Source organism: Schistocerca gregaria, chromosome 7 (genome assembly GCF_023897955.1).
Source record: "Schistocerca gregaria isolate iqSchGreg1 chromosome 7, iqSchGreg1.2, whole genome shotgun sequence".
Classification (NCBI taxonomy): Eukaryota; Metazoa; Arthropoda; class Insecta; order Orthoptera; family Acrididae; genus Schistocerca; species Schistocerca gregaria.
This window is the reverse complement of record NC_064926.1, coordinates 107,214,899-107,503,256: the sequence shown is the minus strand read 5'-3', so window position 1 is coordinate 107,503,256 and position 288,358 is coordinate 107,214,899. Positions and strand designations below refer to the sequence as shown.

General features: G+C 42.6%; 1 protein-coding gene across 1 annotated transcript; it reads left to right on the top strand.

The window, feature by feature from the left end:
- The first annotated feature begins 69,705 nt into the window (after positions 1-69,705).
- On the top strand, positions 69,706-250,310 carry LOC126281510 (myrosinase 1-like). Its single transcript, XM_049980533.1, has 14 exons — positions 69,706-69,931; positions 82,532-82,734; positions 123,702-123,835; positions 135,591-135,725; positions 138,936-139,058; positions 151,691-151,871; positions 164,830-164,924; positions 183,650-183,797; positions 199,685-199,836; positions 210,876-211,013; positions 212,995-213,101; positions 214,052-214,203; positions 244,020-244,151; positions 249,997-250,310. The coding sequence occupies exons 2-14, from the start codon at positions 82,533-82,535 to the stop codon at positions 250,044-250,046; spliced, it is 1,749 nt and encodes a 582-aa protein (XP_049836490.1). The 5' UTR covers positions 69,706-69,931; position 82,532; the 3' UTR covers positions 250,047-250,310.
- Positions 250,311-288,358: the final 38,048 nt, after the last annotated feature.

Here is a 288,358-nt window from a genome sequence, read left to right as displayed (position 1 = left end):
ATGTTTGCGCTTTCCCCATGTTTGCGCTTTCCCCATGTTTGCGCTTTCCCCATGTTTGCGCTTTCCCCATGTTTGCGCTTTCCCCATGTTTGCGCTTTCCCCATGTTTGCGCTTTCCCCATGTTTGCGCTTTCCCCATGTTTGCGCCTTCCCCATGTTTGCGCTTTCCCCATGTTTGCGCTTTCCGCATGTTTGAGCTTTCCGCATGTTTGTGCTTTCCGCATGTTTGCGCTTTCCCCATGTTTGCGCTTTCCCCATGTTTGCGCTTTCCCCATGTTTGCGCTTTCCCCACGTTTGCACTTTCCCCACGTTTGCGCTTTCCCCACGTTTGCGCTTTCCCCACGTTTGCGCTTTCCCCACGTTTGCGCTTTCCCCACGTTTGCGCTTTCCCCACGTTTGCGCTTTCCCCACGTTTGCGCTTTCCCCACGTTTGCGCTTTCCCCACGTTTGCGCTTTCCCCACGTTTGCGCTTTCCCCATGTTTGCGCTTTCCCCATGTTTGCGCTTTCACCATGTTTGCGCTTTCACCATGTTTGCGCTTTCACCATGTTTGCGCTTTCACCATGTTTGCGCTTTCACCATGTTTGCGCTTTCACCATGTATGCGCTTTCACCATGTTTGCGCTTTCACCATGTTTGCGCTTTCACCATGTTTGCGCTTTCACCATGTTTGCGCTTTCACCATGTTTGCGCTTTCACCATGTTTGCGCTTTCACCATGTTTGCGCTTTCACCATGTTTGCGCTTTGCCCATGTTTGCACTTTACCCATATCTGCGTTTCTCCCATATTCACGTTTTTTAAATTAATCTATAACCCATCCTTCCACAAGAGTTGTACAAAAGTTCTTTCTTCACATATTTGCATTTTTCCCATATTTGCGTTTTTCCCATATTTGCGTTTTTCCCATATTTGCGTTTTTCCCATATTTGCGTTTTTCCCATATTTGCGTTTTTCCCATATTTGCGTTTTTCCCATATTTGCGTTTTTCCCATATTTACGTTTTTCCCATATTTTCGTTTTTCCCATATTTGCGTTTTTCCCATATTTGCGTTTTTCCCATATTTGCGTTTTTCCCATATTTGCGTTTTCCCCATATTTGCGTTTTCCCCATATTTGCGTTTTCCCCATATTTGCGTTTTCCCCATATTTGCGTTTTTCCCATATTTGCGTTTTTCCCATATTTGCGTTTTTCCCATATTTGCGCTTTCCCCATATTTGCGCTTTCCCCATGTTTGCGCTTTCCCCATGTTTGCGCTTTCCCCATGTTTGCGCTTTCCCCATGTTTGCGCTTTCCCCATGTTTGCGCTTTCCCCATGTCTGCGCTTTCCCCATGTTTGCGCTTTCCCCATGTTTGCGCTTTCCCCATGTTTGCGCTTTCCCCATGTTTGCGCTTTCCCCATGTTTGTGCTTTCCCCATGTTTGCGCTTTCCCCATGTTTGCGCTTTCCCCATGTTTGCGCTTTCCCCATGTTTGCGCTTTCCCCATGTTTGCGCTTTCCCCATGTTTGCGCTTTCCCCATGTTTGCGCTTTCCCCATGTTTGCGCTTTCCCCATGTTTGCGCTTTCCCCATGTTTGCGCTTTCCCCATGTTTGAGCTTTCCCCATGTTTGAGCTTTCCCCATGTTTGAGCTTTCCCCATGTTTGCGCTTTCCCCATGTTTGCGCTTTCCCCATGTTTGCGCTTTCCCCATGTTTGCGCTTTCCCCATGTTTGCGCTTTCCCCATGTTTGCGCTTTCCCCATGTTTGCGCTTTCCCCATGTTTGCGCTTTCCCCATGTTTGCGCTTTCCCCATGTTTGCGCTTTCACCATGTTTGCGCTTTCACCATGTTTGCGCTTTCACCATGTTTGCGCTTTCACCATGTTTGCGCTTTCACCATGTTTGCGCTTTCACCATGTTTGCGCTTTCACCATGTTTGCGCTTTCACCATGTTTGCGCTTTCACCATGTTTGCGCTTTCACCATGTTTGCGCTTTCACCATGTTTGCGCTTTCACCATGTTTGCGCTTTCACCATGTTTGCGCTTTCACCATGTTTGCGCTTTCACCATGTTTGCGCTTTCACCATGTTTGCGCTTTCACCATGTTTGCGCTTTCACCATGTTTGCGCTTTCACCATGTTTGCGCTTTCACCATGTTTGCGCTTTCACCATGTTTGCGCTTTCACCATGTTTGCGCTTTCACCATGTTTGCGCTTTCACCATGTTTGCGCTTTCACCATGTTTGCGCTTTCACCATGTTTGCGCTTTGCCCATGTTTGCACTTTACCCATATCTGCGTTTCTCCCATATTCACGTTTTTTAAATTAATCTTAAACCCATCCTTCCACAAGAGTTGTACAAAAGTTCTTTCTTCACATATTTGCGTTTTTCCCATATTTGCGTTTTTCCCATGTTTGCGCTTTCCCCATGTTTGCGCTTTCCCCATGTTTGCGCTTTCCCCATGTTTGCGCTTTCCCCATGTTTGCGCTTTCCCCATGTTTGCGCTTTCCCCATGTTTGCGCTTTCCCCATGTTTGCGCTTTCCCCATGTTTGCGCTTTCCCCATGTTTGCGCTTTCCCCATGTTTGCGCTTTCCCCATGTTTGCGCTTTCCCCATGTTTGCGCTTTCCCCATGTTTGCGCTTTCCCCACGTTTGCGCTTTCCCCACGTTTGCGCTTTCCCCACGTTTGCGCTTTCCCCACGTTTGCGCTTTCCCCACGTTTGCGCTTTCCCCACGTTTGCGCTTTCCCCACGTTTGCGCTTTCCCCACGTTTGCGCTTTCCCCATGTTTGCGCTTTCCCCATGTTTGCGCTTTCCCCATGTTTGCGCTTTCCCCATGTTTGCTTTAATAGTCGAGTGCTATTAAGTGTTCCATAGATCTCGTTTTTGTTTTGAATACAGTCAGAGAGAGTCCCTTTAGTCAGCCATAGTGCCAGTAGTGTCAGTGTCGCCCTAACCGCCGTCTGCTTCACGTCTGCTGTGCAGCGAGCTACCTTAATTTAAGTATTATCTGTATTTTTCTTACTTGTCACTTCTTCTTCTGCGTGTTTTTGCTTTTAGGAAGCTTTAATAGTAGAGTGCTATTAAGTGTTCCATAGATCTGGTGTTTGTTTTGAATACAGTCAGAGAGAGTCGCTTTAGTCAGCCATAGTGCCAGTAGTGTCAGTGTCGCCCTAACCGCCGTCTGCTTCACGTCTGCTGTGCAGCGAGCTACCTTAATTTAAGTATTATCTGTATTTTTCTTACTTGTCACTTCTTCTTCTGCGTGTTTTTGCTTTTAGGAAGCTTTAATAGTAGAGTGCTATTAAGTGTTCCATAGATCTCGTGTGTGTTTCGAATACAGTCAGAGAGTCCCTTTAGTCAGCCATAGTGCTCGTAGTGCTAGTGTTTGTTTTCAATACCGTCCAGAGACAGGTAGTGCTATTTTCCTTGTTTCTACAAGAAGTGGTTAGCAATCACAGTTTAGTCAATAATAAACCGCCTTTAGTGAATTAGCAGTCTAGTTAAAAGCTGATTAACACTCTATAGTAAATTGATTTCTTAGGATGGCTAGGATGTGTGGCTGCTGTGTACGGACGCAGGAGGAGCTGGCCACTCTTCGCGAACAGCTGAGCGTGTTGATGGCCGCGGTCAGCCGTCTTCAGGCTGCTGCCTCGGAGTGTAGCGGCAGTGGGGAGTCTGGTGCGTCGCATGGTGCACCCCAGGTGTTAGATGCTTCACCCACTGTCCCTGCTGTCGAGACATCTTCGCGGGTACCGGGCGCGGTTGGGCCACCCTCTCCCCAAGGGGAATGGCGGGTTCAGCGGCGTTCGCGGCGCACGAGGCGGAGGGTCAATGTGGAGGCTGGCCGTGTGGCATCGCCCGCTCTGCCTGTGAGTGGACATGTGGCTGCTCCTTCAGCAAGGTCCGAGCAGGCACACGGGGGGAGGGGTTTATTAGTTATTGGGAGCTCCAACGTTAGGCGGGTGATGGAGCCCCTTAGGGAAATAGCGGAAAGGTCGGGGAAGAAGGCCAGTGTTCACTCTGTCTGCTTGCCGGGGGGTCTCATCCGAGATGTGGAGGAGGCCCTACCGGCGGCGATAGAGAGCACTGGGTGCACCCGACTGCAAATTGTTGCTCATGTCGGCACCAATGACTCTTGCCGTCTGGGTTCAGAGGTCATCCTCAGTTCGTACAGGCGGTTGGCGGAGTTGGTGAAGGTGGAAAGCCTCGCTCGCGGGGTGGAATCAGAGCTAACTATTTGTAGTATCGTTCCGAGAACCGATCGCGGTCCTCTGGTTTGGAGCCGAGTGGAAGGCTTAAACCAGAGGCTCAGACGATTCTGCGGAGAGCTGGGGTGCAAATTTCTCGACCTCCGCTATCGGGTGGAGAAATGTAGGGTCCCCCTGAATAGGTCAGGCGTGCACTACACGCCGGAAGCGGCTACGAGGGTAGCGGAGTACGTGTGGAGTGCACATGGGGTTTTTTTAGGTTAGAGAATTCCCTCCCTAGGCCCGACAAGACGCCTCCTGAGACGCGGCAAGGCAGGAGTAGGCAAAATGCAACAAGGAATAACAATATTAATGTGCTAATAGTAAACTGCAGAAGCGTCTATAGAAAGGTCCCAGAACTGCTCTCATTAATAAACGGTCACAACGCCCATATAGTACTAGGAACAGAAAGTTGGCTGAAACCAGACGTAAACAGTAATGAAATCCTAAACTCTGATTGGAATGTATACCGCAGAGATAGGCTGGACAGTGAAGGGGGAGGCGTGTCTATAGCGATAAGAAGTGCAATAGTATCGAAGGAAATTGACGGAGATTCGAATTGTGAAATGATTTGGGTGAAGGTCACGGTTAAAGCAGGCTCAGACATGGTAATTGGATGTCTCTATAGGCCCCCGGGCTCAGCAGCTGTTGTGGCTCAGCACCTGAAGAATAATTTGGAAAATATTTCGAGTAGATTTCCCCACCATGTTATAGTTCTGGGTGGAGATTTTAATTTGCCGGATATAGATTGGGAGACTCAAACGTTCATAACGGGTGGCAGGGACAAAGAATCCAGTGAAATATTTTTAAGTGCTTTATCTGAAAACTACCTTGAGCAGTTAAACAGAAAACCGACTCGTGGCGATAATATATTAGACCTTCTGGTGACAAACAGACCCGAACTATTTGAATCAGTTAATGCAGAACAGGGAATCAGCGATCATAAAGCGGTTACTACGTCGATGATTTCAGCCGTAAATAGAAATATTAAAAAAAGGTAGGAAGATTTTTCTGTTTAGCAAAAGTGACAAAAAGCAGATTACAGAGTACCTGACGGCTCAACACAAAAGTTTTGTCTCTAGTGCAGATAGTGTTGAGGATCAGTGGACAAAGTTCAAAACCATGGTACAATATGCGTTAGATGAGTATGTGCCAAGCAAGATCGTAAGAGATGGAAAAGAGCCACCGTGGTACAACAACCGAGTTAGAAAACTGCTGCGGAAGCAAAGGGAACTTCACAGCAAACATAAACATAGCCAAAGCCTTGCAGACAAACAAAAATTACGCGAAGCGAAATGTAGTGTGAGGAGGGCTATGCGAGAGGCTTTCAATGAATTCGAAAGTAACGTTCTATGTACTGACTTGGCAGAAAATCCTAAGAAATTTTGGTCCTATGTCAAAGCGGTAGGTGGATCAAAACAAAATGTCCAGACACTCTGTGACCAAAATGGTACTGAAACAGAGGATGACAGACTAAAGGCCGAATTACTAAATGTCTTCTTCCAAAGCTGTTTCACAGAGGAAGACTGCACTGTGCTTCCTTCTCTAGATTGTCGCACAGTTGACAAAATGGTAGATATCGAAGTAGACGACAGAGGGATAGAGAAACAATTAAAATCGCTCAAAAGAGGAAGGGCCGCTGGTCCTGATGGGATACCAGTTCGATTTTACACAGAGTACGCGAAGGAACCTGCCCCCCTTCTTGCAGCGGTGTACCGTAGGTCTCTAGAAGAGCGAAGCGTTCCAAAGGATTGGAAGGGGGCACAGGTCATCCCCGTTCTCAAGAAGGGACGTCGAACAGATGTGCAGAACTATAGACCTATATCTCTAACGTCGATCAGTTGTAGAATTTTGGAACACGTATTATGTTCGAGTATAATGTCTTTTCTGGAGACTAGAAATCTACTCTGTAGGAATCAGCATGGGTTTCGAAAAAGACGATCGTGTGAAACCCAGCTCGCGCTATTCGTCCACGAGACTCAGAGGGCCTTAGACACGGGTTCACAGGTAGATGCCGTGTTTCTTGACTTCCGCAAGGTGTTTGACACAGTTCCCCATAGTCGTTTAATGAACAAAGTAAGAGCATACGGACTATCGGATCAATTGTGTGATTGGATTGAGGAGTTCCTAGATAACAGAACGCAGCACGTCATTCTCAATGGAGAGAAGTCTTCCGAAGTAAGAGTGATTTCAGGTGTGCCGCAGGGGAGTGTCATAGGACCGTTGCTATTCACAATATACATAAATGACCTGGTGGATGACATCGGAAGTTCACTGAGGCTTTTTGCAGATGATGCTGTGGTGTATCGAGAGGTTGCAACAATGAAAAATTGTACTGAAATGCAGGAGGATCTGCAGCGAATTGACGCATGGTGCACGGAATGGCAATTGAATCTCAATGTAGCGAAGTGTAATGTGATGCGAATACATAGAAAGATAGGTCCCTTATCATTTAGCTACAAAATAGCAGGTCAGCAACTGGAAGCAGTTAATTCCATAAATTATCTGGGAGTACGCATTAGGAGTGATTTAAAATGGAATGATCATATAAAGTTGATCGTCGGTAAAGCAGATGCCAGACTGAGATTCATTGGAAGAATCCTAAGGAAATGCAATCCGACAACAAAGGAAGTAGGTTACAGTACGCTTGTTCGCCCAATGCTTGAATACTGCTCAGCAGTGTGGGATCCGCACCAGGTAGGGTTGATAGAAGAGATAGAGAAGATCCAACGGAGAGCAGCGCGCTTCGTTACAGGATCATTTAGTAATTGCCAAAGCGTTACGGAGATGATAGATAAACTCCAGTGGAAGACTCTGCAGGAGAGACGCTCAGTAGCTCGGTACGGGCTTTTGTTGAAGTTTCGAGAACATACCTTCACCGAAGAGTCAAGCAGTATATTGCTCCCTCCTACGTATATCTCGCGAAGAGACCATGAGGATAAAATCAGAGAGATTAGAGCCCACACAGAAGCATACCGACAATCCTTCTTTCCACGTACAATACGAGACTGGAATAGAAGGGAGAACCGATAGAGGTACTCAGGGTACCCTCCGCCACACACCGTCAGGTGGCTTGCGGAGTACGGATGTAGATGTAGATGTAGATGTAGATGTAGATGTTTGCGCTTTCCCCATGTTTGCGCTTTCCCCATGTTTGCGCTTTCCCCATGTTTGCGCTTTCCCCATGTTTGCGCTTTCCCCATGTTTGCGCTTTCCCCATGTTTGCGCTTTCCCCATGTTTGCGCTTTCCCCATGTTTGCGCTTTCCCCATGTTTGCGCTTTCCCCATGTTTGCGCTTTCCCCATGTTTGCGCTTTCCCCATGTTTGCGCTTTCCCCATGTTTGCGCTTTCCCCATGTTTGCGCTTTCCCCATGTTTGCGCTTTCCCCATGTTTGCGCTTTCCCCATGTTTGCGCTTTCCCCATGTTTGCGCTTTCCCCATGTTTGCGCTTTCCCCATGTTTGCGCTTTCCCCATGTTTGCGCTTTCCCCATGTTTGCGCTTTCCCCATGTTTGCGCTTTCCCCATGTTTGCGCTTTCCCCATGTTTGCGCTTTCCCCATGTTTGCGCTTTCGCCATGTTTGTGCTTTGCCCATGTTTGCGCTTTGCCCATGTTTGCACTTTACCCATATCTGCGTTTTTCCCATATTCACGTTTTTTAAATTAATCTTAAACCCATCCTTCCACAAGAGTTGTACAAAAGTTCCTTCTTCACATATTTGCATTTTTCCCATATTTGCGTTTTTCCCATATTTGCGTTTTTCCCATATTTGCGTTTTTCCCATATTTGCGTTTTTCCCATATTTGCGTTTTTCCTATATTTGCGTTTTTCCCATATTTGCGTTTTTCCCATATTTGCGTTTTTCCCATATTTGCGTTTTTACCATAGTTGCGTTTTTCCCATATTTGCGTTTTTCCCATATTTGCGTTTTTCCCATATTTGCGTTTTTCCCATATTTGCGTTTTTCCCATATTTGCGTTTTTCCCATATTTGCGTTTTTCCCATATTTGCGTTTTCCCCATATTTGCGTTTTTCCCATATTTGCGTTTTTCCCATATTTGCGTTTTTCCCATATTTGCGTTTTTCCCATATTTGCGTTTTTCCCATATTTGCGTTTTTCCCATATTTGCGTTTTTCCCATATTTGCGTTTTTCCCATATTTGCGTTTTTCCCATATTTGCGTTTTTCCCATTTTTGCGTTTTTCCCATATTTGCGTTTTTCCCATTTTTGCGTTTTTCCCATTTTTGCGTTTTTCCCATTTTTGCGTTTTTCCCATATTTGCGTTTTCCCCTTCCCCACATTTGCGCTTTCCCCACATTTGGGCTTTCCCCACATTTGCGCTTTCCCCACATTTGCGCTTTCCCCACATTTGCGCTTTCCCCACATTTGCGCTTTCCCCACATTTGCGCTTTCCCCACATTTGTGCTTTCCCCACATTTGTACTTTCCCCACATTTGCGCTTTCCGCACTTTTGTGCTTTCCCCACTTTTGTGCTTTCCCCACATTTGAGCTTTCCCCACATTTGAGCTTTCCCCACATTTGAGCTTTCCCCACATTTGAGCTTTCCCCACATTTGAGCTTTCCCCACATTTGAGCTTTCCCCACATTTGAGCTTTCCCCACATTTGAGCTTTCCCCACATTTGAGCTTTCCCCACATTTGAGCTTTCCCCACATTTGAGCTTTCCCCACATTTGAGCTTTCCCCACATTTGAGCTTTCCCCACATTTGAGCTTTCCCCACATTTGAGCTTTCCCCACATTTGAGCTTTCCCCACATTTGAGCTTTCCCCACATTTGAGCTTTCCCCACATTTGAGCTTTCCCCACATTTGAGCTTTCCCCACATTTGAGCTTTCCCCACATTTGAGCTTTCCCCACATTTGAGCTTTTCCCACATTTGAGCTTTTCCCACATTTGAGCTTTCCCCACATTTGAGCTTTCCCCACATTTGAGCTTTCCCCACATTTGAGCTTTCCCCACATTTAAGCTTTCCCAAAATTTCCGCTTTCCCCATATTTGCGTTTTCCCCATGTTTGCGCTTTGCCCATGTTTGCACTTTACCCATATCTGCGTTTTTCCCATATTCACGTTTTTTAAATTAATCTTAAACCCATCCTTCCACAAGAGTTGTACAAAAGTTCCTTCTTCACATATTTGCATTTTTCCCATATTTGAGTTTTTCCCATATTTGCGTTTTTCCCATATTTGCGTTTTTCCCATATTTGCGTTTTTCCCATATTTGCGTTTTTCCCATATTTGCGTTATTCCCATATTTGCGTTTTTCCCATATTTGCGTTTTTCCCATATTTGCGTTTTTCCCATATTTGCGTTTTTCCCATATTTGCGTTTTTCCCATTTTTGCGTTTTTCCCATATTTGCGTTTTTCCCATTTTTGCGTTTTTCCCATTTTTGCGTTTTTCCCATTTTTGCGTTTTTCCCATATTTGCGTTTTCCCCTTCCCCACATTTGCGCTTTCCCCACATTTGCACTTTCCCCACATTTGCGCTTTCCCCACATTTGCGCTTTCCCCACATTTGCGCTTTCCCCACATTTGCGCTTTCCCCACATTTGCGCTTTCCCCACATTTGCGCTTTCCCCACATTTGTGCTTTCCCCACATTTGTACTTTCCCCACATTTGCGCTTTCCGCACTTTTGTGCTTTCCCCACTTTTGTGCTTTCCCCACATTTGAGCTTTCCCCACATTTGAGCTTTCCCCACATTTGAGCTTTCCCCACATTTGAGCTTTCCCCACATTTGAGCTTTCCCCACATTTGAGCTTTCCCCACATTTGAGCTTTCCCCACATTTGAGCTTTCCCCACATTTGAGCTTTCCCCACATTTGAGCTTTCCCCACATTTGAGCTTTCCTCACATTTGAGCTTTCCCCACATTTGAGCTTTCCCCACATTTGAGCTTTCCCCACATTTGAGCTTTCCCCACATTTGAGCTTTCCCCACATTTGAGCTTTCCCCACATTTGAGCTTTCCCCACATTTGAGCTTTCCCCACATTTGAGCTTTCCCCACATTTGAGCTTTCCCCACATTTGAGCTTTCCCCACATTTGAGCTTTCCCCACATTTGAGCTTTCCCCACATTTGAGCTTTCCCCACATTTGAGCTTTCCCCACATTTGAGCTTTCCCCACATTTAAGCTTTCCCAAAATTTCCTCTTCCCCATATTTGCGCTTTCCCCATATTTGCACTTTCCCCATATTTGCGCTTTCCCCATATATGCGCTTTCCCCATATTTGCGCTTTCCCCATGTTTGCGCTTCCCCCATGTTTGCGCTTCCCCCATGTTTGCGCTTCCCCCATGTTTGCGCTTCCCCCATGTTTGCGCTTCCCCCATGTTTGCGCTTCCCCCATGTTTGCGCTTCCCCCATGTTTGCGCTTCCCCCATGTTTGCGCTTCCCCCATGTTTGCGCTTCCCCCATGTTTGCGCTTTCCCCATGTTTGCGCTTTCCCCATGTTTGCGCTTTCCCCATGTTTGCGCTTTCCCCATGTTTGCGCTTTCCCCATGTTTGCGCTTTCCCCATGTTTGCGCTTTCCCCATGTTTGCGCTTTCCCCATGTTTGCGCTTTCCCCATGTTTGCGCTTTCCCCATGTTTGCGCTTTCCCCATGTTTGCGCTTTCCCCATGTTTGCGCTTTCCCCATGTTTGCGCTTTCCCCATGTTTGCGCTTTCCCCATGTTTGCGCTTTGCCCATGTTTGCGCTTTGCCCATGTTTGCGCTTTGCCCATGTTTGCGCTTTGCCCATGTTTGCGCTTTGCCCATGTTTGTGCTTTCCCCATATCTGCGAATTGCCATATTCACGTTTTTTAAATTAATCTTAAACCCATCCTTCCACAAGAGTTGTACAAAAGTGCCTTTTTCCCATATTTTCGTTTATCCCATATTTGCGTTTATCCCATATTTGCGTTTTTCCCATATTCGCGTTTTTTTACGTTCTTCTTAAACCATTCCTCCTACAAAAATTGTATAAAACTTCCTTTCTACCATATTTACGATTTTCCCATATTTGCGTTTTTCCCATATTTGCGTTTTTCCCATATTTGCGTTTTTCCCATATTTGCGTTTTTCCCATATTTGTGTTTTTCCCTTATTTGCGTATTTCCCATATTTTCGTTTTTCCCATATTTCCGTTTTTCCCATATTTCCGTTTTTCCCATATTTCCGTTTTTCCCATATTTGCGTTTTTCCCATATTTGCGTTTTTCCCATATTTGCGTTTTTCCCATATTTGCGTTTTTCCCATATTTGCGTTTTTCCCATATTTGCGTTTTTCCCATATATTGCGTTTTTCCCATATATTGCGTTTTTCCCATATATTGCGTTTTCCCCATATATTGCGGTTTTCCCATATATTGCGGTTTTCCCATATATTGCGTTTTTCCCATATATTGCGTGCTTCCCATATATTGCGTTTTTCCCATATATTGCTTTTTCCCCATGTATTGCGTTTTCCCCATATTTGCGTTTCTCCCATATTTGCGTTTCTCCCATATTTGCGTTTTCCCCATATTTGCGTTTTCCCCAAAATAGCGTTTTCCCCATATTTGCGTTTTCCCCATATTTGTGTTTCTCCCATATTTGCGTTTTCCCCATATTTGCGTTTTTCCCATATTTGCGTTTGTCCCATATTTGTGTATTTCCCATATTTGAGTATTTCCCATATTTGCGTATTTCCCATATTTGCGTATTTCCCATATTTGCGTATTTCCCATATTTGCGTATTTCCCATATTTGCGTTTTTCCCATATTTGCGTTTTTCCCATATTTGCGTTTTTCCCATAATTGCGTTTTTCCCATAATTGCGTTTTTCCCATAATTGCGTTTTTCCCATATATGGCGTTTTTCCCATACATGGCGTTTTTCTCATATATATCGTTTTTCCCATATATGGCGTTTTTCCCATATATGGCGTTTTTCCCATATATTGCGTTTTTCCCATATATTGCGTTTTCCCCATATATTGCGTTTTCCCCATATACTGCGTTTTCCCCATATACTGCGTTTTCCCCATATACTGCGTTTTCCCCATATACTGCGTTTTCCCCATATACTGCGTTTTCCCCATATACTGCGTTTTCCCCATATACTGCGTTTTCCCCATATACTGCGTTTTCCCCATATACTGCGTTTTCCCCATATACTGCGTTTTCCCCATATATTGCGTTTTCCCCATATATTGCGTTTTCCCCATATATTGCGTTTTCCCCATATTTGCGTTTTTCCCCTATTTGCGTTTTTCCCATATTTGCGTTTTTCCCATATTTGCGTTTTTCCCATATTTACGTTTTCCCCATATTTGCGTTTTCCCCATATTTGCGTTTTCCCCATATTTGCGTTTTCCCCATATTTGCGTTTTCCCCATATTTGCATTTTTCCCATATTTGCGTATTTCCCATATTTGCGTATTTCCCATATTTGCGTTTTTCCCATATTTGCGTTTTTCCCATGTTTGCGCTTTGCCCATGTTTGCGCTTTGCCCATGTTTGCGCTTTGCCCATGTTTGCGCTTTGCCCATGTTTGCGCTTTGCCCAAGTTTGCGCTTTGCCCAAGTTTGCGCTTTGCCCAAGTTTGCGCTTTGCCCAAGTTTGCGCTTTGCCCAAGTTTGCGCTTTCCCCATATCTGAGTTTTTCCCATATTCACGTTTTTTAAATTAATCTTAAACCCATCCTTCCACAAGAGTTGTACAAAAGTTCCTTTTTCACATATTTGCGTTTTTCCCATATTTGCGTTTTTCCATATTTGCGTTTTTTTCATATTTGCGTTTTTCCCATATTTGCGTTTTTCCCATATTTGCGTTTTTCCCATATTTGCGCCATCCCCATATTTGCGCTTTCCCCATCTTTGCGCTTTCCCCATATTTGCGTTTTTCCCATATTCACGTTTTTAAAAATTAATCTTAAACCCATGCTTCCACAAGAATTGTACAAAATTTCTTTATCACATATTTGCGATTTTCCGATATGTGGTATTTCCCCTTATTTACTACTCTCCCATCTTTGCGTATTTACCATATTTGCGTTTTTACCATATTTGCGTTTTTACCATATTTGCGTTTTTACCATATTTGCGTTTTTACCATATTTGCGTTTTTCCCATATTTGCTTTTTTCCCGTATTTGGGTTTTCCCATATTTGCTTTTTCCCATATTTGCGTTTTTCCCATATTCGCGTTTTTCCCATATTCGCATTTTTCCCATATTCGCGTTTTTCCCATATTCGCGTTTTTCCCATATTCGCGTTTTTCCCACATTTGCGTTTTTCCCACATTTGCGTTTTTCCCACATTTGCGTTTTTCCCACATTTGCGTTTTTCCCACATTTGCGTTTTTCCCACATTTGCGTTTTTCCCACATTTGCGTTTTTCCCACATTTGCGTTTTCCCCATATTTGCGTTTTCCCCATATTTGCGTTTTCCCCATATTTGCGTTTTCCCCATATTTGTGTTTCTCCCATATTTGCGTTTTCCCCATATTTGCGTTTTTCCCATATTTGCGTTTTTTTCATATTTGCGTTTTTCCCATATTTGCGTTTTTCCCATATTTGCGTTTTTCCCATATTTGCGTTTTCCCCATATTTGCGTTTTCCCCATATTTGCGTTTTCCCCATATTTGTGTTTCTCCCATATTTGCGTTTTCCCCATATTTGCGTTTTTCCCATATTTGCGTTTTTACCATATTTCTGTATTTCCCATATTTGTGTATTTCCCATATTTGCGTATTTCCCATATTTGCGTATTTCCCATATTTGCGTATTTCCCATATTTGCGTTTTTCCCATATTTGCGTTTTTCCCATATTTGCGTTTTTCCCATATTTGCGTTTTTCCCATAATTGCGTTTTTCCCATAATTGCGTTTTTCCCATAATTGCGTTTTTCCCATATATGGCGTTTTTCTCATATATATCGTTTTTCCCATATATGGCGTTTTTCCCATATATGGCGTTTTTCCCATATATGGCGTTTTTCCCATATATTGCGTTTTTCCCATATATTGCGTTTTCCCCATATATTGCGTTTTCCCCATATACTGCGTTTTCCCCATATACTGCGTTTTCCCCATATACTGCGTTTTCCCCATATACTGCGTTTTCCCCATATACTGCGTTTTCCCCATATACTGCGTTTTCCCCATATATTGCGTTTTCCCCATATATTGCGTTTTCCCCATATATTGCGTTTTCCCCATATATTGCGTTTTCCCCATATATTGCGTTTTCCCCATATATTGCGTTTTCCCCATATATTGCGTTTTCCCCATATTTGCGTTTTTCCCATATTTGCGTTTTCCCCATATTTGCGTTTTCCCCATATTTGCGTTTTCCCCATATTTGCGTTTTCCCCATATTTGCGTTTTCCCCATATTTGCGTTTTCCCCATATTTGCGTTTTCCTCATATTTGCGTTTTTCCCATATTTGCGTATTTCCCATATTTGCGTATTTCCCATATTTGCGTATTTCCCATATTTGCGTTTTTCCCATGTTTGCGCTTTGCCCATGTTTGCGCTTTGCCCATGTTTGCGCTTTGCCCATGTTTGCACTTTGCCCATGTTTGCGCTTTGCCCAAGTTTGCGCTTTGCCCAAGTTTGCGCTTTGCCCAAGTTTGCGCTTTGCCCAAGTTTGCGCTTTCCCCATATCTGAGTTTTTCCCATATTCACGTTTTTTAAATTAATCTTAAACCCATCCTTCCACAAGAGTTGTACAAAAGTTCCTTTTTCACATATTTGCGTTTTTCCCATATTTGCGTTTTTCCATATTTGCGTTTTTTTCATATTTGCGTTTTTCCCATATTTGCGTTTTTCCCATATTTGCGTTTTTCCCATATTTGCGCCATCCCCATATTTGCGCTTTCCCCATCTTTGCCCTTTCCCCATATTTGCGTTTTTCCCATATTCACGTTTTTTAAAATTAATCTTAAACCCATGCTTCCACAAGAATTGTTCAAAATTTCTTTATCACATATTTGCGATTTTCCGATATGTGGTATTTCCCCTTATTTACTACTCTCCCATCTTTGCGTATTTACCATATTTGCGTTTTTACCATATTTGCGTTTTTACCATATTTGCGTTTTTACCATATTTGCGTTTTTACCATATTTGCGTTTTTCCCATATTTGCTTTTTTCCCGTATTTGGGTTTTCCCGTATTTGCTTTTTCCCATATTTGCGTTTTTCCCATATTCGCGTTTTTCCCATATTCGCGTTTTTCCCATATTCGCGTTTTTCCCATATTCGCGTTTTTCCCACATTTGCGTTTTTCCCACATTTGCGTTTTTCCCACATTTGCGTTTTTCCCACATTTGCGTTTTTCCCACATTTGCGTTTTTCCCACATTTGCGTTTTTCCCACATTTGCGTTTTTCCCACATTTGCGTTTTTCCCACATTTGCGTTTTTCCCACATTTGCGTTTTTCCCACATTTGCGTTTTTCCCACATTTGCGTTTTCCCCTCATTTGCGTTTTCCCCTCATTTGCGTTTTCCCCACATTTGCGTTTTCCCCACATTTGCGTTTTCCCCACATTTGCGTTTTCCCCATATTTGCGTTTTCCCCACATTTGCGTTTTTCCCACATTTGCGTTTTCCCCATATTTGCGCTTTCCCCATATTTGCGCTTTCCCCCTATTTGCGCTTTCCCCCTATTTGGGCTTTCCTCCTATTTGCGCTTTCCCCCTATTTGCGCTTTCCCCCTATTGGCGCTTTCGCCCTATTGGCACTTTCCCCCTGTTTGCGCTTTCCCCCTGTTTGCGCTTTCCCCCTGTTTGCGCTTTCCCCCTGTTTGCGCTTTCCCCCTGTTTGCGCTTTCCCCCTGTTTGCGCTTTCCCCCTGTTTGCGCTTTCCCCCTGTTTGCGCTTTCCCCCTGTTTGCGCTTTCCCCCTGTTTGCGCTTTCCCCCTGTTTGCGCTTTCCCCCTGTTTGCGCTTTCCCCCTGTTTGCGCTTTCCCCCTGTTTGCGCTTTCCCCCTGTTTGCGCTTTCCCCCTGTTTGCGCTTTCCCCATGTTTGCGCTTTCCCCATGTTTGCGCTTTCCCCATGTTTGCGCTTTCCCCATGTTTGCGCTTTCCCCATGTTTGCGCTTTCCCCATGTTTGCGCTTTCCCCATGTTTGCGCTTTCCCCATGTTTGCGCTTTCCCCATGTTTGCGCTTTCCCCATGTTTGCGCTTTCCCCATGTTTGCGCTTTCCCCATGTTTGCGCTTTCCCCATGTTTGCGCTTTCCCCATGTTTGCGCTTTCCCCATGTTTGCGCTTTCCCCATGTTTGCGCTTTGCCCATGTTTGCGCTTTGCCCATGTTTGCGCTTTGCCCATGTTTGCGCTTTGCCCATGTTTGCGCTTTGCCCATGTTTGCGCTTTGCCCATGTTTGCGCTTTGCCCATGTTTGCGCTTTGCCCATGTTTGCGCTTTGCCCATGTTTGCGCTTTGCCCATGTTTGCGCTTCGCCCATGTTTGCGCTTTGCCCATGTTTGCGCTTTGCCCATGTTTGCGCTTTGCCCATGTTTGCTCTTTGCCCATGTTTGTGCTTTGCCCATGTTTGCGCTTTGCCCATGTTTGCGCTTTGTTCATGTTTGCGCTTTGCCCATGTTTGCGCTTTGCCCATGTTTGCGCTTTGCCCATGTTTGCGCTTTGCCCACGTTTGCGCTTTGCCCATGTTTGCGCTTTCCCCATATCTGCGTTTTTGCCATATTCACGTTTTTTAAATAAATCTTAAACCCATCCTTCCACAAGAGTTGTACAAAAGTACCTTTTTCCCATATTTGCGTTTTTCCCATATTTGCGTTTTCCCCATATTTGCGTTTTTCCCATATTTGCGTTTTTCCCATATCTGCGTTTTTCCCATATCTGCGTTTTTCCCATATCTGCGTTTTTCCCATATTTCCGTTTTTCCCATATTTCCGTTTTTCCCATATTTCCGTTTTTCCTATATTTGCGATTTCCCTTATTTCCTTTTTTGCCCTTATTTGCATTTTCCCTTTTTTGCGTTTTTCCCATTTTTGCGTTTTTCCCATTTTTGCGTTTTTCCCATTTTTGCGTTTTTCCCATTTTTGCGTTTTTCCCATTTTTGCGTTTTTCCCATTTTTGCGTTTTTCCCATTTTTGCGTTTTTCGCATATTTGCGTTTTTCCCATATTTGCGTTTTTCTCATATTTGCATTTTTCCCATATTTGCGTTTTTCCCCTATTTGCGTTTTTCCCATATTTGCGTTTTTCCCATATTTGCGTTTTTCCCATATTTGCGTTTTTCCCATATTTGCGTTTTTCCCATATTTGCGTTTTTCCCATATTTGCGTTTTTCCCATAATTGCGTTTTTCCCATAATTGCGTTTTTCCCATATTTGCGTTTTTCCCATATTTACTTTTTTCCCATATTTGCGTTTTTCCCATATTTGCGTTTTTCCCATATTTGCGTTTTTCCCATATTTGCGTTTTTCCCATATTTGCGTTTTTCCCATATTTGCGTTTTTCCCATATTTGCGTTTTCCCATATTTGCGTTTTCCCGTATTTGCGTTTTTCCTGTTTTCTTCCCATGTTTGCGTTTTTCCCATATTTGCGGTTTTCCTATATTTGCGTTTTTCTCCTAATTGCCTTTTTTTCATATTTGCGTTTTTCCCATATTTGCGTTTTTCCCACGTTTGCGTTTTCCTATATTTGCGTTTTACTGCGTTCTTCCCATGTTTGCGGTCTTCCCATGTTTGCGTTCTTCACATGTTTGCGTTCTTCCCATGTTTGCGTTCTTCCCATGTTTACGTTCTTCCCATGTTTGCGTTCTTCCAATGTTTGCGTTTTTCCCATATTTGCGTTTTTCCCATATTTGCGTTTTTCAGTATTTGTGTGTTTCCCATATTTGCGATTGTCCCTTAATTGCGATTGTCCCTTATTGCGATTGTCCCTTATTTGCGTTTTTTAAAATTTACCATTCTCCCATATTTGATTTTTTCCCATATGTGCGTTTTTCCCATATGTGCGTTTTTCCCATATGTGCGTTTTTCCCATATGTGCGTTTTTCCCATATGTGCGTTTTTCCCATATGTGCGTTTTTCCCATATTTGCGTTTTTCCCACAGCCATCCTGCCAGGTGGCTCTTGCCGTGGCTGGGTGGCGCCTGTGGTGAGGGCCCTTGGTCGGAGTAGATGGCATCAGTGCGGATGACCCGCAATGAAGCGTGGTACATCGTCTCTTGTTGGTGGCCAGGCGCCAGCAGTCTCTAAGCGTTCTCGGGCTCAGTTTAATGCTCAGAAGTACGATCCGAAAACGTTCCCCTCCCTGGCCACACTGTGGGAGGAACGTAAGTCTGAGGATGGCAGTAGCAGTTATTCGTCTCGCTTCTTAGTTTGTACGAGGGTTGATGGGGAGTCTTTTCTTTCCACAAAGCCTCAGCTCTTCGTCGAGCATTTAGAGGACAAGTTTTGGGAGGTGGAGGGCTTGTCAAAAATGCGCTCTGGGTCAGTCCTGATACAAACGGCATCCTCTGCCCAGTCACGACGGTTGCTCGCTTGTGACAAGTTGGGGGATGTTGCCGTTACGATCACACCCCATAAGAGTTTAAATATGGTCCAGGGAGTTATTTACCATAGGGATCTTCTTTTGCAGTCTGATAAAGAGCTGCACGACTGTAAGGTGTCAGGCAAGTCCAACACCTTACATGAAAACCCTGACATGATAAGCAAATCCAGTAGTATGTCACATAGCTCCGAAAAAATTAACCAAAGTAATACGAGTAACGAGTGAGCAAATGGAATACCACAGACTAACACAAGAATGCCTAAATGCATGTCGTACCTTCCCACCGTGAGGCAGACGCAGTTCCGAGGGGAGAAACGAGGATAGAAGCCGAGAGCAGAACCGTGTTAAGCTAGGAAAGAGAGGGGCTGGGCACCCACGCTGCGAGCCTACCTGTACAACTATACAACCCGCACGTTTTAGCGTCAGGCTTTTTCGCGTCTCAGGTATGTAAGGACAACCCCCAGCCCATGTTAAAAGCTAGAGCCCTGCAGAAAAGCAGTATAGATCTTACGATAACACAAAAAGGGCCACTACCACCCGCAAGTTTTAGCGTGAGACTTTTTCGCGTGTCTGTTACATTATGATCACTCCCCAGCCCATGTTAAAAGATAGAGCCCTCCAGAAGAGCAGTATAAATCTCACGATAACGCTAAAAGGACCACGCTAGCTGCAGGTTTTAGCGTGAGACTTTTTAGCGTCTCTGTTACGTTGCAAACTTTAAAAACATTGCCCCACCACGAAACGTATAACGTTTCCCATTGGATAGACAGAATTTTTGTAGGCGGAGCGTAAGGTTAACATTGAGACCCTGATTGGTCAGATGAAAACACAGCCAGATAGCTTTTTTAAACTAACTTCGGTAAATTGTAGTAAGGAGAAGGAGAGTTGGTTCCGAGACGGAGAGCTGGACGGCTGGTGCGCCGGCCGCTGTCGCCCTGACGCTGCTTAGACACCGACAAGGTAATGAACGCACGCGATGCCGCATTTTTGAGCGCATAAGGCTTCACTCAGAACTGCAGAAGTCTCATCTGTTACACCCCTTTTCTTTGCGTAATACTAGTGTCGATCGTTAATTAAAACTCAGGGTGTTCACATTTGCCACTTGAAGAACAGATCTGAAACGCGATGATTTTTCTTTTCTTTAGTTATTGAGAAGCCACATCAGCCACTGTAATTTACGACAAGTTAAATAAGTAATTAAAGATAATTGAGGGTCACTGTAGACCATTTTGATAGTTTTATCTTTTGTGAAACTTAATTTAAACCTAGATTATAGATGTGATATGGCACAGGTCATCCTTCGATCGATTGTAGAACTTAGAAACCCATTTAGGGAATATTCGTTCACATTTTTGTTGAACGCTGTTGGTTTTTACCATCCTGTATTAAAACATTTCCTTTTATCAATAGTGCAATATATAAACGATGTTTTGTGATTAGAATAAATTTCCAATGGTAAACTTAACTGCTTTTTCGACGTTATTTTACCAGCTAACTAAAAATAGGAAAGCCTTGAACCCTTTCCACTATATTTAGTTAGAATTAAGATTCTTTTACAGGGAGTGCAGTGGAGCTGACGCTGAGATCATTTAGTATTTGGTTATATCATCGCTAGTCTCACTGAACTCTTCTGAATTCTACATGTCATGTGTGGTCTGGCGTCTCCTTATCAGCAACAGGTCCCAGGTTCAAACTAGTTCCCTAAAAAACACGCTCAGAGCGTCGTTGCGCGAAAGTGGTTGGGAGACACGATATAGTACAATCAGACACCACCATGAATGTTTAGACGCCAATTTAGAGCGCCGAGGTGTACATTTCGTCCGGCGCGTTCATCGGGGTCCGAAGGAAAATCAGATTGCTACTGGTGCCTTCATCTTGGCCTTCGAAGGGGATACATTACCGGAAAAAGTCGAGGTGATGGTCTACCGATGTGACGTTAAGCCCTATAACCCTCCCCCGATGTGGTGCTTTAAGTGCTGGAAGTTCTGCCATATGTCTTCTCGCTGCAATTCCAGCCTCATATGTCGAAATTGCGGACGCCCATCACATCCCAATACTCTATGTGCCCCGCCTCCCATCTGTGTCGACTGCGGGGAGGACCATTACCCTTGCTCGCCAGACTGCCGAATTTTCCAGAAAGAGCGTAAAATCATGGAATACAAGACCCTGGACCGACTAACCTATACTGAGGCCAAGAGGAAATACGACTGACTCCATCCTATGAGAATGGCATCTTACTACGCTGCTGCTACAACACCTGTGCTAGCCCCGTCTGTTTCTCCAATTGTGGCTGGATCGACGAGTAGTAAAACTCCTCCTGCCCCCTCGCCAGTGAGGGGCTCTACCCACCGGGTTGCTCCTGCACCACCTACCTCATGAGCAACACCATCCCACCCATTCGGGACGTCCGTCCCCACTTCTAAGCCGGAGAAGAGTCCAACTTCTTCGGTGTGACCCAAGGAACGGCGTGAGAAACCCAAGAAGAGCTTTCAGCCCAAGGAACTCGCGGTGGCAGCCATCCCACCGCAACCTTCCAGCTCTGCGTCTGAGGATGCGGTGGAGATTCTGGCGTCCGCTGAGGACCTCCATCTCGCCGGTCCATCAGACGCCATGGAAAGCACTACCACAGGTGCTAAATCGGAGGCAGCAGGTGACCCAGCGGCGTGATCTCCCTTCCCAGTCCCGTCAAGCCTCTCTCAGCCATGGACAACAACATCCTCCAGTGGAACTGCAGCGGTTTCTTCCACCATCTAGCTGAGCTCCGCCAACTTATCAGCCTTCACCCTTTCCTCTGCATTGCTCTGCAGGAAACTTGGTTTCCGGCAATGCGAACCCCCGTCCTCCGTGGCTATCGGGGTTATTATAAGAACCGGGCAGCTTATGAAAGGGTGTCTGGTGGCGTCTGCATCTATGTCCTGAACTCTCTTCACAGCGAGTCTGTACCTCTCCACACACCTTTAGAGGCTGTCGCTGTTCGGGTGTGGACGCCACAGGCTGTTACCGTCTGCAGTCTTTACGTTCCACCGGATGGTGATGTCGCGCAGCATGTCCTGGCTGCTCTGATAGCTCAATTGCCTCCACCTTTCCTGTTACTGGGCGACTTTAATGCCCATAACCATCTGTGGGGTGGGTCAGTGGCAACAGGTCGAGGCGCCATCGTTGAGCATTTATTGGCGCAGCTCGATCTCTCGATCTTAAATGATGGTACCTTCACACACTTCAGTGTGGCGCATGGCACATACTCCGCCATTGACCTTTCCATCTGTAGCCCTAGCGTCTTACCGTCTGTCCAATGGAGAGTGCATGACGACCTGTGTGGTAGTGACCACTTTCCGATCTTTCTGTCACTGCAACAGCGTCAGTCTTCTGGGCGCCCTAGCAGATGGGCTATGAATCAGGCTGACTGGGACTTGTTCTCCTCCACTGCCGCTATTGAGCCTCTCTCTAACGATGCCATTGATGCAGTGGTTCAATCGGTCACCACCGGCATCGTTACTGCCGCCGAATCTGTCATTCCCAGTTCTTCTGGGTCCCTTCGGCGGCGGACTATGCCTTGGTGGTCGCCTGAGATCACTGAAGCGATTAAAGCTCGCCGGCGGGCGCTCCAGCGTCACAAGCGACATCCCTCAATCGACCACCTTATCGCCTTCAAACGGCTGCGTGCGCGAGCCCGCTACATTATCCGCCAACGCAAGCAGGAGTGCTGGGAGCGGTATGTGTCCACCATTGGCCTCCATGTCACTCCATCGCAGGTCTAGGCCAAGATTCGCCGCCTCTATGGCTATCGGACCCTTGTTAGTGTCCCTGCGCTCTCACTGAATGGAGCAGTTTGTACTGACTCCGACGTCATTGCAAACCGCTTGGCAGAGCACTTTGCTATGAATTCCGCTTCTGCCAACTACCCCTTGGGCTTCCGCTCCATTAAGGAGCGGATAGAACGTCGGAGTCTTTCTTTTCGCACTCACCATCCTGAATTGCACAATGTTCCATTCAGTGAGTGGGAATTTCGAAGTGCCCTCGCCGCTTGTCCTGATACCGCTCCTGGGCCAGATAGCATCCACTCTCAGATGCTGAAACACCTTTCAGTGGACTGCCAGCGACGCCTCATCGATCTTTACAACCGCATTTGGGTCGAGGGTGAATTTCCGTCGCAATGGCGGGAAAGTCTTGTTGTCCCCATTCTGAAACCAGGGAAAAACCCTTTGGAGGTGGACAGCTACCGTCCCATTAGCCTCACCAACGATCTTTGCAAGTTGCTTGAACGGATGGTGAGCCGGCGCTTGAATTGGGTTTTGGAGTCTCAAGGCCTTCTGGCTCCATCTCAGGGTGGGTTCCGTAAAGGCCGCTCCGCCGCCGACAATCTGGTGAGCCTGGAGTCGGCCATCTGTACTGCCTTTGCCCGCCGTCAGCATCTGGTTGCTGTCTTTTTCGACATGCGGAAAGCGTATGATACGACATGGCGTCATCACATCCTTTCTACGCTTCATGGATGGGGTCTTCGGGGCCCTCTGCCGATCTATATCCGCAATTTTCTGTCGTATCGTACCTTTCCACGTGCACGTCGCGACCTCATATAGTTCCTCCCAAGTCCAGGAGAACGGTGTGCCACAGGGTTCTGTTCTAAGTGTCTGTCTGTTTTTAATAGCCATTAACGGGCTCGCTGCGGCCGTCGGAAATTCTGTCTCCGCTTCCCTGTATGCTGACGACTTCTGCCTTTACTACAGCTCTATTGGCATTGCAGCTGCTGAACGTCAGCTACAGGGCGCAATCCGCAAGGCGCAGTCTTGGGCTGTAGCGCATGGTTTTCAGTTTTCCGCAACCAAGACCTGCGTTATGCATTTCTGCCGGCGACGCACTGTTCACCCGGAGCCGCGGCTTTATCTTGACGGCGAGCTTCTGAAAGTGGTGGAGTCACATAGGTTTTTGGGGATGGTTTTTGATGCCCGGTTGACTTGGCTGCCTCATATTCGGCAGCTTAAACAGGCGTGTTGGCGGCATCTAAATGCTATGCGATGCCTGAGCCACACCAGGTGGGGCGCCGACCGATCTACTCTCCTACGGCTTTACCAGGCGTTAATCCAGTCCCGTCTGGACTACGGGAGTCTGACTTATGGCTCAGCATCCCCATCTGAGTTGTGGGTGCTGGACCCAATCCTCCAGAGCGGGATACGCCTTGCCACTGGTGCCTTCCGAACCAGCCCTGTGGACAGCATACTTGTGGAGGAAGGTGTCCCTCCACTGCGGTTACGACGCCAACAATTAGTGGCTGCTTACGCTGCCCACGTTTTTAGCTTGCCTGGGCATCCAAATTATCATGTCCTCTTCCCGCAGTCAGTCGTTCATCTGCCAGAACGTCGGCCCCGATTGGGTTGTCCGATCGCCGTACGTGTCAAACAGCTTCTTTCCTGGCTTGGGTGTTTCCCTCTTCCACCTCCTTTCCGGGCCGCTCTGCGTACACCCTCGTGGTGTGTGCCTCCCCCTTGCCTTCGGCTCGACTTGGCACATGGCCTGAAGGACTCAGTCCCTCTGGAGGCCTTCCGACGCCGCTTTTATTCCATCCTGGCCACGTATCAGGGCTCAGGCGTTGTCTACACCGACGGTTCGATGGTTGCTGGTCTAGTCGGTTATGCACTAACTCTAGGGGACCATTCTGAACAACGTTCGTTGCCGGCTGGCTGCAGTGTTTACACTGCTGAGCTGGTCGCCATCTTTCGTGCCTTAGAGTATATCCGCTCCTGCTTAGGTGAGTCCTTCGTTATCTGTAGCGATTTCCTGAGCGGTTTACGAGCTCTCGACCAGTGTTTCCCTCGTTCTCGTCTGGTGATGGCTATCCAGGAGTCCCTGCATACTCTCGCCCGTAGCGGCAGGTCTGTGGTCTTTGTTTGGACCCCAGGCCATGTTGATATACCCGGCAATGAAACTGTTGACCGCCTGGCGAAAGAGGCCACCAGTGCGCCATCTCTGGAGATTGGCCTCCTGGCTGCTGATTTGCGGGCAGTCTTACGCCGCAAAGTTCTCTCGTTTTGGGATGCTGAATGGTGCGGTCTGACCACCCCTAACAAACTCCGTGCCGTCAAGGACACGACGACTGTGTGGCGGTCATCCATGCGAGCCAACCGCAGGGACTCAGTCGTCCTTTGTCGGCTCCGCATTGGCCACACCAGACTCACGCACAGTTATTTACTGTGTCGTGAGGATCCCCCTCTTTGTCGTTGTGGGGCGTCCTTGACGGTGGTCCATATTCTGTCGGAGTGCGCCCTTTTAACCGTGCTCAGGCAGACTTTTGCAATGCCTGACACGCTCTCTGCTCTTTTATCAGATGACTCTGTCATGGTGGACTTGGTTTTGTGTTTTATTCGGGCAGGGGTTTTTTATCCTTTAATCTGAGTTTTTTGGTGTTGATTCTGGCTTTTAGCCTGTGATTTTAAACTGAGTTTTTTAAAGTGTTCTTGTGGTTGGCCTTTTCTCTTTTTTTCTACGGTCGGCCAACCACCGTCACACTGTGTGTTTTAATTTGTTTTGTCTGGTCTCTGTCAGAGTATTTCATGTCCTGTTTCGTCTGCTGTCTTTCCTGTTGTTCGTTTTTTATTCACTTTGGGTGGTTTTAGTTTTTATGGAACAAGGGACCGATGACCATAGTAGTCTGGTCCCTTTAATCCCACAAACCAACCAACCAACTCCCATATTTGCGTTTACCCCATGTTTGTGTTTACCCTATATTAGCGTTTTTCCCTCTTTTGCTTTTTTTACATATTTGTGTTTTTCCCTCATTTCCTTTTTTCTCATATTTGCCTTTTTCCCATATTTGCGTTTAGTTCAAAATTTGCGTTTAGTCTCACATTTGCGTTTACCCCATATTTGCATTTTTCCCTCATTTGCTTTTTTCCCTCATTTGCTTTTTTCCCTCATTTGCTTTTTTCCCTCATTTGCTTTTTTCCCTCATTTGCTTTTTTCCCTCATTTGCTTTTTTCCCTCATTTGCATTTTTCCCACATTTGCTTTTTTCCCACATTTGCTTTTTTCCCACATTTGCTTTTTTCCCACATTTGCTTTTTTCCCACATTTGCTTTTTTCACATATTTGCTTTTTTCCCATGTTTCCGTTTTTCCCATATTTCCGTTTTTCCCATATTTGCGTTTTTCCCATGTTTGCGTTTTTCCCATGTTTCCGTTTTTCCCATGTTTCCGTTTTTCCCATATTTGCGTTTTTCCCATATTTGCGTTTTTCCCATATTTGCGTTTTTCCCATATTTGCGTTTTTCCCATATTTGCATTTTCCCCATATTTGCATTTTCCCCGTATTTGCGTTTTTCCCGTATTTGCGTTTTTCCCGTATTTGCGTTTTTCCCGTATTTGCGTTTTCCCCGTATTTGCGTTTTCCCCGTATTTGCGTTTTCCCCGTATTTGCGTTTTCCCCGTATTTGCGTTTTCCCCGTGTTTGCGTTTTCCCCGTGTTTGCGTTTTCCCCGTGTTTGCGTTTTCCCCGTGTTTGCGTTTTCCCCGTGTTTGCGTTTTCCCCGTGTTTGCGTTTTCCCCGTATTTGCGTTTTCCCCGTATTTGCGTTTTCCCCGTATTTGCGTTTTCCCCGTATTTGCGTTTTCCCCGTATTTGCGTTTTCCCCGTATTTGCGTTTTCCCCGTATTTGCGTTTTCCCCGTATTTGCGTTTTCCCCGTATTTGCGTTTTCCCCGTATTTGCGTTTTCCCCGTATTTGCGTTTTCCCCATATTTGCGTTTTTCCCATATTTATGTATTTCCCATATTTTCGTTTCTCCCATATTTGCGTTTCAGACATATTTGTGTTATTCCCACATATGCGTTTTTTTCATATTTGATTTTCTCCAATATTTGCGTTTTTCCCATATTTGCGTTTTTCCCATATTTGCGTTTTTCCCATATTTGCGTTTTTCCCATTTTTGCGTTTTTCCCATTTTTGCGTTTTTCCCATTTTTGCGTTTTTCCCATATTTGCATTTTTCCCCTATTTGCGTTTTTCGAGTATTGCCGGTTTACTCATATTGCCGTTTTTCCCATATTGCCGTTTTTTCCATATTGCCCCTTTCCCCTTATTTGCGTTTACTCCCATATTTGTGTTTACCCCACATTTGCGTTTACCCCATTTGCTTTTTTCGATATTTGCGTTTTTCCCATATTTGCGTTTTTCCCATAATTGCATTTTTCCCTTATTTGCTTTTTTCCCATATCTCTGTTTTTCCCATATTTCTGTTTTTCCCATATTTCTGTTTTTCCCATATATGCGTTTCTCCAGTATTTGCGTTTTCGCCATATTTGCGTTCTTTCCCATATTTGCGTTTTTCGAATATTTGCGTTTTTCGCAGATTTGCGTTTTTCGCATGTTTGCGTTTTTCACATGTTTGCGTTTTTCACATGTTTGCGTTTTTCCCATATTTGTGTTTTTCCCATATTTGTGTTTTTCCCATATTTGCGTTTTTCCCATATTTGCGTTTTTCCCATATTTGCGTTTTTCCCATATTTGCGTTTTTCCCATATTTGCGTTTTTCCCATATTTGCGTTTTTCCCATATTTGCGTTTTTCCCATATTTGCGTTTTACCCATATTTGCGTTTCACCCATATTGGCGTTTTACCCATATTGGCGTTTTACCCATATTGGCGTTTTACCCATATTTGCGTTTTTCCCATATTTGCATTTTCCCCATATTTGCATTTTCCCCATATTTGCATTTTCCCTATATTTGCATTTTCCCCATATTTGCATTTTCCCCATATTTGCATTTTCCCCGTATTTGCATTTTCCCCGTATTTGCATTTTCCCCGTATTTGCATTTTCCCCGTATTTGCATTTTCCCCGTATTTGCGTTTTCCCCGTATTTGCGTTTTCCCCGTATTTGCGTTTTCCCCGTATTTGCGTTTTCCCCGTATTTGCGTTTTCCCCGTATTTGCGTTTTCCCCGTATTTGCGTTTTCCCCGTATTTGCGTTTTCCCCGTATTTGCGTTTTCCCCGTATTTGCGTTTTCCCCGTATTTGCGTTTTCCCCGTATTTGCGTTTTCCCCGTATTTGCGTTTTCCCCGTGTTTGCGTTTTCCCCGTGTTTGCGTTTTTCCCGTGTTTGTGTTTTTCCCGTGTTTGCGTTTTTCCCATATTTGCGTTTTTCCCATATTTGCGTTTTTCCCATATTTGCGTTTTTCCCATATTTGCGATTTTCCCATATTTGTGTTTTTCCCATATTTGCGTTTTTCCCATATTTGCGTTTTTCCCATATTTGCGTTTTTCCCATATTTGCGTTTTTCCCATATTTGCGTTTTTCCCATATTTGCGTTTTTCCCATATTTGCGTTTTTCCCATATTTGCGTTTTTCCCATATTTGCGTTTTTCCCATATTTGCGTTTTTCCCATATTTGCGTTTTTCCCATATTTGCGTTTTTCCCATATTTGCGTTTTTCCCATATTTGCGTTTTTCCCATATTTGCGTTTTTCCCATATTTGCGTTTTACCCATATTTGCGTTTTTCCCATATTTGCGTTTTTCCCATATTTGCGTTTTTCCCATATTTGCGTTTTACCCATATTGGCGTTTTACCCATATTTGCGTTTTTCCCATATTTGCATTTTCCCCATATTTGCATCTTCCACATATTTGCGCTTACCCCATAATCCCGTTTACCCCATAATCCCGTTTACCCCATAATCCCGTTTACCCCATAATCCCGTTTACCCCATAATCCCGTTTACCCCATAATCCCGTTTACCCCATAATCCCGTTTACCCCATAATCCCGTTTACCCCATAATTGCGTTTACCCCATAATTGCGTTTACCCCATAATTGCGTTTACCCCATAATTGCGTTTACCCCATAATTGCGTTTACCCCATAATTGCGTTTACCCCATATTTGCGTTTACCCCATATTTGCGTTTACCCCATATTTGCGTTTTCCCCATATTTTCGTTTCTCCCATATTTGCGTTTCTCCCATATTTGCGTTTTTCCCCTATTTGTGTTTTTCCCCTATTTGTGTTTTTCCCCTATTTGTGTTTTTCCCATATTTGTGTTTTTCCCATACTTTTTTCCCCTATTTGTGTTTTTCCCCTATTTGTGTTTTCCCCTAATATATTGAACAATATTATTCAAATTCTCACTAGACTGCTCAGTAATGTCGCACAATATTATTGTGGTTCGGAAGTTTGGACGATAAAGACGCTGCTGTCGCAATGATTACTTTCTTTTTTCACAAGCAGAATAAAAGGTGGATGAAAAATTTGTTCAGGGAACATCAAGGATCACTCACGGAAACTGAATGGAAAAATGGCATCATAAGTTTTTAAGCGTTATACTACCAATGTCTGATACATTATTGAAACTTCTCCACATACGTAGTCACTCCGTCACTCCATGGAATCTGTAGTATGGAGATTTTATTCATTACAAAATTGTCACAGACTTGTCGAATTGGTGGTCTCGTGATTCTGCTAAACCTCTTGTGAAGACAAGACACTATGGGGCTGATCGCAGTGAAACAATACAGGGTGACACAAAGTCGCAGTGCACGCTGTTATGCCATAAATACTGCAGGAATGGGGAAACCTGAACATTCCAACAGGATATGGATGAGTAGGTCTGTCTTTTACGGTGTGTACAGAACGTCGGCGTCATCTAGAAATCGGCCACCTGGAATCTAAGTCAAATTTTTAAATGGAAGGGGGGTTGTGTGATATGTCAAATAACGTCAGCATTTTTTGACAATTTCATTCTTGTAAAGAAATTCTGTAGCAGTTATGATTCAAAGTTACAACGATTATTGTTGTTGCAGGTAACTGAAGATTGCTTTGACCATGGAGGAGAGAACTGGTGTCGTTTTGATGTTTAGAGAACGGAGTCTCCGTGTCATAGCGGCCGATTTTAACAACCGGCACCCAGAAAGACCACCAGTTTCACACAACACGGCCCGGAGCTTAATTTACAAACTAAAAGAAATTAGGACTGTGTCTGACAAGGCACGGAGTGGGCGTCCAATTTGGTTGTACTGGCGAGACAAGCTCAACAATGGTTTTGGCATTCTTCGTGAAGAACCCACACCGCAGCACACGACATTTGTCATCAGAACGTGGGCTCAGTCAGTCATCGATCGTAAGAATTATACAGGCTTACCAATGGCGTCCATTCGAGGTTCAGCTACTCCAGCACCTAGCAGAAGATGACCCAGACAGACGCATTCAGTTTTGCACGTGGGCCCTAGAGCAAGCTCAACAGACTCCCTCGTTCGCACAAGTTATCTTGTTCAGTGATGAGGCAAACTTTTTTGTCAATGGCGAAGTCAATCGTCACAGCTACAGTTACTGGAATGAACAGCGTTCACACTGGATGTAACTTTCCAAGGCAGTTGGTGACGTTATGGTGTGATGTAGAATATGGGGTACCTGTGTTATTGGACCCTTTCTCAGAATGTTAATGCTCAACTCTACCGGAAAATGCTGCAAGAAACGGTGTTTCCCTTATTTCTGAATGAAAATAGCAGCTTTCCCTCTTACTTTCAACAGAATGGGTCTTCGCCACACTACGGAGCAGTTGTTCGTCAGTGGTTAGACGGTTATTTCCTGGTCACTGGATTGGCCGAGGTTGTTCTGTGGAATGGCCACCCAGATCACGCTATTTGACGTTTGTCCGTGTGTTCAATGAAAGCAACTTGTAAATTCAGCAAAATAAGAAACAGATATCATCTCAGTCAACGCACTGAAGAAGTGTGTGCCAGCATAGCTACGGAAATCCTTCTGCGAGTGCATGACGATTGGATTCAGCGCCTTCAAATGTGTGTTGACCGAGAGGGACACCGTTTTGACCACATGAAACGACTGCCCTTTATGGAGAACAGTGCAGCCTGTAATTGGAACCAAAGTGTCTTGTAACTTTTGAACCATAACTGCTACTTCGAATCTGTTTACAGTGAAACTTCCCCTTTGTATGCAAAGAATGACTGTGCTTGTAAACTTCTACGTTATTTGATGCTAAAACAGCTGAGTAAAAGGGAACTTACTTAGACAGTTTTCTCTTTACTTATTCTGTTCATGTCTAAACTGACACACAATATTTTAGCGCAACCCAATCTGACTTTTAATAATCCCTACAACAGAATGCCCCTGACTAACAATAACTCATACCCTTCGTGAATCACTTACCTTCCAAAAATCTTCGTTACTCGAACTACTGCAATACAGGGAGCACCAATACTGCCAGCTAAATGAAAGATTCTAACTACTGAAGGCATATAGTTAGCAAATGAAAGATTTTGATAGTGAACATACAACGTATTTACCTTAATAATGTTCAAAAGTCAAAAGATAAATGTATATGTTCGTGACATCCAGTTTGCCATATTTCCTTTTTCTGACAGACACATGTCCAGATCGATCATATTAACATCTCAAACCTATCTCCTCACATCCATCACTGCTGGCGGCATTTGTCGCCAGCATCAGTTGTTCTCAACGTATCGTTAGGTAGTGTGTGTCAAAAGAGTGTAGTGAAATGGAAGAACGAAGCATTTCTACTGGAGCTCCACCAGAAGTAGAGAGGTGTGAAGAGAAATTGAAGTTCGAATTCACTAACGCCACTAGATACATCGGAAGATTGGTTCAGGAATCGAACCTTCTTACAAATATCCTCAGAGCACGATTTCCTCTTATTCCTTTGCAATTGTAGATGAGATATTCAGTGTAGTACAAGATCTATTGGCCGAAAGACGAATCATCATTGTGAATGATGAAACACACGATCTGCCAGAATATGAGGCGGAAGGTTTTGGCTTCGTGTGGTTATTTTTTTTTTCTCCGCACAAATCGGAAAATATAAAATAATTTACTCTGCAGGGGACGGAAGCAGAGGGAGACGACGTCTTCGTCGCCGAGGAATTCGCACCGAAACCAGCGGATTATGTGGCTTTATCGCACTGAGATGGACCAGTCGTCCTTACAGCACCGAATCCAAAATGGAACTTCAAGAGTGTGCAGTCGTAGAGTATGTCTCGTTTGAAACACGCGGAAATTTCTCTTTGTGGAAGACGATGTTACACGAGCGGGAATCTGCCTGGATAAGCAGAAAACTATAGGACGTGAGACATACGAACGATCGAAATAAAAGTGCAGAGAGCTAAACTGAAACCCTACCGCCAGCGTGGAAGACAAGAACCTTAGCTGATGCGCTACTCTCAGTTGGTGGAAAGTGTGTCTACCGTTGTCGTATGGAGATAACATTCCTGACTGATAGCTAGTATGAAGTTTGTTTGTCTTTCCGAGGAAGACTGGTTTAAACCCGTCGAAACCATGGTAAAGGTTACCTGAAGGCAACCACTGATTTCAGCTGGTTGGCTGTCTATTATACCTGCTGTTCTGTGACAGTTGCTATTGTCAAGCCTTCTTTAAAATATACGCATGAAACTTTAATACCGACTTTCTCGGAAATTATCTGCCTCGCATCCCATGAAAAGCCGCTAGCCAAATATTCAGGACTGGTTCCTCTACAACTTACTGAAGTTTTATCAAAATCAATGATAACATGTCTAATGGTGCCCTTGTGTATTTAAAAGTGATATTGTCCATAATATATGAATATACACTGAATATCAACCGATGGGGGCGGTGCAGTGTAAGGCACTGAAAACGAATTCGCGAGATGGCATCAGAGTCTCCATCCGTGCATAAACTACTAAAGGCGAATGTATCGACGACTTCTTCGAAAGTGTACACCATATTTCGTTGCCTATTCTTCGCGTATTCGAGCTAGTAGCTAGTATTCAGTGTCATCGCCCACATGAGGTTAAATATTAATCTTGCTTCCTTCCTTCCTTCCATTTCAATGTGGATAGAGAGCTCGTTACCCGCAGCGCTACACGTGAACAGTTACGTCTGCGCTCGCCTTGACACACATCACCACCTGAAACGTTCTCGGCCGGTTGGTCGACATTCTCTTCACCAGAGCCGCTAAATTGCAATTACTCCAGGGATAACAGGAAGAAACAACGTCGTACCTCTATTCACGTTGTACAGCGTTTGTGCTTCGAAGTGTGCATAATGATATTTGTTCATTAATTTCTCTCGAGTGATTTTCTATTCAACAATGAAAAACAAGGAACTGTTCTACTGGTTTATTGGATCTAGCCAGAAAACATACAACATAATTACAATCAAAACAATACATAGATAATTTCAGTCTGGTGCAATAAGCTTTACCAGTTTTCTACAGACAAATGTTACATAATAGCACAAAATTTAAATGCTGTGCGACCTATATTTAGCCGTCTCACAGGCTCCATGTCAAGCTGCTGTCAGTTAATTTAGGGAGCCTGCAGTTGGACGCCTCTCGTAGATGACTAGACGATCCGTGGCTGCTCTTCTCCGCTTTGGCCCAGTGTCGAGGAAATCCGCACTTCTTCAGGTTGGTCTTACGCCTGCCGTTTGCAGTTCTTAGCCTGCAGATCTTAGCCTACTGAGTGCTTTCCATGTCAGCCAGCTTCCTTCATGAACAGAAGGTAAGTCCTCACGTGGTTCCACCCATTCTGTGACACTGCGGTCTCTGTCAGGCTAGGAATTTAGTCTGAATGCTGAAGATTGTCCAGTGACGGGTGACAAGGGCAACAAGATCTTGTATTTCGGAGGATACGACAAACAGGTTCTAGAGGAAGGGCTGCGGTAAACTATTGAATATCATTTGTTACCGGACATTCTTTAAAAAAATTTACTACCCACAAGAATACAAGGCTCAGCCTAAGAAAACTACATTAAAAATTAAACTTCTGCTTTTGTCCTTAAGAAAAAGCATTAAAATGAAATACCAGAAGCGAAACAATATAGATATTCTTTGAACTTTCTTTTTTACCAAAAATTACAATTAATCGGAGCATTAAATATTAATAATTTACATGGAAAGTCATGCCGAGGCTTGACATAACTGAAAATCACAGTAAGAAATAGAGCAAAAAAAATTGTTCAAATGGCTCTGAGCACTATGGGACTCAACTGCTGTGGTCATCAGTCCCCTAGAACTTAGAACTACTTAAACCTAACTAACCTAAGGACGTCACAAACATCCATGCCCGAGGCAGGATTCGAACCTGGGACCGTAGCGGTCGCGCGATTCCGGACTGAGCGCTTAGAACCGCTAGACCACCGCGGCCGGCAAGAAATAGAGCAGTCCCGTGTCATGTTCAGGGCACAAAAAACCGAGAGAGGGTAGGTACTTCACTACAACATATACAACAAAGCTCTCTTAACCAGTGAACAGGTTAAATAAAACCAAAGCCTTTGCCTGGGTTCTAAAAGAAATACAGTGACTAATGTTGTGTTAAGATTAAAGCGCCACAGAATGTAACCTCGCCTCGTGATGCTAGATAAACTTAACAGGTTCGAGCGAGGTACACGCTTAAAGCCGGAATCACTATAGGCCACGGATCAAGTTACTGCTATGCTAAATGTGGAACCAATACCACCACTATCTTATAAATGCAGAAGCAGCCTTCAAACTAACATCCACAAACCAAGATACACCAGTGGCCTATCATTAGCTTAATGATCAAATCAGTGGTTCTTTAAAATTTCAGTTGTCCTCGTGGAATTGTTTCTAGCACAGTTCACCTGTAATTTAACAGAGGCAAGCATAATTTAAGCATCACATAAAAATTTATAAGGAATTCCACTCATTTTTCCTTGAAGGTTGTCTTGATGTCTAAGGGAAAAGGAAAAACATACTGGCCGCAAGAAACAAGTTAGTGTCACTAAATAAAACAGGTCTCAGATCTCTTTTCTAAAGGGCAGCATAGTCACAAGATGTGTCTTAGAATTAGGCACAGGCGTCTAGGATTTAAAATTACATCATCGAAACGACAGTCTGCACTTTACCAAACCAAAAATTTTAATAACATTTATTCTAAACATAAGCCAGTTTCACATCACCCCCGCTCCCCCCCCCCCCCCCCTCAACTGAAAAACCAAGTGGAAGACCAGTGCCAAGCTGCTTCAAACACAGCTAACAGGTTGGCACAGGAGACAAGTAGCTGGAGAACATATAAAGGATGCTCACCATAAACATAAGAACGCAACCGTGCTCTCTCCTCGACTAAGAACCCAAAGAAGGCGTTGACTCGGTACCCGGCAAAAATGCTGTGGTGAAGGCGTCGTGGTTGACTACTGCAGAAGAGAACATGACCGATGGGCTCTGCCGAATCGCGCCAGTTTCTCGGGCAGGAACTCGGATACTGCGCGAACAGGCAGTGCCAAGGCAGGACTAGGCTGGTCCAGGTTGTAAATCGACAGCCACTCCTGCCTGCACGGAGAACACCGACCGCCAACGCTCACACCACGAAAGCGGTGCGCCGGCAATACTGACCAATTGCTCTACAGCAGTGGCCGTCAAAGCTTTTTGCTCAAGAGCCAGTATTAACAATGAGGGACGACACCTCTGCCCGCATATTTACCAATCTTATTATTAAATGGTAAAATATACAAATTGTTATGTTGCAAGTGTCTAGTAGACTAGTCGTTGTAAGGGCGAGATAAGTTGGCCGCTGGCCCCCATGTAGTGATCGTCAAAAATCGGTACCATTCAGAACACTTGGTGTCAGCTGTTGTCTATTTCAGATTGTTGCACCCTCAGTGATCCCAGAGTCGTACCACAGCTCTGCCTAAATAAGTCTCGTGTTGTCTGTGTGAGCTGATGGTTAATTGGTTAATAAAAGAAATTGAACTTACATTTCAAAGCATGATTCAATATGAGACACTATGACATATGATTTGAATGTCAGTTTTGCTCTACACATAGCACTGTGTTATAAGATCTGTAATGTAATTTTCCTTGCTGCAAGTAAATACCACATTTGAAGATGGCCGTCTCTGTAACGCGCAATCATAAATCCATGTTACTTCCGTCTCAAAATTCGTACCGTAGCAGCTGATCGCTACGAGAGCTCGCACACGTGAGTCATCGCTACTGGAAGACAAAACAATTAACGTTTCCCGCTACAATACTCCAGTGGCCCCGCTACTTGACGCCTATACCCCTGAAGTAGGCGGCCAACTTTACTTAGCTCATGGACGAATTCATCAACATCGATTAAAATTAATCACATCTTTAAATCTTAACTCGCTGCGTAAGTATTTTTTTTGTTACTAAACAGGAAATCTAAGGCTGTTAGCGTTAGCTGACGTTTTGGATTCGGCTTTTTGTTGTCAGATGCGAACTATTATAAAACACGGCTGAGAATCGCGGGCCACACGAATACTTAATTCAAGCCGCATCCGGCCCGAGGGCTGCAGTTTGATGACCACTGCTCTACAGGAAGCTCCACCGCTTCTCGCACAACCCACTTCCTCTCTCCCACCAGAGATGAAACGGAAGACCCTCTAACCGGCAAAACGGTGCTCAACTCGTCGGCTGCGAGGCATCGAACTCATCGCACTGCTCAAGAGGTTTTTCTAATACGGAGAAAACTTCGTTTTGATTTTAGTGGGGCAGCTGCAGGTGAGTACCTATACAGAGAATGTGTCTCTAGACTGATTGCTTCACTTCCTTCTAGTCGCACGATAGAGTCAGGCGGATGTCCAAGAAGGAATACCTGCTACCCAGAAGACCTTTAGGAATGGAGGCTGCCTCTGATAATTCTTCTTTTTTTTTTGTCATCAGTCTACTGACTGGTTTGATGCGGCCTGTCATGAATTCCTTTCCTGTGCTAACCTCTTCATCTCAGAGTAGCACTTGCAACCTACACACTCAATTATTTGCTTGACATATTCCAATCTCTGTCTTCCTCTACAGTTTTTGCCCTCTACAGCTCCCTCTAGTACCATGGAAGTTATTCCCTCATGTCTTAGCAGGTGTCCTATCATCCTGTCCCTCCTCCTTATCAGTGTTTTCCACATATTCCTTTCCTCTCCGATTCTGCGTAGAACCTCCTCATTCCTTACCTTATCAGTCCACCTAATTTTCAACATTAGTCTATAGCACCACATCTCAAATGCTTCGATTCTCTTCTGTTCCGGTTTTCCTACAGTCCATGTTTCACTACCATACAATGCTGTACTCCAGACGTACATCCTCAGAAATTTCTTCCTCAAATTAAGGCCGGTATTTGATATTAGTAGACTTCTCTTGGCCAGAAATGCCTTTTTTGCCATAGCGAGTCTGCTTTTGATGTCCTCCTTGCTCCGTCCGTCATTGGTTATTTTACTGCCTAGGTAGCAGAATTCCTTAACTTCATTGACTTCGTGACCATAAATCCTGATGTTAAGTTTCTCGCTGTTCTCATTTCTACTACTTCTCATTACCTTCGTCTTTCTCCGATTTACTCTCAAACCATACTGTCTACTCATTAGACTGTTCATTCCGTTCAGCAAATCATTTAATTCTTCTTCACTTTCACTCAGGATAGCAATGTCATCAGCGAATCGTATCATTGATATCCTTTCATCTTGTATTTTAATTCCACTCCTGAACCTTACTTTTATTTCCATCAATGCTTCCTCGATGTACAGATTGAAGAATAGCGGCGAAAGGCTACAGCCTTGTCTAACACCCTTCTTAATACGAGCACTTGGTTCTTGATCATCCACTCTTATTATTCCCTCTTGGTTGTTGTACATATTGTATATGACCCGTCTCTCCCTATAGCTTACCCCTACTTTTTTCAGTATCTCGAACAGCTTGCACCATTTTATATTGTCGAACGCTTTTTCCAGGTCGACAAATCCTATGAACGTGTCTTGATTTTTCTTTAGCCTTACTTCCATTAACGTCAGAATTGCCTCTCTCGTGCCTTTACTTTTCCTAAAGCCAAACTCATCGTCACCTAGCGCATTCTCAATTTTCTTTTCCATTCTTCTGTATATTATTCTTGTAAGCAGCTTCGATGCATGAGCTGTTAAGCTGATTGTGCTATAATTCTCGCACTTGTCAGCTCTTGCCGTCTTTGGAATTGTGTGGATGATGCTTTTCCGAAAGTCTCAATCTGTCTGGGATGAATTGAGCTGTACCAGACCGGAGAGCCAAATTCTGCTGCAGAGTAACGGAGGTCTTACGTCTGATGTGCTCAGAAAACGAGGCCGTATTCCCCAAATTGTGCCGGTTAGTTTCCGGAGGATGTTATTTATTGCTGATACCTTTCTTTCGGCGTTTAGGCCGTGTGTTCAGTAAGTTGGCACATGATAAAGGGTGACTCATTAATATTTGGTTATAGCGCTGTGTTCTAACTGCGTGTCTTCCTAGGTCATCTGCAACTCTCTTCTTGCTTGCCTGTTCCTTTAGGTGAAAGGAGCATACTTATGTTTTTGATATACTAGGTTTTTACTGATTGTCTTGGTAGTAATTACCGAAGTCTCTTATAGATTGAGACAAATTCATTTCAACATCTTCCGAAGTTTGTTTCTTGTGCTGTTATTTCACGGCCCTCTGCATAGATAAAACTTTTTGTTCCATTCGGGCAGGATTAGTCATTGGTGTAGACGGGGAGGGAGCTACAACACCTCATTGCGGAAGGCCGCCCTACTGGTTCTTCCATCTACATCTCTGATCTTGGAATTCAAGAAAAAATCTTAGGTTCTTTAGTAGGTTTCTTAATATCTGCGTCAGTTTACACATCTTTGTTATTTCATAGAGCTTCTGTAGCAATAGGCGGTGGTTAACTGTGTCATATGCTGTCGTCACCGGCCGGAGTGGCCGTGCGGTTCTAGGCGCTACAGTCTGGAACCGAGCGACCGCTACGGTCGCAGGTTCGAATCCTGCCTCGGGCATGGATGTGTGTGACGTCCTTATGTTAGTAAGGGTTAATTAGTTCTAAGTTCTAGGCGACTGATGATCTAAGAAGTTAAGTTGCATAGTGCTCAGAGCCATTCGAACCATTTCTGTCGTCAGTTCGAGGAAAACTGCAACCGTGATTTTAGGGTTTTCAAAACCATCTTCAGTAAACTGCATAAGGCGTAATACTTGGGAGGTGTAGCTTTCTCTTGGTAGGAAACCTACCTGTTCCGGTATTAGTACATGTTCCATTACGAGGTGCATTCAAGTTCTAAGGCCTCCAATTTGTTTTCTCCGGACTGGAAAGAGATAGAAACATGCGCATTGTTTTAAAATGAGGGCGCGTTCATTGTCAATACGTCCCAGAGATGGCAGCACCGTACGGCAGATGGAATTTTACCGCCAGCGGCGAGAATGAGAACTGTTTTAAATACTTAAAATGGCGACGTATTCCTTACTTGAACAGCGTGCAATCATTCGTTTTTTGAATTTGCATGGTGTGAAACCAATTGAAATTCATCGACAGTTGAAGGAGACATGTGGTGATGGAGTTATGGATGCGTCGAAAGTGCGTTCGTGGGTGCGACAGTTTAATGAAGGCAGAACATCGTGTGACAACAAACCGAAAGAACCTCGGGCTCGCACAAGCCGGTCTGACGATATGATCGAGAAAGTGGAGAGAATTGTTTTGGGGGATCGCCGAATGACTGTTGAACAGATCGCCCCCAGAGTTGGCACTTCTGTGGGTTCTGTACACACAATCCGTCATCCAGGTGGGTGCCACGAATGCTGACGGACGACCACATGGCTGCCCGTGTGGCATGTTGCCAAGCAATGTTGACGCGCAACGACAGCACGAATGGGACTTTCTTTTCGTCGGTTGTGACAATGGATGAGACGTGGATGCCATTTTTCAATCCAGAAACAAAGAGCCAGTCAGCTCAATGGAAGCACACAGATTCACCGCTAGCAAAAATTTTCGGGTAACAGCCAGTGCTGAAAAGATTATGGTGTCCATGTTCTGGGACAGGAAGGGCGTAATCCTTACCCATTGCGTTCCAAAGGGCACTATGGTACCAGGTGCATCCTACGAAAATGTTTTGAAGAACAAATTCCTTCCTGCTCTGCAACAAAATCGTCCGGGAAGGGCTGCGCGTGCGCTGTTTCACCAAGACAACGCACCCGCACATCGAGCTAACGTTACGCAACAGTTTCTTCGTGATAACAACGTTGAAGTGATTCCTCATGCTCCCTACTCACCTGACCTGGCTCCTAGTGACTTTTGGCATTTTCCAACAATGAAAGACACTCTCCGTGGTCGCACATTCACCAGCCGTGCCTCTATTGCCTGAGCGATTTTCCAGTGGTCAAAACAGACTCCTACAGAAGCCTTCGCCGCTGCCATGGAATCATGGCGTTAGCGTTGTGAAAAATGTGTACGTCTGCAGGGCGATTACGTCGAGAAGTAACGCCAGTTTCATCGATTTCGACTGAGTAGTTAATTAGAAAAAAAATTGGAGGCTTTAGAACTTGAATGCACCTCGTATTTTGCACCGTTTTATTAGTTTGTGCCGTCTGTCTAATAATATTCGCTAGAGAACGTTGTATAGATGACATGCCAAACAGATTGGTCTGTAGCTCTTCATACCATTCGCACAATAACTAGCTCTACCTCTAGTTCTCGGCCTAAGAGTGCTGGCCTACAGAAAAAGACTGTTGTCCCTATGCAGGTAAACATCAAAATAAACTTCGCAGCGTCTGAAATTAGAATAAATTAAAAGTAGCATCAAATCATACACTGAGAGCTGAACATTGTGTTATTAATTCATTCTGTCATTCACCATGTTCCATACATCTCATCAAGACGGGCAACTGTCAGGGGATGTGGAACAAACCTAGGCATACTTTAATACAAGGCAAACACATCGTAGTGATCTAGTCTTTATTCTGTATTGGCAACAAACCATCGCTGTACTTCTTAATGCCACTCATCTAAATGTAATCGAGTTGGTAAGAAAACTGATTCTTTGAAAAAAGTTCTCGTTTATCTCCTTGTTATCTTCTGTTACTATCTTAGTATTTACTTATTTACAATTGCAGTTTTCAAAGTAAACGCTTTATACATCTATAAACACTGACAAGGGGAACACGCCATATTTCGCTCTCTGATATAGTCGAAAACTGTGAGGATGATAGAAGGCTTCGGTATCAACACGAAATAGCTTCCGAGAAAATGATGGTCGACGTTTCGACGCGACTTCCAATGGTTACTAGAGTGGCGTAAAACAGTAGGTGCAGTGGCTGAAATCACCGTTTCGAAGTTTTGCGCCCCGTGCTCAAAATGCAGACTTACGTTTTTTTATATTGTTGTCGCATAAGTAGGTCACATTAATATTTTTTATGATATCGCAAAATACAGTGGAATTAATGGAAAAAGAATTAAGATGTCAAATCTTATGAAAATTAGATTTTACCATAGCATTTAACACCTTATAGAAAACAGCTGCCAACAGTTTTCGTTTGTATCCAAAAAGTTAGTGACAAATTTGGTTCTCGAGTCCATCAGAGGTAAACCAATTAACGGAACGACATCAGAATTTCCACGCAACAACCACAAAATCTGGAAAGCTCACAGAAGAAACAAGAGGAAAAATGCTCTTTACTATCTGTAAACATCTGAGTTGGAGTTTTTAAGACAGTATTTACAAGTCTGAAGAACAGACACCTTGTTACCTTGTTAGCACGTGTGGTGTGGTTTTCCTTTTTTTTTTTGCATTAGAAATCTGCAACCATATAGAACTTGTAGTACGAAAGTTATTTGCTTCGAAATTTTACGACTGTGAACGATATTTTTGCGCCTAGCGTTAATTAATTTTATGGAGAAGATGTGTGTGTATGTGTGTGTGTGTGTGTGTGTGTGTGTGTAACATGTTTCAGTTAATTTTTCTGGTTTTCCTATTAGCTTCGCGGTGAAAAACTGCAATAGTTAACTTACACTGTCACTGTTTACAAACTACGAAACCAAACTGGCGACAGTTAGACGGTTGAATGTTTTCTGGGCGGGAATTTGGAATCTTTGTGAGGTGTACCAGCCTATGATTGTGAGCGTGCGCGCGCGCAAGCTTGTGTAAGTAGGTGGATTTTTTATTTATCTATTTACCTATGTGTGTGTGTGTGTGTGTGTGTGTGTGTGTGTGTGTGTGTGTGTGTGTGTGTGTGTGTGTGCCCGCGCGCCTTTATGGTTGGTATTCTGTGAGAGTTGTTTGTGCGCAGAGAACAGAGTCTGTTGCAAAAAGTTGTTTATTCATTTATGATTTGTTTTCCTTCGATTATGGCTTTATGTATTTGGTAGTATTTTCGAATCAGTAGTTTTTTTGTGGAGGGAGGGGCGTTGCTGCACTTGAGAATTTTCAGTTCGGTGTTGACGTCTGTTAGGCTATGTTTCTTGTCTGGAAGATGTTCAGCAAGTGTAGAACGTCAACTGTTATTTTTAACGCTCTTCTGTGTTATGTGTATCTAGTATTAAAATTTCCCCTTGTATGTTCAATATTTTTTTTAACTCCTAGCATGTCAACTGGTAAATACCAGATGTCTTGTGTTTATACCGGTTGTACTTTGTTTACTCAGTATTGAGTTATCTGTTCTGTAGACTACTTTTAGTACTTGTTTTTTGAGTATGTTGCCTATCTTAAGGGTTGCTTTGTTATTGTAAGCTTGTTGTAGTTGCCGTTTCTTGTTCAGGTGTGCTTGGGTGTGTGATCTATGTGTTTATGTTCTGTGTGTTTACATTGTATGTGCTTACGTTTTTTGTGCCTGTGTTTGCATGTTGGTGATGCTTCTAAAGGCACATTCGTACTCGCAGTTATATACATACCATCGTACAGATATGTTTGTAAATAGGAGTTGAACTGTCGTAGACTCTTTGTACAGCACCAGATCTGTGTAGAAATCCTGTTATGAAATACTTACTTCGTGGTATTTCTTCAACCGCAATGGTTAGGATATTTATCTGCGTATTATTATCAGTGTCAACAATACTCCGTTGATGGTAAATGATTTTGTAAAGGTAGATTCTTGTAGAATACTGATAAAATTTTCTGGCGATAACCTTTCAACAGCTGCTCAGTTTCTCTCATGTAATACATTGCCTATAGAGAACGTAATTTAAAGTCTAACAAACATTAGTTATAGTTCAAGCAATTAATAAACATTGTTGCATTGGCATTTTCCGCGAGCTTGGCAAGGCCTTCGAATAATGTAGATTACAACATCTCTGTTGTTCCAAGGCAGCGTAAGTACAATCAATAACAATTTTGACGTACATGCATAGGTAAGTTTCATTTTTTGTAGTCTAAGTCATAAGGAAACTTCAAATATATTGCTATCGTAATGTAGGAGAAAATGCACGGTCCATTACAAAGATCCAAAAGAAGCGTACTTCGTTATGCCACAGCAATCAAAGTGGACAGACAGGATCTTACCACGCTGGGTGATACCTGCTGTGTTAAGCTAGAACGACGAATCCGTTATGTTCGCTCTTTTGGCGCTGCGCTGTTTGCCGTCAGATTGTTGAACCAGCATGGATGAGATACGTAGATCCAGTAGCTGCCCAAATAAACTTTCCTATGAGCGGTCACCATCACTTTGTCATTATTTACGTATCTTCACGCACAACAACCTGATTGATAACACTACCGTTGCTTATTTATGTAGTCAGTTTAACACAAAAACCAAAATGCAAGAACAAAAATGGTAAGAGATATGATGAGAAGAATTCTTTCAAAAGCAGGTAGCCACTTAGGAGTTTTAATGTAAATTTCGATCTAAAAGCTGCGTTGAACAATACAAAAAGTCTTTGCGGCTAGTCGAGAAAAATGGCAGTTTATAATTTGGCCATGTAACGTTACTTGTGAAATGATTTGCAACCAGCAAAAGAGAACGAATGGTAATCGCCGCATGTGGAGGATGACGTCAGATTAGAAGCTACAGGCTTTTCCAAAGTGCGTATGTGGTGCTACGTAGATTCTCGGATTTCGTATTTTAGGCTTAGGTGTTTATTAAACCTGGTGCAGTGTCGTCTTTTGCAGAACAATAAGAAGAAAAACTGTTCAGAGGAATTGCACGGAGGGTGGCAGACCAGGTAAAAAAATCTTCTTAATCAAATCTGCCGCCTAATTCCTTCACCAACAGACGTGCAATGTTGGCACAGAGATCACATATATAAGCTCAGGTGCTTCACTAATTTTCTTCGTATCTGATATATGTAAGATATCCACCGCCGATCGTCTCCTACTCAAATAATCTCGAACAGCTTTCCGTAGATGCAACGGATCTTACTAAACTCGAAATCTCCGTCAGCGGTTCGCGAATTAAAAAAATATTCAAACACAAACTGCCAAATACAGTGCCGTGTTCAGAGAAAAAAGTCCCAAATTAAAGTTCGATACTGCTGTTTATTATACATTTGACTATAATAACTAGATGTATGAGGTCACGGACATAGTAAAACATCCTAAACTTTTGTGGGTAGACAAAAATGAGAGTTACGTTTACAATTATTTTTCAATCTTTTTTCATAAATTGTGTGGATATCGCTGGAGGTTCTAGGAGTAACAACGGCCTTGGGCGCGCAACATCAGTGGCCAGATACACGCGGCCCTGCTCACTCCGGTGAAACGGCACGTGTTGTCCGCGATAGGCAGCGACATGGAACACAAAAACTACACCCGCTCCTGTTGTAACATATACAAAAACAAATCCAACAACAAACACAATGTATCTACCACACACGTCTTCGAACAATCTATTAAACAAAAAATGAACCGTATATTCAGTCGCTTACAATAAGCTGGACTCCGTAAAACTTCGGAGACTTCATCTCCCACCCACGAGGAAAAGAGCTAATAGCTGTCATATCCAGTCCATACGAGGAGGGAGAGTACGGATTTAGTCAGTTAATTTAACATAAAATCCCAGACTCAGGCAGGATGGGAAAGTGCGTGTTCAACGATTGCAATTACAGGCTGATTGTGTGCATACTAAGTGAGTTGAAAAACTTAATATGTAGATTTACTCCACTAAATCACTTTTGTTCGACAGTCTAGATCAATCGATATGCTAAGAAAGTATAGGAACATAGAATGATAATGTCTGAATAAATCTGTGTTATTAAAAAAATCTCACTATGCCACGGGTTCTTCAAAGAAAAGGAAAACCGTTTGGTGAATTTGGCTTCGCGGGCAGACTGCCGCAAAAGCTCACGTTTTTTTATGGTGCTTTCGAGTTAGTGCCACAATAGAATAGCCAGCCTAGAAGCTTGGAACACACCACACCGCCACCCCTGCCTAAAGAAGTAATGGGGAGTCAGTGCTATCTACTATGTAACTTTGGCCGTGTGTACTACGCTTTAGAGGAGAGATCTCTCCACCTAGGTGACAAAACTAGCTGAGACACGCTCTCCATCACTCTTTGAAACCGTCCTCACACGGGACTAGTTCTCTCATGTCGAAAGACACTAGACGTGGTGTCCATTGTGGTAACTGTACGCTCCCAAACGACCAGCTACGTCACACGGTAGGTAACGCATTTGCGACGGCAGCGCTTTCCATCGGCATTCGCAGCTGCATCTAGAGCGTAAATCACACAGTTTCTTCGCGAAAATGGACATGCATAAAATGGTGTATTAACTCTGTTAGCTATTGTCGAAGGAATGCGGAGAAAATCGAGAGGGAGGTTTTAGACTCATCGATTGCTTGAACAGCTGTAGAACAACAGAATACTGTACAATGTATATATATATATATATATATATATATATATATATATATATATATATATATATATATATATATATATATATATTCCTGAAAATTGAAATAAGAACACCGTGAATTCATTGTCCCAGGAAGGGGAAACTTTATTGACGCATTCATGGGGTCAGATATATCACATGATCACACTGACAGAACCACAGGCACATAGACACAGGCAACAGAGCATGCACAATCCCGGCACTACTACAGTGTATATCCACCTTTCGCATCAATGCAGGCTGCTATTCTCCCACGGAGACGACCGTAGAGATGCTGGATGTAGTCCTGTGGAACGGCTTGCCATGCCATTTCCACCTGGCGCCTCAGTTGGACCAGCGTTCGTGCTGGACGTGCAGACCGCATGAGACGACGCTTCATCCAGTCCCAAACATGCTCAATGGGGGACAGATCCGGAGATCTTGCTGGCCAGGGTAGTTGACTTACACCTTCTAGAGCACATTGGGTGGCACGGGATACATGCGGACGTGCATTGTCCTGTTGGAACAGCAAGTTCCCTTGCCGGTCTAGGAATGGTAGAACGATGGGTTCGATGACGGTTTGGATGTACCGTGCACTATTCAGTGTCCCCTCGACGATCACCAGAGGTGTACGGCCAGTGTAGGAGATCGCTCCCCACACCATGATGCTTGGTGTTGGCCCTGTGTGCCTCGGTCGTATGCAGTCCTGATTGTGGCGCTCACCTGCACGGCGCCAAATACGCATACGACCATCATTGGCACCAAGGCAGAAGCGACTCTCATCGCTGAAGACGACACGTCTCCATTCGTCCCTCCATTAACGCCTGTCGCGACACCACTGGAGACGGGCTGCACGATGTTGGGGCGTGAGCGGAAGACGGCCTAACGGTGTGCGGGACCGTAGCCCAGCTTCATGGAGACGGTTGCGAATGGTCCTCGCCTATACCCCAGGAGCAACAGTGTCCCTAATTTGCTGGGAAGTGGCGGTGCGGTCCCCTACGGCACTGCGTAGGATCCTACGGTCTTGGCGTGCATCTGTGCGTCGCTGCGGTCCGGTCCCAGGTCGACGGGCACGTGCACCTTCCGCCGACCACTGGCGACAACATCGATGTACTGTGGAGACCTCACGCCCCACGTGTTGAGCATTTCGCCGGTACGTCCACCCGGCCTCCCGCATGCCCACTATACGCCCTCGCTCAAAGTTCCTGGTGTGTCCGCTGTGCCGTGCGTGTGATCATTGCTTGTACAGCCCTCTCGCAGTGTCCGGAGCAAGTATGGTGGGTCTGACACACCGGTGTCAATGTGTTCTTTTTTCCATTTCCAGGAGTGTATATACGTCGAATGGCCACCCAACGTGCTCCAGAAGGTGTAAGTCAACTACCCTGGCCAGCAAGATCTCCGGATCTGTCCCCCATTGAGCATGTTTGGGACTGGATGAAGCGTCGTCTCACGCGGTCTGCACGTCCAGCACGAACGCTGGTCCAACTGAGGCGCCAGGTGGAAATGGCATGGCAAGCCGTTCCACAGGACTACATTCAGCATCTCTACGATCGTCTCCATGGGAGAATAGCAGCCTGCATTGCTGCGAAAGGTGGATATACACTGTACTAGTGCCGACATTGTGCATGCTCTGTTGCCTGTGTCTATGTGCCTGTGGTTCTGTCAGTGTGATCATGTGATGTATCTGACCCCAGGAATGTGTCAATAAAGTTTCCCCTTCCTGGGACAATGAATTCACGGTGTTCTTATTTCAATTTCCAGGAGTGTATATATAAAGTATAACGTCTTATATCAGTTTGCATATGCGCAATATCCATCACCCTCAAGCAACGTACTTCGTCACACAGGTTTCAAGATCGGGATTTCTTTCGTAATTTCATTTGAATGAAAGAGGAGATTTTTTCGAACCTGGTGATCGTCGCTGAAAAAGATATTTATCGGCAAGATACAAACATGAGGCAGTCCACAAAAACAAGAGATAAGTATACATATTAAACAAAGTTTTTCAAAATAGCAAAAACTTCCAACTTATAACTTGTACTTACTATCTGACATAGACTGGGGAAACGTTCCAGTTGTTGGCCTATTCAACAACTTATGTGTCGTCGTCGACACTGTACTTATACCAGGAGAAACAAGAAGAGGATGTTGTTTGGTTCCGGCCGGAGTGGCCGTGCGGTTCTAAGAGCTACAGTCTGGAACCGAGCGACCGCTACGGTCGCAGGTTCGAATCCTGCCTCGGGCATGGATGTGTGTGATGTCCTTAGGTTAGTTAGGTTTAATTAGTTCTAAGTTCTAGGCGACTGATGACCATAGATGTTAAGTCCCATTGTGCTCAGAGCCATTTGAATCATTTTTTTGTTGTTGTTTGGTGGCCGGTATGCTATTTCTACAACACAAACTACACACGTGTATTAACAGGATTCTGTATCCATAAGAACAAGAAGCTACTTCGACATAAACGTTTTCTGGGTATAATACTGCGTCATAATGTATAAAACTAATGCTGCTGGTGAAGGCCTCTACAACCATGGCCGAAACGTTGGTTTTTCGGTAGTAGCAGTAGTTTTATGCAGTATGAGGCGGTACCATACCCAGAACACGTTTATGTCGACTGACTCTGGCCGCGGAAGCATATGCAATTATAAAAGAAGTTACATACCTTTAAGTAAGTTGTTGTGGTACAAGCTCTTCCGCTATAGTCCACGTTATCCTCGCTGCTGGTGGAGTACGAATCACCCTATAAACACTGTGAGCTGATCGCGACTGCGACTGACTCTGTCTGGGCCGTCCGGTTCGCGGCGGAGATGTAAATATTAGCTGTTGAGCATTGGTGATGCTTTTCTTGCGAGTCTCTTTGGCGTCTCTCTCCTCAGCCGGCCGGAATGGCCGAGTGGTTCTAGGCGCTTTAGTCTGGAACCGCGCGACCGCTACAGTCGCAGGTTCGAATCCGGCCTCAGACATGGATGTGTGTGATGGCATTAGGTTAGTAAGGTTTGAGTAATTCTAAGTTCTAGGCGACTGATGACCTCAGATGTTAAGTCCCATAGTGCTCAGAGCCAGTTCATCTCTCTCCTCATACGCCCGCTTGATTCAGCGCCTGAATCGATCATCTTGCAACATCTTTGCCGAGCGGTGTGCTGGCGACAGCTTACGCCAGCAGAACAACTGCAGCAAATTCATTATTTGTAACAAACAACAATGACTATGGTGGATAATACTTCTGTTAAGTTAATAAAGAAGATCCAGAATCTTTTAGAAAACAAAAGATAAAAAAGCTGTTAGCTTTTTATTTGCAGCTCATAACACTTCCAATTACGCCATAGCTGCTACCTGTCGCCTGCCTTTCCAGGTATGGTATAAGCTGCGCAATGGCTGTATCTACAAATGTCATCATTTTATATCGAACTGTGACAAACTGTAGCAAAATGACACACTTTTTATAGATCGTCTCATAGCATGGAACAGTATACTTTCACACCACATTAGTTATAATACTTAAAGCATTAATATGGGAGGCTGTAAATTACTGATATGTACAGGGTTATTACAAATGATTGAAGCTATTTCACAGCTCTACAATAACTTTATTATTTGAGATATTTTCAAAATGCTTTGCACACACATACAAAAACTCAAAAATTTTTTTAGGCATTCACAAATGTTCGATATGTGTCCCTTTAGTGATTCGGCGGACATCAAGCCGATAATCAAGTTCCTCCCACACTCGACGCAGCATGTCACCATCAATGAGTTCGAAAGCATCGTTAATGCGAGGTCGCAGTTCTGGCACGTTTCTTGGCAGAGGAGGTTTAGACACTGAATCTTTCACATAACCCCACAGAAAGAAATCGCACGGGGTTAAGTCGGGAGAGCGTGGAGGCCATGACATGAATTGCTGGTCATGATCTCCACCACGATCGATCCATCGGTTTTCCAATCTCCTGTTTAAGAAATGCCGAACATCATGATGGAAGTGCGGTGGAGCACCATCCTGTTGAAAGATGAAGTCGGCGCTGTCGGTCTCCAGTTGTGGCATGAGCCAATTTTCCAGCATGTCCAGATACACATTGTCCTGTAACGTTTTTTTTCGCAGAAGAAAAAGGGGCCGTAAACTTTAAACAGTGAGATTGCACAAAACACGTTAACTTTTTGGTGAATTGCGAATTTGCTGCACGAATGCGTGAGGATTCTCTACGGCCCAGATTCGTACATTGTGTCTGTTCACTTCACCATTAAGAAAAAATGTTGCTTCATCACTGAAAACAAGTTTCACACTGAACGCATCCTCTTCCATGAGCTGTTGCAACCGCGCCGAAAATTCAAAGCGTTTGACTTTGTCATCGGGTGTCAGGGCTTGTAACAATTGTAAACGGTAAGGCTTCTGCTTTAGCCTTTTCCATACGATTTTCCAAGCCGTCGGCTGTGGTACGTTTGCTCCCTGCTTGCTTTATTCGTCGACTTCCGCGGGCTACGCGTGAAACTTGCCCGCACGCGTTCAACCGTTTCTTCGCTCACTGCAGGCCGGCCCGTTGATTTCCCCTTACAGAGGCATCCAGAAGCTTTAAACTGCGCATACCATCGCCGAATGGAGTTAGCAGTTGGTGGATCTTTGTTGAACTTCGTCCTGAAGTGTCGTTGCACTGTTATGACGGACTGATGTGAGTGCATTTCAAGCACGACATACGCTTTCTCTGCTCCTGTCGCCATTTTGTCTCACTGCGCTCTTGAGCGCTCTGGCTTCAGAAACCTGAAGTGCGGCTACAGCCGAAAAAAGCTTTACCGTTTTTCTACCTATCTGTAGTGTGTCGTGACCATATGTCAATGAATGGAGCTACAGTGAATTAATGCAATCGCTTTAATCATTTGTAACAGCCCTTTAGTTTACTGTTATTTTATTTGAAATGCAGCAAGCTTTTTGTATGTCAGTTACATAAAAAATTGAGAATACATCTGTATGAATATGTTATTGATATTACAAACAACGGTACTGGCAGTAGGTTGCCCTGTATAATGTGCTCGTCTCTCTTCATTAATTCGGTGATGGTTTTTAGTGGCTAACGAATATTTCATGGGCAAGTTCAATGTTGGTTCAAATGGCTCTGAGCACTATGGGACTTAACTTCTGAGGTCATCAGTCCCCTAGAACGTAGAACTACGTAAACCTAACCAACCTAACGACATTACACACATCCATGTCCAAGGCAGGATTCGAACCTGCGACCATAGGGGTCGCGCGGTTCCAGCTGTAGAGCCTAGACCCGCTCGGCCACTCCGGCCGGCGGCAAGTTCAAATGTGCAGCACACTGGTCTTGAGACAGAGCAACAGGAAACGCCTCAGGCAAGGAAGTCGGTGACGAGCGAATAGGATTGTGGCCTGAGCGGCGTAAGACTCTCGGAAGTGGTGTCGACTCGGTGCCAGCAGGAGGCAGCAGGCAGCGTCCTTCCGTACGACGGCTTACGGCTGAGGTCCTGCCAGAGGGCAGTCTGGTGCCATGTGCAGGACTCGTGGGCGCCTTCCACGTTTTCTGACTTCCTTTGAACAAAATCATCTGCCACTTGTAGAAAGCGAGATGCACTTGAAACAAACTCTAGCTCCGTAGCAGTCCTCTCTGAATTTCTCGAACCCAGCTGTGAGACCACGGACATGGCGGAAGAATGGGCGGTAGGTATAAAGATGTGTAATTTCAGATTGCAGTGCTGAAATGAATGCTATTGGTAGCGTAGGATAGTTTCACGTTGTCACTGGAGTTTGTAAAAGACGCTCCATTTTTGGCGAGATTTTGCGTTGGAGGGAGTCCTCGTGAGTGGATAGCAGTAGCTCGTAATTTTAGGTTCGGTGACTGGCACTTTCTGGTGGCATGGAGCAAGTGAGCGCTGCGAGGGATGCAGATCGGGGTAGGATGCGAGAGCATCTGCATCGAGTTCGGGTTAGGACGCCGTGGTCTTCTGATCGACTGGAGCAGCGATGCGGTAGAGGCTACTACACCTCGCAGTTCTGCAAAGGCGCTGATGACTCCACCTTCGTGAAGAGGCCAGGATATCCACGGCGTAGAGCTCGGTGCAGCACAGTAATATTTATGGTGAGCATAAGTAGCAGCATCGGCAGAGTGATTTCACGCTTGTGGAATCCAGGACGATCGCCTGTCTCATCTCCTTTCGCACTGTTAATGAATGTGTGGAGAAATGGTTCAAATGGTTCTGAGCGCTATGGGACTTAACTTCTGAGGTCATCAGTCCCCTAGAACTTATATCTACTTAAACCTAACAAATCTAAGTACATCACACACGTCCATGCCCGAGGCAGGATTCGAACTGCGACCGTAGCGGTCGCGCGGTTCCAGACTGTAGCGCCTAAAACCGGCGAATGTGTGGACATCTGGGCTTTAGTCACTAACTTGTAGTCATTATTCTTATCGATAATTACAGGATTAAATTGTTTTTAGTTATTTTTGAACTTTGGCAGAAAGTAAATTCTGAAGAGGATAAGAAATAATTTATCTGATAGGGGACAGACACTTTCAAAAATGGTTCAAATGGCTCTGAGCACTATGGGACTCAACATCTTAGGTCATAAGTTCCCTAGAACTTAGAACCACTTAAACCTAACTAACCTAAGAACATCACACACACTCATGCCCGACGCAGGATTCGAACCTGCGACCGTAGCAGCCCCGCGGTTCCGGACTGCAGCGCCAGAACCGCACGGCCAGCGCGACCGGCCGGACAGACACTGTTTACCATCTAATATGCAAATTTGCATCGAGAAAACTCTTACAAGTTTTTGATTATTCATTTCATACGATCATCCCGTAAATGTGTTTGTTTATAAATGTGAGCATTGAATCTAATCATTGCTCCTGCTTCTGCTTTAAGTTGTAGCCTTTTAATCAGACAGCAATAAGTTCAAAATCATAACCAACCTACTGCTCCAGTCAGATAGCATTAGTCAAAGAGAAATTTTGTGCAAATTCCCGAAATTAAGAGCTATGTCTAGGGCCATAATTTTCACATTATCCATTTAAAATAGCGCAAAAAAATTTAGAGGTTATTTCTTAAAGAGGTAGCTTGCCCACAATTAGGCATAGAGGGTCAAGGGAAATTCTACACCATGGAGTTTTGCATATTAATATTATAACAAATCGCACCCAAAAAGGCCGCATATTCAGGAGATTCTGAAATTTCAGATTCTTTAAAATAGCTTATATTCATATCACATATTCTATAACAAAAACACGCATCTATTATAAAGTTAAACTAAATACAATATGGCGCTTCCTAAGTAATGTTCGTGACTTAAAAACTATGTCGCTCCTCAATGGCGATGTTACTTTCCAAGAGGCAAAGATATGCATGACAGATTCTTCATTTCTCGCTTCGCAGTTGTCGAATGCCATTCTGTGATGTCCCCAGGTCCTCCTCCACGTGCGTTTTGGCGTCTCTTGAGAGGACGGCTCTCGCCTCGTCCGCTTTTTGTTGACCACTCGTGAAGGACAGCGCAGCACTCTGCCGCCATCTTAGCTTACAGCATCCTCTGACGTACACCACCTTGCAGTCAGATGCGCAGAGTTTAATCGCTGTAGCAATTCCTTCCCGTCGCAAGAAGATGCACTGCGCTAAAGTCCGCGCAGGATACAGTGGCCGATGGCAGTGACCAGTTTTCGTCCAAAACGCTGGGCTAGTTCATTCGTTTCTTCAGAAGGGGAGATCGACACTATCTGCTACCTTTCGACTGGCTGGCGTTGACAGAAATGAGGCGCACGCCCTGTAAGCTTTCTCAAACGATTTTACAGAAACTATTCACAAAAAACATCTTTTTTCCTTTACTTGTAGCATTATTTGTCAGGTTCATTATACTGTGCCGCCTTCATTTAGTTGATGTTCATGGTTAATGTTGTATTTAATTCGAAAAGTTTGAAATGAAAAACAGAGGTCGCCATGATTTTGTGTTTGGTGCATATTACATAATATGTTGGTCCATATGAAATTTAGCTAACGCACTGAATTTTTCTTTAGACTTGAGTGGAGGTCTCTATCTCTCACCAATCTCGAAAAGATTGATATGTCGTAGCACATTCATTTCCAATCGCGCCCCGCCAGTGATAAAGCCAGAGTGAAATATCCACAACATTACCCATATTTCATAAACGGTTTGAGATATCTAAATGAGATTTGGCAAATCATATCATGCAAAAAAGACAGTATTTTTCCATAAAGTTATTATGGAAAACTTCACTTTCTACTATGATATTCCACTAATTCAGTTTTATCGATGAAACAATGTAATTCTCAAGGGCCGTCGATAGTTGGTGAAATGAGAAATGATATGGGTTTTGGAATAGCATTACACATTTACTTTTTAGTGAGGATGTGTTTTTTCATAAGATACCCACCTTACTTTTCCTTAGTTTCTCAAGTAATAAATGTAGTAAACCACTGTATCAGATTTCCCTCGCAACTGTGTCTGCAAAATGTGTTAGTGAGGTGAGACTGTGTAAACTGTGGTTCAAATGGCTCTGAGCACTATGCGACTTAACTTCTGAGCTCATCAGTCGCCTAGAACTTAGAACTAATTAAACCTAATTAACCTAAGGGCAGCACACACATCTATTCCCGAGGGCAGTATTCGAACCTGCGACCGTAGCGGTCGCGCGGTTCCAGACTGTAGCGCCTAGAACCGCATGGTCACTCCGGCCGGCTGTGTAAACTATCCTGTGTTTTGGCAGAAGAAGCAAATTTTAACATGGTAAGAAGAGGAATGTGTAGCCTTTAATCAAAATTCGCCACTTTTGACACTTCCCTGAAAGTTACAAATTGTTAACAAGCCAGACGAAAATAAATCGCTATATTTTCGGTGGAATTCTTTTTAGATACTAACCAAAGCAGAGGAGACAGATCTTTTTGAATGGTCACCATGCAAGAATGGATGTGTGGTCACCATGCTAGTGTGTGTGTGGAGGGGCCCCACCTAATATCTACAAAAAATGTGAGTGTACGTTTCAGTTTAGGACGCCACTTCCCCTCCTGCGCTCAGCATTTCCCCTACATTGCCTGCCCACAGCCCCCACCACTACTGCTTGCCCACACATACCTTGCTGTCTCTGCACCTACTGGCCTCAGTACTCTGTGTGGAGAGTAGCAGGGGTGAAGTTACATGCCTACACTCTCTGCCATGAGCCTATTACTAACAATACCCTGAGACATTTCTGTCAAGCTTACTGCACACACCGCCTGTAAGGTGTCAGGCAAATCCAACACCTTCCATGAAAACCCTGACATGATAAGCAAATCCAGTAGTGTGTCACATAGCTCCGAATAAATCGTGACATTAAATTAACCAAAGTAATACGAGTAACGAGTGAGCAAATGGAATACCACAGACTAACACAAGAATGCCTAAATGCATGTCATACCTTCCCACCGTGAGACAGACGCAGTTCCGAGGGGAGAAACGTGAACAGAAGCCGAGAGCAGAACTGTGTTAAGCTAGAAGGCAATACGATAAGGGACGGACTGGACACCCACGTCGCCAGCTAACCACTAGGACAACCCCAGCTGCAAGTTTTAGTGTGCGACTTTTTCGCATATCTGTTATGTCAAGGACCACCCCCCAGCCCATGTTAAAAGCTAGAGCCCTCCAGAAGAACAGTACAGATCTTACAATAACACAAAAAGGGCCATACCACCCGCAAGTTTTTGCGTGAGACTTTTTTGTGTCTCTGTTAGGACCACCCCCCAGCCCATGTTAAAAAATAGAGTCCTCCAGAAAAACAGTATAGATCTTACGATATCACTAAAGGACCACAACAGCTGCAAGTTTTACCGTGAGACTTTTTCGCGTCTCTGTTACGTTTCAAACTTTAAAAACATTGCCCCACCACGAAAAGTGTAACGGTGAGGTGAGAGGAGCTGTGCTGGCCGCCTCCCCCTGACGAACACCGACAAGGTAATGAACGCACGCGATGCCGCATTTTTGAGCGTATAAGGCTTCACTCAGAACTGCAGAAGTCTTATCTGTTACATCCCCTTTTTACGTAATACTAGTGTAAATCGTCAATTAAAGCTCATGGTGTTCACATTTGCCACTTGAAGTAAAAATCTGAAACGCGATGATTTTTCTGTATATAGTTATTGAGAAGTCACATCAGCCACTGTAATTTACGACAAGTTAGATAAGTAATTAAAGATAATTGAGGGACACTGTAGGCCATTTTCATAGTTTTCTCTTTTGTGAAACTTAATTTAAACCTACATTATAGATGTGATATGGCATAGGTCATCCTTCGATCCATTGTAGAACTTGGAAACCCATTCAGGGAATATTCGTTCACATTTTTGTTGAACACAGTTGGTTTTTACCATCCTGTATTAAAACATTTCCTTTTATCAATAGTGCAATTTATAAACAATTTTTTGTGAGTAGAATAAAATTTTCAATGGTGGTTTAAATTTGGCCATTTTTCTATAAGTGAATGGTGGGTGAATACTGGCCCAATAGTCAATTGGTGTGTGTGGCCAGAGATTGTATGACAAGACATTCATACCATTTTCTGTGCAGATGAGCGTATTGTGGACATTCAAATTTTAATTAACTTGTGTATTACCTGCTTGTGGCGACGTAGTGGCCTGAAGCATGTTGTGCACTGACCAAGGGACCAAACAGAGCAGACTGTGCTGTTACATAAACGAGCCTGCTGCTGTTTGTTGGACAGGAAAAAAGACATTTTGTTTCACCAACCTGTTATTTTCTGATCAAATTACACTATGTGATCCGGGCAACTGGCTGAAAATGACTTACAAGTTTGTGGCGCCATCCATCGGTAATGCTGGAATTCAGTACGTTGTTGGCCTACCCTTAGCCTTGACGACAGCTTCCACTCTCGCAGCACAGGTTCAATCAGGTGCTGGAAGGTTTCTTGGGGAATTGCAGCGCATTCTTCACGGAGAGCTGCACCGAGATGCGGTATCGATGTTGGTCGGTGAGGTCTAGCACGAAGTCGGCGTTCCAAAACATCCCAAAAGTGTTTTATAGGGTTCAGGTCAGGACCGTGTGCAGGCCAGTCCATTACAGGCATGTTATTAAGCTTCCTCGAAGATTTTAAACTGTGTGCCCGACTGAGACCGGAACTCCGGACCGTTGCCTTTCGCGGGCAATTGCTCTACCATCTGAGTTACCGAAGCACGACTCACGCCCGGTACTCACAGCCTTACTTCTGCCAGTATCTCGTCTCCTACCTTCCAAACTTTACAGAAGTTCTCCTGTGAACCATGCAGAATTAGCACTCCTGAAAGAAAGGATATTGCGGAGACATGGCTTAGCCACAGCCTGGGGGATGTTTCCAGAATGAGATTTTCACTGTGCAGTGGAGTGTGCGCTGATATTTTCGTGTAACCACTGAGCCACAGGCCGTGCATTACGAACAGGTGCTCGATCGTGTTGAAAGATGCAGTCGCCATCCCCGAACTGCTCTTCCACAGTGGGAAGCAAGAAGGTGTTTAAAAAATCAATGTACTCATGTGCTCTGATACTGCCTGCGAGAGTGGATGTTGTCATCAACGCTAAGAGTGGGCAAACACATATTGAATTCCAGCATTCCCGATGGAGAGCGCCGCGAACTTGTAACTCATTTTCAGCCAGGTGCCTGGATACTTTTGATCCCATAGTGTACATAGACAAACGTCCTTGTTGGTGCTTCATATTTGATGTTTGTTCTGTGTGCCGGTGATTTTTAGAATTTTTCTGGCAGATGGCAGAGCCGTAGTACAGCGACAAAATGGTGGCTACATACGACTCACGTTATTAGCAGCGTGCTTTTATTGAATTCTTGTGTTCAGGAAAAGAAACCGTGGTGTACATCCATAAACGTTTGTGTGCAGTATATGGTGATGCTGCAGTCGATAGAATACAGTTGGGCGATGGGTAAAGAAAGTTATAGCCACAGGAAATGCAGAAGCAGTAATCCATGATCAGCCACGCTCGGGACGTCCTGTAGCAGCCATTGTTATACAGTCCAGACTTCCTTTCTCTTTAGGCTGCGGGGAACACACTTTCAAGATGATAAGATTGTCAGGCATGCAGTGTAAACATGGCCAAGCCTACAGGCCACAGCTTTTGCCAGCAGCGAATACATGCTCTTCCACAAAGTTGGCGTATGGCGATAGAACGTGCTGAAGACTACGTAGAAAAATAGGACATGGTTAAGACATGTTAAAGTATATTGCCACCAAATTGTGACTCTTGACAATAAATTTGTTCTGAGAAGTGCCACGAGGGCATAGAAGAAGGGGAGATTAGATTTCGACGCCCCTTCGACGACGGGGTCGTTAGGGACGAACTGAAGCTCAGATTGGGGAGGGTTGGGGAAAGAAATGGACCGTTTTCTATTAAAGGGACTATCTCAATGTTTACAATGATCGGCTTAACGAAACTACCAAGAATCTAAACGTGGATGGCCGACGGGGATTTGAATCCCGGTGTTTCCGAATGTGTGCCTGGAGTCGTAAGTGCCGTGCCATATGACTCTACCTTTTCATTGCCGATGAGCATTGGGGAGTATTGTACTTTGCTCGTGTCGAAAGGAGTTGTCTGCCCTAAATAGATGCTTACCTGATCTAGAACATGAATTGTTATTTTCGTCTGTTTGTATCTTTTTTTTATGACTGTATATCACGCTTTTTTGTGTCATTGTTAACTAAGGTGATTAGGAAATCTATGTTATGGAACGCACTGCTGCCTGTAAGCCGAACACGTGTTAGAGTTTTAACAAGTGTGTGTGTGTGTGTGTGTGTGTGTGTGTGTGTGTGTGTTGTTTGTTGTTGTGATATGTTGTCTTCTTTCGATAAACAGCAGCGCTCCCATTGCATACCTAAATAAGAGCACAAGGCCGGAATACTGAAAATGATATACGTGATCTAGATTCGGTGAAAAAACAAAAATATTTATGAAACTGACGCTTTTTTGAGAGAGCTCTGTTTGTTTCTGCTGCTTCAAATTTTTACCTGCGTTGAGACAAAGCGCAAAAACTTGTAAGAACGCTCACCTTCACAGGTGTGCACATTAGGCGGAGGTAATTTATGCGGAGATAATGGCAAACCAGCTTTCGGTGGCCAGGGACAAGGGTACGACCTCACACATTCCAGCTGTCGAACTGCACTCGCCTTGTTCAGCTGTTTTACATGTACACCAACCCCGGAAGCTAGCGTACTGGAACGTAAATCTGTTTCTTGCGCGAATATATCTCGTCTTTCGATTTATACCCAACATCGTGAACAGAGGTAGAGCGACTCTGGTTAGCAGAAGAAATTAATATCGTTAGAATTTGGGCGGCTGTGCTTTTGGGTTTTTGTTTTTTGTGGTCCTCTGTCTTCTGACTGCTTTGATGCTGGCCTCTTCGATTTCCTGTCTAGTGACAACTTCTTTGCTTGCACCCGACTTCCTCAGTTATTGTTGCATACATTTCCTTACAGATTTTACACTCTACAACTCCCTCTATAGCCATGTAACTTATTCCCAAATGTTTTAACAAATGGACAGCCACTCTGTCTGTTCTCGATGCCAGTGTTTTCCCAATGATCCTTCGTGCGGAGAGCCACTTCATTCCTTTTCTTTTGAGGGCACCTAATTTTTAACATCCTTCTGTAGCACCACATCTCAAATGCTTCGAGTCTCTTCTCCAACAGTCCACGATTCATTTCCATACACATTTCCACATTTTCAGAAATTTCGTTCTACAGTTCCTTATTATAAAACTGTGAACCACGTTCAGGGTAAGATCACAAAATTCTGCTCAGTGTGTCGTGGAGAGACGGAATGTGCCACTGATGATGATCTGTTCGTCGGATCGAGATACAAACTCGACTCTTTGTTTGCAGTGATTAGGTTTCATCATTTTAATTGTCTCCCATCGTCATGATCAGCACGAACACTACGGAGCGTTGGGGCTCACAACAGCTTTGTACACCAAACACACTCTGAAACACTTTGCATACTTAGTATGCTCATACTTCACACGAACAGTGAATACGTTCCCAGTTTACGCTGCTGGGCCGGCGCCTTTCGTACCTCCCAAACAGCGATGCTCAAAAAATGGCTCTGAGCACTATGGGACTCAACTTCTGTGGTTATTAGCCCCCTAGAACTTAGAACTACTTAAACCTAACTAACCTAAGGACATCACACACATCCACGCCCGAGGCAGGATTTGAACCTGCGACCGTAGCAGTCGCACGGTTCTGGACTGCGCGCCTAGAACCGCGAGACCACCGCTGCCGTCAACAGCGATGCGATAAGATGTTACTTTTATAGTATACAAAACAGAACATGTTAGTAAACTCTGTCATTTAAGCACTATAATTTTAAAAAATGAACTGTTACAGCGAAACATGTTACTTTACTAAAATAACTTAATACAGAAAGGAAGAAAAATGTTGTCAAGTCGATCACACTGACCGTGCAAGAATGTGGCTTTAAAACGTTAACGTGGTTGCGAGTAGAGGAGAATCACTTACAAGTGGCGTACGTGTGGCAGTCAATAAAATTACTGCACAATAGCTCATGAAAAAAAATGAAGAAGATTTAAAAGGGGCGGAGAAAAAATAGGACTTGTGCCTACTGTTCAGAAGAAGAACACTAAAGTGATTAGCGATATACGCTGATGAGGCAAACGTTATGGCCACTCTCCTCAACGAGAGTAAATGCCACTTGATGTAGCCGTGGACGAAGACGAATGGAAATCTTTCTAGCGATGACACAGACCGCAATGAACCGTGGTTTTATCTTCAAAGAATATTCTTAAGAATTTATTTTATTTACTAGCGATTCATCAAGAACATTAACACATTTAATCACACTATGTAAGCGTGCAAGTAGTTGCCTGAGAGCAACTGATGAAATCATAATCACATTCCTTTTAACAAATAGGAATTTTATTCACATTAATAGTGCCTAAAAGCCTTTTTTTTTAAAGAAACAGATTTAAAATTATAATCAGAAAGCACCCTCTAAATATTAAGTTATAATTTATTCAGAGGCAGAAAGAAACAAGTTTTGACTGTATGAGTTATTGGGCAGAGAACATTGCCGCTCCCTTTTGACACGGCCGTAGTTACGACCGCACACAATAGCCTCTGAAAGACTACACTGGTGCAAATCTGCAACCCACCAGATTACTTTAAACTAAAAGTTTTAACAGTTTACACAAGCACACCAACTATGCAGCCCCCATAGGAGGGATGGACATGGTACAAAACATTAACAATTAAAATATTGACTTTAGCACCGAAGGTGCAACCTGATTTTAACTTCTAAGAAAAGTCTTATGATGAAAGGATGGCAACTTTATATGCTAAAATGATCATTTAAATAAAAGCCTGTAAAATCCTATCTTATATAAAATTCGACAAGGTTGGCCAAACAAGTTAAGATGCTCTACAATACACAGATACCGCCTCTCAAGATAATAGGCAAGATCAAAACATGTTTCAGGTTTAATCCGCTACACCCCAAGCAATAAATTCGTTAACACACCAAATCCGACAAACATGACAGAGGCAGCTCCATACGACAGACAGACACTAACTGCCTATCAAATGCGTACTAGAGACAGACGAGCAAGCTGGTGACGAGAGACTGACCAAGAAAACAAGTAGAATTTAACAAGAGGAAATGAAACAACATATCACCAATCACTTAACTTCTAATAAACTGCGATTCCTCGAGAAGACCTGGCGCAGCACCCCCAAAAACGAACTCCCGAACCGTCCGCTGCCAGCCGCTTCAATGGACGCAGGAAGGCGCGCCGATCTCCCGTCTCACGGCGTCGCAGCTCGCCCCGGCCAGACCGATGTCGTGGGTTGACTCCCGCTGCTCTCTTGTCGACCCCTCGCTATACGCCGCGGCTCACTGGACTCCCGCGGCGACCTCACATGCGCCGACGCTCAAGACGGACAAGTCATCTTGTGTCTGAGTGCGCGACCGACCAACCGATCGATCTAACCGCCAATGACCATTGCAAACTCCAGCAGTCTGGCGGTCTAACGCGCAGACTCAGATGCAGTAACTAAGTCCCTACCGGGCGACCACTCGCTCTTACTGGGAGAGTGGAAAGACTCTCATTTTGCCGGCTTTAAAGGTTCTACATCGACATCCTACATCCATACTCCGCAAGCCACCTGGCGGTGTGTGGCGGAGGGTATTTTGAGTACCTCTATCGGTTCTCCCTTCGATTCCAGTCTTGTATTGTCTGTGGAAAGAACGATTGTCGGTATGCCTCTGTGTGGGCTCTAATCTCTCTGATTTTATCCTCATGGTCTCTTCGCGATATATACGTAGGAGGGAGCAATATACTTCCCGACCCCTTGGTGAAGGTATGTTCTCGAAACTTCAAGAAAAGCCCGTACCAAGCTACTGAGCGTCTCTCTTGCAGAGTCTTCCACTGGAGTTTATATATCATCTCCGTAACGCTTTCACTATTACTAAATGATCATGTAACGAAGCGTGCTGCTCTCCGTTGGATCTTCTCTATCTCTTCTATCAAACCTATCTAGTATGGATCCCACACCGGTGAGCAGTACTCAAGCAGTGGGAGAACATGTGGGGCTTCGAAGCAAACAACCCCTTCGTTTCGCGTGTTGAGCCAACGACATCGCCATTTACGATTGCTGTGGAAAGTGGACCTCGGAACACTGGGAACGCGTTTCTTGGTCGGATGAAGCAGGTTTGTTGTTACACGAGGTCGATGGTAGTGCCTCGAAACGGCGTCATTCGGGCGAGCGGATGCTCAAAACACGATTCACGCCATGGACGGTTCAAATGGTCCAAAAAGGTTCAAATGGCTCTGAGTACTATGGGACTTAACATCTGAGGTCATCAGTCCCCTAGAACTAAGAACTACTTAAACCTAACTAACCTAAGGACATCACACACATCCATGCCCGAGGCAGGATTCGAACCTGCGACCGTAGCAATCGCGCGGTTCCGGACTGAAGCGCCTAGAACCGCTCGGCCACGGCGGCCGGCGTACCATGGACGGTGACGTGGGGGCAACATTGAGCTTTGGGGAACACCACCTGAACCTGTAGCAGTAGTCGGAGGCACCATGACATTTGGGGACTTCTTTATTTCTGACTATCTTCATCCCATCTCGCTTGATGTCTTCCCTGAGGAGGAAGGCAACTCGAAGTAGGATAACTGTCCATCTCACAAGGTCAGAATCGTGCTATAGTGTCTTGAACAGCACAGTAGTGAATTCACGTTGACATCTTAGACACGAAATTCAGCTGACATTAACCCAATGGATACATCTCTCTGGCACCAGCTCTTCACCCACAAAGAACCGAACCGTAATTCTGCGGGAAATGCGTGACCCGTACGCTTTCACATACCTGGAGAAACCTACAAAGAAACTGTCGAACTTATACCACGAGAATCGCTTATGTATTGCATTTCAAAGACTAACCAATACGTTAGTAAGCAGGTGGTCATTATGTTTCGACTGAAAAAACAGTTGAGTGACAAACGCAACTGGAGGACACAGATGTAAATAGGACATGCTAGAGGCAACAAAAAGTCGTAATTTATATTTCACTCTTTGCAGTAATACTGTGGTATTAGAATAACTTCTTAGTCTTTCGTATGCAAATAAGTTATATAAGAAAGGAGACACATTCTTTTTTGATTCTCCTGAGAAGTGTGAGATTTGGCATCCTTCAGCTTTGCAACGTTTGCCATTTCCGTTCTTCGTTCCATTTACTTTACGCGGCCCGGTTTTCTTCACTACGCAGAAGGCAGCTCTTTCTCTGACTGGCCACAGAATCAAATTCTGGAGGAATAAAAACTGAGAGAAAAGTGAGGAGGGAAATAAGCTTAATGCTTGTCGTCCCCTTCGATAACGACAACGTTGGGAACGGAACGCAGGCTGGTGTGCGCTATGCATGGCGAAACAAACAGGAATTATCAAAAATGGTTCAAATGACTCTGAGCGCTATGGGACTTAACTTCTGAGGTCATCAGTCCCCTAGAAGTTAGAACTACTTAAACCTAACTAACCCAAGGACATCACACACAGCCATGCCCGAGGCAGGATTCGAACCTTCGAGCGTAGCGGTCGCGCGATTCCAGACTGCAGCGCCTAGAACCGCTCGGCCACCCCGGCCGGCCCAGGAATTATCCTTTTCAAGGTAAATGCTTTCGGAATTCACCTTGATCGCCTTGGAAGCTGAGAGTATCACGATGCTACTTTCACTACATCAGTAATGTCGACCGTCTCTGACACTGAAACGAAGGAGGATTGTTTACCGTAGTCCTTCCGCATCCGAGAACTGCCGCTCAACCACCGTGTCACGTCGATCGACTGGGTAAAAAATAGAACAGATACTTCCACTAGTGAGACTGTTTTCGGAGTCTCCCTAACTACATTTTCTGATATCTTACCTACTGGTGCCAAATGTTTTCATCAACAAAACTGTCGATTCCAGCCCCTTTCAGTATCCAAACAAGACTTTTTGTGACTTTATTGGAGAGATAGACTAAGGTGAATGCAGAAAGCAGGCTCAAATGGAGTGATTTAGTTAGTTTGTTAAAGAATTCAATGTTCCAAGGTCATTTAACGATTATTTTATCTAAATAATGTGGAGTGAGTCAATTTACAGGATTTGTACGCGCGTTCACATTACTGGACACATTATTTTTCCAGTCCTTCTCACGGAACGGCACTTGAATACAAGTTTCTTCTTTCTGTTTCTTTTTTTTCCAGATCACCAATTTTTGAATGTAGAATAGAATGAGTTGTCCAGGATAAATGATGTTAGGTTAGATTTAAAATTTGTATTGCTTCCTGTCAGGCTTTTACCTTATTGGGAAAATGGTGACAAATTTTTTTTTCTGCATACTAAACTCCTTTCTGTGCAACTTACATCTTTGATAATGGGATATAAAGGTCATTTTCTCCCACAAGTTCTATCCCATTTACTGGCTCCTACTCATGTGCTAGAACAATTGTTGGCATCACTATTTGTTGTTCAGAATTGAATATTGCATGTTTTTTCAAAATTTAAGTAAAGTTCGCTTTTTTGTGAACCATTTAACAGTTCTTTGGAAAACATCGTTTACAGTCTTCTGTTGGTTTCTCTTTAATGTATTGTATGCAAAAATACCGATTCCGTTTCTTGAATGTTAAGTGGAAGATGATTTACATACATAACGAATAGGAGTGGAACGAAAGCTGAAACCTGTAGGACTCCATTTGTGATATCACCCCAGGCACTAAAATTTTCTACCTTCCCAATACTGTTCCAATTATTCAGCAAAATGTTTCGCACTGTGTTTGTTAACTATGATTCAAACGAACTGTGTGTAAAGCCTTCAGTGACATATAACTCGAGATTTTCTAAGAGTGACTTAGGAAGATTATAAAAAAAACCATTTGGTGCATTTTTATTTTTTAAGGCTTTTATTGTTTGATGAGTGAAAGTACAAATAGCATTTTCAGTCGAGCAACCATTCTGGAACTCAAATTGTGATATACCAAGGAAATTGTTTCTATCTAAGTGTGAGACTGCTCTGGAATATTTTCTCGAATATTTTGGAAAAGGATGGCAGTAAGAATACCGAACAATAACTATTTCAGTCTGTCTTGTGACCATCCTTATGAAAAGCTTTACAAGTGACCTTTTTAAGCTGTCTGGAAAAATACACTGTGCCAATTACGTATACCGCTCAGGACACTATTTATGTAGCTGGAAAAACGTTTCAAAATTCTGTTTGAAATTCCATCAACACCATATGAGCTTTTATTTATCATAATTTTTATAATTATATTAATATCAGTGAAGGATGATGGTGCTACTTCCAGTTGCTTACAGTTTTGTCGAATGCCATTTTTAATACATTGTGTTGCTCCTTCATCTAAACCACATTCCTATTTTAACGGTTACATCAGCTTTTGAATTATCAGCCAGAATACTGTCATTTAGTGTAATGCTTACGGCATCATGTACACTGACAGGCGGTCCTGTTTCCTGTTTGACAGCAACCTATGTAGTTTTTATCTTATTATTAGCATTATTAGTTTTTGTCAGAATGTAGAAATTTCTTGATGTTTTAATGATTTTCCTTAAAGTATTACAATATTTTTGGTAGTATGCAGGTAATGTTAGATCTTGACTTATTCTGGTCTTTATAAAGAAATTCCGTCTTCCTGTGTAAGTAGGCTGATAAGGTTTTCTTATTGGTAACGCCACGTAGCGCTCTGTATGAAAATCACTGGCTGTGCTGTGTGCAGTCTGTGGCTGGTTTGCATTGTTGTTGGCTATTGTAGTGTTGGGCAGCTGGATGTTAACAGCGCGTAGCGTTGCGCAGTATGAGGTGAGCCGCCAGCAGTGGTGGATGTGGGGAGAGAGATGGCGGAGTTTTGAAATTTGTAAGACTGGATGTCATGAAGTGCTATATACATTATGACTTTTGAACACTATTGGGGTAAATACATTGTTTGTTCTCTGTCAAAATCTTTCATTTACTAACTATGCCTATCAGTAGTTAGTGCCTTCAGTAGTTTGAATCTTTTATTTAGCTGGCAGTAGTGGCGCTCGCTGTATTGCAGTAGTTCGAGTAATGAAGATTTTTAGTGAGGTAAGTGATTTGTGAAAGATATAGGTTAATGTTAGTCAGGGCCATTCTTTTGTAGGGATTTTTGAAAGTCAGATTGCGTTGCGCAGAAAATATTGTGTCAGTTTAAGCACAGTCATGCATAATTTTTCAAAGGGGACGTTTCATATCTGTTACGGGAGATTTTAATTCCCCTAGTTATTCGCGACTCATTTGTTTTTTCGTCTATTTTAATGAATCTTCTGAACAACTTTTTAGAAAAGTAACTTCCGAATATTGACACAAATTGACTGTGAATAAATTTAATTTGCCATTAACATCTCTTTCTATATATACCTCAATCCATATGACATCTTTTGACTTACTCTTAAAACGTCGACTCATGTTCGCATTAGGCTGCAGTAGTTACGCAGAAATGAAGAGCTCACTCATGATAGAGTGGCGTCGAGAGGTTCATTGGACTAGTCTTCTAACTGAAGACCACAACAACAACGGGCTTGTCGTCGGGGAGGTGTGACATTCTAGTCTTTGTACCTTGATACTACTTGTGATTCCCGACAGTGTCCGTTTTTGCAACAACGCCATCATGTCTTGGTTTTTTCCACTTTTCGAAAGCGATGATATGGAAGCAAAATCGTTGTGGCAGGGCTTGTCGAGGACCTTCCACGTGCTACGTTAGGTGGATTTAGGTTTTAAAGTTACATGTAAGTTCACTTATACGAATACAAGTATTGGTCACTGCGTAGCATGTACTTATCATCCGTAAGGACCTGCTACACAAAATGTAAAAGTTGTGGTTACATATCTTTCACAATTTATCACACGTGGTATTTTAAACGAACAACTCACCTTACGTCAGAAGAAACCAGTAAACCCTACTTCCCCAGATTCTTCAAAGAATCGATCCCAGTGTTTACATAATATTACCTGAACTGCACGTCCTACAGCGTTATAATTTGCAGACATATTCAATGCTACGTGTGGCTGTATGTGTACAGAATTTGTTGCGAATACAGTTAACAGTAAAGAAGTCATAAATTAAAATGTGATGTCTGATGTGAAGTTTTACTGCATGAACAGCGAAAATGTACTAATCAACAACTGTTTTCCTTTCTTTATTTTGTGGGGAGTCCAAAAGAGTACGAGTTTCAAAAAGGTTGGAAATTATGAGCTGCGGTTTTTTTTTTTTTTTTTTTTTTTTTTTTTTTTTTTTTTTTTTTTTTTTTTTTTTTGGTAGTAGGTATGCGCTCTCATTCTGAAATACTGGACGAATATTATCGGGCTAGTTTGCACTCCATCAGTTACATTATTGCAAGCCAAACATGTTTCGGCACCACTGTGCCATCATCAGTGGGTTTTCGTTTTTATTTATTGTGCACTGTGAACATATTTGTTAAATGATTATAAAATTATGTGCATTTTTGGTTCACACAACAGATCGTTTCTTTTGGTAAATACCTTTACATTTGGTGTGCATGAATTTTCTGTATCACTTTTGCGTTAATTACTACAGTAGCTTGTCATCTGCAACCAAACGATGTTGATGAAAAACCCATTTTAACATCGGTATCTGTCCCGAAGCAAATACCGTCCGCACTGGCGGAATGTTACGTGGTACCACGTACTTACTTTGTGACTATTACAGCGCCATATATCGCAATGCGAAAAAAGTGGTCCAACTAACACATTCATATTTCTTTACGTACTACACGGATGTGTAATAACAATGGGGGTTCCTATTCTAAAAAAAGAAAAAACGCAGTTGATATCCGTTTGACCTATGGCAGCGCCATCTAGCGGGCCAACCATAGCGCCATCTGGTTTCCCCCTTCAAGCAAGACAAGTTTCGTTTTTTCGTATGACGCTTGTTACGTGAGATATTTGGCCCGGTCACGATCAATGGACCACCCTGCACATAGTGTGGGTAGTCTATATTGCCAGGCGTGGTCTACTTCGCGGATTAGGTACGGCCACGCAAAAAACCTCAGGTCGCAGTTTGTGACGTGTTTTGCGGCAAGACTGTTCGCCAGAGAAAAAAACAACCAACACACCGACGTGTGGACATTTTAAGGTACCACATATAAAATTATATGCACTTATACCCGTTACACATTGTATATACACGGTGAACATTAATAAAACCGACAAACTGCAGGGACAGATTTATGAATGTAAATGGAAAGAGAGAGGTCCTATGAACATGTGTGCGCTAGTGAATCGTTGTCACAGAAGTTGACGCTGACGAATGACAGTTCTTCTGACCATGTGCCACATGTTCCTTGTGTGTTGCACGTGGTGTGATTGACACAGCGTACTGTAAGCAGCACGATGGTCCGGTATTCACGTCGGGAACGTTTGAATACGCAGATGGTAGCGGTCGAGAGACAGCATGCTTAAACTATTTAGCTAAAACAAGTAGCCACACAGCAAGTCCTTTTTTGGGCGTTTGTGTGATCACGGGTCCTTTCGGACAGAGGAACGTGCAAGGTGGCGGCGGACTGTGTGTACACCAGATTTGGAGGACCGAGTTCTGCAGGATATTGAGATGAACCCAGGCAAGTGACCTGCCAATACGATGTAAGCCTCCTGCATGACAACCGCTGTTACACGTGTCACCAGCAACGAGTACAGGGATTATCAGCAAGCCGGCCGCGGTGGCCGTGCGGTTCTAGGCGCTGCAGCCCGGAACCGCGGGACTGCTACGGTCCCTGGTTCGAATCCTGCCTAGGGCATGGATGTTTGTGATGTCCTTAGGTTAGTTAGGTTTAAGTAGTTCTAAGTTCTAGGGGACGGATGACCTAAGATGTTAAGTCCCACAGTGCTCAGAGCCATTTGGACCATTTTTTTTAATTATCAGCAGCGGTCAGAGAAACTTTCATTCATCAGGCCCTTCATCTACTGTGGCAAAGATGCATTTTAGGTCACCTTTTCTCCTCCCTATGGTTTGTTGGTTTTATTATCATTCACCCTGTACAGTACCCTACTTATATTAAGAATTTGAAACAACTTTGTGCCCAAAAGAAAAATAAAAGAATGTGTCAGGCAAATGTTGTTTAGCTACCAGGGGTCGTTAACGAACATGATTGTCTTTTTCGTAAGTGTTCGTTACGAAGATATGAATAGCTTTGCATCTTTTTTAAATAGCAAAATGTATTTTTTATTCGGTAATGTAGTTCCTATTCTCAATACTGGGCCGGAAAAGTATCTCAAAACAGAGTTTCTCTCTCTCATATTCGCAGTGGAGGTACACGATATAACATAACTCTTTGACTTGCTGATATAGAAGAGTTAAAGTTTTTAATAACGTTATGTTTACGTGGATGACACACTGTGATACGTTTTTGAAGAGATCTTGAGGAGAGATAATGTGTTACCGAATGAAAAATAGGAGTGCTCTTTTTTTTAAAAAAAGGCTTACTGCTCTTCCTGACTTCGTAAAGAAAAAAGAAACAAAGAAGGCAGTCATGTTGGTTGGTGTGCTGCTGATAGAAAAACATTTGTTCGATACAATTTATTTTCTTATGGATAAAAAATTATTGGGGGTGATTAATATAAATGGGGCCTCTAGAGCTAAGCACTCAGTAATGGTTTAGAAAGTTGAAACTAGTAAGTTGTGGAAAGGCAAATGATAAGTAAAAGCAGCCAAAATGAAAAATGCTATATTCATTTAATGAGTCTGTGGCCGTGGCGTCCATTACGAAGAAGAAATAATTACGTCCCCGCCAATGACGATACAGCTGACATGCCCTCCATGTTATGTCTCGCAGGCATCGATGATATCTTCACGCCGGCTTTCCGCAACCTGGGAGGGGCGTGACGGCTGGCGGACACGTCCGACTGTTACGTAAAGGCGAGGCACGTTCTGCGAGCACCCCGGTACGTAACAGGTGCCGGTTTGCGGCTCTCTCGCCTTGCAGCGCGACCGCCGCGGTCGAAGCAATCAGGCGCTGTCTGCACAGCGCGACGGGCCGCTCAGCTCCAGAGGCTACACCACACCACAGCACACCACACCGCACCTACCGGCGGGTCTGCAGCGCTCCTGTAACGACACGCATATTATTTCACTACGCATAAGGTACGTCATTAACAACAGAGCTTTGTGGAGTCAGTGGCTTAGCGAATAATTGGCTCGTATTGTGATATAAGAAAGTGCTAAGCAATTCCAACACAAAACGCCTGGGAAAATTCACTTACGGAATTGCACATGGTTACATATTAGGTCCATTACTGCTTTCTTCACCATTGTTAGGGTGTTGTCGCTCTTCATCAAGGAAGTGTTCCAATTGTGTAGTAGGTGAGTTTTCCTATTTGGGCACCAAAATAACTGATGACGGCAAAAGTAGAGAGGATATAAAATGTTTACTGGCCATAACAGAGAAAGAGTTTCTGAAGAAATGAAATTTGTTGACATCAAGTATAGATTAAAGTGTCAGGAAGTCTTTTCTGAAAGTATTTCTATGGAGTGTAACCATGTACACAAGTGAAACATGAACGGTAAACAGTTTAGACAAGGGGAGAGAGAATCTTTTGAAATGTGGTGCTACAGAAGTATGCTGAAGATTAGATGGGCAGATCACATACATAATGAAGAAGTAATGAATAGTGTTGGACAGCAAAAAAATTTGTGGCACAATCTGACTAGAAAAGGGACCGGGTGATAGGACATACTATGAGACATTATTATTTACTACTGGAGGGAAGTGTGAGAGTGTGTGTGTGTGTGGGGGGGGGGGGGGGGTGTAAAAGTCGTAGAGCTTAACCAAGAAATTTATACAGTAAGCAGATTGAAAAGGCTGTAGGTTGCAGATAGAGTAGGTTAGAGAGTTGCATCAAACCAATCTTCGGAGCGAGAGCCACAACAACAACAAGAAAAACAACATCGGTTGTTAATAAAGCGCTACAGTAAAACTTATCGAGTAGTAACAGAACACATACGTTTGAGAACTTATTTTTACTATTTCAGCACAGTTCACCAATGTTTATGTCACTGTTTACAGGGATCGCAAATAAAATACAAACTATATACTGATCTACACATGAAACTTGTGCTCAGTCTACACACTTGGTACACAGAAGCCATCCTTCTTCAAATCACTCCAAACACATAACGCACTCTTCAGTCTCTTCTGTTGATCAATTATTTCCTGTAAATCCTGATTTTTCCCGCCGCTTTTTAATTGGCTTTCCTGGCCAACCCCGGTGCGTTTACTTTATTTTGGATCATCCGACTTAAGTTCAGCATTCTTTTAATCCCCTTCAGATCTTATTTTTTTCTACATTTCATCTCTTGGGTGGCGATCTATTTCTCGTCTATCTGTTGTTCAGGTGCCGCCCTCGAGGTAACATTTTCCGCCTTCTTTTTTCTCATTTTCCACCATATCAGACAAATTTAAAAACAGAAATTACTTCTGGCAGACACTGAAAGACCGTCAGCTGGCCGGTACTGCCACCGAACGTGCAAAAGGATCTAGTCATATTGAACGTTCTTTTCAGGAAATGTCACTAAACGTTTGTTAGGTGTCATTCCTTACAAACATAGATAACCGAACTGTAGCAACGAAATTAACACTTTTTTTTTTGGTCATAAGTCTACTGACTGGTTTGATGCGGCCCGCCACGAATTCCTTTCCTGTGCTAAGCTCTTCATCTCAGAGTAGCACTTGCAACCTACGTCCTCAATTATTTGCTTGACATATTCCAATCTCTGTCTTCCTCTACAGTTTTTGCCCTCTACAACTCCCTCCAGTACCATGGAAGTCATTCCCTCATGTCTTAGCAGATGTGCTATCATCCTGTCCCTTCTCCTTATCAGTCTTTTCCACATATTCCTTTCCTCTCCGATTCTGCGTAGAACCTCCTCATTCCTTACCTTATCAGTCCACCTAATTTTCAACATTCGTCTATAGCACCACATCTCAAATGCTTCGATTCTCTTCTGTTCCAGTTTTCCCACAGTCCATGTTTCACTACCATACAATGCTGTACTCCAGACGTACATCCTCAGAAATTTCTTCCTCAAATTAAGGCCGGTATTTGATATTAGTAGACTTCTCTTGACCAGAAATGCCTTTTTTGCCATAGCAAGTCTGCTTTCGATGTCTTCCTTACTCCGTCCGTCATTGGTTATTTTACTGCCTAGGTAGCAGAATTCCTTAACTTCATTGACTTCGTGACCATCAATCGTGTTGTTAATTTTCTCGTTGTTCTCATTTCTACTGCTTCTCATTACCTTCGTCTTTCTCCGATTTACTCTCAAACCATACTGTGTACTCATTAGACTGTTCAGTGCGTTCAGCAGATCATTTAATTCTTTTTCACTTAGGAGAGCATTGTCATCAGCGAATCGTATCATTGATATCCTTTCACCTGTATTTTAATTCCACTCCTGAACCTTTCTTTTATTTCCATCATTGCTTCCTCGATGTTCAGATTGAAGAGTAGGGGTGAAAGGCTACAGCCTTGTCTTACACACTTCTTAATACGAGCACTTCGTTCTTGATCGTCCATTCTTATTATTCCCTCTTGGTTGTTGTACCTATTGTATATGACCCGTCTCTCCCTATAGCTTACCCCTACTTTTTTCAGTATTTCGAACAGTTTGCACCATTTTATATTGTCGAACGCTTTTTCCAGGTCGACAAATCCTATGAACGTGTCTTGATTTTTCTTTAGCCTTGCTTCCATTATTAGCCGTAACGTCAGAATTGCATCTCTCGTGCCTTTACTTTTCCTAAAGCCAAACTGATAGTCACCTAGCGCATTCTCTATTTTCTTTTCCATTCTTCTGTATATTGTTCTTGTAAGCAGCTTCGATGCATGAGCTGTTAAGCTGATTGTGCGATAATTCTCGCACTTGTCAGCTCTTGCCGTCTTCGGAATTGTGTGGATGATGCTTTTCCGAAAGTCAGATGGTATGTCGCCAGACTCATATATTCTACACACCAACGTGACTAGTCGTTTTGTTGCCACTTCCCCTAATGATTTTAGAAATTCGGATGGAATGTTATCTATCCCTTCTGCCTTATTTGACCGTAAGTCCTCCAAAGCTCTTTTAAATTCCGATTCTAATACTGGATCCCCAATCTCTTCTAAATCGACTCCTGTTTCTTCTTCTATCACATCAGACAAATCTTCACCTTCATAGAGGCTTTCAATGTATTCTTTCCACCTATCTGCTCTCTCCTCTGCATTTAACAGTGGAATTCCCGTTGCACTCTTAATGTTACCACCGTTGCTTTTAATGTCACCAAAGGTTGTTTTTGACTTTCCTGTATGCTGAGTTTGTCCTTCCGACAATCATATCTTTTTCGATGTCTTCACATTTTTCCTGCAGCCATTTCGTCTTAGCTTCCCTGCACTTCCTATTTATTTCATTCCTCAGCGACTTGTATTTCTGTATTCCTGATTTTCCCGGAACATGTTTGTACTTCCTCCTTTCATCAATCAACTGAAGTGTTTCTTCTGTTACCCATGGTTTCTTCGCAGCTACTTTCTTTGTACCTATGTTTTCCTTTCCAACTTCTGTGATGGCCCTTTTTAGAGATGTCCATTCCTCTTCAACTGTTCTGCCTACTGCGCTATTCCTTATTGCTGTATCTATAGCGTTAGAGAACTTCAAACGTATCTCGTCATTCTTTAGAACTTCCGTATCCAACTTCTTTGCGTATTGATTCTTCCTGACTAATGTCTTGAACTTCAGCCTACTCTTCATCACTACTATATTGTGATCTGAGTCTATATCTGCTCCTGGGTACGCCTTACAATCCAATATCTGATTTCGGAATCTCTGTCTGACCACGATGTAATCTAATTGAAAACTTCCCGTATCTCCCGGCCTTTTCCAAGTATACCTCCTCCTCTTGTGATTCTTGAACAGGGTATTCGCTATTACTAGCTGAAACTTGTTACAGAACTCAATTAGTCTTTCTCCTCTTTCATTCCTTGTTCCAAGCCCATATTCTCCTGTAACCTTTTCTTCTACCCCTTCCCCTACAACTGCATTCCAGTCGCCCATGACTATTAGATTTTCGTCCCCCTTTACATACTGCATTACCCTTTCAATAATCTCATACACTTTCTCTATCTGTTCATCTTCAGCTTGCGACGTTGGCATGTATACCTGAACTATCGTTGTCTGTGTTGGTCTGCTGTCGATTCTGATTAGAACAACCCGGTCACTGAACTGTTCACAGTAACAGACCCTCTGCCCTACCTTCCTATTCATAACGAATCCTACACCTGTTATACCATTTTCTGCTGCTGTTGATATTACCCGATACTCATTTGACCAGAAATCCTTGTCTTCCTTCCACCTCACTTCACTGACCCCTACTATATCTAGATTGAGTCTTTGCATGTCTCTTTTCAGATTTTGTAGTTTCCCTACCACGTTCAGGCTTCTGACATTCGACGCCCCGACTCGTAGAACGTTATTCTTTCGTTGATTATTCAATCTTTTTCTTATGGTAACCTCCCCCTTGGCAGTCCCCTCCCGGAGATCCGAATGGGGGACTATTCCGGAGTCTTTTGCCAATGGAGAGATCATCATGACACTTCTTCAACTACAGGCCACATATCCTGTGGATACACTTTACGTGTCTTTAATGCAGTGGTTTCCATTGCCTTCTGCATCCTCATGTCGTTGATCATTGCTGATTCTTCCGCCTTTAGGGGCAATTTCCCACCCCTAGGAAACCTCTATCCGATCCTCCGCCCTCTCTGACAAGGCCGTTGGCAGAATGAGGCTGACTTCTTATGCCGGAAGTCTTCGGCCGAAAATGCTGATAATTTATCAAAATTTAGGCAGTGGCGGGGATCGAACCCGGGACCGAAGACGTTTTGGTTCTGAATCAAAGACGCTACCCCTAGACCACGGGTACAGACAAAACTAACCACAGAAATGCTTGCCACAGGCCCAAAAATATCTTCCTGCACTAACAGCTACAGCAGTACCCTCAAGCACTCAGAACAGACAAAGCACTGAAGAGAGGAGGAAGATCTCCGTCTCCAGCACACATGGATGCGCAAGCTTGATTCTGCGTGCTGTACCCTTCTGCACATTCGGAGGCGGAAAGGAAAATTACAGTGGTGGCAGATACTGTACGCTGGCCGGTGCTGTACAGCTCTACCCTGTAACTCACTGTGATCTACGTAATTCGCTCTATAGCCCTCAAATAATGCGAGTATCATCCAGACAGCGGTGAAAAATCACGAGGAACTGTGAAGTATAACTGCGAATGTAACACAATACATATTTGGTATACGTAGAGCAGTAACATTTGGGTTCTTTTGAATTTCGCCTTTTGAAAAACACAATGCATCTCCTTTTTTTTAAATTCTTTATCCAAACATACTGATACATCTACGTCTGATTTTTACCTGAGGCATCTATGTCTGATTTTCAGTGGACATCGTATTATTTGTGAAACTACATTAATTCTATAGACGGATTTGTGCAGGCTAAGTTGTTTTTATGCCTTCGATACAGCATCGATCGATAGGTATGGCTAAATACGTTTTCCGAAAGCTTGTTTCTATGTATAACGACGTGTGATACCAGGTGAGAGTGACGTGAAAATTGTTTGAAAAACTGTGTACTACACAGTTTACAAGCAACAGAGGAAACACACGAAAGATTTGTAATACGTCGAAAAAAATGTCCTACTGTGTCAAGCTATTAAAAAGCCATAAAAGGAAGCCAACTTGCATGAATCCAACTTCAAAATTAAAGCAATTTCAGAAATAAAACAGTACTCACAGAAGATGGGGCAAAGTTGCCCAAAAACTTTGGGTAAATATGAGAAAAAAGAAAAAAAATACATTGTTTTGTAGCATGTGAATTAAAAAAAATCCCTCATTCGCTTTGTAAACACAAAAAACGTTAGAAATAGTTTCCAATACCTGCAAGATGTTGAAATAGGAATCAATTGAAGATAACGAAGAACGTACTGAAACACATACAGTCGAAAATAATAAAATATTGAATTAATAGACAAATTGTTACCCATGTGTGTATATAATGTTCAAACAGTTAGTCTTTCTTTGTAGATGCCACAACTGTTATAGCAGTAGAGTGTATGGTAACAACTGTTTTCGGAAGAATTATTAGTGAATGGTTTTTCTGTAAATGCTCTACGTAAACTTATAGCACATTTGTTACTGCACATCAATAGGCATGACGTAAATTACAGCTGTAGCAAATTGACAAGAGTTGGTAAGGAGGGCAGTATCTTCTGAACGTTTAAGTGAACATATACAAAACGGGAACAGACCCGTTATGGCGCTTGTTAAACAATTCAATTAAATTGCTACTTACTGTCACTGTAAATCTCGAACATGTTATGCCCCGTTTCCATTTGCTAATGGCTTATGGAATTACAAATCGTTGAAACAACTCTTTTCTCCAGTGTACTAAAGCTTGCTCTACGAATAATATTCCGTTCTGATCTAAGTCATCTTGGATATGATTCTTCAGATAGGCATTTTAATTACAGCTGTATAACACATTTTCTCATGTAATTTTTGAAAATTAAACATAGCATAAAAAATTAATACTGTTTGTCATTGTGACGCTGGATGAAGAGAATGAAGCGGTTCTAGGCGCTACAGTCTGGAACCGTGCGACCGCTACGGTCGCAGGTTCGAATCTTGCTTCAGGCATGGATGTGTGTGATGTCACTAAGAGGTTTAAGTAGTTTTTAGTTCTAGGGGACTGATGATCTCAGAAGTTAAGTCCCATAGTGCTCAGATCCATTTGAACCATTTTGAAAAGAACGAAGATCACTGGTATTTTTTAAAGTTGTCTTTTGTAATGAAAGACACTGTTTGTGTGGCGTGCTTTCTGAATTTCCAAAAAAGATTATAATCTTAGTGCCATATTACGCTAACAAGTGTCTGGTATATGTTTTTGTAGAAAACTGAAACCTCAACTAGGAGTTGTGTACAGCCAGTTACCAAAAATGTGCCACAATATCATTGTTAACCCCAATGTGAGAGTATAAACTCGCGAAATGCGTCCTAGGAGTGACTGACGCAGATGATTGTTTATTTGAATTTTTATTAGGTTTGAAATTAATACTTTAGCGAGAAATAAAACAAACTTTGCTACTGGATCGTTGCACTGTTAATAGGACGAAATTGGCAAAATTCACGTTGTTGGGGGCGCTGACGCCGCCTTGAAACCCAGACAGAACAATACTTGTCTGCATACCTCAGGGTCAGTAACTGCCTTGTATCGAAGAAAGGCCAAACGCAGCTGGCGGGCCTCGTACCCCTTTGATTCACACACATGAAAAAAAATAGACGTTTGCGTCATCCCGGATTTGATTAGAGATTAGATTAGATAAATACTTGTTCCATAGATCATGAATACGACACTTGGTAATGATAAGGAAAGTATCAGGTTAATAAAAGATGTCTGTACAAGATATTACATTACACAAAATATTGCATGACAGTAATGTTTAAGTTTTTTCCCATTAATTTATATCTAAAAATTCAGCCAATGAGTAGAAGGAATTGTCATCTAGAAACTCTTTTAATTTATTTTTAAATGTTAGTTGGATATCTGTCAGATTTTTGATGCTGTTTGGTAGGTGACCAAAGACTTTTGTGGCAGAATAATTTACCCCTTTCTGTGCCAAAGTCAGATTTAACCCTGCATAGTGAAGATCATCCTTTCTCCTGGTGTTATAGCTATGCACACTGCTATTAATTTTGAACTGGGTTGGATTATTAATAACAAATTTCATGAGTGAATATATATACTATGAGGTTACTGTGAGGATCCCTAGATCCTTAAATAGATGTCTGCAGGATGACTGTGGGTGGGCTCCAGCAATTATTCCGATTACACGTTTTTGAGCAATGAATACTTTTCTACTCGACGTTGAATTACCTCAGAATATGATGCCATACGAAAGCAGTGAATGAAAGTAGACATTTTACTGAGATTCTAATCACCAAACTTTGCAATAACCCTAATAGCATTCGTAGCTGACCTCGACGTTTCAGCAGACCATCAATGTGTTGCTTCCAGTTCAACCTATCATCAATGGACACACTTAAAAGTTTTGAAAATTCTACCATAGCTACAGACTTCTGTTCAAAGTCTATATTTATGACTGGAGTTGTGCCATTTACTGTATGGAACTGTATATACTGTGTTTTATCAAAATTTAAAGAGAGTCCGTTTGCTGAGAACCACTTAATAATTTTGTGAAAAACGTCATTTACAATTACATCACTTAGTCCTTGGTTTTTGTATGTTATTGCTATACTTGTATCGTCAGCAAAAAGAACCAACTTTGCATCTTCATCAATGTGAAATGGTAAGTCATTAATGTATATCAAGAACAGTAAAGGACCTAAGACCGAACCCTGTGGGACCCCGTACGTGATAGCCCACCCCCCACCCCCCCCCCACCCCCAGTTTGAGGAATCAGCTGTTGTTTTAACATTACATGAACCACTTTTTTCAACTTTCTGCATCCTTCCACTTAAGTATGAATTAAACAATTTGTGCACTGCCTCCACTCAAACCATAATGGTTTAGCTTATCTAAAAGAATTCCATGAGGTACACAATCAAAGGCCTTTGAGAGATCACAAAAAATACCAATGGGTGATGTCCTGTTATTCAGAGCATTTAATATTTGATCAGTGAAAGCGTATATAGCATTTGCTGTTGAAAAGCATTTCTGAAAACCAAACTGACATTTTGTTAGTACTTTATTTTTACAAATATGGGAGGCAACTCTTGAATACATCACTTTCTCAAAAACTTTTGATAGAGCTGTCAGAAGAGGGATTGGGCGGTAGTTGTTGACATCCGACGTATCCCCCTTTTTATGCAATGGTTTTACATTTGCATATTTCAGTCTATCGGGGAAAACACCCTGCTCCAAAGAGCTATTACATACATGGCTGAGAATCCTACTTATCTGTGGTGAACAAGCTTTAAGTACCTTGCTGGAAATGCCATCAATTCCGTAAGAGCTTTTACTTTGCAGTGAGTTTATTATTTTACTGATTTCAGAGAGAGAGGTTGGTGGAATTACAGTGGTTTCAAACTGCACAGGTATGGCCTCTTCTATTAGTAGCCTTGCCTCTTCTAGTTAAGATCTAGATCTTATTTTCTCCACAACATTTAAAAATTGATTATTGAAAATATTTTCAATTTCCGATTGTTTGTTAGTACACTCGTCATTCAGTTTTATGGCACTAAAGTCTTCCTGTGCTCTTGGTTGCCCTGTTTCCCTTTCAATAACATTCCAAATTGCTTTAATTTTATTGTCGGAGTTACTGATCTCAGACATGATACACGTGCTTCTGGACTTTTTAATAACTTTTCTTAGTATTGCAAATTAGTTTTTATAATATTCATATTTCGGGGTCAGTACTCCCTCTTGCTGTTAGATACAGTTCTCTTTTACGGTTGCAAGATATTCTTATTCTTTTAGTTAGCCAAGGTATTTTATATGTTTTCTTGGAATTATGTTTAACTATTTTCTTGGGAAAACAATTTTCAAATAACCTTAAAAATGTATCGTGAAATAAGTTCCCAGAAATTCTGAAGGCAGACGTTGACTATTGATATTGTATCACAGACACGGTCCCTTTGACTGTTCAGAGATGTCACTAAACCCGCCCAAAGGTATAAAGAACTATGAATGAGCAGCGCCTGTTAGACGGAGGCGGTTCGACAGCCGATCAGTTCCAGTCATTCCACCGAGAAGGAGGTACACGGCTCGTGTTGTCTGTAGTTCAACCAGGCCTGGACGGTCAATACAGTGGTTCTATCGCGTCCGCATTGTTACTTTGTGCCAGGAAAGGTTCTCAACAAGGGAAATGTGCAAGGGTCTCGGAGTGAACCAAAGCGATGTTGTTCGGATATGGAAGGGGTACAGAGAGACACGAACTGTCGATGACATGCGTCGCTCATACCACCCAAGGGCTACTACTGCAGTGGATGACCGCTACCTACGGATTATGGCTCGGAGGAACCCTGACAGCAACGCGACCATGTTGAGTAATGCTTTTCGTGCAGCCACAGGACATCGTGTTGCGATTCAAACTGTGCGCAATAGGCTGCATGATGCGCAACTTCACGCCCGGCGTCCATGCCGAGGTCCGCCTTTGCAACCACGACACCGTGCAGCACGGTACAGATGGGCCCAACAACATACCGAATGGACCGCTCACGATTTACATTACGTTCTCTTCACCGATGAGTGTCGTATATGCCTCAGTATATTTATCCCTTAATTAAGTTTGTTGTAAATAATACATCTCTTTTTCCAACTAACTGCTTAGTACACAGTATCAATACTAGGAATAAGAACAATATATATAAATATTTAAAATCACTTACTCTTGCCCAGAAAGGAGTCCAGTATTCAGCAATGCAAATTTTCAATAAGTTACCAGCAACCATTAAGAGTTTAGTTTCAGAAAAAGACTCAATTAAACATAATTTTTAAAAAAATGTAGTGGCCAACTCCTTCTATTCCATCCATGAGTTTCTCAACAAGTGCAGTAGACAATTTTAATGAAACTTTATTATACTTTAATTTTTGACAATACTTGGTTATAACAGCCAAGCAACTACCTACTGTGTGAACGATGGATGTATGGAAAGCAGATGTAAGTCCTGAGTTTGTAAATAGTGGAGTTTAATTTTAAATCTTGTACATAATCTGACTGTTCTTAACTGAGGATCACTGAAATGAATAATTTACTTAAATTTTTGATAATACTTGGTTGTAATAGACAAGAAACTAGCAATTGTCTGACTGATAGATTTAATGAAAGCAGATGTAAGTATTTAAGCTGTAAATATTAGAAGTTTAAATTTAATTAATGTACATAATTTTACTGTTTATTGACTGAGGATCATTAAAATTAATAAAACTCGTTTTTTTCTAATTACATTTTTGTAATGTGTTTATCTGACATGTTCACACTGCCTCGGGCATGGATGTGTGTGATGTCCTTAGGTTAGTTAGATTTAATTAGTTATAAGTTCTAGGGGACTGACGACCTCAGAAGTTAAGTCGCCTAGTGCTCAGAGCCATTTATCTGACATGTTCCACACCCAGGAGGATTCCCTCTTTTATGGGTATATGGAATGAATAATTAATCTAATCTAATTGTCAACCAGACAGTCGCTGGAGACGTGTTTGGAGGCAACCCAGTCAGACTGAACGCCTTAGATACACTGTCCAGCAAGTGCAGGTAGGTGGACGGTCCCTCCTCTTTTGGGTTGGTATTATGTGATGCCGCTGGTGGTCATGGAAGGCGCCGTAATGGCTGTATGATAAGTGCAACCATCCTCCGACCAATAGTGCAGCCATATCGGCAGCTTATTGGCGAGGCATTCGTCTACATGGAACACAATTCGCGCCTCCATCGTGCACACCTTGTGAATGACTTCCTTCGGGATAACGACATCGCTTGACCAGAGTGGTCAGCATATTCTCTGGACATGAAACCTATCGAACATGCCTAAGACAGATTGAAAATGTTGTGTACATAGTTCCGCGTAGTCAGTGCGTACACAAGTTTCCCATTAGAGCGAGCCCCACTAAGTATGACAGTGCAGGCGCAGCGTTCGTCCGTCTGCGCACTACGAGATGGGGCTGCCTTAGAGACGGACCAAATTCTGCTTCCGCCGATCCACGTATTAATATGTAACGCAGCCAATGAGATTGCTGCTAACGTAGAAACTTTTGTCCTCGCGGATCACACTCGCGCAGTGATACCTGAACTTGCGAGGCATTATAATGAGTCTACAGACCTCCAATTAGTCAGTCCTTATTTGGCTGCACCATTCTGTAACAGTCTGCATTAGTCTGTAAGAGTCTGCATTTGTCTGTACCAGTATATAGTCACCTTTCAGTCTGCACCTGATAAGATTACCATATTCCTGCACATAGCCATAAATGTATAGACACTTTGTCAAGTATCAGAGATATGTGAGAATAAGAGTAACGTACCAAGACCAAAGGAACTTCAGATTGACAATTGTAAATAGCATCCAGAATCAAGTTAAGTAAGGTTTATGATTGTTATTATTTTAATAAATGTGCGTGAAAATTAATCAAGTTCTGTTTAAAGTTGGTCACTGTCAATCTGATACTCTAAGCGTGCCAGTGGCATTTCTGTCCTAACGGCAAAGGATAAACGCGCCACGATAAGACCAAGAGACATATTGCTGACACTCACCTGCTTCGTTAGAGCGACAAGTCAAATAATCTGATGGTGTGTGTACCGAAGGTCTTACAGTACGCACACCACAGAAAAGGTCTGTGACCCACCAACCACTCTGAGGGATCTAATGGCCGTTGAGGAGTGGGACAATCTGGACCAACAGTGCCTTGATGAACTTGTAAGTAGAATGCCACGACGAATAAAGACACGCATCAGTGCAAGAGGACGTGCTACTGGGTATTAGATGTAGCGCTCTGTACACATATCTGGACAACCACCTGTGAAGGTCGCGCTGTATGGTGGTACGACATGCAATGTGTGGTTTTCATGAGCAATGAAAATGTCGGAAATGATGTTTATGTTGATCTCTGTTCCAATTGTGTGTACAGGTTCCGGAACTCTCGGGACCGAGGTGATGCAGAACTTTTTTTTAAGTGTGTGTAACAGTGGCGGCGGCCTGCCGACAGGATGGAGGGCGGAGGGCAGTGGCTGCGGCGGCTCGCTGCTGCCGTGCTGGTGGCGGCGCTGCTGCAGCGCGGCGCGGCCGCCTTGAGCGCCTCCAGGGCCGGCCAGCCGCGGTCGCAGGCGAGGCTCTACCAGTTCCCCGAGGGCTTCCTCTTCGGCGCCGGAACCTCCGCCGTCCAGGTCGAGGGCGCCTGGAACGCCGACGGTGAGTCGGTTGCGGCCGCGCGCGCTCGCAATTCCACTCACTCACCTGCTGCGCGTGTTCGGCAAGCGTGCGACAGCTTGCACTACCTCATACGAAAGCAAGGAGAGCTTCACTGCAAGTTTAAACGCAGCCAAAACCTCTCAGACAAACATAAGCTAAACCGTGTCAAAGTTAGCGAAAGGAGGGCTATGCGTGAAGTATTCAGTGAATTCGAAAGTAAAATTCTATGTACCGACTTGACAGAAAATCCTAGGAAGTTCTGGTCTTACGTTAAGTGGCTCGAAACAGCATATCCAGACACTCGGGGTAATGATAGCATTGAAACAGAGGATGACACGCGTAAATCTGAAATACTAAACACCTTTTTCCAAAGCTGTTTCACAGAGGCAGACCGGACTGCAGTTCCCTCTCTAAATCCTCGCACAAACGGAAAAATGGCTGACATCGAAATAAGTGTCCAAGGAATGGAAAAGCAACTGGAAACACTCAAAAGAGGAAAGTCCATTGCACCTGACGGGATACCAATTCGATTCTACACAGAGTACGCGAAAGAACTTGCCCCCCTTCTAACAGCCGTGTACCGCAAGTCTCTAGAGGAACGGAAATGATTGGAAAAGAGCACAGGTAGTCCCAGTCTTCAAGAAGGGTCGTCGAGCAGATGCCCAAAACTATAGACCTATATCTGACGTCGATCTGTTGTAGAATTTTAGAACATATTTTTTGCTCGCGTATCATGTCGTTTCTGGATACCCAGAATCTACTCTGTAGGAATCAACATGGATTCCGGAAACAGCGATCGTCTGAGACCAAACTCGCTTTATTTGTTCATGAGACCGAGAAAATACTAGATACAGGCTCCCAGGTAGAGCCACAATGAGGTTGCAAATCAGGTTTGCTTTAAACACACACTGTAACGGTCCTAAATGTTAGTTACACACTCACACACTCACTGGTCATACCGGACTCGAGAGTCCATTACCGGAGCAACGTATTTTCGCCATCTGTCCCTGTCTTGGGCTATTTCCTTCCATTCACCTTCAATACCTATGCTCTTCAAATAAGCCTTCATATTGACCTCCCATCTACGCCTGGGTCTCCTCACAGGACGTTTTCCCTCTAAGTGCCCTACCAGTACTCTGCACGCTGTCCTGCCCTCATCCATTCGAGCTACGTGACCCGCCAATCGCAGCCTACGTGATTTAATAATACTGATTATGTCAGGGCTTGAATAAAGTTCGTAAACCTCTTCGTTATGCAGTTTTCGCCACTCTCCGCTAATATCATCCCTTTTTGCTCCGAAAATTTTCCTCAAAATTTTGTTTTCAAATAATCGAAACGGCTTTTCATTTTGCACAGTGAAAGACCAAGTCTCACACCCATAATAGTTTTGTATATTCTAATCTTTAAATTCCTAGACAATATCCGTGATGAAAGTAATCTATTCAGTGAGAAGTATCACGCATTGCCCGCCCGTAATCTCTTCTTCAGTTCGGATTCAACTTCATTTCTCGAACTGATGTCCACGCCTAGATACTTAAATGTGTTCACTTTTTCAAACTTCATGTCTCCAACTGTTAACATTTCCTGATCTACTGCTGTTGACATTCTGGTAGTAACCAGGTATTTAGTTATGTCTTCACTTATCCTTAGACCTACATCTTCATTAGCCTTGATTAACGCATTCGCATTTGCTGTTACAGATTCTTTCCTGTCGCTAATGGTGTTTAGATCATCTGCATACCCTAATATCTTAATATCACCATTTAACTCTACACCCTCTGAATTATCTGCTGCCATTCGAACAATATATTCTAGGACAAACTAAAAAGTAGCGGAGACAGGGCATCTCCCTGCTTAAGTCCGTTCTTTATTACAAATTCTTCTGACTCCAATTTCCCAACGCGTACTCTACCTTTAGTGTTTTTCAAACTCGCTTCTTTAAGTCTAACATACTTCTCTGCTATTACAAGTTCCAAAAGAATTCTGTACAATTTTGATTGCGATACTGAATCATATGCTTTTGTAAAATCTATGAAAAGGTTTTGAACTGATTTATTGTATTCCCATTTCTTTTCCAAAATTTGACTCAGGGTGAACATTTGGTCCATAGTTGGTCTGTTTTTCCGAAAGCCAGCTTGGTAATCCCCACAATTTCATCTGCATATGGTGTAAGCCTGCTTTGCAGAATATTCGAGAAAATTTTGGAACATACTGGTAATAGCGATATCCCTCTATAATTACTACAATCCAGTTTGTCACCCTTAAAAATTTGTATCAGAATCGACTACTGCCACTCTTCAGGTATCGTCTCTGAGTTCCATACTTTAGTTATCACTTTGTGAACTACTTCCACCAATTTCTGTCCCCCATTTTTAACTAATTCTGCAGTTATGCAATCTGATCCTGCTGCTTTATGGTTTTTCAATTTGTTGATTGCATCTCTCACTTCCTTTAACGTTGGCTCAGGTATCTGAAGTTCTGCTGTATGTATTTCGTACGCCTGCTTATATCCTGCTTCCTGGTGTACATTTAATAGATGCTCAAAATACGCCCTCCATTTACTTAATACGGGGGTCTGTCAGTATTTCCCCGGCTTCCCCTAGAAGTGCATTTGTCCTAGCCTGGAACCGCTTCCTATACCCATTTATGTCTATGTAAAGTTCCCTAATGTCTTTTTGTTTTACTGTTTGTTCCCATTTTTTTTAATTTGACTGTTCAAATAAACCCTCTTCTTTGCCTGTAGCCTACGACCAACTTCTCTTCTCATGTTCAAGAACTCCTCTCGTTTTCTGTCTCCCATTCTATCCCAATCTAATCGCGCTTTTCATCTTCCTCTACAAATTTCGTACATTCCTCATCAAACCACGGTTTCCTCCTGTTCTTCTTAATTGTACCTATTGTGACCTTCGCTGCCTCTTTGACATTATTCCTCACAGTGATCCACTGTGTATTTACATCCTCGTCTTGATCTTCCTGTGTCCTGAGAGCACAAACCTATTTGAAATTTCTATCATGTACCTTCTTCTAAAGTTTTCATCATTTAGCTTGTCAGCGTCGAACCTAACACGTTCTGCATTGTGACACCTTGATGTTGCTGTAGGTAGGCAACTTTGGCAACTCCAAGAAAATTATCAGAATCGGGGTCTATACTAGCGAGCCATCTCCGATCTACAAGAACATGATCAATTTTTTTTTCGGGTGTGTCCATTCGGAGAGATCCAAGTAGCTTTATGAATGTCCTTCCTTTTTAAATAAGTGCTCTCAACAGTCATGTCTTTTGAAACAGCAACATTAACCACCCTTGTGCCATTATTATTCGAAATGTTATGCAAACTTTCTTTCCCAGTTGTAGGCCGGAATGCTTCCTCCTTCCCTATCTTTGCATTAAAATCACTTATGATTAATTTTGTATCGTCCGAGGAGAGCTCATCCCACAGCTGATCCAGTTCTTGACTAAAGCCGTCTTTAACAACCTCTTCAGTGTCCTCAGTTGGTGAGTTTACATTAATTACTACTAGTCCTTTCCACGTGCCGGAGAGCACTATAAGTGATAGTTAGTCACTAATGAACCTTATGCCTCTGATTGCGTGAAGCACTTTTCTCTGTACTGCGAAACCTGTTCCGAAACTGTGAGCTTCCGCACATCCATAGAAAAATGTATAGTTAACCCTCTTTATGCTACCCTCCCCCTGCCACCGAGTGTCTTGAATAGCTGTATTGTCTACATCGTATCTATCTAATTCGTCTAATAACGTCTGGAACGTTCCTGGCCTGTTCAAACTTTTAACGTTCCATGTCCCCAACCTGAAAGTTTCTTTCGGCCTGTATCTCTTCGAAGTAGGTTCCTCCGGAGATCCGGGGAACCTAGTTTACCTCCGGAATATCGCTCATGTTAGTTACCTTCAAGATTTGACGTGGTGAGTTGACGTTAGTCAAGATGTCCTTCGAGGCAAGAAAGACACAATTATCGACACCTCACTGATTTTGATCAAGATCGGGAGAGCTACGAGAAGATGGATTTTCCTTCTGTGATGCTGTAGAGAGAATTGACAGTAATGTCGCCGCCAGCCGGCCGAAGTGGCCGAGCGGTTCTAGGCGCTACAGTCTGGAACCGCGCAACCGCTACGGTCGCAGGTTCGAATCCTGTTTCGTACATGGATGTGTGTGATGTCCTTAGGTTAGTTAGGTTTAAGTAGTTTTCAGTTCTAGGGGACTGATGACCACAGCCGTTAAGTCCCATAGTGCTCAGAGCCATTTAAACAAATTGTCGCCGCTGTACACGATTGCTGGCAGCGGTGGAAACGACAATGTACGGTCGCAAGAAGACCGGGGTCCGGGCAGACAGATTTGACTACCGGGAGGGAAAACAATCTTGTTCGACGTATTACTCTGACGCATTGTACAGCATCTGCAACAGAAATACGAGCAGCTTTAGGCGCCTCAGTCACACCTCGAAATGTTAGAAATCGTTACTTTAAGGTCAGCTCCGAGCCAGACGCCTTGTAGCGTGCACTGCATCTGCCCCACACCACCGTCGTTTCCGACTACATTGGTGTCATGCGAGAGCTCAATGGAGAGCAGGCTGGAGGTCTTTTGTACTCTCTGATGAAAGGTAGTTCTGCCTCGGTACCAGTGATGGCCGTGTGCTGCTTAGAAGGAGGACAGTTGAGGATCTGCAACCAACCTGTCTGCGTGCTACGCACATTGGACGGACACCTGCAGTATGGTCTGGGGTGCAATTTCGTATGACAGTGGGAGCACTCTAGTGTGTCTCCCATTCACTGTCACTGCAAATTTGTATGTCAGTCTAGTGATTCCTCCTGTTGTGCTGCCATTGATGAACAGTATTCTGGGGAGGGGGAGTATTTTCCGACAAGATATTGCTCGCCCAGATACCACTGTTGTAGCCCAACATGGTCTACAGAGTGTCGACATGTTGCTTTGGCCCTCTCGATCTTTCCGTCAGTGTGTGTTCTCAAAAGCCGCGTATAAAAACTGGAGTTTTTCGGGGCACATACCTCGGGTCGTCATCGTGATAGAAAGGTTGAACTAAGTGTTTTGGATAACCCTTGGGCTACGTTCCATTTCTAAACCCAACAGAATGACCATCTTACTGTAACTATCCTGCACTACAGTGTCAAAGTTTCAATATTACACACTTCTCCCTGCTCAGGCAAATGAAAAAAATCGCTTCGTTCTTTTTGCGTAATATATGATCAATGCGGCGCCTTAAGGGGCTTATGCAGGCACCATGGGCGGTTCCTGAGAAAATGCGAAAAAAGTGGTTTTCCGGTACCAAAATCGAGCCGCAGATTCGAAGACGGCTATGCAAGTAATTGACTGAAATTTTTATCACATATTCCAAAGATCCCTAGGTCAAATAATCTTGAAAATTTTGTTCATAAATTTGTCCATTCCCGAAATTCAGATGTTCAAAGTTATCCCACCTGCATACGTAAAATAGGCACGTAAACGTATTTAATAAAGCGAAGTAGCACGGAGAAATATGCTTCAAAGAGTCCACGTTATCATCAGAAGGGTTGTGAAAACGGAATGTTGTTGTAGTGAAGCACACGCAAAGTTTCTGTACACGTAGAATCCGGTGTCAGGTGTAAAATTAGTTTTGCTTTATTTCAGTTTCACGTAAGTAAAGTACCAAAATTTTAATGACCCATAAAGCTTTTCACATATGAATGACATATCCTTCTGTAGCAGGGAATGAAGGGAATCAGTGGACAAATGCTCCTATCGCAGCTACTATTAAAAAAAGACTGAGTCAAAATTGAGGTACCAGCGGCCGCATTTTACCTTAGCATCGTTAAAAATTTTCCCATAATTTTGGCATATGAACGTATTTGAGCTTTTTTATACTGAGAAAGAAGGATATAAAGGCGTCTGGAAAAAAGATGGAAAAGTTACACTACTGGCAATTAAAATTGCTACACACGAAGATGACGTGCTACAGACGCGAAATTTAACCGACAGGAAGAAGATGCTGTGATATGCAAATAATTAGCTTTTCAGAGCATTCGCACAAGGTTGGCGCCGGTGGCGACACCTACAACGTGCTGACATGCGGAAAGTTTCCAACCGATTTCTCATACACAAACAGCAGTTGACCGGCGTTGCCTGGTGAAACGATGTTGTGATGCCTCGTGTAAGGAGGAGAAATGCGTACCATCACGTTTCCGACTTTGATAAAGGTAGGATTGTAGCATATCGCAATTGCGGTTTATCGTATCGCGACGTTTCTGCTCGCGTTGGTCGAGATCCAATGACTGTTAGCAGAATATGGAATCGGTGGGTTCAGGAGGGTAACACGGAACGCCGTGTTGGATCCCAACGGCCTCGTATCGCTACCAGTCGAGATGACAGGCACCTTATCCGCATGGCTGCCAGTCTCGATCCCTGAGTCAACAACAGATGGGGACGCTTGCAGACAACAACCACCTGCACGAACAGTTCGACGACATTTGCAGCAGCATGGACTATCATCTCGGAGACCATGGCTGAGGTTACCCTTGACGCTGCATCACAGACAGGAGCGCATGAGATGGTGTACTCAACGAGGAACCTGGATGCACGAATGGCAAAACATCATTTTTCAGATGAATCCAGGTTCTGTTTACAGCATCATGATGGTCGCATCCGTGTTTGGCGACATCGCGGTGAACGGACATTGGAAGCGTGTATTCGTCATCGTCATTCTGGCGTATAACGCGGCATGATGATATGGGATGCCATTGGTTACACGTCTCGGTCACCTCTTGTTCGCATTGACGGCAGTTTGAATAGTGGACCTTACACTTCAGATGTGTTACGACCCATGGCTCTACCCTTCATTCGATCCCTGCGAAACCCTACATTTCAGCAGGATAATGAACGACCACATGTTGCAGGTCCTGTACTGGCCTTTCTGGATATAGAAAATGTTCTACTGGTGCCATGGCCAGCACATTCTCCAGATCTCTCGCCAAATGAAAACGTCTGGTCAATGGTGGGCGAGCAACTGGCTCGTCACAATACGCCAGTAACTACTCTTGAGGATCTGTGGTACCGTGTTGAAGCTGCATGGGCAGCTGTACCTGTACGCGCCATCCAAGCTCTGTTTGACTCAATGCACAGGCGTATCAAGGCCGTTATTACGGTCAGAGATGGTTGTTCTGGGTCCTATTTCTCAGGATGTATGCACCAAAATTGAGTGAAAATGTAATCACATGTCAGTTCTCGTATAATACATTTGTTCAATGAATACTCGTTTATCATCTGCATTTCTTCTTGGTGTAGCAATTTTAATGGCCAGTAGTGTATAAACACTGAAAGATACTACACAGTGGTTGTGGTATAGAAAGAGCGAAGGAGACAATGAGGGAAAGACAGGGACACAGTGGCTGCGAAACGTAACTGACTGCGACGCAAGAGTGCTAGATAAAGAGTGAAGGAGATAGTACCAGTGGGAGAGGAATAAAGAAAAGGAGAAAGTGGACGTGAGTGAGAGCCCATGGTAAAGAGGGACTGAGTCCTCCGCCAACGACAACAAGGAAGAGAGAGACAGTGACAGTGTGAAGAGACAAAAACACTGGGAATGAACGAATGAGATAGGAGCAGTAAGAGGCAGACAGTGACAGTGAAGGCAGACAGTAGTGGTAGACTGTCAATGGCGTGGATGAATGAGTGAGTGAGAGTGGACGAGTGGGAGTGGATTGGCAAGTGGGAGCGGATTAGAGCGATGTGCCAGTGGGTGTGAGCAAATTACACTTAGGGGGGTTCATGGGAGTGAGAGATAAGTGGCATTTGAAAAAGAGTGCGAATATGTTTGCATGCCAACATTTTTGGGAAATTTTCTAAAGGTGCTGCGCAAGGTAGAATGAGGCAGTTAGCAGCCAATTATCCAGTTATTGTTTTAAAACAATACCATATTAGCCTTTTTTGTGCACCGATAGGAGCTTTTCATCGCTGGCGTTTAATTTACACTGTCCGCGCAAAAAGTTTTGAGATTAATTTAATTCTTGGTGTATAAGCGATATCAGCACAGTGACTAGAAGGGCAGGTTGAACTAACAACTGTGAATAACAGGTCGCATTCTACCAGTCAGGTGTGAGCAGGCAGTATTAAGTAATGGTTGTGCGACTGTAGTGTGTTAGAGATCTAAATGAAGCATCGAACTACATATCTGTAATATGCGACAATCGGATTTTTTAATATATTTTTAATATTTATTGTTCAGACCAGGGACAGAGGTAGACCAATGTGTTATTGACTTTCTCTTGAATAAATCATCCAGTTTCCGTGAATTTTTCTTATTCTCTTGCTCGCTACACGTAAACTATAGAAAAATGAGCTGGGTCTTTTTTTAGGAAATTGAATTTCGTTAAATTTTGTACTGAGTATGTTCTCGTAGAGGGCCACAGTTTCCGAGTTATTCAATAAAAGCGTACAAAAGCGTTCTTCAAACGTACCTCCCCCCTCCCCCTCCCACCACGCTCCATTCAACCCTACCAGACAGGATTTCTAGTACGTTGTTCATGGCACTCCATTCTATCACTGTACAAAAATTTCAGTGTGCGTTAACTATTTCCGATATTCGACTTTTTTGGGTTTTCGTTGATCGGGTGTAGTCGGCTACTTCTTTAAGGGTTATATGTACCGAAACCTTGGTCATGAATTTTAATAAATTTTTATGCTGCAACTGTTTTTGGCTGTCATCCTTTATCGTGAAGAATTTCAACAGTTGCTGTTGCAGCCATGTTTAAAATCTTGTTATAGAGGGTAATGAGCGAAAAAGAACTTCCAAGGATGCTACGCTGAAACTAATTACATTGACAATTAGATCCAAACGTAACCCTTACAAACACAGTACTTTCGAAGTCAGAAGGCATCATGATTATTCCAATGTAACTGTTTGTTTGTTGCTGTTAAAATTCAGAAAAGTGTTAATGAAATTTACACAAACGTCTATTTTACAAGTTCTCAATTAAGCCGGTGGCGTAATAAGGCCAGGGTAAATGAAGACCAAAAACGGCCGAATGTAGGAAATAATTCATGCAGTCGCAAATGGTTGTACTGGTAGGAGGAAGTGCTGCGAACAACATACTAGACAACATACTGGAAAATCGGATCGGTGGGAGCTGAATATGAGAATGGGACAGCAACGTTAAAGGGTCATTTTTTAGAACACCGTAGTTGTCTCCCATTGCGATGCAGAACTTTTAAATTTGCATCACTCTCTCTGCAATTGTGGAAAAGCGTGGCGTCATTCGAAGTCACCCTTGGGTTTGGCGACGCTTAAAACGGCACACGAGGAAGAAAGGGCAGAGCGCAGAAGTTCAGTGATGTATAGCGTTGGTTAACGTCACATTGGCACCAAATTTCACGAAACCTGTCCAGCGCCACCGTGATCGATTTACACTATGGAAAGGCTGTCACAACCCTCCCCCGCCATCCCGCAATCCCAAAGCTCAGTCCTCCTATTAATGCCTTTGCAATGTGGGTTAGAATAGCGACGACAAGAGTTGGAAGCAAGTTGTTATCTCACACATCGTCTCTCAAATCGACACGAAATGTCTTCAGGAGGCGGGTTAAAGAGCTTCACTGAAACTGCGTATATTCTTTGATGTGCGTTCACAAACATTTCGCGGTGAAAAACGACACTCTGCACGGTGGTGTGCGAGAGAACGACGTTTCTGACAACGTTCGACACTGCTGACACGCTCCACATGATTCAAGCCTTTTTAGGGTTATTTCGGGGGAGCAATGTGATCCGAAGCGTCAAAATGCGACTTTTTCGGCCCTCCTGTGTTGTGATCACAGGGGGTTACCACGCTGATACACAAGTCAAGGAAACATAACAGAGTAGTTTTAAGACCCCTTGGGTCAGCTACACATTCGGCGTCACAGGCGCATCTTTCTTTGACAGTTTAAAAATGTTTCTGTACAGAGACAGCCAGTCCACTCATTCCTGCGTGCTGACGTGACATTCATCCCTTTCGACGCGCTTCAGATTTCGTACGCAGCCAGCAGGAGCTAGGTCAGCGACGCAGCTGCACTCAGGAATGTCACGTCAGCACCTAGGAATCAATGACTAACTGTCTTTGTGCAAGGACATTTTCAAGGTCCGAACAACGGTGCGCCGGTGACCCTGAGGGCGTTACCGAACTCGGGGCGGGCTTTGGGGAGATGGTATTACAGCTAACGTTTTCTGTTTCATTCGTGTGTGTATCAACGTCGTAATCCCCTGTGATCAAGTCACATAAGGGCACGAAACAGTAGCGCTGAAAAAGAAATTGCACACTATGTTGCTTCAGATTACTTTCAGATTTCATCGAATGGTTTTCATCGGTCCCCAATGGTTGCATTCTGTTTCTTCTTCTTTCATGGCTCTACAGCTCATGATGAACCTTCGCCTCTTCTACAATTTCCTTCCATCTCTCTCGGTCCTTTGCCAATACTATCCAGTTTCTACAGCCTAAGATCTTCGATTACACCATCTTCTCATCTGGGTCTTGGTCGACCACGTCCTCTCTGCCCTCCTGGCTTTCCTTTCAATATTCTTTTTGGTACTTCTGTATGATTCATTCTGATGGGTTGGTCTTTGTATATGGTATACAACTCATGATTGTATCTCCCCCTCCATCTCCCTCTTTCGCAGATTGGGCCGATAATTCGTCTGAGTACCTTTCTTTCAAATGCATCCAGTGTTTCAATATCTTTAGCTGTTAATGTCCAGGCTTCAGAGGCATATATAAGCACTGGTCGTATAAGTATACATAGTTAATTTCGTGGTACTTGTCAGGAGCCTTGAGGATAGAAGTCTTGTTAGGGCAAAATAGGCTCTGTTGGCCAGTATTAATCTCTGCTTAATTTCAAAGGAGGTATCATTTTGATGTGTAAATGTCGAGCCCAGATACTTGAAATGTTCAACTCTCTCAAATGTATAATTGCCAATTGTTATTACATTTGGCATATTTTCTCTATGTGCTTTTCCAGCTGCCATATATTTTGTTTATTAATAATTCACCCCATATTCCTACTGGCCTGTTCAAGAGCTGTAAATGTCTCTTCCAGTGCTTTTTGGGTTCTTGCTATTATATGTATGTCATCTGCGTAGGCCAGTATCTGCACCGATTTATAGAAGATCGTTCCTCTGTTCAGCTGTATACCAGAGCAAAATCTGTGGTCACGCCACACTCCGAATGAGTCAGATCACTTCGACGCCGTTGTGACCTCCATCATAGAGGCGACAAGAGATGGAGCGAGGTGTGGGTAAATAGGGGGAGGGCGGAGTGACGACCTTAACGACGAGTGACTTGGTGGCCCTGGACAGAATTTTGGTGAACTTTGGTGCAAATTTCATGAAACTGCATTTTTAATGCTGCATTTGGACAATTAGGGGGCGCCATCTGATGAATGTCGTGCGCGCCCTAGTGCTGGTACTCAGTCCACTTAGCCGGTATGCACGGCTCCACTGTGCAGCAAAATGTGACAGCGCACAGCGCCGTTCAGGTAGCGGACACTGCTGCCCATGCAGCATCATGTGGGGGTGGGGCTGGGGGAAACCTTTCCACTTCCTTGTGTAAGATGGAGCTGTATTTACTGAAATTGTACTACATGAAATTTCAAATGAAATATAAAAGTTCTGTTCTTGAGAAGAGAATAAAAAGAGGGAAGATTAGTGCTGGAGGCAGCTGACACTTCACGAGCGCCGCTCTCAGAACTGACCGCGAAATGCATCCTCAAGCCCGACGTTCCTGCCCACAGTTACTTTATCAAACGAAATAATTCACGTCTCGGATATCACGAGTCCGTTCATCTCTCGCATAACTGTTAATTTTTTATGTTGTTGTTCTTGTTGCGGTCTTCAGTCCTGTGACTGGTTTGATGCAGCTCTCCATGCTACTGTATCCTGTGCAAGCTGCTTCACCTGCCAGTACCTACTGCAACCTACATCCTTCTGAATCTGCTTAGTGTATTCATCACTTGGTCTCTCTACGATTTTTACCCACCACGCTGCCCTCCAATACTAAATTTGTGATCCCTTGATGGCTCAGAACATGTCCTACCAACCGATCCGATCAAGTTGTGCCACAAGCTCCTCTTCTCCCCAATTCTGTTCAGTACTTCATGATTAGTTATGTGATCTACCCATCTAATCTTCAGCATTCTTCTGTAGCACCACATTTCGAAAGCTTCTATTCTCTTCTTGTCCAAACTATTTATCGTCCATGTTTCACTTCCATACATGGCTACACTCCATACAAATACTTTCAGAAACGACTTCCTGACACTTAAATCTATACTCGATGTTAACAAATTTTTCTTCTTCAGAAACGCTTTCCTTGCCATTGCCAGTCTACATTTTATATCCTCTCTACTTCGACCATCATCAGTTGTTTTTCTCCCCAAATAGCAAAACTCCTTTACTACTTTAAGTGTCTCATTTCCTAATCGAATTCCCTCACCATCACCCGACTTAATATGACAACATTCCATTATCCTCGTTTTGCTTTTCTTGATGTTCATCTTATACCCTCCCTTCAAGACACTATCCATTCCGTTCAACTGCTATTCCAAGTCCTTTGCTGTCTCTGACAGAATTACGATGTCATCGGCGAACCCCATGTTTTTATTTCTTCTCCATGGATTTTAATTCATACTCCAAATTTTTCTTTTGTTTCCTTTACTGCTTGCTCAGTATACAGATTGAATAACATCGGGGGCAGGGTACAACCCTGTCTCACTCCCTTCCCAACCACTGCTTCGCTTTCATGCCCTTCTACTCTTTTAACTGCCATCTGGTTTATGTACAAATTGTAAATAGCCTTTCGCTCCCTGTATTTTACCCGTGCCACCTTCAGAATTTGAAAGAGAGTATTCCAATCAACATTGTCAAAAGCTTTCTCTAAGTCAACAAATGCTAGAAACGTAGGTTTGCCTTTTCTTAATCTTTCTTCTAAGATATGTCGTAGGGTCAGTATTACCTCACGTGTTCCAACATTTCTACGGAATCCAAACTGATCTTCCCCGAGGTCGGCTTCTACCAGTTTTTCCATTCGTCTGTAAAGAATTCGCTTTAGTATTTTGCAGCTGTGACTTATTAAACTAATAGTTAGGTAATTTTCACATCTGTCAACACCTGCTTTCTTTGGGATTGGAATTACCGTATTCTTCCTGAAGTCTGTTGGTATTTTGCCTATCTCATACATCTTGCTCACCAGATGGTAGTGTTTTGTCAGATCTGGCTCTCCCAAGGCTGTCAGTATTTCTAGTGCAATGTTGTCTGCTCCGGGGGCCTTGTTTCGATTCAGGTCTTTCAGTGCTCTGTCAAACTCTTCACGCAGTATTATATCTCCCATTTTATCTTGATCTACATCCTCTTCCATTTCCATAGTATTGTCCTCAAGCACATCGCCCTTGTATAGACCCTCTGTATACTCCTTCCACCTTTCTGCTTTCCCTTCTTTGCTTAGAACTGGGTTTCCATCAAAACCCTTGATATTCATGCAAGTGGTTCTCCTTTCTCCAAAGGTATCTTTAATTTTCCTGTAGGCAGTATCTATCTTACCCCTAGTGAGATAAGCCTCTATATTCTTACATTTGTCCTCTAGCCATACCTGCTTAGCCAATTTGCACTTCCTATCGATATCATTTCTGAGACGTTTGTATTCCTTTTTGCCTGCTTCATTTACTGTATTTTTATATTTTTCCTTTCATCAATTAAATTCAATATTTCTTCTGTTACCCAAGGATTTCTACTAGCCCTCGTCATTTTACCTATTTGATCCTCTGCTGCCTTCACTATTTCACCCCTCAAAGCTACCAAATCTCCTTCTACTGTATTTCTTTCCCTCATTCCTGTCAATTGTTCCCTTAAGCTCTTCCTGAAGCTCTGTACAACCTCTGTTTCTTTCAGTTTTCCAGGTTCCATCTTCTTGAATTCCCAGATTTTTGCAGTTTCTTCAGTTTTAATCTTCAGTTCATAACCAACAGATTGTGATCAGAGTCCACATCTGCACCTAGAAATGTCTTACAATGTAAAACCTGGTTCCTAAATCTCTGTCTTACCATTATGTAATCTATCTGATACCTTCTATTAGCTCCAGGGTTCTTCCATGTATACAACCTTCTTTCATGATTCTTGAACCAAATGTTAGCTATGATTAAGTTATGCTCTATGCAAAATTCTACCAGGCGGCTTCCTGTTTCATTTCTTAGCCACAATCCACATTCACCTGCTATTTCTCTTCCTTTTCCTACTGTTGAATTCCAGTCACCCATGATTATTAAATTTTCGTCTCCCTCCACTACCTGAATAATTTCTTTTATCATCATACATTTCATCAATTTCTTCGTCATCTACAGAGCTAGTTGGCATATACACTTGTACTACTGTAGTAGGCGTGGACTTCGTGTCTATCTTGGCCACAATAATGCGTTCACTATGCTGTTTGTAGTAGCTTACCCGTACTCCTATTTTTTTATTCATTATTAAACCTACTCCTGCATTACCTCTATTTGATTTTGTATTTATAACCCTGTATGCACCTGACCAAAAGTCTTGTTCCTCCTGTCACTGAACTTCACTAATTCCCACTATATCTAACTTTAACCTATAAATTTCCCTGCCAGATTAAGGGATCTGACATTCCACTCTCCGATCCGTAGAACGCCAGTTTTCTTTCTCCTGACAATGACATCCTCCTGAGTATTCCCCGCCCGGAGATCCGAATGGGGGACTAGTTTTACCTCCGGAATATTTTATCCAAGAGGACGCCATTTAATCATACAGTAAAGCTGCTTGCCCTCGGGAAAAATTACGGCTGTAGTTTCCCCTTGCTTTCAGCCGTTCTTAGTACCAGAACAGCAAGGCCATTTTGGTTAGTGTTACAAGGCCAGATCAGTCAATCATCCAGACTGTGCCCCTGCAACTACTGAAAAAGGCTGCTGCCCCTCTTCAGGAACCACACGTTTGTCTGGCCTCTCCCTCCGTTGTGGTTGCACCTACAGTACTGCTATCGTTGAGGCACGCAAGCCTCTCCACCACTGGTAAGGTGGTGGTGGTGGTTAGTGTTTAAAATCCCATAGACAACGAGGTCATTAGAGACGGAGCGCAAGCTGGAGTTAGGGAAGGATTGGGAAGGAAATCGGCCCGTGCCCTTTCAAAGGAACCATCCCGGCATTTTCCTGAAACGATTTAGGGAATCACGGAAAACCTAAATCAGGAAGGCCGGAGACGGGATTGAACCGTCGTGCTAACCACTGCGCCACCTCGCTCGGTCCAACGGCAAGGTCCAAGGTTCAGGGGGGGGGGGGGGGGAGGAACTTGGCATTTCTACAGTCCTGTAAACTTATTTGTCTATAGTTGTGGCTGTAATTGTTCATTCATACATTTTTCTCTTCCGTCTTGTGTCTTGCCTAAGACTGGTTAGTTCAGTACTCCAGGGTGCTTTTGTTCTCGGTCTATTTTATATTCGTGGTGTAGCAATGTTTTATGCATTCTGTAATATTTCATTTATTTTGTGAGTCCTACAACCAATACAATAGTTCATATTGTAAGACATTCTGAATTTGTTCCAATCTGCTTAACTGATAGTGAGTCTAGTGTCTGTACAATGAAATGTAACATAGACATGTATGTCGGTAATAATAATATTATAGTCACTAGTCGTGGCTGATGATATAGCCTACCACGTGATGTTTGTATTTCTACTTTCGGCACTGCCTAAACGAATGTCTGTGTTGGTCATCCAACTTGCGTGTCCCATATTAGTTGGTCTTCCAGGTTTCATACGAACAGATTATTCTCTTGACATACTTCACTAACAGCTTGTCTTCGGTCTTCGGTTCTACCTGCATCCCAGAGTATTGAACTGGCATTATTGTCCGCAGACATCAATAACTTTGTACCTCTGCAAGATATGCCACATTTACGTCCATATCCGTGTAAGGATCTGTTGTGTTTAAATAGTGGGAGGCTAGGTATGCTATCGTCCAGGTTTGTCTGTCATTGCTTGTCTCAACGTTACTGAATTATTACTGTGATGTTCAGTTGTCTTGTTCAGTTGTCTGATGTTACTATTAAGTACAACGATTGCCGCTATGACTATACGATCTCCAGTTATCATCGTGGCATGGCAGGGAGTGCAGTTAATTGTCCATTTCTGACGTAAGGGTCTTGTAGACATAGAATGTCTTGCATATATTCTTCTATGAGGCAGGGTAATTCCGCGTGCAATAAAGTACAGGGTGTTTCAAATAGGACTTTATAATTTTGAAAATTCATATAAATTAATTCATTGTAGCTACAGAGGTGATTGTAGTGTCAATTTGTAGGGAAATACATCAAGTTGTGTCTCGCACAGTTTCGTAGTGGCGAAACGCACCGTAAGGAGCGTTAACGGCAGTTGCGTTAAAGGTGGCTGCCTTCACTGGACCCGAGCGTGCTAGCTGTGTGTTTTGGTTTGAAGAATCGGAGTCGGCGACTGCAGTTCAGAGCAATTTCCGTACCAGGTACGCTAAAGTTTCTCCTAGTAGTCCTACAATTTATGAATGGCATAAATTTTTTCTAGAAACAGGGTGCTCAGTAACACATGGAAAATCGTCAGATGGTCCAAGCACATCTGACGATGTCGTTGAGCGAGTGAGACGACGTTTTGTCAACAGCCCTGAAAATCGACCCGGCATGCATCTCGCGAACTGCAAGTCTCACATACGTCTGTTTGGCGTGTGTTCAGAAACCGTTTGCGTTTCAAACCGTATCGATTGATGATCGTACAAGCAATAAAAGACACTGATAAAATTACTGGCAAGAACTTATGTGCGGATTTGTTAAATCGATTACGTGAGGATGGACATTTCTTGGACAAAATCATCTTTTTAAACGAGTCGAATTTTCACTTAAGTCACGGGTTAACACACAGAACTGTAGGATTTGGGTTACTGAAAATCCACATTAAACATTGTAACATGTTCGTGATAGCCCTAAACTGAACGTTTTCTGTGCATTGAGCAAGAACAAAGTGCACGGCCCCTTTTTCCCGTGAGAGAATCATCAATGGGATAGTGTACCTGGATATGTTACAACAATTCTTGATACCACAGATCGATGAGGCTGACCAAGAACGAAATGTTCACTTCATGTAAGATGGTGTACCACCCCACTACCTGGCTGATATCCAAGATTCGCTCAGCGACCGCTTTCCAGGTCAATGGATTAGCCGTGATGCACTTGCACGCCCCCCACGTTCCCCAGATCTGACGTCACTTGAATTTTTTTATGGGGTTCATCAAGGATATCGTGTTTGTACTTCCTGTGCCGGTTTCTCTACCTGAACTTAGAGCAAGAATTTATGCCGACACTGGGCAAGTTACACCTGCAATGCTACAGCGAATTTAGGAAGAAATTGACTTCCGATGGGATGCGTGCAGCATAACCAACGGAAACCACATGAAACATCTTTAGTTTCCGGTAAAAAGAATTGATGTGTTTCCCTACAAAAGAGTATTAAAAACAGCTCTATATCTTCTTTCAATAAATTTATATGAATGTTTTAAGTTGTAAAGTCCTTTTAGGGAACACCCTGTATTCCTCACCGTATTTAGCTGTAATAACCTCAGGGCAGTTTCGTGTAGACAAATCATTTGGCACCTGTTTGTTTCGGGGCAAAGATCACTCTACCGTGGGCTTCCACCATATCTCTGTAAAGTTTCTCCGTATATATACTCTCATGCTCATAAATTAAGGATAATTGCACAATGTCCTGCCACACAACGTGGCACTACACAAAACTGGCGCTAACACCATTGGCACATAGGCAACACACACGACTCAGATCTGTAAATCCACGGTATTGGTGATAAGTTGAGAAAACCGTCCCGAAACACATGTGCTACGAAACGCCACTGTTTCCTGCGCATGTACCCCGACGTCAAAATGGGATACGATCACCAAATACACGTACACAGGCCGCACAACGGGATGGCATACTCTGGATCAGGTGGTCGAGCAGCTGCTGGGGTATAGCCTCCCATTCTTGCACCAGTGCCTGTCGGAGCTCTCGAAGTGTCGTAGGGGTTTGAAGACGTGCAGCGATACGTCGGCCGAGAGCTTCCCAGATGTGCTCGATGGGATTTAGGTCTGGAGAACAGGCAGGCCGCTCCATTCGCCTGATATCTTCTGTTTCAAGGTACTCCTCCACGACGACAGCTCGGTGGGTCCGTGCATTTTATCATCCATCAGGAGGAAGGTGGGACCCACAGCACCCCTGAGACGGCGGACATACTGGTGCAAAATGATGTCCCGATACATCTGACCTGTTACAGTTCTTCTGTCAAAGACATGCATGGGTGTACGTGCACCAATCATAATCCCACCCCACACCATCGAACCACGACCTCCATACAACTCCATTTCAAAGACATTTAGGGCTTGGTATCTGGTTCCTGGTTCACCCCGGTTGAAAACCTGGCGAGAATCACTGTTCAGACCATACCCGGACTCCTCCCTGGGAACACTGTTCCAATCACCAAGTACTGTGTTTTTGACACCAGGAGTGTGACCAGGCATCAGTGGAATGCACCTTGCAGGTCTCCGGGCGTAGAAACCAGTTCTGTTCAGTCGTCTGGAGACAACTGTTCCAGTGATTGCGGTAAGTTCCCGAGCAAGGGTACCTGCAGTACTCTGTGGCCATATGCGGGCACTGATGGTGAGATATCGGTATTCTTGTGGTGTTGTACACTGTGGACGTCCCGTACTGTAGCGCCTGGACACGTTTGCTGGAATTGTTGCCATACTCTTGAGATCACACTTTGTGGCACACGGAGGGCCCGTGCTACGACCTGCTGTGTTTGACCTCCCTCTAGTCGCTCTAGTATTCTACCACTCATAACGTCATCAATATGTGTTCTTTGAGCCATTTTCAACACACAGTCACCATTAGCACGTCTGTAAACGTCTGCACACTTACTCGTTGCTCAGTACTCTGACATGCACCAACACACCTCTGCGTATGTGCGCCACCGTGTGACGACTGCAGGTCAAATGCACCTCATGGTCATTCGCCGAGGCGATTTAAACCCGCAAACCACCCACCAGAGCGTTGTTTCACCACGTATCAGCATTATCCTTAATTTATGAGCAAGAGTGTAGTTCGTCCGATCTGCGGTTACAAAACTGATGAAGTAGGTCGCTGAGTTCACGTGAGTACGTTGGCATGTTCTCTGTACGCATTATCATTTGATCTGTCTGCTCTGTCGTTGGGAAGTGGACTGCACGTCACTTTGGGTGGAACTCATAGATCAAAAAACTCTGCGCAGTATGAAGTATGTCTACTTAATCAATTTGAGATTATTTCCCAGAGCTCCAAATTCCATTTGAAACTCCACACCTTTTGATGGTTCTTTTGAAGTGTGCCTGTTTATATCATTGTGGCATAAATGTAGCGTCTTTTAGGTACCATCAGAGTGTTTTTTTTAGAATTGTGTCGTTTGTCACTACAGAACTCTACTAGCTTGTTAGAGTCTATGAAAATTACTTTGTTTGTCCTAGTTACTTGATTATATGTGTCAAATGCTTGTTTGTCATTTTCTTCATTGTCACTTTCTTTTCGCTTGGGTGTCGCATGTATTAATCGTCTTGTAGTTTCAACGTATCTGAGTTTGATTTTTCCACTATGGGTTACATGACTTTTGGAACCGTCCAAATATAAAGGTGACTGGTTTTATATAAATTTGGCACCTGCTAGTATAGTACGTGTTCTGATTTCTGACTGTATTGGTAGTTTGGAGCTTTTATTGAGCGTTACGATCTGTTAGTAGTGTTTCAATGCTTTGCGACGTGTTGGCGAGGTTAAAGTTGCCACGAGAATCTCTCCATGCCTCGTGGTTATTCTCATATCATACCTGTTGTTACTCTAGTTCCTCTATTCTGAGAAAAGTATATTCTGTAATTTGGTCCACTGATCTTCTTTTAAACTGACGTGCTACCCCTAGTTCAATCAACCCCTAAACACGTATCTTAAATTCAGGGAATAATGTAGGTAGAGAGGAGAAACCTGACAAAAATGCCTGAAATGACTTGGCGTTTTGTTGAAACTAAAAGTATTGCAAAAACCGGCAAGATGATGGCGCTGAACACCACACGTCAGTCATACCGCACGAGAATCGTGTGCAAAATGAGCTGTATTGAGAGAGGGAGTCTGATGCCCTAGCGGTCGCGGCGTGTTGAGTTTAGCAGAAACGGCACTGTCGGTGAAGTTTTCCTATCAGAATGGGGACTCAGCTACTGCAGCTTTACGATCCTATTGCCATAAGAAGAGTTTTCGAACGGGTAAAGGTCCTGCGAGAAATATCGCTGTGAAGAAAATTATCACTCAGTTCGAAGCCATGTGTTGTTTAGACGATCGGCGCCGTAATGAATGGCCAGACACAACTGCTGCTCAGACACAGTCAGGATGAAGAGAAGCCTTTAGCTGGTTCACCTCAACATGGTGAAGTTCGGGCTCGCGAAGTCGCAAGTCGCACCGGCATTCCACGCACTACTATTTGAAGAGCCTCAAGGCGTACCCTCAATGCTATCCGTAAGAAGTTCAGCGTCATCACGAAGTGTTAGCTACCGATTTTGTGACGCGGACATTATTTTAGTTGTCGGCAGTTCAAAAAATGGGGGAAGACGACGGTTGGTTGTCTAACGTGTTGTGAACCGACGAAGCGCATTTCACACTCCGACAGGCTACCGACATCCACAGCAGTAGAAATTGTCATGAAAACCCCATTTCATGACGAGAAAGTCACTGTGTGCTATGAATTTATCACACCAATTGTGATCGGATCCTTTTCCGTCGGGGAAATGAGGAGTGCTGCTTTTCAAACTGTCAGAATGATCCATGCGAGGTATGTTACACAAGCGTATCATCCCTAGCCTGGCTGATAAACATGTGGTGGAATGCACAACATTTATGCAGGGTGGCGTTGCACCCCATATCGCTGAATGTGGGAAAAGTCTCTTGCGCACATCGTTTGGAGAGGACGGTGTGCTGAGCAAACCGTCATGTTTGGCTTTACAGATCCCCAGAGCTCAATCCCAGCGATTACTGGCTATGGGGTATCCTGAAGAGTCGGCCGCAGAGGCACAGCGGTTTTAGGCGCTTCAGTCCGGAACCGAGTGACTGCTACGGTCGCAGGTTCGAATCCTGCCTCGGGCATGGATGTGTGTGATGTCCTTAGGTTAGTTATTCTAAGTTCTAGGGGACTGATGACCGATGTTAAGTCGCATAGTGCTCAGAGCCATTTATTCTGAAGACGCAGGTCAACCGCTATCGTCCGATCCCATTACAGATGATAAGAGACAACATCCGACGGCAGTTTCTCACTATACCTATTGATATGCTGCACAATGCTGTTTACAACATCGTCTCTCGACTAGAGATACTGTTGATCAGTAACGGCCGACATGTTCAAAATTTGTTATAAAGAAAATCGTGTTTTATAAAAAATCAAATTTTACGCTAATTATTGCTTTTATGTTGTATGATGCGCCACCCGTTGATAATTTCGTGTATTTTTTTTTTGTTTCAATAAAACTCCACGTCATTTCAAGCATGTGTGTCAATTTTCACATCTCTGCCAACATTATTCCACGAAGTATTGAATTTTCAAATGTTAACGGACTTCACGTCACCCTGTAATGTTGTAGAAGTTCAACTGCGCTACTTCATTGTGGACGACTGAGGGAATTACGTCACGGTCACCAGAAAAAGAGGACCCTGACGGCACCAAGAGATGGCTCGGGTCCACCTTCTTGTCCTCGTGGAAGTCGACTTATGTTTCTTCCCGCTGTGCAGTGTGGAGACCTTTGAGTTGGGGTCTAAGCTTGGGTAGTCACTTACTGTCGTTACCTGTAGAAATAGTAGCCATTACGGTGATATATTTTTTCAAGCTGTCCGCCATGAAGTCTCTAGTAGGTCTGACAATTTAGCCCACCGCTTTTATAACGAGATTTTCCTCTACATCTACGTGAGCCAAGTATGCATATAGTGATGTTTTTCTCCACCTGGCACTCTTTTTAAATTCCTCTCTTCCGTCACTGGCACACACCACTTGCTTTCTCGCGCAGTGTTTGGCTGTGTGGCCTAGGAAAGTTGATGGTACTGCCAGAATTACTGGAAACCCAGAATACCCGACCTTGACTGAGAAGTATGAGTCTGACTAAACTAAACTCCTCCCGAACAGGCCGTGAACGCGCAACTGTACCTACCGGCCCCCGTGTCATCCCTAGCTCATGGGCGTCACGGGTGGTGGATATGGAGGGGCATGTGTTCAGCACACCGCTCTCTCGGCCGTATGTCAGTTTCCGAGACCAGACCGCTACTTCTCAGTCAAGTAGCTCCTCAGTTTACCTCACAAGGGATGAATAGACTGAGTGACTGAGACGAGGGCTGACACCAAGTACGTTGTTTGAAAAGCCTTTTTCCTTTTGACCTGCATTAAACCTAAGTTCAGCTCCTTGTACGAACTGTTCCTTTGTGATTTCGCATATCTGTGTTTGCGCCAGGAACGTATTGAACAGTTACAAGTTGTTGGTCTTTTCTTTTGTCTCGTACTTTATGTCTTTGAGTAGCTCTCTCTTGGAATTTTCTGCAGTATTTCTGTGTTTCAGTTTCAATGATTACGACAAATGGGGTCTGGGGGCACTATTGCTCTTATTTTGAGCTTCTCTTTGCACGGATTTATTTGGGGTGTCAGTACTTCGCTAATCTGTTTTGGGTCCTGATTGTTAGCTGATTTAACAAATTCGTTGCTTTTTTGCTTCGGTGTTTTCTATTTTTGTTTCAACTGTGTTTTTCACTTTTGTTATTCGAAATACTGCAGCCTAAGAATGCAGTGGGAGTCAGGTACAATTTTTAATTTCTCGACTTCCATCTTAATTTACTCTCGTTCAGTTTTGAGTCTCCAGTTTTTCATCTCTAATTCGAATCTGCCCAACTCTAACTCATCCACAAGTATGTTCAACCTAATGTTTTCATCCTTCGGGGTGTCGATTTGATTTTCAGGTCAGGCGTGTCGTAAAGGATCGTTGGATTCAGTGTCATGTCTTACAACAGTGATGGCAACGTATCACTACTTGTATTAGTCTGGCTTTTTTCTGTTTCAGTATGTGTACCTGACCTTCCTAGCGCGCCTAGGGTATTGGAGAAGTAGGCTGCGCTTGAGCCCTTTCGCTTGAACTCAGACACAGTGTCACTAATGTGTCAATCGCTGTTAATCTGTCGTCGTCTAGCTAGTGCAGTGTACCTTGCAGAAACCCCACGTGCATTTTACTGCACTGCTGTGTCCTCGATGTTGTGCTAGTAGTGCCTGACATGCCACCTGTTCTGCCCTTTGCTGACGCGGCAGACTCCGTCTGCGCTGGCCGTGTTTGTAACTCCAGTTTCAACACGACCTACCTTCCCGACATTGCTCGACGCTTTGACACATACGGAGAGCCAGCCAAAACTTCACAATTTGAGCAATACAGTTTGCCAAACACTTTAATTGCAATTTAGTCTTTGCACTGTGTAGCAGGAGTCAGCCGAAACAAATACTGCTCATCAGGTCATCCTTGCGACGGCCGCTGCCGATGAAAAGCGCCGATTTGTTTCTCGTTACTAACAAAATTATTTTTAAAGTGCAATTTTACGTACCCAGAAAATCCTAAAAAATTTTGGTCTTATGTCAAAGCGGTAGGTCGATCAAAACAAAATGTCCAGACACTCTGTGACCAAAATGGTACTGAAACAGAGGATGACAGACTAAAGGCCGAAATAGTAAATGACTTCTTCCAAAGCTGTTTCACAGAGGAAGACTGCACTGTAGTTCCTTCTCTAGATTGTCGCACAGATGACAAAATGCTAGATATCGAAATAGACGACAGAAGGATAGAGAAACAATTAAAATCGCTCAAAAGAGGAAAGGCCGCTGGACCTGATGGGATACCAGTTCGATTTTACACAAAGTACGCGAAGGAACTTGCCCCCCTTCTTGCAGAGTGTACCGTAGGTCTCTAAAAGAGCGTAGCGTTCCAAAGGATTGGAAAAGAGCACAGGTCATCCACGTATTCAAGAAGGGACGTCGAACAGATGTGCAGAACTATAGACCTATATCTCTAACGTCGATCAGTGTAGAATTTTGGAACACGTATTATGTTCGAGTATAATGACTTTTCTGGAGACTAGAAATCTACTCTGTAGGAATCAGCATGGGTTTCGAAAAAGACGGTCGTGTCAAACCCAGCCCGCGCTATTCGTCCACGAGACTCAGAGGGCCATAGACACGGGTTCACAGGTAGATGCCGTGTTTCTTGACTTCCGCAAGGCATTCGATACAGTTCCGCACAGTCGTTTAATGAACAAAGTAAGAGCATATGGACTATCAGACCAATTGTGTGATTAGATTGAAGAGTTCCTAAATGACAGAACGCAGCATGTTATTCTCAATGGAGAGAAGTCTTCCGAAGTAAGAGTGATTTCAGGTGTGCCACAGGGGAGTGTCGCAGGACCGTTGCTATTCAAAATATACATAAATGACCATGTGGATGACATCGGAAGTTCACTGAGGCTTATTGCGGATGATGATGTTGTATACCGAGAGGTTGTAACAATGGAAAATTGTACTGAAATGCAAGAGGATCTGCAGCGAATTGACGCATGGTGCAGGGAATGGCAATGGAATCTCGATGTGCTGCGAGTACATAGAAAGATAGATCCCTTATTATTTAGCTACAAAATAGCAGGTCAGCAACTGGAAGCAGTTAATTCCATAAATTATCTGGGAGTACGCATTAGGAGTGATTTAAAATGGAATGATCATATAAAGCGTCGGTAAAGCAGATGCTAGACCGAGGTTCATTGGAAGAATCCTAAGAAAATGCAATCCGGAAACAAAGGAAGTAGGTTACAGTACGCTTGTTCGCCCACTGCTTGAATACTGTTCAGCAGTGTGGGATCCGTACCAGATAGGGTTGATAGAAGAGATAGAGAAGGTCGGAGAACAGCGCGCTTCGTTACAGGATCATTTAGTAATTGCGAAAGCGTTACGGAGATGATAGATAAACTCCAGTGGAAGACTCTGCAGGAGAGACGCTCAGTAGCTCGGTACGGGCTTTAGTTGAAGTTTCGAGAACATACCTTCACCGAAGAGTCAAGCAGTATATTGCTCCCTCCTACGTATATCTCGCGAAGACACCATGAGGATAAAATCAGAGAGATTAGAGCCCACACATAAGTATACCGACAATCCTTCTTTCCACGAAGAATACGAGACTGGAATAGAAGGGAGAAACGATAGAGGTAGTCTAGGTACCCTCCGCCACACACCGTCAGGTGGCTTGCGGAGGATGGATGTACACTCCTGGAAATTGAAATAAGAACACCGTGAATTCATTGTCCCAGGAAGGGGAAACTTTATTGACACATTCCTGGGGTCAGATACATCACATGATCACACTGACAGAACCACAGGCACATAGACACAGGCAACAGAGCATGCACAATGTCGGCACTAGTACAGTGTATATCCACCTTTCGCAGCAATGCAGGCTGCTATTCTCCCATGGAGACGATCGTAGAGATGCTGGATGTAGTCCTGTGGAACGTCTTGCCATGCCATTTCCACCTGGCGCCTCAGTTGGACCAGCGTTCGTGCTGGACGTGCAGACCGCGCGAGACAACGCTTCATCCAGTCCCAAACATGCTCAATGGGGGACAGATCCGGAGATCTTGCTGGCCAGGGTAGTTGACTTACACCTTCTAGAGCACATTGGGTGGCACGGGATACATGCGGACGTGCATTGTCCTGTTGGAACAGCAAGTTCCCTTGCCGGTCTAGGAATGGTAGAACGATGGGTTCGATGACGGTTTGGATGTACCGTGCACTATTCAGTGTCCCCTCGACGATCACCAGAGGTGTACGGCCAGTGTAGGAGATCGCTCCCCACACCATGATGCCGGGTGTTGGCCCTGTGTGCCTCGGTCGTATGCAGTCCTGATTGTGGCGCTCACCTGCACGGCGCCAAACACGCATACGACCATCATTGGCACCAAGGCAGAAGCGACTCTCATCGCTGAAGACGACACGTCTCCATTCGTCCCTCCATTAACGCCTGTCGCGACACCACTGGAGGCGGGCTGCACGATGTTGGGGCGTGAGCGGAAGACGGCCTAACGGTGTGCGGGACCGTAGCCCAGCTTCATGGAGACGGTTGCGAATGGTTCTCGCCGATACCCCAGGAGCAACAGTGTCCCTAATTTGCTGGGAAGTGGCGGTGCGGTCCCCTACGGCACTGCGTAGGATCCTACGGTCTTGGCGTGCATCCGTGCGTCGCTGCGGTCCGGTCCCAGGTCGACGGGCACGTGCACCTTCCGCCGACCACTGGCGACAACATCGATGTACTGTGGAGACCTCACGCCCCACGTGTTGAGCAATTCGGCGGTACGTCCACCCGGAATCCCGCATGCCCACTATACGCCCTCGCTCAAAGTCCGTCAACTGCACATACGATTCACGTCCACGCTGTCGCGGCATGCTACCAGTGTTAAAGACTGCGATGGAGCTCCGTATGCCACGGCAAACTGGCTGACAGTGACGGCGGCGGTGCACAAATGCTGCGCAGCTAGCGCCATTCGACGGCCAACAACGCGGTTCCTGGTGTGTCCGCTGTGCCGTGCGTGTGATCATTGCTTGTACAGTCCTCTCGCAGTGTCCGGAGCAACTATGGTGGGTCTGACACACCGGTGTCAATGTGTTCTTTTTTCCATTTCCAGGAGTGTAGATGTAGATGTAGATGTAGATAGAGCGTCCCGATGTTCGCCTAGGGCGATATTCGTTTAACCGATATGTATTGACAGGGTCACAAACGCACGAAGAATAGCCAGTACTTCAGCAGTCACAGCAGTGCCCTGGCCCTCGCTCGCTGCTGCCGCCATGCGTCGACGCTGCTACTAACCCCTTAGTGCCTGCTATGTCAAAAGTCAATTGTTACGAAAAACTGCTGGAATAACTTTTATCAAAGTATTGTCAGGGATTCTTTGCGCCTAAAGAACCTTTGTTGGTGTCTCTACCCAGCAGTCACTCACGTTGTTGACTTCAGCTGAAGCACTGCCCTTAACAGTTGGCTGACGAAATGAATCGGCAAAACAAGTAAGTTCGCAACAAATAAGCAAAACATCAAATGACAATAAAATTCTTCTGGGTATGTGACAGCATTGTCAACGCCTATCTACTTATCAGAAAAACATCATGAGGAAGGCCATTTGCAATAGTGGCCGTAAACTCGGAAATTTTCCACACTGACAGTGCAGCAGAGACCCGGAAGAAATTTATTGACTGAGACCCGGAAGAATTTTATTGACTTTCGTAGTGGTCACGGAAGCCTACGCTTACAAAACTTGCTCAAAACGGAATCGCCTGGGACTAAAATAATTTTCCGGGTTGGACAAGATTCCTGATTGCACAAAACTCACTGGACTACAAAAGTTTGTCAGGTATCATGTACAAAAGTACAGTACAAATTTTTAATTATGCATATACTACACTTATGTACTTTCACTTTAGCACAGTAAATGTTCATTTACTGTTCGTTGGACCATAGAACGGTGGGCTATTACACTAATTGATAAATAACTCAGTATTTCTATATTTTTACTCGAACTTTAAATTCGTTTATTATTGCATGTACATACATATTACTCCCATTTTTATTTGCTTTACAATTCACTTTTTTCGCCACATATCAACAGGAAAACTTTTTTTAATTTCCTGTTCAACATTTTATTTTTCTAGACAATTTTTTGCACCATACAATAGTTCCAACAACCTGGGAGAATCTGTGTATGCTGCAAATTGCATAAAATCGTTTATGCATGCAGTGGCTTGTTCAGGCGTATTAATTTTTCTACGAACATCATTTTGCTCCTCTCCTTCTTCCTTTGTTTCTTCTTCATCATCGTCTGTGTTGCGAATTTCTATTAAATCTGTTGCTGAAGTGATCGTCGAGTGAGTTGACAGATAGTCATCGCTTCGAATGTAATCATGTGCTCTATATGAAATGTTTCGCATTTTCATTAATTCAGCAATTTCTGCTGCATTCTCTTGAACTTAGAGGGCCACAGAAGCGTCCTGTTCTTGACAGCCAAACCCCGGTTTGTTGAAGCACTTCCTCTACTACCAAGACAATCCAATTTACTGTATCCAGGACAGAAACTGACCGTGCAAGAGCAAAACGCACTTTCAGCTTCTTCAACACTAACAATGAGAGATTGCTTCAGTAATCGCCTATAATGACACTTCAAATAACCCCCTGGCCCACGGGTTGTGTGAGGTTGGTTGAACTTGGAGGGAACCAAGCCAATTTCACCTTTGATAACGTTACTTTCCGGTGGCAGGTTGCATTGTCTAGGAAAAGGAGAACTTGGCGATTTCCTTCTTTCATCCTCGCATTGAATGAGCCCAGCCATTCTTCCGTAAGACCACTCACCATCCACGCCTTTTTTTGCTTTGCCATGTGAGTAGAAGCTTACTGACGACTATGTTTTTGAAACAACGCGATTTTGTTGTCTTTCAAATCAACAGTGGCTTCTCCATTTCACCTAACATGTTACTACACAGCAGTACAGTGAGCATTTCCTTCACATTTTTCCGCCGGTGCACTTTTCATCTCGAACTGCTAGCGATTTTGAAGGCAGCGCCCGATAGAACAGTCCAGTTTCACAGGCACTGAACACGTCTTTCGGGTCATAATTCACAATTAGGTTGAACAGTATTGTCTTCTATTGTGTTGCTACATTTTCCTGCACATCCTTAACTTCCCCACACACTTCATTCTACACGGTGTTGTGCCTAGCTTTGAAGCTCTCCAGTCATCCTGTGGATGCCCTAAACTCCGTGATTCCAAGCTCTTGAGCGATATTCAGACCGTCACTCTACAACATGGTTCCAGAAAAATATAATTTTTTTGCCCACGCACTTACGAATCATTCCCACAATATTTCGTTAATTTCTTCATTTCCAGTCTTCTTCGCCTTTCTTTTCATCTGCCCTTCCCTTTCATCCATTCGTCCCGAATATTATCCTTGTTTCTTAAAGTCTCATAAATTAGTGTTTTACCGCATTTGAAACGCTACATAATTTCGCGCACATAGAGTTTGTCTTTCTCACTCGCCTCGATTACATTATCTTTTCGTTAAGTGTTAACGACACATACCATTTGTTCGACGTCATGTTACTATATCTCTTATTAAAGTGCTACTAGTCAATGGAAACTGGTAAAACCATTGTTTGACGGAACAATAGCCACCTCTTTCACTGCGCACATTGCAGCAGAGTATTGGTAGATGCGCAACAATGTTCCCGTATGCGCCGGCGTGCGTCAATAAAAAGGAAAACGAGAAATCCGACAAATAGAGCGCTGACGAACGTACCGTTCCCTTTGATGTACTGTACCGACACTGAGCGTAATATATTCGTTGTTGCACAGAGCGGTGCTGTTTTAGGTAAACACCAGTAGCGCCGCGCTGCGCTGGACGTCTTTTCTTGGTTTTGCACCGCTTAACAGAGGCGTTAAAAGCAACGTTCTTGTAGAGTCGTGAATAACTAATGAACTGTGTTACGGGAGTACTGTATAGGCTCTTTTCCGCATTATATAATGAATTATTATGTTCTAAGATTTGCTTTCCGTTTCCACGTTCGGCGCTTTCCGCTTTACACAAACAATCAACATATAAAAGAGCACTGAATGCGTCGGGACTGAGATACTTGTACGGTTTGGGCAGATTTCCGAATTATACACGTACCGATTTGAGAAAGTTTTACTGTATATTCCGTTATCCTTTGAAGTTCCTAGATTAACTATAATACCGGCAACAGATCTAAAAGCAAATAATCAGTTATTACGTTTTTTCTAATGTTCCGCTTTTAGAACACTGGTCATCTGGATTTCCCAGTTTTGTCGTACTTTTGAGGGCGTCTGGGGGCGTCCTGTTTTTTTTCTTTTTATATATAACTGTTTGAGTTAAATCTGTCTCTTCTTTGTGTCTGGAGGTATTCGATTGATTGGAAAGAAACATATTTCAATATTTCAAAAAAGATTCACTTATAAAATTTGGTGGTCATCCTCTAATTCGTGAAATACATGCACTAACATAGAACATAGGGGAAAATCAAAGAACGCCTGAGGACTGCAAAATGGGAATAATGTGCACTGTATGCAAGAAACGTGAATAAACAGACAAGAAGCACAAGAAACATTGGAATACTTACATGAAGTTACTGACAAAACAGATATACAGATATCATATGAGAAAACACAGTACATGGAAAGAAAAAACAACAACACATAAGCCGTACACACAAAATATGGAAACGCTAACAGAGGACAACATATACAATCTGTAGGATGAAACAGGCATCCGCCATAGAGCGAACATAGAAACTTTAGAAAGCATAAAAACTAACATAGATGGACTTTAATAAAAGGAACGTTTCAAGGCAGCCCAATTCGGTCACTACTACGCAGTTGTACTAATAGAAGCACTCTAAGCCTTAGAAACGACCACAACAGAGCATCAAGCGTCACGGAGACAGGAAAAGTAGAACATAACACCTTCAAAAAAAATTCCGTAGCAGTACACAGAGATGGTATATTGATGAAGAGGCCAACCACAGATATACATGATCACATAGAATCACAGAAATGATGAAAAACGAAGACTAACACTCTATGGGCCCATATATAGAATGAACAACAACAGATTCACATAGAGGAATTTTCATGTAGTGCACAGCTCAATAAGAAAACCAATCGGTTTTTAGAGGACATAAAACTAGAAGGATTCAGTAGGGAAATGAAAAATAAAAGAAAGAAATTCGTGAGATAAATTATGAACACGAAATTTGAAGTAAAAAAGAGGAATAAAGCAAACAAAAATGTGGACAAAATAAAAGAAACAGCAACACATAAAAAGAAGGAAGAGGAAGACAAAAAGAAGAAGAAAGCAAGAAAAAATGAATAATCCTGCAACACTAAAGTTAAACAGTGTCTTATGAGCATAAATGTGTAATAATAATGACAAGAAAGAAGAGAAGTTAACTTGTGAACATTATACAGGCATAACCCAAAAGATATTTTCCTTGGTGATGAAGGAAAGGATAAAGAAGTGGCTGAAGATATTCTCAGAGAATGACAACGTTGTTTTCGCCCAAATAGAGGCATTCCTGGCCAGTTTCGTGTTATAAGACAAATTGTAGAGAAATTTTATGAAGATGACATAGATCGATACTTCTTATTTGTTGATTTTAAACGATCTTTTGATAGAGTTAATAGGCCAGCATTATATAAAGCTCTACAAGAATTGCACATCTGTGACAAGCTAAGAATGTTAACTTGGTTAACAATGAAGGACATAAAGACAAAAGTAACAGGGAACAACAAAACGACGAACAGATTTAACTTTACAGACAAAGTGAAACAGAGTGACTATTGCTCAGCAGTTCATTTTAACGTAGTGCTGCATAGTCTGATACAAAAAATAGACAAGAGAGAAGCAATAATGATGAAATCCAGTTAGATACGTGTATTTGCTGGTGATACTACAACTGTGGAAAGAGATGTAAATATCCTTCAAAAATTTACGAAATGATGAAAGCAGGAGTAAAAACTAGACTAATGTAAACAAAAACAAGACCAAATGCAGAGGAATGTCCAACTATGAGGCTAGAAGAACACCGTATGACCTGAAGGCCTCTAATAGATGTCTTAAAGCTGTCAGCTGCTTCCTTTATTCAGCTGTCCTGTTAAACAGCGATAATACAGTAATATGAGACAATGCATTAGAGAGAGAGTATACCAGCAACGAACAGAACCTATTATGCAAACTAACAGGTATTCTAGAATTCTCTAATCACAAGATGGATCAAGCTGAGAGGATATTATTCCTTAGCCTGCCCAGTTAGTCGTGCGCTCTAACGCACTGCTTTCCGGGCGGGAAGGCGTGCCGGTCCCCGGCACATATCCGCCCGGCGGATTAGCGTCGAGGTCCGGTGTATCGGTCAGTCTGTGGATGGTTTTTATGGCGGTTTTCCATCTGCCACGGCCAATTCGAGCTGGTTCGCCTTATTCCGCCTCAGTTGTACTATGTCGGCGATTGATGCGCAAGCACTGTCTCCAGGTACGTGTACACCATAATTACTCTACCACGCAAACACTAGTGCTACACTCGTCGGATGTGAGACGTTCCTGATGGGGGGGGGGGGAGGGGGAGGGGGGAGGGGGTCCACTGGGGGCCGAACCGCACAATAACTCTGTGTTCGGTGTGGGGCGGCGGTGGGGTGAGAGGACTGCTGTAGCCTGTTGTTGGGTTGAGTATCACTGAGGGCTACGGCGGGGACGAAGCCTCTCCGCCGTTTCTAGGCCCCGAGTTCAATACAATACAATATTATTCATTTGTACAACCAATAGTTACATAAGAGTCAGAAACTTGGACGGTGACTGAAGCAGATACGAGCGACCTAAGGGCATTTTAAAGCAAAATCCTGCAAAAATTTGTGGGCCCTTGAGTGGGCCAGAGGGTTAGAGAGTAAGGTACCACCATGAAATGCAAGAGCTATTACAAGGGAAAGATGTAGTGACATTTATTAAACCCCAAAGAACACGACATATGCAGAGGATGAAATATGATAGGACGTTCCAACGAGTAATGAGAGTAGATGGAAGGTCCAACCATGAGCTAAATGACTGAACAATATCTTGGCTGATCTTACCAAGATGGGGAGATCCGAGGATGGAAGAGAAAAGCAGGGAACACAGACGCGTGGAAGCGGATTGTTGAGGAGGTCAAGGTCCATGAAGGGCTGTAGTGTAAAGAAGAGGAAGCAGTCAAAATTCACTAAATGAAGACTGTCGCGTACGTGCTTTCGTTCGTTTAATGTTACAGAACCAGCGGCAAGTACGCTTAGACGCCCTCCCGTATACTCAGTTCCCGTACTTCATTAGTGGGAACGATAAGAAACGAACGATGCACCCTTCCGTCATGCCCCGCCAGAGCAACTTGAAAGACACGGTACTGTAAATGAGAAAAATTGCATTCGTTAGAAGAGGCATGTCATACTGCGCAGTTTATGACCACAATTCGGAAAGGCCGGCCGGATTGGCCGTGCGGTTCTAGGCGCTACAGTCTGAAACCGCGTGACCGCCACGGTCGCAGGTTCGAATCTTGCCTCGGGCATGGATGTGTGTATTGTCTTTAGGTTAGTTACGTTTGAGAAGTTCTAAGTTCTAGGGGACTTATGACCTCACCAGTTGAGTCCCATAGTGCTCAGATCCATTTGAACAGTTCGGAAAGTGTAACGTACCCGTAAATCATTTGGATTATGAAAATTTTCAATTTCTCACGTTTACCACGTCTTAATACACAAAAGTGAAGCAACCAGAAGACATGATCGGACATCAGTGGATCTTCGTACGTGTACACACTATTGGCTGCTGTCTTAGTGACTGGAGCTGTAATTCTCTGTGAACGTCGTTCGTGTTCAGTGTTGCTTCCAGGACTGGTAGGATATATGAGTTGCGTGAAAAGCGTCAGCTGTTGAGTGATCACTCTGAAGTACAGGAGACAGCGTTATCAGAACCTGACAGGGCTTCATTGTGGATCTGGTCGAATTGTGCAATGTCCAGATTTTTGGGGCAGATGGATATGAGAATGGCCCGATGTTGGACTGAATGGGATCGTTAGGGCAAGTGTACCCGTCCCCAATGTTCTGGTCGACCAGTTCTGCGTACGTCATTGAAGATCGCCATACAGTACCCCTTCACAACACCTGCGCCTGCCGTCCGAAAACAAAAAGTGGACTCCCTGGAACTTTCTGTGTCCTCCTGCACCGTTAGTCGGAGATAGTCCGCCTCCGTAGCGTAGCGATAGAGTTACCGCTTACCACGCAGGGGGCTCGGGTTCCATTCCCGGCAGGGGACTGGATGTTGTGTGTCCTTCATCATCATTGACTCGCAAGTCACCGATGTGGCGTCACCTGAAAAGGACTTTCAATACGGCTGCCAAACTCCCCCGAATGGGGCTTCCTGGCCAACAATGCCATACAATCATTTCCATTTCAGTCAAAGACAAACAGCAGCCGCACTAGGGAATTGCCCTACCAGGTTTAGGCTGCCGTTATAATACTACATGATGAACGATTGTGTTTGGAGATATGCGGTGGCAGAGAAGGCTACGCATTGTGTTCAGCGATGAATCGCTGATGTACGCTACTGCAGATGACCGTCATCAGCGAATTGTGGAGAGGCCCGGCGGTGTGGACAGCCCTTGGATATGAGCTCAAGTCGCGGCTGGCGATGGCTGACGGAACTCTAGCGAAACCACAGTATGTCGCCAACATCCTAAATCCTCGCGTATTATCTCTCAAGTGATAATATGGTAGTGGCTCTTTTCACCAGGACGACACTCGTCCACCCTTGGCACCTGTATCCATGAACAGTCTGCCTACTGCTGAGGCACTCTCGTAGTCAGCGAGACCGCCAGGCCTATCCTCATGTGAGGGCTCAGAGCTGACGTCGACACCGTCCAAGAGTCCGTATCCAGGCTATCAAGGGCCAGTTAGAACAGTCGGGAGCAAGCTTGCATCAGCAAAATGATACACGGCTTATGACACATTTCGCAACCGAATCAGCGCGTGCTTCTTCACCAGAGAAGAGTGAGGTGGCGCAGTCGTTAACACACTGGACTCGCACTCGGAAAGACGACCGTTCAAATCCCCGTCCGCCCGCCCAGATTTTCAGTTATTTTCCAAACTCACAAATACCGGAATGGTTCGCCGGCCGCGGTGGCCGTGCGGTTCTAGGCGCTGCAGTCTGGAACCGCGGGACTGCTACGGTCGCAGGTTCGAATCCTACCTCGGGAATGGAGGTGTGTGATGTCCTTAGGTTAGTTGGGTTTAAGTAGATCTAAGTTCTAGGGGAGTGATGACCTAAGATGTCCCATAGTGCTCAGAGCCATTTGAACCATTTTGAACCGGAATGGTTCCTTTGAAAAGGACATGGCCGATATTCTTCGCCGTCCTTTACGTATTACGCCTACGACCTGCTCTGGCCTTTTAACTTACCCTCCAATGTCCATCTTTCCTTTGGGTTTGTAATGTAAGAGCTTCTATGGAATTCTTGTTTCTTCCGTTACTTCCAGATGATTCTCCCACTTTGGTTTATGTTCATCTATATTGACAAAATATTCGCTTCATGTGTAATGTTTTCATGAGGGATTCTGTTCGACTTACTGTAACCTTGGATTTTACGTAAAAATTTCATTTCAGCTACTAGCACGACGCTAAAGTCTTTTCGCTTGGTGACACAAATTTCATTGCCGTTTACTAGAACAGGTCCGGTGGCTCTCTAATAGAATTTCAGTTTTTTGTCTCCTTATGTATTTTTCAACATTCTGCTTATAGCACGACATACACTCTGATATGTCTGTAGTTTAACAATTACATCCTTTTCTTCGTGAAATGTAATATAACTCACTAGGTAAATGAAATGCTGAACTTGTACCAAAATCCGATGATGAATTACAGTTTTGTTTCGTGCTGCAAATTTCCCATGCCATTGTCTTTTTATTTACTCCTGTCATAAAATTATAATCATTTCCAGTTAATTTTAAAAGATAAAGTTTTGCAGTTCGTCTTCAGCATTTACCAGTATTTCGATGTCGCAACGATATGATAGTTTTATAACATATTCATTTTTGTTTATGTGGCTCCCTTCTTACGCTCCTTTTTGTAATTTTTTAATCAATTCTATATACAAATATTGAGAAGAGCTGTTGATAAAGTGCATCCTTGTCTCAGAGATTGGTTTATTATAACTCTTACCGTACGCAAGCAAGGACGTCAAATATACACTGAACCGCCTAAGAAGCTGGTATAGGCATGCGCATTCAAATACAGAGATTTGTTATCTGCCAGAACACGGTGCTGCGGTCGGCAACTTCTGTATACTGTAAGACAATGAGGTCTGGCACAGTTGTTAGGTCTGTTAGAGCTGCTGCAATGACAGCTTAAGACACTTAAGTGAGTTTTAACGTGGTGCTATAGTTGGCACACGAGCGATGGGACACGGCATTTCCGAGGTAACGATGAAGTGGGGATTTTTCCGTACTACTATTTCAAGAGTGTACCGCGAATATCAGAAATCGGTAAAACACCAAATCTTCGACATCACTGCGGCCGGAGAAAGATCCTGCAAGAACCGTGCAACGTGACAGAAGTGTAACCCTTCCTTAAATTGCTGTGGATTTCAGTGCTGGGCCATCAACAAGTGACAGCGCGCGAACCATTCAGCGAAACATTATTGATATGAGCTTTCTGAGCCGAAAGTCCACTATGTATCCTTGACGGCTGCACGATACAAAGCTTTACGCCTCGCCTGGGCCCGTCAACACCGACATTGGACTGTTGATGACTGGAAATACGTTGCATGGTCGAACGAGCGGATGGGCGTGTAAGAGTATGGAAACCTCATGAATCCATGGACTCTGCATATCAGCAGCGGAGTGTTCAAGCTGGTGGAGGCTCTGTAATGGTGCGGATCATGAACAGTTGGAGTGATATGGGACTCCTGATAGTCTAGATACTACTCGGACAAGTGACACGCCCTGTCTGATCACCTGCATCCATTCATGACCATTGTGCATTCCAATGGACTTGGGCAATGCTAGCAGGACAATGCGACAATCCACACGTCCAGAATTGCTACAGAGTGGCTCCATGAACTGTCTTCTGAGTTGAAACACTTCCGATGGCCACCAAACTCCCCAGAGATGAACATTATTGAGCATATCTGGGGTGCCTTTAAACGTGCTGTTCAGAAGAGATCTCTGCCCCCTTGTGCTCTTACGGATTTATGGACAGCGCTGCAGGATTCATGGTGTCGATTCGCTCCAGCACTACTTCAGAGATTAGTCGAGTCCATCTCAAGTCGTGTTGCGGCACTTCTGCGTGCTCGCGGGTGCCCTATACGATAATAGGCGGGTGTACCAGTTTCTTTCGGTTTTTCCGTGTGTATGGTGTCAGGCAAATCCAACACCTTCCATGAAAACCCTGACATGATAAGCAAATCCAGTAGTATGTCAGATAGCTCCGAATAAATCCTGACATTAAATTAATCAAAGTAATATGAGTAACGACTGAGGAAATGGAATACCACAAACTAACACAAGAATGCCTAAATGCATGTCATACCTTCCCACTGTGAGACAGACGCAGTTCCGAGGGGAGAAACGAGAACAGAAGCCGAGAGCAGAACCGTGTTAAGCTAGAAGACCCTACGATAAGGGACGGACTGGACACCCACGTCGCCAGCTAACCACTAGGACAACGCCAGCTGCAAGTTTTAGCGTGAGACTTTTTCGCGTCTCTGTTACGTTAGGACCACACCCCAGCCCATGTTAAAAGCTAGGGCCCTCTACAAAAACAGTATAGATCTTACGATAACACAAAAAGGGCCACACCACCTGCAACTTTTGGCGTGAGACTTTTTCGCGTCTCTGTTACGTTAGGACCACGCCCCAGCACACGTTAAAAGATAGAGCCCTCCAGAAGAACAGTATAGATCTTACGATAACGTTAAAAGGACCACACCAGCTGCAAGTTTTAGCGTGAGACTTTTTCGCGTCTCTGTTACGTTGCAAACTTTAAAAACATTGCCCCACCACGAAAAGTATAACGTTTCTCATTGTATAGACAGAATTTTTGTAGGCGGAGCTTAAGGTTAACATTGAGACCCTGATTGGTCAGATGAAAACACAGCCAGACATTGTTTTTAAACCAACTTCTGTAAATGGTGGTAAGGAGAAGCGAGGAGAAGTTAGTTAGTTCCGAGACGGCGAGCTGGATGGCTGCTGCGCCGGACGCCGCCCCCTGACGAACACCGACAAGGTAATGAACGCACGCGATGCCGCATAACAGCGCATAAAGCTTCACTCAGAACTACAAAAGTCTCATCTGTTACACCCCCTTGTTTGCGTAATACTAGTGTCGATCGTAAATTAAAGCTCATGGTGTTCGCATTTGCCACTTGAAGTAAAAATCTGAAACGCGATGATTTCTCTGTTATATAGTTATTGAGAAGCCACATCAGTCACTGTAATTTATGACAAGTTAGATAAGTAATTAAAGATAATAGGGTCACTGTAGACCATTTTTATAGTTTTATCTTTGGTGAAACTTAATTTGAACCTAGATTATAGATGTGATATGGAATAGGTCATCCTTCGATCCATTGTAGAACTTGGAAACCCACTCAGGGATTATTCGTTCACATTTTTGTTGAGCGCAGTTGGTTTTTACCATCTTGTATTGAAACATTTCCTTTTATCAATAGTGCAATTTATAAACAATGTTTTGTGAGTAGAATAAAATTTCCAATGGTAAACTTAACTGCTTTTTCGACGTTATTTTACCAGCTAACTAAAAATAGGAAAGCCTTGAACCCCTTCCACTAAATTTAGTTAGTATTAAGATTCTTTTACAGGGAGTGCAATGGAGCGGACGCTTAAATCATTTCATTAAGTATTTGGTTATATCATCGCTAGTCTCACTGAACTCTTCTGAATTCTACATGTCGTGTGTGGTCTGGCGTCTCCCTACCAGCAACAAGCCCCAGATTCAAACTAGTCAATTCACTAAAAAACACGTTCAGAGCGTCGTTGCGCGAAAGTGGTAGGGAGACACGATATAGAACAAACCCAGAATGTTAGCTGTGTGTATTCCATTCTTCTTTATGTGGGTCCCTTCTGACACTCTTCCTTCTCATTTCTGGATGAACCGTGTATACAAATATTAAGAAGAGTGGGTGATAAAGTGCACCCTTGTATCACACCTTGGTTTATTAAAATTATTACCGTATCTAATTCAAGACGTCAAACATAAGTTCCATTATACAGATCCTTGAAGCAGTCTATTTAGTGATTTAGGTGTCTATATTTTGCCCTAATTTCACATATGCTATCCAACCAGTCAAATACTTTTTCAAAACCTACGGAAGCTAGGTTGAGTGGTAAATTAAATTCTCGTCTTTTCTGGATTCTTTGTCGCACAGTAAATACACTGCGCTGCAGAATATATGGACGACATTGATAAAGTAAAAGAACACACAAACTATTTGGGGCAAATGAATGTAAGTGCGGGAGCTCGTTGCCAGAAGGCTCCCACTCGTGCACAGAAAGTTGCCAGTCACATGGCTTGAGGTCAGTGTGACTGTAGCGTCAAATGGGGCTGCTCCGGCAACACGAGGCAGTGGAGGGAATGGGAAAAGACAGTGTGTGTGAATCCGCGAGGAGTTACAGTGCACTCTGGTCGTGTTCCTTGTCACAACATGACTCGGAGAGAATATATGGATTACTTTACATGAGATACAATCACCGGGAAACTGGAAGAAGAACGAAGCGTGACGATTGTAGCCCAGGAGTTTGCTATTGCTCAGGGCATTGTTTCACGTGCATGGGGAGCGTTCTGAACCAAACGCACTGCAGCCCTACGAAGAGACTGTGGTCGAACGCAGATTTGATTTCTGCCTAGTATTAACTGAGTGAAAGCTGCTAACTCTTGGGAATATGCTAATATTGCTAACAACAAACGACATTAAAGAAAATATATACTGTGAGGACAATGCCAGAATTCCCAGACTATTGAATAAGGGTCGACAAGACGTTCTCGAACTTACACAGCATATAGCTCGAACAGCCCGTTTTTGAGAAAAAAATACCCTTTTTGAAACAGAAGAATTACCCCAAAAAGTAGTACCATACGACATAAGCGAATGAAAATATGCGAAGTAGACTACTTCTCGTGTTGAACAGTCACTTATTTCAGATACTGTTCTAATGGTAAATAAAGCAGCATTTTGTTTCTGAACAAGATCCTGGACATGGGCATTCCACAACAGCTTACTATCTTCCGAACGCCTAGGAACTTGAACTGTTCCGTGTCGCTTATAATATGCCCATTCTGTCTGATCAAAATATTGGTTCTTGTTGAATTGTGAGTTAGAAACTGTAAAAACTGAGACTTACTGTGATTTAGCATCAAATAATTTTCCACAAGCTACGAACTTATTTCATGAACTACATTATTTGATACTGTTTCAATATTACACACAAGATCCTTCACTACCTAGCTGGTGTCATCAGCAAACAGAAATAGTTTTGAATCACCTGTAATACTAGAAGGCATATCATTTATATAAATAAGAAGCAGCAGTGGCCCCAGCACCGATACTTGGGGAACGCCCCACTTAACAATGCCCCATTGGGATTGAACATCACTACCACTCTCAATATTGCAGAGAATTACCTTTTGCTTTCTGTTCATAAAGTAAGAGCCGAACCAATTGTAAGCTACTCCCCTTACTCCATAACGGTCCAACTTCTGCAGTAATATTTTGTGGTCACTACATCCAAATGCCTTCGTTAAATCAACCTTTTATTTAATCCGTCCAAAACCTCACAGAGAAAATAGAATATAACAGTTTCAGTTGTTAAACCATTTCTAAAACCAAACTGTACATTTGACAGCAAATTATGCGAATTTAAATGCTCCAGTAACCTGTATATACAACCTTCTCGATAACTTTCATTTCCATTATTTCTTCTTCGATGTACAGTTTGAACAGTAGGGGCGCCAGACTGCATCCCTGTCTTAAACCCTTTTTAAACCGAGCCCTTCGTTCTTGGTGTTCCATAGTAGTATACGTTCCATAGTAGTATACGTTACTTATCAGTATCTCTAGAGTAATGTACCCTATTACTAACAAAAGTTTTTCTGGAACTTGCAATCATTAGAGACTGAAAAAATGCAATATTTGAGACAGGATTCTGTCATCTGAGTATCTTACTTAGGCATGCTATACTTAGAACTTTGAATTCACCCTGGGTTGCATTTGCGTGCAGGCAAAGGCGAGAACATCTGGGACCACCTGCTGCACACACGTCCCAACTTCACAGAGGACGGCCGGAATGCGGACGTGGCCGACGACTCTTACCACAAATACAAGGAGGACATCGCAGCATTGGCTAGCATGGGTGTAAGTATACCGTTGAACTATTCTGAGGGTGCTGGTTTCATGAATTTTTTGAAGTTATCTTAGCAAAGAAATGTTTCAAAAACCGAGCTATTTCGCTAAAGTACATGAAATGCATTGAACAGTGTAGAAGTTACCAGTGTCGTTCAACCTGGACTTTGGGGAATGTAAAGATGATAAGGAAGTGACAGAAACTGATGAACTGTTAAAATAAAGATTTCTTGACGACATAGCGGCCAGTGAGTATAACAAAAACAAACTGCAGAAATCGTTGGTCAGGACGGATTAAATCTTGAGAGAGAAGTAAATCATAAAAATTATTACAAAGGGGACCGAAATTATAGTATACAACCACTAATATATAGCAGTATGTATTACTGTTTATGACATATTTCTAAGACAACTGAATACACTTAACAAAGTAGAAAGTAGAATCACAGCAGATGGCAAAACATCAGCCGACGTATCGAGCAGAATTCCACAGACAAAGGCAGAAATTATTTTCTTTTTATACATTTCATTATTTTGAACATCGTAAATATAAGTTTAAACCATACTGTACAATCAATCAGGTCAAATATTTTACCAGTCATGATAACTTACCACTCACTATTTCTCGTTTTATGTGCTAACAGTGGTAGTTTTATCTCTAAGATTCTCTTTTGTATCTCTAGCTGCGATAGTGTCGCGAATAAAGCAGTGACCCGAAATGGAATAAATTTTCTTTACTATACATCTATGGTCACAAACTTTTCGTCAACAGATTATCGGTTTCGGTCTATAATGACCATCTTCAGATAGACCGAAACCGGTAATCTGTTGACAAAAAGTTTGTGACCATAGACGTAAAGTAAAGGAAATTTATTCTGTTTTGTAATTAAAATACCATTAAACAGTCCTATTAGCTCTTCTGACCTTTTTTTGCCGTTCGAATGGATTGGAAGCTCAGTAACAGAAACGTAAAAAGGAGACAAAGACAAAAAGCCACAAATGAATAAAATTAACTGACTGGTTAAGTAGAATTCCTGCAACCTTTCCCATTGCGATCAATATTCTTCTTTTTGCATCGCTCCCTTCGGAAGGAATTCTGTACAGTTTTCTCCATTTTCGCCTCGTAACGACATTGCATTGAGGCATTATCCTACTTAAAACTTCGAAGATACACAACACTTCCTAAGCTTCACACGTAACGCTTGGGCCCACTATATCTGCCAATGTCACTCGACGCGGTTTCAGCCAATCCTGAAGTGCGGGCTGCGGCAGACGCAGGGGATAAGCATGACCAAACTTTCCTTTGTACACAGCTTTAACAGCATCGGTGGTTTCGTGGTAAGGGCACTGTTCCTTAAAAAATTATAAAATGGTGGTTTCAGAGAGAAACCACTGGTATTTACGAGGATTGCCCAGAAAACAATGCACCGCATTTTTTTCAGCCGAAAACAATATTACGAATGCGAAACGTTACGTGTGTATTATGTGAAGTATCTTGAGTGAGATGTTTTCGACACATCCGACAGATAGCGTAGCTGGAGGACAGTTTCAAAATGATTTCTGTAGGTGATGTGCGTTACAAGCTACGTGTCGTCATTGAATTACTCACTGCAGAGAAAGAAACTGTGGGGAATATTCACAAACGCTTGTGCAAAATCTATGGAGCATCTGCAGTCATCAGAAGTACAGTTAGTCGCTGGGCACGGAGGGTGAGGTCATACGAAGGTGGTTCGGTGAAGCTCCAAGATTTGCAGCGGTCGGTGAGACCATCAACAGTTGTCACTCCTCACATGTTGCAGCAAGGTGGTGATGTCATTCGCGAAGACAGACGCGTTACGACTCGGTAGTTGGCGCTGCATTTGTCAATCAGCAAAGGAAGTGTGGATGCAATTATCCGCAATCGTGGATATTCAAAAGTGTGTGAAAAATGGCTCAACGCGGTGTCTAATGGTTGATCACAAATCGCACAGCAAAAAACATTTGTATTGATTTGTTGCAACGTTTTGAAGCTGAGGGTAGGCCTTCTTGTCCCGAATTGTGACAGGTGCGTTTTGAGCCCGAAAAAAAAACGACAGTCGATGAAATGGCGCCATTCCCACTCCCCACAGAAGAAGTGATTCAAAGCAACTGCTTCCGCTGCTAAGGTCATGATCGCCGTGTTCTGGCACTGTGAAGGAGTGATTCTAATTGATGTAATGCCAAGAGACGGTACCATAAATTCAGAAACATATGTCAACACATTAACAAAATTGAAGACGCGCTTCTGGCGACTTTGGCGTCACAGCAACCCACGATATGTTTTGCTGCAACACGATAACGCTCGGCTCCACACAAGTTAGAGGACTCATGAACACATCGCAAAACAGGGTCGGACAGTGTTACGCCATCACCCTACAGCCCTGGCCAAGCCCCCTCGAACTTGTTTGGGCCATTAAAAGATGCAATTCGTGGAAGATAGTTTGAGGACGATGAGGAGATGATTCACACAGTGAAGCAGTGGCTGTGCCACAAGGACAAGGATTGGTACCGACGGGGAATACACGCCCTTGTTTCGCGCTGGAGGAAGGCCATAGAACGGCATGGAGATTGCATGGAAAATAGGGTGTGTAGATAAAACACCGTTCTTTCGTATTTGTAATTCTCATTGCGTTCAATAAAGAATTATTGAAGAAAAATTCGGCGCAGTACTTTCTGGGTAATCCTTGTAAATGGTTAATCAGACTTGTTTCACATAATGTTACACTCCCTTTGTCAGAAAAGTTCCAGGGCAGGATTCTTTTATTTCTAAGTTTGCAAAACTGAAGAGGAACAAATGTTTTTATGTTAACTGGTATATGTGCGTCCTTGAAAAGACCTTCGTCAAGTACAAATTCTTCTAAATTTCGCAACCAACCTCACACCAAGATCGACAACTAACTAAAGATTCGCGTGTTTTCTTATATATTGCAGTAAAGTCAACGAAATGAAGCAGAATCTCGCACATCGACAACATGACATAGGAATGACATTACAAACACAAAAAACGCACTTGAAAGTGGGAATCATTTCCCGAAACGCGTCGTGTGTAAAATAAAAATAAAGAAAATCGTGACTGGTAGAAGATGAGTTATTTATAAACAAATCTGTTGTTTTCACAGTCGCAGGCTTTCAGAACCATTTATAACGGATCAAATCAAAATAATAGATGTTAGTAATTTAGGGGAAAGTAATAGAAAGATAGAACAGATACGATCTGCAGATATTCTTTTCCTGTTAAAACGAAATATTACATATAAATTACGGTTCACCTTGTTGCTGTTCCGGGTCGAAGGGCCTCGGCAGAAACATCGAGCCTGTCACACAGGAAGTGGCATACAAAATTATGTTTTCTTATCTTATTAAGTGAAATACAGGAAGAGTGATTCTGTGTGGTTTTGTTTCTACAGGGTAACAAGTAGTCCTACGTATTACATTTTTAAGTTGTTATGTAGTACATATTTGTGTTGCTTTGAGGAGCAGTCCAATGAAAACCGAACACCCGACATGGACTGGTTCCATTCAAAAGTAATCAACACACGCGTTTAGATATTCATCACAGTGGGAGGCGAGATAATCAATTCCCGTATCCTAGGGCGCGGTAGACCACAGACGGATCCACAGCAGTACCCACACGTGCACTACTTCATCCGATTGAAACCGACGTCCCTGCATATCCTTCTTCAGGTCACCAAAGATGTGAAAATCACGCCATGAAAGATCCGTGTTGTACGGAGGACGTGGCAGTGTTTCTCAACCACATCGCTGGCGTGTAGCCTTCATCCGATTGACAGTGTAGGGGAAGGCGTCATCGTGCAACAGGATGATTCCGTTAGACAGCATTACCGGACTTTTTGACCTTATGTCGCCTGACAGTTTTTGAAAAGTGTTTTCTTAGCACTGCGCGCTGATTGTGGTTCCAAACCTGAGGACATCGATGAGCAGAAGAAGTCTCCACACTGCCAATCTGACGAAGACCACGTATCAGCGATTGGGTTGGAACACACTGTAACATCCTCCACACAACACGGGTCTTTCACCGTGTATTTTCACATCTCTGTCGACCTGAAGAAAGAAACACGCATGGAAGTAGGTTTCAGTCAGACGAAGCAGCGTAAGAGTGGGTGCGGTTGTCGATCCGTCAGTGGGCAACCGCGTTCTACGATACAAGAATTGATCATCTCGTCCTCCGCTGGGATAAATGTTTTAACGCGTGTGTTGATTATTGTTGAACGTAATCCTTCCATAGTCCCGTTGTGGCAGGTGTATGGTTTTCATTTGACTGTCCTTTATATACGTAGACTTAGTTATACGTGTTGTAAATGCGCTCTTTGTTTGCATGATGCCGTTTGCCTTAGTCAATGCGATGGGTGAGAGGGCAGCATCAGAACTTATGCTTCGAGCCTCGTCTCCCCGTGTGGCGTATTGCTTACATGTAATGAATGTCCAATTGTTTTCGTTAGTCATTTTTCTTTTCATTATTTAGTTATCATATTTAAAATGTAGTTTAGATACATGGACCAGTCCCGTGCTATGTCTGCTTATCTATTTTAGGTGTTATGCTCCTTACGTCACGAGTTTACCTTTGCCTCATATTGTTGTTGTATTTGTGTCTTCCTCTGTGTCTCTTTCTACATCAATATCTGTGTCTATGTCTGAGTTTGTGTCCCAAGGATCGTGTTGTCTATTTGTTGTGCGTTTGTTCGAGATATGCTTTACGTATTTTGTTGTCTATAGACGTCACGCAGTGTTTTTGAAACATTATCACCACTCTTGTCCACAGCACGCCATTTCTTTCATGTCATCGTCTATAGGTGTTACGTGTCTGACGGTGCTGTAGTGTAATGTCACGTATTCAGGAGATTCATATGCCCTCATGTAGCGCTCTGGCTGTGGCCCATACGGTTCAGATGTGCTGGGTGCATGCTGTGGTTAGTCAATAAGTGAACCACGCCACGACTTGGATCCGCATACTTCAGTTTCAGTCGTTCTAGTACTGAACTACGTGCGTTTTCAGCAGAAGAAGTTGGTGCAGGGATGGGTACTGACAGAAATTTAGCTATTGAAGAAGAGCTGACTCGCTATGTGTTATTACAAAGAGTTTTAAAACTGCAGGAGGCCCCAGAAACTGAGAGCGACGAAGGAGGAATGCATTGGGCTAAGGCTTCAGGAGTCATAAACACTTGTGAAATTCGCTGAGGGTAGCCAAACCTACAACGTTTCTGAAGTCATGAATGTGCGTATCACATATAACACTTTTTGTAAAAAAAGATTTGAATCCAAGAAACAAGTTTTTGTAATGTTAGAATGCCGTCAGCAGACAATTTCAGCTAAACCATCAGTGGTAAATACCAGTCCGCCATATTCGAAGCTCTCGACAACGTCATATATCGCTGCTATCACTAAAGAGAGTGATTCCAATTAAATTGTACCAAATTCTTGATAACATTTTTTTAAAATTAGGTTGTTCCTGATCTTTTAAAAGCAATGGACTTGTAACTGTCATTCAAAAATTTTATATATATATATATATATATATATATATATATATATATATATATGTATAACTTTGCCTGTCTCTTGATTTGATAATGTCAAATAATGTTGAGCATTAACTTGATTTAATAGAACAGTACATTAATCGACTTTTGATTAAATTTTGAACAATGTAACCTTCCTATTAGAGAACTTTTATTTGCGAGTATCGCATTAAATACATATACAGATTTTTCTAGTAAGAAGATTACATTTTTGGAATTTACAGATCGCTCTCCTGCTGACAATATCAGGTAATCATAATTCAATATTCTTTTTAATGAAAAATAATACATGTTTACGCTTTAATCTCTCATATTGTGTTTAACAAATAAAAATTATTTGCTTTTGTAGATTAAAACTGTACGTTTTGCCTGTATCCCTGTCTTTAAGCCAGCTTTTAAAAAGTGCCCATGATAAATCGGCATATTTGATAATCTGACATTGACAGATTCCCAAGAATACCGGATAATTAAGGTCCTACCATGCCACGGAGAGAAACTTATCTGAAGCCAGATGTTACTTGCAGTGAAATTCTAAATTTTTATTTAAATATATATCACAAATATATGTTGAATTCCGGTGGGGCGTGCTCATATGTATAAAAATACGATAAAATCTAGTGACTCCGAATGCAAAATAATTTCGGTGAGGATAAGTGTTTTCTGGTCATCTTATAGCTATAAGTGGAGATATCAATTTACCAGCAATAGACTGGGCGGTTAGTAGGCACAGGGAATAACGTGAGCGTCTAATCAGAGAACCGACTCGTGACAATACTATATTAAATCTCCTGGCCATGCTCCCTGTTTGCAGCATACTGAAGACGGGTTTAAATAGAAATGTGAGGAAAGGTAGGAAAATATTTCTGGTTGGCAATAGTAAAGTGAAACATTCATCTCCAGGACCCAAAATGTGGAACATCAATGGACAAAGTTCACGAATAATGCGTAAAGGGCAATCAAAATGTTTTCATTTATACGGGTGTACAGTCCAGAATTGGTATGCCAGTCAGGTAAACTCGCCGTGAGCACTGAGGTAATCATACCGCCAACGGTCCAGGCTGAAGATACCCCGTTGGTAAAACACTGTATCCTGCTACCTGGAGAAGTCCGTAAATGACTGCTGCACATCCTTGACCGAGTGGAACCGTCGATCCTTCAAGGCTTTTTGTAAGGGACTGAAGGCTTGATAACCTCAGGGGGAGAGGTCAGGACCATGGGGCGGGTGTTCGGGTAACTCCCACTTGAGATGGCCTAACTTCGGCGTCACAACATTTGCGATATGGGGACGTGCGGTATAACGAAGCAGCGGCAGCAGCAAGTTTTCGACAGGCAGGGTGGCCCAAAAAAACTATTCATTGTCCAATGGATGTCTACCAGTGTTTGTCCCTCAGCAGCTGAGAAAAGAATAACAGGACGCTGGTCCTGTTTGGACGCATTTGGTAATAACGTCACCACAGTTCACGTTTTCGCCTTTATCGCACGCACGTCGCATCGGAGTCGCGCTGCGTTGCATGCAATGCCCTCCAACTAAAACTTATACAACACGCCTTAGACAGGGATATTGTGAAGGATGAGAAAGAATACCCGTGGGCAGAAAGTCCTGTTAGAAAACTACTCCGCAAGCAGAGACTGCTACTCTGCAAATTTAAACGTAACGAAAGCTTCACAGACAAGCAAATACTAAACGAAGCCAAAATTAGCTTAAGGAGAATCATGTATGAAGCAGAGAACAAATTAGTAAGTAAACGTCTGTCTACCAACATGACAGATAATCCTAAGGCGTTTTAGTTAAATCAGGAAACGTATCGAAGGTATTTGCCCAGACACTCTGAAACGATAACGGCGTCGAAATGGAGGATAATTGAGAGAAGAATGAAATAGTGAACTCCTTTTTCCAAACCTTTTTCATCTAGGAAGATCGTGCTGTGGTTCCTCCTTGAAACGGGAGATATCACAATAAGCGATCACGGTACAGAAAAGCATATGAAATCAGCCGAGGAATGGCCACTAGACATGAGAGGATGCCCTTGTTATTCTCCATAGAATATGTAAAAGAACTAGCCCCTCTCCTGGCAGGAGTGTACCGCAGGTCGCTCGAGGAACGAAGGTACCACGTGTTTAGAGAAAAGATCAGGTCACCCACGTTTGCAAAAAGGTTCGTCAAACACACTCACAAACCTGGAGACCCACGAGGTAGCTTACAAAAGCCTTTTCGCCCAATACTTGAATATTACCTATCCATGCCAAATAGGACTGACAGGGAAAATAGAGACGATCCAAAGAAACATAGCGCGTTTCGTTACAGATTCATTTGGTGAGCACGAAAGCGTCACAGATGTGTACAGCCAACTGCCGTGGCAGACGCTGCAGAGAGAGGCGTTCTGCGTCACGGCGTGGTCTAACAGTCGTTCTTCGCGTCAACCATTCGCGACTGGAACGAGAATGGGGGTGGAGGGTTGAGGGAAACGAGAGGAGAGGGGAGGCTGGGCGAGGAACAGTTGTACACAAAGTACCTTATGTAGACGACCGTCTTTCAATATCGTTGGCTATTTCACTTTATTTAAAATGTGCACTGCTGCGAAGTTGATCAATGAAAGACTCCTTTTGCTTTGTGGTTGTTAGGGAAAACTGCTTCTGGCACATAAAATTTGCAGATATGAAACGTAACCAATACGCGGCTTGTAAGGGTCAAGACTATCAGAGAAGCTGTATGACTGCTGTCAATAGTCATCACTAGAGTCACATAAATTTTAGCTTCTCTTTGTCGCTTGATTTGCAACATCATTCTAAATATTTACTGTAATTTGCAGTGTCCTGACTTTTATAAAGTTTTATATGAATTCATACCGCAGAAAATAAAGAATACGAGTTGGTAAACGCTATGATGTTACTTCGTATGAGAAGACAAATTACGTAAGAAAATTTGGCATCTAAGTTTTTTTTTCTATTATTTCTGATTTAAAGGCCGGCCGGTGTGGCAGTGCGGCTCTAGGCGCTTCAGTCTGGAACCGCGTTACCGCTACGGTCGCAGGTTCGAATCCTGCCTCGGGCTTGGATGTGTGTGATGTCTGTAGGTTAGTTAGGTTTAAGTAGTTCTAAGTTCTAGGGGACTGATGACCAACGATGTTAAGTCCCATAGTGCTCAGAGCCATTTGAACCATTTTTTTCTGATTTAAAAATTGAAAAGGCGAACTTTCAGCGGTTCCAAACAGAGCCGGATTAAGGCCCAAGTGACACAACCCGCCGCTTAGGGCGCCAAGCTGAGAGGGCTAAGTGGCGCCATTCTATTATTAGCGAAAACTGACAGGTGAGGGAAAAGGAAGGTGGGGGTTAAAATGACGGGTTGGGGCGCCAAATGATAAGTAACTTGTGTGGAAAAGTATTCTCGAATCGGCCGTGAGTTCCATCGGGCATATAATTACGTAATGGTCAGAGTATCGCAGATGACTATTGTTTTCGAAGTTCTCGTAAATAGGCGACTACCTTGCCAGAGAAATATTTTGCTGTAATATCTACTACCTATCGAAGACTAACTTGCAGTGGTTCTGATTTCTATCCACGTCATTAGACCACTACAAAGATATCATACTAGATCGAATATTTTTGAGTTTCGTGCTCCCTCTATATGTAAATGCGACATTTGGCAGGCTCAAAACTCAATCGTAACTCGTCAGAGAACTAAACAAAGCTACATCCGTAGTCCCCACATCCACAATGTTCTACCTTTCACTGTCGTAGGATGATTTGTTGTCGTATTGTTAATGGAGGTCTCGCCATGGAATCACGAAGCAATTTTGATGGTGACGACTATGGAAAGTTTTAGATGAAGTTCTGCTCCCTTTTGTTGTTTACTAGGCTTGCTGCAACTGAGTTCCGTTACATTTCCTATTACAAAGAACTTCTGTGGATGCAGTTACCTTTGATCGACTTTCCATTAATCTTCTTGGAACTTCTTCCGCTGTACGTAATCGAGGCAACAGTCATAAAATTTCCCCTCGGTCACTCCAGAGCCACTTACTAGCTAAATTTACTACTGACCAGCGTAATTCCTATAGAACAGTAATTCTCTTCTCTTTATTACCCGCTGTCTCCATTGTGAAAGCCAGAGTATTTTGCAGGACGCACGTGTATCTGATTTAATATTTTAAACGTGCTGGATAAAAAAATAAATTTTTTCTACTGGTATCTTTGTCAGACGCCCGCTTAAAATGAGATTTATATATAGTAATTTAGTGAAATAAACATATCGAATGTTGGTAACGTAAAAGGTTGTTTCAAAAAGATTCATCTGAGTTCCGTAGAATAAATTTTCAACGTGAATGAAGATAGGAACTTCTGGCGAATTTTATCTTACACACCGGCCTGCAACGTTTTTATTTTCAAAAGAACCATACAATTTTCCAATGGTATATCTTTCAAGTGGCAATTCTGAGCCTACGATTTATCTTAGGAGATAAGTTGAAAAAAGGAAATCTACGTTTACGTATAGCATTTACAGATTTAGAGAAAGCTTTTGACAAAGCTGACTGGAATATATTGTTTTTGCTATTTTCAGTCCAAAGACTGGTTTGCTGCAGCTGTACACATTACTCTTTCCTCTACAAGCATTATCATCACTAGCGATCTGCTACAACCCACATCCGTTTCAACATGCTCACTATACTCGTCTATTGGTCTCCCGTTGCAATTTTACTCCTTTCCCTTCCCTCTCATACCAAACTGACGATTCCTTGATGTCTCAGAATGTGCCTTTCCAACTGATTCCTTCCTTCAGTCAAGCTATACCATAAATTTCTTTTCTCTCCAATTACATTCCGTACCTCCGCATTAGTTACGCGATCTGCCCAACTAATCGTCAACAGTTCTGTAGCACCAAGCCTCAAAGGATTCTTTTCTTTCCTTTCTGAACGCCATCTTCTACGTCTCGCTTCCATATAAGGCTACACTCCAGACAGAAACTTCTTGACACTTAAATTTCTATTTGATGTTAACAATTTTCTCTTCCTCAGAAATACTTCTCTCGCTATAGCCAGTCTGAATTTTATATCCTCACTACTTCGGCTGTCATTTGTTGCCCAAATAGCAAAAATTATCTATTACTTTTAGTGTGTCATTTCTTCTGAACTTCGCCTGATTTAATTCGATTAAGTCCACTACCCTTATTTTGCTTATGCTGAAATTCTGCTAACAAAAAACTTTCGCTACTTCATAGCAACTTGCCTGTCCTATTAGATGAATAAATACATTGACATTCTTCAGTCTTGCTGTGTGTTACTTTTTTGTTATTATGCTGCTGTTTTCTGTTTAGGTTATTGAGGCTATAATGTATGTGTATAATGTATGAATTACGTTGGGTGATGCTGAAGGAATTAGATTAGGAAATGAGACACTTACAGTAGTATAGGAGTTTTGCTATTTGGAGAGCAAAATAACTCATGATGCTCGAAGTAGAGATAATATAAAATATATAGTGGCAATGGCAAGGAAAGCGTTTCTGAAGAAGAAAAATTCGTTAACATCGAGTATAGATTTACATCTCAGGAAGTCGTTTCTGAAAGTATTTGTATGGAGTATAGCCATGTATGGAACTGAAACGTGGACGATAAATAGTTTAGACAAGAAGAGAATTAAAGCTTTCGGAATGTGGTGCTACAGAAGAATGCTGAAGATTAGATGGGTAGATCACATAACTAATGAGCAGGTATTGAATAGAACTGGGGAGAAGAGGAATTTGTGGCACAACTTGACTAGAAGAAGGGATCGATTGGTAGGACATGTTGACATCGAGGGATCACCAATTTAGTATTGGAGGGCAGTGTGGAGGGTAAAAATCGTAGAGGAAGACCAAGATATGAATACACTTAGCACATTCAGAAGGATGTAGGCTGTAGTAGGTACTGGGAGAAGAAGAAGCTTGCACAGGATAGAGTAGCATGGAGAGCTGCATCAAACGAGTCTCAGGACTGAAGACTACAACAACAACAACAACAACAACAACAACAACAATGTATGTGACATGAAAAGAAGAGGAGCGAACAACTGAATTAGAATCATTAAACTGAATTCAAGTTGTCTATCTTTGTGGTAATTTAATGAGGGCAGATCTGTGAGGGAGATTCCCTTCTACACACATAAATGCTTAACTAGACTTACCGAATGTGAGCACCTTTATACCATGTTCGTTAACAGAACATACATTATTTGTTGAACAGGGTAACGTGTACCGCTTTTCCATATCGTGGGCGAGGATTTTACCTGCCGGCGACCTGAGCTCCATTAACCAAGCGGGAATAAATCACTACAGCAATCTCATCGATGCTTTACTGGAGAAGGGCATCACTCCAATGGTAAGAAACGTCAATGCGTAAGTGCAGTGTCGACAGATGAACATGAGACAGACACGTCGGTCCCTGAGCAGAGATTTTAATACTTTTTGGCCCAGAGCATTTACGAATTTAGCTTATACCATTTTTAAGAGTGAAACGCAGCTAAACTGCGATGAGTTTCACTATATATTACTGTCCCTTAGGCCATTACCAAGTGACAGCTGATAAGATTCCGTAAAGAACAATGGTGTACAAGCAACCGAGCCTTGTTTACGCTAGTCAGTTCTTAATTGACGATTGCCCAATAAGCAGATAACTGGCTACTAATAACCAACTATTAGTGGAACTAATCGCAATTTATTTGTTTTTCATCCTTAAATGTGAAATAATTTACCAAGGAGCGAGCTAGTTATACGTTAACATAAAATTATAACTTTCACACTGTCTAATTTTTTAAGAAGCTTTTGAGCTTCTCTCATTTTTGTTGAGCTTATTGCCTTATTTGTTGAGTAAACCCACAGGAAATACTTTTATGGAACGTTTTAAGTATTCTACTAATTTAGAGCTGTTGTCTATCTCTATTACGATAACGTTAATGGCTGCTCTACATCTATATCCATACTCCGCAAGCCACCTGACGGTGTGTGGCGGAGGGTACCCTGAGTACCTCTATCGGTTCTCCCTTCTATTCCAGTCTCGTATTGTACGTGGAAAGAAGGATTGTCGGTATGCTTCTGTGTGGGCTCTAATCTCTCTGATTTTATCCTCATGGTCTCAGTGACTATTCGCTATTTCCTTGTTAAGCTGCTCTGCACGTTCCAAGTTTTGTTGGCCCCTGCAATTTTTCTAGTCTCTCCTAAGTTCTACCGCATACACTCCTGGAAATGGAAAAAAGAACACATTGACACCGGTGTGTCAGACCCACCATACTTGCTCCGGGCACTGCGAGAGGGCTGTACAAGCAATGATCACACGCACGGCACAGCGGACACACCAGGAACCGCGGTGTTGGCCGTCGAATGGCGCTAGCTGCGCAGCATTCGTGCACCGCCGCCGTCAGTGTCAGCCAGTTTGCCGTGGCATACGGAGCTCCATCGCAGTCTTTAACACTGGTAGCATGCCGCGACAGCGTGGACTTGAACCGTATGTGCAGTTGACGGACTTTGAGCGAGGGCGTATAGTGGGCATGCGGGAGGCCGGGTGGACGTACCGCCGAATTGCTCAACACGTGGGGCGTGAGGTCACCACAGTACATCGATGTTGTCGCCAGTGGTCGGCGGAAGGTGCACGTGCCCGTCGTCCTGGGACCGGACCGCAGCGACGCACGGATCCACGCCAAGACCGTAGGATCCTACGCAGTGCCGTAGGGGACCGCACCGCCACTTCCCAGCAAATTAGGGACACTGTTGCTCCTGGGGTATCGGCCGTTAGGCCGTCTTCCGCTCACGCCCCAACATCGTGCAGCCCGCCTCCAGTGCTGTCGCGACAGGCGTGAATGGAGGGACGAATGGAGACGTGTCGTCTTCAGCGATGAGAGTCGCTTCTGCGTTGGTGCCAATGATGGTCGTATGCGCGTTGGGCGCCGTGCAGGTGAGCGCCAAAATCAGGACTGCATACGACCGAGGCACACAGGGCCAACACCCGGCATCATGCTGTAGGGAGCGATCTCCTACACTGGCCGTACACCTCTGGTGATCGTCGAGGGGACACTGAATAGTGCACGGTACATCCAAACCGTCACCGAACCCATCGTTCTACCATTCCTAGACCGGCAAGGGAACTTGCTGTTCCAACAGGACAATGCACGTCCGCATGTATCCCGTGCCACCCAACGTGCTCTAGAAGGTGTAAGTCAACTACCCTGGCCAGCAAGATCTCCGGATCTGTCCCCCATTGAGCATGTTTGGGACTGGATGAAGCGTCGTCTCACGCGGTCTGCACGTCCAGCACGAACGCTGGTCCAACTGAGGCGCCAGGTGGAAATGGCATGGCAAGCCGTTCCACAGGACTACATCCAGCATCTCTACGATCGTCTCCATGGGAGAATAGCAGCCTGCATTGCTGTGAAAGGTGTATATACACTGTACTAGTTCCGACATTGTGCATGCTCTGTTGCCTGTGTCTATATGCCTGTGGTTCTGTCAGTGTGATCATGTGATGTATCTGACCCCAGGAATGTGTCAATAAAGTTTCCCCTTCCTGGGACAATGAATTCACCGTGTTCTTATTTCAATTTCCAGGAGTGTATAACGATCTGGCTGCGTGTGATTATAATACTGGTATTGAATTTCAGGGGACAGTGATTCAGATCCTCATACTAACATTCAGATTTTTGGTTTCCGTTTTTCTACCTAAGTCGTTTAATGTAAATCCGTTGAAATGGACACATCCTGTTTCCTTCACCATCCTTCAGCAACCCGAGCTTGGGATTTGCCTGTAATGTCCTTGTCTTCGACGGGAGGTAAAAACACAACACTTTTCTTTCTTATTGCGCCTGTGGGCTGTGGAACACGCCTTCCTTAGGTGTTTCATGTCCTGGTAGTTATTTTCCATAGATTCCATAGAAGTTGACAGTAAAATCGCAATCATGGAACTTTTAAGAACCATAATGAGGGTGTTTACCCAGATATTTAAGCGAAAGAGCTAGCCGTTAGAATTTATTAAATGAGTAACTGTTTCCTTATGGAACACTCTCTTACAGCTGACTAACTAATGGGCTTGGGTTGCTTATTCCTCTCTGTTCGTTATGTAATTATAATTCCAGGGTACCTGATTTTCCTGTGACATGACTTCCTTAAGGGTTTGCTGCCATTTCACACACTATATGATGGAATGAATATTCATCAGCACTGAGAAGCTCTGTGACAACTGCCACGTAAGGGACTTTGCAATTTGATATATCAAGTTAGAATAATAATTTACTGACAAATTGTGCAGCTGAACGATTTCAATGTTCCGCAATACGAGTGGACTTGCCCTTTGTCCTTTTAACTATGGATCTCATGGTACTTCTTCGAATTTTTTAGTTCCATACGTCTGGAAAACAGTGTTCCAAATTAAGGGTCAAATATCCTACTACTGGATGAAACGAGACAATGTGCTAAAAGCAAAAGCAAAAATGTAAAATTATATTTGTGCAGAATTTTAGTTATGCTCTTAAATACACAATATATTTGATACTCTGATAAATTTAAAAGAAATGAACGTGTAACTATTGTTTTTTCTCCACAGGTGACAATGAACCACTTCGACCTTCCGCAGAAACTCCAAGACCTGGGCGGTTGGACGAATCCATTTATCGCAGACAATTTTGTTGACTACGCAAAAGTTCTTTACGACAACTTTGGCGACAGGGTAAGAGTGATGTTTCACTTCAGCTTGTTGCAATTTGTATCAGTCTGTAGAGTGGTATACCATTTTGTCTCAGATGTAGTTTGCTAAAGATAAATGGGCATTCAACTGCCGCTACGCTTTTTGGTTTGAAGGCGAACTGGATAGCTGGTGTTGTGGAGTCTGCTAGGTTATAGGAAAATCTGATAAAGATAAAATGTTATCATGATATTCCTACTACCCCCCCTCCCCCCCCCCCCCCCCCCCCCGAACAGCCACTGCGAAAATTCGACCGCTTGCTCTAGCACATCATTCATTTACATTTATCTTCAGAGAACATTTAGAGGTGATAAATTGCTAGTTTTTCGACTTGTAGCTCGTAGTAAATGCGGAAACCAGGTGCTGTTTTGTGTAACTGTGTTCTTGGAAGACGCACTTTTTCCGTTTGCAATGTCTTTAAGTGGCCTATGCTATGGGAGATTACGACGGAAGTGATTGCACGAAGATTTACGTCTGTAATATGGTTGATTTTACAAACTTTGATTCTGTGTTTTTCCATTATCGAATACCGATAGATATCCTAGTAGATTGTGATCAGTGTACGGATGCTTCATTTCTCCAGCTCTTGTTTATTGCAGTCTCAAATGGCTCTGAGCACTATGGGACTTAACTTCTGAGGTCATCAGTCCCCTAGAACTTAGAACTAATTAAACCTAATTAACCTAAGGACAGCACACACATCATTGCCCGAGGCAGGATTCGAACCTGCGGCAGTAGCGGTAGTGTGGCTGCAACAAATAATTTGTTGGACTATGGTTCGCACTACCTCGTGCCCTTCTATTACTCATATGAACTACCATCTATTTTGTATTGTAACTAAGGGAACAGTGTGTCCTCATGAATAACTTGTTTGTGTTACTCAGATACCTTCTGGGTCATTGTTGTTGATGATTATTCTTCAATAATATACTGTTTTTTTCATCAGGATACCTTCCATTCTGAAAGTGGGTGCACTTAGCGACTGTTATGTTGCTTATAAATTATAGAGTGCAGCAGTGAGTCGTACTTTTTTTAGATTTTATCACGCAAATCCACATTTCGGCTAGTGGCTAGCCATTCTCAATGCACTATTTTCGATTCACTATGCCTGTAACTCCCTGTTGCTCGTGCATCAGTCACATTTCTTTGCATCGAGCGTACAATCATTGGAAGACCACATGTTGTGGATCTTTTGGAATACTAGCTTTTATTGTACTGAGGTAATCTGGACAAAGGCATAACTTCAATATGTCACCGTATACTGTGTGTTTCTCAATACGGTGCAACACGTTTCTCCATAGGGTTCACCATCCCAAAACAATGAAATAGTCAGGATTCCGCCATTAGTTCTTATTTATAGGGTACTAGACGTCAAACAACAACATCTTTTATCTGTACATAAACACCATTAACCTACAAACTAAATTGACTCAACGGAAACAGCTGTTATGTTGAACTTTACATCGAGCATCGAGCATCGAGCGTACAATCTTTGGAAGACCACATGTTGTGGATTTTTTTGGAATAAAGTAATAATTCAAACATGTTTAGTGGCATACGCGACAATCTTTTGTGTCTTCCTGTGTTGCTCTCTTTAAATTTGTGTCAGCAGAATCAACACATGAAAGCTACGTTTAAGTGGAAAACATTGGTATCCAATATGCGACATTTTCGGTTTTCCCCGTATCTCTTAGAATTACAAAGTTGTTACACATTACTGAAGTAGTTTCGCTTACAACCCTACAGCTTTATTTTTTGACATAATACTGTAAGATTGAAACAGAAAACTTACCACTTGTAAGTTTTACATGCACTTCTGAGTTTTGGATGAGTCTGAATTAGCCTCACGAATTGAACAATATGTGGTAGAATTTTTTTTTTTTGTGGAAAAGTTGTATTTGGCAATAAAGCAACATCTTTTTTCTTGGTGGTCTAGTGAGTAGGAACGAATTGGGTCACAGAAGTTCCTTGAACTATCATGTAGCGCATAAACTAAGAAGCAAAACTTAATGTGTTATGTGCATTATCACGTAGCGCCTTTTTCCTCGTGAGTGGTATGGATACAGAGCCTTTAACTTGTTGTTCAAGTGTCTGCCACTTGTCAGCACTGACGTTGCTGAAATCTAAGACGGCAATGGCAGGAAATTAAAGAAATGAAACATGGCAGTGATGGAAAATTAAAAAATATCCAAGATGGGTGTGGCAGAAATTAAAAAAAGTCCAAGATGGTGGAACTAGCCCATTTGTCCTATATTTAAAATGTGAGAATTCTAAAAAGCCATGATGGCAGAAGTTGGCCAGTTGTGCTTTGTAACCCCTCTGTTATCACAATCTACATCCATGTCCAAAAGTTTCTAAATAACCTGTAATATATATTAAAAATATTTGAAGATATTGACAGTATACTGCAGTATTTCCATGTCTGTACCATTTATAAAGTAAAAATTCAGCTTCATTTGTTTTGTGTAAGTTGACACAACATTCAGAAGTATACAAATATTCCGTTTTTTGGTGCCTTATTTAATGGTGCCCAAACAATCTGAATTAATTAACAAAAAATGTGTAAAGCCCCCAGCATACATACACATTTTTTCCTCCCACTTTCGGCACAGCTCACCTGATCTCACACATATTTTGTGATAAAGGAGGCAGGTGTGTGTGTGTTGAAGGGGGGGGAGGGCGGGGGTGGAGGGGTTGGCTCTTATGTATGAGACATTAAGGAGGCTGTGATAAGATGTGTACTTATGCTTTTTGAGCAGTCTTAGCTTGCTGGCTAAGCATTTTGCTTGCCTGAACAAGTCTTGAACTGCTGACATTGGCAAGTCTCAACTTGCTGACTAATCACTTTAGCATAGTGGAACAAGTCACAACTTGTTAGAACAAGATTACAATTACTTATGCCACGCCATATACGGCAATCTGTTACGTTTTTGTGGAATGAAGATAATGTACAGGGGTATTTGTTAGAATTTCATACAACAATAGTGATGTGTAAGTCAGTTTGTTACAGTTTTGTTTCATACTTGGGATTTTGAGAGCAAGTAGTTGGCACCAGCTATTAGGTTATGGCACATACACTGTTGGGTACTGGTGTTAGAATATAGTAGCTGACAGTCACATTATGACAACTGTCCACTATTGTAACACAATAGTATTCACTACGTGTTCAGGGTAATGGCAATGGAAATCACCATACAACTGACCATGCATTGGGTAATACCAGTCTTCATGATCAGGGGTTAGTCAGTCACCATATCAGCTGACCATCATTGTCTCAGAAGCATACAGGGTGACGGTAGTCATCATGATTGGGCTAATGAAAGTCACCTTGTATAAACTCAAAATTGTTGTCCCACTCAATAGTGTCTAGGGTAACGGTAATCGCTTTGACCGGGATAATGCCTGTGGATGCTCATCTGTAACATGGCTACCTACAGGGAAGTTTTTTTATAATTTCATGTAATAATGGAGATGTATGGGAGTACTTTTTTCAACGTTGCTGTAACATAGCTATGTATGGAAACTTTTTTTACAATTTTGCTATTACACTGTCATGTAGAAGTCAGTATATTACAATTTTGTTTTAAAATAACTACATATGGAGCAGTTCGCTACAATTTGCTGTAAGATGATGAAGTATGAGAAAAACTGTTGAAATTCTACAGTAACGTTATGATGTTTTGTTACAATTTTGGGGTAAAATGGTGATGCATGGTTTGGAGTGTCAGGTAGTCTCCATTGTGCGACTGTATACGTTAGCGTTATTAGCAGAAGATGGGAAATATTTTATACTACAAAACATGGTTAATGTCCTAGCATGGAGTCACTATAATGCTTGGGTGACTGAAATATAGTTTAAGGGGAAAGTGGAAAACATAGCAATCTTCATTTTTTGTCTAAACAAATGTATATTAGTACTAAACAGTATGTTATTTCGTTGAAGTGTCATCTAGCTTACATTGAGTGACAAATATATGAGTTCTTGACAAATGCTCTTTAACCTTTAAATTGGATGAGCACCAGTGTCTTTTTCGTTTTGTAACTTTATGGAACAAGTCTTTAGTATTGTGGTAAATAAACAGACAATTTTTGGTTTCGTTAAAGTGTGGTACGAAAATCAAACTAAGTTCGCCAACAACAGCAGCTGAACCTTAAGTCAGATCAGTAGTGCCAATATGCTAGCTATGTGTCTTTTTTACAGTTATAGAACAATTATCTCGCAACAGGAATGCCAGTTGGGTTTCATACTTATTTGTGTAGTATGATAAATAATACAGAAAACCTTGTTTTGTAGATTGTGTATTATGGTAAGTGACCACATGTGGTTTGTGCACACATATTTAACTGTCTTGATAAATGATTTTATTTTGGCGCAGATATAGTATTTTTGAGACATCAGCCGTCCGTCTCAGTGTGCGAAAGCTTTTCCACTATTTTCTTTGTCCATGTTGTGTTTACATTTCGTATTTGGTGTATTATGAAGCTAAACTTGCATGTTACGAATATATGGAATTTAACGATACAACACGTTAAAGATGTCATGCAAATTCATAAGTTTATTATAGTTTGCCGGGCTGAATTGTTGGAAAAAGTAGCAATAGTGGTTACACATGTTCCACAGTAATGTCCATGACCAAAGTAATATGAATGAAGTTGTAAGTTAGTCAGTCAATAAGGTTTTTATATTTTTCTCATGTGTTATCTTCCCCCGTTCCCCCTTAAATGGTGCTTAGTCAGGTTAGATTTTGTGCATAGACTCATTTAGGCCTAGGAAGAAATGTCAGCTGACTGCTTAGCTGGCCATATAGGTTTAGAACTGTTATATAAAAATAATATAGGTAGTTCAAAGTGCAAATAACATTGTGAGAGTACACAGTCATGTTTTAGACATCTGTTGAGACACAGTAATAACACTATCACACTTGACATAGACATTGTGTCTGTTGCTGATATATTAATTGACAAATGTTTTGGACGTGGAAATACTGTTAGTTACATCCTTTACGTATTTTGACAGACATTTTAGATGTGAAAGCAAAATTGTGAACCTAGACATGAACATTGAGTTGCTTACGAAACTTACATATTTTTGATATACACTTTAGACATGGAATTATTGTAAGTTACATACTTTGCATATTTTAACATTGCGTGCATGGTAACATATTTTTATAAGTAATGCAAACAACACAGTTGTGGAAAAATTTAATAAGAGAATCAATTGTGCCATATACCTAGTGAGGTACAATAATCAAAGAACAGTCGTTGAGAAGTGCTGCTTAACCTGTAAATTAGATTACTTGAATAAATGTACACGAATACTGTCCATATCTTTACGTATTTTCAATAAATAATCGAATGCTTTTGAACATGGTACAAAATTCAGATAGTTTCTATACTTCTGAACATGGCCAAGACAGCAACTACCTTGTGATTGGCCACTTTCAGTTAATGAACAATAAAACACTGGACTGTGATTGGCTGTTTCGTTTTAACGGCTAGTGAAATACTAGGATGTGACTGGGAGAGTGAATGTGTGTATGTTTGTGTGTGTGTGTGTGTGTGTGTGTGTGTGTGTGTGTGTGTGTGTATGATGTGAATTTATGTATATTGTACATCGAAAGACTCTCAGTTGCGTAATTTGCATATTTTTTCGTAAATTACCTAACATATTAATAGGAACCCTGACACGTGTTCCACTTAAATGACCTTAAAAAGTGCAGCTGGGCTAAAAAAACCGTAGCTGCACTACCCATGACATCACAGGTCACACCCACCTTATCAGTGGTGTCATCATCATCGCATGACAAGCCACACCTTCTTCAGTAACGTCCTTATTATATTCCCCTCCCACCCTCCCCTCCTCCCCCCTCTCAGCCCCACTCCTCCAAACAGAGCCTAGTATATTACCCACCATTAAAATGAAATTACAATCTGTTATTTTAGCAGCCATTAAAACAAAACAATCACAATCTGGCTCTAGTGCAGCCATCTTAGCTGTAGTTAAAAGTATCCGTTTGATGTGAATTTTCCGCATAATTTTTTTTGGTCAAGTAGTACCTAAACTATGTAGCCTGCAGTATTTCCACATCTTCACTATATCAGAAACAATCCCCCCCCTCCCCCCCCCCCCCCGCCCTAAGCACATGTACACACAGTGTTTACGCCAGTTTAAACAGCACTCATAAGTTAAATGTTTTCCTTACAGTACCTAAACATTTCTATGATACTTGCCAAGTGTCACAATGTTAATTCAGCGACTAAATGGCACCAAATATACGCCATTACGCAATGTCATGTCATTCGTGATTCCATATAACGTCAAAAAATACGTCAGTGACTCACCTAATGGTTTGGCAAGTGCTACAATGGTACTTTCAGATATATAATTGGCGTTGGCATTGCTGTCTGAGAACATGTTATTGGTAGTTTCGTAGAAGAACGGTCATCAGCTGACTTTTTGCATGTTCTTCACAACATAGAACATAGTCTCAGACAAATGAACTCACTAAGTACCATAATAGTATGAGGACAAGCTATAATGGTGCGCCTTTTATTGCGATGTAACACTTGAGCTCATGTTTTCTCAATACAAAAAGTGAACTTTATAACAGAAAATGTTTACTTAGGACACAACATGGTCTGGGATGGTGGTAGAACAAGACAGAGATGTAGTAGCCAGAGATAATGGTGAAACAAGACAGAGATTAAACGTCAAAATCTTGTAAACAGAATCTTTGGCACTGAATTTTTTTTCAATGTATGTAAACATTGATATGGACTATGCAGTTACCAGCCCCCCTACAATTTTCAAGCTCATATAAGTGCAATGTGTGCTAGGGTCGCTGTAGGTATACTACATAAATAATTTAGGTTGTTCGGATACTTTTGAATATAGCCCAAAAAAATTACTTTTTTTCTGGAAGTTTTCCCAGTCAATCGAATATTCCATCTGTTTTGGGAGTGCATCAGGGACAATGTTAATTCTTGTACCGATATTGCAGGCATCTAGTTGTTACCATCCTTTGCAAACTACAAGTGTATTTAAACCTTTAATATACAGTGCTCATGTAGTGTCTGGTACTGACAGAAAGACAACAGAGTGAATTGATACACTTGGAAGAAATATTCCGTATGAATGAATACATGAAACATCAAGTTCAAAGAGCGAAAACGCTGGACCAAGCAAAAGCAGGTAAGAAGAAAGAGATGTTAAGTCTATAGCCTTTGCACCGTATGTGAGAAATATTTCTTTAAATTGCAAAAATAATGAAGAAACATCAAGTAGATGTGACCTTCCTTCCACCAGTTAAAGAACGATGATCTACTTTTACGAAAGGGAGTATATCCGAAATTCCCAGTGAGTATCGTAAAACAGACACAAGACAAACAATACACACTGTTAAAGAACATTACTTTGAACACGAGCGATGCACTCACCTACTACAGCCCAGCAGATCTGCAGTGGCTGAACATTGTGCTGTATTTCTGTTGGCAATTTCATGAATCACGAGAAAGTTAAGATACTCCGCATAGCCTCGTCCTACTGGGATTCAGTGTTGTAGGATTCTGTGCAAATACGATTAGTAAACAACCTGCTCAACAGAGACGAGAGTTTACATCTTCACAAAGTCTCATTTCAAATTTGTACTATCAAAGGAAATATTGTTCTAAGTCTTCACTGCCCGCCATTTCAACACTGTAATCCAAAATTATCAACCAAATACTTCATAAGCCCTATGAATTCGCTGACTCTGTGCTTGCTTTGTTTTACTCTTAGAGGTGTAAAGTCTTACGTATGACTGACTCTATGGTTACCTATACTGTTATCTCTAATGCATGCGCCTTTGCTCTGCAGTGTCAAGCGCTTTAAAATCTTGAAAATGCCTCTCATTGAGAATGGTTAAAGGTTGTCAGCCAAAATATCGGTATAAGAGGTAACATCGTCGCAGACTCTGTCCCAAAAAATGGTAGAAAATATAGATTTTTCAGGTATTTTTAAACATGGCACAAATTTCTGCAATTCAGCTGTTGCTAATGCTTTTTTTAAATAAATATACAGATGTCGAAATGCTATAGTTTTGTCAGTTTCCTTATATATTTTTGATAAATAATTCAGGCCGTTCGGTTCTTTCTGAATATGGCACATGAACTGTTATTTCAGAGGGGTTACAAAGCAAAAAATAGTTCCGCTACTTCGATTATTTTAAATTCTCGCCATTTTAAACGTAGGCCTACTGGGAGTGTTCTGCAGTCTTGGATGTTTAAAATTCTCACCAACGCTATCTAATATATTGTTTAATTTTGCGCCACTGCCATGTTGTAGTGTTGAAATTGTCGACACCACCATCTCGGATTTTCGTGTGACTGCAATCCTGACCTGTGCTGACTTTGTACTGAAAGCTATACAGCCATACTAGTCTAATGGAATAGAGTGTTACAAAAGACATACACCTGGACATGGTACAAAATTTGTACATGGTGTGGGTAGAGACCAACAGTGCGAAACTCATATACGAGGGTCGGAAATTACGTAGTGGCAACTATTTGTTGACTGCCGATAAAAAGATTTACATGTTTGCATCTGTACTATCCTTTAAAGTAGTCACCAGCGTTGTGTAGAACCCGTTGCCAGCGATGTAGAAGGCGTAGTATACCGTTAACAGAGCCTGTTCTTACTGTTAGATTTTGGCGCACCACCTGCGACCAGCTTTGCGAAAGAAGCGGCGACACTTTCTGCGCAACCCACCCATCATTTTGCGCGACAATGCGCTGGCGCATACGGCGTAAGCTCTCGCTGCTCTGTTCGGTCGATGGGACTGGGACGTACTGTACTATCCACCATACTCCCGGACTTGTGACTTTCACTCGATTCCGAAGATGAAGGAACCACTTCGCGGCATTCGCCTCAGAACTGTTCCAGAGTTTCGACAGGCAGTAGACGACTCCATTCGCACCATCAACGGAACAGGCTCTGCTAACGATGTACTACGCCTTCCACATCGCCGGCAACGGGTTCTACCCAACGCTGATGACTGTTCTGAGGGACAGTAACAGGTGAAAACATGTAACTCTTTTCTATCGGTTGTGAATAAATGGTTGCCACTATTTAAGTTCCAACCCTTGTATTAATAAGATTCTCTCACATGCATCTTTATGTATTTAAGTTCATTAACTCCATGTAGAGAGACTGACGGCTGTGGCTGGGGTAATGATGACACATTCCTGACATAGATTCCACTTACACCACTATCAATCGCCCTATCTTATTCGATACGTTTTCTTTCTGGGCATGCAATATTTGTGTAACCATTATCACTACAATTACGAGCTCAGAACAGCTCTGTCTACAAACATTTCGATGTAGAACAGCTTACATCGAGTGCGAAGCTGACTTGGTTACAGACGATATCTGCAGAATCAGCAACGGAGATAACACTGCTTGCCTGTGCACATCATCATGCAGTTCTTTACATGACTGCAAAGGTCCAGACAGAGAATAAAAAAAAAACTCACCTCCACTGTGTGTTAGTGAAACTGCTGCAATCACTTGTAATAATTGGGTGCAGTTCTCAGACCAGTCCCTAGACGTGAACACAGCCACACACTCCTGGAGAAATGGAATAGCACTGGCTTACAATGTCAATTCGAAAGCTGTGCTAGAAGACCAAGATTCCGTTCTCTGATTCTTTCTTGCAGGATTCATCGGATTTCAGCTCGGTATAGTTTGGGATCGTATTTTCTGTCATCATTATAAAAAAAAAGAAACGGAATTGTCAGTAATTCAGAAATGTCACAGAACTTGACACTATTATAAAGTAATATTGAATGTTTGACGATTTGCAAATGAAATGTCTTCAGTGTCTTATCGTTTTTTACTAAACCACTTTTTTTCCTTTGTCGGTCTCAGAACGTTGTTGCAACACTTATTTACACTTCACTGTACCCCTCTACTATGGATTTTACCCTGTTTATTCATTTACATGTAACTGACGATGTTAGTTAAAGTCTGAACAATAATTGTTCTATGTTTTGACCATCAGAAGGTACTACATGCAGACATATTTTTTGTAGTCTTTCATTTTTAAGTCTGACAGATTGTGTGATGCCATCGTTTATCTCTGTCTACTTTCTGTCAATCTTCTCATCTCTGTACGTGACTAGGAGAGCAATGCACTTTCTGAATACGTAGTGACTCTTGACCTTTAGGTTTTTTTACGTGCAGGGCAATGATGTTTGACCATGATTTCGAAGACGTGACGTCATAAACGATCTTGAGCCGTTGGCTTGACTTCGAATGCATACATAACCACCTCCCTATCCCTCCCCCTCCTCTAATAACAGTCCACTATTTTACCAGTCATTAAAACGAAACACACAACCAATATGTACTGAGTTCTACTACACGTATCAAAAAACGTTTTGCATCACCACAGTTCCCAGAATTCCTGAAGGAAGATGTTGACTGTGGATACTGTATCATAGTCCCTTTGACTGTTCAGAGATGTCCCTATACACGCCCAAAGATGTAAACAACCATGTATGAGCAGCACCTATTAGACGGAGGGGGTCCGACACCCGATCAGTTCCAGTCATTCCACCAAGAAGGAGGTACATGGCTAGTGTTGGCTGTCGTTCAACCATGTCTCGATGGTCAATACCCGGTTCGATGACGTCCGCATTGTTAATTTGTGCCAGGAAGGGCTCTCAACAAGGAAAGTGTCCAAGCGTCTGGGAGGGAACCAAAGCGATGTTGTTCGGATATGGAGGAGATACAGAGACAGGAAATGTCCATGACATGCGTCGCTCAGGCCGCCCAAGGGCTACTACTGCAGTGGATGACCGTTGCCTACGGATTATGGCTCGCAGGAACCATGACAGCAACGCCAACATGTTGAATAATGGTTGTCTTGCAGCCACTGGATGTCGTTTTACGACTCAAACTGTACGCAATAGGTTGTATGATGCGCAAATTCACTCCCGACGTGCATTGCGTGGTCCATCCTTGCAACCACGACACCATGGAGCGCGGTACAGATGGAGCCCAACAACATGCCGAATGGACCGCTCAGGATTTACATGATGTTCTGTTCACCAATGAGTGTCGCATATGCCCTCAACCAGAGAATGGTCGGAGACGTGTTTGGAGGTAACCTGGTCAGGCTGAACGCGTTAGACAGACTGTCCAGTGAGTGCAGCAAGGTGGGGCTGCACTGCTGTTCTGGGGTGGCATTATGTGGGGCCGACGTACGCCGCTGCTGGTCATGGAAGGCGCCGGAACGGCTGTACGATATGTCCGACCGACAGTACAACCATATTGACACCATATTGGCGAGGCATTCGTCTTCGTGGACGACAATTCGCGTCCCCATCGTGCACATCTTGTGAATGACTTCCTCCAGGACAGCGACATCTCTGGACATGAACCCTATTGAACATCCCTGAGACAGATTGAAACAGGCTTTTTATGGACGACATAACCCACCAAGGACTCTGAGGGATATACGCCGAATCGCCGTTGAGGAGAGGAACAATCTGGACCAACAGTGCCTTGATGAACTTGTGGATAGTATGCCACGACGAATAGAGGCATGCATCAGTGCAAGAGGACGTGCTACTGGGTATTAGAGGTACCGGTGTGTACAGAATTCTAGACCACCACCTCTGAAGGTGGTATGATGGTACAAGATACGATGTGTGGTTTTCAGCCGGCAGTAGTGGCCGAGTGGTTCTAGGTGCTACAGTCTGGAACCTCGCGACCGCTGCGGTCGCAGGTTCGAACCCTGCCTCGGCCATGGATGTGTGTGATGTCCTTAGGTTAGTTAGGTTTAAGTAGTTGTAAGTTGTAGGGGACTGATGACCTCGTAAGTTATGTCCCATAGTGCTCAGAGCCATTTGAACCATTTTTTTGTGGCCTTCATGAGCAGTAAACTAGGCGAAAATGATGTTTATGTTGATCTCTATTGCGGAACCGAGATGATGCAAAACTTTTTTTGATATGTGGATTTGGGTGTCAAAGTAACTGATGATGGTTCAAGTACAGAAGAAATAAAATGCATATTGGGTTTCTGAGAAAGAGGAATTTGTTAACATGTGATATCAGTCTCTTAGAAGGTATACATATGAAACGTACCCTTGCGTCGGATCGAAAAATTGATAATAATCAGTTCAGACAATAAGAAAATAGAATCTTTCGAGTGTAGCGTTGTAGAAAAATGGTGAGGAGTGGGTGTACAGATCGAGTAAGTAATGAGAAGGTAATTAATCGAACTGTGGAAAAATGGGCTATGAGAAGGGATTGGTTGATAGGCACCGATAAATCATCAGTCTGGTAATAGAAGGAGGTGTGTGATGTGAAAATTGTAGAGGGAGACCAAGATTTGAGTGCAGTAGGCAGGTACAGGTGGATGCAGGTTGCAGTAGTTATGTACAGTTGAAGAGGCTCGCAGAAGGTAGACTAGCATGCAGAGTTGCATCAAATCGGTCTACGGATTGAAGACCACATCGACAAGAGTAATGCGATACCTCAGTCGAGCCATCTAGTGACAGTCGTAACGAGGTAACAGGCAACCCTGGATCGCAGCGCCGAGGCAGTGCAGCTGTCGTTACTTCCGCAGGTGAAGCTGTGGTCGACGTTCAACCAGCCGGACTACATCGCATCCGGGTACACGTCGGACACCGAGGCGCCGGCGCTCAACGCCAGCGGCGTGGGCGACTACATGGCGGGCTACACGCTGCTCATGGCGCACGCGCGAGCCTGGCGCCTCTACGACGAGCAGTACCGGGCAAAGTACAACGGTGAGGCACCTGCACGGACGCTGCCCGACCTGTTCCAATTGTTTACGTCACAGCTCCAGAAAACTAGTGCTGCCCGAGTTCCCGATCGTCCCGCGATCTAGTGACTGCTCTTGATACCACGTCTATGAAGTAGTATTGCGTTATTGCTGTACTAATAATAGTGACGTTAAGAATAAAATAACCGTGGAACTGGGTCTCCATTATCTCCTAGAATGCAAGTCGTTGGTTAAACCAGCAACTTATTTATTTATTTTGCGTCTCGCAAGGTATTTGAGGTTGAAGGTGTGTTCACAGAAGTTCACATTCAGTTCCTGGTTCAAGTGGAAAGCACAGACCTCAGTCTTGGTTGGATTAGGGCAGGGTCGCCATTTTTTATAATAGGAATTCAAGGACTCCAGATCTTCTGTGAGTACGTTCGCTCCTTCCCAAAGTGTTTTACTTTGTACAACTAGTGCCGAAATGTAGCAAAATTTCCTGCTGAGGGTTGGAGCCAACACAGATCCTTGAGGAAGGCCTTTTTTTTATTTTATACGATCTGCTGGTGTTGTGGCCAAGGCTCACTTTGAAAGACCTGTTCGTCAGTATGTTGTTCATTAAGGTTGCCAGTTTTAAACGAGGTATGTGTCTCTTGAACTTAAGCATAAGACCCTGGAGCCACACACAGATCAACAAAAGCTACACTTGACTTCATCCTGTTCTGGAATCAGCTTTCTACACGTGATGTTAAGGCTATAACTTGTTCACAAAAGCTGCTCTTGTTTCTGAAACCTGCCCTGATATGGAGGGGTTATTCCATCCACGACGTCCTGAATTCTATTAAGTATTAGGCGTTCCAAAAGCATACACTCGAGAGGACGAAGGGGCGGTAGCTAGTTGGATCTTCTGGTAGCTTTCCAGGTTTAAGGATTGCTAGCGTGTGGGATATTTTAAATCGTGGTGGGACTATTCCAGTGTTTAAAATGTTGGTGTAAAAATTTCTTAGCCACGCTTTTCCATTGGGTCCGACGTGTTTTATAAATTCTGGGAATATACCGTCCAATCCCTCCGCTTTGCGTATTTTTAATGTCGTCATCGCACCCTTGATTTCCTCTTTGCTAAATGATGACGAAAGCGGTGTATCGTCATTCAGAGTTTTATCAAGTTCTTGTAGTTCTTCTTTAGTTTCTGCTTCAGTTGTTGGATCAAGAGGTGTTTTCTCAGCACGCGCCTTTATGTGCAATGCCATCTCCGACGGTTTTATTTTAGGTTCCTGGTGGCGTGCTGAAGACGAGTTACCAAGTTTCCTTAATAAAGACAACTCTTTTCTGCTGGAATGTGTAAAATTGAGCTGAGAAGTGAGTTTCTGCCACTTGTGTTTTCTGTGTGTGTTTAGTCCCTCTAATGTTTGTCCCCCGATGTCAGGGTTTCCTGTTTGTTGGTATTTATCATTAAGTTTCTTAATATTATTCTCCCAGCAAGGAATATAACGTTGTCTCTCACGGCCGCACACGGCTGCAAAACAAGAACCAGCAACTAATAAATGAATATACGGTCATTGAAGATTTGTTCCTAAGAATCGAGTTCTCGCTCACCCCACCATACAGTGACGACTGTTGGTACTATTTTCACCATGATTCTTGCTGCTGAAGTTTATTCTCTCGATTGTGTTTACATCGAGTTTAATATGATTTATGACATGTATTATGCATTAAGTTCTTAATTAGTTTTCTTCCTGATTTCATCTGATTGTTAACATCTTGTTTTCAATCTGATTAAAAGGTGTAACGTTCTATCTGTTAACCTATTTCTAATATGTGAAAAGTGACTGAAACGGTCATTTGGAAACCACTTGGTTAATCATTATAGTGTCCAATAACCAAATAAAATGTTTCACTTTGTTTATAGTTAAATAATAGTTTCAAAACAACAACTTTGAGCCTTAGTTGAACTTAATTATTACCAAAAATGATTACATATACTTGCATATATTTTGAGTAGCCTTATTGCAAATTTCTTCAAATAAAGCATAAGTTCGTATGACGGTAAGATTTACTACTTTTAACACCTGTGTTTCACTAAATTTTAAGCAGAGCTACCCGTTCCTATTGTTGTTCATTCCTGGTTTCTCGCATATCGCGTCATGTGAGTCAATTGTCAATTGTCAAGTGTCTAACAGCCTTATACCCTATCAAGTTCTCGGGCATATGGAGAATTCTCATGCTTCTTTGAACGGGAGTATCGTTAGCCCTATCCTATGTGCTCGGCGCAGCTCGTAGCCTCTCATTTCCAAAACTGTTCATTTTTACGCCGTTTTTATTAAATAGCTATCTTGTATGTCTGTTTGTTTTGTACCAATTTTGCAACTGATTTTAAACTAACTTCCAAAGCAGCTAGGGTCATGAAATGTTAAACATAGCTCAGAATTTAACGACAAGGCAATATTAAATCGCTTCCTTCTCTGGTCTGTGATGCTCATTACTTAGTGTGTCACTAAAGTTTCCCTGTTTACCTGTACCACTGTACCAGACTGAGATTCATTGGAAGAATCCTAAGGAAATGCAATACGAAAATAAAGGAAGTAGGTTACAGTACACTTGTTCACCAACTGCTTGAATACTGCTCACCAGTGTGGGAACCGTACCAGATAGGGTTGATAGAAGAGACAGAAAGATCGAACGGAGAGCAGCGCGCTTCGTTACAGGATCATTTAGTAATCGCGAAACCGTTACGGAGATGATGGATAAGGTCCAGTGGAAGACTCCGCAAGAGGGACGCTCAGTATCTCTGTACGGACATTTGTTGAAGTTTCGAGAACATACTTTCACTGAGGAGTCAAGCAGTATATTGCTCCCTACTACGTATATCTCGCGAAGAGACCATGAGAATAAAATCAGAGAGATTAGAGCCCACACAGAGGCATACCAACAATCTTTCTTTTCACGAACAGTGCCAGACTGGAATAGAAGGGAGAACCGATAGTGGTACTCAAAGTACCCTCCGCCACACACCGTCAGGTGGCTTGCGGAGTATGGATGTAGATGTAGATGTAGATCCCGAAACATGATTAAATGCATCACACAAAAGGGTAAACTCGTTCTGAAAATCTGAAAATATCAGAATCATGAATGATGCCAAAACTCTCTTTAATTCTTCTAATGCACCATAACATACTTCTGTCCATGTGAATTTCACGCCTATTCTTAGCATCTATGTGAGTGGTCATGCAGGGTCTGCAAAAACCCTGTCACAAGTCCTCTGTAGTAATTTGAGACGAACACAAAGGTTTGCTATTCCTTAATCTTCTTAGGTACTGCGAACTCAGAGGAGCTTTCACTAACCTCGGATTTTTTGATGCTCTGTCTTTATCATACCTTTTCTAACGCAAAATGAGACTTCTCTGTGCTCAGTGTCAGACACGAAACACGGAGCGCTCAACCCATTAAGCCCGCATCTCGTGGTCGTGCGGTAGCGTTCTCGCTTCCCACGCCCGGGTTCCCGGGTTCGATTCCCGGCGGGGTCAGGGATTTTCTCTGCCTCGTGATGGCTGGATGTTGTGTGATGTCCTTAGGTTAGTTAGGTTTAAGTAGTTCTAAGTTCTAGGGGACTGATGACCTAAGATGTTAAGTCCCATAGTGCTCAGAACCGTTTGAGTCAACCCATTAAAAGCTTCCTATAGACGCTGCTTTTGAGAATACGGTATTTTCTATCATGTGTGGTGTTGATAGAAAAACGCTCTATCCTGACTTGCTCTGGTGACTACATCGAACCGCAAGGAAACAAAAACATATTCCTGCAAGTCCGCAATAGATTGCGTTCATGATGTGAACGACGCACTAACAAGTCTAGGGCATAACAAAGTCAGCGTCGCAGTACAACAGTTCCAAATCATTAACCACTTGAGGCCAAAAACAAACTACATCAACTTGACTGTGCAGTGGCACAGCCATCGTCCGTGGTGAGAGGTAATGCTTGAAATTTGTTATCCTCGACACACTCTTTGTGGATCTCGGAATTTTGAATTATATAACAATTTCCGAAGTGGACTGTCCCATGCGTCTGGCACCAACTACCATCCCGTGTTCAAAATCTGTTAATTCCCGTCATGTGTCAAGATTACATCGGAAACATTTTCACACGAATCACCTGAGTGCAAATGACAGCTCCACCACCGCACTGCCCTTTTATACCCTGTGTACGCGATACTACCACCAACTGCGTATGTCCATATCGCTACCCGCTGGATTATTGTTACCTCAGTATATGCTGTTCTGTAAGGCAATAGTCATGTATACAGAGCGGATGCAATATCGCAGGCAGCTCATCCATTAATACAACCATTCGCCTTTTGTGTTATAGCCACAAGGTTTTTATTTATCACTGGAATGTTTTCAATTTCCACGTACCAGCTTTTCTTCTGTTTATGTCTATACTAATAATAAAACTGTAACACTGTCGTCTAGGTTTTTTTGTCTGCTTGGACACGCTAATATTCGAAACTACTGGAAGAATTTTCATGGGTTTTGACAAGTAACTTGACCGTAGGTTGAAGCAACATATAGGCTTCGTTTAATCAAAATCGGATTGCAGAGAAAAAGATATCGTAATGTTACAAATGCGACCTATGTTATTACACGAATTAGGAAAAATATTTACTCTTTGGAAAAACAATCTCTCTTTGATTTTTGACCTTTATATCCACGAAAATCCTTTTATTGGCTGATAGGTGCTACGTAATACGATTGGACGTAATGAATAGAATGATTATCGATTTTCAGTGTATTTAATCCATACTTATATTATTAAATGCAGAAATAATCTTGTCTGCCTATGCCCCCTTGTATGCACTTTCTGGCAGCAAAGCTGCGCATGCCGCCACATCGTGTGTTCGCACAGCTTGCAAGGGACTGGGTGGGACATACATCACGAACTGTGATTCGTAAACAGGCAGACACATGAGGGCAGCTGACGATGCTGCGTGTACTTATTTACTCACAGTTATTTATCACAACCAGTCTTTTGACATCAGTCGACATTGGTGATATATTAGTAAGATTTTGCTGAATTTTATACAGTTATGTAGGTTGTGAAGCTGGCATTCAGTTTGTTGATACAGCTGTTGAATATCCACTATTAAATATTTCAACAACTTCTCAGTTCATGTCCCTAATCATACTACTTGAGATATTGCATACAAAGAAGCTTTTTAAGCCAAAATTAAATTCCACGCATACGAAATATCTTGTACCGTTATAAATAAATACACGAGAAACCGCAGGTTTCTGACCTAGTTTCCAGTCAATCTCTTGATGCCACATTGTCTTTCCCATGCAGGAGAAATAGCAGTTTCATCTTGTCTCCATGTATATCACTGTTGAACGCAGAGAACTGTCATGTAGATAACTGTTAAACGCACCACATTATTACTTCTTTAACACTACAGGCTTCCCATTCCCTAATTTTTCCCGACAGTTCATTTAATTGTAGATTTTGACCATCTTAACACTGTCGCAAAATGGTTCTGTAACCAATTTCAGCGTAATGTATGCTAGTAGTGTCAGTAACAAGACATTCCAAGTTATCCATTAATAACCAGAAACAGAAGCGTTCGTCGGATTGCCTCATCGTCTTCTCTAATAGCAGTGGGGTTTAAGGACTTCGGAGGAAATTATGCTGTCACGTTTCACTAGCATGGAACGCTGATCACCTGCAGGAAGTCTCTGCTTCAGATCACCGTTATGACACTGACATAGGCGGCTTGCCATTATTGCAATAAAATACCCGTGCCATAGATGCTGGAGATCGGAACTACAGCCCTTAGGCTCCAGAATAACACCTGTACTCAAGATGGCAGCTCTTTTAGTCGCTCTGTCAGCACATCATTTGCAATCATCCTTGTGACACTAATGTCTACATCTACATCTGCATGAATATTCTGCAGATTCACACTTAAGTTCCTGGCAAAGGATTCATTGAACCACTGTCACACTATTTCTCTACCGTTCCACTCTCGAACAGCGCACAGGAGAAACGAAAACTTATATCTTTCCGTGCGAGCTTCGATATCTCTTATGATCACTTCTCCCTATGTAGGTGGGTGTCAACAAAATATTTTCGCGTTCCAAGTAGAAAGCTGGAGACTGAAATTTCGTGAAGAAGTCTCAGCGTGACGAACAATGCCTATGTCTTAATGATTGCCACCCCAACTCGCGTATCATATCCTTGCCACTCTCACCTCATCTTTCCGATGTCCTCCATCAATCGCATTTGGTAAGAATCCCACACCGCACAGATATACCCTAGCAGAGGACAACGAGGATAGTGCACGCAACCCCTGTAGTATACTCGCATCTTCTAACTGTTCTATAATAAAACGCAGTTTTTGGTTTGCCTTCTACACAACAGTATCTATGTGTTTGAATTGTTATTAATTGTAATCCCTGAGTATTTAATTGCATTGATAGCCCTTAGATTCGTATGATTCGCCATTAACTGGAATTCAACGGATTCCTTTTAGTAGTCGAGTGGATGACCCCAAACTTTTCACTATTTAGTATCAGCTGCAACTTTTCACACCATACATGTATCTTCTCTGAATCGGTTTTGATCTTCTGATGACTTTACTGGACGGTAAATGGTACCATCATATGCAAACAATGTAAGATGAATACTCATATTGTCTTATAAATCATTTATACAGTTTAGAAACAGCAGTACAACTAAACTGATACTTCATAGGCAACTATTTTGATTAGAAGACGCTTGTGAGGTATTGTATCAAAAGCCTTTGTAAATCTAAAAGTACGGGATCTTTTTGATATCCTCTGTTGGTAGGACTCATTACTTTTTGAGAATAAATAACTATTTGTGTTTCACAAGAACGATATTGCCTAGCTACTCGCTGTTTCTTCGAAGCAATCCATAATACTCAAATACAGTGTTTGTTCCAAAATCCTACTGCAAACCGTCGTCAGTGATATGGCTATGTAACGCAGTGGATTGCTGCTATTTAATTTCTTGAGTATTGGTGTGATCTGTACAATTTGCAGTCTTTGGGTTTGGATCTTTTGTTGAGCTAGCTGTTGCAATTATTGTTAAGTACTCAGCTATTATATCAGCATAATCTGAAAGGAATTGAATCAGTATACATCTCGACCGGAGGACATGCCTTTATTAAGTGATTTAAGCTGCTTTGCCACACTAAAGATACTTTCATCTAACTATCTCACGTTAGCATCAGTTCTTGATTTGAATTCTGGATTATTTACTTCGTTTTCTTTCGTGAAGGGATTTTGGAAAACTGTATTTAGTAACGCCACTTTGGTGGCACTGTACAAAATGGTTCAAATGGCTCTGAGCACTATGGGACTCAACTGCTGTGGTCATCAGCCCCCTAGAACTTAGAACTACTTAAACCTAACTAACCTAAAGACATCACACACAGCCATGCCCGAGGCAGGATTCGAACCTGCGACCGTAGCAGTCTCACGGTTCCGGACTGCGCGCCTAGAACCGCGAGACCACCGCGGCTGGCGGTGGCACTGTCATCGGTAACATTAGCATCGCAGTACCGCAGTGAGGCTCTAAGGTTTTCAATGTTTTCTGCACTTGTAAAATATTTCGCCTTCACTGTACTGTGCCAAAGATGCATGAGCGAGCTGCACAAGTTATGGATAAGATCCTTGACTCCGTATTTAATGTAATCTGAGGCGCTCTTGGTCACCAGTTAATTGTGCAGAGTTTGGGCATTACTATTAGAGGCACAGTAGCAGGCAGTTTAGTTTTAGAAAAGGAGATCTGATATTCGTGAACCTCTGAGATATTTCGTGGAATACTGTTTATGGAGGTGAAAATTTGTTCATCAAGATAATTTCTCTAATTAATTGAACGAAAACTTTGTTTCTTAGGTAACTACTAATATTCTTGATTAATGTCGATTGTTTTCATTATGTCACAAATAAAGAAACTGTTTACATTACTGTAACGTTTGTAATGAGTGACTCTCTTAATTCTTAGCCTTCTTCTGTTACCTAGTCGTTTTTGACAAGAATCAGAATTTAGTTTTTCAAAAACGCTTTTCATTAATGTAAAAATCTCCTCCATCATTCTTAGTAAAGTTTTATTTTGTCGTGTGTGAATTGCACCTCACGCCACAAATTGTTTCTGACAAGAAAAGAAAAACTTAATTGTAAACAGATTATTTTCTTTACCTCCTGCATTTGCTGATTTCAGTTTTCGTTCGAGAACGTCAGTACACCAGACCCGAAATAGTGTGCTGAGCAAGAGCTAAGTTAGTTTTGTAACAGGGCATTCTTGTGAGCAAACAGTATGTAGTCAGAATTTTCAGGTGTTATGCTAAGTAAGCAGATTAATTTACAGTGAACATTGAAGGTAATCTGAAATAGTTATATTCTTCCGAGATCAACAGTATTTTATTCTGTGATATTTCAAGTCAGACATTGCACTTCACGCTACGTAACTGTCAAAACATACTTCAGTATTGACTTTCAGTTAAACAATTTGCACTGAATACAAAATTAGTTTCTTTTGCGGTTTAATTAGATTTCTTTTTATTACTCCACATTCAGCATTATCTAAGGTTAAAGCTTTGTTTCACTATACTGTTCACAAGCGCAGTACAGGGCCAATCAAGAGTCAGTATTGCTTAGCAGTTGAATACTATACTTTAGGGACACGTTACACGAGGAGACAGTTTTTGAAAAGGAACATTGTGTTTCATATATATAGATACACTACATGGAAAGCTTACAAGGGTATTGATTGTGTCTTGCTGCTAGTGTACTTTAAGTACAATCAAAATCTCTTTGTATTCGTTGCCAGATTTAGAGTTTCGTGTGAAAATTATTAAAAGCATCGTGCATTGAAGTCCGCACTAAGCTGCGAGCTCCTGTAAAACTTCGCCAACCTTTGGGAATTTGCGATCTTTTAAGTTTTTTATGCTCTTTTCGTTGTTTCTGCAACAGTATTCTGACATGTTTTGTGTACCATGGAGGTCAGTTCTGCCTCTTATTAATTTAATTGATATAAATATCTCAACTGTTGTCGACACAACTCCTAAGAAAAATGGTTCAAATGGCTCTGAGCACTATGGGACTCAACTGCTGTGGTCATTAGTCCCCTAGAACTTAGAACTACTTAAACCTAACTAACCTAAGGACATCACACACATCCATGCCCGAGGCAGGATTCGAACCTGCGACCGTAGCAGTCGCACGGTTCCGGACTGCGCGCCTAGAACCGCGAGACCACCGCGGCCGGCACAACTCCTAAGAATTTAAGCCACACCACTTATATGGTTAAGAAGGAATTGAAGCTGTCCTTAGAAAGGCGTCAAGCGAAATTTTATCTGCTTCTTGAAATATATGAATTTTGCGTTTACTTTTGGTGGGTTTAGATGTTACGGTATTCAGCACTTCTGTAACGACGCTATAGTTACAAAGCCCTGTATCCATAATAATGCTTCGTACTTACTCAGGGTTATTTGTCGCTAAGAGGTCAAGTATATTTTCACAACCATTTACACATTTGGCGAGCTCCTGAACTAACTGTTCAAAAAAATTTTCGGCGAAGGCATGTAGTATGATTTAAGACATAGTTTAAAGCCTACAGACTTCAAACAGGTATTTTCTTCAACATATTGAGGATGGTTTGAAGTTACCAACAGTGTTGTTGTATTAGCCTGGTACCCATTTGAAATGAGACTCAAGTCTTCTTTGAACTATTCAAAGAGCGATTGTCATCATCGTTCCACCCAGCTGCGCCATTTTGAAAGGGTGCAATGTACTGGTCTTCTCTGTGAGACAAGGCAAGACTATCATTTCTGCTGCATGGGAACGATAATGTGGCATAGAGAGTCTTACTAGATACAAATTGACTTGGAGGCGGTAGAAACTGTTCTCGGGAAATATGAAAATCCTGTGGCTGTTCCATATAAAATAGAATTGGTTGACACTGAAACGGTTGTACTAATGGATGAGCTGTCTTCGATACTGCAGCAGCTCTGTGTAGATAACTGTTACCTTATGCGGGGGGGGGGGGGGGGGGGGGGGAAGGGGGGGGGATATAATCTAAAATTTATCCTGGATTTTAACTAACTTGAAATCTGTGACTATCTAACATCAAACCGTGACTTCCGTGTGCGAGAAGATGACCAAGGAACAAAGGTTTTCAACATTTCAACATCAGAGCAATTTGTTATAGTTTTGCTGTAACGTGGGGAAGTTTGTTACAGTTTCACAGTAATGTGGGAACGTATTTAGGAATTTGTTACAATTTTTTGTGGCTTATCTTTAGCTAAGAACACTATCGAAAACCCTACAAAAATGTATGCACATTGTTATAGACACATGTTCAGGTGATTATTTCTTTTTGATGGTATGGTATCTATTTACGTTTCTTTCAAGCACTGGTAAGTTTTACATGCTGCAAAATGATTCTGCTGTGTGTTTCGCATTGTGTTTCTGTGTCCAATCAGACATGGGTAGCTCATTTATTTTCACTGATTGCCATGTGAACTACATGTTTTTTTGTGTTATTGACCTATTTTCGTTTCTGATTCATCCACCTGCAGTGACTTTCTTGCAACGTTGTAGATGTGTTGAATAAGCGTGTGGAGGAAAAGAATTGGTAATGAACACCGAAGAAACTGTGGAAAGCCTTAATAATAGTGCAACTCAGGAAATAAAAGGCACAATTAAAATTTCCAATGATATAGATTTTTAACACATGTTTATGCGTAGAAAAAGATACTGATTTGTTGGCCGTGCTGACTCACCACACAGCTGGTAGTAGTGAATAGGAAGGACCTGTTAGCAATATCTTCCTTATAAAACCTGGAAAAGACAAGCAAGACACATCCATTTGCACTCTCAACAGCTCTCTGAAGAAAGAACGCGAGCCTCTAACACGATTCCTCAGGCTTCACAGATCCCAACGCCACTCCAGATAAGGTAGATAACGAAAGATAACGTCTTCAGTTTGGCATGTTTGCCTTCCACCGAAGAGCATTCCCTCAGGGTCTACTTACAGGTTCACATCTGGAGGAACAATCAGCTGGATCCACGGAACTGGGGATGGAAGACCACAAGGAAACTTCTCAACACAACATCCTGCATGTGCAGGAAGGAATGTCATGCAACATGTTCCTGTTGCAAAGAGTGCATATAGTGCTTCACTACATGCAGCAATTGCAAAGGGCTTTCGTGCCTTAATTGTCCAACAGAAGACAACACCTTCCTTGATTCTACGCAGATCGACGATTAAAGTAACATCGGTGAGGAAGAAATCGATGTGTATCCCATGCCAGAAGAGGACAAAGAACTGGACTACGCTTCCTCCCCAGGAACATCTACCCTGAAACATAGTAAAATATAAAAAAGAAATAAATTGGCGGTAATTACAGCACAATAACTAAGAAATAAATGTTTGTAAAAAAATCTATCTCTCATCAGTTTTACATCGTAATTGCAATATATTTCCATTAATCAAATATTTCATTTGATATCTTTTTTTTTTCATTTTTAAATCGTTTATTACCATTTTGGACTGCTAGCTCTGCCACTGGATCTGTAGCTGTCTGTCTCCAGTTTTAAAACAAAAACAATTCATCATACCATGTCTCTCCTACCAAATACGCAAAACGCCTACTTAAGGATGACATTTATTGTATATGCCTGGACCCTGTGTGAATTGTTCTGGTCTAAGGATATGCCATGAGAGTTTGCTTGCAGTGACTAAGGATGTCAAAGTGCATGTCGTGCAGTTAAGCATCCTATGCGTTTCTGTTATATGCGTTACTCGTTTCATTCTGTATGCAGTATGTGATGTCCAAGAATGCTGGTGTTTTAAAAATGAGTCAGCGTCATTCTCTTTGTCTAAAAACTTATTTTCATCATCCTTTCTTTAGGGTGTTAAATGATTTACTTTGATTCTTGTATTACGTTTTCAATTTACCTTTAAGTTGATCTCTGTAGGACACATAATTATACAAGGTCCAGAATATGTGAGTCAAGCCTCTGCGCACTTTGCATTTGCAGCGAGTTCATTTCTGTGCTGGATTTCTACGTCGTTAACATTCCAAATGTATTCGTGAGACTGCGAGTCATCGGCTAGGGAGAAGCGAAGCCTCTACTGAAGGAATTAGCACGGACTAGTGATCACGTTCATATAAAGTGGAAGCCTTTGCAGGCACTGCTCGCTCCACAACTGTTTGAGTCGTGATTGTGTTTGGACGCTACTAAGTGTGTGTCATAGGAATTCTTGCTTGGCTGTGAAATTTCGTGCTGTTGTTTTCATCTGGTCCTGTAAGTGATGGTGTGTTCATTGCTCGACGTAAGCATTCTGTATACCGTTATAACTGTTTAAATAACAGTACTAATTAGACTGACTTTGAAATCACTTCTCTGTCACCATATATTTGTAGTATAAATCTTCTAATTACAGCTTTGCTTTGTAGTCGTTTATTAGTGCCGTTCTGTGTTACTAACTTAGGGCAAAAATGGTTTTGTTTGAAATTTTTAAACAACAATTGTGTTGAAATTCGCTGAATATAAATAAATTCTAAGAAAATTAAACATAACTGGACTTAAATCCAGAGACTTCTGGTTATAAATCTAGGACTTTGGATTCTGCAAGGATAGTTGCTGTATGTGAAATTGGGGTGGGAATGCGAGTAAATGTAGGCTGATAGGACAATAGGCCAGATGTGTAAGTAGACCTGGATAATTAGAGAGTTATCTACCTTGTCCCAGAAGACTCATTCCCTACCACTGGAGAGAGACGTGATTGCTATATTCGTTGAAATGATTTGTAGTTAACAACAATTGTGTTACCATGCATCATACAGATCTGAAGATAACTTTTCGATACTGTGGAAACCAGGAATCTGACTGGGTAAATGCGATTTTTCTGTGGGAAGTAAAAGTACTACAGCTGATAGAGTTGTGTACTGCTTTTGTTTCAGGCAAAGTGGGGATCACGCTCAACGTTGACTGGGCAGAGCCAGCGACAAATTCGGCAGAAGACATCGCTGCCGCCGAAAGATCACTCCAATTCACAGTAAGTCCTGCCATACTGCACAGATACATGGATCATTTGGTGTGGTGCGCTAGTGCGTGGAGCCCTTAGATCTCTTCCCTTTAACCACACACTTCGCAAACGAAAAATACTGGTATGATAATTTAAAACTGTTGTTCATACTTTTTACATTTCTTGCAACTCACGATTAAAAAACAATTGAGACGTAGTGTCAGGGCTACATTTAGGATAGCCTATGATGTAGACCCTAACAAGGAAAATTTTGCGATGACTAAAGCGCAAATACAGTAGAGTGAGATTAATGTCCATACAAATATCAATATTTCAGTTTATAAAATAGTGTATTATAACTAGAACTATAATTATTTATTGTCAAATGGAAGGTAACTATGGAATGTATTAAAGAAGCTAATTTTACCTACATGTAATTGAAATTCAATACTTCTCCAAATAATCAACCTCTAAAGTAAAGTCTTCAGTAATCTTATTAGCTAATTTATTTGTTCCTTCATTTCACACTAAAGAATCCACTTGCAGTATCTACACATCTAAGTTGTCTTTAAAAACTCGCTTTTAGTACTGAATGCAGCCAAATCGTTGAGACTGTCTTGTAATGTAAAGTGGACTCGATGTTAGCGAAACAGTCCTTCACGTTTTTCGGTTTTAATGTGGATGGAGTGAGATACGGAAGAAGACGACTTTTCACTCATTTAAATTCACCAAAATTCCGTTAACCTTTCTTCTGAAACTCTTACCCGAATTACCAACTAAAGTTCCACGCGTTCGACCGGTCGCCTCTGGGAATTCGATAAGAGTCAGTGCTTGGTTGGAAAGGTAACTAGTGACTTAATTCGTATCAGCTGTCCTCTGGAAAATCCACATGAATAAAACCACACAAAACAATGACTCCCACGTCTTTACCAGTTATACGGGGGTCAACGCCACCGAATTAAAACCATGGCACTTGATTATTTAAATTAATTGTGATTCTGGCACCTATGCGGATGAGCCTAGGTAGCATTTGCGAAAATGTGGCCTAGCATTGAGTTATCTCTCAGGATTTCCCGGCGTGACTGATTAATGCTCTGCTTGTTTACATTTAATTCATAATATTTCGACGACCGACCCAATCGGCTTCTTAACTTTCTGCAAGCGTTAATGCGTAGTTGCTGTCTTAACTCCAACCACACTGTGGACGATTGTTTATTCCATTTGCTATCGAAGTCATACTGCCTGTGGGCGGCTTTTACTTCTTGTTTCCATTTATGGGGAGGCTTTGATTTTTGCACTTGGTTTATTACGATTTGGAGGAACCAAATGGGTGTTTTTAACCATATCTCTGACCGTATGGTTCTAGAAGATTTATTTTACGCCGTTTGAGGTAATACTGACCTTACGTTTCTAGCATTTGTAGACTTGGAGAAAACTTTTGACAATGTTGACTGGAATACTCTCCTTCAAATTCTGAAAGTGGCAGGAGTAAAATACAGGGAGCGAAAGGCTATTTACAATTTGTACAGAAACCAAATGGCAGTTATAAGAATCGAGGGACATGAAAGGGAAGCAGTGGTTGGGAAGGGAGTGAGACAGGGTTGTAGCCTCTCCCCGATGTTATCCAATCTGTATATTAAGCAAGTAGTAAAGGAAACAAAAGAAAAATTCGGTCTAAGTATTAAAATCAATGGAGAAGAAATAAAAACTTTGAGGTTCGCCAATGACATTGTAATTCTGTCAGAGATAGCAAAGGACTTGGAAGAGCAGTTGAACAGAATGGATAGTGTCTTGAGGAGCAAAATAACTGATGATGGTCGAAGTAGAGAGGATATAAAATGTAGACTGGCAATGGCAAGGAAAGCGTTTCTGAAGAAGAGAAATTTGTTAACATCGAGTATAAGTTTAAGTGTCAGGAAGTCGTTTGTGAAAGTATTTCTGTGGAGTGTAGCCATGTATGGAAGTGAAACATGGACGATAAATAGTTTGAACAAGAAGAGAATAGAAGCTTTCGAAATGTGGTGCTACAGAAGAATGCTGAAGATTAGATGTGTAGATCACGTAACTATTGAGGATGTATTGAATAGGATTGGGGAGAAGAGGAGTTCGTGGCACAACTTGACTAGAAGAAGGGGTCGGTTAGTAGGACATGTTCTGAGGCATGAAGGGATTACCAATTTAATATTGGAGGGCAGCGTGAAGGGTTAAAAACGCAGACGGAGACGGAGAGATGAATACACTAAGCAGATTCAGAACGATGTAGGTTGCAGTAGGTAGTGGGAGATGAAGAAGCTTGCACAGGATAGAGTAGCATGGAGAGCTGTATTAAACCAGTCTCAGGACTGAAGATCGTTGTTGAGGAAGAGTGGCATAAGCTTCTTTGCCAGCGCCTGTGATTTCGTTCCAGGCTCGTCTACATGTTTATAGAAGAACAAGTGTTAATTCGGCTATCCAAGAAATTTCGCATTTGCACAGCGGTTTTGGTCCCTTCGTATTTTAATTCATGATTATATTCGATGCAGTGCAGTCGCTTTGCTTGGTTGCTTTAGTAAGATGTGTTGCTTATGTTCCTTTCAGCGTGTTTGGATGCGAGCCTACTAATCTTTTTGGAGGTAGTCACCATAAGGCATATGAGCGAGTCTTTGTTTTGCTTTTTCTTTCTCAATCTCAACCTCCTTCGCAGACGGTGATTTTGGCTACGACGGTCGTTTAGATTGACGATCTGAACGCCGGAAGACTATTTGTCGGTGTTGTAATCCACCGGTGAGGCGTTCTTCGTCAAGAATGTAGGAGCTCTAGCGACCGGAGTATTTAGCATAGATTTCGTTGTGACAGATGGTGACGGCTCGATGGCCAGAGATAAATATGACTATACAGAATTCAAAGTGAGAAACTACTCGTGAAAATAATCAAGAAATATATATACGTATTAAGTTAAAATAAATGAATACAATGAATCTGAAATTGTGATCATAGTGTAGTTTAGTAGGTGATATCATTGCCACGAGAAGAACTAGAAGTACTCGAAACTATCCAAGTCATTAACAAGCCAGCTTTGTGCTGTAATACAGAAGTTATCCTTTTCTAGTGACGGACACCTTTCAATCAAATATTGAAATGGCAGACATGTTGTAATTCAAACTCTTAAAAATGTCCCACTGCGGATAGAGTAGAAATATAGTAAATTGTTTAAATATTCGTGGTAATATTACATGTTCCAGACAAATAGATGTGCGAGGGATTGGAAGGAGATGAGATGGCCAGCAAGGCCAACTTCCGCACTGGTACGAATTGCGTCTGAAAAATGAGGAGCTCAGTAAAGGTTATTCGCACATTAACGAAGAATACTATTACTACCGAAATTAATATAACTGCACAATAAATATTAATGTGATTGGTATGTCGAATTTCTGACAGTTGAAACGTAAGACCACTTTCGACAATTTTTATTCTGTTACTGTATTTACTTTCCGTATCAGCTAGCACAGAGCAACCTTACTCACACAACTGTGTTGTGTAATATGGAGCCACGACTTTTAATGACTTCTTCACGTAAAGGAGGTCAGATTCACGCATTAGCTTGCTACCCGAACAATCAGTTTACAGTTGCAGCTGGAGACATTTCTCTCAAAGGCCCCTCTTCTGCGACCATTTGTTTCAATAAGTTTGCTTAAAAATTTGTCATAGAAGTCCAACTTAAGAGCGGTGTACTCGTTGCATCATTTCCTTGTGCAAAGCTGTTCGTGTAGCGTAACCCGCAGCGCACTAGCTTACGAAACAAGGAAGTTAACCACTCTCGGAAGGGTGGTACGTTTGTCGGCCTACATGTGGATTCTAGGCGGTTCAAAAAATGGTTCAAATGGCTTTGAGCACTATGAGACTTAACATCTGAGGTCATTAGTCCCCTAGAACTTAGAACTACTTAAACCTAACTAACCTAAGGACATCATACACATCCATGCCCGAGGCAGAATTCGAACCTGCGATCATAGCGGTCGTATGGTTCCAGACCGAAGCGCCTAGAACCGCTCGGCTACACCGCCCGGTGAAAATGTGTGTGAAATATTATAGGACTTAACTACTAAGGTCATCAGTCCCTAAGCTTACACACTGCTTAACCGAAATTAACCTAAGGACAAATACACATACCCATGCCCGAGGGAGGACTCGAACTTCCGCCGGGACCAGCCGCACAGTCCATGACTGCAGCGCCTGAGACCGCTCGGCTAGTCCCGCGCGACTCTAGGCGGTTTCCCACAGTCGTTTAGGCAAATGCTAGGCTTCCTCAGCTGGGCTTCCTCAGAGAATGCGATACGCAGTTAAAACACAATAATAACAAGACAATGCTTACACGATTCATAGAACATTGCGCACATGTCTTCCCTGACTTAAATTAGCTTCACGACTGTGGGGAAGGACATCCGGCCACAACTTTAAATAACGAAATAAAGTTTACCAAATATTGAAAAGGCGGACCCCTTACTAGATAGAATAGACGCTAGCGAAAAGTAAGAAGTATTATATCGATCTGGTTACTGACCCATTTGAAAATGTAACTCCATCTTGGGTTCAGGTGGTAGTGGCCGACGGATGAAACATAATAATACTGTACTGAGAGTCGTTATTTTGATATCGTTTTATTGGGCAACCAGTTTCGCCGTTCCAATCACGTCGTCTTCAGGGCTGTCGCATGAATGACACCAGGTACAACTCGTGTATGTAGAGGACATGAAGATCGGATACCTTGTCTTATACACAAACGAATGGCACTTGGTGTCAGTCATGCGACAGGCCTAATAAAATAATATCAAAATAACGGCTCAGGTTACCTTCCATTAGGAAAGTGGGTGCACTCAGCGACTGTCATGTGATTTATAAGTTATAGAGCGTAGCAATCAGTCGTCCTTTTTTTTGCGGGTTTCATAACGCAAATCCAGATTTAGGCTAGTGTCTAGCCATTTGAATTGAAAGAACTGTGACTGACGCCCGAACAACAGGGAACTAACATGGTTCGAGATTAGAAAATAGTGCATTGGAAATGGCTAGACACTATCCGAAATGTGGATTTGTGTAATGAAACCTGAAAAAAAGGCCACTGATTCCTGCGCTCTATAATTTATAAATCTAAAGGCTGTTGGTACAGTATTATTGTATCCATTTAACAAATGTTTACGGATGACCAACGTTTTTCTGGATCCTAAATTAAGAACCACCTGAGTATGATGACTTATTAAAACTGAAGTAATTTAATAATCTGTAAATAAACTAAGTATGCAGCGCTGTCCTGAGTGTCACCCAGAGTAAGGACGTCAAACGTTAATAGCCGCTCGTATCTACAACTCGTCACGAAGATAACTGACGCATACAGAAAACAAATATAATTACTACGACTCGCTAATGTGTAACCTTTAGTATTGTTCGCCAAGGCGAGCTGGTTACGTGCGTGTAACAGGAACTAATCTGGTCACGTCGCTAGGTACAGTCACGTTCCATTTGGAAAAGTACAACGTGTTGTCACCTCGCAGTGCGAGTGCAAAAAGTGATCGCGGAAAGTACTTTTGCGGGAGGCGTAACGGTTTGCCGTTATCGCCACCGACGTAAAACATGATTGAGACATTGTTAGGAACAGTTTATTGACGGTATAGGTAATTGTGTTATTAGATATAATTCTGCGATGTCAAGAACAGTACAATAAACACCATCCTTCAAACACTCGACAGCTGTTGTCGCAGAGCACTGGACTATCAGGTTAGCAAAGAAGAACTTTTGTGAAGAATTCTCTTACCATTTAATCGGTGTCACTCTATTACTTAATCGACTAATCCGGCCTTTACATTTTAAATTATACCTCTGAATCTACGCTGATCAGCATAAACATTACGACCAGTGCCCACCGCCACGTTGAATGTCGCCTCGTTGCGCTGCTGACATGTGACGCGGTGACAAAAGTATGTAAGAGGACACGGTCATGGGATCACCCTAGTGAAGATATAGGCTGAAAAATGGGGAAATCCACTGAGATAAGTGACTCTGACAAAGAACGGATTATTTTTCTGCAGAACCTGTGAAGGGTTATCTGGAAAACGGCGAAACTGGTCGAATGTTCACGTGCTATTGTTCTGAGCATCTACGGAAAGAGGTAGAAGGACAGTGAAACGACCACTAGGCGCTGAATTGTTGAACGTCCACGACTCTTTATAGCACGTCGGGCTCGGAGGCCTGTATTCTCTGTGAAGTAGGATAGATGGTGATCTGTGACAGCTCTGCCGAAAGCGCACGATACTGGTGCACGCACAAGTGCTTCAGAGGACACTGTTAGTCGTACATTGTTGAACATATAGCTCAACAGCAGACAATCCCTACGTGTTCATATGCTGACCCAACGACATCGTCAATTACGATTGCAGTGCTCGCGGGACCATGGGGATTCGACCGTCGATGAATGGAAACGTGTTGGCTCTCCGGGTGAATCACATTTTTGCAGCATAAGGTCGATGGTCGTCTCCACAAACGCCGTCCTTCAGGTGGACGGCGGCTCGAAACGTGGAGCGCGCTACCGACGCAGGCTGGTGGCAGCAGTATCATGCTCTGGGAGACGTTCTCCTGTGCTCGCAGGGGTCCTGCGGTATTAATCGAAGACACGCTCACTGCTGCGAACCACCTGCATACCTTCACGCTTCATGTCTTCCCCGACTGCGATGTCATCTTTCATCAGTTTAATTGTCCGTGTCTCGGAGCCAGAAGCGTGAGGTAGTGGTTTGAGGAGCATTATAGTGAACCCACGTTGATGTCTCGGCGACCAAATTTGCTTGATGTAAATCCGCTGGAATCCATCTGGGTCGCTATCGCGCGCCATCACCACGTACGCAAATCAGCGGCCAGGTACTTACGCGAATTGTGTAGACATCTAATGCCAGATACCTCCACAAACCTGTCAACAAAGTGTCGGATCCCTGACATGCAGAACCGGTAATGTCTTTCGTCTAAAGCAGTTGGCCATAATGTTTTGGCTCATCAGTATATATCTATTTATTATGTCACACATTCAGCCGCTGACAGCCAACCATCCGCCCATATGTAGCGAGGAGAATGAAATGAAAAAAGCGGGAGAAAGAATATAGTTGCAAAAGCGGGTGAAAGAATGTATTTGCAAAAAGATCATAATGCAGTTGATGTTTTGTCCGCTCCCGTAGCTGAGTACTCAGCGCGGCTCACAGCCATGCGGAGGACGCGGGTTCAAGTCTCGGTGTTTGCCAGGATTTTTCCTTCGTGGGAAGATTGGAACTGGGTGAAATCAACCTTGTAATGCTAATTAATCACTCTCATAATGCTAAGATACTCGATCTAGTAGTTGCGACTCCAGTTCACAACTACCAGCTACCGGTGTGCTGATCCAACGCTGCTCCATCCCGCATCCAATGACGCCATTGGCGATTGAAATGGCGATCTGTCGGTGCCTTGTGGACAGAGTTTGCGTTTAAAATTAGATGTTTTACGAAAAAATGAAGCTTCAGGATTAAAGCGAACAGTAGTAGATTTAGACGAACTATGCATTCATACGTAATTCACTGTGAATAAGTGGCAATGTGCTAAGACTACTGTGAAACAACATGCCCGTCAACGTTTCATCGTTGTGAATGGAGAGTTTAGTTTCGTGTTCATTTCTCCTCTATACAGCGTGTTACAAAAAGGTACGGTCAAACTTTCAGGAAACATTCCTCACACACAAAGAAAGAAAATATGTTATGTGGACATGTGTCCGGAAAGGCTTACTTTCCATGTTGGAGCTCATTTTATTAATTCTCTTCATATCACCTTAATCATGGAATGGAAACACACAGCAACAGAACGTACCAGCGTGACGTCAAACACTTTGTTACAGGAAATGTTCAAAATGTCCTGCGTTAGCGAGGATGCATGCATCCACCCTCCGTCGCATGGAATCCCTGATGCGCTGATGCAGCCCTGGAGAATGGTGTATTGTATCACAGCCGTCCACAATACGAGCACGAAGAGTCTCTACATTTGGTACCGTGGTTGCGTAGACAAGAGCTTTCAAATGCCCCCATAAATGAAAGTCAAGAGGGTTGAGGTCAGGAGAGCGTAGAGGCCATGGAATTGGTCCGTCTCTACCAATCCATCCGTCAGCGACTCTGTTGTTGAGAAGCGTACGAACACTTCGACTGAAATGTGGAGCTTCATCGTGCATGAACCACATTTTGTGTCGTACTTGTAAAGGCACATGTTCTAGCAGCACAGATAGAGTATTCCGTATGAAATCATAATAACGTACTCCATTGAGCGTAGGTGGAAGAACATGGGGTCCAATCAAGACATCACCAACAATGCCTGCCCAAACGTTCACAGAAAATCTGTGACGTGATTGCACAATTGCGTGCGGATTCTCGTCAGCCCACACATGTTGATTGTGCTAATCCATAAATCAAATGGGAATCTGCCAACTCCGCATTTGTAAACATTGCACTGACTGCAAAACCACGTTCGTGATGAACACTACGTACTGATGTGTTTGATGCTAGTACTGTAGAGCAATGAGTCGCATGTCAACACAAGCACCAAAGTCAACATTACCTTCCTTCAATTGGGCCAACTGGCGGCGAATCGAGGAAGTACAGTACATACTGACGAAACTAAAATGAGCTCTAACATGGAAATTAGGCGTTTCCGGAAACATGTCCACATAACATCTTTTCTTTATTTGTGTGTGAGGCATGTTTCCTGAAAGTTTGGCCGTACCTTTTTGTAACACCCTGTATAAGAGGAAAGTTTCCGACTCTCAGGTAGAAATGGTCATTAAAAAATTGCGATACGTAAAGGCAGGGGAAGCTATGCTTTGCGCATTAATGAAGGAGCACCAGATTTCTCCTCTTCATTCTGCTAACAAAATTGTTTAAGAAAATGGGTCCCGTCCTATTGATGCCACACCATTTAGACCTGCATCCTATAATAGTGGTCTGGAATCTTGCAAGGAATAAGATATGTTGTCGTAACAGGTCAAGCATCCCGCGCTCTAACCCGAAAAGCTAATGGCTGATGCTTTTGCCGGTAATAAATGAGTGTCCTGTCTCACCTATCTTTGTGAAAGCCTTTCAACGTAATGCTACCTCGACGACTTGCCTGTCAATTTCGATGCTTTAATATTCAAGCAGCGTTTCAATTGCAGTCACAAGGCCGACTGGAAATCCTTCCAGACCTCTCCAGGAGTAAAACGTGAGTTGGTCATTAGGAATCAAACACGGAACTTCGACGTTACCAGACCACGTGTTGAGGTTGCTTATGCTGCTGTAACATATGTAAGGTATGGTGAAATTAGACGACTAGAAAGGTTGTAAATCAAGATAAATAAGTGCGATGACAACAAAAGGAGAGAAAATTTTAACAAACGAGGGAACTGAAAACTCAACGAAATCTGTCATCCGTCACTGAAACAGCAGGCGACCAATCATCAGACATAACTGTGGGATATAGCGACATCACTGGCAAAGAGAGTTTTACGGATGCAGCCAGCGAAGTGTCTTGAACAGCCAAGAAGAGTTGTGGTAAACGTCTTATTTGTGTTCTCTTTGACAATATGCACTTGAGTCAGTGGTGCGTAAAGGTGCGTAACGTTTGACAGCACTCCACTTGTAACAATACTGGAGTGTACGCTGTCGCTACGTCACTTCCTGTTTCTCTGGCGGAAACACGACCATGCTATCACCATGGCCAGCAAACCAGTTCACGTTGCTGATAAACAGGGGACGTAATATGTTTGGGTAACGTTTAAACGCGCAGTTGGACACATTAACCGCAACGTGACGAGTTAACATTCTAGGAAGGTTATCGTGAAGGAAATCGAGGAGCGTCTGCAAGGAAGGTGAAGGTTGTGTTCCTAGTGTGCTGTCTACGCATACCGAGCAAAAACACTTCTAATCGAATGAACTGGTGCAATTGTTTACACACTGACCTCGTATTTGACAGGAATAGTGATAGAATTCCCCCTCTTCTTTTTTTGTCCTTTTTTCTTGCACACTGAATTTCTCGTATTGTAGTCCACCCTTTCCAACACCACATTTTGACTTCCTCCGCTGAGTACTTACTTTGGGTGTAGGTTATCTGCTGGTGCAAGGCCTTTAACTGGACGCTGTTTCAGCATCTTTGGGGTAGATATGGCTGATATACGCTGATGATCCCAAAAATTATGACCACTGCTCACCGCAAGATTGATTGGCATCTGGCGGCGCAGCGAACACTTGCCGCCGTAAGGAAAACGTACTGGTGTCCAAAGCTCACGCACGAAAGTATTTTTCGCATTATGTGTCACTGCCAAGTAACATAGCACGTCGGAGCTTGGACCATGCTACAGTACAGTACAGACGATGCGACGAACAGAAATGACACTTTTATTCAAAGACGATAATTACACTGAAATTGTCGAAGTTTTTGATGGACCCTGGACACCACGAAAGGCGGGACATAGTTGTTAACATGGTGCGTGACCACCACGGACGGCAGCGCCTGCTTCCATGCTGGCCACAGCGCTGGAGAGGCTCCAGCAGCGCGGTCGGCAACTGCCGGATGATAGATGGTGCACGTGGGAGTGCTGCTCTAGATCTGCCCCAAGCATCCCGCTTGTGCTCGATGGGGCTGACAGAGCGAGGAGGCGCAGTGGTTAGCACACTGGACTCGCATTCGCGAAGACGACGCTTCAAACCCACGTCTCGCCATCCTGATTTAGGTTTTTTCGTGATTACCCTAAATTGCTTCAGGGAAATGGCGGGATGGTTCCTTTGAAAGGGCAGTCTTCCTTCCCTATCCTTCCCTAATCCGCTGGCACAGATGACCTCGCAGTTTGGTCCCCTCCTCCACCCCCTCACCCCCCCCCCCCCTCATAACCCAAATCAAGCAACCAACCAACCTCGATGGGATTTAAGTGGGGGGAACGGGCAGGCCAATCTATTCGCCAAATGTTCTCTCGTTCTGATATCTCCGCCACTTGCCCTGTTGCCATCCATAAAAATGAAAACAGTACCGAATGCAGCCCCGAGACGACACACATGACAAAGGAGTACACGATCTCATTCTAGCAGAGCACCCAAATCCACTTATAGTTTGTCCATTCGTTATGTTCTTTTCGCAATGGCAAATAGTGCTGCCGATGTGCAAGTGTCAATAATGTACTGGTTGTCGGGCAGTCGCCGTAGCTCTGTGGACAGCGAGACCGCGTGCCTTGCAGTCCTGTTAAATGTGATTGCAGTTGCATCCAGAGTTCGACGTGGATCCTTTCTTGAATTTGCACAATGTAGCGGTTATCTCCTTCCAGCAGCAGTGCTTGTGGTTCACAAGCCTCACAATGCTCCCCATGCAAGTGAAACAATGTTGTGAGCAATACCAAACTAGATTACACAAGGCACACTTCGGACATTTCCAGATTGCCGGTGGCTATCCCTGTGTGAGGTCATTCAGATATCGCTTCTGGGTCATGTTGTAATGAACACCAGTACAGTGCATCACAGCTAATCGCTGTTCGACGCGCTGTCTTTTCTCGTTCCTCTGACTGTCTCATTTTGCGAAGCCAGTCACATTTGGGGTCACAGTCACCCTGGCCTCACACCATGTGAGGTGGAGCTTTCTCTGCACGACTTGGAGAATCTCTGGAGACGTGCTCCCGCACTTCCATTCATCTCTATCGAGCAGTTAAAATGTTTATCTATCTCATCCTTAAGTTTTGTAGAGAGGAGCCGGAGGAGGAAAGATTCTAGCGAAGGTATGGACCGCAGCTTGTTATGGCCTGACGATGGCAACGAACGTCTCAGAAATGGAAAAGTGGCTTCCTGTTTGGATGCTATTGTCTTAAGTATCTATGGAAAGTAGGCGACAAGGAATAGGACGTCCACAGCTCGTCAGAAAACATGGAGATTGAAGGCTTGTCTGCTCTGTAAAGCAGGATGGGTGGCCATCTCTGGCAGGTCCGACAACAGAGTGCAATGATATTGCAGGCACAAGTGTTTCGGAGCACAGCGTTAAAATAAACATTCGCAACAGACGCCCACTATATGTTCCCATGTTGACCCAACAGCATTGTAAACTACGATTGCAGTAGGCGTGGTATCATCAAAATTGGACTACGGATCAATGGCAAAGTATAACCTAGTCGAAAGAATCACGTTTCTTGTTACGTCAGATCGTAGGTCGTGACCAGGTATGACATCCAGCCGAACGGCTTCTCATAACATGCAAGCCCTCGCGAACGCTGGGCTGTGAGCAGATCAGCTTCTCGTAACGCGCATGGCGTTGCTGACGCTGCGATGTGGGAGTTATATTGTGCAATGGGGAACCACCATCTGGGCTTCTATGGGGTCTGCGGTAATAATCGAGGGCACCATTACAGCTGTGGGTTATGTGAACATTATTCCGAATCATGATGCATCGCTTTGTGTTTGGCGTCTTCCACGATGGCTATAGCATCTTTCAGCAGTCTGTCTGTCAGAATCGCACTAAAGTGGTCTGAGGAGCATGACAGTGAAGTCACATTAATGTACTGGACACAAAATTCGACTGATCTGAAGCAGATGGAATACATCTGGGGTGCTATCGGGCGCCAGCAACGAGCTCACAACCCGGTGGCCCGTAATTTAAGGTTATTCCGTAATATGTGTGGAAAAGTTGGTGCCGCGTACATCCAGAAACCTATCAAGGACCTGTCGAATCCATGCCATGCAGGATGCTGCTGTATTGCGTCCCACAGGTGGACCAACACGCTGTTTAACAGGGGCTTGCTTCAGTGTATACCTATGTAGTATCGGTAACTTTCTCCACGACACGCCGCCTATTCGTAGCAATTACGAAACTGTCATCTCTACCGGTAGTGGTATTGTCACAAGTAGACCCCAAGGTCCCAGAAGAGGAAACAGACAAAAATCGTTCCTAAACAAAAAGTGTCGCTACAACATACCATCCTGTGCACCATGGCCCTTCACATCACAGACACATATGTCTAATAACCAACCAGACTACAGTTTGATGAACAGTCACGGAACGGAAATTCCACAGCCAGCATCGCAGACAGCGGGAAGAGTAGACAACTGCACTCTACACAGAAAGCATATTATTCCAGTTAAGAAGTGACTGATCTTGGCTAACCTTATCAGGATGATTTTTTTCCTGCGCATGTCCGACATGCGAATGGTAGTGTGGATGTCGTGTGGATGTCCGTACTCGGCATTCAGAAGAAATACGAAATTCATTGAAACTACCGTGGCCGGCCGTGGTGGCCAAGCGGTTCTAGCAGTTACAGTCTGGAACCGCGCGACCGCTACGGTCACAGGTTCGAATCGTGCCTCGGTCATGGATGTGTGTGATGTCCTTAGGTTAGTTAGGTTTAATTAGTTCTGAGTTCTAGGGGACTGATGACATCAGAAGTTAACTGCCGTGAGCCCTGACATGGTGAAGCTCAGCACTGGATATGTGTCTCATCAAATTTTGATTTTCGGGATGTTGCTATGTCGGTCTGAGATAAAACATATTGAAAGTTCTGGACTGACGAACTCAGGCTATGTATTCGTGAAACAGGGTTCGCACAGCAACTTCAGCAGACGCACGTTCCTACATGAAGTTTATTTAAACCAAAACATCAAGAAGAGACCAAGGTGGGGAGTCAGAAGTAGGTTACGTTTTATCATCAGTCTTTGGTGTTGACACTGAAGGAATATCGGACAGACTAACAGAAGTAGTATAAAAATACATGCATTGGAAATACTGATATTTATTTACCTATTCTTCGTTTGGTCTAACAGATTTTTGGCTGCAAGCCTTCTCTTACATAGGACCTGGATCCACAGCTACAAAAATATTACGAAACACCCTCAGTTTCTACCTGTAGTTCTGGTTCATTTATGTACATATGGTAAATTACTATGAGAACAATTATAACTGCCAATACAAATGTGAAAACATGCGTATGGTGTGACCGTTAAACAACTACAAAAATAAATCGAAACCATCTGGGAGACTGAACAAATACCAGAAGAGTGGAAAATAGCGCATATTTTTCCGTTACATAAAAGGGGGGCAAAAGAGGCGTAACCACTTGCAGTGGGATATCTCTCCTCTCAGTGGCGTACCGGTGTATAAACCTGCTTAACAGATTATAAAATCAAGTGGATGAGAATACCAGGTTTAGAAGAGGAAGTTCTTGTGTCGAAAATGTATTAAACCTAAAGCTCTTAATCATGTATCAGAACCTTCGAGTCCAAAATCTTTATGTAGATTTTAAAAAAAGCCTGTGACTCCGTCTGTAGAGGTACCGTGTTGAGTGTCCTAGAACCAATTGGAGCTGACAATAAAGCAATGGCAATCATTAAGTAAACTTTCACTAATATAATTTCCAAAGTTAAAATTTTAGGTGAAATATTAAAATCTTACCGAATTAAAACAGCCGTGAAGCACGAGGATGGACTGTCTACAGTGTTATTCAATTGCGTACTGGATACAGTAGAACGAGAATGGAGAGAAAGAACAGAGGAAGAGCCAATAAATGAAGTGAATCTTTGGAGAAAGAGAGGCAATCTTGAAACTGACTACTTACTTCTGCTGATAAGTTATCAGTTTTAGCAGAGAAACAAAAAGGTGCAACGCAACAGATAAACATTCTCCAAGAGGTAGCAGAAATCACTGGATTATAAATTTTGTTTGAGAAAACTGCATGCATGACGAACCTTAAAGGAAACATATGAATCAAAATATGTAAAAATTAAGTTTCAGGATTTAAATACTCGGGAGAGAAAATCCAGCTGAATGCGCTGGACAAATCAGATAACATAAAAGGAGTCATGAAAATGGAAACAACATACCACTTAAGAATGAACATGTGCAATAAAAGCGTCTTCTCCGTTAGTACAAAACTAAGACATTACATTATGGTTATTAAACAGCGTGGCTTTATGGTGGCAAAAGTCCTCACTACAAACAGGGCCAAAGAGGTAAATAATTTATACGAGGAAGAAGAAGAATAACTGGAAAAATTTCGGGTCCAAAGCATGGTACTGGGATTAGGAAATCTAGTAGCAACAAGGAGGTGAATGAAAAAGCTGGAAGACATTTTATATCCACTAAAAAAAACTGAATACAAAGAGGCTGACGAAAAGAATACTAAACTTCTGTCGCAAAAATCCAGAAACCCAAGCTCGTGGTTTATAGAAGTTAAGAAATATCTACAGAAGTCGGGAATAACAGTCAAAGAAATTGAAATCAGACATGAATTTAGGGAAATAGCATAAAGTGTCGAGGACTTTCAAAAGAAAACACAAAAGAAGACAGACGCAATAAAATTGAGGTATCTACCTAAAGATGGCAGATGGAAGTCCAACGAAAATATGAGCAGCGGAACAGGATGATTAGGAAACCGTTGAAAGGACGTGATGAAATAGAGAAGAGAAGGATGCAAGCACAGTTAATAAGAGAACTATAACAAGATTCCTAGGAAAAAAAGTAACACAGAATTTGAAGTAGCTATTGCCACAAAATGCTGCAGTTTGAGACTTCAGAACAGTGATTTGATTTCCAGACATTATAGTCTTATTCAGGTGAAATGAGGTTTAAATCCATGTCCGCCCACCCTGATCTAGATTCCTTTCCGATTTGCTTCAGTAATTTCAGGTGAATGTCAGGATGATTGCTTCAACAAGGCTGTGGCTTACTACTTTCTGCAGCGTTGTCCAACGGAACCAGTGTTCAGTCCCTGCTGAATTCAATTATCGTGACGGCAGAGTGAGTGTGCAACGTGTACACATATTTTGTGTGATATCAAAACTGCTTCCTTAATTGTTAGGACCCAGAGACTGGTAAAAAAAGGTCCTGGTTATACTGTATTTTTATAACACGCGAGCCAATTTCATATGTCTGTCTTTTGTTTGTATTTGTGGTTGCTTTAATACTTTTAGACTCTCATTTATATTGACCAAATGAAATATTGCATTTATATCCATTGCCCATCGAGACAGTCTATTGTGTGTATTGAGGGTGAGGGGTAGGGGGGGGGGAATGAAAGGCAAATGGGGAAGGGGCCTAACAAGTTTAGCACTAATTTTAAAGTGATTCATTATATTAACGCGTTTAAAATATTAATGGCCGGCTGGTGTAGCCGTGCGGTTCTAGGCGCTTCTGTCTGGAACCGCGTGACCGCTACGGTCGCAGGTTCGAATACTGCCTCGGACATGGGTGTGTGTGATGTTCTTAGCTTAGTTAGGTTTAAGTAGTTCTAAGTTCTAGGGGACTGATGACCTCAGATGTTAAGTCCCACAGTGCTCAGAGCCAAAATATTAATGAGGGAGTTAGTAACCATCGTGTTTGAAGTCTCCGACGGTAGAAAAATGATAAAATAACATGAATTCTGCTTCTAAATTGTTTTTTTGCTTACCTCTTGAGCCACCACGTGTAACTATGAATTATTGATTAATATACTGAAGTTCCTGCGTTTTAGAAAGCGCGATTTTATTTTTGTGATCTGACTAGGATAAAGTCTATGGGACAACCGAACGCACTTGCCGCGTCTACTCTGAAAATATTGCCGCAGAGCTCAAAAATACATGCAGGGTGGTGGGAAATGATGTTCACAACTCGCGGGCACTCCTCAAGTCACCGTACGACACGCTTCTTTTTTTTTTTTTTTTCTTAAGTTGTCCGTCTTCCTCACAGGGATGTATGCTAATTCCAAATGCAGTGTTATTCAGTGAACTAAACTATAACTCTCATCCTTTCTGAATTCCTTTCCAAACATATATTTTTCAATGCAGCAGAGATGACGCACTTTCTGTTTGTTGTTTCAAAACCTAATATTTTCGACATCAAACACTATACAGTGTGTTAACTGTAATTTTGGCCTATTACTAGAGCAGACTATAGGGAGCAGAAGAACCAAGCATGAGCTCCACAAAGACCGCCACGGGTTGAGGAGCGATGTGGGAGAAGAGGTAACAAGCCACAGAAGGCACATTAAAGTGTGGTCCATGCTTCCACAATAGCCAAACGAAAGCACAGAGGCAAAAATCGCTTAAATATTGTTCGTAATAAAAACTGAAGTCGTACTATATATTGACATGTTTAACAAAGGTCCCAACTGGAAGAATTGCATACAGTTACGATACGGAAGGGAAAAAAAAGAAATACAGTGAAGTACAAAACAGTAACACGGCAGTCAAAAATGGCTGTCTTACACAGTACTCTCAGCAAAGTAACAGTGGCTGCAACCAGAAACAAATGAGCAACGGCCGGAGCCTTCTGACATGGCGATTCTGGTCTCGGGAGATGATCGGCGACTTACGGTTAACACACACTGCGTTTGTTGGAACACGTGAGGCAGTACTGACCTTACGACTTATCTTAGATGAAAGATTAAGGAAAAGCAAACCAACGTTTCTAGCATTTGTAGACTTAGGGAAAGCTTTTGACAATGTTGACTGAAATACTCTCTTTCAAATTCTAAAGGTGGCAGGTGTAAAATGCAGGGAGCGAAAGGCTATGGTTTAAATGGCTCTGAGCACTATGGGACTTAACATTATGGTCATCAGTGCCGTAGAACTTAGAACTACTTAAACCTAACTAACCTAAGGACGTCACACACATCCATGCCCGAGGCAGGATTCGAACCTGCGACCGTAGCGGTCACGCGGTTCCAGACTGAAGCGCCTAGAACCGTGAAGCGAAAGGCTATTTACAATTTGTACAGAAGCCAGATGGCAGTTATAAGAGTCGAGGGGCACGAAAGGGAAGCAGTGGTTGGGAAGGGAGTGAGACAGGGTTGTAGCCTTTCCCCGATGTTATTTAATCTCTATATTGAGCAAGCAGTAAAGGAAACAAAAGAAAAATTCGGAGTAGGTATTAAAATCCATAGAGAAGAAATAAAAACTTTGAGGTTCGCCGAAAACACTGCAATTCTGTCAGAGACAGCAAAGGACTTGGAAGGGCAGTTCAACGGAATGGACAGTGTCTTGAAAGGAGGATAAAAGATGAACATCAATAAAAGAAAAACGAGGATAATGGAATGTAGTCGAATTAAGTCGGGTGATGCTGAGGGAATTAGATTAGGAAATGAGACGCTTAAAGTAGTAAATGAGTTTTGCAATTTGGGGAGCAAAATAACTGATGATGGTCGAAGTAGAGAGGATATAAAATGCAGACTGGCAATGGCAAGGAAAGCGTTTCTGAAGAAGAGATATTTGTTAACATCGAGTATAGATTTAAGTGTTAGGAAGTCGTTACTGATAGTATTTGTATGGAGTGTAATCATGTATGGAAGTGAAACATGGACGATAAATAGTTTGGACAAGAAGAGAATAGAAGCTTTCGAAATGTGGTGCTACAGAAGAATGCTGAAGATTAGATGGGTAGATCACATAACTAATCACGAAGTACTGAACAGAATTGGGGAGAAGAGGAGCTTGTGACACAACTTGATCGGATCGGTTGGTAGGACATGTTCTGAGGCATCAAGGGATCACAAATTTAGTATTGGAGGGCAGCGTGGTGGGTAAAAATCGTAGAGGGAGACCAAAAGATGAATATACTAAGCAGATTCAGAAGGATGTAGGTTGCAGCAGGTACTGGGAGATGAAGAAGCTTGCACAAGATAGAGTAACATGGAGAGCTGCATCAAACCAGTCTCAGGACTGAAGACCACAACAACAACAACGCTTGACCAAAGAATACAACAGGAAGGAGAGAGTCTCGCTGACACCCGTCTGCATTTCCCGTTTCAGGCAGGGATCTGGGCGCACCCCATCTACACGAAACAAGGAGACTATCCAGAGGTGGTGCGCACTAGGGTCGACGCCAACAGCAAGGCGGAGGGTCGGCTACGCACCCGGCTGCCGCCGCTCACACCGGAGGACATCAACTACATCCGTGGTGAGACACCAACGGCCCCTTTCTGTTGCAATAACTATAATTATACGTTCAGTGCCACAACACAAGTCAGTCGGCCCACAGACCGCTGTCTTACCAGTCCCCCTGTTAAAGACACCTGGAGTCCGTAGCTTCCTTCATAGACCACGTTTCCTTAGTCGCTCCGGACTCCATTCCCTCACCAATTTTGAACAACTATTATCATCCATTCATTCTAAATGACCATACCAAATACCCTCTACTAAAGTTACGTTGTAGTTTCCTATCAGGTCTCGGCGAAGTGCAGCAGCAGTAAGCAGGTAAATAAAACGGCAGTAGATGCAAATCGTTATTTTGTGTTCACTATATTGGTGCGGATTGGTCACCATTTGTTGATTGAAACACACCCAACAAATAATTGATTGCAAGTGCTACTCTGAGATGAAGAACTTGGCGCGGGAGACAAATTCGTGGAGGGCAACATCAAACCAGTCAGAAGACAGATTGTTGTTGTTATTGTTGTGGTCTTTAGTTCTGAGACTGGTTTCATGCAGCTCTCCACGCTACTCTATCCTGTGCAAGCTTCTTCATCTCCCAGTACCTACTGCAACCTACGTCCTTCTGAATCTGCTTAGTGTATTCATCTCTTGGTCTCCCTCTACGATTTTTACCCACCACGCTGCCCTCCAATACTAAATTTGTGATCCCTTGATGCCTCAGAACATGTCCTACCAACCGATACGATCAAGTTGTGTCACAAGCTCCTCTTCTCCCCAATTCTGTTCAGTACTTCATGATTAGTTATGTGATCTACCCATCTAATCTTCAGCATTCTTCTGTAGCACCACATTTCGAAAGCTTCTATTCTCTTCTTGCCCAAACTATTTATCGTCCATGTTTCACTTCAATACATGGCTACACTCAATACATATACTTTCAGAAACGACTTCCTGACACTTAAATCTATACCCGACGTTAGCAAATTTCTCTTCTTCAGAAACGCTTTCCTTGCCATTGCCAGTCTACATTTTATACCCTCTCTACTTCGACCATCATCTGTTATTTTGCTCCCCAAATAGCAGAACTCCTTTACTGCTTTAAGTGTCTCATTTCCTAATCTAATTCCCTCAGCATCACCCGACTTAATTCGACTACATTCCATTACTCTCGTTTTGCTTTTGATGATGTTAATCTTATATCCTCCTTTCAAGACAATGTCCATTCCGTTCATCTGTTCTTCCAAGTCCTTTGCTGTCTCTGACAGAATTACAATGTCATCGGCGAACCTCAAAGTTTTTATTTCTTCTCCATGGATTTTAATACCTATTCCGAATTTTTCATTTGTTTCCTTTACTGCTTCCTCAATATACAGATTAAATAACATCGGGGAGAGGCTACGACCCTGTCTCACTCCCTTCCCAACCACTTCTTCCCTTTCGTGTCCCTCGACTCTTATAACTGCCAGCTGGTTTCTGTACAAATTGTAAATAGCCTTTCGCTCCCTGTATTTTACCCCTGCCACCTTCAGAATTTGGGAGATTATTCCAGTCAACATTGTCAAAAGCTTTCTCTAAATCTACAAATGATAGAAACGTAGGTTTGCCTTTCCTTAATCTAGCTTCTAAAATAAGTCGTAGAATCAGTATTGCCTCACATGTTCCAACATTTCTACGAAATCCAAACTGATCTTCCCCGAGGTCGGCTTCTACCAGTTTTTCCATTCGTCTGTGAGGAATTCGCATTAGTATTTCGCAGCCGTGACTTATTAAACTGATAGTTCGGTAATTTTTACATCTGTCAACGCCTGCTTTCCTTAGGATTGGAGTTATTATATTCTTCTTGAAGTCTGAGGGTATTTCGTCTGTCTCATACATTTTCCTCACCAGATGGTAGAGTTTTGTCAGGACTGGCTCTCCCAAGGCCGTCAGTAGTTCTAACGGAATGTTATCTACTCCCGGGGCCTTGTTTCGACTTAACGTCTTTCAGTGCTCTCTCAAACGCTTCACGCAGTATCATATCTCCCATTTCGTCTTCATCTACATTCTCTTCCATTTCCGTAATATTGTCCTCAAGTACCTAGCCCTTGTATAGACCCTCTACATACTCTTTCCACCTTTCTGCTTTCCCTTCTTTGTTTAGAACTGGGTTTCCATCTGAGCTCTTGATATTCATACAAGTCGTTCTCTTTTCTCCAAAGGTCTCTTTAATTTTCCTGTAGGCAGTATCTATCGTATCTCTAGTGATAAGCTTCTATATCCTTACATTTTTCCTCTAGCCATGCCTGCTTAGCCATTTTGCACTTCCTGTCGATCTCATTTTTGAGACGTTTGTATCCCTTTTTGCCTGCTTCATTTACTGCATTTTTATATTTTCTCCTTTCGTCAATTAAATTCAATATTTCTTCTGTCACCCAAGGATTTCTATTAGCCCTCGTCTTTTTACCTACTTGATCCTCTGCTGCCTTCACTACTTCATCCCTCAAAGCTACCCATTCTTCTTCTACTGTTTTTCTTTCCCCCATTCTTGTCAGTTGTTCCCTGAAACTCTGTGCAATCTGTAGTCAGTTTATCCAGGTCCCATCTCCTCAAGGTGGGAAAAAGGTCGCCATTTAGAGATACTTTCTCAGTAAATGTTAGTGGCTGCTTGGTGATGCACTACAGTAGTATGTCTATGTTCGTTCTGGAACACTTTGAAAACGCACATACGCAACGAGTACGCTTACTACACCCACGCTCTGGCCGTTGTCCACGGTCAGGCAGCCGACCAGATTTGTCGTTTACGTACACTCACACAAACACACATATGCACACATACACAGACACACACAAACACATACATACACACACAATGTTTATATTTACAGTTTTCTCTGGGCATGTGTACAAGATGTTAAAATTTGCATAATTTCTTACGAATTATCAGTTCAAGTATTAAAAGGGTCGTTTTACGCCGGTTGAGGTGGAAAAAATCACCTTGCGTGTGTCGTTTTCCAGTGTGTTGTGCAAGTGTAGGTTAGTTCGATTTGTGTTCCACGGAAATAGGTCGATCGGTCAACCACTAACAAAGTTCGATATAAGTACCACGGAGATAGTTCGTTATGTGTACGACGTCCTGTGTACCACGATACATAAAGTCTGTTGCTATCCTTCGACTTTACCAGAAGAGTGGCGGCGGCAAGGGGAACTGGAGAGAAATGTAGCAGCCAAGATTACTGATCCCTTGCAGTAATGGGAACTCAATTAAAAAGGTAGCAGGTAAGAGCTCGCATGTGAGGTCGCAAATTTTGGAAATGGAAGACGTACCACCAATATCTGCTTCTGAGAAACTGCACTTTACGTATTCTAAAAAATTCCGTTGACCAGTTTGCGGTGTATCCTTTGTCAAAGACTGTCTTCTGTTTGCTAACACAGACATAAACGCCAGTTTTAAGTTTCGAAGGACGTTGAGAAATCAATTTTACTTTATTATACGCCTCCGCTGGCTGCATTTTAATTGTCCTGTGTTTTGTATGATTATATTTCTTTACGAATCATTGTACAGTATTAGTCAATTTGTAGGAGCCATGAGCAGTAAATTTTCTGAACATAAGACTCTTTAGAGTTCTGCTGAAACGTTCAACTACGGAAGCTTTCATATTTGAAAAAGTGGACTAATGATTAATTCTGAGATGTTGCATTAACTTTTTGAAACTAGTATTGTAGAATTATTTCCCAAGATCAGTTTGTAAGTGTACTGGAACCCGCCTGCTATCTGTGTAAATTTTTTTAGACGCGTTTGCAACTGCAACACCGCCTTTAGTCTTTAGAGCAGCAAGTCATGACTATTTGGAATGAACATCAACCACTGTTAATAAATATTTATATCCAGAATCCCATTTAGAATATGCAATCATGTCAATTAACTATGCTTGATGGAGGTTGCCAAATTCTTTTGAGATAACTGCCCACCTAGGATACGTTCAATGGGCAGGACGATGAAGCTCATCAGCAATCGCAGCTTGCATCTCTCTTTAACTTGATGCATATTGAAAACATCTGCCCAAGCCTAGTTCAACGCCATTGGCTTACTCAGCAAAAGGGGACCACTACTGTTCGTAATAACGTCTCTACTCAGGTATTAGGGGAAATGGAATAAAGGTGGACGACAAAATGAAAGAATCGCAGAGGCAATTACAGTCTGTTCGGGAGTAAAACAAAGAAATGTGGGAGGAAAACAAACAAATTTAGGAGAAAATCGAAACTAAATTGAACACGTTAACAGATACTGTCAATAATTTGCGATCCGAGCTTACTGAGATGTTTGATGAAAAACATGATCAGCTCAGAGAGGGATGTAAAGTCAAACGCGAAGAAATAGAAACGGAAACCCAAGAATTTCGGACCCACGTTGACAAAAAAATGCAAGCAAATAAGTGAACTGGTTAGTATAGCTCTTGAGAAAACAGAGGCACAAAATGATGAGATCATTAAAATCTATAATACAAGCAAGAAGAACAAAAGTCGATGCGTATTATGGTTAACGGCGTACGGATCTAGTGCACGGATTGAACAATGAAGTAGACAAAATCCGTAACACAACTACTGGCAGTGAAGAAAAGTCAGTCGCATTTAGTAAAGAGAATTTCCGTAACGAAATTAATGCTGTGAGTTCAGAACTCACAGAAGTTACGACTTTAAATCACAAATTTAATTGAAATATCTGCAACTAGTGACAAAAGACTACTAGTGGTCCACAGCAATTAGGGGCAAACAATATGAAAACTGTCAAGAAAAAAATTGGAAATATGAAAACGCGCTTATTTTTCGTAAATCAAGTTAAAGTGCCACCGCCAGCATGTGAACAGATGAGAAGAAACGCCGATTCCAAGAACTATCCCACTGAAGATGCATTAAAGTAAAATGCAAGACAGTCTAAAGGAAATAAAATACACTGCAGCAAGAAAAGACAGTTTTTGTTTATAAAACGAATATCTCTTCGCAACGTTCGCTCGAAAAGTCGTTGAAATGGATCTGCGTTCACTGATAACAGAAATACCTGTCAATTTTAGAGCTTCATAGGCACGTTGAACAGTCCGCGTTGATATACCAACAAATCTATCTGTACATTGAGCAAATAGTATAGACAAAAAAAAGAGATATTCCATAGGTCAACATTAGCGCGGTCGTGTTATTAATGCTTATATCCTCATAAAAAATGAGTGACTCAGAATGTAAAAATTGGTCGATTCACTTTCTTTCTTGGTTAAAACTACTTCAAATCATTTCCAAATGATTTCACTGGTCTTGTCAGTCCTCCACAGACGTTCGTTAATACACTTTCGAATCTTCTTCTAATAAATTTTTAAATTTTGTAACACATCTTTCACTCGTGGTATATAGAGGAAACGTTGTGAGCCACGTTTCTTGTATTATTCATAAGTGATCTACCATAATATGTAGCAAAACGTTTGACTGTAATCAAATGTTGGCTAATAATTCAAATACTATTATCAACTTGGCTCATAGAGCAGACTCTCCAGTTCCGCAAACATAGTCATGGATATAGACTAACTGATTTAAAATATCACAACATTTCGTACCTTTAGAATAAAATATTCTTTCTTTTTTTAAAATTACAGTTATTAAATCTCAGCGTAACTGATCACCTCTGCCTCGCTCGTTGACATGCAACAAACAAAATAAACACTAGTGTGTAACTTGATTTATTAATTCAACCTTAGTACATTAAAGGCATTATTTGTAATTGACACGAACACACCTAACGTCACTCAGCTCTCCATGAACTTAGTTCGCCGTAACGTTTGTCACACTACACTCTACCTCTCAGTAGCTACCAATTCGTTCTCTTCCACCTGCATCATTTTTCTGGTTTATTCATTTCAGATGTCGAATCTTCAGACTCCAGTACTCCGTCTCTTCTACTACATTTCCATGGATAGCAGTTGACGCTTTTGTCCCTTTCTTATTTTTCAAACTTCTGCCTCATACAAGGACACAATTTCTACTTTTGTGTTGTATATAACCTTTCTAGTTTTCTTTGTGATCTTATTGCTCTCAGGGACCGAGTTCAAGTGTTAAATCTTATTTTTAACCTCTTCTATACTCTTTTCATTCACAGATACATTTACACCTAGAAATCTAAAAGAAAAATAACGTTTGTTGCTAAAATTCCCAGCTTTTAAATCATGTTGTTCATGACAACCCTCTATTATTTACTTATTTTTCTTTGTGTTTAGTTTTAAACCTCACTTATCCTATGTTTCAAACAGATTCATCTATATTTAGCTTCAGTTGGCACTATCTTTGGCAGTTATCACCTGTTCACCAGCGAATAGGAGAAAGTGTAGTTTATCTTCTACCAATGACACTCGCTGCAGCCTACAATTTATTGCTACTTATGTGCAATATTTCTTCCACATGAATTTTGAGCAAGGAGGCAATGGACAGGCCTTTTGAAGCCCTTTGCTAATTTCCAACAGTTCTGATAAGATATTGCCCTGTTTCACAGGTATGGTGTTTCCAAATTATAGGGCCCTCGTAAATTAATATAGGGTATTTATACAAAAAACCAACGGCCTTGCTGCAGTGGTAATACCAGTTCCATTCAAATCCCAGAAATTGAACGCTGTTGGGTTTGATTAGTAGACCGTCTCGGTCTTCCAAGTGCTGTTGGCAATCGGGGTCCACTCAGCCTTTGTGAGGCCCACAGAGGAGCTGCCTGGCTGAGAAGCAGCGACTCCGGTCACTAAAACTGACACACGGCCAGGAGAACGGCGTGCTGACCACGTGCCTCTCTACGTCCGCATCCTGTGACTCCTGCTGGACGAGGGTGATACGACGGTCTTCCGGCACTTCCGAGGCTTGTTAGCACAGACTTTAGATTTTTTTATTGAAATAAAATTATTCAAATGGCTCTGAGCTCTATGGACTTAACATCTGAGGTAATCAGTCCCCTAGAACTTAGAACTACTTAAACCTAACTAACCTAAGGACATCACATACACCCATGCCCGAGGCAGGATTCGAACCTGCGACCGTAGCGGTCTCGCGGTTCCAGAATGAAGCGCCTAGAACCGCTCAGCCACTGCAACCAGCTAAAATTATTCGTCACGCTCGGCCACAACTAATTTAATCAGACTTTAATATTACTTGTACCATATTGTTTGTTGTATAACGTTGTTTTCTCGCCTGTGGAGTACAACCTTACTGAACAGGTTGCCACAGAACTAGAAATTAGCGCCACATATGCCTACTAACTATTGCTCGTTCTTGTGCTGACTGTGAAGGATATACTGTACTGTCTTTCTTAAAGTACGGTAAGAAATAACTCTTGCATCATTAAGAAACACCATTGATAATGCTTTTACTATTCGTACCTTAAGAGTATCCGATTCATGAGTGTTTATTCGTGTTTCCACAAAATTGTATGAAGTAGATGACATTGCGACGGCATAATGCTTCGAAGAGGACCCACAAAATTTCTGTGTGCATCGATCTTACACATATAAGATAACGGCGGACTTTACGTATGCAGGACCTCTTCCTACTTCATCTAAAGAGGAATAAAACACCTTTGAGAAAGCCTATTGGAATTTGGTCGTTGGCCAGTTGCAAATCGCTGAGTAATCTCATTAAAATTGTCTTCTGATGAACCCACTTCAATTTGTGACGGTGTCGATAACAGTGGTAATGATTGTCGGAAGGACTAACTCAGCGTATAGAAAAGTTAAAACGACTTGCGGTGAAATTAAAAGCAAGGGTGGTAACATTAAGAGTGCAATGGGAATTCCACTATTAATCGCAGAGGAGAGGGCGGTAAGGTGGAAAGAGGACACTGAAGTCCTCTATGAGGGGAAAGACTCGTCTGATTTCATAGAACAACAGCCGGCCGCGGTGGTCTAGCAGTTCTAGGCACTCAGTCAGGAACCGCGAGACTGATACGGTCGCAGATTCGAATCCTGCCTCAGGCATGGGTGTGTGTGATGTCCTTAGGTTAGTTGGCTCTGAGCACTATGGGACTTAACATCTATGGTCATCAGTCCCCTAGAACTTAGAACTACTTAAATATAACTAACCTAAGGACATCACACAACACCCAGTCATCACGAGGCAGAGAAAATGCCCGACCCCGCCGGGAATCGAACCCGGGAATCCGGGCGTGGGAAGCGAGAACGCTACCGCACGACCACGAGCTGCGGACTTAGGTTGGTTAGGTTTAAGTTGTTCTAAGTTCTAGGAGACTGATGACCACCGATTTTAAGTCCCATAGTGCTCAGAGCCATTTGAACCATAGAACAACAAACAGGAGTCGATACTGGAGAGATAGACGATCCAGTCTTAGAATCAGAATTTAGAAGAGCTTTGGAAGACTTAAAATCAAATATGGCAGAAGGGACAGACAACATTCCACCAGCATTTCTAAAATCATTTGGACAAGCGTTAACAAAACGACTATTCGCTTTGATGTGTAGAATGTTTGAGTCTGGCGACATTATATCTGACTTTCGGAAGAATGTCATTCACACGATTTTGAAGCCTGAAAGAGCTGACAAGTCCGGAAATTACAGCACAATCAGCTTCGCAGCTCAAGCAACCGAGTTTCTAACAAGAATAATACAGAGAAGAACGGAAAAGGAAATTGAGGAGGTGTCAGATGACGATCAGTTTGTCTTCAGGAAAGGTGAAATCAAATGGCGCGTGACGAGGGGCTCCCGTCGCGTAGACCGCTCACCTGGTGCAAGTCTTTCTATTTGACGCCACTTCGGCGACTTGGGCGTCGATGGGGATGAAATGATAATGATGAGGACAACACAACACCCAGTCCCTGAGCGGAGAAAATCTCCGACCCCTCGGTAGCTGAGTGGTCAGCGCGACGGACTGTCAATCCTAAGGGCGCGGGTTCGGTTCAGGAAAGGTAAAAGCACCAGAGAGGCAGTTCTGGCGTTGCAGTTGATAATGAAACCAAGGCTAAAGAAAAATCAAGGCACGTTCCTTGGATCTGTCGGACTGGAAAATGCGTCCGACAATACCAAATTGTGCAAGATTTTCGAAATCCTGAGAAGAATAAGGGTAAGGTGTGGGGAAAAACGAGCAATATACAATATTTTCAAGAACCAAGGGGAAATAATAAGAGTGAAAAACCAGGAACGAAATACATGGAATAAAAACGGTGTAAGACAGGGATGTAGTATTTCGCTCCTGCTATTCAATTTATGCTTCGAAAAAGCAATAGCTCAAATAAAAGAAACGTTGAAGAGCGGGATTAAAATGCAAGATGAAAGGGTCTCAGTGTTAAGATTCCCAGACGATATTACTATCCTCAGTGAAAGTGAAGAAAAATTACAGGACACGTTGAACGAAACGAACAGTCTAATGGCTAAAGAATGTGGATTGCCAGGAAATCGAAGAAAGGCGAAAGTAATGAGAAGCCACAGAAATTTGAACAGCGAGAAACTTAACATCAGAATCGATGATAACGAATTAGATGAAGTTAAGGAATACTGCAATCTAGGCAGAAAAATAACCCATGACAGACGGAGCAAAAAGGACATCAGAACCAGACTAGCACTGGCAAAAAGGGCATTTCTGGCACGAAAAGTCCACTGGTATCAAACATATACCTCAATTTGACAACGAATTTCGAGAACATACACGTGGAGCATAGCACTGAATAGTGGTATAAAATGGGCTATGGGAAAACCGAACAGAAGAGAATCGAAGCATTTGATATGAGGTCCTACAGACGTATGTTGCAAATTAGGTGGACTGATAAGGAAAGGAATGAGAAGGTTCTGTGCAGAATCAGAGAGGATAGGAATATGTGGAAAATACTGACAAGAATAAGGGACAGGAGGTCAGGACCAGGCACCAGGGAAAAACTTCCATGGTACTAGACGGAGCTGTAGAGCGGACAAACTTAAGGGAAGACAGAGATTGAAACACACCCAACAAATAAAAGGTGCAAGTGCTACTCTGAGATGAAGAACTTGGCACAGGAGAGAAATACGTGGAGGACAACATCAAACCACCCAGAAATATGACTTAAAAAAAAAAGATCTTACATGATATTTTACAGACAGATTTTAAAGAATGGTTCTCTGTAACTGACTGATGTGATTTGATGGACAACCAGTTAACTGAGCATATTGAATTACAGCGTCGTCTTACAGGGCCTCTTCTCTAGACTTCCCTCATTACTTGAAGAGGTTTCTTTTGACCACAAGGACGGCCATCGAAAGACAACTTTTAGTGTCCCATCTCGGCTGTTTTTGACAAGTATTCACTTGATTACGTCATGCACGATATTGTGGGCCTTATAGGCCATTTTAAAGCGCAGTCTACAAAAAACAAAGCGAAGATGGGTGAAGTATAGTTTTAGCTTACTGATGTACAAAAATGATATTTCACAATGGACAGATTAAAATAATTGTACTTATATGTATGAATGTGTTGAACAATTATATAGGATGAGTCAAAAAGAACTTTATAAATTTGGAATGATATAGATTTATTGAGCAATTTACAGAATCGTTAGATGTGTTATTTTGTAGCAAAGAACCTAAAGTTTCATATAAAACTGTCAAGCGTCATTTTGGTTTGATGCGACTAGCATTTGTGATGTGGTAAACATCCCACCGGTAATCAATTTCTTCTCACACTCGATGCAGCTAATTGGGCGTAACTTGTGAAGTGGCAGCATAGATTCAGTTTTTCAGGTCAACTAATTTGTTTGGTCGAGGAGAAAGATACTCACGTTCTTTAACGAAACCCCGAGAAAGGAATTCAGTGGTGTCAAGTCTGGGAAGCGAGTTGGCCATACAGCTGGCATTTCATGGCCAATCCACCGGCGTGGGAAGCGACTGACGAGGTAACATCAAACTTCCGTGAGAAAATGATGTGGTGCACCGTCTTACCGGCTGTGAACCAGCCCATCTCAGTCATCTGCATTTATTTGTGGAATTAAAAAGTTTCCAAGCATATCCAGATATTAAACTTCCTAACAGATTAAAATTGTAAACATATCCAGATACACAACACCAGTTACTGTTTTCTCCATGAAGGGAAAAAGACAATAAACTTTCAATTTGCTAAGAGCACAAAACATATTAACTTTGGGGCTGTTATTAACGTGTTGGAGGGTTGAATATCGATTTTCGCTGCCCTATATTTACGCTGAGGAGACGTTGCACGGTTCGTTTCATGAAACCAAAACACACAGTTAGTACGCCTCGTACCATTTTAACTGTGCGCTATGTGCCACTGATGGTGGCGAAATGGAGTGCTGACGCTCAACGGGAATCAAACTTGAGGCTGTTTGCTGCAAAATGACACGACTACCGATTCTGTAAGTTAGCTCAATAAATTTCTGTAACATTCTACATTTGTAAAGTCCCTTTTGACTCACGCTGTACTGTTACTGAACGAAGGATATAGCCAGTCAGGAAGCGAGCACATATAGCGCAAGCCTTAGAATGAAAACCAGAAAATTTATTGCGTGCAGTAACAATCGGTTTCATCCCTAATGCCACGTTATAGGACACTAAATGAGTTCGCTTTCGTTGTCGGAAGCCAACTGTCAGTTCTGCCCACGCTGGAAACAGTTACGAGAAAGGTACAGCAATATGAATCAGTTTGTCCATAAATCGACACATGAGTTAGAGACGTAATGCAGTACTATATGCTACTAGAAGCATATTAAAAGATCGAAATTGTAAAAAAAAAATCGAAATCTAGAGAACAGCGTGCCAAGACATGAATTGAGTCTGCAGAATACGGTGAAATCCATTCAAAGGGAGGAGGAAGACTTTATTACATTTTTGATGTAAAATAATGAGAAACATAATTCTGCCATATGGTACGTTATTAGTAGCATACCTGTGAATACATAACTACATATACGTGACAATGTTTGTTTTAGCTACAAAGCGACATTCTGAAGATAGTTTACATTAAGGGTCTGAACAGTTTTGTAATATATGACTCTCCATGTGGCACATAAAAATAAATTTCTTGTCGTTTTTTCTTTACATATCGTTACGTTTCCATTTTGATTACATATAGAGTCCTATAGCATGGTTTTAGTTACGAAGATAGCTATCACTGCACAGAGTTAGCCTTCTGGTTTTAATTCTAACAGTTGCACTCTATGTGCTCACATTCTGATCCTCTATGCTTGCTGTTTAATAACTGGGTAATTATACGCACATCGATACTAGTAAGAACCATTTTAGCCTTTCCGTTGTAAAATATCAGTTTTGTATGTCAGTAAGCCAACTTATACCTTTTGTATCTTTCCTGTATTTGTTTCCAGATACAAAGTGATCGGTAAGGCCGAAATTGGCCATTAGCGGAAGATATAATAAAGTGAATACTTGTCGAAAGTAGTCGAGGTGCAAAACTTCAAAATGTCTTTTAACAAATATGCGGCTGTGATACTTAATATGAAGGTGATGATAATGGTAGGTGTGTTCTTCCCTCAATGTTTTAGTTGTCAGGTGACACACCTTGTAAACAGCCATTAAGTGAAACATGGATCAGGAAGGGTCACGTTTCTTAAACACCAAGGTCCCCGGACGTTACCCCTTTAGATATTTGTTTGTTAGGATGGTTAAAAGGCGAGGAGAACAAAGTAAACACAAACTACAAATAGATCGTTCGGATTATGAACAGTGCTGCTCTCGTAAAAGAACGCGACGACGACTACAGACACGGTGTCAAGGGAATTCGAAAGTATACTGAAATCGTGGGTGGAGTTTATGAAAAACAGCTTCAGACTTAATCATTTCTTTTTTTAACACCTTGTGTGAGTATCTATTTGTTGTACATTCCGACAGTAGTATTCGGATACCCAGTAATAAGTGGACACATGCTATGGTTCAAAATGGTTCAAATGGCTCTGAGCACTATGGGACTTAACATCTATGGTCATCAGTCCCCTAGAACTTAGAACTACTTAAACATAACTAACCTAAGGACATCACACAACACCCATTCATCACAGAACACTTGCTATATGGGATATTTTATTCAAATTAGTCTGTAATAACATATAAAATGTTTACTATGCCTCTTGAAACATACTGTATAGAGGTAGAAGAACAAAGGGAGAAAGTTAAGATAACCCTTGTTGCCACTAAGAAAAGAAAAAATTAATTTACATAGATGATAAATGTGGATCTCCACATATAGAAAATAAGAAAAATGAAGAAAATTTTTAAAAATATGGTATTCCAAGAAAAAGGCCAGTTCAAATACGTTCGGCCATAGGCAACAGTAGACTAAGCAAGCAAATTTTAGAAGTATGACCAAGGCAAACAGAGGGCTTAGAAAAGAAACATTACATAGATGGATTTAACAGAACACATGACATAAAATAAAATTATGTTTAGAGCTTCGATATAAAATTTGAAGGTTTGCATAAGAACAGAAAAAAGTTCAGATCACAGGGGAAAAAAGTGAATGGTAGGGAGCTATTTTTTTTATCTGAACACCGCTATAGGTAATGGATAGTGGGAAAACGGATGTCGATTTGGAACAGATACGGGATCCGGTATCAGAATTTGACAAGCCTTTGGAAGACGTGCTCCACAATAAAGCACAAGCAACAGATAAATTTTTTTCGGAATTTCTAAAATCATTGCGGAGACTGGTAACCAAGCAGTTAGTTTAGTCAGTTTGCAGAATCTATGAGGTCTAGACATACTGTCGGATTTTCGGAAGAATATCATGCATACGATTCTGAATATAGCAAAGGCAGGCAAACGCAGATCGCGTAATCAGCTTAATAGTTTATGTATAGGGTGAGCATCGAAGAAGAAATGACGGAAATGAAAAGAAAGGATCAGGAGCGGTACTAAAATTAAGATTGGAAGTATATAAATGGTAAAATGTTACGCCTATAGTAACTTAACGACACCGGAAATAGTTTGGGCTATGACCCATTTTCTTTAGCTCGAATTTGAAATAACCGTTTTGATCGCTTTCGTTGTGAACAAACGCGATACACATTGCGGTCTGAGTTTCTCCATATGCAGATTAATCACAAAATTCTCAGCTGCCTTAATAGGATGGTCTTGTGACACAATTGTTTACATCATACGGCGCGCATTGTGATCATTGGTAAGCCTGAAAAACTGTAAAAGATTCAGTGTTACGTCCTTTGCGTGTAGGCACTGTTTTCAGGTTCCTACTTCCTATTTACTACGCACAAACTGAACACCGTCACAGCGGTCGCATCTCCCAGTACTTAACTCTAGGCAAAGCTGATAATAGGAGGGAAATGTGACTGATGTGGTATTCTACGAAATATTCAATTATGTAAAGGAACTTGGAAGATCTTGGCCTTTTGCGAATGGCATGTGGTCGGGGACGATCGCAGTGTGCTAAGGGCTGTCCATTATACTTAAGTAGTTTATTCAAAAGGATGTTCACAGTTCTGTGTACCCACTCGTGGAATGTCTTGACATTTGAGCTGATAAATACCAGGATATTGTGTTTGTCTACGTCAAAGCTGTCTTCAGTTTCTTTTGTATCGAGTTATCTGATCTGTTGGCTATATCTGTAATTTTTTTTGTGCTATCAGTCCTGTCAATCGTGTGGTGGGTGTGTACCATCTGTTTGTTGTTGTTGATACTCTATGACTATGTTCTGTGTGATTGTGTTTGGATGTTGATGATATTGTTTGTTCTCGTATTTTTCTTGTCTCTTTAACCTCAAAAAGAGTAGAAAATAGACTGATGAGTCCAAACATTATGATCACTGTGCACAGCGAGGCAGGATGCCATCTGGTGGAGTTTTCTGGCACGTGACGCTGTGAGGAATGTATGTAAGAGAAGGAGCGACGAACGTGAAATCATTCTAGAGATAATACGAGACAGAAATGGGAAAATCCACTGCTATATGCGACTTTGACAAAGAGCAGATTCTTATGACCCGGCGCCGGAAAATGGGCATCTCGGAAACATCGAAGCTGGTCGACTACGGGCGTGGTGCCGTCGTGAGGAGCCATGCAGAGTGGCCGAAGGACTGTAACGACACAAGCAGTCAAGGTGCCAGACGTCCACGTGTAATCAGATAACCTGGAGGTCAAAAGCCATCTGTGGCAACAAAAAACAGTGCTCGTTTCCAGAGCACATCGTTCAGTGTACATTGCTGAACATACGGCACAGCAGCAGGCGATCCCTTCACTTCGGCATGTTGGCTCAACGACATCGTTCATTACAACTGCAGTTGACACGGGATCATCGAGATTGGACTGTGGATCAGTCAAAACGTAAGATTTAGTCAAATGAACCATGTACCTTGTTGCACCACACCGACAATCGCAACCGGATTAGCCGTCATCCAGGCAAATGGCTGCTCGAACGTGCCACGGGTGCAGGCCATAGGGGATAGTATGAAGCTGTGGAGGACATTCATCTGGGTCCAGTGGTAGCCATCGAAGACACCATTACAGTTGTGGTTACGTCAACTTCGTCGAGGACTATCCATCCTTTAACACTTCCAAGACGGCGATGGCATCTCCCATGAGACTAACTGTTCATCTTACAAGACCAGAACGGCTTGGTAGTGAATTTATATTGATGCCTTGGCCAGAAAATTTGGCTGATCTGAAACCGATGGAAAACATCTGGGACGCTATGGGGCGCCAGATCCGCGCACACAGGCCACCGGCACTTAATTTACGGGATTCGCGTGACCTGTGCGGAGACACCCGATGCCATCTATCTTCTGAAACCTACGGAAGACTTGCCGAATCCTTGACACAGAATCGCTACCGTACGGCATTCCAGATCTGTGCCAAGCTCCTCTAAGTGGATGATCATAATGTTTTGGCTGATCAGTGTATGTAGGCCTAGTGTGCTCGCACAATGGCCCACATTGCGAGTTAATGTACGATCTGCGGTGTGCTAGGTACGGCCGACTTCCTGTCGCTGAACCACTACACGACGTGGCTGGTGTCCGCCGGGGAGAGCGGCAACGTACCGTCCAAGGTGCGCGACTCCGGGGCCGTGACGTCACCCGCCACCGACTTCCCGCTCTCTCTGGGGTCTAAGTGGCTCAGGGTAAGCCACGTCCTCACCTCACCCAACCGTCGCTGGCTCTACATCTGCGTGAACACTCGGAAATTCACACTTAAGTGCCTTTAGACGGTTCATCGAACCACCTGCAGACTATTTCTCTATCGTTCATTCTCTAAGAGCGTATGGGAAAAATTAACACTTCCGTAAGAGCCCCGATTTATATTATTTTATCATGATGATCATTTCTTCCTATTTAGAACGGGTTCCATGTAATACTTTCGCATTTCATTTAACGCGCTTTCTTTTCTAAGCTGCAGCCTGCATAGGAGCAGTCTCTAAACTACGACACGATGATATACTTCCAGGAACTAGCTGTAGAATCCAAAAAGTCAACTAAAACATTTTTGTTGCTCAGTAACAAAGAAAAGTACTTACATAGAATAATGTTTGATATGTTAAATTTTAACTGACATTGACGAATTCGGCTGTAAGCTAAGAAAAGTGTAACGTTTTCGTCAAGGACAGAGTGGCATGTAGCGCGGCCTCTGCGATGTTAATAGACGTGCGAGGATTATTACTGGGGTACTCAAAAAGAAGGAACAGAATTCAATCATTTATTCCTTCTGCTGTGTGCTTACTGTAAGACCTTCAGTACACACACCATCAGATTATTTGACTTGTCGCTCTAACGAAGTAGGCGAGTGTCAGCAGTATGTCTCATGGTCTTATCGTGGCGTGTTTACCTTCTGCCGTTAGGTCAGACGGTAGAAATGCCACTTGCACGCTTAGAGTAACAGAATGACGGTGACCAACTTTAAACAGAACTTGATTAATTTTCACACATATTTATTAAATTTACTTAACTTGGTTCTGGATGCTATTTACAATTGACAATCTGAAGTTTCTTTGGGCTTGGTACGTTAATCTTATTCTCACATATATCTCTGATACTTGACAAAAGTGTCTATACATTTATCTTCATGGTTATGTACAGGAATATGGTAATCTTATTAGGCGCAGACTGAAACTTGACTATAGACTGGTACAGACTAATGCAGACTGAGTGATCGGAGGTCTGTACAGTCGCTATAATACCTCACGCGTTCATGTATCACTGCACGAGTGTGATCCGCGACGAGAAAAGGTTCTACGTTAGCAGCAATCTCAATGGCTGCGTTACATATGATTACGTGGATCGGCGGAAGCAGAATTTGGTCCGTCTCTAGGGCAGCGACATCTCGTAGTGCGGAGACGGACGAGCGCTGCGCCTGCACTGTTGTGCTTAGCGGGGCGCGCTCTAGTGGGAAAGTTATGTACGCGCTGACTACGCGGAACTATGTACACAACACCTTCCAAGCAACAAAAGCTATAAACACAATTCCAACGTTCCGGGAAAGAGAAAAGTTAAATTTTTATGCATTCAATGTGAGCACCATGTATTCACAATAAATATCAAAATGGTGGCTCATTTCCTGCCACACTGCTGGCCTCTCGCTATCGAATTGACAGCTTCAACAGTGCGATGTCGCAGACTTTCAAGAGTGTAAGGCATAGGGGGGATAGAATGCGTTAAACGCGGTAACCCCACGGATAAAAGTCAGAAGGTGTGAGGTCTGGAGATGTAGGAAGTCACCGGAGATGAAGTTCACCTTTTGCTCCTCCTCTTCCAAATCCAAAGTTCCGACGTTACCTGATTGACACCATACCAGGACGTTGGATTTAAAGAGGAGGAGCCGATGACCTCCGAGGTCTCCAGATCTCACACCTTTTGACTTTTATCTGTGAGATTACGGCGTTTACCGCATTTTATCCCCCCTATGCCTTACACTCTTGAAAGTCTGCGACATCGCACTGTTGAAGCTGTCAATTCGATAACGAGAGGCCAGCTGTGTGGCAGGAAATGAGCCACCGTTTTGATATTTGTCGTGTAACACATGGTACTCACACCAAATCCATAAAAATTTGAACTTTTCTCTTTCCAGCAACCTTGGAGTAGTATTTCTATCATTTGTAGTTTGAAAGCAATAAATGTTTGAAATCTGTTTGTTCTTTTTGAATTGCTCTATATTTATTGTTTGTCTTTCAGTGCTGACATTTCACGAGCGTGTGAAAGTAGCACCGATCAGCTGATATGGCATGAAAGTCAAACTGAAGTAAGACGGATTCGAGAGTGTTCATTACCGAGGTGATCATCTTCAAATATGGTCCAAGGTTCTATGAAATAATATGAAATCAAATTAACGCTAATACACTGCAGTGAGCAAAAGAAAAATGGCATTCAAAACATTTGTGACCGTGCCTCATATTGGAATTACTGTTATTAATATTAATAAATTTGTGTAAGTTACCAATTAATAGTAAGATAGGTAGGGGAACGTGTAGTAAAGTAGCTGCCTATGTTTTGATCTGAAGAGCGCTTCTGACTGTCAAGAAGTGGTCACGCTAATTCTAGTCGACATAGCCACTGTTGGCAGTGAGGTTCACACGGGAATTTTCTTTCGTTATTTCTGAGTAAGACCTGTTTTGATTTTGAATCGTCGCTCGTCTACTGTTCCTGTTACAGCGCCCGTATGGAGAGAAATAATTTTTCACCATATCGGTGTTCAAACATCGTCTTTTGGCCTAAAAATCCAATTCATTTCAGTCTCATAGTTTCATCTGTGAACCGATGGGGCAAAGTGGCCACATTCCTGGTCGGGTAAAGTAGCCAAAAAAGAGAGAGTCACTTCCACAAAACACGCGTAATACAACACATAAAAACTGACTTCTAAACACTTTTATACACAAAACTATCATCCCCTTTCCGTACCTTTGTAACGATTTTCAGTTAATAAAATTATATTACGTAAAACAGTTTCTGTAATGTTATATTAAACCTAATACAAAAGTCCATTTGAAAACGGTCTGCTGTAGCCTCTTAGTGTTGTTTTAGACAGAAAGTCGTGAAGCTGCCTACAAAATGAGCGTGGAAATCAGGAAAACAGACATGGGATTCTGTTGTGATGGCACTGCCTATAGTACCCGTTTAGGTACGGAAAATTTGTCACTGTGTGGTTCCCCAGCAAAATGCTTGTAGTCCCAACATATTATTTTGCGATCACTTAAAAATAATTCGTGTGATATCTTACGCTGAAGCGCCAAGGACTCTGGTATAGGCATGTATATTTAAATATAGACTTACGTAAACACCCAGAGTACGGCGCTGCAGTCGACAACGCCTATATAAGGCAACAAGTTCCCGGCGCAGTTGTTAGCTCGGTTACTGCTACTACAATGACAGTTTATCAAGATTCACATGAGTTTGAACATGGTGGTATAGACGGCACACGAGCGATGGGAAACAACATATCCGAGGTGGCGATGAAGTGGGGATTTTCCCGTAAGACCATTTCACGAGTGTACCGTGAATATCAAGAATCCAGTAAAACATAAAATCTACGACTTCACTGCGGCCGGAAAAAAATCCTGCAAGAACGAGACCAATGACGATTGAAGAGAATCGTTCAACGTGAGAGAAGCGCAACGCTTCCGCAAAATGCTGCAGATTTCAATGGTGGGCCATCAACAAGTGTCACCGCGCGAACCATTCAACGAAACATCATCGATATGGGCTTTCGGAGCCGAAGGACCACTCGTGTACCCTTGACGAATGCACAACACGAAGCTTTATGTCTCTCCTAGGCCGGCAACACCGACATTGGAGTGTTGATGACTGGAAATATGTTGTCCAGTCGTACGTGTCTCGTTTCAAACATTATTGAGCGGATCGACGAGTACGGATATGGAGACAACCTCATGAATCCATGGACCCTGAATGTCAGCAGCGGACTATTAAAGCTCTTGGAGGCCCTGTAATGGTCTGGGGCATGTGCCCTTGGAGTGATGTGGGACACCTGATACGTCGAGATACGACTCTGACAGGTGACACGTACGTCAGCATCCTGAGTGATCACCTGCCCACAATCATGTCCATTGTGCATTCCGGCGGACTTGGGAAATTCCAGGAGGACAACGCGACACTCCACACGTCCAGAATTACTACAGAGTGGCCCCAGGAATACTCTTCTGAGTTTAAACACTTCCGCTGTCCACCAAACTCCCCAGACATGAACATTATTGAGCAATCCGGGATGCCTTGCAACGTGCCGTTCAGAAGAGATCTCCACCCCGAGGTACTCTTACGCATTTGTACCACGTATTTATGGACAGCCCTGCAGGATTCATGGTGTCAATTCCATCCAGCACTACTTCACACATTAGTCGAGTCCAGGCCACGTGCGTGCTCGCGAGGGCCCTACACGAAAATAGGTAGCTGTACCAGTTTCTTTGACTCTTCTGTGTATAACATGCAGATTCAAAATATGTAAATGGCAAGCTTCCAACGAAACAAAATCGATATGGGCTTTCGGAGCCGAAGTACCACTCGTGTACCCTTGACGAATGCAGAACACCAAGGTTTAGTGAAAATTGAACTTATCTTTCACTTGCCACTCCAACTCCCTCCCCTCGCCTCCTCCGCATTTCTTATGCAGCCCGATGCGTCACCCTACAGCGTCTCAGTATCAACTCCTAAGCAAAAATGTTTGAAGGTGACTGCCTTATAGCCTAAGTCGCACTCAGTATAAGAAATCAGCGACATATAATAAATCCATGGAATAATGTAATAAAACGCACAGTAGCGAAATAAAAACCGTTAACATAACGTTACTTCCATTGTTCCACGTTTTAAATTACACATAGGAAACAAATTATAAATTCTCGACAAATTAAATTGCTTACGATGCGTATCGAATATCAGGAGGTTTGAACAGAGGTAACACAGAAATATTTCTTAACTTTACTTTACACTCAAGGACATAGGTCATGTACACAATCTTTACATTTCATACACAGAGCATGTGGTATTTTCCATATTCCTTACACAGCTGATATAACCATTTCACTCGTCACTTATTTTGATTTCATCTTAAAGTTTTCATCTATCTGTCTCTTTTTATAGGTTTGTGCTCAAGTTTCTTGTTTTTTGCCTTTATTTTGGCTTTTATTCCCTTTCTATAAGCACTTGATGTTAATAGCATTGTAGGTTCAGGTCGTTTTGTATTTTTCTTGATAACTGCTGTTATACAGGAATAGGAGATAAACTGTTCAAGTAAGCCTTTATTTCAGAATGAGATTTTCACTCTGCAGCGGAGTGTGCGCTGATATGAAACTTCCTGGCAGATTAAAACTGTGTGCCCGACCGAGACTCGAACTCGGGACCTTTGCCTTTCGCGGGCAAGTGCTCTACCATCTGAGCCACCGAAGCACGACTCACGCCCGGTACTCACAGCTTTACTTCTGCCAGTATCCGTCTCCTACCTTCCAAACTTTACAGAAGCTCTCCTGCGAAACTTGCAGAACTAGCACTCCTGAAAGAAAGGATATTGCGGAGACATGGCTTAGCCACAGCCTGGGGGATGTTTCCAGAATGAGATCCCCCAGGCTCTCGGTCGGCACACAGTTTTAATCTGCCAGGAAGTTTCAAGCCTTTATTTGTTGACGTAATGTTGGCAACTGTTGCAATAGTGTTTTCTTGTTCACATTGCAGAAGGTTCAGACTGATCATTGAGAGTTGTTGCAACGTTAGGCGCCCTTCCAGATTTTCGGGTTGTTGCTTCTGTTCCATCAGCCGATTTTCGTCTGACTGATCAACAGTATTACGGTAGTAGCTACAAATTACTATCATATGACCAGAAACGTGGTGCCTGAAAACCGTTTAGTGCTATGTACAACTGACTGATGTACTTGCTCTGGAATCTTTCGAAGGCAATGGTGGTGTCTGTCTATTAAAACTTAGTTTTGACGTCATGGGTGGAGGAAAGGCTTTTTTGTCTATGCAAGTATCTACCAAGTAGTCTCACAACATTCTAGTTTTTCACTGATAGGCATCGTTGACGTTAACAGTTAGCAATCATAAGAGAGAAACTTCCCCATTTCATTTCGGAAACAGCAATCATGATCTAGTCCGAGTATTTGTATATTTCGCCACCAGCTCTATGTTACATGAAATTTACAATCTTCGATTCTTACACCAGACTACCCTTCACTTCCAGCATCCATAATAATCTCTTAGAAGTTTGAAAACATCATTGAAGGATTAATTTCAGACATAGATTATGTCTTTTATTAGCAACTGTTGAACATACATGCTGATAGGATATTCTTGTCGCTGAACAAAGGAAATCACCCTTACAATATAGTGTCCACTAACAAACCCATGGATCGTAAATAACTAATAAAAAGCTTTATGCAATACTTGAAGGTTCCACCAACATATATTGTTTGTGTGAAATCTTATTGGACTTAACTGCTAAGGTCATCAGTCCCTCAACATATATTGTGTCAGACTGACTAAGTAGTCTGAGGTTTCAGCTTCACAGAATATTACAAGCTCTTGTCAGCATCATCGTGAAACAACAAATCCGCTCCATCTGCAGTTCACACAGTTAATGTATTCAGAACAACATGAACCCACTGGGTACTTGTAAGTAATTTCGATGGAATTTTCCGCCTAACTTTGTAAATAGATTCACGAAAGCTGTCGACATTTTTGCTGTGTGTTCTCCTTTAAGTTGCTTATATGTAAGTTTCATAGTCTCTCACATATCTGTTCCGTAGCTTTGACAGAATAGTTTATGCGTCTGAATTTGATCACCGTCTATGACTGGTTGTGGTCATCTTGACTCGAGCACATCGGTGTCTTCAAAGGAGACAGTGTTAATAAAATTTTGCAACTTTTAAGGCTCAACGCCCGTCGCTCTACAGTTTTGGGATACGAAAGTGTTTCCTTTCTGAAGCAGCATTTTCTTTACCGTTTTACAGACTGCAACGGCCATAGGGAACACGTTCACTATGAAGCGATCTGCCTTAGACTGAAATCTGAGCCACAGACTACCACTCAGAGGAGTCATGGAGGCTCGGGACTACTATCTCCTGGTGATTAGACTCGTTTGGGTGGCATGGGTCCTGCTAGCGTACAGAACAGTCTATTTACGAGGTCCTGCGCCTCGACTGAAACGATACTCCCAAGGCACGCAATTTGTATAGGTCTTTTGTAAGGAACTGCCTCAAAAGCCTTCTGGAAATCTAGAAATATGGAAAAAAATTTATATTCCCTGTCGGTGTCACTCATTACTTCGCGCAAGTAAAGCGATAGTTGTGTTTCACAAGAACGATATATTCTGAATCCGTGCTGACTGTGTTAATAGAGCGTTTTCTTCGAGGTAATTCTTAATGTTCGAACACAAAATGTGTTTCAAAAACAATATACGTTGCAAAATTCTTCTGAAAATCGACATTTTTGATATGAGTCTGTAATTCATCGTATTGCTCCTGTCACCTTTCCTGAGCATTGGTGTAACCTGCGTAACTTTCCAGTCTTTAGGTATGGAACTTTCGTTGAGTGAGTGGTTATGTATTAATGCTAAGTATGGAGATATTGTGACAGTATACTCTGAAAGAAACTCAATTGGTATGCAGTTTGCACCGTAAGACTTGCTTTGTTTATTGATTAAAGCTGCTTCGCTACACCGAGGATATCTATTTCTAATTTACTCATGCTAGCAGAAGTTCCTGGTTCGCACGCTGCTACATTTTATTCGTCTTCTTTGGTGAAGAAATTTTAGGGAACTAAGTTTAATAACTCCACATGAAGGTTTTCCTCTTTGATACTGCTTTTCTGTTCAGAAAACTATCCTTTTCCCTGCAGCTTCACCCACATATGTGTCCGAAACATATGTTGAACACACCTCCTCCTCGCGCCTCTGTGTGTCCACTTATTCCTCTCTCTGTCTGCCCACCTCGTCCTCCTACCTCTATCTCCTATTCCTCACTCTGTCTCTTCACCTTCTCCTCTCTCTCTTTGCCCATTTCCTCCACCTTCTCTCTCTGTCTTTCTCCCCCTCTGTCTGACTGTATCCTCCTACCCCTCTCTCTTACCATGTCCACCTCCGCTCTTCTTTTTCAACCTTCCCACTGCCCCTCTACACCTTTACGTACCTCATGTGTCTCCCCCTCATCTCTCCTTCCTCCACCACCTCTCTCTGACCATCCACCTTCTATTCAAATCAACCTTGTCCCAGTCATGCTCTTCGGCACGAGTAGCCCTTGCAGTACAGTTCAGTAAAGCTGGCCAATACTACTCCACCTACACCCCATCATGCAGGTCAGGCTACATATCAGGTGCTTGAAACTCATTTATTTGTCCCTGATATACAAGCCACCAACCAAAGCAGATAAAACAAGCCAATACAATGTAACACAATACACCTGTCACACAGGGCACCCTTCATGTTGGGGCTGGGAAAACTTTTGTTACCCTCACATGTAGGCTGCCCTGCAAAGCAGATTGACTTGACACACTGATACCATTCTCAAATAACATGCTTGCCATACAGGGTGGCCTATATGCCATTAGCTTACTAACATATTTTTTGTCCTTATCTTCCCTTCTATTGGAGCTAGGCAGTTATAAATCCCTCACTGCTAATACTATTGAGACCTGCGTTCCTGTTTGGATGAAAATTATTGAACTATATGTAAAAAACGTAAATTACTTACAAACTATAGCATGCACACACATCATTCAAGATGTAAACATCACTACAGATATTTGGATTTATGTTATGACATGTTCAATATACCTGCCATCATTGGCGATGATGTGGCGCAGACGAATAGCGAAATTCTGCATGACCCGCTGAATTGTCGGAACATCTATGCTGTCAGTGACCTCCTGAATGGCTGTTTTCAGCTCAACAATGATATCAGGGTTATCGTTGTACGTCCTGTCTTTAAGATAGCCCCGCAAAAAGGAGTCGCATGTGTTCAGATGCGGAGAACATGGCTGCCAATCGAGGCCCATGCCAGTGGTCTCTGGGTACCCCAGAGACAGAACGCGGTCCCAAAAGTGCTCCTCCCGGACATCAGACACGCTCCTGCTTCAACGGGGTCGAGCTGCGTCTTACATGAACCACATCTTGTCGAAAACAGGGTCACTTTAGATAAAGAGGATGAAATCGTCTTCGAAAACCTACACGTACTGTTTGGTAGTCACTGTGCCATCAAGGAACATCGCACCGATTATTCTGTGACTGGACATTTTACACCACACAGTCACCCATTAAGGGTGAAGAGACTTCTCGATCGCAAAATGTGGATCCTCAGTCCCCAAAATGAGCCAAATTTGCTTATTGACGAGCCCATCCAAATGAAAATCGGCTTCGTCGCTAAACCAAACCTTGCATGCGCATAGCAATTCCCGTCATGCTTCGCTGCCAGCCGTGCTGTTTGAACGTCCTAATGTAAACCGTTCAAAAGCCATACGATTTTATTTCATGTAATTCAATAATTGTCACTCTTTATATACACTATGCTTTATACACAGGATACTTCTGCTGCCGCAATTGATCCCGTTTTAGGCAAACCGTAATATTGTATCTGGTCTTAAAAATTAATATGCGAGATTTTCAAGGAAAGCGTTTCTGAAGAAGAGAAATTTGTTAACATCGAATATAGATTAATGTATCAGGAAGTCGTTTCTGAAAGTATTTGTATGGAGTGTAGCCATGTATGGAAGTGAAACATGGACGATAACTAATTTGGACAAGAAGAGAATAGAAGCTTTCGAAATGTGGTGCTACAGAAGAATGCTGAAGATAAGGTGGATAGATCACGTAACGAATGAGGAGGTATTGTACAGAATTGGGGAGAAGAGGAGTTTGTGGCACAACTTGACTAGAAGGACGGATCCGTTGGCAGGACATGTTCTGAGGCATCAAGGGATCACAAATTTAGTATTGGAGGGCACCGTGTAGGGTAAAAATCGTAGAGGGAGACCAGGAGATGAATACACTAAGCAGATTCAGAAGGATGTAGGTTGCAGTAGGTACTGGGAGATGAAGAAGCTTGCACAGGACAGAGTAGCATGGAGAGCTGCATCAAACCAGTCTCAGGACTGAAGACAACAACAAACAAACATTTTCATATTCTCTCGCATGCTATGTGCTAACTATTAGTCTTACAGAAAAAAATCAACTGAATATTTTTGTAGGAAATATAATTTAGTTACATTTTGCACCGCGATAAGTTTTCACCTGAGGCTGTAATTTTCGAGTTATTCAAGAAAAATATGCAAAAGTGACTTTCAAATGCACCCACACTCAGGCCCCAACAGTCAGGATTTCCAGTATGTTGTTAATGGCGCTCCCTCCAAAAACTATTCGAAAGAAATATATTGGCTAGAAAGTTCCGCACGCTCCACACACTGCCAAATGTTTCCAGTACAAAGGGCAGCAGCATCTCCAACCGAATGTCAGGGAGGGGAGAGCGAGAAAGAGAGGGAGGGTGAAGGATCGCTACATGAACCGAGGCGTAGCCTTCAGTGGATGACGACAATGAGGCTGCATTTATTACTTTAGCGCAAACAAGCTGAGGGATATCAGCATAAAGTTGCATCACAGCACTGCCTGTTTTTATAATCATACGTGGATTGCATCCTCGGGCATTGAAATATGTCTTCACTATCAAGGATGCCTTCTGTCTGCTGTCAAGCTCACCTCTATCTTCCAAAAGCACAGTTACGCGTGCGCGATAGGCGTTGCTTGATCCTTCAGTTTCAATTTCCAACAGCCTCAGATTTGTGTCTAAAAATTGATTCTTGGAAATTTTGTATGGTCACACTAGGAACATTCATAATAGTAACATGTAGACATGGAGATCCTCCAACAACAGTCTACGAATTGGTATTGTTTCTTCACGAAGAGTACTTTAAAAACAGTATTCTCTCGTGGCTTCATGCGACTCTGCTTCATGTCGGGTAAATGTTCATTTGACTTAGTCCTATATTATTACAGAGTCATGGTGTCATCCCTAGGTTCCGGTAGGATTTTCTCTGATTCTCTAATTCTTTTGGAAAGCGTACCTCACTGCGGACACTCAGAATGAATGATTATTCGTGGACGTTACAACGGCAGCAGAAAACAGTGAGTGTAAGTTTATTATACGGATGATGCGAGACATTATACGAGTACTGTAATCCACAGGTTGTGCCAGTGGGGCTGAGGAAGACTCTGAACTGGCTGTCAGTGAACTATCCCGGGTACCCAATAATAGTCACAGAAAACGGCTGCAGCGACGACGGCTCTACGCTGGATGACAAACAGCGCGTAGCCTACATCAGGGTAAGTCAGTCCATCTGGCGCGCGGCGCGCCTAAGCTGTGCGAGCGAACGAAGGTATTAAAAAAGTCACAAAGTTGTGAGAATGTAATAACACATTAGAAGTTCTTTACTACTACCGCTAAAGGTGGAAACGAAGCTTACTAGTAGTGTCAGATTTTAATTACTTCTTACGCATAAATGCATACCGACTTTGTAAGATGTCTTTTGAATTTCCATTGCCTGCTTGTGTGTGTGTGTGTGTGTGTGTGTGTGTGTGTGTGTGTGTGTGTGTGTGTGTGTGTGTGTCTGTGTGTGTTTCGAATTGGTGTTCCACATTTCAGTTGGGCCCTCATGTGAAGCACTCTTGTCATATGCAGCAAGAAGAAAGACTGAGGATACTTACAAGACCACATGCCAAATTGATTTTTATTCTTTTTTATATATTTAGGGTACGTGAAGTTCAGAATTCAGGCTCGGTTCCCAGCCAGAGCAAAATTCTCAAGAAAAGCTCCTGTTCGATGAGTATTTCCGTGAAGCGTAAAATACACGAGGATGAAAAAAATTATTTCTAACGCTCTGTTTTTAATTTAAACAATCTTTTATAAAATAGTCCCAATTAAGGATTTATATTTGCAACGAAAACTAGATATTTGTATGCGATATGTAATTAGCAATATGAAGACGCGCATTTTTCATAAAAATGATACATGTTGTTGCTCACCATATATTAGATGAATTTTATGTTTAAATGACGTATGTAACCGAACTGAAAAGAAAAATAAACAAAAAAGAAACGAGTTTCCAACCAGCGATTACTGGTCTCGAACGTTACTGATTTTTTCCAGCTTAATGTATTTTAAGCTTCACGCAAATGTTAGTAAAACATGCATCGCTGTTTAAAAATTAGCGTTAGATTGGAACCGAACTCAGGACCCAAACGTAGCAAAAGATCATTCTACCACACAGTCACGCTCCTAGTCGAGAAAATCGACTAATTTAAAGGTATTTAAGATAGTCTAAAAAAACTCAAAGTCGATTTTCTTCAGAGATTTTGAGAGCTGCATCGACCAGATTTCAGGAATTGATATTTCAGTTGTGAATTTCACGTACCTTAAATATAAAAAATTAAAAAATCCGATTGCCTTGCGGCCTCCTTGTGAAATAAACCATATTTCCTCTCGGTCTCCGGCCGGGGTGGCCGAGCGATTGTAGGCGCTACAGTCTGGAACCGCGCGACCGTTACGGTCGCAGGTTCGAATCCTGCCTCAAGCATGGATGTGTGTGATGTTCGTAGGTTAGTTAGGTTTCATTAGTTCTAAGTTCTAGGGGACTGATGACCTCAGAAGTTAAGTCCCATAGTGCTCAGAACCATTTGAACCATTTTTTTTTTTAAATGCCTGTTCGTCCTCATTTCTAACAGAGCAGACTTTGAGGAAACGAGTAAAAGATAAGAGGCTTAATACAACGACAGTCCTTGTGTCAAAGCCTCATTAAGCTGTGTAGCAGTAGCCGATTGTAGTCGCTTTCCATTCCTCTTTTGCCACAGTACTCAGGTGTTTTTGCCAAAAGTTGCAGCGCCACCATTTATAAGCTTACTTCTCTGAACTCTTATTTCCAAGACCTTTCTAATTCCATGAAAATGTATATAGTCCCATGAAAAAGAAGAATTCAGACATGCTGCCATATTTCGGTTGCTACGGAAGTTAAGAGCATTACACAAAAGTACGTGACACATGCAACAAAAGTAGGTGTTGCCTGTGCTCCTGTCACATTTGCGCCGTGACCCAGAACATCCTGAACATAATTTTCAACATAAACAAATAAATACTGAAAATTTCAGCTGTACGACGATTATAACCGTTATAGTTTTGAGGAACCACTGTTTTCAGTTTAATTATTCAGTGTAGTTATTCATTTTGATTATATGTGTTGGGGTTGGAATGTGCAGCCCAGCCTTTTGTGAATTGAGAGGTACTAATTACGCCATTATTACTTCTTTTCAGTGTTACTTGTCTGAATTGCTGAAGGCCATTAATGAGGACGGAATTGACGTATTTGGCTACATAGTATGGTCCCTCATCGACAACTTCGAGTGGCAAGCAAGTTACACGTAAGTTGCAGTTTTCAACTAAACCCTTTTTTTTTACTAAAATTCGTCTTCTGCAACAAGAACGAAACGCTCGTAATGATTTTGTTGTTCTAAATTTAAAAAAGTAAAACTGGACACAAAATATAATAATGCAGTGATTGTGTTGTTTTAAAATTAACTCCACAGGTAAAATGTTATAAATTTCGGATTTTCATCTTCATGGACATGGTGCAGTATAAACGATGTACTAACCTATTTAATATAACAAACAGAATGCACAAAGTAAAATTGACCCGAAAAATACACAAAGGCAACCCAGATGTTGTTGATTAAGTTCGGTTGTCTGCCTTTAGGTGCATGAAATATTTTCCAGGCTACTTCTGTTTTGTCCACTCGATACATTTCATAAGCTGCTGTACAGTGTTTAGTGGAAGATACGTTCTGCCCCATTCTCTTAGCGCAGAAAAATTACTTTCTATGAGCCTAGGTCTGTGCCTCTTTCGTTCAACCACTACGTGAGATAGAAGCTAGAGGTAGTGGATGTGCTGCGCGCTCTTCCCCAAGTAGGTGTCATGTAGTGGTAGCTTTTGTTTGTTCTGCACCGTTAGTTGGTTTTTTCCTAAATATGACTCTGAAGCGTTTCGTCGCTTACTCCTCAAATATAAGAACAGTGAAATCTAAATCAATTAATACCACATGTCTCAGCTGACCAGTAGACTATAGTAAACGATAGTGGCGAGTGCAGACATATGACTAGATGGATATGGATCTAGCTCTTTTCAGTCAACATTCGCCTCAATGTTCATGCTAAACGCCTATAAAATACGGAAACTCTAGAGCAATATATTAAATGAGTACTTTCTGTAGTAATGGACAAGTGTTTATTAAAGATGGGGAAAGTTTTCTTCTCTCACAATAGACACTTACCACATTGTAAATGTATTCTGAACCATACTTTATTTCTGTTTCAGGAGCAGATTTGGACTGTACCACGTAGACTTCAACGACCCAGAATTGCCGAGGACTGCAAAGTCTTCTGTTACTTTTCTCAAAGGCGTCATTGCAGCCAATGCCTTGTCGAGCCAATATTTTGCTACTGATACAGACCAGAAAAACTCAACTTGTAAGTCAATAAAATTCTCTCTCTCTCTCTCTCTCTCTCTCTCTCTCTCTCTCTCTCTCTCTCTCTCTGACTCTTCACGGTAGATGATAACTTCCTTCCTTGCCAGTAAAAAATCGAGCGCCACTTCACAAACAGTACATAACATACACAAATCATATTTTTTGTCCACGAAGGACAGAGTTCTCTTTTATGTTCGGTGCATTACGTAGTCATTTTAGTCCAGTGGTGGCTCTAGGTCAATTCTAAACTTTCCAGGTTCTCATTTAATGAGCAAGTGCGATAGAACGTGAGCTAAACCGGGTGCAGTATTACATTCCATCTCTCCTCTTCTTCTTTTCTCTCCATGCCCGTTTTTCTGTTTTGCTTCGTATTCGAAATGAGTTCACTGAAAATGACGTAATGTTTCAGGCTGCTATCAACTTTAGTTCTTCTTCTGAAGTCTTCATTTGACTATCAAAGTCGTTGCTAATATGCATATCCCCTATGTTTTCAGACTAATTGCTATTCCATGACTAACTTTTGTTAGATTTGGGATTTGACCTGCGTTACTTAGTATCTGAAAGACAATGACTGAATGCTTTAGATAAATTGTTCTTGAAGGTTCTAACAACCCTACCACAACAAGGACAAAATTTAATAATGATTGTGGTGCTGCTCACGCTGCTAAATACTGCATTTTCGGGCAACAACAAGGTTATTATGTGGCAGGTGTCATTAGACCACAGTTAATAAAGTCATTTCATGTAATAATGAATAAAGTAGGCACCCATCTTTTTGTGTTTCCCACACTGGTTTCGTTGTAAAATCATGGCTCAATCGTCGAAAATCTAGGTGACAATGATTACAAGCTCGAATGCAAAGAGGCCTAGGTTTTATTATCCGATATTCAAAACTTTTATAGTTGTGTTTCACAAACCATTCTTGAAGTTTAAACCTTTGAAAGTTAGCACAATCGTGATATAAAAAAAAATAATCAGCACTCCGAATTTAAGTTACACTTCCTTTTTATTGCTTTTGCTGAAATATCACGTAACACACAAAACATTACTTCACAATACAGAACATACTTGAAAACATCTTCCTCACTGTTAAAGTTCACATTTTATAAACTGACTACAATATGCGTCTTTCCACCATGACGTCCAAGACTTGACGTTTTCAACTAACTAATCGCTTAAGCGCCCAAAAATCAAGAGTTACAAGTACGTCAAAGATCATAGTGACAAAAGAAAGAATATACATAAGAATAATATCATTGCAATTCAAACATATCGATTTATCAATATACCTCTACATAAATGAAATCAAATCTGAATGGTGTCTCAGAAATATGTTAACTACTTTACAGAAACACAGTAAAATATCGAGAGGTTCAGGTGAGGTACCATAATGGTTACGTAACTCAAGTACCATTACAAGGTACACCTCATATAATGAAAGAGCCGATTCCAAGGTTATCCACCTTGTTTGTTTACAAATCTGATTACCTATACAACTTCTCAATGTGTGATGCAAGTTGAGCTCACTACTCAACCATCCTGATCTAATATCACTACACATAGTATTAGGTACCCCACTTAAGGAGTATACTGGTCGTTTTGGAACGTTGCAGATGGTGTGCAGCTGGTACAAGTTGCTCTTGTAACCCTCCAACACTGATGTAAGTCGTGGAGTGAAGTAGTGTGTATATGCTAGTTGGTTGTATGGAATCAGCCCACAACTATGGGTCGATATAAGGACATGATAGAGTCACAGCAAGGAGATGTCTTCATTGATCAGACCTGCCCAGATAGCCGTGCATATTGATGTGCTGCTCCTGGGACATGGAGGTTCGCTAGTCCCAGACCTAACCTCCCCAATAGATTCACAACAAGGGTCGGTATTCAAGCGACTCAGGGTGTGTTTGTTGGCAGTTTCCCACATCCCAAGAGGTGAATACTGGGCTGGTACAAAAGTCCCGCCTCAGTTACTCGATTTGCAAACGTTTAGAGAATTGCGCTCACTCTGGAGTGTAGAACTTCTCTCCCATGGTGTGGGGGGCTGAAAAGAGAAATGGAAAGAGCTAACTTCCCAGTTGAAAATAATTAATTTAGTAGAAAAACCTGGACACTCCTAAGCAATTCAGGACATCAGTCTACAACAGCAATGCGGAACCAAGGATAACACACTCAGATGTAGCATTGCACATTAACACATGTGCTGGAAAAAATTTCTTGGATAGCAATACCGACATATAAACAAACCAAGAGCTAAACCAAATCGGTAATGACCTACAGGATGTAACGTCCCCTCTTTCTGTTTATTTAGGTTTGATTTGTTTGATTGTTATTCTTTATTTCTATTATTCGGAATCTTTTTTTTTATTAAATTGAGCCTGAAACTTACGTAATAAATACTTCGCGTGAAGTACGATTTGCAGCATAAACAAAAATTAATTTCGGAAATGTAATCCACTGAATATTAAAAGTAAAGCTTTTGAACAACGCGCGTGACTGACTAGATACATTCAGAGGGTACGTACATTCGCGTGCGAGTGGTTGCGGTCTGATGAGAAATTTTCATTGTGAAATAATTTCGTCGTAACACACTCGGAGATTGCGAACGTACATTCAGAGTAGAGGCACGTACGTTCTATCATTCCCCGTGGCCTGGGTAAAAGAATGGCAATTATTTAAATCTAAGAGTATTTCTTTTGCATCGGACTAGTATTTTTATAAGAAAAAGAAGATTGCAGGTTCTGAATGTCTCGGCAAAACGAATCGGAAGTAATTTTAGCGGCCACGAAAGGAAAGTAGAGAGCACAATCACGTACCTCTATTGTTGAGCAGCGCCGTTTTGAAGATCTTCGGTTCCATCTAAAACTCGCCTTCTCTGCTTAACATAAATACTCCATAGGCATGGGAATAAGGCTTGTTGTGCGATGAAAATAATATAAAACACATCTTGCGTCTTTTAACTCATTCATTTACCACACACACACACACACACACACACACACACACACTAGTAATTAGACAGCCCACCAGCCCATCAGAACAAAAAGTAGTCGTTCATACAAGAAATAAAAAAACGAAGGGCGAAATTGTTCCTATGTCTCTCAAAGATAAAACGTTTACCAGATATTTCTCTGGTGTGTCACTGGAACAATTTTTCAGCACCTCTGCGATTAAATCACAATATTTTCAATTCCTTTACAAGGACAATATAGTCTTCTGAGATCCCTTCTGTGAACAGGAGAGAAACGAGGTCAGGTAAACTCTAGAAACTGGAAAAGAAGCAGAAATGACTGGAATATTCCCAGTACTTGTAAAATACCTAGGGAGGCAGGGAAGGACTTGGCTGAAACAATTTTATGCAGATCACTGGCAAATTTCCTGCTCAATTTAACATTGCTCTCCCATTGGCAATCCTCAAACCAGGGAAGCCCATGGAAGATACTTCTAACTATCGCCCAATCGTATAGCTCAGTGTCAGCTTCAAAATACTTGAATGCTGATACGTCTCGGTATGGGAAAACTTAACCATAACGTAAGGTAAGCAGAGCTCATAGGCTGCAGGGCGTGAAAGCGTATACCCCAATGAGGTGACAGTTTCAAACACAATTTTATTAAACATTAAAAAAAACACTTGTTCACTGGTATATAAGCACAAAACACAATAAAAGTTTTTAAACTCCAGGTCTGAAGGGCCGCTGAACATTCACAACTGTAATGTCAGAATGACAGCCTTAAGATTCAACGTAAGGAGATAATCACGGTCTTAAGGACCTAACACCTTTGATTAATTATTGACCAATACAATAAGTTACTGAAAGGAATGACTTTAATTATTTGGCCAGAAGGGCCAATCAAATATAACCACAAATGCTGTTTTGATAATGCTACAAAAATGCAAAACCAACGGTTAATTGATTTCGTCCAAAGGAGCAGTAAAGACCAAAAGACAAATTCATATACCAAAAGTTTTTTTTTTTAATGAAACAAGCTAACAAGATAAAGTTAATAACCAAAAAGGGCTAGTGACGTCGCCACTCGTCCTGAAGGATCTAGTAATAAATATCTGAGAATGGTTGAAGTTAGTGAGTTAGCACGTAAAACCAGCCCGTGCTCCTCACCACAAGGAAAAATTTAAAAATCAACTTTGCTAGGATAGTCTGCTTTAGCAATATGGCACAGACCAGCATTACAACTAGAAACTTCACCAACGTCGCGAATCGTCCACATAGGGCATGACAGGAAGTCTCTATAACACATAAAATAAAAATTACTAAACATTGAAACACATGGTCCAAAATATAACGCATTTCTAGGCAGAAACTAGTACGAGAAATGAGTCGCATGTCAACACAAGCACCGAAGTCAACATTACCTTCCTTCAATTGGGCCAACTGGCGGTGAATCGAGGAAGTATAGTGCATACTGACGAAACTAAAATGAGCTCAAACATGTAAATTAAGCGTTTGCGGACACATGTCCACGTAACATCTTTTCTTTAATTGTGTGTGAGGAATGTTTCCTGAAAGTTTGGCCGTACCTTTTTGTAACACCCTGTATAAAGCACGAAATGTGTTCGTCAAACGAACCGGGGAGGCCCTACGATCGACCCCTCGTAAAGTTTTTCCACTGCCTGCCACTTTGGAATGATCTCCCACGGGTGAGGGGTATACGTCAGTGTGGGCAGTGCCCGGGGCGGCCACAGCAGTGGACCGAACGGGGGACCCGTGGGACGCGCTCGACGTCTCTCGCATCCCGGCGTCTCGCGCCCATAGTGGTGCCCCTTGGCAGCAGCCTCAAGCTGTGTGACACAAGCCAACGCAGCCTGGAGCTGTGAATGAAGGGTAGCCAGCTCAGCTCGCACATCTGCACAGCAATCACAGTTCCTATCAATTACTGCAGTCGCTCCCGTTTGAAGCTCGTAAAAATATACAACAAACTAGCGGTGTACTCGCCTTCTTAGCAGCAGGAACACGAGGTGCTCTGTCACTCTGTGGCACATATTTAGTACACATACTTAGTACTACTACTGCATTGCAGAATACGTTTCGCTCTTATCATTACCGCATACAGCAGGACCATGATAATCTGGCACGCTCGGGGATCTGTCAATGCCAGATTATTAAATACGCCGGATTACCAAGGTAATTTTTAAAAACATGGTTTCAAAGAAGTTTTAATACACGGAAAAAGTAATTGTTACGTATTAAACACAGCAGGAGAGATAACAGTAGGAAGAAATTGAAATTACGTATTGAATTGAATGTTTATGCATGTCACGACGAATTTTGAAATTATGAAGCCGCCCTCTCCAAAAATGAGCTTCTGGACACATCGAATTCCATGTGAAAAAAATAGCCTTTTCAATTAACATATGCCCTCTTACCGACTTATCTTCTGCTCTCTTTGCACGAAACAGTTTATAACTAAAGCAGACGACAAATTTTTCTAGCTCTTGTTTTCGTTTTTACAAATTTTGTTCTAGTTGAGTATTTAATATTAAATTCAATCGTAACATTGTTTTGGTTCTCACCTTTTTCAAATCTTTCTCTGATGTCCAGTTTTTGGTGGATTGTCAACGTCACATGTCGCGTTTTGCCGTTTTAGCCCCACTTTTGCTCTGCTTGGGACACAGTTACTTTAGCTACGAACTTTGTACTGTGGTGTGGGCTGTTTGACAGTCATACAAGTAGCTGAATATTGATACAATACAATAACTTTATTTAATAGCTATGAAATAAAACAGCACGGCAGTGATGCAAATGTAAGCATTGTAAATTTAGGTGTAGCGAACGTAGAATTGTTGATATCAGAACATAACTAACAATGCAACTGAAAATCGCTCAGCGAGACATATAAATCGTTATTAACGATGTCCTGAGCCGAAATATTAAGGATCGCAGACGCTGGCGGGCACCCGTGCCCCGGTCCTCCTGGCTCCTCCAGCCTGCGGCTGCGCGTGTGCGTTGAGGCTATGTGCACAGAAGCTCTTAGCTGTTCTATGTTCTCTAGCTGTAAACCTCTAAATTCTTCGCATCGTCAATTCCAAGTCTTCCATCGCTACCTCCAGTACTACAGCAACGCGGCGTATACGATATTGTTCAGAAGTGGCCAAGCTGTCTCAGGGGAATCATCTCTTTGATGTTAGGTCTTCCGTGCTGCTGATTCATTAATTACAGGGCGGTACCAATCGTAATGACGCCCACTGGCCTTCGTAAATGTAACGGCCAGTACTAAAAATAATACCACTCAACAAATTGTAAAATACAAGATCATTATTGCACTTGGGTCAGAATAAAATTTCAACCACAGATAGTATTTTAGGTTCAGTTATTAAGCCACAGAGAGTTAACACTCTTTTCTAGTGGTAGTTACACTTGACAATCTAACAGCAGATCACTGTATCGGGATTTCGGGCACGCCTGAGCCTACTAAAATTGCGAAACACCATGGCACACTACCTTAGAGCAAAACACACCCGACGACACGGGCAGAAATTGAGTGAGACACATCAAGTCAAGAAATTCTCACCGTTAGTCCAGAAGGCAGACAAGCATTCGGCGACAGGTTGCAACCATCACCAAATCGAGTTATGTCAATCGCCCCAGTTCCGCCACAGCAACGCGGACACGCCGTGTCAACAGTTGCCACACCGAGCTCCCTTATCACACAGCCCGTCCTGAACGACTGCCGCCGTCCCGAGTACACACGCTCGTAGCAATCGCGTGCGTTCTCAGGAAGTCATACAGCCTTTCCCGCAACATTGCGCTGCCACACAATCGGAAACTAAACTCCCGGTCTCACTCCGTCAGCAGCACTCGATACTCTCGTCGTCATCAGGTCTCTGTCTAGACCGCAGCGCCCTCCAAAATTTAAAAGCAAACGGACCAATCGTGGCAGAGCAAAGCCAAGGCTCTGGAAGACTACACACCACACGTAGGCAAAGATGAAGATGATACGGTTCAAATGCCTCATTCTGAAAAGGATCAGATAATAGAAAAAGTACCTCCTACATTTCAGGCTAGCTTCAGGTGTGAGTGAATCTGCTGTAAGTGGTGCTGCTGTGAGTTGGCGTTTGCTGTAACACCCGCATAGAGGATGGCTTTGAAGACAGCACTGAACATAGAACATGCGGATCATACCCCATTAAAATGGACTTCCACAAGGATCTCCACTGGCCTCAGTAGTACACCAGTGAGGTGACAAACACAAATGGCAGAACGTTTTGCTGCGTGGACGACCTAGCAATACTCATTAAAATCAAAACTCTAGAAGAAGGAGAATATATTTATTTTGTATGACGTCGTAAACAGAAAATTTACTTCACCTGCATTTCTCAAAGTGTACGAAGCCTTAGTACAAATAATGCAGCAAGAAATAAAGCCCAGCCATCAGTGTCAACAAGGATGAGTCTCTCTGAACTAAAAGGCAGACGATGGAGTCGGAGCCGTTACTAGGCGGCGTCTGCGTAGTGTCACATGGGAATGAGGTTCCAAGTGTGGGTTGGCTGTGTAGCTGCAGCCGGCTGTCGTATATCACGGTGGGAAGCTTGTGGTACAGAGCTCAGTGGGCGTGCTCCACTGGGTCCAACGGATCCTCACAGCTGTCGGCATCTGACAGACACTTGCATTTCAGCTGCCAAGTTTGTCGCCCATGCGCTACTACTGATACATGATATCACATTATTCTTTGCAATTGTTTAGAGTCAATATTATAAAAGGTGGAGATTCCTCAAACCAACTAAGACAGAAGCATGTGTGTTCCAATTAAATAAGTGAATAGCTAACCAACAGATTATCATAAGGTTTTGCCATAACAGTGTGACACACATTCCCCCCCCCCCTCCCTCCCCATAAGCACCCTGGCATTACACTAGGCGGCTATCCATTAGTTACGAGAAGCAGCTGAAAAATACGAGCCAGAAAGTCAAGACTAGCAGAGGGGGGGGGGGGGGGGGGGTGGTTGATGCGTCATCCATGCTGAGCCCTGGAAAGGACGCAATTGATTGGAAAGGGATTATGGCACTACTGCATCTAAAGGGACACTTTACTCAAGGTAACGAATATGCACTGTGGGTTCTGGATTTAAAGGGCCACTTATAAGACTTCTGGGAAAACAGCCTCCCCCACATCTGAGGCAGTTGTGAAATGTAATGTGGCTCTCCACCATCCACCCAGCCCCATTTTCTCTCTAGAGCAATTCATCATTTGTGTTCTGTATCCCGCAGTGTAAGGATCTCCTTTGTAAATCATAACAGACATATAACAAAATTCTGCTTCAATAAGAAGAATTTTTTTGCAGTTTAATAGAAAACTCAGACACAAGTAGAGACATAACAGATTGAGACTAGTTACATTACAGCATCGGTAAATTACTACATTTCCCATTCGTTATTTACATACCTGTTCTTTATCCAGTTGAGTATTTTTATATATACATACAATAAATGGGAAATGAGAGTAAGTGGTATTACTAACAGTAGGTGAAGAATAAACCACAGTCACACAGATGTGAACATAGTGCACAATATATACACATAAATGTGAGAACAGGATGGTGCCAATCACATCCTCACAGATAAACTGTTTGTTGTCATAGAGTGACAGACTAGCTTTCACCTGTGATACAGTATATACTACATGGTCTCTCAATCGAAACGCTACTTGGCATACCTAGTCTTGATGACATTCACCTCATCTTTCATCAGGTCAATAACCTTATTCTTTTGAGGTGTAACTTTATACACTTTAACATCTGCATGTCTAGACATGTGTAACATCATGTGGTTTATCATCTGCATGTCTAGACATGTCAAATGAGTTATTACTCCATATGGAATACGGCCTTTCAATCATTCAGTGAAAGTGTCTCCATCCATATAAAGTAATATTCAATCAGTAAAGTTTCCCAAATTCATAGTGGAGGTGGTAGATTAATTTGGAAAGGTCCACTACACACATACCGATACAGACAGGCCTTGTGAATCGTATCACGATCTTAGCCATCTCAGGAGCGACTCGTCCTTGATGGTAGATAGTGGCCAACTTAAAATTAGGCCTGGCGGTATAACCTAGAGCGCCATAACGCCCACCCGAATAGTAAACTAAATGATTTTTCACGATGATTTCTCAAATCTTGTATAGTTTTCCCAGAAAACTGAAATGCTCATTCACTAGAAAAATTCTTTTCAAAATCACATGCCGCAAGACGTCTCTTTTCAGAAGTGACATCTTCATACTCATTTCACCAGCGTGACTGTTTGAAGTAGATGGCGCTGCTGCAGGTTTCTGTAACTTATAATTTTTTATTTTTATCCTCCTGTGTCGTCATGAGTTTGGAGATAGGCGCAGTGCATGAGACTAATAACTCCAGATACAGGGGCAAGTCAATATGCACATCATGCAAGCAAGGTAGGATATATCATGTCTGCCTTCACAAATATTCATTACCAAAATACGCAGCCACATCTTTGAATTTACCAGTATGGCGATTTCCTTATCGGACAGCCATCAGAAACTTCCAATCGGCAGAGATTACTGCGTGAGATACCTATATAGGTTGTTTTACATCCAATTACAGGATGTAACTAACTCGTCAGAGGGTTTGTACACATCCTCGCTTATTCATGAATTATTCGCTTTGACATACTTGTGCAGATACTGGCAAAGTTCCCTGTGAATCCCATGTTCGAAAATGCACACCATCTAAACATAGTGCAATACTGAACTCATGTTCTTTTTAGTGCTGAATCTCATGGAAGTGCAATAAAATGCAGGATCCGGAGTATGTGTGTCTATGCATACACTCTGAAATTCCTTGAAAATGTGCGCTGTTTCTATGCATAGTCGAGTGTATTCCCCTAAAGCAGGTACGTCGAACTCCTGTCAAACATTAACCACATGCCTATACTTCTCACCCATTATGCCAGTCTCTGTAAATTTACTGGAGAATGTGGCTATCCCTGGAAATGTGGTTTTTTGGAGCCTCTCCTTCAAATCCAGGTGAAAATAAGGAAAGAACACGTATGTTGTCACAGACTGAAACTTTGCAGCATCAGGATTCCTTGCTCTAGGGATATGCATGTCCTCCTGACGTACTGTCCCAGCAAGTTTTTGAAGAGGTGGAAGCAAGAAAGTTAGTGAAGCCAGGGAGTGGAGAGTGATTATGAATGTGAGACATTTGGGGACAGAACTGTATTTTTTTGACGTTATCAGGCAGAACACTAACCCCATCAACTAACCTTATCAGCTCTCAAACCGATGTCACCCAAGTGCTCGACAAGGAAGTGAGCATAATACCTGCCCAAATTATGAAAGAAATTGGATATGTGCAATGACAGCTGGTATTTTAAGTTTCATGCATTATGTTCTGCACCATAGAACTTCACCATCAGATTGCAGTGATCATTACGTAGAGTTTCTGCTTTTCTGTCCACCGGTATCCCGCAAATATGACAATCAACTTCCTGCTAGTATAAGGCATCATTCTCCCATGATGCGGTCATATTGTTGTGGTAAATCACGTCAACATGCCATGAAAAACTTCCGAGATCAGTCAGCAATCATCTAGGAGAATTTGAATTGGTTAAGACTCGAGTCATATGTGCATACAACTTGATACACAGCTGCTTATGGTATGTGTCGTTCTGTGAGCCATGAGACACACTGGAGTCACCTCCACAGTGTACCACAGCAACGTATCACAAAGGAACAGTGCCCTAATGGTGGGCCCTCTTAAACATTGAGAAGTCTTTTATCGCAGTAGGAATTTCCACACAGACTGGTTCGTGGCTAGATCGATCAGTCAGATGCTTTTATAAATATTCAGATCTTAGTAAATGAGTCGAGCTGTCTATAACAAAAGTGTTTTGCACTGATATGTTTTGACAGTTTGGTGGAAAGTAGGTGGGACATGTATTTGAACCAGAGTAGTGTTGTGCCTCACCCTCAGAGAATAGCAAGAAATGTAGCTTTTTTGGGCACTGATCGGCTACATTTGAAAAATAGAAAAATATATTCAACGCCTTTGTTTTGAATAGTGTGCTTTTCATACTCATCATCATCATCTCTTTCTTTTTCTGCCTTGCATTTATCTACATCCCCGCCATAAACATAAATTGAATAGTCTGGGTTCAGCCTCTCAAACTTTGGCACGTTCTGTAGTTTAAAGGGGAATAAGATGTTGAAGTTATAATCCTCGCAGATACTAGACGTCTGGTGTGTAGTTGTTAGAACAGCATTGTTCTCGTAAATTCTGTTGCAAGGCAGATGCGACAGGCAAAGAAAATTCATTATCCTATTGAAGATTCTGGACATAATACAGGTGCGTTTAGGGCAATATCTTTTGGAGGAGGGATAAAACTGAATCCTCTAGTTAATGAATCGTGGACATGTGGTAGACATCAAGGAAGAGTAAACATTTGAGTGCCTTACTGGCCTTATCGGAAAAATAGCCCAGCATGACATTCAAGGTGGAACTTATGAATAACTCTGTGATTGAGCCACCGTGTCAACCCGAAATATCGCATTAGTTTTCCCCTAACTGTAGACAATGGGTTTTTGCTCATATCGTTTACTACCTTCTGTGTGGGAAAGGGGGGGGGGGAGACGGTGCTTGAGTTTGCAACATAGGACCCCACTGCACTTAACGGCGGAGTGCTGCTGTTCATTGATGTTTCTTGGGAACGCATTAAGAAAAGTCATACGGTCTTGGTAGCCTGCATTACAGTGATCTTGCAAGATGAGGTTCCCGACGCAATGGGAATTGATGTGTAAGGTTAAAATGTCATCCATATCAGCTTCTCCAAGCATCATGCCGTAATCATTAAAGAAAAAAATATCTACCTCTCCCAAAATCATCGGTAGAGGATACTGGGAATTAATTTTTAGCATGCTCCAAATTAGTACAGGATACTCATCACCAGTCATGGATCAACTGGAGACGTTCCTTTTGTGACACGGTTCCTTGGTGTGAAACTTGGTATGTAGAAATTATGCAAACGTGAGGCCAAATGACGAAAGGACAGAGAACATTGAATATTAGTACCTTCTAAATAGTGAACTGCAAACAAAAGTAGACAACAGGTAGATCGAACACGCAGTTTAAAAAATACAGCTGCAGGAAAGTGAACTAGAAGATAAAATCGTCACATGCAGGGTTTGTGACCACAATCCAAATGAGAAGTAGACCATTTAACACATTACAAGATATATAAAGAAAACATATGAACAGAAGTATACAGGGTGATCCAGAAATGTTACAGCAAATTCAGAGGGCGACTCGAGGAACAATTCGAGGATAGGGACCAATGTCCAGAAACGTTATCTATCGACGCTATAGAGCCTCCCACTAGGCCGCCCTTCGGCAGCAAACGTGACTTTGTGCACTGACGGACCATAGGCGGGACGTCTCGCAATGTTGTTTGTTACTCAGTGATCGTGAGTTTTGGCAGAGTTACCATTGGAGAACTTATAGCTAGCTGCTTTTTACAGGGTGTTTCAAAAATGACCGGTATATTTGAAACGGCAATAAAAACTAAACGAGCAGCGATAGAAATACACCGTTTGTTGCAATATGCTTGGGACAAAAGTACATTTTCAAGCGGACAAACTTTCGAAATTACAGTAGTTACAATTTTCAACAACAGATGGCGCTGCAAGTGATGTGAAAGATATAGAAGACAACGCAGTCTGTGGGTGCGCCATTCTGTACGTCGTCTTTCTACTGTAAGCGTGTGCTGTTCACTACGTGCAAGTGTGCTGTGGACAACATGGTTTATTCCTTAGAACAGAGGATTTTTCTGGTGTTGGAATTCCACCGCCTAGAACACAGTGTTGTTGCAACAAGTCGAAGTTTTCAACGGAGGTTTAATGTAACCAAAGGACCGAAAAGCGATACAATAAAGGACCTGTTTGAAAAATTTCAACGGGCTGGGAACGTGAAGGATGGACGTGCTGGAAAGGTAGGGCGACCGCGTACGGTAACCACAGAGGGCAACGCGCAGCTAGTGCAGCAGGTGATCCAACAGCTGCCTCGGGTTTCCGTTCGCCGTGTTGCAGCTGCGGTCCAAATGACGCCAACGTCCACGTATCGTTTCATGTGCCAGAGTTTACACCTCTATCCATACAAAATTCAAACGCGGCAACCCCTCAGCGCCGCTACCATTGCTGCACGAGAGACATTCGCTAACAATATAGTGCACAGGATTGATGACGGCGATATGCATGTGGGCAGCATTTGGTTTACTGACGAAGCTTATTTTTACCTGGATGTCTTCGTCAATAAACAGAACAGGCGCATATGGGGAACCGAAAAGCCCCATGTTGCAGTCCCATCGTCCCTGCATCCTCAAAAAGTACTGGTCTGGGCCGCCATTTCTTCCAAAGGAATCATTGGCCCATTTTTCAGATCCGAAACGATTACTGCATCACGCTATCTGGACATTCTTCGTGAATTTGTGGCGGTACAAAGTGCCTTAGACGACACTGCGAACACCTCGTGGTTTATGCAAGATGGTGCCCGACCACATCGCACGGCCGACGTCTTTAATTTCCTGAATGAATATTTCGATGATCGTGTGATTGCTTTGGGCTATTCGAAACATACAGGAAGCGGCGTGGATTGGCCTCCCTATTCGCCAGACATGAACCCCTGTGACTTCTTTCTGTGGGGACACTTGAAAGACCAGGTGTATCGCCAGAATCCAGAAACAATTGAACACCTGAAGCAGTACATCTCATCTGCATGTGAAGCCATTCCGCCAGGCACGTTGTCAAAGGTTTCGGGTAATTTCATTCAGAGACTACGCCATATTATTGCTACGTATGGTGGATATGTGGAAAATATCGTGCTATAGAGTTTCCCAGACCGCAGCGCCATCTGTTGTTGACAATTGTAACTACTGTAATTTCGAAAGTTTGTCTGCCTGAAAATGTACTGTTGTCCCAAGCATATTTCAACAAACGGTGGATTTCTATCGCTGCTCGTTTAGTTTGTATTGCCGTTTCAAATATACCGGTCATTTTTGAAACACCCTGTAGAAAGGTCATGCATCATATGACTGTGACACACGAGTGTGCCTTTGTGGGTGATAATTTCGGACACAGTTTTTTTTTCTCCTGGAACCCTCTAAAATCTCCACTGTTTTTCGGTACAATATATATATATATATATATATATATATATATATATATATATATATATATATATATATATATATATATATATATATATATATATATATATATATCCCTTTTAATCGTACAATTTCGTATCAGTTACCTTTTGTCATAAATCTAAATATTCAGATTACAATTCTTCAAACAATGGTCAGGCTAATCGGCACGAAGACAATCTCGGAAGCTTTTTTCTAACAACCACCAGAGACACTACCACAAAGAATAAATATGCGCTCATGGCATAGATATTGTATGAAACTACTTTTCGCATGGATTCTGCGAGTATGAAGATAGAAAATTAGTAAACGTCATTCAAGGGTAGAATTGCATCAGAATAATTTATCGAATATAAAGAGATATTACAAGTTCTTTCTCAGACACAAACACACGGAGGACTATACTGCGGAAAGATGAACCCGCTATCGGGCAACACGTGAAGAATGAAGGGACGCAAGTGGTTCGCAGCTGTCAGCCTGTCTTCGGTTAATACTACAGGTCCCTTGCAAGCGCAGCAGAATGCCTCCCATAGCATAATACCGCTGCTACCAGCCTGAGTCCGTGGCGCGATGCACGTTTCGAGTTGCCATTCACCTCGATGGCAGCGTTTGTGGAGGCGACCAGACGACCATCGACCCACTGTAGCAAAAATATGATTCCCCTTAAGAGCCGACACGTTTCCATCGATCGACGGTCGTTTCCCGATGGGCCGTGCCCTCTGCAATCGTAATTAACGATGTCATTGGGTCAACATGTGAAGGCGTAGTCATGATCTGCTCCTGAGCTTCGTGTTCAACAATGTACGATGAACTGTGAGCTCCAAAACACTTGTGCGTGCTGCAGCATCGTGCTCATTCGGCAGAGATACCACAGGTCACCATCTGCCTTACTTTACAGACCATTAAGGCCTCCGAAGCCCAGGTTCTGTGAAGAGTCGTGGACGTCCAACCATTTAGCGACTACGCGTAGTTTTACTGTCCCACCCCTCTCCGCGTGTACTCAGGAGAGCAGCGCGTGAACATCCTACCACCTTCGCTATTTTCGGGACTCCCGCTTACAGGCTCTGCGTAACAATAATCTTCTCTTTTCCAAAGACGAAGGATTTGCCCTTTTGTAGCCCACATCTTTGCTACAGTGATCAGCTGTCAGTGTCTGCTCCGTTTACATACTTTTCTGCCCCATCACGTACCCGAAGCGCCACCTGGCGGCATGCAACGTGACGTACACAGTGGTCGTAAGTTCTGACTCATCAGTGCATATTCGCAATTTGTAGATGCAGGCAGCTGAGACAGATGCTGCTTATCGCGCCTGTAAAGTGGCGGAAACTGCTGAGCTGTTTTACTCTACGAGCAGAATCATTTTATTTGGTCACTCGATAGAGCGGTCCTAAATTAGACTGTTTCGATAGCCCTTTAATCAATATTTATTAACAGTGACATCAAAACACGACACACAGATAGTAATTAAGTAGAGCAAAGTGCAGGCTTAGACATTACCACATCACACCACCCATCCAGCACTACAAGTTGAGTACCAAGTGAGACTGAATGCATAACGTAGTTTTCCTCCATCCCATCAAGAGTATAACAACTACCTGATACAAAGTATCCAAACTTCTACTCCAGGCATGAAGACTGCTTTGTCTTCTAGTCGAAAGACAGAGCACAGTTAAAAAAGAAAACACTATTGCCAGTACGAAAAAATGACAGTTAATGTAGAAAAGACTCATTACTTAGATATAGTAATGAAGACGGAACTTTTGCCACTACTGTCATTTAAAATCTGCTCGTGTTCCACTCGTTAATGGAGCTATGTGAGAAGGTATAATTGGAAAACACAGGGAGATACTGGAAAATTCGAGTTAGATTACATCACGGCACGGCAGAGATTCCGAAATCAGATATTTGATTGGAAGTGTTATTCAGGGACAGATATAGACTCAGATGACAATTTAATAATGATGAAGAAAGCGTTGAAGTTCAAGAGACATTCAGGAAGAATCAATGGGCCAACAAGTGGGCTACAGAATCACTAACGAGTGAAGATGTATGTTTGACGTTCTCTAAGGCTGTAGACACTGCGATAATGAGTAGCTCAGAAGGGAGTTAATTTGAAGAGCAGTGACAGCTCTAAAAATGGCAAGCATGGATAACTGAAACAAATACACAGGTAGAAGGAAGGTAACTGCTAAGGAACTATGAGTAACAGAAGAAATACTTTAGTTAATCGACAAAAGAAGGAAGTAAAAAAATGTTCAGGTAAATTCGGGAAAACAGAAATACAAGTCGCTTAGGGATTAAATAAACAGGAAGTACAGGGAAGCTACAGCAAAACGGCTGCACGAGAAATGTGAATACATCGAAAATGAAATGATTGTTGATAGGATTGTCTCAGCATATAGAAAAGTCAAAACAACTTTCGGTCAAATAAAAAACAAGGGGGTAACATTAAGACTGCAATCGGAATTCCATTGTTAAATGAAGAGGAGACAGCAGATAGATGGAAAGAGAACACTGAAGGCCTCTGTGTGGGGGAAAACCTGTCTGATGACGTGACAGAAGAAGAAACAGGAGTCATTAGGCAGGAGACAGGGTAGTAGAATTTAAAAAGAGATTTGAATAACCTTAGATCAAATAAGGCAGAAGGAAGAGATAATATTCAATCGTAATTTGTGAAATCATTGGGAGAAGTGGAAACACGACTATTCATGTTGGTGTTACCTTCAGACTTTCGGAAGAGAGACCTGGAAAAAGCGTTCCACAGCGTAGAATCATGCAAATTATTTAAAATTCTGAAATAAGAGTAAGCTATAGATAAAGACGGGTAATATACAATATGTACAAGAACCAAGACTGATAGACAAAAAACGAAGTGCTCGGATTAAAAAGGGGCGTAAGACAGGGATGTAGTCCTTCGTCCCTGCTGTTCAGTCCAAACATGCAAGAAGTAATGACGAAAATAAAAGAGTGGAATTGAAACTCAAGGTGACAGGATATCAGAGACAAGATACGCTGATGACATTGCTATCCTCAGTAAAAGCGAAGAATTATACGATGGAATGAACAGTCAGATGAATTGAGAATATGGGTTGAGAGTTGCTCGAAAATGTAAAAGTAGTGAGAAGTATCAGAAATGAGAACAGCGAGAAACTCACGAAGTTAAGGAATTCTGCTACATAGATATCCAAATAATCTATGATGGATCGAACAAGAACATAAAAAGCAAACTAGCAATGGGAAAAATGGTGTTCCTTTCCCAAGACAAGTCTACTAGTATGAAACATAGACGTTAATTTGAGGAACAAATCTCCGAGAATATAAGTTTTGAGCACAGCATCGTATGCTAGTAAAACACGGAGTGTGGGAAAATCGAAACAGAAGAGAAACGGAGCATTTGAGATGTGGAGCTACAGACTCATGTTAAAAAGTAAGATGGACTGATAGGCTAAGGAATGAGGATGAGGAGGTCCTCCACAGAATTGGCGAGGAAAGGAATGTATGGAAAACACTGACAAGAAGGAGGAACGGGAAGATAGGACATCTGTCAGTACATCAGGGAGTAACTTCCATGGTATCACAGGGAGCTGTAGTGGACAAAAACTGTAGGGGAAAACAGAGGTCGAAACTCGTCCAGCAAATAATTGAGGTAGTAAAATGGTTCAAATGGCTCTGAGCACTATGCGACTTAACATCTGTGGTCATCAGTCGCCTAGAACTTAGAACTAATTAAACCTAACCAACCTAAGGACATCACACACATTCATGCCCGAGGCAGGATTCGAACCTGCGAGCGTAGCAGTCGCACGGTTCCGGACTGAGCGCCTAGAAGCGCGAGACCACCGCGGCCGGCTGAGGTAGTAGATTGCCGGTGCTACTCTGAGACGAAAAATTTGGTACAGGTGAGGAATTCGTGGCGGGTCGCAACAAACCAGTCAGAAGTTTGAAAAAATGAAAGGGGGAAAAACAACTGTATGCTTATGTATGAGCGCTGATTCTTCTTATATAGTCCTCGCGGCCATTAAGCGAGGTATACGTTGGTAGCACTAAGATCGTTGTGCAGCCTGTTGCAAATGCCAATTCTCTCAACTGCCTCAATAGTGTTCCCGGAGAATAACGTCTTCTTCTTTCCCGGGATGCCCATTTCAGTTTATGGAACATTTCCGTAATATTCGCTTCTTGATCCAAACTACCGGCAGTAAATCCTCCGAATTGCTTCGTTGTCTTCCTTTAAACCAATCCAGTGGCGGTTCCAATTACACGAGCAGTACTCAAGGAGTATGTCTTCCAAACAGATGGGTTACACTTTCCTACTATTATCTCAATAAACCGAAGTCGACCTTAAGTACTCGTTCCAAAGTACTATAAGAAGTCGTATAGAAGTCTATCACTGGTACAGAAGCTTTGAGATTATGTATGAGGTGTTCCGCCTAAGAGTCGTCACCCTATTTTCTCCGTTGTTTTAGAGGTATTTGAAATATAGATTTTTGAATGTGTAGCTGGAATCAGCCCAAACAATTGAAAAAAGCCCTGCTCATCACATCTTTCATTGTCAACGGAAAGCTTTGTTCTGGTTCCCGTTACAAACAAAATCATTTTTAAAGCGGGATTTTACGTGCACTTTGGACAGAGCGCCCCAAAATTAGCGTAGTGCGACATAGTGTTCACAGGGACAGTAGAATGGGTAGAATAACTAGTAATACAGCAGCGACTCCACCGCTGATTTTTTTTTATCACAGCTATATATTTTCTGTCAGTGGTATGATTTGTGTAAAATACAACATTTTGGAGTCAATGTGTTGACGCGTTCGGTCCGTTGAAGGATATTCAGTATCCTTGTACTATTCGCAATCGAAGCACTTGCTAATTTTTCTACCACTTCTTTGGCGGAACAAATTTGGAATTTCTTTGTTAGTAATAAACCTGCTGTTCCTTGTGAAAATCTGAAATGATGAAGCACTCCTCAGGCACTGATGTCTGACTTTATGGAAGGTTTTCTCTAAAGCTACGTTCAGGAGCCCTACGTTTATGTCTGGCGCTGTCATAAGACGGCCGTGTCTCTCTTAAGGAAAAAATTACAACTAAGATACTTTTGTTGGGTACGTTACGCCTCTTTTTCGGTCCGAAGAGGTTTGGAACGGTTCATTGTAATCTTACTGCTGTGTCACGAGGTATGTTTTCGAGTCTTTAAGTAACAACGTTATCAGCCTGAAATCCGTTATTCTGTTTTTATTGGGACACGTACGATTATTCCGGTTTGATTAGCAGTATATATATATATATATATATATATATATATATATTGCTCCTTCATACAAAAGGTAACAATTTACATTATTTGACATTTGAAAATTAATGATATTCATCGATATATTGCTTAGTTGTTAATCAGAAGGGAACTTCCGAAATACTGGATACGAACCTGCATTTAATAATCCAAGAGCTCCATTACTTCTTCGGAAGGTTAAACTTCATCAAAGCCAAATATCCACTTGATCTGAGGTTTCTCAACTGATTATACAACGCTCCCAAAAATACGAGGCATTTTAGTTGTACATATTAACAGATTGCAGCAAAGCACGAGCCTGCAGAGAAGAAAAATCATCGCCTGAGTTCATTCTAACAAGTAAAATTTCTGAATCATTTTGAGTGACTGAGTTTGTGTTTCCTATTATGAATGATTGATTGCTCGAACGAATTGAGAACTACATAATTACATAGATAGGAGGAAAAATTACAAACTGTACGGTAATGGTTCGAGAAGCATTATAGTGAATTCACGTTGATGTCTCGGCGACCAAATTCACATGATGTAAATGCTATGAAACCCCTCTATGCCGCTGCCGGGCGCCTTCATCGCTTACGCAAATCAGCGGCCCGTTATTTCCTCGAATTACATGGCCTGTATGTAGACACGTAATGCCACATACCTGCACATGCGTACCAACAATCTGTCGGATTCCTGATGCGCAGAATCAGTAAGGTATTTCGTTCCAAAACCGACAAAGGAGCTATTAAGCAGGTGGTCAAAATGTTTTGTGACTCATCAGTGTGTACTGAAAACCTGAAGGCTACTTCATGAGAGCCATGCTGTTTCTGTCAATGCTGGATGTGAGCCGTAATTGTTTTAAGACAACTGTGGAGTCTGGAACAAGAATGACGAGACTGTGGGTGTAAAAGGCGGAGGGTAGGGAACCTGTTTCATGCTGGCCCAGGAGGACGTTACTGTATCGTTATCGGGACCAGAACACAGACCGTGGTGTGGTGTCGTCCCCCCGCCACCGGAGATGTAGGGTGTATGGGAGGCGCTCTCTCTGCATAACGGGCAGAAGCGTCGATGGTGGCCTGGCTGTTTTCACACTCGGCACCGCCAGATCAGCATGCTGAGTCGACAGCTGCCTCGCTGTTGACACCGCGCGGGCGGTGCCGTCTGCATTGTGGTAGGTTGTGGCCAACGGCTGGAGAACAGAAATGACGAGCGTCGGCAGGGTGTTGGGCGTTGAGTCCTGGGCGATCGGGCACCGATCCTCGGGTTGCGGCAGCGGCGACTGCAGCAGTGGTCGCCTCCGGTCTCCTCCCAGCATTTTTAAATAAAAGTTCATTCGTCTCCTATGGTTGCGGTGATTGCTCGCAGTGAACATTTACCGATGTCATATTTGTCTGTGTGTGTGTGTCTTTTTTTTTTTTTTTTGATCTACTAGGTGCAGTCTTATAGAGACGTCACACATTAATAATACACGATATGTATATTGTTTTCTCGGAACATAGCTGTATTTGTTTAAATACCATACCGCCCAACTTGTACATCGGTGTGTTTTGTTAAAGTAATGTTCTGCAGCAGTGATGAAACATTTGATCGTATATTTACATCATATGTCGCACTGGAAGAATGGGCATTTGTAGAAATAGGTATAATTATAGGAAACAGGAACGACAGCTGGGAATGCTTACAGTATATCTCGTAATGCCAACTATTGTATAGTACACTACTGGCCATTGAAACTGCTACACCAAGAAGAAATGCATATGATAAACGGGTATTCATTGGACAAATATATTATACTAGAACTGACATGTGATTCCATTTTCACGCAATTTGGGTGCATAAATCCTGAGAAACCAGTACCCAGAACAACCACCTCTGGCCGTAATAACGGCCTTGATACGCCTGGGCATTGAGTCAAACAGTGCTTGGATGGTGTGTACAGATACAGCTGCCCATGCATCTTCAACACGAAACCACAGTTCATCAAGAGTAGTGACTGGCGTATTGTAACGAACCAGTTCCTCTACTACCATTGACCAGACGTTTTCAGTTGCTAAGAGATCTGGAGAATGTGCTGGCCAGGGCAGCAGTCGAACATTTTCTGTATCCAGAAAGGCCTGTACAGGACCTGCAGCATGCGGTCGTGTATTATCCTGTTGAAATGTAGGGTTTCACAGGAATCGAAAGAAGAGTAGAGCTACGGGCCGTAACACATCTGAAATGTAACGTCCACTGTTCCAAGTGCCGTCGATGCGAGCAAGAGGTGACCGAGACGTGTAACCAATGGCACCCCATACCATCACGCTTAGCGATACGTCAGTATGGCGATAACGAATACACCCTTCCAATGTGCGTTCGCCGTGATGTCGCCAAACACGGATGCGACCATCATGAAGCTGTAAACAGAACCTAGATTCAGCCAAAAAAAAAATGACGTTTTGCTATTCTTGCCGGGTTCTTCGTTGAGTACACCATCACAGCCGCTCCTGTCTGTGATGCAACGTCAAGGGTAACCGCAGCCATGGACTCCGAACTGATAGTCCATGCTGCTGCAAACGTCGTCGTACTGTTCGTGCAGATGGTTGTTGTCTTGCAAACGTCCCCATCTGTTGACTCAGGGATCCAGACGTGGCTGCACGATCCGTTACATTCATGCGGATAAGATGCCTGTCATCTCGACTGCTAGTGATACGAGGCTGTTGGGATCCAGCACGGCGTTCCGTATTACCCTCCTGAACCCAGCGATTCCATATTCTGCCAACAGTCATTGGATCTCGAACAACGCGAGCAGCAATGTCGCGATACGATAAACTGCAATCGCGATAGGCTACAATCCGATGTTTATCAAAGTCGGAACGTGATGGTACGCATTTCTCCTCCTTACACGAAGCATCGCAACAACGCTTCACCAGCAAAAGCCAGTCAACTGCTGTTTGTGTATGAGAAATCGGTTGGAAACTTTCCTCACGTGAGTACGTTGTAGGTGTCGCCACCGGCGCCAAACTTGTGTGAATGCTTTGAAAAGCTAATCATTTGCATATGACAGCATCCTCTTCCTGTCGGTTAAATTTCGCATCTGTAGCACGTCATATTGGTGGTGTAGCAATTTTAATGGCAAGTAGTGCAGTTAAGTCACACACTGTATGATCAAGTGCGTTACGTTGTATTTTTTTGCCCCCGTTTACTAAGTAGGATAACCCTGTTATATCCTCCCACTACAAAGTCTGGACCGAGAATAACACAACCATAGTAAGTAATAATAGGGGCTTTGGGGGAGGGGAGGACCTTGTCTCGTACTGGCTCTGGAAGGCTGCAACTCTCGCAGTGGTGGGTATCCTCACCACTTGGTACCAGTATCGGTACTGTGGTCCAGTGACCTTCAAACACGACTGCCCGAGATGCAGCTGCGGCAGTGGTGGAGGCACGTCACCGGCCACATCGCATGACTGGCAGCGATGCGCTGGAGGAGGGGGTTCCCGGAAGTCTCGTAAGCAGCCCCTCAAATCCAGAACCCACAATGCGGCTCAGCGACCTTGATATAAGCATCCCTTCAAATCCATCTCAGCGACCTTGACATAAACAGCTCTACACATCCCGAACCCATATTACTATGGGTCCCTTTAAAACACATCCCTTTAAATCATCGGATGGGCCTCTCAGTCATATGCCTTTAAATCCAAAAGTCTCACTGACCTACTATTTACATTATTATTGTAATTAATGTAGTAAAATATTTTATATTTTCATTGCTGTTATAAACATTGGCATCTGTGTCATGTTATGTTTCTTTTTTCTATTTTGGCATAAGAGACTCCTCGCCTCAGGTGGTTCCTTACAGAGCAGCGATTTGGTTATAATTTATTCGATTTGCTACCTCAATTATCTTTACTTATGTGAAAATAATTTTAAAATAGTGATAAACGAGTAACTTGCAATCATGGAAACAAACAGACAGAGTATTGCAATGGCGTGAAAATACTCTGATGTGGTGGTCGTCACTTTCCATACTGCTGTGTGTTACTATATACAGTCGACGTTTGCAACGTTGTGCAGATATTTTCAGTGCAATAAAGATACAAAGAGAAATGGGGATAAGGAATCAAACGAAACGAATACAATGTTTTTTTAACGTGCCACCGGTGACCACTGGTCCCTTGTACCAAAATACTCAAAACACATCCTTGGATAACCTCCAGTCTTTTCAGTGGAGGGGCAGTTGGACGATTAACGCAGCACGCAGTCCTGCCTTCTGCCTGCACATGCGTGCTGGTCATGTCCACTTCCAGTAAACGTCACTTGGCTTGAAACTGCAAGGACCTCGTCGCCGATTTTATGTGAAATAAAATCTTTCTTCATTTTATACTGTTTCACATCTTGTGACCCTCATGAAATACATTACCTGAAGAAGAAAAAAATGTGGAACACCGAGAAAGGACAGAGGAAACGAAGTGAAGCTTCGAGAGTAGATGATATTATTTTAATGGTTACAAAATCGAGTCAGATTTAGAAAGAGCCCACTTATCACTATGGCGTTACACCTCATCTGGTCTAGATGCATGCACAGATTCGCTTGGGAAGGGGTTTTTCGAGGGGACTCCAAAGGGGGAGGTAACCACGAGAAACAGATTGAATAACCAACGATACGATAACATGCTATGAGTCGGGGCGTGGAATGTCGGAAGCTTGATCGTCGTAGGGAAACTAGAAAATCTGGAAAGGGAAATGTACAGGCTCAAGCTAGATATAGTGGAGGTGCAATGGAAAGAAGACAAGGATTTCTGTCCAGATGAGTATAGGGTAATATCAACAGTAGTATAATATGGTGGCACAGGATTCATTATGAGTAGGAAGGTAGGACAGAGAATATGTTACTGTGAAGAAAAATTTTGTTTAGTGTTTTGCTTTCGGATTTTTACAGCACTTCTTTCTTCCGAGGTAAGCTGGTCCACAACTTTCGAGACTGGTCTTTTATATTCTGGATAATGGTATAGGGACGCCGTCACGTCCGAGCTGGTCCCACACACGTTCCGTTGGAAACGTGGATAGTTCATAGAGACAAGAGTCATGTGTAGATGAGCCCTGTCCTGCTGAAGAGCTGCGCAACGATAATGTGGCGTGAGAGGTAACACACACACGAGGGCGCAGGATGTCTGTGCGTACTACCAGTCGGGATAGTCTATTCAATGGCTCCCCGCATCATGATGGTAGGCCTCTCTGAAACACTGCATAAATTGGACTTCTGCCCAGATTGCAGCAATAGTCGCCTATGGTGGTTATCCAGGTTAGTGCACCATTGCTGTTGACCACTGGACACAGTACCATGCCATTAACCAGCAGTCCATGTTGCCCAGTAGCGTCACCACTCTGCCATTGTTAATGGCAACCTGCGCATGAGACGGTAATTCTCTAGCCATCTGCTGCTACTCTGTGGCCAATGGTGCAGGACGTCAAGGACTGTTACAAGGAATCCACTACTTGTTCTCGAATGGCAGGCGCTGTCTGAAGGGGTTCCAACGTGCTTGGTGCAGAATGTGGGAATCCTCGCTTATAGTAGTCAGACGTGGTCGACCCGAAACCTGACAAGTCTGCCTGCCCTCACGCTCCCATAAAATGCAACGCCGGGCCACTGTCGCATCCGAATCCCCCACAAATCTGCATTCGACCAGCTGGCCAATTGCAAATCCACACTGAGTTTCTGTCAGGTGCTGATGACGCTGTCTCACACAACTACGCAGCACCTATGTGTCCCTCACATTGGTCATTCAACATCTGAGGCTGCTCACGGGCCTTTTATATCCTAAGAGGAACGGTAACACTAAATACGAGCATCACTAATGCCCTGTGGTGGGCTTTCTGTCACGGATAATTTCAGCTCCAATCATTTAAATACCAGCCGATGCGATGGTGTGTATGTGTATGAAGCTACGTTGACAGCTGACCAAGTATTCTGGGTGCTTCACTTTTTTTTGTCAGGCAGTGTATATTTCGGCATATTCGATATTCTAGTCATTTACTTATGAGATCATGCACTTCTTCATCAACAGTTGTGGTTTTTTTTCAACTATTTTTTTCAATTATTTTCAATTATTTTTTCAATTATTAGAATTTCTTCTGTCTGTTCACACCAAAATTTCATAACTGTACTTCGTATTGATAGTTTTACAGTCCAAAATTTTGTCCCGAAGAAAATATTGATGAAATATAGTGATTGAGTTGGAATTGTTCAGAGTTGGTGCTCAAAATAAGCATAAATAACTCAGATTTTATCTTGTATAGGATTGTAACTTAGCGTGACTTTTCGTCATATTGATTGCGTTGAGATTGTGTTTTTTGAATGTCTACTGTGTATGAATAAACCAAGCCATAAACCCAATAACCTATATTTTCCATTTGAAGTTTGTGTTTCCAGGTTTGTATCTTCCTTTTTGAGGTCACATAGTCTATTTGTATCACGTCTAGGATTAGAATATCTTTGTTAGGCTCAGGGAGCAGACCAGTATCGTTTGTTACGTGCTAATATCAGCATAAGATCGTATTGTAAAAACAGCACAAGAGTGATACCTACCTACTTGTTGCATTTGTAGATCTTTTTCATGCTAAAAAGGTAGTTTCAATGAGTGACATGTTTCTTATATAGTTTATGAGCTGACCCTTCTCGCAAAAAATATGTTCCATCTATCATTTAATGCCAGTAACAGAGAATTTAAGAATCGCTAGAAAAGAAGAAAAACTGCTGCCAAACATGTATTCTTTTGTAATTTGACTGAGTTTTTATTAATTTTACTTTCCCATATTTGCTAGTATATTCTGTTACAACATGCTTATTTTGTAGTAGAAACACCTTGAACTATATAAATAAATGTTGACAGTTGTCTGTTTTAGGAAATCACGTTTGCCAAATAGCCAAAACAGTTACATTAATAGTATAATACGAAATCAGAAGCAACTGATTCTCCTGACCACAAAGGAACATAACCGCTTTCCCATACAGCATATGCTTACAAATACTAACAATGCTATGTGGTTCTTACAAAATTACCTATATTAGTACTTGCAGCAAGTTTGTCTTGTTAGTTGTATTTTTGTAACTTTTTACAGCATTGTAAACTTCAGCTTTGTACCAATCTGTGGAAATCCTCCTCTACTGCGTCATCGACAGGATTGCAGTTGCAGGTTCTGCCTTACTCTGGTGAAAGTGTCTACTTATTTAAGTATTAAATGTAGACATTCCGCACATGAGAATTAAAAATATTTTTTGAGATTGCGGTTTCGAGATTTAGTAAATAGTGAAACTTTAAAACACAGTCTACTGAGTTTAATAGTGACGTTATGGAACGTAGTTCCAAGTAGTCTGAATGCAAATGTATTGAGATTTTCACATTTCTTTTGGTCTATTGATCTTACTATTTAGAAAAATGACGTGGCTTAGAATCGTGTTGACCAATATTATGCGGTACAGAAGATTATTTGGAGATTTAATAATGGACTCAGAAATTCAGCTACGTTCCATAAATATGCGTCACTGCATTCTTCGCTGCGAAGATACTCACGTGAGAATCAATTTGTGTGTCAGCAACATTATTAATCTGTACAAGGTGAGAGGCATCATTTTTCGAACTCAAATGATTTTTGACTCATTTTCACTCACCTAAACTAATAGTGACCGGTGGCTTGAATCGTTGCGTATAGACGGACGAGCAAATAATGCAAACTGATTAATAATTGCTGTTTGAATAAGTAAAAGAAATGGACTGGAAAGAGTAACTGAAAGAAACTCGAAGGTAATTTTTAAATCTGTACACATATCCATCAGACTGGTCAAAAACAGTAATCACACCAATATTTAAACATGAAAACAGAAAAGATTGTAACAACTACAGAGGTATCTCTTTAATCAGTGTTGTGGGTAAAATCTTCTCGGGTATTGTTGAAAGGAAAGTGCGAGTATTAGTTGAGGACCAATTGGATGAAAGTCAGTGTGGGTTTAGACCTCTTAGAGGTTGCCAGGACCAGATCTTTAGCTTACGGCAAATAATGGAGAAGTGTTATGAGTGGAACAGAGAATTGTATCTATGCTTTATAGATCTAGAAAAGGCATCTGGCCGGGTTCCTAGGAGGAAGTTATTGTCTGTTCTACGAGATTATGGAATAGGAGGCAAACTTTTGCAAGCAATTAAAGGTCTTTACATGGATAGTCAGGCAGCAGTTAGAGTTGACGGTAAATTGAGTTCATGGTTCAGAGTAGTTTCAGGGGTAAGACAAGGCTGCAACTTGTCTCCACTGTTGTTTATATTATTTATGGATCATATGTTGAAAACAATAGACTGGCTGGGTGATATTAAGATATGTGAACACAAAATAAGCAGTCTTGCATATGCGGATGACTCAGTTGTGATGGCAGATTCGATTGAAAGTTTGCAAAGTAATATTTCAGAGCTAGATCAGAAATGTAAGGACTGTCGTATGAAGATTAGCATCTCCAAAACGAAAGTAATGTCAGTGGGAAAGAGATATAAACGGATTGAGTGCCAAATAGGAGGAACAAAGTTAGAACAGGTGGACGGTTTCACGTACTTAGGATGCATATTTTCACAGGATGGCAACATAGGGAAAGAACTGGAAGCGAGGTGTAGCAAAGCTAATGCAGTGAGCGCTCAGCTACGATCTACTCTCTTCTGAAAGAAAGGAGTAGGTATAAAGACTAAGTTATCTGTGCACCGTTCAATCTTTAGACCAACTTTGTTGTATGGGAGCGAAAGCTGGGTGGATTCAGGTTACCTTATCAACAAGGTTGAGGTTACGGATATGAACGCAGCTAGGATGATTGCAGGTACTAGTAGATGGGAACAATGGCAGGAGGGTGTCCACAATGAGAAAATCAAAGAAAAACTGGGAATGAACTCTATAGATGTAGCAGTCAGGGAGAACAGGCTTATATGGTGGGCTCATGTTACTCGCATGGGAGAAGCAAGGTTACCCAAGAGACTCATGGGTTCAGCAGTAGAGGGTAGGACGAGTCGGGGCAGACCAAGGATGCTTTTGAAATAATAGGTTTAACATCAGAAGAGGCACCAATGTTAACACTGAGTAGGGGATCTTGGAGGAATTTTATAAGGGGGCTATGCTCCAGACTGAACGCTGAAAGCCATAATCAGTCTTAAATGATGATGTACACGTATCCTGGTACTAATATCAACAGACCTTCAGTGTCAATACATTTATGATCACTATGCAGATTTTTGAGTTACGTACATTAGTTCTATAATGTGTAGTGCTGATTATGGCACTGCAGATACAGGATCGCCCCCTGGCTGCTTGCGCAAATTCCTCTTGTCTGCTTCGAACCTCTTGATGCAGGATTCTCGGCGAGGGCGAAATGATGAACAGAAGGGTGTGACTGATGGGATTATCTTTGCCAGAAAACAACTCGTTACTTCACCTTTGGCTTTATATATATTCATCACAGGCTCTCGAAACTAAGATCAAAGCGATTCCTCAACTTCGTTGTTCATACTGGATTCGCCTTTGATTTTTTTCTGAGTTATTTTTATGGCACCACGATAGTACATCTGACAAGAATTTACAGAGTAAAATCACATTTAATGTGGAGATTTTTGTGCTAGCATGATTGGCCGCCTGGAAAATAATGTCACTGTCTTTGCTAACCGACGCCGTCGAAGCAAGAGGTATACGATGTTTACACCCAGTTGTACGTTATTCACACGGCCACAACAACAACACTCAAATTCCTACATAGAATGTATTTTTTCTCTGTAAGTTCTTATCAGATTTACAAAATATGAATGTCACTGAAATTTTCTGTTATTCCGCCGCAAGAAAATATTAATGTTAATTAAAATGCAAAATCGACGCCTGAACTGGGTGATTAGTTCAGATGGTTCATATTGCTCTGGGCGCTATGGTACTTAACATCTGAGGTCATCAGTCCCCTAGATCTTAGAACTACGTATACCTAACTAACCTAAGGACATTGCGCACATCCATGCCCGAGGCAGGATTCGAACCTACGACCGTAGCAGCAGCGCGGCTCCGGACTGAAGCGCCTGGAACCGCTAGCCCACAGCGACCGCCGGTGATTAATGAGACAGCCATAAACGCCTTGCTCTTTCTTTCGTGATTCTATTATGCGGGTGAGATACGAATTCAAGTATCTCCAATTAATTAAAATTTATTGCAGGGAAGAAAATTCTGTAGAACTCCCAAGTCTAGTAGGTTGTTAAGATGAAGCCTGATGTTTAGTCATGTACGGTTCGTAACTGTGCAAAGATCCTTGGCGTGCTGTGGGGTTCGCCTGAACAAATGTGTTTTGCTATTGCCTGTCTTTGATGCCTCGAAGCTGAGTAATGGATTTTTTGTGTTTTTGTAGGCTACGTCTGGCCGGATGAGCAGAAAAGTAAGTCTGTTCCAAGAAGTCATCGGAAGGTATCAGTTCCTCAGCAGGGACGAACAACACACCAGCGAGCAAATGAAATGCGAGGCAGAAATCGGGGCCGACAAGGTAAGCGTACAATTTTCAGCTTACAAAAAGTAGCGTTTGATAATATTTGTATTACTTCATCATTTGATATGGAAGGTACAAAATTTGTGGAATTGTAGATGTGTAAGCGACAATTTATTTTGGGAAAATTTCACCGTCTGTTGAAGGCTAACTCAACACCTCAGGTTCTAAAGCTTTTATAACTTTTCATGGGGCAAGGGTCTTACCACCGTACGCCTGCTGTAGGAATGTCTTCAATTTCTTCTTGTCAAGTGCACTGTTTATCCATTCATCTTAGTTGCGACCTCCCGGATGTTTCGCCACCTTTCTACCCTCTTTCTCTCATTTCGATCTAGGGGTAGCGTCTTAAATTAGTAATCAAAACGTGTTCGATCCCAGATTCGAACGTCGCTACCGATTAGATTTTTAACGGTAATCATCAACAATGGCGGCAAAAGACGTCTGGCATAAGAAGTCACTCATCATTCAGTGAACGACCTTGTCAAAGATGGCGCAGGAGCGGAAAGAGATTCAGAGCACTCACATGTCCTCTGGGAAACTGCCCCTAAAAGACAGAGAATCGGCGATGATCAAGGGCATGAGGATGCAGAAGGCAATAGAAACCACTTCATTGAGGAGACACAATGTTTGTGCGCAGGACATGTGGCCTGTAATTTAAAATGTGGTGTGACCATCTCTCCATCGACAAATGATTCCGGACTAGTTCCCCATTCGGTTCTTCGGGACGGGCCTGCCAAGGGGGAGGTGACCATGTGACAAAGATTGAATAATTAACGAAAGGGCACTATTCTACGAACTGTGGCGTGGAATATAAGAATTTTGAACGTAATAGGGAAGCTAGAAAATCTCAAAAGGGAAATGTTAATTCTCAGTCTAGATGCAATGAGGTTCCGGAAAAAGACAAGCATTTCTGCTCAGATGTGTATAGGGTAATATCTACAGCGGTAGAAAATGATATAACGAGAGTAACGAGACTACGATTCGTTATGAATAGGAAGGTAGGACAGAGAGTGTTTTCCTGTGGACAGTTCACTGAAAGGGTTGTTCTTATAAGGATCGACAGCAAACCATCACCGACAACGATAGATCAGCTATATATGCCAAAGTCTCAAGCTGAATGTGAAGAGACAGGGAAAGTATATGAGAAGGATAGTGAAGGGTAATGAGTACGCAAAGGGTGATGAGTATCGAATAGTCACAGGGGATTTGAATGTGGTTGTATAGAAGGAGTAGAAGAAAGAGTTAGGGGACAATATGGACTTGGTACTAGGAATGAGAGAGGAGGGAGTTCTGTATAAAAATTGAGCCTGTAATAGCTAATGCTCTGTTCAAGAATCACAACACTTGGAAGAGACAGAGAGGTATGGGGAGATTTCAGTTGCATTACATCATGGTCAGGCAGAGATTCGAAATCAGATATTTGATTGTAAGTATACCCAGCAGCAGATATAGACTCAGATCACAATTTAGTAAGAATGAAGAGTAGGCTGAAATTTAAGGGACTAGTCAGGATGAATTAATGCGCAAGGAAGAGGGATACGGAAGTACTAAGGAATGAAGAAGTATGCTTGAAGTTATCTGAGGCTATAAACAATTCGATAAGGAACCGCTCAATGGGCACTACAGTTGAAGGGGAATGGACACCTCTAAAAACTGCAACCACAGAAGTAGGAAAGAAAAACATGGGTACAAAGAAGATAACTGTGAGGAAACCATGGTTAACAGAAGAAATATTTCAGTTGATAAATGAAAGAAGGAACTATAAAAATGTTCAAGGAAACCGAGGAATACAGAAATACAAGTATCTTAGGTATGAAATAAATAGATAAGAAGTGTTAGGAAGCTATGACGAAATAGCTAAATGAAAAATGTGAAGAAATCGAAAACTGAAATGACTGTCGGAAGAACTGACTCAGTATATAGCAATGTCAAAACAACTTTCGCTGAAATTAAACGCAGGAGCGGTTAAAGTAAGAGAGCAATGGGAATATCACTGTTGAATGCAAAGGAGAGACGGGTAGGTGGAAAGAATACACGGAAGGCCTCTGTGAGGGGAACGACTTGTCTGAAGGCGTGACGGAAGAAGGAACAGGAGTCTATATAGGAGAGACAGGAGAGACCCAGTATTAGAATGAGAACTTAAAAGAGCTCTGACAGACTTAAAACGCAGAAGGGATAGATAACATTCCATCAGATGTTCTTGGATTAAAAAGAGTGTAAGAGGGGGATGAAGTCTTTCGCCCTACACCTCAAAGAAGCAATGACGGAAATTTAGAAAAAAGATTCAAGAATGGACTCAAAATTCAAGGTAAAGGATATAAATGATAAGATTCGCTGATGAAATTCCTGTCATCAGTGGAGGTGAAGAAGAATTACATGATCTGCAGTTTGACATACACATTCTGATGTGGATAGAGAAATCGAAGAGAGACAAAAGTAATGAGAAGCAGTAGAAATGAGAACAGTGAGAAAGTTATCACGACGATTGGTGGTGACTTAGGCAGGAAAATAACCCATTACCGACGGAGCAAGGAGGACGTACAAATCAGATTAGCGCTGGTGAAAATGGCATTCCTGGTCAAAACAAATCTACTAGTATCAAACGTAGACCTCAATTTGAGGAATAAATTTCGGAGAATGTACGTTTGGAGAACGAATTGTAAGGCAGTGAAACATGGACAATCGAAACATTTGAGATGTGGTGTTACAGACGAATGTCGAAAATCAGGTGGACTGATAAACTAAGAAATGAGGAGGTTCTCCGCAGAATCGATGAGTAAAGGAATATATGGGAAACACTGACAAGAGGAAGGAACAGAATGGTAGGACACCAGTTCCGACATCAGGGAATAACTTTAGTAGTACTAGAGGGAGCTGTAGAGGGCAAAAACTGTAGAGGAGGACAGAGATTGGAATACATCCATCAAATAATTGAGAACGAAGGTTGGAAGTGTTATTCCGAGATGAAGTAGTTGGCACAAGAGAAGAATTCGTGGCGGGACGCATCAAACCAGTCAGAAGACTGATGTGTAAAAAAAGAAAATGATATTCTGTGTGGTCCATCTCTTAGGTGACGAGCGCAGCTCAGCCTGTTCTTCCTTTGTGCTTCGACGACTTTGCAGTGTTTGTTCAACTCCTGTAGTTCATCATTTTATTTGATCCTCAATTCCTTGTAATTGTCGTCAATTCTAGAGCCAAAAACTTTGTTTAAAGTTTTCCTTTAGAAATTTAACAGCACTTTTTCATCTTTCTTTCTAAATACCAATGCTTCTTTTCGGCCTAATGTTACCAGTGTAATAGTTGGCTAATGCATGCGACTTTCGAAGGTATGTATCTGCTGTTTTCTTTAAGAAGCTGATACAACTAAAAATCGTTTTGTTAGCTTATGCTAACATGCGTCTATATCTATACCTATTCTGTTGTATTTATTAAAAAGATTCCATAAGTAAGTGAAGCGATCAGCTGTCGTGAAATCCATCTACTGTCAAAGATGCATCACTTCGGATTTTCTTACTTATGACCAATTAATCCGTCTTCATTCTTTTTTGTCAGCGAATTTGTAATAATTTTACATCATTCTGATTAATTATATTCTGGAACCACTTATTAAAGCAACATCATCTTCCTAGGCAAGTCGAGTTGGATCCCTTGTGGATCAGTGTTAGTAAATTCTCTGTAGGTGTCCTGTAGCAACACCCTTAAATAAAATAGGTGAAATACTTTTCCCTTGTCTCAGTCTAGTGCAGACATTAAAATTTTCAATTTCTCCTACAGGTGTCTTTATATGACATATTTTTCGTTTATACACATTTTAACTAAACTGATTAACTTTGGGTATTTCAGATTCGCTCGCTACGTTAAGAAGTATCTGTCGTCATAGGTCTTTTTGAAATCTATAATCGGTATGTGGACAGCTCCATTGAATTCTTTGCCCACCTGGCAATCTGATTTTCGTAATTGTTTTATTTAAGGTACGTGACGCTCAGAACCCTGATATCAGACTCCCAGAGCATCTCCACGCAACTCTCAAACATTCTCTAGTTAGAGCAGTGTGGTATGGCACGAGGTCGTACCTACGAGCAAAGGCTACATAAAATAAAGCGAAGACTTTCACCAGATTGTACGAAATGCCAACTAATTGAAACCTTGGCACATATTTTTACGAGAATCAGAGTTGGATATGGACCAGGAAAAAGTTAGCAGTTATCAACAGAACCAGTGAGAACGCCATAACAGTACAACAAATCACAAAACCGGATTGGAAACTATTCCCAAGCGCGAAAAACAACAGTTACGTTTGGCTCATCGTAATTTGTGCCTACTACGTTCTATTAATGAAATGCCCACCACTCTATATAGTTCATCAAGGAACATCAAAGAATCTTAAAGAATAAACGAAGATACAAGAAGTGCAACAAGAAGTGGTACAATAACTGCGTTGCCAAGACAATTTAATGGAAATTAAAAATCTTTATTTTGGAAAAACTACTGCAGTATCTTTTTATATGTAGCGTTGTGGTACCCTATCATTTACAATATTTGTATGTGTATTCTATTATCATGTAAGGAATCTGCATTTTGTTCAATATAAGTTTGGAAAAAAAGAACTGGGTAGTGTCGGAGAATGATAGTTGAGTAATGAAGCGATCGCTGGTTCGAATCTCGCTGGAGTCTCTTTTTTCGTTTTATTGTTTTCGCTCAGTTCGGATACCTAGATGATTTAAATACAAAATTCATAAAATATGTGCTAATTAACACATACCTTATCATCATTCCCTTTATGAAAAATGCACATCTTCTTCTTCCTAATTACATATCACACACAGTGCACATATAAATTCTTAATTAACGATAGTTCGTAAAAGACTGTTAAGAGAGACTGTTTAATTTAAAACCGTTTGAATTTTATTAACTTTCTTGTGTAAAATAATGACAATTAAGAGTTTATATGAAAATTGGAATTTTGTGTGCCTTACGTAATGAGACACAAGAAGACAAGCATTTTTCATAAAAAATAGTGATTAGATATGTGTTAATTAGCATATATTTAAAGAATTTTATTTCTAAGTGATGTACGTATTCGAACTGAACGGGAAAATAGAAAAGGAAAGACATCAGATTCGAACCAGCGATCCATACATTACTCGACGATCATTCCCCGATGATACCAAGTTAACTACACAGCACACTGTGAAAATTACCTTAACTTTAGTGAATTAAGTACCATGGAAATCTTAAAAATCTATTTTCTCGAGAAAGTTCGAAAGCTGCTGTGAAATGCTTTGGCACATTTAATTTGAGTTCTAAAGCTCATCTACCATAAATTTAAAAATATTGAAAAAATAAAATTGCTGGGTGGTCTCCTCGTTTGAGTGAATAAATGATAACATTTAGTTTTATGTTGCTAACCACAGAGGAAGGCCGGAGATTAAACCGACTTTGATGCAAATTATGTATTTAATACATTTATTTGTTGAGAGTAAACTAAATCACAGAAAACACTATATCAAGCTTTCCATGCCGTTTTAGATGCTTCGCACACTCACATCTTAAAGAGTTCAAACTGTTCTTATTCTGCTTGAGGGAGAGTGACTTCAAAATAAGTACAAAGCGGCTATAGAAAGTCGGTGGTGGGAGCCGGAAATGGGTTTTCGTGGGTGGGCGTCGAGCCGGTAATGGGAGCGGGGGCGGCGGGTCGGTGCCAGTTAGGGGTGAGAGTCAGCGGCAGGGTCTGACCGTGGGAGGTAAGAACGGGAAACCAGGGCAAATGATCTTCACAACATTTTTTTATTTGTCTTATGAACCATAGCTGCATATCATTACACTCTCGTCTTTTCTGTTACAGGACATCAAGCTGCAGTTCGGAATTCTGGAACTCGATCACGGGCGTCTTAGCGTATTCTATAAGGAAACTGCAGAAGAAGTTGCTTTGCTTCGACAGATGTATTTCATGTCTGTTACGTAACACTGTTTCAAGAACTGTGATCAAGACAGTTCCATCCTCACAAACCAGAACATTTGACGAATGTTCGTATGCTGTTAAAACTACTGTCTTTGAATTGAAACTATGTCAGAACGGCCTTCTGAACTCTGATGAGTACATAGCTACTATTTTCAAATTGTCTGGAAAATTAAAGCAACTCTTGCAACCTATAACAATACTTTTTATTACAATTTCGTACAATGTTGGATATAACATATGTAAACTAAAGTCAATTACTGCACGTCGTCCAATATAAACAAGTACACTGTCTCATTAGGACTGTAAGGTAATGGGATTAAAATAATTGCAGATATCATCGTAAATATTTGAGGTGAAGAAAGACAACGTTAAGTTACGGGCAGGAAAACGGTCGCCTCCAGTGAATGAAGCACCCTCTGCACTCTACAGGTCACTGTAACTGTTGATGTCACTCGGCAAACTCACGACTGAGTATCGGTACTGTTATAGTGTCAAACTCCTTCCACATTTCAATAAAAACACGCGCCAGATCTATATATGAGGGTAATATCTATTCCCGAAAGAATAGATGACCGTGCAGCTTCTCTAGAATGAAAAGATAATTAATTCGACAGCCTATCTGCAAACCGGCTTTGATATATATCATTGGGGACATGGTGAAAATGTGTGCCCGACCGGGACTTGAACCCGAGATCTCCTGCTTACATGGCAGACGCTCTATCAATCAGGCGTCTGCCATGTAAGCAGGAGATCTGGGGATCGAGTCTCAGTCGGGGCACACATTTTCACCATGTCGCCAATGATGTATATCAACGCCGGTTTGCGGCTAGGCTGTCGATTTAACTATCATCTGACAGACCACAACCATCGTCACACATCTGTTCCAGTGTCAAAGCAGAAAGGGACACAATTATATTTACTGCGTGCAGCCGTGCCTGTAACCCTGAGCTATTTGACATTTCACATGAAAAAGGAAGATCTTGGTCCACCTCTATGTCCACTCAGTAGTATCAGCCGTAATTAAAATTAGCTGGTATACTTGCTCATGTTTAGGAAAGTCATCGAAAGAATTAGCCAAAACTTTCAAATCTTGCAAATGTAAAACTTCATTTTACATAAGACGTACCACAGCTCATATCTTATTCAACAGCATGGATAAAGCAGATTTATTAAATAATTGTTGTGTTTATCAAATCACGTGCACTCGCTGTAACAAACTGTATATTGGTCAAACAGGCAACGCCATAGCAGTTACACCGACTGAAAATGGACATGGCTGGAGATTACTCGAGGCAGACTCCAATTTACTGAGCATTTTCTGACTAAAGGTAGCCGATACAAACTGGACACAGAAGTGCAAAGGGAATAAACTTAGCCTATTAGAAGCATATGACGGGAATACGATTAAGCATGTAGATCAATACCCCCACCTGGAGCCTTTTAGAGCTGTCACGACGTTGTAGACAAGAATATTTCAAACAGTTACGCTTACACTTTTGTTTCCCTTTTATTCAGTCGGTCAGTCAGCCTCTAGTGTAGAGGCTCAGCGACCAAAAGTAAATTTTGACAATCCGAGATTACAGCACCGAATTAAAGAAAACTGTAAATAGTTGGGCTACTATTTACCCAGAAATTTTCAAGGTACATAAGGTGTTAAAATATCACTTGCAGGTAACAATGCTCAACAAAGCGAAACGTAAAGGCTAGTGAAAATGCATTTTAGTAGAAAATTTCAAGAAGAAGATTTAAACTTGAGCCTACAGGACAATGTTTTCAATGTTATTCTAAATACAGTTGTAAGAATCTTAATTGTAGAATATGTTGCCATAGACAACATTTGGTCTTATCTGTAACTATCTAAGGCTAGGCGACTCTGTACTATCAAAGCATGTAGGAAACATGGCGTCTTTTTAAAGTGTGGACATTAATAAGCAGGATTTGAAAGAGGAGCAATTTTAATAACATATTTCTACATATTATGGTAGCCTCATGCTTTGTGTCTGTTGACCAATAATAGCAGTCATTCAACGTCCTTGCAGGAGTTTAGAGTTGTTTGAGAACGTCAGTGAACCAAGAGCGACTTTTGGATTACCTATGATTTCAGAGTTAGCCTGCTCATTAGAGTATACATGGGTTATAAAAGACTTCTCACCTAAAATAAACTATAAAGAAGGTATTATTTTGTAAAGTACTGCATTTATGTAAACTGCAAACTTCAAAAGTAATTCTTAAAAAAACGTAGTATGATTTTTTGCTTTGAAATTATCTGACAACTATATCTAAAAAAAAATTGGAGTAGGGGCCGAAAACGCGCACCTCTGGCCCAAAAATCCTAGCGCCTGCCCTGCTTGTATTACAATAAAATTGTGGCGTATCTTACATTGATTCCCCTTACAAACTTCAGTATCAAATTCATACAACTTCTGAATTTTAATTTTCTGTGTTTGATAATATCCATCTCGTAAACTGTAATTTGGATGCACATCACAAAAGTGATGAGTGCTCAGTTTGACATTTCTGACTTAATGATGCAACCAAGGAGTATTGATAGAACCATTGTATCTAATGTCTGGTTTTGAACAGTAGTGGAACTGACAAGATGACTCTCGTGTATAACATTGTTTATATATGTTTGACGATGCTAGCGCTGATTTTGTGTTTAGCTGTCGACGATGCCAGTATGGCTCCAGTATATTAGGACATGTTTTCATAAAACAGATCTAAAGATGGTCATTATAGAGTGAAACCAGTAGTCTGATCATTCACGTGAAATAAAGGAAATTTGATGTCCGATTTCCTACGCTGGCAGACGCCTCATGTGGATGCTACTCGTTTCATGATAATAGCGTAATAATTCGAAAACCAGTTCGAAACATACAAATCTTTGTCGAACTAAAAAGCATTTTGTTTTTCTACCTTATATACGAAAATATTTTAGGAAGCAATGACAAAAGAATGTGTCTAACAGCTACAGCTGGTGACTTCGCTCTCATGTTTGGTGACTAGTCGGTAACTATTTACTAGCATGGTGAAAACATGCCAAGAATATTGTGACTCATAATTTCACTTTATAGACGTTCTTTACCCTCCGTTCCTGTCAGTTTGTGGATGTTGCATCATAGAATAAAGTCATTACTTTTCGTCATTATACTTGTAGTAAGTCTCTGTTTCTTCCATCACAGTAGAGTCTCGATAATTCGAAGTGAACGGGACCGGAACCACCTTGAACTACCTAAAACTCGGACTATCGAAATTTAAGTAGGAAAAAGAAATATTATGATATTGTAAGTTATACAGGTCAAAATATGAACTTTATTAAAATAAAAGTATTTACACATGCATTTGAATTGGCAGAATAACAATAATTATTTATTTAGACAAGTAATAGTGCAGTGTCTTTTGTTTGGCGAAGCTAAAACGTTTCCTCGCGACAATGTCACGCCACCGTCTCAGGAGCAGTAGGTCAGTTGGTGTCGCCTCTGGCTGTTGTTCCACGTAGCATATGGCGGCCTTGAGAGCAGCGTAGCCATCGGTGTGACTCATCGTCGGTGCAGCCTCTGCCTCGTCACTCTCACACTGCGATGGAATGTTAATCATGTCCATTATAGAAGAGTCTGTCACTTTCAACTGTTCGTCCGAATTTAACCACTCGCCTACTTCCACCTCTTCTGCCTCTTCACACCCTGTCCTTCTTCAAAGCACAAACAATGCTTTCGTTGTCTCCGGAATGCAGGATTGACTGTAGCAATCGCCATCGATACTTTTTTTTTAGACATTCCAAGAACGCCCTGATCCATGGGCTGAATGAGACAGGTAAAGTTGGTGGGAAAAACAAGGCGCGGATACCGTCGCACTGCAGTTCTCCTGCACTTGGATATGAGGATGCATTATCCATGAGGAAAATTACTTTACATGGCAGTCCCCTTTCTTTTATAAATTCTTGCAGTCAGGTACAAATGAGTTAAAAAATCAGTTCTTGACGGTTTCCTGATTCATCCAGGCATTATTCTGATGTGTATAGCGAACCGGAAGAGCTGAGATGGATAAATTCTTGAATGCCCTTTGCTTGGCAGACTTCCAAATCACACCTAGTTTGTGGTTTCCAGTTGCATTTGAAGCTGCCATAACGGTGAGCCGCTCTTTGCTTTTTTTTGTGCCCAGGAGCACTTTTTTCTTCACAAGAAGCAAGTGTTCTCGCTGGTAACATTTTAAAATTTAGCCCAGTTTCGTCACGGTTATATATTTGTTCATTAGACAAATATTCGTCAGTTATAATTTTTTTAAACTCGACGATAAATTTTGAAACGGCCTGAGCGTCACCAGAGAGTTTTTCTCCACAAACGTCTAGTTTGGGTAAACCACATGAACAATGCCTCACTTGTTTTTTCGAAGTCTGATTTCTTTATACTTCTTCTACTGCATCTAACGCCATTTATTGCCCACTTAGTGAAATATTCCTCTTCTTTCTCATACCCCAAAAAGGAAAATTTTAGATTACATATCCTTAGATTACATATCCTTACAAATGTTAAATCCATAGTAAAGTAATAACAATGAACATACAAAACGTCAATTTCAAACGTATTGTCATTTGTTATCACTTCAGACCAAAGAAAAAGTCTTATTCACACTTCAGTAACTGTTAGTAAGCACGAAATGTGACAGGACGATATTTTTGTGCAATATCATGTCATAATGGTAAGTTATTTGCACAGTCACTTTATAAGATTGTTTAAAAATTGATAAATATTAAACAGCATGTCAACTAGGTTTTCCAGTTGTTCTGAGTTCACTGCGCATTCATTTTCAAATAAGCGAATATAATTATTATTTTGAAAATATGTTTTTAATTTACTTGATAAACGGTTCTTAAACGATTCTGACTGATGTAGCGTTCTAAAAATATCAACATTCAACATGGAGTAAAGTGCAGTGAATCGCAATATATGATATTCCATGGAATTGGCCGTTAGTGTAGTATGAAACTGCATAAAAGTTAATAAATGAAAAGCATCACTTTGCTTTTGTTCTACAATATTACTTTTATTGTTAACCGGTTTTCGGCTTACAAGGCCATCTTCAGACATTTACTGAGTATTATCACCATTGAATATGCTCTAACGATAGACACCACTGCAAAATATATAGTTGCCAATGCACAAAAGAATGAAAACTTTGGTGATAATTCTCAGTAAATGTCTGAAGACGGCCTTGCTTTTCATTTATTGTAATGCAGTTCTAGCATGAACCAACGGAACATTCTGTTAACAGTATAAAAGATAATTTCCGTTCTGACATACGATTTAATTGGCGCCATAGGAGTACGGTCACAGGTCCCATTTTAAAAGAAGCTGAAGGCGAACGGTTACAGCCAGTTTATGGCAGATATTGGAGAGGATCTTCACATTGATCGTAGTGATTTGTGTGACAGCTACATCTGTGTATCAGTGCTTGAGGCACTGTATATTTGAATGATGGTATGGTTGCGACATTGATGGGAGCCATATTAGATTGCATAAAATATATAATTTTATTTGTGATAATAAACAAAAATTTTATGAAGTTTTTGTTTGTTAATCAATCCTGAATATCATCTTCGTCATCAAATGAAGCTGTGGATTTGTAAACCATGAAAAAGCTGCATAAACTATACAAGAGTTTTGTATTTGGGTATTTATTTATGGAAGCTCGATTAAATTCCAGAAAATAAACATAGTTAGATTACTCTGCAATAAAACTCTGCAGATAAAGTAATATCAGTTACTGAGGTTTAAACGAGTGACAGTGACAACACTAACGTAACACAGACACACAAAATATTCATAACAGAGAACACGTAAAAATGCACAACTACTCACGTGAACATTAATCAATGATTGCAATTTATATCTTATTATGAATGAATCTAATTAAAAATAGAAGTAATTATAATAGTCCATGAACAGATAATGTTCTAGAATACACGTTAAACCTGTACCCAACACTGTTAAGAAGTTACATAAATAAACGCATAATTGTAAATGAAATAATACGAATGTAATATAAATTTAATATAAAGTAAGCAAGCAAAATCAAACATTGTAAATACAAAACAAAAACAGATCACGCATATTACGCAGTAATTCAAAATTAAGGAGTTCAGTACTCAAAAAAGTCTAGTTTTATTCTCCATAAATCTTTTTACAAGATTAGTAGCAGGATAGTGGTGGCTTGTTATTTCTCCTACAGCTATGGCGGAACAGTATTTAACTTACTTAGATTACGCAGAAGTAGGATATTTTTCAGAGCCATGCACAATGTGTTTACTAAGTCACCTAGAGTAGTTGTTATATAACCTAACAAACATCAACTCACACAACACTCTAACAAATAACATCGACATAAATTAGATACAAATGGACTGAACAAATCGAGTTTTCCCGAAGACGGATGGTAATATTAAAATGGGTAGCACCGCATGTGGACTCTGGACTTTAAGTTCAATACCAAGTCCCATTCCGTAGGTGGTGTTGGTAAAAGGATGTGTATATCTACTCGTTCCTGTCCTCTATTATTCTCTTGTTAAATTACTCCATAAAATTTATGATTTCCTACTTCAAAATTCCTGTATTCTAGTTTAAAAAATATTTGTAATTGCTGGAAGTAAATAAAAGATAGCACCAAAATACAGACAAAAAAACTCCACGTAGCCCCACCGTCACGTGGTGCTGCATCGGCAACAGGGCCCGTGCCCTGCTTTCTGCATAATTGTTGTGGTGTAGATTTAATTTAGTTATTTGGTACAACTCAGTGCAGATTGCTACGTGTGCTTTGAAATACGCGCGCAGGCAATCTACAGCAATGTTAATGTAACGTACCAGTTTAAACTCTGAATATTAGTTTTAGAACGCCACGTATATTTAGAGCACGAGTAAATGCATCTTAAATAAACGTACCGTGACGTAATCTCAATATGCACGGAAAAAGTTATTTATTATTAATGGAAAAGTTACGCTCTCTTTCAATAAATAACAACGTAACGTAACCTGCAACTAACCCAGCGATAATGTAGAGCATAAAATGATTTATTTTTCCCAACAAATTAATCTAATGTTACACAGGAAGAAAGAATGCGTATTATTGAAATAATTTTAACTGTCCGCTCCTCCGCCCTCTGACAAGGCCGTTGACGGAATGAGGGGTTCAAAAAAATAGTTCAAATGGCTCTGACCACTATGGGACTTACCTGCTGAAGCCATCAGTCCCCTTCAACTTAGAACTACTTAAACCTAACTAACCTAAGAACATCACACACACCCATGGCCGAGGCAGGATTCGAACCTGCGATCGTAGCGGTCGCGCGGTTCCTGGGTGTAGCGCCTAGAACCGCTCGGCCACTCAGGACCGAGAACGTTTTAGATTATGAGTCAAAGACGCTACCCCTAGGCCACGGATGCTGTAGCTCTATGAAAATTGGATTAGACATAGAAATAGCTGCTACAGTGTAGCACAGAAGGTAACAGAAAGAAAAACGCAGCGAGGCGAGCAGAAATGCACTAATTACAATGAGGTAACCACGAATTATGTTGGACCCGTGACATTACAAAACGCAGGTCGTGATTCTTAATAGGGTGTGTGATCACCACGAACTGCAGTGAAAACCGTGCAGCTTGCTGCCATGCTGGGTACAAGGCTGACACAGAGTTCTCGTGGCAGGGCGTTTCATTCCTCCATCAGTGCAGTTCACAACTGCTGGATGGTCGGTGCTGCGCGTGGACGCGCTGCTGCAGAACGTCCTCGATGGGACTTAAGTCGTGGCAACGGCAGGCCACTCATTTCGCTGAATATCCTCTTGTTCCAAGAGCCGTTCCAAATGCACTGTTCCAAAGCCCTGGCACAGGATTCATCGAACCACCTTCACAATATTCCAACCCCGAACAGCGCGCACAGAGAAAATGAACACCTATATCTTTCTGTGTGAGTTCTGATTTCAATTATTTTATTGTCATGATCGTTTATCCCTATGTAGTTCGGGGTCAACAAAATATTTTCCCATTCGGAGGAGAAAGTTGGAAACTGAAATTTCTTGGGAAGATCCCGCCGAAACGAAAATGTTTTAATGATGTACACCCCAAATCCTGTATCAAGTCAGTGACACTGTGTCCCCTATTTCGTGATAATACAAAACGTGCTGCTCTTCTTTGAACTTTGTCGACGTACTCCGTTAAAGCTATCTGGTAAGGATCCGAGATCACGCTGCAGTACTCCAAGAAAGGACGAACAAGTGTAGTCTCTTTAGTAGACCTGTTACATTTTCTAAGTGTTCTGCCAATAATACGCAGTCTTCGGTTTGCCTTCCCCACAACTTTTTCTATGTCTTCTTTCCAATATAACTTGTTCGGTGATTGCTGTTTGATGCGGACGCGCATTGTCATCCACAAAAATTGAGTCAGGACCTAATTCAACCCTGAATAGACGCACGTGGGAAAGGAACACACTGACACAATGACTGCTGAGTGTACCGTGTTCAAAGATGTGGAGGTGATTACGCCCATGCAACGTAATACCTCTCTACAGCATAATGCCTGGACCGCTAAAACGACCATGTTCCGTCGTAGTGTTATCCTGGATTATTACAGCCTTGGAAACAGCAAAAGGAAAGGGGAAACTTGGGTTTCGTGGATGACAGCGTTATCACGGACTATTGGCCACGTACTATGAGAAGTGGTTTTATGATCCGTGGCTCACTTTTGCAAGGATGTTGGACATGTCGTGATATTACGTAATTGCTGCATGAAGCCATTTACATACTTACAAGATCTAGTTTGACAAGGATTAAGTAGGGGATCGGCTGGGCTTAGATAGTAGGAAGCATCGGTGTGACAAAAACCACGTAGCGAGTTCTCTATATACATAAATGATGTGACAGTATTGTAAATAGCAGCCTGGAAGTGTTAGATATTAACAGTGTAGTGTATAGGACAGTGTCGCCTTAGAGTGGCTGTAGGAGGTACGGGATGGCTTGCATAGAATTCTTATTTGATGTGATCAGTGGAAGGCTGCTTTAAATATGGAAAAATGAAAGTAAATAAAATGAATAAGAAAAGAAGTACTGTGGTGTTTGAACACAATATTGGTGACGTGCTGCTTGACACAGCTACACGTACAAAAATATCTAAGTGTAACGAAATGAAATGGAAAGAACATATAAGATCGGTTGCGGGGAAGGTGAATGGTTGACTTCGGCTTATTGGCAGATTTTTATGAAAGTGGAGGTCGGATTAAACGGAAACATCGATGCACTTCAGAGTTGTGCTGTTAGATTTGGTGTTGGTACATTCTATAAACACATATGAGCCTGCTCCAAAGACTAATATGGGAATGCCTGAAGGGAAGAAGACGTTCTTTACACAAAACAAATTTAGAGAATGTCATTTGCGACACACTGCAGAATGATCCTACTTCCACCAACATCTCGCATAAGAACATTAATGACCAGATTAGAGAAATCAGGGCTCATACAGGAGTGCATAGACCGGCGTCGGGCATGGCGTGCAAAACTGCACGCATGCACAGTGTTGTGCATGCTTGCATGTCGAGGCTCGGTCTGTCTCGGCAATAACAGTACGTCAGGGCACTTCTCGATCCTTCTCGGAAATGCTCGGTAGAGCGCGACACTTCTTTTAGCAATGCAATGCAACGCCCTTTCTTCTGAGATATGCTGCTGCAATTTTCGGACAGGATGAATTCCTTCAGTTTGGCAGAATCGTAATGTCAGTGTTGTTTATTCTTTGCTATTTGTTCATGGCGTAAAGGCGGTCCACAGGTCCAGTGGCTGTTTACGCAAAACACGGGCAGCACAGTAATCTGTCGTCACAAGCCTTTAAAAATTAGTATCACAGAAGAGATGGATGGGAACTGTCAATAAGTAACATGCACTCGCATTATCGATGGGTATCGGAAATTTGCTATGGAACAGCATTATAACACCGTGGGAATTATATATTTAGTTGACGTTCAAAGAGTCAAACATTACAATGCTTGACAGACGATTTGTAACGAGTTCGTTGTTTTCTTCATCAGATGCTTAATAAACTTAAACATGGTCCGTAGTAGACGATAATATGATTTTTATTTAATCGTGTGATTAGTAACCAGGTGGTTGTAAGAAATTTGTGCACTAATGTTTTATCTTAGTGTAAGAGGTGTAAAGTGTTATTTACACATGGCGATGTATGCAGACAATGTAGTGCTTTTCCATACTGGTTTTACAGGTGCTTAACAATGACAAGCAGTGGAAATTAGCTAATCGCACGATTAAATAAAAATCACATTACAGCCTACTATGGACCATGTTTACTTTTACTTTATCCTAAATTTGCAGCCATGGAACACTTGATGAAATTAGTTGTAGACTACGAATAGTAAATTTCCTGAAGTTACGTGCTTTAATATCCGGTCAGCTGCAACAGTTTTTAATGGAAGTGAATGTACAATGCGGAGATGTTGTAAGTTAATGTAAACTATGTCGTTTAATTGAAGAAACATGCTTGGAATGAGTTTTCGAATGAAGATTCGCTGTTGTTGAATTTCGGAAGGATAAAGAAAACCAGACATGATAGTTTAGAATGAAATACAGTATTTCATTGGGATATTCAATGGAATACAATGCAACAAAAATTTTAGCTCCGGTTTCCGGATTTTGGGATTCCGTAATCAAGGAATCAGTAGAAATACGTCTTGACGATAATCTTATAAATCGTGACAACGGCTTTCAGCTGGATAAAAGTTGGCATCCTGTTATTAAAATTATACAATCACAGCGGAATCGACAGCGTCATTCGATACTCAATGACTAGATGACCTTTTATTTTCACCACCGAGGGCAGCACGTACAACTCAGCTATGCCGCGCATGTCAACACCTGACGCATGCGCTGTAGGATGCCTGTACATTTCGCATGCGCGAGATTGGGCATAAATACCGCGACTGCACCTGGGCTCTTCAGTAGTTGTGTACTCACCTGATAATGGCCGAACGTCTCTGGGCCAAAATATCGTGGCAGAATGTCGACGGGATTCGGCTGCATACCAGGAAATTATTAGAAGAACAAATACGCCGGGAAAATTTCGGAAGTCTTTCAAACTCTGTTTAAACCGTACTTTATCTGAAACCCAGTTTTTGATGGTTGTTGGCAATTTATTGAAAATGTGTGTTCCTCAATATTGGTCCCCTTTTTGGACCAAGGTAAGTAATGTTAGGTCTTTATTTAGATTGTTCTTATTCCTAGTATTGATGCTATGTATTGAGCTATTGGTTGGAAATGAAGTAGTAGTAGTAGTAGTAGTAGTAGTAGTAGTAGTAGTAGTAGTTTTATTCATCCGTAGATCTCTTTTTACAAGGATATAGGACATGTCAAAGTATTTACAAGCTTAGATCAATTTACAATAAGCTAATTCGTATACACATATATTTACAGACTTCTAGTTAGAGACAATCATTAGATTTTACTCCTGGTATACAATAATTTATTTACAAATAACTCATTAAATAATGTAATGCCACACTATTCACTCATATTTCACTATCAGTCACTGCACACACTATACACACATTGTTTCATAACACTTCACTCACTACATACACACACACACACACACACACACACACACACACAGGTGATCCTTGGCCCATTTTCTGTACTGCAAGTTCCCATTTGCTATACTGAAAAACTGAGTCAGCATCCCTTCATAATGAGTGAGATGTTGAGCTCAGAAAGAGGAAGAGGCGTTAGTATTGTGCTATGCATAGCTTGAGGGGAGAGTGTCTCTAGAAAGGAAAAAAGAAGAAAAATAATAAAGTGAAGGTGTTATGTGGAATATTGGATGTTTTATAATCATCATTATTATTATTATTTGTTTGTATAACATTTTCTTATCAAACCCTTACTCTGCTTTATCTAAGTAATCCTTCAATGTATAAAATGTATTGCATAACAGGTACTTTTTAGCTGTCTTCTTAAATAAGTGTATTTTTGAAATTTCTTTAATCTCTTTTGGTAATTTATTGTACAGTTTTATTCCTTGGTAGAAAATGCTGTTTTGAGTTTTATGTTTATTTTTTCTTGGTAAATGTAAGTTGAGTCTATCTCTTGTTGCATGGTCATGGACAGAGCTGTTTGTGCAGTAATTGCCAATGTTACTTTTGATGTGTACAACTGACTGGTAAATGTGTTCACATGGATTAGTTAAAATTCCCAGTGTTTTGAACAGATCTTTACAATGAGCTCGACTACTATTTCTGGTTATTATTCTTATGGCTCTTTTCTGGAGTTTGAAAATTGTGTTCATATTTTGTGGATTTGTTCCCCAAAAAAGAATGCCATAGCTAAGAATTGAGTGTACATATGAATAATATGTAACTAAAAGACACTGCATGTTACACACTGATGATAGAATTCTAAGGGCATAACATGCTGATGACATTCTGTTTGCAAGTACCTTTGTGTGTTCGCACCACTTCAGCTGAGAGTCAATATTCATTCCTAGAAATTTTGCATTTGTTACACAGTCTATAGAGGTGCCATCTACATTTAATTTAACATTGTCATTTTTCCTCTTCAAACTGAAGTTCATGGCATTAGTTTTCTTTATGTTTAATGTCAATTTGTTGCTTATTGACAAATCGTAAACTTCCTTGAGAGTTTCATTTGCTTTCTCGGTAAGGAGTTCTCTTGTTCTCTCAGTGACTATAATATTGCTGTCATCAGCGAAGAGAATTTTCTCACCATGAGTAACACTACTGGGAAAATCATTGATGTATATCAGGAATAGTATTGGTCCTAATATGCTACCTTGTGGAACCCCTATATTAATATGTTTTGGTTCTGATAAGTATTTTACTAAATATTTAGATCTATTTGAAGTATGTGTTATCTCTACTCTTTGTACCCTATCTGTTAGGTATGATCGAAACCAGTCATTAGCTACCCCTCTTATTCCTAATGCTTCTAATTTATTTAATAGAATCTTGTGGTCGACTGTATCAAAAGCCTTAGAAAGATCCAAAAATATGCCTGTGACAAACTCATCTTTATCAAGAGCATTAAGTACAACTTTTGTGAATTCTACTATGGCTGACTCCGTATTTTTGCCACTTCGAAAACCAAACTGTGATTTGCTTAAAAGATTGTATTTATTCAGATAATTCATTAATCTGTCTTTCATAATTGCTTCTATTATTTTTGAGAATGCTGACAGCAGGGAAATGGGCCGGTAATTTTCTATGTCTTCTGCATTACCTTTCTTAAGCAAAGGTACAACTCTTGCCTGTTTTAGCTGCTCTGGAAATGTCCCTGATGTGAAGGATTCATTTATTATATTTGTTAATGGGCCTTGTATAATCCCTATGCATTGTTTCAGTACACACATTGGTACATCATCTAAGCCTTCTGACTTTTTATTTTTTAGCTTTTGAACAGTTTTATTGACTTCATTCTCTGTGGTTGGAAGTAACATCATTGTATCTAGTGCAACAATTTTTGCAGGTGTTATATTTGTTTTGGGGAATTTTTGCTGTAACTTCTTTGCAATACTTGAAAAATGCTCGTTTACATAGTTTGCTAAGTGTTGTGGATCATTTATTACCTTATCCCCCTCCCTTAGCAGTATGTTATTCTGCGTTTGTTTGCCTCTCCCCGTTTCCTTTTTTATAACATCCCAGACTGCTTTGCTTTTATTCTCTGCATTATATATTATTTTGTCATTAAATGACTTTTTTGCAGCAATCAGCGCCTTCCTATAAATCTTTTTGTATCTATGATAGAAATTCAAGAATTCTGGATCATTGTGAATCTTTTTCATGGAACTGAGGTGTTTAAGTGTTTGGGAGGACTTCTTAATACCTGCTGTTATCCATCTGTTTTTGTGAGATGTTGATACAGTCATGCATACTTTTGGAAATGCTGTTTCAAAGTTCAATTTAAACAATGTGGAGAATTTGGAGAATTTCATATTCACATTGGTTTCCTTATACACTTCATCCCAGCTTTGTTTTTCTAGTTCTTTTGAAAAATCTTTTATTTTGATTTCTGATAGATGTCGTTTATAGGCTTGTAGTTTAGGGAATGATTCGATGCCTGATTTTACTGTTGTTATTTGACAGAGATGGTCTGATAGTCCGAGATCTTTTACAGTTCCATCACATTTTTCCCTGTCTATATTACTTGCCACAAATTTCGTCGAGGAAAAAATTTACTGAGAAGCAGTTCCTTGAACATGTTTCTAGATGATGTTCTTGAATTTACACCACAAATGATTCTTATCACACGCTTTCACACCCTAAAAAACTTTTGCGTGGTTTGATGAGTTGATCCAAAATATGATCCCATATGACATAGAGTGAAAGTAAGCAAAGTACGAAACGTTTTTTATATTTATATATACTACATCTGAGGTCATTCTTACTGCAGATACAGACATGTTTAGGCGCTTAAGCAATTCCGTGGTATGCCATTACCAACTGAATTTATAATTGAGTTGTAATCCCAGAAAATTAAGCACTATCAACTCCTTCGATATGCGTGTCTTCATATGTTATACAACTACTGGTAGAAAGTCTCTTACAGGTTCTGAACTACATGTAATGGGTCTTCTCAAAGTTTAATGACAGTGAATTAGTTTTAAACCACTTATTAATGTCACTGAAAATTTGATTAGCAGTTGTTTCTAAATCCGTACTTGACTTGCTACTTATTGCACTGTTTGTATCATCTTCAAATAAAACAAACTTAGCATCTGGGAATGTAACAGATAAGAGGCCATTAATGTACATAATGAAAAGCAATGGACCCAAGATGGAACGTTGAGGAACACCACTATGCTTCTTGTAGAGAACGTATGCACTGAAGCCAAGTCCAAGTCAGATGAAGACTGACTGCTTACTGCATGGGTGTTTCGTAACGACAGCCTTTGTTTCCTGTGAGCTAGACAAGACTCAAACCATTTTGCAGCATTGCTGGTGACACCATAATATTCCAATTTACTTAAGAGAATGCTGTGGTTCACACAGTCAAAGACTTTTGACAGGTCACAGAAAATGCCAGTAGTCTCTAATTTGTTATCTAATGAATTAAGTACTTCTCACTGTAATTGTAAACAGCTTTCTCTATATCTGCACCCGTAAGAAATCCAAACTGTGACTTGAAAAATATATTATTTGCCGTCAAATGCTCAAGGAGACACTTGAACACGACCTTTTCAAATATTTATGAGAAATTCGCAAAATCAATCCATTTATTTGGAATACATGCAAGTTGCAACATGAGAAATACATAACTTTTTTAATGCTATGAGTCCATCGATGGAGCTGTGACTGATCAACTGCCGAATTGCCCTATATACAAACTGAATACTTTCTGGCAATTATAAGACACAATGACTGCATAACTGTTAAGATTAGTAGCGTTGTGCTATAACGATGTATTCTCACTGCAGGGCTTCCGAGATGTGGTGGCTCAGCTCGGAGTCTGGCGTCTTAACGAGACTTGCCGACAGAACAGTCGAATGCAGTGAGTAATGCGAAGGCGACGTCCCCTGGTGGCGGCCGTAGCGCCCTCACTCGGGCTGGAGAGCGGCTCGCGTTAAATTTAACGCTGTTAGTGGACATGACGGATATATCCGTCCACTGTCTGCTAATTCACAGTGGGTTGGCCGGATATATTCGTTCGATAGTGGCTAGTAGCTAGCGGGAATGACCGTGTCTTGTGAAGCAGCCCCAGTAGCGTGGATTTTTGGTCCGGCCGCGCAGGGTAGCCGCACGGCTATGGCGCCTTGTCACGGTCAGTGAGGCTGCCTCCGTCAGAGGTTTGAGTTCTCCCTCGGGCATGGGTGTGTGTGTGTTGTCCATAGCGTAAGTTAGCTTAAGTTAGATTAAGTAGTATGTGGTCTTAGGGACCGATGACCTCAGCAGTTTGGTCCTATAAGACCTTACACCAAATTTAATTAAAAAAAACTCTCCGTGTTTACCGCCTCGATAGTGAGTAATCATTTGTGGTGGCGGAAAGAAGTCGTTCATCAGATTCAGAGATAGAACAGTTGCTCTTAGAAAGTGATGATAATTTTAGTTACAGTTCTGAAAGTTTTTAAGATATGGATGTTGAGACTAGTGAAATTGACTTCGATTCAGAAACAGCTGTCGACGAGACACTACTGCAGCAGACGATACCTAGTGTATTTTGAGTTCATGATCAATATTTCTTCGATGGTACTAGAAGTACAGTTGTGCCTCTAAAACAATATGATGTGATGAGCCGCTTTATGTGTTTTGTGATTGATGCTTTGTGCAAAATAATAGCTGAAAAGACGAACTTAAATGCACAACAGTTGATTGCTTCTCATCACAAATTAGCAGCAGGCTTCAGGCTTCGCAGGTGGCAGGTTCCTACAAGGGATAATATTGAAACTCTTATTGGAACGCTCATACGTGATTACGGTATCCAATACCCAGGTGAAACAATAACATACCGAACTGTTCTGGAACTTTCACATGATCTGCCCTGGAAAGGACACTTTTCTCTTAACATCTGGAATACCAGTCCAAATTTGGTGGACAAGCTAACCAGAAATGACACAGACGTTGTCAGAATGATACGGTAAGACAACAAGGAGTTCCCCTGACTTCGTAAAAAAGGATTAACTGAACAAAGGAGAGTACATAATAGGATACATAGGCTAGTAGATGTAATGAAATAGGACATAAGAGACGTTATGGTCAGCATCTTCTATAGCGATATATTTTTAAATGTAAACTCGAAGAAAGGAATCGTTCGAAAGCAACATGTTGTCACTGATTACAAAAAGAACATAGGAGGCGTGAATAGGTGTGATTCTTAGTTACACAGGTACGAGATGGCCAGGAATAGGTTGGAAAAATACTATCAGACGCTTTCCCGCCACTTGCTGGACGCTGCATGCTTCAGTGCATACGTTCTGTACGAGAAGCATAGTGGCGAACAAAGCAGAATGAGCTATATTATTAGACTTGGCGAACAGTTGGCCATATGTACACCCACCTAAGAACACCGAAAATAACACGCCTTACACCCAGGCATTTCCCACACCTTCTGCCGCCCACAACGAAGGAAAGCCTAACAAGAAGGTGTGTGGTGTACATGACGAAATGCCTTCACAAAGGGACTTCATACTGGTTCGTGGAATGCGAAGTTTTCTTGAGTGCAGCATCTTGCTTTAAAATGTTTCATACTGAAAACTACTTGTAATATCATGAAAATTAATTTCCATTAACTTCTGAAATACATTTTATTCATTTCTACCCAACGTCAATTTAAATTTAAAAACGAAGACATAAAGGAAAAGCACGCAGCACCAAGGTGCCAGGGCGCGCTGGCGCATTTTACCCGCTGGGGAAGACGCACAAACGCGAACCGCCCACAGAACAGGTTAGACGTATCGTCTCTCGCGCTGGTATGAGTTGCGTTCGACAAAGACACCGTCCATACCGCAAGCTGAACCTCTTATCCCTAACGATTCCAAGCTATTTAGCAGAATCTCAAGATCAACAGTATCAAAAGCCTTGCACAGAACTAAGAACGAGAGTGTAAAATACTCGTCCTTCTCAAAAGCGTCAAATATCACATTTGCAAATTTTAATATGATTGGTTCTGTAGTTCTACCAACTCAGAGCTCGAATTGTGACTCATTTCGTGGATTGTATTTACACAGATAACTCATTATCCTATCTTTCATACACTAATGCTGGAAGCTGAAGAAATGAATTAAAATTTGTGCCCAAGCCGGGACACGAAACCGGGTCTTCTTCCTAACTGTGTGTGTGTGTGTGTGTGTGTGTGTGTGTGTGTGTGTGTGTGTGTGTCCCTTCTAGCCTTATAGCCCAGCCGTTCTCTCACCTGCAGTGCCTTCATCGTCCAGCTTCTAAGCTGTCTTGCAAATAAATCATTACATTCTCTTTGTAAAAAAAGGAGGAAAAGAATGGATTTCCATTGATGAGCAAAGAAAAACACAAATTTTCTCCAATTTGTGATGTGAGTATATATATATATATATATATATATATATATATATATATATATATATATATATAGGGTGGTCCATTGATAGTGACCGGGCCAAATATCTCACGAAATAAGCGTCAAACGAAAAAACTACACAGAAGGAAACTCGTCTAGCTTGAAGGGGGAAACCAGATGGCGCTATGTTTGGCCCGCTAGATGGATTTGCCATAAGTCAAATGGATGTCAACTGCGTTTTCTTTAAATAGGAACTCCCATTTTTGTTACATATCCGTGTAGTACGTAAAGAAATACTAATGTTTTAGTTGGACCACTTTTTTTCGCTTTGTGATAGATGGCACTGTAATAGTCACAAACGTATAAGTACGTGGTATCACGTAACATTCCGCCAGTGCCGACGATATTTGCTTCGTGATACATTAACCATGTTAAAATGGACCGTTTACCAATTGCGGAAAAGGTCGATATTATGTTGATGTATGGCTATTGTGATCAAAATGCCCAACGGTTGTGTGCTGTGTGTGCTGCTCCGTATCCTGCACGATATCTTCAAAGTGTTCGGACCGTTCGCCGGACGGTTACGTTATTTAAGGAAACAGGAAGTGTTCAGGCACTTGTGAAATGTCAACCATGACCTGCAACAAATGATGATGTCCAGGTATGTGTTTTAGCTGCTGTCGCGGCGAATCTGCACATCAGTAGCAGATAAATTGCGCGAGAATCGGGAACCTGAAAAACGTCGGTGTTGGGAATGCTACGTCAACATCGATTGCACCCATAAAATATTTCTATGCACCAGGAATAGCATGGCGACGACTTTGAACGTCGTCTACAATTCTGCCACTGGGCACAAGAGAAATTACGGGACGATGACAGATTTTTTGCAAGCGTCATTCACCAACAGCGGTAACGTAAACCGGCATAATACGCACTATTGGGCAACGGAAAATCCACGATTACTGCGACAAGTTGAACATCAGCGACCTTGGCGGGTTAATGTATGGTGCGGCATTATGGGAGGAAGGATAATTGGCCCCATTTTATCGATGGCAATCTAAATGGTGCAATGTATGCTGATTTCCTATGTATTGTTCCACCGATGTTACTACAAGATGTTTCACTGCATGACAGAACGGCGATGTACTTCCAACATGATGGATGTCCGGCACATAGGTCGCGTGCGGTTGAAGCGGTATTGAATAGCATATTTCATGGCAGATGGATTTGTCGTCGAAGCCACATACCATGGCCAGCACGTTCACCGGATCTGACGTCCCCGGATTTCTTTTTGTGGGGAAAGTTGAAGGATATTTGCTATCGTGATCCACCGACAACGCCTGACAACATGCGTCAGCGCACTGTCAATGCATGTGCGAACATTACGGAAGGCGAACTACTGGGTGTTCAGAGGAATGTCGTCACACGTATTGCCAAATGCATTGAGGTTGACGGATATCATTTTGAGCATTTATTGCACTAATGTGGTGTTTACAGGTACTCACGCTGTAACAGCATGCGTTCTCAGAAATGATAAGTTCACAAAGGTACATGTATCACATTGGAACAACCGAAATAAAATGTTCAAACGTACCTACGTTCTGTAGTTTAATTTAAAAAACCTACCTGATACCAACTGTTCGTCTAAAGTTGTAAGCCATATGTTTGTGACTATTACAGCGCCATCTATCACAAAGAGAAAAAAGTGGTCCAGCTAAAACATTCATATTTCTTTATGGACTACACGAATATGTAATATAAAATGGGGGTTCCTATTTTAAAATTTTAAAAAACGGAGTTGATTTCCGTTCGACCTATGGCAGCGCCATCTAGCGGGCCAACCATAGCGTCATATATATATATATATATATATATATATATATATATATATATATATATATATATGAAACTTCCTGTTGATATTTCTTCTAAACTTATATTACCCGAATGACTATCACTTCATTGTTGAAGGCTATTTGCTCTCCTATTCTGCAATGGTAAGCGCCTGGAATAATATCTTAAAAAATTCGACATTATCTAAAGTCTCAGGAAGCAAGTAGGATTCTTATATACAGACCAGTGTCAACCGCTAGTATCCGAAATACTGGATTTGAAGTATTTGACCGTTGATTATGATGTGGAGCACATTTCCAAATAATCTCCTGTAGCCACGATGTTGTCTCATTTTAAGGTGTTCAATTTCGATATAATAGTAATAATCTAGGAAAGTAGGATGCCTATTCTGAATAATAAACGATGCTGTGTGGGCCATGATCCACGTTGCAGCCTTGTTTTTTGCTAGTGGATACCTCAGTTTTTGTGGCTGAATGATTTCTAAAAGGTCTACGCTATTAGGCGTCGTGGGGTCTTATCACCGACAATCTTTGAAAAAGAAATATTGTAATTTCTTCTGCATGTCCACACGTGAGCCTGTGAATTAGTGTATCTTCTCTTCTGCATGCGCCACAGTTGGGCGTCGGATGAAGGCGTATCTAATGTAGCTTGTCATTCGTTGCTACTTTATCGTTGACTGTGAGATACCAGTCGGCTATAACGTGTGACGGTAACACGCCGCTGTGCACATTCCACCATACTTTACTCCATGTCATTTGTGGACATTTGACTTCGAGACGATTCCTGTGGTTTGTTGTCACGAGAAGGTTATAACGTTTCCTATTGGTCAGACTGCCGGTATCGACGATTTTGTGTCGGATGGCGCTCAGTTCCATGTGTTGCATGCCGGAATAAAACGGAATGCCGGTGATGTCAGCGGATGGGTCAAGGCTATGAGGCTTTCATCGCCGGATGGGGTTTGTGATGATACTGGTCCTCCGGGTACGAAACTCCTTCCTGATGCGATTTAGGAGCAGGATGACACATTTTTCGTGTACCTTAATGAGGTTAAGGCCACCTTTGGACGTAGGTAAAGTTAATGCATCAAATTCAACTCTTAAAATATGTCCTATAAAAAGAAACCAGCACAGCCCTTGTTGGATACTCTTTGCTAGGTGGTCGGATACAGGAAGAATTTGCGCCAAATAATTCATCTTGTTTATAATGGCGATCCCTATGGTCTTAACTTTCTGTATTATGTTCAAATCACGGTCGGAATGGAGTATCAAAACAGCACGTAATTTGTTTAGCATTTGTGACCAACTCTTCGTCAGGAGTTTTCTGGTCTCAAAGGTAACACCGAGAGTTTTGTGACAATCCTTTACATTGCACCAGGTAACATGGGATACATCGCTGATACCGCCTCCGATGGGAAAAACTGTGGTTTTGGTTCTATTTCCTATTGCTTCTGAAAGAAACGTGAATACTTGTAAAAGAGTTACTGCTGACGTAAGTTGTTGTGACGATGAAACAGCTACGCATCGTTAGCATCCGCAATACATGTGATAGTAACAGAATCGATGCTAAGCCCGATCCCACAGTGCTCTAAGCTGTGCAGCAGCGGCTCTATTGCAATAGCGTACAAAATCATTGACAGAGGACATCCTTGTGGGATGGACTGCCCAATGGATACTTCTTCTGTAAAATGGCCATTATTGAGAAACCGGGAAGAGACGTTCGTAGTAAGATTCCGAATTAATTCTACGAGATGAGGTCCAAAACCTAGATTCCACATGCTTTTAAAGAGGAAGTCATGAGGTACACGGTCATAAACCTGACCAAGATCTAGAATGATCAGAACGCCATTTCCTTTGGTTTCAGCATATGAACAGATGATGTCCCTCAAATCACAAGCAACTGAGATTGAACTTCGGCCTTGCACTGCACTGTATTGCTAATAACCTAAAATCTTGTGCACAGCGGTTTGCGTCCGAAGCTTAATCGATCTGGTAACGATTTTGAAACCGGCGTTCAGGAGTGTGATGAGTCGCATGTTTTCTACCTTCCTGTTGCCTTTTATCGGTAAGGGCAAATGATACCTTCCTTGAATGCCTTGGGTATTACTTCCAGGTGACAGATTTCATTCGCTATCTCAACGACTGTCAGGCCGAGAACGTTCGAGTAGTGCTGGTGAAACTCAGCGCTGAGACCGTCGGGTCCTGGTGATTTCCCTTTCTCTGCGCTGTGCACAGCTAGTAGGATTTCGTCCTCCGCTGAAACAGATTCCAGATGCGCATTATCTTCGTGTGACAAGCGGCACTTCAATGTCCTCAGATAATTGTCGTACAAGTGTTCACCAAGTGGTTGCTTCTTGTAAATTCGACTATAATAGTCGTAGACGTGCGAGATTATGTCACGTTGCTTCGCGATGGCATTCTCGGCGTCATCAATGACGGCTTCAATCAACACGGCTTTACATCGTTTCGCCGTTATCAGAATGTGGCAGTGAGAGGCCCGTTCTTCGGCGGTAAGGTCTTGTGGGCGGTCTCGCACGATGATTCCTTCTATTCTTTTGCGTTGGATCACCGTGAATTTCGCTTTACATCGTTTGATCTTGACATCGATATCGCGAGAAGGATTTGTAGTGTGACTTTACAGTCAGCTCACACAACGATAATAAAATTCCGTAGTCTGCTTGTGCCAAAATCTTTTTTGTCGGGCATATGCCATGATGGTGGGGCGTATTTTGGAATTGCCACACTGAATCCACCATTGTAGAACGCTAGCGCAACCACGTCGGTGCCGCTGGAGCTGTTGCCACATTATGTTCACCTCCTCTTCAAGTTGGGCATCCTGCAGAAGGTTGACATTCAATTTTCAGTAGCTTTTGCCGCCGTAGATTTGCTGACGTAGGTTAAGGTAACATTGATATGCATAATGGTCGGAGATGTTGACAGGAGCTATGTCACAATTCACAGTGTGTCGCTGGAGGGCATCGGACACATAAACCCTATCCAGCCGACTGGCAGAATGACTGGTTACGAAGGTGTACGCTACCCGTTCACCGTGCAGTTGTTCTCATGTATCGTGAAGACGCATGCCATGAATTAAATGTTCAAGTTCCACACACCTGTTCGTGTTAGGACTATTGTCTCTGTTAAGCACACAGTTGAAGTCACCGCTAAGAACGAGATGTGCACGATAAGCGCTAAGGAGCATCGTAACCTCGTTTTTACACTACTGGCCATTAAAATTGCTACATCAAGAAGAAATTGAGATGATAAACGGGTATTCATAGGACAAATATATTATACTAGAACTGACATGTGAATCCATTTTCACGCAATTTGGGTGCTTAAATCCTGAGAAATCAATACCCAGAACAACCACCTCTGGCCATAATAACGACCTTGATGCGCCTGGGCATTGAGTCAAATAGAGCTTGGATGGCGTGTACAGGTACTGCTGTCCATGCAGCTTCAACACGATCCACTGTTGATCAAGAGTGGTGACTGACGTATTGTGACGACGCAGTTGCTCGGCCACCATCTCCAGACGTTTTCAGTTGGTGAAAGATCTGGAGAACGTGCTGGCCAGGGCAGCAGACCAACGTTTTCTGTATCGACAAAGGCCTCTACAGGACCTGCAACATGCGGTCGTTCATTATCCTGCTGCAATGTAGGGTTTCGCAGGGATCGAATGAAGGGTAGAGCCACGGACCGTAACACATCTGAAATGTAACGTCCACTGTTCAGAGTGCCGTCAATGCGAACAAGAAGTGACCGAGACGTGTAACCACTGGCATCCCACACCATCACGCCGGGTGATACGCCAGTATGACGATGACGAATACACGCTTCCAATGTGCGTTCACCGCGATGTCGCCAAACACGGATGCGACCATCACGATGCTGTAAATAGAACATGGATTCATCTGGAAAAAAAATATTTTGCCATTCGTGAAACCAGGTTGGACGTTGAGGACACGCGCTCCTGTCTGTGATGCAGCGTCAAGGGTAACCGCAGCCATGGTCTCCGAGCTGATAGTCCATGCTGCTGCAAATGTGGTCGAACCGATCGTGCAGATGGTTGTTGTCTTCCAAACGTTCCTATCTGTTGACTCAGGGATCGAGACGTGGCTGCACGATCCGTTACAGCCATGCGGATAAGATGCCTGTCATCTCGACTGCTAGTGATACGAGGCCGTTGGGATCCAGCATGGCGTTCGGTATTACCCTCCTGAACCCACCGATTCCATATTCTGCTAACAGTCATTGGATCTCGACCAACGCGAGCAGCAATGTCGCGATACGATAAACCGCAATCGCGATAGGCTACAATCCGACCTCTATCAAAGTCGGTATGCATTTCTCCCCCTTACACGAGGCATCGCAACAACGTCTCGCCAGGCAACGCCAGCCAACTGCTGGTTATGTACGAGAAATCGGTTGGAAACTTTCCTCATGTCAGCACGTTGTAGGTGTCGCCACCGGCTCCAACGTAGTGTGAATGCTCTGAAAAGCTAATCATTTGCATATCAGTGCATCTTCTTCCTGCTGGTCAAATTGTGCGCCTGTAGCACATCTTCGTGGTGTAGCAATATTAATGGACAGTAATGTACTAAACGTTGGACGTTTTGTCTTATGGCTGCTGACTGAGAGGGCGTACACGTTAACAATCTGCATATCATTCACTCGAAGAGAAATGCCGCGACCACTAGGCAGCCGTTGCACGTCCGCAAAGGGTACAGCGTCGCGCAAAAGTATGGCAGTTATGTTATTAATAAGTAGATAACTGGGTACTAGTAGATAACTGGGCACTTCTAAGGCAGTGACTACCTCCTGTAGCAGGGGAATGTCAACGCAGGTACCATACATCAGTTAGCGAACGGAGTTTCACCGCACTTTGAACTGTAGTGATATTAAGTGTGGTAATATGGTAGGTTTGGCTATCGCAGATAGCGGCACACTCGGCGAGTTATTGGGATCATCGTTGTCGACAGCTTCAAACCAAGCTCATTTTTCAACGTCTGCAGTATGAGCCGATAAGCCAGCGCCATAACGTGTCAGGGAGTGGCATTGTCAGGCGCGAGAGCCGCTGCTGCTGCACCTCCTGGCCCTGCCGCCCCCTCGGCTCACTGCTGCAGGGGTGGTGCGCGGTGAGCTCGCCGCCCTGCCCGCCACCGCCGGCTGAGCCTGTCAGCGTGGACCGCATCGGGGGAAAGCCTTCTAGACCCAAGGCCTATGCACAGCGGCCATATTGGCACGTGACGTCACATTCTGTTGGCCATTTTATCTGTAGTCGGCAGTCCTGTTGGCGTGTATGTTGTGCTGAAAGTGTGTGCCACGTGAAAGTGATATATATTTCATAAATTATTCGCCTACAGTTCTTCAAAATGGTTCAAATGGCTCTGAGCACTATGGGACTTAACTTCTAAGGTCACCAGTCCCCTAGAACTTAGAACTACTTAAAACCCTAACTAACCTAAGGACATCACACACATCCATGCCCGAGTCAGGATTCGAACCTGCGACCGTCGCGGTCGCGCGGTTCCAGACTGTAGAGCCTTTGACCGCTTGGCCACCCCTACAGTTCTTCGAAGATGGCATACAAGTGTTGCGTTCCCTTATGCCAGAGAAATTATAAATCCCAAAATGGCATGAAAGTGCACTTGTTTCGATTTCCCAAATGTGTGAAGTTGAGAAATCGCTGGATTGCAGCTATTCCGAGACAGGAATTCGTGTCTACGCATCATTCAGGGGTAAGTAAATAGCAAAAAATTTATATCGTTTTATTTGTTTCCATTGTACCACATTTGTTTTTAAAAGCAGTTATGTATAATGTACCAGTATAATTTGTTTCTTAATTGTGGACCACTGCTGCGAGGTTAATACGAAGCAACTATTGTCCCACGGAATAGTTATATTAATTAGTGTGACTCGATAATGTTTAGTATTCCTTATCACTCCAACCAGATTATGAGTTTCCAGTTCTTTTATATGGAAGAGCTACAGAATGATTTTGTCCAGTTTCACATATACAGCTATTCGAAAATAATTTCAATTTGAGTCTTGTTGCAACCCTTGTCCACAGTACGAGGAGCCCTTAGCGGCTTGGCCGCGGTGGTCTAGCGGTTCTAGGCGCTCAGTCCGGAACCGCGCGACCGCTACGGTCGCAGGTTCGAATCCTCCCTCGGGCATGGATGTGTGTGATGTCCTTAGGTTAGTTAGGTTTAAGTAGTTCTAAGCTCTAGTGGACTGATGACTACTGCAGTCAAGTCCCATAGTGCTCAGAGCCATTTGAACCATTTGAACCTTAGCGGCTCGCCATCTGACAAGTGTTCATGACGTCGCCTTTCCGGCTGCGATCTTTTTTAATATGTGACTTGTAAGTACTGCATCCTTTCGCGGCGCTCATGGCAGCGTCGAAACCAGGTCAATTTTGACTTACTATTTGTGACCGAGGGCTTATTTGTTACAATATGAGTAAACTACTTTAGAAAATTGCTTAAATGAATTCAGTGTTCTACAGATTAAGCAGTACAGAAAGCAGAATTTCGATGTAAATGCAGTGATTAAATTAACAGCACTCTGTGACACGAATTTCAGTCAAGGATACAGGAGAAACAATCTTTTCATGTCTAAGGTTCTAAAGTTCTGGAGAAACAGGGAAATAAAACATTTTTTCGGTTTTCTTTTATTTATTAAGCATTACATTTCATCGACTGATTTGAGTTTCTTGTGAGGTCAGCAAATTTTGAAGTGGAGAAGAAAATTTACGAAAATAACCAGGGAAACAAATTCCAGCTGCTTTATTTAAAACCGATAACGTCTGCTTGTTATTGCATATTGCTGATTTTTTACTGCAGGAAAACATAGCTCCTGAGGTAAAAGAATTTAAAATTACACTTTGTATTCGAGCCTAGAAACGCGTGTTTAAGGCAAATCGTCAAAATAATTTTAGATCTTGAACTATCATAGGGCAGTTTTGTTCAGTTATTTTACGCAATGATATAAATTTCCATACTTTCATTGCAAGCCCATCTAGAAGAGGAAAGCACGAGAATCCCTATGCGTTCTCACCTCTAAAACTTGTGAAGTTCGTATAGCTGCAGAGTGGTTAGCAGGAGCGTTCCGATACAGACCCGGTCATCAGTATGTGACGTCACAAGTGGGCTCGCAGGCCTGTAGTCTAGGTGGTGTTGATGGGGGCTGCGACTGACGTCATCGAGTTCCTGCGGCAGCGCTGCGGCGGCTGCTCGCTGCTCTGCTCGCTCTTCCTCTTAGCCGTTACGGTGCTCTGTTCCCTCTCGGCGCTCAGTAGCGCCTTCAGGTGTTTGGTTTGTTCACGAATGCGTTCTTGCCTCGCGGTGTTCTCGCAGCGCACTGAGCACGGAGACTGAGGTTCAGTCTCGCTGCCATTTTCTGACACGGATACGGTTATCAAATCATCCGACTTTTCCTCTTTGCCGCTATTTCCATTACTTCTCCTTCGACGTCTTTCTTCGTTTCTGCTGCAGTCTGTGACGGCAGGACTGGTTCGGGCAAACTGATCTGCACCTGTTCCTGCGCCTCACACGGCTGAGTTTCAGAGGAGGCCGGCGCATCGTCTTTATCCAGCGGTGACTGTCCAGGCGCGGATGGCGTGGCCGTAGTGCCGTCTGCCCTATCAGGAATGTCTTTGTCACTGCTTTCCACTTGAACTGGCATTCCCGCTTTGTTAAGATGTTCTGGCTGCAGAGGCTGTGGCACAGTCCCCGAGACTACCTCACTCAATAACGGAACAAGCCTTTCACTACCGTCTGCAGGACGTTCCCGTGAAAGCACAACGGGACGTCGACGTGTGCAGTATATCCGCAGACGTTCTGTTGAATGACAGATCGAACAGGTAGGAGGTTGACCAATATAAGTTACCTGGCGCAACAGCAGCCGATGGCAACATACGAAGGTACATGCTTTTTTAACTCTATAAGTACACCTGTAACGCCGCTGTTAACTTGGTAACTCTGATGTCGTCAGTCCTACGACCACACCGCCGCCTGAGAGATCGAGCAGCCGGGTACGATTCTCTCGATAAACGGAACAGAAGAACGGTTCTGTTAGCCAAAGAGTACACAGCCAGTCGCAGTACATACGATAGCCGCGATGCCACTTCGTGTGCAGCAGAAGGGTAGTACAGTTGTGCCAGGCTACAGTTCGTAGTCGCACTCAGTGGTTAGCCAGCGCCGATGTTAGTCATCGTCTGCAGTTCAGTCATTGCTGCCATCAAGTCTTTGTAGCTCCGTTTCAACTTACTCTTCAAATTCACCGGATTCGACATTCAATATTACGAGAGATTAATTTGTCACTGCAAGATTTGTCATTCTACAGACGCTTACTCTAGTAGCGACTTCTATAATTGTCAACCAACTGATCATGGACTACAGCAAAGTAATAAATACTTCCTTATTTGATACTCCTGTTAATTAATTGTGTTTTCCTGTTATAGCTACCAAGCAGTCTTGGCATAGTAGAACCCACGTTTCCATCTCCTTGGCTACTTCATATATGCCACCTCATCTTGATGGACTAGATTATGGTGGAAGATCGAGAGCCATCAAATTTCGACAAGCCTGCCTCTGAAGCTGGTCCTTCTTGTATGGCTTTGAGATGCTTCCTATTATATGGAATCAGCCATTTTATATATGCCAAAGTTTCCCAGACAATGTTTTTGTATGTGGGAAAAATATTTTGTGAACGTTTGCAGTTTATTCGTGCTTGGGTTCTGTTCCTGTCCCTTTTGTTTGAGTGTGACTTTTTGAAAGTGTCTTTGTATGCATTAGTTCGTATACAATAGAGCAAGTGTGTTTTTTCGGTCTTTCCAGCCATATTCAGTGTTTGCTTGTGTTCTATTTTTTTGCCACTTTTGTATATTTAGTATGCCTTTGCTTGCTGCTATGCAGGCAATGCCAAATGTGCTGCTTGCCACGCATGCTCCCCAGCAGCACACAGTTGCTATAGTCCAATTGTGTCAGTTTCAGCTGGAGCAGATGACTCAGCTGAGGCAAACCGTATCGGAGTTGATGCGCGCAGTGACCACGGTCCCGCAAGCCGCCGGGCCAACCGCTGCCCCTGTCGCCGACACCCTGCCTGCATCAGTTCCACCGTTCCAGGCGTTCAAATCAAATGGTTCAAATGGCAGTATGGTACTTAACATCTGAGATCATCAGTCCCCTAGACTTAGAACTACGTAAATCTAACCTAAGGACATCACACACATCCATGCCCGAAGCAGGATTCGAACTTGCGGCCGTAGGAGCCGCGTGGTTGCGGAATCAAGCGCCTAGAAACGTTCGGCCACAGCGGCTGGCTCCGGGCGTTAGACGAGCGGCGCGAACAGTGGGACGAGCGGCGCTGCCAGTATGCCGCCCATACCACCGCATCCGGAATACGAGGCACACTGCTCGCCAACTATTTTCTAGCGACGGCAGGTACAGAAGTGTTTCGCGTCATCGCAAAGCTCTTCCCCATCACTACTCCGGATAAAGTCCCTCACACAGACATTTTGCAGCCCTTGACGCCTATTATGCTGCCCGCATGCATGTAGCGGCAGCTCGGTTTAAATTTTTTCTCTGTGGCAGACTTTCAAACAGTAAATCGCTGAGCTCCACGGGTTGACATGTGACTGCAATTGTCGTTGCTAGTGTCGAGAATAATAAAATGGTAGCATGATTCGTGACGCCGTCACGCAAAACATTCAAAGTGCGAAACTTCGCGACCATATTCTCCGTCACCCCGACCCTACGTTAATGCAAGTTGTGCAAATTCTTGAGGCACAAGATTCCGCGGATTTGGTGAATGATAATGTCGCACCGCACGGTGTTTGTGCAGTTCGCGATGTTTTCAATTCCGCAGCTGCTACGACCAGGAAACAGCCTCAGCGCACGGCCCGGGGTATTTCCTCAAGCCGCTGCACCTAGACGTAAACGGCTCTCTCGTGCTACGGAGACCCGCTTGCCTCTGTCAGCCGGCGATTTCAGTTCCCACAGTAGGAATAAAACTAAGCCTTTTCCTCGATGCTTTAAAGCTCATTCTCGCACTGATTGTCTTTGTCACAATGAGACTTGCTTTACATGTGGCAAACTGGGCCATATTAAACTTCCTCGCAGATAAAACTGTGTGCCGGACCGAGACTCGAACTCGGGACCTTTACCTTTCGCGGGCATGTGCTCTACCAACTCAGCTACCCAAGTACGACTCACGCCCCGTCCTCAAAGCTTTACTTCCGCCAGTACCTCGCATCCTACCTTTCAAACTTTACAGAAGCTCTCCTGCGAGCCTTGCAGAACTAGCACTCGAGTCTCGGTCGGGCACACAGTTTTAATCTGCCAGGAAGTTTCATATCAGCGCACGCTCCGCTGCAGAGTGAAAATCTCATTCTGGGCCATATTGCCACGGTCTGCTTGCAGGCTTCTAGGTCGCCGCCCCGTGCTCACTCGTATAACCAGATTAACATTATAACACCTTTGCACGGTGCACAGACTACAGTGTTAGTGTGAACGTGGTCCCCGGGCACAGGCGCCCACTAATGTTCAAGGCCGCCCAAGACGTAGACGTGGAGCTACCGCTAGTTCCCAAAACACACCTCATGTGTTTCGCACAGTGTTTCAGACTCCAGTAACGTGTTCACACGCACACAGGACAATGACGTTACGTTGCCACTCATTTCCAGTCTCTCTGCAGTGTGCCATGGTCCTAGAAATGTGTACATTTGCCTAACCGTTTGTGATAAAGCTGTTCAGCTTCAGCTGGACACAGGCGCTGCCGTGTCACTGCTCAATTATTCTACTTAGGTCGTCCTAAGTTAGAGAAATCTCAGACAGTTCTGACTACCTACAATGGAGACGAGATTAAAACTTTTGGTTCTTGTGTTTTGCCTGCTACATATCTCAATGTGACAAAGTCTGTTCTGTTTCATATTGTCCGTTCTAAGTCGAGTGCAAACATTTTTGTTGTGCGATTATTTAATATTTTCAACCTGTCTATCCACAATCAGTTTTTGCAAGTGAACTCAGTGAGTTTTGAACATAGTGTTACGCCGTTGTAAGACGAATTTGCAGATTTGTTTAGTGAAGGTTTAGGTCTGGCCAATAATTTCGTTACACATGTCACATTGAAGGAAAATGCTCAACCACGCCTGTTCCGTGCCCGCAATGTGCCGTACGCACTGCGTGACCAAGTAGCAGACGAGTAAAAACTTTGTCTAGCAAATGGCGTGTTGGATCCTATTTCTGCTTCCCAGTGGGCTTCACCGTTAGTTGTCGTGAAGTAACCGACGGGTATATTGCGTTTATGTGCAGATTTCAAGGTAACAGTAAATCCGCAGACTGTGATAGACACTTACCCGTTGGTATGACCGGAAGGACTTCTGGACAAGTTAGGTACTGGTCGCTGTTTTTCCAAAATCGACTTACGCGATGCCTACCTGCAAATTCCGTTGAATGGCATGTCCCAACAGGTATTCCTGCTTAATACGCACATGGGTTTCTTTAAATTTTTGAGGCTACTATTCGGTAGTGCATCTTCTCCTGCAATATTTCAACGATAACTTGAACAGCTCACAGCTACAGTGCCGCGGTGTGCCAACTATCTCGACGATATCGTGAGTCAGGTCGTACCGCTGAAGAAAATTTGTTAATCTTCACGACCTGTTTCAAGTGATTTTACAAGTTGGCCTTAAGTGTAATAAGGACAAGTGTATATTTTTCAAGACTGAACTTGAGTACTTAGGCCATGTCATTAACTCTCAAGGTATTCACCCGTCGCAGTCTCATCTCCAAGCTATCAGATAGCTTAAAACGCCCACAAATTGTGTGCGAACTCCAGTCGGTCCTTGGAAAGATAATATATTATCTCGAATTTATTCCAAACGCAGCTCAAGTAGCAGCTGTCTTGCATCTACTTCGTCGAAAGAATGTGCCTTTCTTCCGATTGTGACATTGCTTTCCGCAAGTTAAAAGACGCTCGGCTGAGTGATCGATGCTTAATGCCGTTCGACGTGTCCAAAACCGGTTGTCTTAGCCACAGACGCGTCCTCGTTTGGATTGGGTCCTGTTCTCTGCCATGGGATCGGCAATGCAGATAGACCGATTGGTTTCGCCTCCGAACTGCTGACGAAGACAGAGTGTAATTACTGTACCATTAAGAAAGAAGCTCTTGCAATTATGTGTGGAGTTACGAAGTTTCACCAATACCTCTATGGACGGAAATTTTACTTGGTTACAGATCACAAGCCTTTACAGTCATTATTCCATCTGGCCAAGCCTATCCCTAACAGCACCGTACCGGTCGCGCAGTTGCAGGTCGCTCGGCCACCCTGGCCGGCTTACACATTTCAATGTAGCCATAAAAAAACGGGGCGGAGGGAGTTTACCCGCCTAACGTCCGACTTCCACGTTGGTGTGTATTTTTTAAGCCTAATAATTTGATTTGTATTTTATTAAAAAAAGTTTTCTTGCTAGAAGTTCTAGCTCCGAATGACGCAGTATTGAGTGCTATATGAGCGGCCTCTTTATCTGAAATTACAGTCCTGTGTTTTTAATGTTCTCGTTCTAGTGGTACATGATACGAAAAGTCTGTTTATGTACTGCATCTGTGTGTTGTATTATAGACCTTGTTTTCTCATTTTAAATTTAACGCCTTCATTTATATTTCAGTTCGTCAAAATTTTAGGATAAGTTATGCACGGGTGTTTCCCCTAGTAATTCCATCTTATCAATATTTTTTGTGCATTACATTTATAAAGTTTTAGTGGGTACGTATATCCAGTTTACGATCTCTCATTTTTATTACTGCTGCGTCGCAGCGCCAGCTGTTGAGGTGATCCTGTATTAGGCTTCAGTGCTGGCACAAGACGCTGTGGTGCATTATGCTTAGTACCTGAGCGCCCATCTTACTCTGTTACTCGCGCCTGTGAACGGGTACGCGTTATGCAGATCTTGGTGCCTCTCCTGTCCATCTAGAAAAGGTAACGATTTTACTATTTTATATTTGTAGTTTTTACTGACCTTAACAAAGGCGATGTTGGGCTGATTTATTTGACGATGCCCTCTGGCTACACTGACTAAAGGATTCTTCTAAGAAATACCAAATTAAGGTATTTGCTCTTTCAATAGGTGATCTGTTTATACATGCTTATAGGTTATCCAAGTCTACACAACGCGATTGCGATTCTGAAATAGGTGTATTTGTTCTCTGTTTTCTTTGTAGATAACCTGAAGATGCCTAAATAAGGCGAAACGCGTCGTTGCAAAATAAAAAATTCCAACCAAGGCTGTTTTAAACCAATACTGTTAAGCACTGGTTTGCTGTATGCCACATATGGGTTGGAAGAATTTCTAAGATGGTTAATCGTCGTTGATGCGTACAGCAAGTTTGCGTTTGTCATTCCTATGCCTTCCACGACGACTAGATTGACGCTTCGGTCTCTCCAGTCCATCTTTTGTCTTGCAGGTCTCCCAGAACTGTTAGTTAGTGACAATGGCCCACAGTTCTTTTCGCAGGAGTTCGAAGACTTCTGTCGCGCCAATGGCATCCGTCCCCTCACGAGCGCTCCTTTCCATCCACAGTCTAATAGAGAAGCGGAACGCTTCGCCCGTGCCTTCAAAGAGCACATGCCTCGTTTACATCCTCACCGCACCTGCGATCAAGCGCTCCTGCTGTTCCTGTCAACGTGCCGCTCTCACCCGCGAGACGGTCCACCGCCAGCTGAGCTTCTCCACGGTCGTCGCCGCCGCACCCTTCTGCAGCTGCTGCGTCCCCCTAAGCACCTTATGCCTTCGCTTCCTGCGCAGCCTCGTTTCCGTGCAGGCGGCGTTGCCTTCTTTAGGAACTACTCTGGTTCACGGCATTGGGGCGAAGGATGTATCATCCGCCTGTCGGGGTCTGTCACGTTCCTTCATCGGGACCCCCAAGGACTTCGCTTCAAACGTCATTTGGCTGCGCCCTCGTCCTGGGCCTTCTCCTGCCGCTGCTTGTCTGTTCGCCGCGTCGCAGACGGCCGGAGGACATCCGCCCTCACGTGACATGCCTCATCGCTCGGGGTCTGCCGACATACAAACCGTGGATTGGGTACCACAAGTCGACGGGCCGCCGCCGCTGGAGTCGCCGCCGCCCACGTCTCCCGAGATCACTACTCTGACGGGTGCGATGGATTCACTGCTGCCCATGGACAGCCCGACGGCGAACCCACCTGTTGTCGACGCCGCGGTTGGGTGGACCGCTGCCTTCTTCCGCACACATTCCCTCGTCTGTGTATGGAGCGCAGGGCACTGGCCGGGAGGCAGACCGGGGCCAGAGTCGATGGCCAGAGCAGCCCCCGGTCCCATCACTAACGGCCTCACCTTCTCCCCGTTGTCGTCGTAGTCACCGTAACACACAGTATTCGACGACGGTGCGTCGTTTTGGGGGGGGGGGGGGGGAGGGGTGTGATGTCGTCAGTCATACGACCACACCGCCACCTGAGAGATCGATCCGCCGGATGCGATTCTCTCGATAAACGGAATTGAAGAACGGCTGTGTTGGCCAAAGACCACACAGCCTGTCGCAGTACTTAAGCTCGCCGTGAGGCGACGCTAGGCCACTTTATGTGCAGCAGGAGAGTAGTGCAGCTGTGCCAGTCTACAGTTCGTAGCCACGCTCAGTGGTCAGCCGGCGCCGATGTTAGTCTCCGTCTTCAGCTCACTCACTGCTGCATCAAGTCTCCGATAGCTCGGTTCCAAGTTAGTCTTCAAATTTACCGCATTCGACATTCAAGTATACGAGAAATTAATTCGTCACTGCAAGATTTGTGACTTGTAAATTATGTCGTTCTACAGACGCTTACTCTAGTCGCACCTTTTATAATTGTCAACCAACTGATCATGGACTACAGCAAAGTATAAAATACTTCCTTATTTTGTACTCCTGCTAATTAATTGTGTTTTCCTGTTGTAGCTACCAAGCAGTCTTGGCATAGTAGAACCCAAGTTTCCATCTCCTTGGCTACCTCATATTTGCCACCTCATATTGATGGACTTATGGTGGAAGATCGAGAGCCATCAAATTCGGACAAGCCTGCCTCTGAAGCTGGTCCTTCTTGTATGGCTTTGAGATGCTTCCTATTATATGGAATCAGCCATTTTAAATATGCCAAGGTTTCCCAGACAATGTTTTTGTGTGTGCGAAAAATATTTTCTTAACGTTGGCAGTTTATTCGTGCTTGGGTTCTGTTCCTGTCCCTTTTGTTTGAGTGTGACTTTTTGAAAGTGTATTTGTATGCATTAGTTCGTATACAATAGCGCAAGTGTGTTTTTTCGGTCTTTCCAGCCATATTCAGTGTTTGCAGTGGCCGAGCGGTTGTAGGCGCTACAGTCCGGAACCGCGCGACCGCTACGGTCGCAGGTTCGAATCCTGCCTAGGGCATGGATGTGCGTGATGTCCTTAGCTTAGTTAGGTTTAAGTAGTTCTAAGTTCTAGGGGACTGATGACCTCCGAAGATAAGGCCCATAGCGCTCAGAGCCATTTGAAACATTTGTTATACTGCTGCTAATTAATTGTGTTTTCCTGTTGTAGCTACCAAGCAGTTTTGGCATAGTAGAAGCCACTTTTCCACCTCCTTGGCTCTCATATTTACCACCTCATGTTGACGGACTCGATTATGCTGGAAGATCGAGAGCCATCGGTAACGATTTGCACTTGACGATTTTTCATTGGTAACCGTTCAGAGACAGAACGTGCAATGACCTCATTAGGACACTTAGGTGGCACATTAAATACCCTGACAGTTCTCACTGTGTATCCCGAAGGCACGATCTGGACATTACTAATACTACAATCAGTATGACGAAATTGTCTCATGCCAGCATGCTCCTTCACGAATTTCTCGTAAGCGTCACTCTAAATAAATTTGACAAATAGCGAGGGCTGCACAAAGTCCAACTGAATCGTGTCGATTCAGGCAATTTCAAATCCTCAAAAATCCACTCGTGATTCTCAAACGCCGTCGGCAGAATGCAGCGTGATCGAAAACACACTGAACGCTGTTGGCTCAGGTAATTGTCGACATCGTGCTTACAACAGTTATAAAGAAACGTGAGCAACGCTCCCACACGCTGCTCGGCTCCCCACATGTGTTACCTGCTGAGGAAGAGGCGCAAAGCGCGAACTGCCCACAGAACAGGTTAAACGTATCGTCTCTTGCGGTGGTACGAGTTCCGGTCGACAAAGACACCGTCGATACCACAAGCTGCACCTCTTACCCCTAACGATTCCAAGCTATTTAGCAGAATCTCAACATCAACAGTATCGAAAGCCTTGGCCAGATTTAAGAACGAGCATGTAAAATACTCGTCCTTCTCAAAAGCGTCAAGTATCACATTCATAAATTTTAATATGATTTATTCTCTACTTCTACTAATTCAGAGCCCAAACTGTGACTTATTTGTAGGGTTGTATTTACACACTTAATTTGTTATCCTGACTTTCATACACAAATCCTGGAAGCCAAATAAATGAACTAAAATTTATGGCGGAGCCTGGGCACGAACCCGTGTCTCCCTCCTTACTACATAGAAATGCTTAACTTTACACTACCGCAACTCTATGGCCTTCACCCTTGCACCAGCTACTAGCTGAATTCATTTCTTCAGCTTCCAGCATTATCGTAATAAATATGACACTTAAATGTCACAGGGAGAATCTAATTATTTGCACAAAAGGGAGCATATCAAACGCAATAGACTGTAGCAATAAGAGAAGGAAGAGACCACACCTATCATTGTATACGTTTCTTAAAATCACAAGAGGTATAAAACAACAGACTATAGAACTGTTTATTTGCGATTCGCGAGAAATTCATTTACTGTAGAATAACGTTTCTCTTTTAGAACAAGAAACAGATAATAAGTAGCAGAAAACATTACATATTTCAGAACGACGTCGTATATGTAGACAATGATTTTATGATTTGTATAATACAGCTAACTGGTAGCAGCAAGATTTTAGTTGAACCTCGTTTCGACTCCTGTTATAGCTACACTCCTGCAAATGGAAAAAAGAACACATTGACACCGGTGTGTCAGACCCACCATACTTGCTCCGGACACAGGGCTGTACAAGCAATGATCACACGCACGGCACAGCGGACACACCAGGAACCGCGGTGTTGGCCGTCGAATGGCGCTAGCTGCGCAGCATTTGTGCACCGCCGCCGTCAGTGTCAGCCAGTTTGCCGTAGCATACGGAGCTCCATCGCAGTCTTTAACACTGGTAGCATGCCGCGACAGCGTGGACGTGAACCGTATGTGCAGTTGACGGACTTTGAGCGACGGCGTATAGTGGGCATGTGGGAGGCCGGGTGGACGTACCGCCGAATTGCTCAACACGTGGGGCGTGACGTCTCCACAGTACATCGATGTTGTCGCCAGTGGTCGGCGGAAGGTGCACGTGCCCGTCGACCTGGGACCGGACCGCAGCGACGCACGGATGCACGCCAAGACCGTAGGATCCTACGCAGTGCCGTAGGGGACCGCACCGCCACTTCCCAGCAAATTAGGGACACTGTTGCTCCTGGGGTATCGGCGAGGACCATTCGCAACCGTCTCCATGAAGCTGGGCTACGGTCCCGCACACCGTTAGGCCGTCTTCCGCTCACGCCCCAACATCGTGCAGCCCGCCTCCAGTGGTGTCGCGACAGGCGTGACTGGAGGGACGAATGGAGACGTGTCGTCTTCAGCGATGAGAGTCGCTTCTGCCTTGGTGCCAATGATGGTCGTATGCGTGTTTGGCGCCGTGCAGGTGAGCGCCACAATCAGGACTGCATAGACCGAGGAACACAGGGCCAACACCCGCCATCATGGTGTGGGGAGCGATCTCCTACACTGGCCGTACACCTCTGGTGATCGTCGAGGGGACACTGAATAGTGCACGCTACATCCAAACCGTCATCGAACCCATCGTTCTACCATTCCTAGACCGGCAAGGGAACTTGCTGTTCCAACAGGACAATGCACGTCCGCATGTATCCCGTGCCACCCAACGTGCTCTAGAAGGTGTAAGTCAACTACCCTGGCCAGCAAGATCTCCGGATCTGTCCCCCATTGAGCATGTTTGGGACTGGATGAAGCGTCGTCTCACGCGGTCTGCACGTCCAGCACGAACGCTGGTCCAACTGAGGCGCCAGGTGGAAATGGCATGGCAAGCCGTTCTACAGGACTACATCCAGCATCTCTACGATCGTCTCCATGGGAGAATAGCAGCCTGCATTGCTGCGAAAGGTGGCTATACACTGTACTAGTGCCGACATTGTGCATGCTCTGTTGCCTGTGTCTATGTGCCTGTGGTTCTGTCAGTGTTATCATGTGATGTATCT

Excerpts from the sequence above, each read along its gene's own strand:
- LOC126281510 (XM_049980533.1), top strand. The coding sequence starts at position 82,533 with ATGGAGGGCGGAGGGCAGTGGCTGCGGCGGCTCGCTGCTGCCGTGCTG. Across the intron at positions 82,735-123,701 it reads GGGCGCCTGGAACGCCGACG|GCAAAGGCGAGAACATCTGG; the intron begins GTGAGTCGGTTG and ends ATTTGCGTGCAG. Across the intron at positions 244,152-249,996 it reads CAGAAATCGGGGCCGACAAG|GACATCAAGCTGCAGTTCGG; the intron begins GTAAGCGTACAA and ends TTTCTGTTACAG.